We start from the raw sequence: 288,358 nt of genomic DNA on the forward strand, positions 1-288,358 counted from the left end.
TAAAATAAAAGAATTTTTTTTTTACTTTATTTTCTTAAGAAAGTTGGACCAAAGAAAAGTCATTAGGAAAAACTGAAAGTTAGAATTTCTAAAGTCAGTAACACACAAAAAAGGTTCTAAGATATTTTAAAAGACATAAGAAGCATTTTCAATAACAAAAAACACAGGAATCAAGACCCTGAGTTGTTCTTCCTTCCGGTGGTGGGAGTACTATTTACATAACAAGTGTTTTTCAAGAAATTCCCTTCCTCTAACAACTACATAAGGAATGCAAGGGGCGGGAGGCAGGGAAACCAGTTAGAAGGCTACTATTAAGACAGCCAAGGTAAGAAGGACAGATAGTGATTTAAGTTGAGATGGCAGTGTGAAAATGCAGAATAGCAGATGGATCAGGAGGGAAAACCAACTGCAAAGGGTGGCCAAGGAGGCCAGGAAAGGGACGGGTCAAGGAAGACTTCTATATTTCTAGCTCGCCTAACTGGTAGGAGGGTAGTAACCATCCACTGAAGCAAGGAACTCTAAAAGAGGCACACCTCTGAAGGTTAAGTGCAGGAGCTGAACGTGTTAAAGGTAATAGCAACTTGAACACAGATTTGAACTCAGAGAGAAGTTTCTTTGAGAGAGATGGTTCTAGGCCAAAAGAATGACCAAAAGGTCAGGATTCTCTAAATCAAGTTCATCATAAGAACTAAGAACTACCATACTGGCTCAAGCCCATTATCTATTAGGTCCAATATTCCATGTCCTTTCTATCAATCTGTTATCTATTGAATATAACCAACTGTTTATATAATCAGTAACAAAACATCAAAAGGTCAGTACCTGCTTTGTTTCTTGAGCAGTTCTTAGGTCTAGAACAATGTAACCTATAGTTTCCCTGGCTGAAGATGTAGGATCCAAGGCAAAACAATGGAGTTTGATAGGAGTACGCTGTAGCCTGCAACATAACAATTTATGTGATAAACAAAATCGCTTTTGCTTAATACTGAACTTTCTATTAGCTTTGAAAAAGCAGCCTACTACTATCAAGACAATTATAATTTTGTTGGATAACCTATATCTATTCTATACTTTCTGAAAAACTCTTCAACTGGCATGAACTATTAATTATGTCTACTTATCTATACACCAACTAAAGTAATATACAAAACATGTCAAAAATTTTAGTCTCTCTCATCGAAGAAGCTAACATCTAGATCAATGTTTCTCAAACTTCTGTAATATACAAAACTCTTTTAAAGTCAAAAATTACCATGAATTTTCAAGATTGATTTTAAATTGTCTTAGACTGTCACACACACATAAAGCTTCAAATACACACGTGCATATGCTTATAGCTCTTTGTTGCTAAAAAAATGAAATAAACTTAAGAATCAAATGTCATAATATCAGAAATTATTAAAATTAAGTTAACAACAATTCAATGTATTACATGATAAGGTCATATAAGCATGACCTTCACTGGTATAATATGGCTTCTTTTGAGTCTGGAACCCCTATACTGGCTCACTCATATAGTAAGCTGATTGGATTTTGCCATCACTGTCATCTAATGGAATGACTATGAAACCTGCACTTGGCACAAGATCATCATTTCTATATTTAATTTATCTGTGTTATTTTCTCAGTCTACAAAATACAGAGTGGTACCACTCTGCACTAACACAATTAGATACACAACCACCAAGGCAGGCACTAATATATCAAGTCTCTGTCTGAACAGATATTCCAGAAGTCACTGAGATGAAACACAAAATTCTAATATCCTCTAGGAATTTGATACCCTTTCAAATAAATCCATGGACTAATCTAACAATAGAAGAAATTAAATTTCTCCTTGCTTTCATTTTTTAAACTTGGTACTTTTATTTCATTTAGTACTAAGAAAGAACAAATATTAAAGAGATTCTATGTTCCCCAGAGGAAACATATTTTCAATTCTTTTTAAAATAAAATATTAGTGTTTTTGCCTGCTCTGGTCATCATAGTTCATGAAATAATAAGAAGCTATAACTTTACATATGTTTTATATACCAATAAAGTATTTAAAGGTCTAAAATCAAGTGTAAAATTAGAAAGAATACCTTATATAATTACTACATATATATATCTATATATCCTTGGCAAGCCAGGTAAAATATACAATAAATTTATTAATAAAAATTACAGTGGGGCTTCCCTGGTGGCACAGTGGTTGAGAGTCCGCCTGCCGATGCAGGGGACACGGGTTCGTGCCGCGGTCCGGGAGGATCCCACATGCCGCGGAGTGGCTGGGCCCGTGAGCCATGGCCGCTGAGCCTGCACATCCGGAGCCTGTGCTCCTCAACAAGAGAGACCACAACAGTGAGAGGCCCGCGTACCGCAAAAAAAAAAAAAAATTACAGTGAATTCCAACCCACATTTAATAGTGGGTAGGCATCATGATGGCACTTCTAGAATATTTATTCTCTCAGACATTAGCAAAGAAAAAAGCAAGCTAAGCTAAGTGTAGTGGTTAAAAGCTTAGCTCTGAAGTTGAACTGGCTGCTGGGCTCTACCACTGTCCAGCTGACTGACTTAAGGCAAGTTACTTAACCTCTTAGGCCTCAGTTTTCTCATCTGTAATACGGGGGAAATAATACCTACTTCATAGGGTTAGTCTGATGTTTAAATGAATTACTGTTGCAAAGTACTTACAAATTTCCTAACACATTAAAAAACCACTCAACAAATATTACTATTATCTACTTAGAGATCTATATGTATTTATTTATAACAGACTGAAAAAGAGCCAAACAAATTGAAAATAACAGTCACCTGTGCTGATGAAGTGCTTTCCTGTCAATTTCCCAGGCTAACTCAGTAGCAAATTCTGGCTGGTCAGTATGGTCCACAGGATCAGTAGCCAACTGTTCTCCATCAAACTTTGCTTCTACTACAAGCATATGTTTTGGACGTTTGGGGAAATGGCGACCTAGAAAAAAAGACCATACAGGTTAACCACAAGTGTACAAAAATCAAATATGATCATTTAGCATGTGTTTTAAAAACTGACATATGTTAACAGTGGTTGACTTGTATAGTCCATAAACTACCTCACTAGCACATACTCACAGATACACTCAAATTCATGATTCATAAAAAACATTTGTCAAATTGAAAGCTATAATTAATAAATTAGTGCTTCTCTAATACTAATGTGCAATGTATTACCCAGGAACCCTGTTAAAATGTAGATTCTGGGGCTTCCCTGGTGGCGCAGTGGTTGGAAGTCCACCTGCCGAGGCAGGGGACACGGGTTCGTGCCCCAGTCCGGGAAGATCCCACATGCCGCGGAGCAGCTGGGCCCGTGAGCCATGGCCGCTGAGCCTGCGCGTCCGGAACCTGTGCTCCGCAACAGGAGAGGCCACAACAGAGGCCCGCATACAGCAAAAAAAAAAAAAAAAAAAAAAAAAGAGAGATTCTGGTTCAGTAGGTCTGGGGTGGGCCAGAGAGTCTGCATTTCTAACAAGATCCCAGGAGATGTCCATGGTGTTGTCCTTGGTTCACACTGTGAGCAGCAATGATCTTAATAACATTTGAATTAAAGAGTTAAAAATGTGATTACACCAATTTTAGATAGTACGATACCAGTACTTAATACAGAACAGTTAAATCATCTGGAGAGTTGAGAAATAAATTAGCAAAAACAAATTTACCTGCATCTTAATTTTCCTGCTAACACAGTTAAGAATACCTTACAAATTAGCCAAAGGAAAATAAACACATTTACTCATTCATGTTATTTTCAAGGACAATGTTGTATATTATCAAGAAATATTAAAATATTCTACCTACACATTACTGTTCATTTGTACTGCCTGACCTCATTCCTTTACTGTTTGTTGAAGGCATATTCAAAGTCGGGTATTACGCCAGAAAACGGGATGCAAAAAGTAAAACAGAGTACTTGTTCTTGAGGAATTGAGGGTCTCGTGGAAAGAGACAAACTTAAAACACTGAAAACAGAAAGCTAAAAAACTAAGAAAGAAGCACTAAGAATCTTACAGCCAACATGGTTACAGGTCTGGTGAGGGGGATTTTGGTGAGCGGGATTTCAGTTAGGGGAGTTTTAACCACTGTTAAGTAAATACATCCCTGCTGCTACTCACCCTGCTACAAGCCACTTAGTAAGGAATTAAGCTGGCCAGAAAGAGCTTGATTGCAAACCTGTGAGTTTCAACCTGATGTTTTCATTTGAAACTCCCTATTAAGAGTCTTACCACATATGGCATGGCTCTCCCAATTAGTGCTAATTGGAGGCCTCTCGCTGGACCTCATTTTCAGCTGCTCTGCAAGATCACTAAGTTTCCCAAAGGAATTTCATATATGTCAAAAAAACCCTGTATTTTCAGACTATCCTAACTACAACCTCCAATAAGCTTGAAAATAGAGGATAAGTAATAGAACAAACAGGTGCCTGCCTCGTCCCAAAGACAATGAATACCTTGAGAACAGAAACGCTGTCATTTTCATCCTTGGAATCCAGTAAATGGCCCAAAGTTTGCTCATAGTAGAAACCCAATCATTTTATTTTGAATAAAGGGCATTTCTACAAATGTGGTCAAGAAATTGCAAGCAGCTCAATATAGCTGAAGGACTGGGAACACATGAACATATGGCAGGAGGGGAGATGAGGCTGAAAAGATAGGCAACAGGTCTACCATATAGGGCCATGTACGCCACTCTTAAGTACAGACCTTACCCCTCAGCACACCGAAGGATTTTAAGAAAATTAGATTGGCACTTCAGAAAGGTTTCCCCAGACAGTAAGGTGGACACTAAGTGTTTTCTGAAAAGAAAACATTCATGAAACAGACTACTGAGAAGATTACTACAGTAGATTAGGTAGATAATGACGGCCCCAAAACAAGACACCCACAATGGAAACTCATTCATTTAAAAGTTTATATGAAGCACCTATTATTTTAAAAATAAAATCAACACTCAGTGACCATTTATAAGTTGGGGATGGAGAGGGAATGCAGGAAGATGATGACTCCCAAGGTCTTGGCTTGACGCAACAGCATGGTTACAATGAATGAAAATACAAACACAAGAGGAGGAACAGTTTGGAGGACGGTGGGCCAGTTTCAGATATGTTTGTAGCAACACCTAACTGACCTTCCTGACTCCAGGTTCTCTTCCCTGCATGCTGCTACTAAAGTACATTTGCCAAAAAAACCTCTTTCCTACTTAGGAATATACACTGGCTCCCTATTTTTTAGAACATTAAACCTAAATTCCTTGGCTTTCAAGATCCTCCAAGGGCTCTTCACTCTATCTGTACAAGCTTATTTCTTACCACAATATTCCTGAATATTCACCTTCCTTGGGTCTGGTCACCTTGCTGACCTCTTCACTGTTCCACCCACCATGCTCAATCCCACAGTGGCCTGGGTTGTCCAATCTCCCGGAATGACTCTCTTCTATCCTTGCTTATCTAAAACTTACCTACCACTCAAGGCACTTCAAACATCATCCTCTCCCACCTCCAAAACGTGCATTTACAGCCCGTATCATTTATTTTTATTTTATTTATATTACATCCCAACATATGTCCTGCACATTAATTTGATCTCCCCAAGGAGGCAGAACCCTACAACCTTGAAGGGAGAGAGTGCTTTACATTTGTTACCTCATAGCATGGGCACAGTTCCAAGTCCAAAAGCTTATGTTCACCAAATTACAATGGGATTTCAGTCCTATGTCTTTAAACAGTCAGTAACCTAACAGTTAAATCTGCCCCAACACTAAAGCTTCTGGTCAGTCTTCTCTTCCAAAACTCAAAATTTGGGTTTGTAATGTTTTCTTTCCTCTCACCACCCAAATGGTGCCAGGCCTCCACAAGATACCTCCCACGGCAGGGCAGGGGTCTCCAGCCATTCCTCTCACCACTCAAGATGACCTCTTCGCGTCATGTTATTCAAAACCTATCCTCAATTTACCTATCAACTCCACTTTCCTGCAACCTGCTCTCCAACCACACTGAATTCAAGCAATCAAAGAACATGCCTTGTTTTTCTATACCTTAAACACGCCACTGGCTCTTCCCTTTGCCTGGAATGCCCTTCCTTCCTTTTTCTTCGCCTGACAAATTTCTAATCATCCTGTAGGAGCCAAATAAAAGTCACTTCCTCTGGGAAACCTTTCCCAGCTTCCCCAGACAGAGGTGGTCATTCTCTCTTCCACATCATGATGAATTATTTGAATTGTTTATTGTTCTCCATGCTACTCCCTTAGCTTTTAGAACCAGGACTATTTTACTCTTCCATTCCCAGCACAGTGCCTGACACTCAGTGAGTCTCCAAATAAACAAATGTCACTCATTCAACAAACCAAACTTCGAGGCATGTGTAATAGACCCTCTCGACAACTGTAGTCCTCTACGTCCCCCGTCAAGAGCTGTAAAGGGAACAGCCATCGCAACACTTCTGAAAATGCAGGAAACGTGTATTTGAGTCAAAGTAAAGTTCTCACCAATGGTACTAACAGGAGACTGCTGAACAGAAAGTGCTTTCCAGGCACACCTTCGGCTCATAATATACGTCATCGACGTGCTGCCTCTGATGGAAATCGTTTTTCCAACATTCTCTGGGTCCACGGCCAGTCACGCTAAATATCACCTATCCCTAAGAGCTCTCATACTCCCTTGGGGGATTTTTAAATCAACTGGCCAACAGACCTCACTGTGTACAACTCTGAAGAACTCTCTGGGGACGGCACAAGCAAAGATGACAGGGTTTTTCAGGTTAACAAAGCCTCGGTCCCATACTACTCTGTTAAAATTCAGGAAGCAGCAGTCGCAAACGCCAAGCCCCGGGCCACTCACCTTCTAGGATGGACACGACGATGAGCAGTTGGTCGGACTTGGAGACCATGGTCGCGGTCGGCGGCCCGCAGGCGGAGTCTGCTGCGAGGAAGAGGAGCCCGGGTGAGTGGCTGGCAGCCCGCGACCCCCGGCTGGACTCACGCCGAGGCTCCCGCCACCCGCCTGCGCCCCGGGACACCCGGACCCCGCTCTGCGGTCCGCCTGCAGCGCGCCCGGCTCCCCGGCCCCGGGCCGCCAGTCCACCCGCAACCCGGCCCCGACTCAAAAGCCGCTCTGCCACCCGGCCCGGCCTGTTTCCAGGGAGACGCGAGTCCGCCGCCTGAGGACTTTTTGCCGCCTGCGTAGCAGCTTTTTAAACGCCCGGGTAGCCGCCGCGGCTACCGCCGCTCCCCGCTTCCACCTAGCAACCAGGCCCGGAGGCCCACAGCCCGGGCGAGGCTGGAGGACAAAGGGTCATAGAAACCAGGGCAGTCGAGGATAGAACGCCCCTCAGCCCGCTTCGCCTCCTACCGTTTTACGCAAAGCTCCAGAGCCCTGAGGAGAAGACTAGCCATTACCTCACAGCGCCCCCTGCTAGCCGGACGGAGGAAAGCGGGCAATTTGGTGGAAACCAACTGCGCAGGCGCACAACTACAGTAAACGCTTCCGGAAGTTCCCCAGAAACGAAAGTGGATTTGTTCTCTGCTTTACGCCCTAGATACAGCCTGGGAAATATATCAATAGAGATTACAATAAACAAAAAACAAAAAACAAACTAGCTCTGTTCAGGCCCCCATTGTCAACACTGCTTAAAAGTTAAGTCACAGAAAAATAATGATTTAAGTCTGAACTCTAAAATCAACTAAAATTGTCCTCGCGCGGCTGCTCAAGTTTCCATGCTTTGTAAACAAGTAGCGTCAATACGGTAATTGCTGTAAACTGTTGGCGGTGACGTAAGCTCTCTGAGAATTTCCTGTCCAGTAAAAATTACCCTAAAACAAAAACATTGTCACGTGGGCCGGGGAATTAAAAGGTATAAGTTCTTCTACCCCCTGACGACAAAGTAATGAGCAAAGTCCAGAATAAAGAAGGCATCTAAAAGCTGCAAACCGACATTTTCCCCTTTCTACCCCTTCTTCCCCACAAACTTCAACCTTTATTTTAGGAAACATTAGAAATCTTTCGGAGGGCACCTAGTTTGAAACTGGATCTTGGGCGGGATAGGTGGGAGGTAGGAGGAAGAGAGAACAATCTCCACTCCTTCACCCCCCTCAACCCCAACCTCCGCTTTGTGCCCCGAAAAAAAGGAGGATGTGGAGACCACACTACTTCTAAGACCCTTTCAGGCCCCTTCAGAGCCCTCCTTGATATAAAGCATTATGCAAAATAAAATCAAAGTAGTGATCTACTTTGGGTTCATCACTGAACAATACATTCCCTTGAAGAAAATGTCAAACAGACTCCAAAGTAGGTAGAATAATATAATGAACCAGCAGGTGCTCAGAACGCAGCTTCAGAAATTGTCAACTAAAGACCAATCATCATCTGTTGCAGAGGAGCAGGGATTTGAAGGAAATCCCTAAGGTCATATCAATTCATCTCTTTCAATATGTACCTCTAAAAGATATTTTTAAATATCTTAAAATATTAGATACTTAACCACAATTGCATTATTACACCTTAAAAGTTAACAATAATTCCTTAATACAATTAAATATACACTGTTCAAATTTCCCTGATTGTCTCATAATTTTTTTCAGTTGGTTTGCTCAAATCAGGACCCAGACAAGTTCCAAAACACAATGTATTTGGTTGATCTATCTCTTGCCACTTTTAATCTGTAGGTACTTGCCTCCACTTTTGTTTTTTCCTTGAAACTCTTCATTGAGGAAACTGGCTGCGTAATTTTATAGAGTTTACCACTGTCAAAATTTTGTTGATGCAATACCAATGTCGTTATTTAACATATCCTCTGTTGAGCAGTCTAATAAATATGCCCACATTGACAATACTCAAAGAATATTAGCAAACAGATGAACAACAACAAGCAAAATACAAGGTTATCAGTGGTGTAAAACACTACTTAGCCTTAAACTCTAAAAAAGGGAGGTCAAAGCATGAGACTAAGGGTCTCCAGTGGAAAGAGATCAGAGTTTGGGATCTTCTTCTGCCAATTTACATGCTGGGTTACCTTAAGCAAGTCACTTTATCTGTTTTAGCCTCACTTTCAGCTATACAGTGGTAGCATAGATGATGCCTTAGTTCAGGACTTAAATGTAGTAAATGCCATTTAATTGTTACTTTTTTATATGAACAATCTCAGACCTTAAATAGTAGCTGTAAAAGAACTAGGAACTGCCATCAATATACCTCATTGTTTTGCTTTAGGATATCCACCAGGGCTGAAAACCTGGATTGTAAACCATCGCTGAATGCCAGAGAATAATCTCAGGTGAGAAAAAAATTTGACAAATCATCGACTTAAACTAAGAAACTTTTTCACATGGTAAAATTTTCACATGGTTCTCATTCTCTGGATTTTCCCCCCAAACAACACTATTACTTCTAAAATCACCTCATCACAGCTAATGAAAAGTCATCAACTTAGTTGGCATGGTTTTTTTGTTTTTACAACTACAAAACTAATGACATGAAATTTCTCATTTATCCCACCTAGAAATGGAATTATAATTCTATCAGCCTCTAGAGCCTCCTTATCTGTTATTCTACAATCTAATTTCCTCTCATATGTGATATTTAGCAGTAATAACTTCAGTTCTTGCATAAATCATCGTATTTTAGCTTAAATTCATGAGAGAAAATTTTGTTATAAGTTTATAAAGTATCAATACTCTTTCAAAATACATAAGCGCTAATAAGATATAAAATTTGTGTCTATTACATAATGTGAGATTCATTACACTGTAAACATGCAAATTCAAACTAACAAGTTTGATTAAATCCTTGATTCTGAAATCATGTTTGTCAACCTAAAAGCTTATCATATTAGGTAGCTTTCTATTTCTAGGGATTTCCCAGAACCAAACAAAGCATTTTGACTCATTTCAAGCTTTTCTTTTTCTGTAGCTATTTTACATTCCAGCAAACCACTTTCCTAGTAGTATGTCTCTATATTTCTTATCAACACTTCTGTGGCCACCACAGGAGGGATCATGAGCTGTGTTCCCCTTCCTCAGCCGCTTGCCTCTTCTTGTCCCCTCCCCACATACTCACACGTTCACACTTAGTAAAATTTAAGGCAAGCTCCAAGGACTGATAAAACTAACATATCTATTGAATAACTGCTATTTGTAAAAGCATGGTGCCACCCTGACCTTCAAGACGTGCTTAGAAAATAGCCTCCTTCTAGAAGAGGGAGCAGGAATAGACCTAGTAACTAGTACTCACTTAGTGTCAAGGTGACTTCCAATCTAGGGTCTGATCTCATTCAACTTGGTCATTAATTTCTGTGCCTTTAATCCCTTAAAGAAGGACCACTAATATCTATGGTAGTGGACACAATGGAGCCCCATAATAAAGAGTCATACATACCTGCATTCCAAGTTTCTCAACCTATCAGCCTTGTGCCTTAGCCAAAATTACTTTGCTCTGAACCTCAGTTTTCCCATCAGTAAAACAGGGTTAATAGTCCTCACCTCACATGGTTTTTGTGAAGATTAAATGGCATTGCCTCTTTTAAGGGCCTAGGATGTGATGAAATCTCTGAATATGGTAGCTATTTTTATTGTGAATGTGGAGGGATAATTTACTCTGCTATTATTGTGTGATTTGTTCCTTTTCTGGTTCTTCAGAAATAACCAGATCCTCTATATCCCCCCCACGTATGCCTATATTTATGTTCTAGGGGTAATATCCCCCCATATAGCCCCTCTCCTTGCCTTTTGTGAAAGACCACAGCGGAACCTTCCAAAGTCAGATACTCCTCATGTCAGGCAGGTGCTGTTAACTAGTGCAGTGGGCTGGGCTTGGCCTGAACAGAAGCAGGGACAGCCCTTCTCTGCCCCAGCTGGGTATTGTCATGCAGTAAAAGTCAGGTTTTCCAAATTTCCATCAGAAGCTAGCATTATAGATATTTACGTGAACCGATTCAATTTTTAAATGCTGGTGGTAACTAATTTCAGTTTAAAGAAAAAGAAAAAAAAAAAAAACCAACCCACTGCAGGAGCCAAACCAAAACTTCTGCCAGCCACAGGTTAGTTACCAACACCACACCTCATCCCCCACTCCCAACCTAAATTCATGCAGGTGGTTCTAATAGCCGTCCCTGACCGGCAGCGAAAAGAGAGTGGTAAGGAAAGGAGAAGAGGTTGCCTTCGGCTGGGAAGGAGAGGAGTGAAGGGGAACGTGGTGGGGACCCACATTCCACTTCTTGGCAACCCCTCAGGAGGGGACAGAAATGGGGAGGGAAGTGAGGAGTTAGGGCCCAATTTATCATCCTTGGCACAGGTTCTTATGCCCCTAATTTCACATAGAATCAGCAAATTCACTAGACTTCAAGGGCTTGGATGAGAGACAGCTGAGCAGTGACCAGCAAGGGCAAAAATTTTCAAGGCCTCCTCAATATTTACTCAGTGTAAGAACCTTAGCACCTTTGCACAACATTTTGCGCATGGATGAGGGGAGCTCCAATGATGACTGAAATGGAATTTCTGCTGTTGAAAGGAGCTTCGGATTGAAGTTAAGAGTCTAAAGAAAAGCAACATTTCTGGCACTCTCTCCTATGTGGAGTAAGCTTCATGGGGTTACTTTAGGCTGAGATGAGCTTTGAGCCACTCTGTCATGGTATGTTGTCACAGTGGCTCTCTCTGAGGCAAGGTGTAGAGTAGAAGGTGGGAGAATGCCCCCTACTCGAGACAGAAGAGAGCTGGAGACACTCCTGGAACTGTGGAAAGGGCTGCAGGCCAATAGAAAATGCTGCTCAGTTTTGCTTTGCAAAGACTATGCCAGCAGTACAGTGCCCACATAGTAGGGGCAGCAGACTTTCAGGGGTCCATTTTAAGGGTAGAGGATAGAACAGATGGTAGACACTGGGATGAAAGACCCACCACAGTAACACTGACATTGAGAAACATTATGTGACATTGTGGGACTTTGCTTCACCTATTATGTAATGTCTGATGTGTTTTTTTGGTTTGTTTTTGTTTGTTTTTCTCTAAAAAGCTCCCTTTTGAAAAACTGAAACCAATACTGGTGGAAGAGCTGGTGCCAGCCTACTCAGCTGTCTGGTGGAGAAATTCCCCAGGCTTCTGGGTGAGTGTTTGGCCCATAGAAGTCTGACCCCACTAAATGGTAACAGAGTCTTCTGTGCTAAAAGATATCCCTGGCACAAGAGTTCTATTTAATGCTGATGTTACAAGTACACCTGAAGCATATAACACTATTCCCTACCTCACTGTGTTAGAGTGAACCAACCACAACAAATTACATAAAAATAATTACAGCTCCCCCTCCTTAAATTAAGAGAAAGGCTCTAAACATATGGCCTAGATTCAGAGAAGACAGAAGCCTCCCTTAACTTCTCACCCACATCCCTAAGCCGTAGCACAAGCAGCTCCCCTAGTCAGCAGCTAGCAAGCTGCATCACACCATTTCATGAGTGGTACAACAAAACTGTTATCCCATGCGATTTTGCATAAATCACAATATTATACTTCCCGAATTTTTGCATGTGTTCCTGCTGCCAACATAATACTTTTTATTTGCGTAAATGTGTACTTTTCCAAGCAGGTTCTAGTGAGCATAACAAGAACTCACACATGTGTCCCAGGAGAAACTCAGCATTGAGCCGGGAGCCACTCAGAGGGCATCAGGGATGGATGGATCTTGAACCAAGAAAGAGCAACAGAGAAGGGAGGACCACACCTGTATCTGCTGAGTTAGGGATACTTGCAGTCTTTCTCCATCTTTGATCCCAATTCTTTGGAGAAAGAAAAGAGAGGAAGAAGAGATGAAAGGGAATAGAACAGTTGATCCCATTCCTTTCCCAATCTAAATTACTTAAATGGGAACTTCACTGAAACAGGGAGGGCGGGAGGAGATGAGATTTCAAACAGATGTGCGGTAAAATTTTCAATTGGAAATAAATTGGACTGAACTGATATTTTAATAGCTGAAAGTGATCAGAAAGCTGTGGGGCCTGACTAAGCTGTCATAAAGGGATGGGAGAAGGAAACTCAATGCTGCATAGTTGAAAGCAGTAACTGAGAAAAATGGAACCATTTCATATTTGTACCCTGACCTAAGTTCTGATTGTTGAACAAACCAGTCATTTGATGATGATAATGGTGATGATGATAATAATAATAATAATATTCTATTGACTCTTCTGATCTTTCCAGCAACATTATGGAGAATAAAGTAGGGTTTTTACCACTTTTCAACAGATAGGAAAATCTGAAGTTGGATAACTTGAACAATTTGATAACAATCAGAGGTCAGGTCCTCTGAGTGCTTCTGTTAAGCTACCCTAGTGATTCTCAAACTGGGGTACACATATGACCTGGAACATGGAACTGTGCCAGAACTCTGGAGTAGAAATTTCTATATCACATTGTGGGGCAACAATGTTAATCAGTGGTGAGAAATGAAAACATGTTTTGTATATTAAAACAAGCATGAAACTATATGGATACAATAAACATTTTGCATGATTTTTAAAGATAGAACATAACACTTCAAAGAAGTTTGTTTTGGACTACACGATCAGCCTTCCACCCACCCAGACTCTGTCCATATTAACCCTCCTCTCCAGTTAGTGGGTAACTTAGTGGACCCTTTGAAAAGCCCCTCACTTACATTCTTGAGCTAGATTCATCTTTAAAGCTGTTTGCAATAGTGAAAGGAGGAAACACAATGTCCAAGGGGAAGTAATATCCTACTTCCACATGACACTTCGTGGGGTTAGAGAAGATTAAAGTCGTCCTAATTATATGTTGAAATCGTTATCTCAATGCAGTGAATGAAGTTCTTAGGAAGGTTGACTTTGATATTCTAGTTACGCCAGATTTAAATTGTTGGACATTTTCAGCTGAGAGGTACTCTTAGGATAGTTGAGTGTGATATTAGTGCACTTTGTTAATTTTCACAATTGTGTATTGGTTTTTTATCATAAAAATAATTAATGTCCCAGATGAGAGCTGACTACAAAGTAAAAAGCAGTGATTTAAAAAAAATTTTTTTTGGCTAAAGACTGTAACATTAACGTTGAGTGGCTTATCCTAATGTTAACCAGAAATATACCATCTTCCAAATACCAGTAAATGTAAATTCCAGTAAGTTAGAAAACATGTCTATTTTGTTCATTGTCCTATTGCTAGTTCTGGAAGAGTGCTGAGTAAATTTGTAGTAGAGGCTCAACAGACTCTGAGTAAACAAGCCAAATTTACAACAATCATAGAATTATATCTGCATCAGTTATAGAGAGTAATAGAGATGTAATTCGTACATGTGCAGAGGACAGAGGTGAATACATAATTCGGTGCAGCTCAAGAAATGTAGCTGTGAAATTTTCTTGATCAGATTGTACCAACCATTCTCTGATATATTAATAACACTGCGTAATCCATTTAGTTTCAACAACTTTTTAACAATATGAAAAGAAATGATTTATTGGACTACAGGAGAGAAGAAAGACCTACAGTGGTGCTTTGGGAAAGGCTCAAAGGCTAAGATGACAATAAAGAGATCATTTTGCAAGAACGTCAGGGATGAGAGTGAGTGAGTTACCCTTGAAAAAGTGATTATTCTACACGTGTTAAGAGGGGAAAGAGGAAAATTTGAAGAAAAGGAAAAAAAGATATAATATTAAATTCTATGTTTCATTAGTGTTCTCAAGAAGCCTGACAAGGAAAGAGGATTACTCCATTAGGGAGTGAGAAGGATACTTAAAATAAGAAAAAAGAACTATTTCAAAATCTAGACTTCTGTAGAATTTAAATCGATAGTTATAGACACAACGAGATGTATTTTTCGAAATACATTTTTAAAAGTATGTGTTTATCAACCAGTTCTAATAATTCTTAGCTAAACAACATTTGCATTGTATCAAGATATGGAATATTATAGTTTTGGCCACCAACCAGCAGTGTTTATTAACAAACTGGTTTCTGTCATCTCTATCAAGGAATGTGTACATGCCAAAATGATGTCTATTCAGCAGGGAGAAGTTAAAAAGATATTTTACTACTTGTTTGCTATTATTTTCTTGTCAGGAATGTTAACACTGTTTTGATACAGCACATCCCAAATCCTTATTTAAATTAACAAGTCATTATATTAGTAGAACACATGCCAATGAAGTACAATCTATTAATTAAGTTCCATGAGACAGGATCTTGTTTGTTCTACTTTCTATCCCCAGGATCTAGAATAGCTCTTGGCACACAGTAGGCATTTAATAAATATTTGTTGAATGAATGGACAAGACTACAACGGATTTTAGCCAGTAGATGGACTCTAAACCTAACGTGACATGACCTATCCTCTATTATAAAGTAAATTTATCAAAATGTTAAACATTTTCTTGGAATATTCATTTCTTCCAAATAAAATACTATAATATTATTTTGTTATATTTAGCTAGTAGCTTACTTTTGTCAAACTTTTATACTTCAATTTTTTTAATGTAGCAATCAAAAGTTTTCAAGGACTTTCTCCTGTTTCTTACCTTGACCAAAATAGAACCATAAGATTCCCAGGAGTTTCTTCAAATTTCAAATACCCAAACTCACATTGCCGTCTATCTTGGAAAATTTACCTCTGAACTTAATCAGAGGAATTGAATAAATTTATCATATATCTATGTTCAGTCAAGTTAACTGGTGATTTTTTTTTAATTAAAGTAAGCTTCTAAGTTTTAGGAAAATGGAGCAGAGATTCCAGGGCTTGAATTTGTTTCCATTTAAAAAGTATTAAATGGTATAACAAATGCATTGCAAGGGACCCAATTATCTGCCCATCCAAATAGTTAACTTACCACTTCTCAGAGTAGAGCTTAGGGAGTGCTCATCTTACACAGGTGGCCAGGTTTCTTTTCTTCTTGTCCTTTCCCCTGAAGGGTTTCTGCCTAGATCAATTAGCTTTCTCCCTACCCAGCCTGGTTCTCATGAGTATGGGTGCCTAATGTTATCATTTTGATAAGAAAAGGTGGAAATTCATAGCAGTTCCTTGTATTCATTACCTTCACATCCATTTAAATCAAGCAATTTAATCTGATACCTGGTAATGAGGCAATTATTCCATACATTTTTTTCTCTCCCTCTCCACAAATCAACCATGGTTATATTCAAAGATAATAACATCCAGATACATTATTTACTTTGGTCAAAATTTCACTCATTGGGACATTTTGTTTACAAGTCCTCCCCCTAAAACAAAATCTCATTGGATTAAAATGTTACAGGTTTTTGGAAACAGAACCTACAAATCTGCTCATATTAGTTGTTTGTACCTTATCAGATACTGCTTTCCATTCTAAAATCTCATACATAAACCACCAAACACAAAAAAAGAAGAGAGTTAATTTAATACATTTCCCTTAATTTGAGAACTTTCTCTTTTGATGAAGCTCTATCTTTTTTTCTACTTTCTTATATCAGCAAAATAGAAATCAATTTAAATCTAGATGATCAGTATTTAGCTAGCTTGAATACTTTATTTCCTCTGTGGCCACATGCTATTATAATATGTAGGAATTATGAATCCAACAGATTAAGTATAAGTAAATAATGGAGGATGGATGTCAAAGAGCCTATGGATCTGTAGTCTGCAGAATAAATACTGCTGAGTTTAATGGAGAGAACGTAGAAACCTCAAAATAAGCATCTTTGAAGGGCAGAAGATTTTCTATCAAAATACAACACAAGTTTTCACAATTATTTTGGCACCTAAGTTATCTTCAAAAACATATATTTTCAATGCAGTTACATTTCGGCTAGAAAATAATCATGTGGATTACCTTGCATCTGTTTTTTATCACCTCCCCCTCTCCTGATACCCTTAAAGCTACTGATTTCCTAGACATCCGAGCTATGGAACAAAACATGAAATCTCACCAAAGAAGGAAAAAGTTAAGTTCATTTCTAAAGGTCACTTGCTTCTATTTTTTATGTTATTTTTAAATATTTCAATAAAGTTAAAGGAATGAATGAATTATCTGAAAAGGGACCACTTTTTAAAAACATAAGGATTATTTTTGTAATACTATAAATAGTTATTGAACACCCTCTTCAATGTAATTCTTCAACTTGATGATGTGGTACATAAATTATTCAGGAAGAGATGTATCTTAATCACTTCTTATCAGCATTGATATTTTAAGATTAGATCTCAAGGACATTATAGGTAAAACAGTTTAAGCACAAATCCTATTACTGAGATTTGCTTTAAGATCTTTGGCATTTTGTGATTGCTAAAAGCCCTCATCTCTTATAACCAGCCATATTATTATGCTGTATTTAATGGAAACTTTTAGAATTAATATTTCAAATGCTAGTTAAAGTGATTAACTTAAATCGATAATTACAGAGACTCAAGCAGCTTCTCTTTCCCTATTATTCCAGCCTATGACGTGAAACAGTTCACACTAAAATTATAAAACAATATGTTGAGGAATTCTTCAATATTCCATATGTTGTATAAGTATCAGTATGCTTTCAGCTTCAAGAAGTGGAAAACTTGACCCCAACTGGTTTATAGCATAAGGAAATGCTCGTACTTGGTACTTTAGAAGTAGAGAGAGCTTCAGGGTTCGTGCAATCCCTACAAGTCCATCACCTGTGCTCTTCATTTTGAGTTATTTCATCCTCAGGTCAGTATCCCTCACTGGGGAGAGACTGTAACAACACAGAATGATTTCCAGAGAAACAGCATCTTTTTGGGGGGCCTTTCTCCTAACAGTAAGGACATTCCTTTTTAAGCAGCTGGAATCTCATGGGCTCACACTGTCCCTCGGGCTCATTTCTGAACGATCCTATGGCCAGGGGAATGCCACAGTTGACTTGTCTATAACCTATTCCTAAACCAGACACTGTTGCAAGAGTTTGAGATTAGCTTTAAACCAGCCAGGCATAGCCCGGAGGCTGGAGATGAAATCACATTTCGCTGAAGCACATGGTTTGCAGAGACAGGACAGCAAGATAGGATACAGTTAGGAAGGGAGAATGGAGAATGGAGTAGCATTAACAATGTTTAGCAGAATAAAGCTTTTTTTTAAATAGGTAATTGCCTGTGATGTTGAACTAAATATTCAGTTAAAGGCAACAAAACAATATAAAGCAGTAATCATCCAAGTAGGGGGATACTGCAAGCATCTAAAACCATTTTTATTGAAGTTAAATTCCCCTCCCTATTCTGATTTGTATGAGGCTCTCTTCCTTGTCCCATTGAAAATTAGTCACTCTTGGGAGCCTTGTTGGATCTGATGGATGGAGACATTAAAATTATTGAGAACGATGGCTGTAGAAAAAACTTTTTAATGTGAGGGGCCAAAATAAATGGTTGTAAAGGAATAAAATAACGTAGCTGGTTATTCATATTTCATCCTGATGTCAGCCTCTTTTCACTTGCTGTTTTGGTTTCAGAAATCCCGTGATAAAGGCTATTACTGGGTTTTAAAAAAAAAATCTCTTCAAAAAAAAAAAGAAAAAGGCAAATAACCAGATTTCACCTAACCTAGTGATAAGGAGAGCAGCCTAACTTGTTTTGTTTTGTTGACCCTGTATCTCACCTAAGACTGTTTTGTTGACCCTGTATCTCACCTAAAACTATCCTCTTTGGTAGAGGATGGTTCAGGAGTAACTGTAGCATTGCCATCCCTTTCTCAAAAAAAAAGGCAAAAATAATTTCTCAAAAAGCCCTGACCAGCAGTGCTCACCTTTTTACATTGTATAGACTTCATCTTGGAAACATTTGAATAGGAGAATTTTTTTTATGTGAGCTAATTTAAAATTTAATGATTTCTTTTTCAAATTTTAAACAAAATAAAAATTCAATGCAGAAAATTGAGACCATATAAACTTCAAAGACTGTTGGTAGGGATGGAAATTGGTGAAGCCACTGTGGAAAACAGTATGAAGGTTTCTCAAAAAACTAAAAATAGAACTACCATATGACCCAGCAATCCCACTCCTGGGTATATATCTGAAAAAAATGAAAACACTAATTTGAAAAGATACTTGTACCCCAATGTTTATAGCAGCATTATTTACAATTGCCAACTGTCCATCAACAGATGAATGGATAAAGAATATGAGATATAGACTTATATCTCTATATAAATAGAGATATAGATATAGATATATATACACACACACTATGGAATACTACTCAGCCATAAAAAAGAACGAAATTTTGCTATTTGCTACAACAAGGATGGACTTGGAGGGTATTAAGCTAAGTGAAATAAGTCAGACAGAGAAAGACAAATACTGTGTGATGTTACGTAGGTGTGGAATCCAAAAAATAAAACCAGTGAATATAAAAAAAAAAGAAACAGACTCACAGATCCAGAGAACAAACTAGCGGTTACCAGTGGGGAGAGGGAAGAAGGCAGGGGCAAGAGAGGGGTAGAGTATTAAGAGGTACAAACTACTATGTACAAAATAAATAAGCTACAGGGATAGATTGTATAACATGGAGAACATAGCTGATATTTTATAATAACTATAAATGGAGTATAACCTTTAAAAATTGTGAATCACTATGTTATACACCTAAAACTTGCATAATATTGTACATCAACTATTCCTCAATTTTAAAAATTGCAAAAAAAAAGTATAGTCCAAAAAAAATCACTAAGAACATATAGAAACATATATAGAACAAAATTTTAAATCTTCATAATCCCTCTAGCTAAAGAACCATTGATAACATTACAGCATAGTCTTCCAATTATAGATGAATAAATTGTAATATGTATATATAATGCTTTTAAAAAGTAGTACTTTACCAGAAATGCTGTTTTTGTAACCTGCTTTCTTTGTTTATTATACCATGAACACTTCCCCCATGTATTAATAATTCTTCTAAAACCATCATATAGTTACACGATAGATCATTTAAGCAGCCTCTAGTGGGCAGATAGTTTACTCTTGCAAATAAAACATTTTACAAATGTTTACAAAGCTAGAATGTCCAACACAAACATAAACCTAGCCTCCTATATGAGCTACCTGAGTCTTAAAGTTAGTATTAAACCAGAAATCCAGATAGAAAGCTAGGAATGAAACTCCAAATTGTAAAACAAAAGTGTGACAGAGGAAACAAGCATGGGAAAGAACTATGAATCAGATATGTACTGGAATTTCCTGGAAGTTTTCAGATCTAAGTCAAAAATACTTTGTCTACATGTGTCTGCAGGAAACTTCTGTTATTAGCTGCTCATTAATTGAGATGAGGGCTTTACATCAAGTTTGGAACTAAAGTAAAAGGGAAAGGATCCAGAGACTGAACCTCAGTCCTGTGGGTAGAGATTGATTAGATGCTAGATATGGAGGAGTTTCTAGGAGACAAAAAGAGGTAGGTAGCTCTGTCCCACCCTGTCTCCTCTTGGGTTCTGGTGGAGAAGTAATGTCACTTTGGAAAGTGGACCAGGCCCCTGGCAGCAAGGGTTGACCACAATACTGGCAGTGGAGGCTCAGGGTGGAGCTAGAATTACCATTTTTCTAAGGAGTGTCCCTTAGTGAACAACTCAAGAGTCGGTAAGACCAATATCTCTGCTTATCTTACATGTTAGAGTCACATTTCTAAGACTTTAATTCTCTTGTAGACCACCTTCATGGTTTTTTCATATCTGCCTACCACCTGTGCTATCATTAATATTTTTCTTTGAACTGACTCACTTTTTTTTAACTTACTTTATGTTAAATAAAACACATATCATGATTTAAAATGGAAAACAGAATCACTTGCCACAAATGCAATGGTGGGTGACCTCATGAATTCACTGAAAACAAATACGCAACAAAAACAGTATTTAGTTAGGGCTAGATACTGGTGCTTGCCAAAGGCTCTTGAGCCTGAGGCCTGATTTCTGTTTGTGTATGGAAAAGAAGGTGGGGAGTGCGTAGGGAGGAATTAGCAATTGTTAAAAACATGACCAACAAACCCAGACTGCCCATGGACTTCTTCAGAAGAACTGCAAGGGAATGAAATCACTTTCACAAAGTGATTCAATGTTATTTATACCACCTAGCTTCCTGTCCAGTAGTGTACATGCCTCTCTAGCAAGCACTGTGCTAGGGGAAGCTGCCCTCTGTAAAGGGGTAGGGAGAGGATCCCCGTGTTGCTCTTAGGCCATACTTAGGAGCTATTAGGAGTTGAGGAGTTACCATAAACCCCTATACTCTGTAAGTGAATGGTAGACTGGACTGGGTTCACTCTCATTTCTTGTAAACTCTCCTGTTATGGGCTCTATTGTGGCCCCCTCCCCCTCCAGGTTCACATGTTGAAGTCCTAACTCCCAGTACCTCAGAATGTGACTATATTTGGAGATAGGGCCTTTAAAGAGGTAATTAAGTTAACATGAGGTCATTAGGGGTGGGCCCTAATCCAACATAACTGGTGTCTTTATAAGAAGAGAAAATTGGGACACATACACACACACACACACACACACACACAGAAAACCACGTGAAGACACAGAGGCATGACAGCCAGCAACAAGCCAGGAAAGAGGCCTTAGAAGAAACAAACTGTACTGACACCTTGATCTCGGATTTCTAGCCACCAGAACTGTAAGGAAACAAACTTCCGTCATACCCAGTCTGTGCTACTTTGCTAGGACTGTCCTAGCAAATTAATACACCTTCTTAGTGGTACAAAATTCAAGAGATGAATTGTGTACAACTGCTTTGACTTGTTTCCTGAAATATCACAAAGGTACTAAGGTCTAGAGCTCATATGGAAAACGTTTGGATTTGCTTCCTTGGGTGGTAATGGGTATTTTTAAGGCTACTAATGAAACTTATGATAAGGAGACTCCCAGTAATACATATATAAGGGACCCATTCAAGTCAAGTGATTAAAAGCAATCCTGTGTATTGGTATGTCATGAGGTGTGTACTGCAAGTGAGGAAAGAGTCTCAGGTAAAAACGGAGACATGAGTCTGCCTGACAGTGTTCTTAGAAGTGCCAAAAGATGCAACTGGAACTTATTCCAAAATGAGGCCTCCATAAAATCATAAAATAAGCCATAAATGGGATAGTAATTGGGTTGTCTCCATTGAGTGATAGCCATCTGTCCTGGTGTACAATTTAAAAAGTCTGACCCAGTCTACCAGGTGGATCTGAGACCCACTCTGGACACTTTGAGGGGTGGTGTGACTCCTGAGGCTGGCAGCAAACTTCTGATGTAAAATGTGGATCATCCATCCAGGCATATGTTCCTCTAATTTCCCTTATGGTTGGAGAGATAGTGCCACTGATAGACTTGTGAGTAATACACATTAAAGACTCTTCTGTATTCTGTTACTTCAACCTCCTTGATAATGGAGACAGTGCAGGACAGCAGAATATCAAAGAGTTGCTATTGCATAAACTAGATGTCCCAGTTATGTTAGAGAAAACCATCTAACTCAGCAGTGCCTCATTCCCAGGAGGTATATACCTGTGCTACAGCACTTCACACAAATGTAATTATTTTAGTCATTCGGCTTTAAAATTTTTTATTGTTTGTCTCTCCTGCTAAGCCCCATTGAGATCAGGAATTTTCTAGTTGACTATATGGTATATGGTAGAGTGCCTGACACATAGTATATGCCCAAGAAGTATTTTCTGAAGTAATAAATAAGAGCTAAATGCAGAGGCTATGAAGCTAGAGCAACTAGATTTGAATCTCAGGTGTCCCATTCACCAGCTCTGTGACCTTGGGCAAGTTATTTAACCTTCCTAAGCCTCGGTTTCTTCACCTGTAAGGTAGTTATAGTAATACCTACTTTGTAGTGTTATTTTAAGGATTCAGTGAGCTAGCATGGCACCTGGCACATAAGTGCCTAGTAAAGACTAATATCATTACAATTATTCTAAGATAACAGAAACATGGAATCTGTTTGTTTAATTGACAGAGAATGGACTGTTTGGGCAAAAGCAGATCATACAAATCACTGATTATTACTACCTCTTTTTTTTTTCTGTGTGCCTTGTAGATTCCATTAAAAAAAAATGCTGACCACCAAAACTTATGTTTGGAAATGCTCATATTATACTATACTAGTTATAAGAATCATAGTCTATTATTTTTATTTTAGAATGCTGGTGTTCAAATCTAGTCAACATATTTTATGCAAAATTAACTCATAATTCATTATGTAGGCTAATGAAGACATTTATTGAAAATAGTTATTACAGCATAAAAATGTATTAAAATATTTTTTAAATTATTATGTATTTAACAGAGCATTCCACATCTTTACCCATTATTAATTGTCCATATAGGATCCTGACATTAATGCAAATAATTATGAAAACTTCATATTATGACTGATTTATATAAGCATCTAAATGAAACACTTCTGTTTGAAAAACGCATGCAGTAAAATGTCATTTAATCACCTGTTATCTAGAAGCAAGTGTAGGTGTGTGGGTGTATATTTCAGGAACATAAACACTCTTGGGTCCTTTGAATATAAAGGGTTGTAGTTAAAGATAGAGGCTAAGGAAACTTGAAATTCCAGTTTGGCTTTAGAGATATATCTAATGGCAGCCTTTTATAGAAGAACAAATAGCTGATAGTCAGTTTTCTATTTGATTGCTGTTTTTGCAGGAAAAATAAAGATTTTCAATAATGTATTTTTACCTAGGAATCAAACTTATAAAATGCTGTGTTTCTATCCTTAATTATTTATCATGTCTGGGATTAAAATTGATTTTACACCATGGTAGGGAATGCATGCAGACACACACATACACAAAGAATGTATAATGGAGTATTTTCAGTGGAGATTCACTATAGTCTACGAAAACTATTAAATATGTCTTTTTAAATTATTTTGAGTTACACCCTGTCTTGCAGACTTCTTTATAGAGTTTATAATATCTTCTTCAAGATACTATTTTATTATGAATAAATTCTGTCACGTAACTGTAGACATGTTTAGCTCATTTTCCCAAAGCCTTGTAAAGCAATCTATAAGAAAATACTCATTGTATATGCTGTGAGAGAATACAAGAAAATTATGAGATAAAGTCGCTGCCCAAAATGAGTTTGCAATCTAACTGGGAAATAAGAAATTCTCATAAAACCAAGAGTGAACATATGAATAAGACAGGCTTTTACACAAACACACAAATCACTTCTTTTTTCTGATTTTATACAAATGTTTGACACCTCCTCCACACATCCTTTCTCTAAAAGACAATTAGAGAAAGAAGAAATTCACAGTTTCATTTTTAATTTTGTATTACTTGTGGCTTGACCAGGATGAATGATCCTTTGCTTTTCAAGAGCAGAATGATCCTATGCATACGCATTGAGTAAACAGCTCATCTTTTCTACTGGAAAGGGATGAAAAACAGAGCCGGATTGAATAAGGTGCTTCCTGTCTCCATGAGGTGTGTTCTTTTACGTTTAATAAAGGCTAAGAAATTTTGTTGTAGATCTGTTTCTTGATAACCCAGAATATAAGCCTAAATCTCTACTCAATACTTCTATACAGCCAGGAAATCTGCATACATTGTAGTACATCCTTGATCGGTTGAAAAACTAACCAAAAAATCCATCCAGTGGCAACAAACCCACATATGATATACTTCTGCTCTCTACTTTTTGACTCTTCTCTAGAGACCTTGGAGGATGGCACCTACTTATTTTCTAGGCTCAGAGCGAATAAGAAAAGCTTTCATCTGCCTGTACATCACATTCTTTAGGGCCCCTGGAATAATGTGGAACCTGGAGACTTAGTTGAGTAGATGTCTGAATTTACCATGTTCCTCAGGAAACAATGTAGAAGCATTAATTTATGGTGGATTGCTCTCCCGGGGGTGACGTGGAGTACCTAATTAAGCATAACTGGGGACACAGGTGGCTCTGTGATTTTCACAAAGGGAGCATGCTCTCATGCTAATTTACTTCTTGAGTTCCAATTCTTTTCTGTAAGTGATACAGAGAGTAGACATTACATGCTATCATTTTAGAGTGCAAAAAAGAATTCACAGGGACCATACACTGAAAGTGGTGTATATACATACATAAATTAGTTTTGTGTTCTTTGGTTTGCCTTGATTTTCACTGCTAGTGAATAACTGAATTTGTCAGAAAGTGACTATTAGAAATTACTTTTTTACAACTGTCATTTGAACTCTCTTTTGAGAGTAGAAAAGAAAGCCTTTTGAATCATTTTGTCCTAGCAATATGCATTATTTTTTCTTAGCAGAATTTTAGTAATTTGCCTATACAGTTAGGGATAAAATATAAAATTCTAGGCTTCCGGACTGAAATGTAAGAAAAGCAGCTCCTTTAAAAATTCAATAAACTCATTTTGCTTAGTTTAATATAGAGTGAGATCTTCATTCAATTAGAAAAACATTATCTAATAGAAATATGGGCAAAGGACAAAATTAAAACAAATGGTCAGATGGGCTTCCCTGGTGGCACAGTGGTTGAGAGTCCGCCTGCCGATGCACGGGACATGGGTTCGTGCCCCGGTCCGGGAAGATCCCACATGCCGCGGAGCAGCTAGGCCCGTGAGCCATGGCCACTGAGCCTGCGTGTCCGGAGCCTGTGCTCCGCAACGGGAGAGGCCACAACAGTGAGAGCCCCTCATACCGCAAACCCCCCCCCCAAAAAAAAACCCTAATGGTCAACAAGCAAATGAAAATATGCTTCACTTCAAATTTAAATAAATGTAAGTAGGCATATCATTGAAGTATAATTTTTCACCTATAAGTACTTTTTTTTTTTTTTTTTTTTTTTTTTTTTGCGTTACATGGGCCTCTCACTGTTGTGGCCTCTCCCGTTGCGGAGCACAGGCTCCGGACGCACAGGCTCAACAGCCATGGCTCACGGGCCCAGCTGCTCCGCGGCATGTGGGATCTTCCCAGACCGGGGCACGAACCCGTGTCCCCTGCATCGGCAGGCGGACTCTCAACCACTGCGCCACCAGGGAAGCCCTATAAGTACTTTTTTAACCTATCAAATGCCCATGGTTGGTGAGTTGTTGAGAAAATGCCAACTCTTTCATGTTGGTAAGAGTTAGGCTGGTACAAATCTTTTGGAGGGCAGTTTGGCAAAATATAGCAACCTCAATACACTATAAAAGTTTAACTTGATAATTACACTGCTAGTAATTTAACTGAAGAAGATAATAAAATAAATCCTAAAAAAATATTTTATAGGTATATAACATTTGCATATAAAACTAAGAAATTATAATAAGCTAATTGTTAATCAATAAGAGATTTATAAAATAAATTATAATATAAACATGCAATGGAATACTATGCAACCATAAAAAATGATGATGATTAATTACATCTGTATTTACCATGGAAAGAAGTATAGAACATAACACAGATTTTAAAAAGCAGATTACTGAACAACTTATATAAAATTATCCTTACTTTATAAGCCTATATGTTGAAAGACACCCGGAAGTATGTTACCCAAAATATTAATAGTGATTGTTTCTAGGTGTTGAAATCTGGGGTGGTTTTTATCACATTCTTAATATTTTTCCACATTCTTAAAACTATTACACTGAACATGCTTTCCTTTTATAGTTTGAAGAAAAAGCAGTTGATCTCTCCTCAGTCTTGAAGTAAAATCTTCTTTTATTGATGACAATGGTATTTTAAAATAAAACTAGAAAACACTTCAGTTCCTTTACACTTTGTAGAGGAACATGCATATTATAATTATGCAGGATTTTTAGTAAATCGGCGTGAGTCTTTTGTGTTGGAAGCTTTGTCTAAGAGTAACCAGTAAAACAGATGTGCTGGGTGGGGTAGACCATTTGTTTCTTTTTGTTAAAAAATAGCTCTTTATTGGAGTATAATTGCTTCACAATACTGTGTTAGTTTCTGTTGCACATCAAACAGAATCAGCCATATGCATACACATGTCCCCATATCCCCTCCCTCTTAAGCCTCCCTCCCATCCTCCCTATCCCACCACTCTAGGTCATCGCAAAGCACCGAGCATCTCCCTGTGCTATGCTGCTACTTCCCACCGGCCAACTATTTTACATTCAGTAGTGTATATATGTCGATGTTACTCTCACTTTGCCCCAGCTTCCCCCTCCTACCCCGTGTCCTCAAGTCCATTCTCTATGTCTACATCTTTATTCCTGCTCCACAACTAGGTTCATCAGTACCATTTTTTTGTTTTTTTTAGATTCCATAGATATGTGTTAGAATACGGTATTTGTTTTTCTCTTTCTGACTTCCTTCACTCTGTGTGACAGACTCTAGATCCATCCACCTCACTACAAAAAACTCAATTTCGTTTCTTTTTATGGCCGAGAAATATTCCATTGTATATATGTGCCACATCTTCTTTATCCATTCATCTGTCGATGGACATTTAGGTTGCTTCCATGTCCTGGCTATTGTAAGTAGTGCTGCAATGAACATTGTGGTACATGTCTCTTTTTGAATTATGGTTTTCTCAGGGGATATGCCCAGTAGTGGGATTGCTGGGTCATATGGTAGTTCTATTTTTAGTTTTTTAAGGAACCTCCATACTGTTCTCCATAGTGTCTGTATCAATTTACATTTCCACCAACAGTGTGGGAGGGTTCCCTTTTCACCACACCCTTTCTAGCATTTATTGTTTCTAGTTTTTTTTTTTTTTTTTTTTTTGTGGTATGCGGGCCTCTCACTGTCATGGCCTCTCCCGTTGCAGACCACAGGCTCTGAACACACAGGCTCAGCGGCCATGGCTCACGGGCCCAGCCGCTCCACGGCATGTGGGATCTTCCCGGACTGGGGCACGAACCCGTGTCCCCTGCATCGGCAGGCGGACTCTCAACCACTACACCACCAGGGAAACCCTGTTTCTAGGTTTTTTGATAATGGCCATTCTGACTGGCATGAGGGGATACCTCATTGTAGTTTTGATTTTTATTTCTCTAATAATTAGTGATGTTGAGCATCTTTTCACGTGCCTTTTGGCCAACTGTATGTCTTCCTTGGTGAAATGTCTATTTAGGTCTTCTGCCCATTTTTAACTCGGTTGTTTGTTTTTTTGATATTGAGCTCCATGAGCTGTTTGTATATTTTGGAGATTAATCCTTTGTCTATTGTTTCATTTGCAAATATTTTCTCCCATTCTGAGGGTCGTCTTTTTGTCTTGTTTATGGTTTCCTTTGCTGTGCAAAAGCTTTTAAGTTTAATTAAGTCCCATTTGTTCATTTTTTTTTTAATTTCCATTACTCTAGGAAGTGGGTCAAAAAAGATCTTGCTGTGGTTTATGTCAAAGAATGTTTTTCCTATGTTTTCCTCTAAGAGTTTTATAGTGTCTGGTCTTACATTTAGGTCTTTAATCCATCTGGAGTTTATTTTTGTGTATGGTGTTAGGGAGTGTTCTAATTTCGTTCTTTTACATGTAGCTGTCCAGTTTTCCCAGCACCACTTATTGAAGAGGTTGTCTTTGCGCCATTGAATGTTCTTGCCTCCTTTGTCATAATTTAGGTGCCCATATGTGCATGGGTTTATCTCTGGGCATTCTACCTTGTACCATTGACCTATGTTTCTGTTTTTGTACCATACTGTCTTGATTACTGTAGTTTTGTTCTATAGTTTGAAGTCAGAGAGCCTGATTCCTCCAACTCCATTTTCTTTCTCAAGATTGCTTTGGCTATTCAGGGTCTTTTATGTTTCATACGAATTGAAAAATTTTTTGTTCTAATTCTGTGAAGAATGCCATTGGTAGTTTGATATGGATTGCACTGAATCTGTGGATTGCTTTGGATAGTATCGTCATTTTCACAATATTGATTCTTCCAATCCAAGAACATGGTATATTTCTCCATCTGTTTATGTCATCTTTGATTTCTTTCATCAGTGTTTTATAGTTTTCTGAGTCTTTAGCCTCCTTAGGCAGGTTTATTCTTAGGTATTTTATTCTTTTTGTTGCAATGGTAAATGAGAGTGTTTCCTTAATTTCTCTTTTTGATTTTTTGTTGTTGGTGTATAGGAATGCCAGAGATTTCTGTGCATTAATTTTGTATCCTGCAACCTTACCAAATTCATTGATTAGTTCTAGTAGTTTTCTGGTGGCATCTTTAGGATTTTCTATGTATAGTATCATGTCATTGGCAAATAGTGACAGCTTTACTTCTTCCTTTCCAATTCGTATTCCTTTTCTTTCTTTTTCTTCTCTGATTGCTGTGGCTAGGCCTTCCAAAACTATGTTGAATAAGAGTGGCAAGAGTGGATATCCTTGTCTTGTTCCTGAACTTAGTGAATATGCTTTCAGTTTTTCGCCATTGAGTATGATGCTTGCTGTGGGTTTGTCATGTATGACCTTTATTATGTTGAAGTAGGTTCTCTCTATGCCCATTTTCTGGAGAGTTTTTATCATAAATGGGTGTTGAATTTTGTCAAAAACGTTTTCAGCATCTATTGAGATGATCATATGGTTTTCATTCCTTAATTTGTTAATGTGGTGTATCACATTGATTGATTTGCGTATATTGAAGCATTCGTTCATCCCTGGGATAAAACCCACTTGATCATAGTGTATGATCCTAATCATGTGCTGTTGGATTCTGTTTGCTAGTATTTTGTTGAGGATTTCTGCATCTATGTTCATCAGTGATATTGGTCTATAATTTTCCTTTTAGTGATATCTTTTTCTGGTTTTTATATCAGGGTGATGGTGCCTTCATAGAATGAATTTGAGAGTGTTTCTCCCTCTGCAATTTTTTGGAAGAGTTTGACAAGGATTGGGGTTAGCTCTTCTCTAAATGTTTGATAGATTCACATGTGAAGCCATCTGGTCCTGGACTTTTGTTTGTTGGAAGACTTTTAATTATGGTTTCAATTTCATTACTTGTGATAGGTCTGTGTATATTTTCTAATTCTTCCTGGTTCAGTCTTGGAAAATTGTACCTTTCCAAGAATTTGTCCATTTCTGCATGGTTGCCCATTTTATTGGCATATAGTTGCTTGTAGTAGTCTTTTATAATCCTTTGTATTTCTGCAGTGTCGGTTGTGATTTCCCCTTTTTCATTTCTAATTTTATAGATTTGAGTCTTCTCCCTTTTTTTCTTGATGAGTCTGGCTAAGGGTTTATCCATTTTGTTTATCTTCTCAAGGAAGCAGCTTTTAGTTTTATTCATCTTTGCTATTGTTTTCTTTGTTTCTGTTTCATTTATTTCTGCTCATTTATTTATTTATGATTTCTTTCCTTCTACAGACTTTGGCTTTTCTTGTTCTTCTATCTCTAGTTGTTTTAAGTATAGGGTTAGATTTTTTATTTGAGATTTTTCTTGTTTCTTGAGGTAGGATTGTATTGCTATAAACTTCCCTCTTAGAACTGCTTTTGCTGTGTCCCATAGGTTTTGGGTTGTCATGTTTTCATTGTCATTTGTTTCTATGTATTTTTTGATTTCTTCTTTGATTTCATCAGTGATCTCTTGGTTATTTAATAGCGCACTGTTTAGCCTCCATGTATTTGTGTTTTTTACAGTTTTTTTTCCCTTAATTGATTTCCAGTCTCATAGCATTGTGGTCGGAAAAGATGCTTGATACAATTTCAATATTCTTAAATTTTCTGAGGCTTGATTTGTGACCCAAGATGTGATCTATCCTGGAGGATGTTCCATGTGCACTTGAAAAGAAAGTGTATTCTGCCACTTTTGGGTGGAATGTTCTATAAATATCAATTAGGTCTATCTGGTCTATGGTGTCACTTAAAGCTTGCATTTCCTTATTTATTTTCTGTTTGGATGATCTGTCCATTGGTGTAAGTGGGGTGCCAAAGTCCCCTACTATTATTGTGTTGCTGTCGATTTCTCCTTTCACCGTTGTTAGCATTTGCCTTATGTATTGAGTTGCTCCTATGCTGGGTGCATAAACATTTATAATTGTTATATCTTCTTCTTGGATTGATTTCTTGATTGTTATGTAGTGTCCCTCCTTATCTCTTGTAACAGTCTTTATTTTAAAGTCTATTTTATCTGATACGAGTATTGCTACTCCAGCTTTCTTTTGATTTCCATTTGCATGGAATATCTTTTTCCATCCCTTCACTTTCAGTCTGTATGTGTCCCTAGGTCTGAAGTGGGTCTCTTGTAGACAGCATCTATATGGGTCTTGTTTTTGTATCCATTCAGTCTGTCTGTGTCTTTCCATTGGGGCATTTAACCCATTTACATTCAAGGTTATTATCGATATATATGTTCCTATTACCATTTTCTTAATTGTTTTGGGTTTGTTTTTGTGGGTCTTTTTCTTCTCTTGTGTTTCCCACTTAGAGAAGTTTCTTTAGCATTTGTTGTAAAGCTGGTTTGGTGCCACTGAATTTTATTAACTTTTGCTTGTCTGAAAAGCTTTTGACTTCATTGAATCTGAAAGAGATCCTTGCTGGGTAGTGTAATCTTGGTTGTAGGTTTTTCTCTTTCATCACTTTAAGTATATCCTTCCACTCTCTTCTGGCCTGCAGAGTTTCTGTTGAAAAATCAGCTGATAACCTCATGGGGATTCCTTTGTATGTTATTTTTTGTTTTTCCTTGCTGCTATTAATATTTTTTCTTTAAATTTAATTTTTGTTAGTTTGATTAATATGTGTCTTGGTGTGTTTTTCCTAGGGTTTACCCTGTATGGGACTCTCTGTGCTTCCTGGACTTGGGTGAATATTTCCTTTCCCATGTTAGGGACGTTTTCAACTATAGTTTCTTCAAATATTTTCTCAGACCCTTTCTTTTTCTCTTCTTCTTCTGGGAACCCTATGATTCGAATGTTGGTATGTTCAGTGTTGTCCCAGAGGTCTCTGAGATCGTCTTCAATTCTTTTCATTCTTTTTTCTTTATTCTGCTCCTCAGCAGTTATTTCCACCATTTTGTCTTCTAGCTCACTTATTTGTTCTTCTGCCTCAGTTATTCTGTTATTGATTCCTTGTAGTGTATTTTCCATTTCAGTTATTGTGTTGTTCATCTCTGTATGTTTGTTCTTTAGTTCTTCTAGATCTTTGTTAAACATTTCTTGTATTTTCCCAGTCTGTGCCTCCGTTCTATTTCTGAGATTCTGGATCATCTTTACTATCATTACTCTGAATTCTTGTTCAGGTAGATTGCCTACATCCTCTTCATTTATTTGGTCTTGTAAGTTTTTACCTTTTTCCTTCATCTGTGACATTTTTTTGTTTTTTTTTTAATGAGTGGGATTGTGTTCCTGTCTTACTGGTTGTTTGGCCTGAGGCTTCCAACACTGGGGTTTGTAGGCTATTGGTAGGGCTGGGTCTTGGTGCTGAGATGAGGAACTCCATGAGACCTCACTCTGATGGATATTCCCTGGGGTCTGAGGTTCTCTGTTAGTCCAGTGGTTTGGACTCAGAGCTCCCACTGCAGGAGCTTCAGCCCGACCCCAGGCTCGTGAACCAAGATCCTGCAAGCTGCCAGTTCACTTTGGGGTTCCTCCCATCTCCTTGGGTGTCAGAGTCCCCCACCAGTGGCCAGCAGGCACCCTAGTTGCGGGGAGACGCTAACTCTGCGTCTTCACACACCGCCATCTTGACTCTGCCTCCATCTGTTTCTCTTTGTAGAGATTTTTTTTAAGAGGATGGAAAAGAATTTAAAATCCATCCTCACTGGCTGAGGAGCTAGGAGAAGAAAATTAATACCTTTCCTACAATGCAGCATCCTACAATAACAGCATTCTGCTGTTATTTTCTGTGAATATATATATTTAGAAACTACCAACAATACTGTTCACAAAGTTTTGGAAATACAAGATTTGCCTAAGGCCAGAGTCTCAAAGTTTACTTGCCAGTAGGATGTTAATTAATAGCTGAAGTTAAGATGAAAACAGACATAAACACTAAGTTCTTTTCAGAAATTCCCACTTATGATTAAAGCTTTGTTTTGTGCTAGAAAGGTTTGGGGGTGTCTTGAGCAGAGAACACCTCTACCTGTCCTCCCTGCTTTTTTATTGACTTCTACTACCTGAAGAGAAAATCAGATTTGCATCCCTAATACGGAAGTTGGTAAGATTTCACTAAGGTATTATTTTGCTTTTTAAAGAGGCCACACAATAGTCTCTCCCATAAAAAAGTCATTAATGTGGTACAGCCACTTTGAAAGACAGTTTGGTAGTTTTGTACAAAACTCAACATATTCTTACTGTATGACTCAGCAACCACACTCCTTGGTATTTATCCAAATGAGTTAAAAACTTAAACTGAATGGTATTTGCCCAAATGAGTTAAAAATTGTCACATGAATATTTATAGTAGCTTTTTTCATAATCTGGTTGGAAGCAACCAGATGTCCTTCAATTCTTCAATCATGAAAAAATTACATTGGGTGCATACATACAAGCTATTATATTATCACATGATACATTAGAACATTCTGGTCTCAAACTATATTTTCAAAAATCTTAGTACTAAATTCCTTTAAAGATATCTTAGTTGCCACTTATTGTATTCATTTCAACAATTTCCAAGTATGAGAAAGATGATTTGGAAGATCTAAAGTATGACACCACTATGTCTTGATAACTATGTAGTTTGAACAGAGTATATAGTATTTTCATAATTATGCCTTTATATTTTTGAAATCACTTGAAAACGCCAATAGCTATGAAAATGCACCACTCAGATCTCCTGCTACAGGGTGCATAGTTGATGGACAGCCCAGCCCTCTGGATTCACCTCAGGGTTTGGGCTGAGGACACACTTCCCCTGGGCTGCTCCCAGCCAGTGACTAAGCACAGAGAACTTGCTAGTGCAGGCCTACTGCTGCCAGCAGAAGGGCACATCTACAAGGCAAATTTTGCTCAAGGACTCCATTTGGGATGCAAAGCTTGCTTAGGTCCCTAGAGTCTGAGACATCTTTCCAAACCTCTTTGCTTTCCCCTCACCTTTCACGGGTGTTAGACCTACACTGTGGTCTGATGGCTCTCCCCACCTACTCCTACCTCCTCCTTTATCCTTCATAAGCATTTCCCGTGTAAATTCTTTGCATGTCTAATCCTACTGTGACATCTGCTTCTGAGAGGACCTGAACTGATACAAAGACCAATCCCTAACACATGGTCATTTTTATCCTTATGAGCGTGGTCATGTCAATGAAAATCTATAAAGTTTATACATCTACTTTTATGAATTAAACTCTAATAGCCACAAAACTCTTTTTGTTAATATAATCACGTATTCTATGTCATTTTCAATTCTGAAGAATATCAATTTAATTGTTTATGGTTTGTCATGTACTTCCCAAGTAGACATTGTATCTTTGGAACTCATGTGTTTCTCTCTCTCTCGCTGGTATGAAGAACAAAAGTAAGAGAGATTTCAATATAACACAGGCTGCTTAGTAAGCGTCATTGTTTCCTCATATAAGTGCCACCAGAACATCTTATCTTTTCCATGTAAATACAACTCATAAAACTAGTCCTTTTTTTATCTGTAAATGTGTGACAGAGATGATGTAGAAACCATGAAGTCTGGCCAAGGTACAAAGGTCATACCTTCAATGAGATTAAATTACTAAAAAGTGATTGTGACACAGAGGTGAAATCTAACCAGTTGAATTGTAATCTGTAGAAAGAAAAAAGCTATTCACAGAGAAGGAGTGGACTCTGGAAAAGGAAATCCTTCAAGGTAAAATTTGTAGTTATTTGGCACTATCCAGAAGAGAGAACAATGTGACTAACTGGTATGAATATTCAACAACCTAAAGTGGCCATGCATGTATCAGACTCGAGACACTAACCACTGAGAACAGTTAATTAACCCTTAGATTATTACAACTGACTTGCATATGGGAGAGAGATGCATTTACCTTTCTTTTCTGGCAAACTTCTGATCTGCTTTGAAATGTTCCTTTTTTTAATATAAATAAACAAATCACCACTATGGACTATATCTCAGTCTCATAAAAGTTTTGTTAGTCCTCTGAGCTGTATCAACTCTAAGGACCCAGACAATATAGAATTTCTGGATCAGCAAGTACTGGTACCCTTAAGGGCTTATGAATTGGTCAGTCAGATTCTATACACATATCCATATCTCTATAGTACACATCCTGAAAAATAATTTTAAATACATGAAGTGTTTTTTATTTGCGGTACGTGGGCCTCTCACTGTTGTGGCCTCTCCCGTTGTGGAGCACAGGCTCCGGACACGCAGGCTCAGCGGCCATGGCTCACAGGCCCAGCCACTCCGCAGCATGTGGGATCTTCCCGGACCGGGGCACGAACCCGTGTCCCCTGCATTGGCAGGTGGACTCTCAACCACTGTGCCACCAGGGAAGCCCCTGAATACATGAAGTTTTTTCACTACTTACCAAAACTCCAGAGAAGAGACCACTATGTTTCCAAAGTAATTACCAATATAAGTATTGTCAAGAACTGTGAAGGTTCTGAAATTTTTTATTCTACCTGCTAGCTCACAAGTTAGCCTGCCAGCAGTATCATGGATGCTGGCAGAAAACACAAGATCCCCAGATGAGAGATGAAGTACAACAATAGCAGTAGCTAAAGTGTCAGCATTTTTGTGCTGGTTCCCTGACCCCTGTCTCCACAGGACAACAGGAAGAGGGCCAGGGGATGGCAGTAACCCACAGTTGGTGTGTTAAAGTAAAGGAACCCTGAGCCTAGAGAGCCAGAATCTTTTATAATGGGCAGTGATCATGCCTGTGCTTTGCTCTGGAGGGCGATGTTATCTTTGCTATGCAAAATATTAAGCATGCCTGTCCATTACTCTGGAGGTTGATATTGTCCCTATCTTTCAAGGCTGTAAGTAAACCTGCCCTTTGCTCCAAAGGGCAACACTTTCTCCATTTTGCAAGTGTGTTCATTTTATAAACATCCTTGAGATTGTCCAGAACAAAGGGCAATCAGTGCCTCACTTACAATATGTGCAGAAATATGAAAGACTCCAAAGAATTGTCTCCCAACAAGTATATATTGCAAAACTTCTCAGTTCTGAAAACATTAACGAATAGGCTAATGGTTTACTTCTAGAAATCTTGTTCTTCCATAATCCTCTTCATATAAATTAGAGATAAAAGTTATTAGCCAGCCTAGTCTACTTTGAGATAAAGGCAAATTTGTTATGATAGAGAATAAAAAATGGCATATATATATATATACATAAAATGCCATGTCATTTCAAATACTGACTCTTTTCCCCCTTTATATTTCTAATTATTTCCATCACTGTAAGTTTTCATAATGATTATATGGTTTCTGTTCTTTCCACCTTTAGAACTGTTAGAAAATGTTCAGATTCTGATTTTATCCTGCAAAACAACTCACTAGTTTAGAGTCACTCCTGAATTTTGGGTATTTTGAAAGGTTACCAAACTGTTATGTTGTTTCATTATTACTATGGTGGTTACAGTTTTCTTCTCCCTTCTGCTTTCAGAGCTTTTGTTTATGTCATGCTACAAAATACTTCTAATCCTTCTTTGATAATTTGTGCCAGACATAATGTCTCCTATCAGAGATCTGAGACTGCAGTAGAAAAGAAAATCTCTATTGTCTGTTTATGCTAATTGGAACGTACTGTCTTGATCTCTTTCTCAATGAGATGTAGAAAATGATCATTTTATCTCATTTGATTTTTTAAAAAAGCATTTAGCATTTTACACAGAATAAGAGAGTGGTTGTCTTTATAATACAGTGGGTAACCTTGAAGATGTTCCCTGTCATAAATGGTTAAACTCTAAGGGACAATCATTTCTAATTTTGCAATGATAATTGTCTATGGCAGATTCATTTGATGTGGATATTAGATTTGTAGGCAGTGGAACACTCTTAACTTGGAGTCTGCTTTCCTTTTATTATAAGCAGGCTGCTCACTGAAAGAACAAAAACAGTTTTGGCCTCTTTGAAAGCTCATATTTGGAGGGGCAGGCTTTGGCATGATAACAGAACCAACTCTGGCTCTTGGCCAGCTTTGTCTCCTTCCACACACTCATCCAGCAACTGACTAGAATCACAGACCTGTGGTTTGGGAGATGCATCTGGAATTATCTGGTTCCATTGGTTCTCAACACTCTATGTGGTATAAATCGACAAGCTCTAGGGTCCCACCATAACAGGAAAAACAGAAGCAAAAACCAAAGCCCAAAATACAAAATTTTCTCTGAAAAGTTTTGTACTTTCTACCATTATGATAACATCTTAGAATACGTTCAGAAGATTCAGGTGTGCCATCTATGCTACCTGTATGCTTTTCTTAGTTGAGAGCCACTGCTCATTTCAAGATGAAGGAACAGGCCTTGATCTGCCAAGCTCACACAGCCAGCTGGTGGCAGAGTCAGGATTGGGGCCCACATCTCTTCCCTCTCGGATGTGTTTTTCAATATCCTGCCTCCTGGGGCACTGGACAGGTGCCCACTTGCCACTGCAGCTGCCTCACCCTGTTTCTCTTTATGCTCTGTTCTCTGGGCAGGGCTTCACTTGATGAGTGAGTTAGCCTCAGGCATAAATCAGGCAGTTTTCATTAATGCTTAAAGGTCATTAGGGTACCATTAGCAAATGAGAGTTTTAGTTTAACTAAAAGACACCCTGGTAGCCTGAAAGAATTTTTGTATCCTTAAATACATTAAGCCAGAGTTGAGGACATTTAATTTAGTAATTTAACAAATAATCCATAACTTCGTCTTCTCAAAACTTGTTTAAGAATCTACACTTTTCACTTGATGAAAATTCTATCGTATTTCCTTCACGTGTTCACCTTGGTTACTATTAATGGATCACTGATTGGTTGCATCTTCATTCATCTGCATCACATATTTTATTGAGTGACATGACCTTCAGAATAAAGATAAATCCAATACTCCCTGAACTCAAGTCACTGAAAAGAAAAGAATAAAAAGTATATAAAGCAAAAGTCATTTGGCTTGAATAAGAGTGCAGAGTGTTGTGTTGTAAGACCTTTACTTTCCAAAATACATTGTAAAATCCCTGATTTTGCTCTAATATAGAACCTTATTATATTAAGATAATCAAGACTATTAATGAAAAATGATAGCAAGTAAATATAAAATCATACATTTCAATAACTGCTTACTAAAAACAAGATCTTCATAGTTTTCTAAGAATTCACATACACATCATCTTATTTAATTATCAAAAAACTCTGTAAGTAGAATATATAATAATAATACAATATAGTAAGTAGAATATATAATGCTATTATCATTTTATAAGTGAGACATCAAGACTCAGAAGTTTGGCACCTCACATATGGTAACCAATCAGTACCCTCGAGTCATTGGGATTTATCCCCCTTCTGATCTCCGCCCTTGTCTAAGGTCCTGTGAGCTGGCGCTCAAGCTTAAGGCAGCTTTTAGACCTGTGCAACGTTTTGGGGCCCTGAATCCCTTCCTTTTTGTCTATCATGGGAAGCAAGAAAGAAAAGTAAATTCACTTTAGCATCTGTTGCTTAAGCCTAGAATAAAACTTAAACAGAATGTAGCCCATTGTGTGTTCTTGGCACCCTTGTCAAGGATAAGTTGACCATATATATGTGGGTTTATTTCTGGGCTCTCTCGTCTGTTCTGTTGGTCTATATGTCTGATTTATGCTGGTAGCATATGTTTTTTTGACAGATAACTGGATAAAGAAAATGTGATATATACGTACAATGGAATATGATTTGGCCTTTAGAAAAAAAGGAGGGAATCCTGCCATTTGTGACAATGTGGACGAAGCTGGAGGAAATTAAGTGAAATATAAGGCAGTCACAGAAGGACAAATACTGCCTGATTCCACTTACATGAGTTATCTAAAGCAGTCAAATTCATGGAAGCAGAAACTATAATAGTGGTTGCTAGAGGCTGGAGGGTTGGGGAAATGAAGAGCCATTATTCAATGGGTATAAAGTTTCATTTATACTAGATAAATAAATTCTAGAGATTGGCTGTACAGCATAGTCCTTACGGTTAACAATATGGTATTGTGCACTTCAAAATTTGTTAAGAGAATGGATCTCATGTTAAGTGTTCTTACCACACACATACACACATACACACAGAAGTGGCCCAGATAAGACTGAATAAAAAAAGTCTTAACCCCTAGTCTAAATTCTCAAAATGAGAACTTAAAGAAAATAAAATACTACATCCAAAAAACATCTCTAGCAGTTTTAATGATCAAGCAGAAATTTCTCTCATCAGATGCAGATACCATCGTCAAGTTGTAACGTATCTACTTTCTGAAGGTAGAATAATTAAATGAGAGGAAGGTTGCCCTTCCTATTTCCCAGCGTTTGGTATTATTCTACTTTCTCACCATCATTCCTTAACTAGCTTACTACTATGAAATAGTGTTTGCATGTTTCTGATGTTTTTTTTTTAATTTTTATTGGAGTATAGTTGATTTACAATGTTGTGTTAGTTTCAGGTGTACAGCAAAGTGAATCAGTTATACATATACATATATTCACTCTTTTTTAGATTCTTTTCTCATATAGGCCATTACAGAGTACTGAGTTCCTGTGCTATAAATTGACATTTCTGGAGGTTTTTGAAGTTCTTTCCTTTCTTGTCACCTACCAGAACCTCTCACATAGGAAATTCAAGTGATTAAGGTAAAAAGTGTGGCCAAAGGAATCAACATGGAACTTGTTTTTTCTCCCTTCATGTCCATTCCATACATCAAGTTACCTCAACTGACCTCTTTATATTTTTAATTTTGCTTCACTTATTTGATAGTTATTCATGAGTATTTAGCTAGGGGGCTCAAATTAAGAAATAAACAATTCCAGTGTTTTTATATACTGATTAGCCACCCCTAAGTTAAAGAGCCATTTATCTTTCAAATCAAATTATACTTAGAAATCTTTCAATATTAACTCATTTATAGTAATATAAGCAGTCTCTAATTTTTACTTAGATTTACAAGGGCTAGATCATGTTCCTAAAATAAAATAGAACATCACATATGTAAGCTGATTGTTGTTAGACCCGTGGGATGACCTATGACAAGACAGTGTAATACAGGGGTAAAGAGTGGGTTCTGGAGTCAGACTGCCTAGGTGGGTCTGATTTGGGGCTCTACCATTAATTCACTGTGTGATCTTAGGCAAATTATTTAATTTCTTTGTACCTCAGTTTTCTCATGTTAAAAAAACGGGGGTAATAATAGATCGATGATTTTGGACGTGTAGGCTGCTGAAAGGAAATGCTATCTATGGTCATTATTACAGATGAGGTAATATTCATGGGAGAACACTGGTTCATTCCTCTGCCTATTATTGCAGGAATTCAGTCTCTATGTAAAGTTTCACCAATTTACTTCTAGGATTTTCCAATTATGGTTCTCGTGAGTTCACAAAAAACTCACATTCTTCTGCTGTGGCCTAAGCCACCCAAGGACATCTTTTGACTCCCCTGCTTCTGGCCCTGTTGCAAGGCTAATGTCCCACCATACAAAAGGTACCATCTCGAGATGTTTTCAGATTCCCACTGCACCAAAGCCAAAATCTGTTCCACCTGGAAGGGAAAGGAATCTATCTCCTGATGTCAGGTTTTACCCTTTGTGTGCCTCAGGAAATTGACTTCTGTCCCTCATGCCCTTCTACCTTCCATTTTCCCATAAGCTCCACACTTGAAGCCCTGGGTGGGGAAACAGTGATACCTGAGGACAAAAACCCCTTGTCCTTGCTACTCCCTTTCTACTCTTCCATGAGTAATTCTCCTGAAAACTGGCTCAGGAAAGTCCTGCTCAGCAGCTCCTCAGACATGCTTGGGTGGGCTCGAATCTTATCCCAGCTTCAACCCAGGACTCTGATTCTCCGTACTTGGTTATGCAAAGTTGCTAGTGAAATCCTGGCGCCTTCTTTGAGCAACCAGTGGAGAGAGACTCCTTTCAGTGCTCCCTTTGGGGCAATTGTACATTCCTGTACTATTTCCAGTAAATATATTTTCTAAGCAAAGTAAAGCTTTCCATATGCTTTTGTGATTTTCAGCATGCCACTATGTGAGTACCATAAAAGCCTGAACTATTTGCTGCTGGTAAGATAGTGCCACATCTGTCTACTTCCTTAAACAACTTTCCATCAGGAGTACTAAATTTCTCCATAATAACAACTGTTAACAATGTTCTCAGCTCAATGTTATATCAGTTGAGGCAATCAACTGATTTAATGTTACCTACAAGGCATTTTCTTTGAGATTCAGAATGGCAGATAGAGAAGGAAATTAATAGGCATAAAGCTCTGGGGAAAATATGAAGTTTTTCATGGGAGTGGAGAGTGGCAAACTATATTTTTCTGAAGAATTTTCCTGACGGATAATGTTTATATGCACAAGTATATATACCCACTGTTTCTATAAGCTTAGCAGAAGTACAGTTGGCTACAGGTTGTACACAAGAATCTAAAGGCTGCCTGTAAGCCCCACTCCTCATTCCCACTAATCTGCCACACACTCGTGATGAGGAATCCCCGGTTCCGCCATTAATCCTTTCTACTATGAACATACTGCCATACAATTTGTGATTGCAGTTGCTAATGTACCTTGAAGTATATCTAACCTCCAGGTGATTTCCCATCTGGAGATGTTTCCAGTTTTATGAGTTTTATCTCTGAATCAACTTTAATAGAAAATGCCAATTTCTTGAAGCATTTCTAATAACTTGGTTCTGGAACCCTATTTACCTCTGTATTTCAAGAATGTACAGTATTATTTGACTCTAGTGACCTTGGAATGTTGAAAGAATGCCTTACATAGAGATTGCCTAAAGTATGCATCATGGCAGCCTTTTGGTGCCATTCAATTGTACTGTAAGACAAGAGGTTGGATTAGTCTGCTATGGAGCAATTGAAGACTAGGCAGCTTCCATGAAGCAAAGGCTAAGGAAAGATATTAAGAGTAGACACAGGGCTTCCCTGGTGGCGCAGTGGTTGAGAGTCTGCCTGCCGATGCAGGGGACACGGGTTCGTGCCCCGGTCCGGGAAGATCCCACATGCCGTGGAGCAGCTAGGCCCATGAGCCATGGCCACTGAGCCTCCTCGTCCGGAGGCTGTGCTCTGCAACGGGAGAGGCCACAACAGTGAGAGGCCCGCATACCGAAAAAAAAGAGTAGACGCAGCTGCTTACCATGAAGACCAGGCTCTACAGATAGCAGTGGAAGCCTGAAATATTGATATGTACAACTGCAAAGGACCATTGTTCATGCACAAACTTTTCAAAACCACTATGACTGCGCTACCATCATTATCACTAATATCACCTGACAAACATTTATGTTTAAAAAGTAATCTGCATAGAAAAATCAGGATGCTTGCTTTAACGTAAAACTAGATTTTATAATGTAGTAAAGTATATATTATTTATAAATTTTAAAAGAAAGGATAAAGCCCATAAAGGAACTACCTCAGTCATTCAGAGAATGCAAATGTCCCTGTTTTGGTCATCTATCCTTTCTAATCCAGCTCACAGGGAGTACTGAAAGATTCAAGTAGCCTTTCTATTGCTACAAACTAGAGCACATAAACCAACATTCACTTACCCTCTTCAGAACGACAGAGCTAACAAACAACTGGAAGTTTCACAGTTTTAGAAGAGACAGTCATCACTCTAGAATACCACACTGCATTGGAATATAGGCAAAGGATGCAGATTATCATCATTTTTCAATCTTGTGCAGTTAGAAGAGAGATGCTGGACCAGACCTGCAAATTTCGTTAAGGTGCCACTAGGCTGTCCACCACTGTTAAATTCCTATTGGCATTTCCATTAAAGAGAGAGAAGTGGGAGGGGAGGGAAAGCGAAATTAAAGGAGGACAAAAACTTAGCCCTTAAAAGTAGGGTCACTTACTTGCTGTTAATATTATCAGTGCTTTGATGATTTGGCAGGTGCAGTGGAAGAGACAAATGCCCAACTTTGTTCGGCATTTCTCTCAGCTTATCATTTGTCCCCAGACACAAACTCAACTGGGGGCACCGTGCAAATCACGCCATGATGTAAGCACCTTAAATCAAACAGACTATTTTGTATATGAAGATGTCCCACCAAATGAATAATTTATTATTTATTGAGGGTTTTTTTCCCTCTAAAGGAATAATAGACTTTCACCTAAACATCTATATACACTCATTCCGTTCCTGCTGGTGACAAAAGTCCAATCTTTTACCAGGTGATTACCTGGAGCCTGGAGTACAATGTATGATCACATGGACAGAGATTATTCCCCATGGAGTGGGAGGAGACCCACATAGAGAGTGAACCCTTGACCTAGGACTCATAAATACAATGCACTGCCAACTGAACTCACTGGCCAAAGAAAAAGAAAGCATTTCCAATTAGGAAACAAACCTGGTTGCCCAGTACTTTCTTTTGAATGTTAAGTTATCCTCGGCACTTTTGTTCCAGGCTAGATAATTCTATCACTTTTATTCTTCACTGAAAAAGCTCTCATTTTCAGAGACCTAACAATCAATGACATCTGTGAAACCTGATTGGATCCTGATTTGAAAAATATATATAAAAGACATTTGAGGATAATTGGAGAAATTTGAAAATGACTATATTAGGGAATTAATATTAATTTTCTTAGGGGCAATAATGCTATCATAGTTTTACATGAAACTATCCTTATTCTTAGAAGTTGCAGCTGAAATACTTCAGGGTGAGGTGTGATGTCTGTAACTTTAAAAAGATATACACATATATAAATATGGGAAATAGTGCAAATAATTAACAAGGTGGTGGATATTTGGTTACTTATTGCAATATTCTTTCAACTTTTCTATATTTCTGCAAATTGTCATAATAAAAATTTGAGAAAATAACTTCTCTTTCACAGTTAGGACAGTTTGATGAAAACAAACACTCCAGGGAGCACCAACGTTAAAAATGGTGGGAAAAGCCTGTTGTCCAGACGTGTAGGAGTCAAATAAAATGTAATAAGCAGAGACAAATATGTGGGAGAAAAAAATTCGATATAATAAACAGAGGTGAAAACTTCTCTCCCAAGTTAGGTTGAAAAGGAAAATAAATTTGGTTGAATTTGTTTCATTCATTCATTTATTCTGCAAATATTTATTGAGTATTTACTCTGTGCTACCTAATGTGGGGTCAAACAATAATCAGAAATTCCTCTAGGAATTTGTAATTTGAGAAAAATCAACGCTAAATATTGTCAATTCTGCCTCCACCAACTTTCCATCCCCTTCAACAACTCCATTTACCCATCATCTGATACAACTAGAACTACTTCTCAAGCTCGTCGGCATCCTGTGCTGGATCACTGCAATTGCTCCAGACTTGATCATGCCATTCCCCTGCTTAAACTCTCCTGCCTGTCCATTGGTCTTAGACCTCTATGATTAATTAGATCTCTGCTTATCTCTCCAGGCTTACCTATCACCACTTCATACCTCAAAAATATCTCAAAATCTACACTCAGTATAGATGAAATTGCTTTCCGTTTTCCAGATTGCCATGCTCCCTCTCTTTTCAGATTTGCACGTGATAATCCCTCTGTTTGAATCACGTTCTCCATCTCACTCCTCCTCTATCTTTGCCTGTCTACCTCTTATGAGTTCTTTAGGTCTCATAATATAGGTCACTTCCTTCAGGAAACTTTCCTTGTCTTCCAAAGTCACCACCTTGAAAATACCACCGTCTACTTTCCCTACCATCCCACTTAACACACCATATTGTAATGGTGGTTTAATAGCCTAGTCAGTGCTTAAAGATTATGATGGTGCACTTTTCACGATGAACTCTGGCATCACTGATAAGATAACAACATTGACTGGAAACATCAAATGGATATTAGAAGAGTTTTCAGTTCTTCATATATAGGTGATTGAAAGTCATGGTAATTATCACACATCGCCATAGGGAAATTATCTAGCTAAGAATTTCCAGCAGAGACTAGATAGCAATATATTAGCTCTTGTTTCATGTGGAATTATTATATCCTTTGGAACAGATAGGAAGTTGAAACTCAATCCCACTACGCCTACCTGGTATAGTGCCATGTGCCCTTAAAGGGTGCACACACACATACACACAGAGTTAAAATGAAATGAAATAAGTGAAAAACTCATATTCTGACAAAATGGTTAGCAACCCCCCTAATTATTTGTTGAACTATTTACTAGAAAGACTTTCCTGGGTCCTGCGGCAACATAAATTATTCTAATTATAGGATAGTATGATTTACTTGTTACTGAGTCCTCTCTCCTACCTTTCTCTCCTCCTTTCTTTCTCTTTTTCCTTCTGTCATGGATTATTAATGATGATTGGCTGTGATTTATTAGCCTCCTTGCACAGTGCTTCTTAAGTGTGTCATTGACATTAGCTAATTGCCAATGCCATCACCCTGCCATAGTTCCTGTCACACTGTTTTCCACTTAAATACTTGCCGTTTTGCCCAACCTTCACTGATCACTGATATCCTTCTCAAGATCAAATAAATACAATTCTATTATGCTCTATTTATAGTAGTACCTTAATTCAGCATATTTAAAGTTTGAAGTTTGGCTTAAAGGAAGCTCAAAATGTAATATCATATATGCATGTATCTTTAAATATTCCCTTTTTAGTTTTTAAAACCAACTAGTTCACATAATACAACAGTTTCCAAGCTAAAGTGGTAATTTACTCTTATTTGAAAAATGAGGAGTCACCCTGATTTATAGTTTGTACCATACATTTATAGTGTAAGTATCACAAAAGCATGTCTACCCAGCATTCTATCCTCTGGCACTTCCAAATACCTACAGTAAATGATGTCTATAATGATGAACTCAAAGAGCTTACAAGATCCCAAATATTATATTATGGCTGGTGTATTTTTAGTGTTGAGTGCATGTAATTGCTAATCCCTTTTGAAAGGTAATGCACGTGTTTATAGATGTTCTAACCTAGTCTGTATTTTTTTTCTTTTTTTTTTTTTTTTTTGTGGTACACGGGCCTCTCACTGTTGTGGCCTTTCCCATTGTGGAGCACAGGCTCCAGATGCTCAGGCTTAGCGGCCATGGCTCACGGGCCTAGCCGCTCCGCGGCATGTGGGATCTTCCCAGACCGGGGTACGAACCCGTGTCCCCTGCATCTGCAGGCGGACTGTCAACCACTGTGCCACCAGGGAAGCCCCCTGTGTTTTTAACTGTTAATTGTCATTAGTCTCTTCTTAGAGTGCCTGCCCTGCATGCACCAAGTTGTCATTATCCACTCTAGGTATTTGCCGTGTTTTCATTTAAATTTTATTTTTTTGTCTGAGAAAGTTAAGTAAGTTATTTTGGAATCCAGATAAAAACGTTATAGTACATAGTTGAGAAAGTTATTTCTCTCCAATTATCACCAGAGACCATCTGATACTGAATTTTCTACTAACTACCCTTTAGTTGTGTCGTTTGATGACAATACATGTGATCATAGATTGCAGTACCTTTAAATAAGATTCCCAACCTACTTAACACGCTCTGGTGGTCAGTCTCAGTCTCTGCTGTCTTCCTTTGGAGGAACTGAGGCACAAAGTATTCATGATTCTATGTAAGCAGAGCATGAAACTTGGCCTTGAATCTTTGGGTTTCTTAATTAGTGCTTATTTTGCTAGATTTACCACAAATCTATTCTTTAATCCAAATGCTATTAGGATGTCCAGGATTGGATAAAAGTCAACAACTCTAGCTGACTAATCCAGGAAAAGAGTATGTAATGTGTCTTAGTTTACATTTTAGTGTGTTTTGAAATAAGCTTTAAATTTCTGAAGTTGTTGATTACAATTGCAAGACAAGATGCAGAGCCAAAATTGCCTTGCTTGACGTTTTTCACCCAGTGAACATTACGTCTTTTCTAGTAATAAATGTTTTATTCTAAACAGAAAGTATGGAAAAGAAAAAAGAACAAGGGAAAAAACAAAATCACTTGCAATCTTTTTGATTTTCAGAAATAACATCTACTAACATTTTGGGCTGCCTTTCCAATCCCATATTACACATGCCCATAGCACCAGGTATTTCCCCCTTTATATTAGTCCTCATAATTATAATATTAGTTTAATGTTTGCTTTTTCCTAAAGACTGCAATCTTCTGGAAGCAGCACTGTCTCTGCCTTCCTTAGGCAATGTCATAACCAGAGATCCTAGTGCAGTATGTGGCTCATAGCAGGCACTCAACAAATATTGGCAATGGAAAGATAACTGTTTTCTATGCATTTTATAGATATATTTTTGCTTCCAAAAAATAGTACTGTACAGTGCATATAGCATGTGTTTTCAAATAAAAATCCTTATTACACCCAATTTGAAATATTATCTCAAGTGATAAATGATTGACACCTTGCTCCACTTCTAGTTTGAAAAAAATGCATGTACTTCATAAATCTTAGAGTAAATATTTCACAACATAGTACATGTTCCAAGCCAGATCACACTCACACAGCAAAAAAAATCAATAGAGTGAAGTGTAGATATCCAGCAAAAGACATCTATCTAAATATTGATAATGCTGTAGTGGATTTTCCAAATTTATAGTAGTACCCTATCTTTTTAATTTGAGACTATTTCTCAATGGGAAAGCAGTTGAATTGCAATGCTCCCGTAAGAATAACCTAAGCTTTAAAAAAATGGGGGACAGTGACTAGGACAGAACAAATCAGTAACCTATACAGAGGAGATGGAGTCTTCTAAGAAATTTTAAAACCAGTGTGTAATTATAAGGATGAGAGGTGCTTTAATGTGAAAAAAAAGACCTCTCTTCCAATGCCTAATAACTGAGTATTTCTCAGAAGATCTGAAAGAAGGGTAAAAAAAATTTTTTTTTTTGCTTTATAACAAATTTAATCAGTTATACATATACATATGTTTCCATATCCCCTCCCTTTTGCGTCTCCCTCCCACCCTCCCTATCCCACCCCTCCAGGCGGTCACAAAGCACCGAGCTGATCTCCCTGTGCTATGCGGCTGCTTCCCACTAGCTATTGCCATCCTTTTAATGTACCTGGTGTTCTTCCTTTGCTCTGTAAATATTGGTAACCTTTCATTTTCTTGTGCTCTGAGCTCTCCTTTGGACAATCTTACATACTTTCATAGTTTCAACTACTGTAACTTCCAGAACCGTATTTCCTACATCCTGGTTAGTTCCCCTCCCATTCTCTGAAATTTTTGGCACCTTGCTCACTCATCCTCTCCACCCCAAGCTAGACATTCATTCTGGGTGATTCAATATCCTGGTGGTTCAACACCTGCCTCACACATCTTCCAAAACTTCTGCCATCCCACTTCGGCCACACACCCCCATGGCCGCTTTTTGGAACTTATAATCAACTGAAAATATTCCACTGTCAGAATGACTAATTCAAGTATCCTATGCTCTGAAAAAGCTTCTCTTTTTCCAGTTTCTTCTTGAGCTATTTTCTCACTACAGTTTTTCAAAAGCCATGGTGGATCTCCAGTTCTTCGACCCTTTATCTTTCTCCTGAAAATCAACACTTCAACTTTCTTTCTTACACACTTTAGCTACTATAATCCAACACTTCAATATTTTCTTCCCAATATCCTAAACTCCTTGGCCCAGTTGTTCTTCCATCCTACCTCATCACCAAGCTCACTCAGATTCCAACACTCTGCTGGAGAAAATTCTACACTATGCAGGTTAATATTGCCATATATTCATGACTATTAGCCTTAATCCTCACACTGCTAAAAAATATATTTATGTTACTTAGCCAAGTCTCCAATTCTTCACCATAATTATTAAGAAGTTTCTAATTATCCTCAAAACTCTGATACTCTCTCTTCCACCTTCAAATTCTTAGTCATGCCCAGATTTTCTCTTCTCCTACTTTACTGAGAAGAAGATAACCACAAATGAGAATTTCCTCAATTTGTCATTTTAAGACCTACAAGCTTACCTATACCTTCATCCACTCTTTCCTTCTTCCATCTTAACAAATATTTACTGAGTATCGGCTGTGTGCCAGGCACTGTGCTGGGTGCTGGAAATACAAAGAAGCATATGACAGATTCAGTCTCTTACCTCATGGAGCTCATAGTTTGGTGGAGAAGAGATCCATTAAAGAACTATACTAAAAATTAATTATATTCGTGATAAGCACTATCATGAAAACAGGATGCTACAAGATCATAGGATGGGGGACCTGACCTATATTTAAAGTAAGACTTAAAGCCAAGTAGGAGTTGTTCAGGCAAAGGTGTATATATATATAGAAGGAGTTTCAGCCAAGAACATGGATAAGAGCACATCATGTCCAAGGAAATGAGAAATGGTTGATGAGTCAGGAGCTCAGAGAAACAAGTATGCAGTGAGAATGAAGGCTAAGAATTTCAGCATTTTTCTAACAACAGAGGGACATTTAAGCAGGGGAATACGATTGGTTTGTTTCTGCTTTGTTTTTCTTTTTTTCTTTTAAAATCCTAAATCTGACATTGAAAAAAGATTGTTCAAAATTGGGTGGGGGGCAGTTGAAGTAGGTAGAGCAGAAGCCGGATTGAATTGTACTGAGGAGTGAGTGTGAGAACAAGGAAATGGATTAGCAAGAGCATATTTATCTTTCTAATTTGGTTACAAAGGAAGAGGGGGTTACTTCAGGAGGATGTGAAATCATAGGGGGGTTTGCTTTCATTTGTGACACATTTGAGTACATATACTACAGAGAGGGCAAGAGTGAAGGTGTTGCATTTGCAAAGATCCAGAGGAACCTAAAAAACTGGACTTCTGCAGGGAGCTTATAATATAATTAGATATATGCATGCTTGAAAAGATCTCTCCTTATACTGGGAAGAACACTTCACAATATGGCACATATAATAAGTTATATAGTTTGGTGTGAGAGAGATTGGGTGGGGGGATTAGGGAGGATGTGGTATATACACTGAGTGAGCCTTGAAAAATGTAGAATAAAGATGTCCTGAACTATAGTGATGGTGAGTTAGATGCAAAAGGCATTTGAAGAGAAGAGTCTGTTTCACTTTGTGATTAGGCCAATACTGTATAGACAATTAAAACTAAAGGAAACCTAGATGTATGTGAGTTGGTGGTATTAATTTTGAAAATGAAAGAGCTCGTGCTCTGCTTCAGTCTCAGAGATGATCTTGTTCTTCCCTCTAATGAAGCAGGGAACGAGAATCAGGAAATGCAGAGCAAGGGGTGAAAGGGAGAAATTGACCAACATCCAGAAGCTACCAAACTCAGTCTCCATTTTGTGGCTTATTTTCTCTTAAAATTTCCCCAAATGGCAAATCTACACATGTTCAAGCATAGGTTCAAATTATTATCCGTTTTTGTCTGCGAGTTGGCAGAAGAAAGGAGAATAACAAGACCTCATAATGAGGAGGGTGTGGGAAAATCAGCCTTCTCATATTTTTGTAGTCAGAGAGTGAATCAGAACAAACTTTGTACAGTCTGGCAATAAGTAGTGAAATTATTTCCTTGGGATAAATTCCATTTCTAGAAATTTATTCCAAGGAAAGAACTGCAAAAAGTATAGGTATGAGGATGATCATGGCAGAGTTATTTATAAAGGCGAACAATTTGGAAACAAGCTGTGTGTCCATTTTTTGAGTAATAATTAAAATATGATATATCTGTACAAGGAAATACCATGGAGATTTTTTAAAAAAAAACAAACCCAGAGATACCAATCTATATGTATCAACATAGAAAGATGTTCACAATATGGCAAAATATAATGAGTTATTGAATATATTTGGTATATATGATCACCTTTATGAAAAACTATTTACTTATACATAATAGAAGACTTAAAAGAGACACAACCACAGGCAAACAAATTATTTTGGAAAAATTTGGGATTATGGTTGCTGTCAAGTTTACTTTTGCTTGCTTATACTCTCTTGTGTTTTTTAATTATTTGGTAATTGATAAAGATTGTTATAAAGAAAATGGTTTTTAGCTTAAAAATCTAAATACACATAATTTGGGATAATACATACTTATCAACATTCCAATCCATCAGCGTGTTTAATGGCCTATCCACGATAAAAGGGAAAATAAATAGAAAATTTGGAGCTGGAATAAGTAAATGAGAAGCCATTTCATGCTTATGACACCACAAACTTTTTTTTTTCTTAATGTGATACTATGCTAAAAGGTTCTCTAGAGACTTTAAAGCATTAACGCACCTCTCTAATTACCCAGCAAAAAGTAAGATGCAGCAAATAAAAACGGTCTTTCAAAATTGGATGGATATCCTAGTGAAATCCAATTAGTGACAGCCTTCTCCAGAGTTGAGACTAAGAACCCATTTCCATTAGGTCCTTGGTCCAGATTAGGGATCATTCTTTTAGAAATTTCAGTCTCTCCATGATGAACACAGCTTAGTTTAGGATTCTTGAGATCTTAATGCATAATGCACCTATGAAAATGCCTTTCACTTAGAAGCCTCTCTGAAATGAATGAATTAATGAAAGAATAATTAAATATATAGTTACATGGCCAACAGGACAGTCTGTGCATCGGAAATTTTGAGAAGCTGAGTGTGACAAAATAATAATATAAATAATAACAATAATAGTAGTAAAAAAAATAATAGTTGCTATAAGAAAAGGCAAATTCATCACTGCTAAAAGTGACACCAATGAATGATATCAGAAAATGCTGTCTCCGTCAGTTTCGGCTGTTATAACAAATACCATAGACGTGTGGCTTAAATGACAAACGTTTATTTCTCACAGTTCTGGAGGCCAGAAATCTGAAATCAGGGTGCTAGTAGGGTCAGGTTCTTGGTGAGGGCCCTCTTTTTGGTTATGTCCTCCCATGGCCATTCCTTGGTACATGCCAGCAGACAGAGGGAGATCTTGTGTCACCCTCTTTTTGTAAGGGCATTAATCACATCATGGGAGCTCCACCCTCATGATCTCATCTAGACCTAATTACCTCCCAAAGGCCCCACCTCCAAACACCATTACAATGGGGACTAGAACTACAACATACAAATTTGGGGGCGGTGGGGGGGGCGGCACACAAACATTCAGTCCATGGCAAATGCCAACACATCTTATGGAGGCAGAATGTCTCATTAATCATATTATTATTGGTTACATATTAATCATTGCCATTGTTTATAGAAAGAAAAAACAATGAAAGTTGGGTAGTCAGCATGACTCCTTAGGAAAAAGGAGACGCCAGAGAGGAAAGTTCACAATACCAACTCAGTGTCTCCAGTGGAGGGTGGATGCTCTAGTCTACAACCCCTCTACCTTGTCCCTGTGGTAGGTGACCCCAGTTTAGAGGCCGATAAATCAGGTCATTACAGGGTGATGCCACTAGGCATTTAAATATTACAATTGTCCTTGCTCCCCTCTCAACCACCGCCACTCTCTCTGATTCCATGTTCACTAAATAGCTTCTGATTGTAATGTGCTTTCCCACACAGATTTCCTACAGGGAGGGAATGTGCTGTTCTTGCAGACTCTAAAAGTCCATGGGATAGCTACATTTCTCTTCTCAGCTGGCTGTCATTCTCATTTACACAAGCCATCTTCTATGAGCTTATCTGGTCTATGCTAGAGAGTTCGAGATTAAATACAGTCTAGGGATGCTGATCAAACACGATGAAATCTCCTAACTCTTTTACTCATTCATAGAATTTGACCCCTTGCTCACAGTTTTCCTCTTTATCCCAGACTCTGCCATCCCCATGGGTGATTTCAACATCCGTATGGATGTCCCACCTAACATTCTGGCCTTCTCGTCCTTTCACATGCACGTTTTCTACTAGCTTTTCCTTTGCTCCACCTCAGCCCACTGCTCCCATGGCCATATCCTAGATCTTGTCACCACCATCTGAAATTGTTTGACGTTCCAAATCATTAACTCATATTTCTTGTTCTCTGACTACAACGTTTCCCTTCCTAGCTCACTAGTGCCCTCCTCTCATGTCAATTGCTTCCTTTTAAAAAGTTATTAATTAATTAATTAATTTGGCTGCGCTGGGTCTTAGCTTCAACATGTGGGATCTTTTTTAGTTGTGGCATGTGGGATCTAGTTCTGACCAGGGATCTAACCCGACCTCCTGCATTGGGAGCGTGGAGTCTTAACCACTGGATCACCAGGGAAGTCCTTCAACTGCTTCTTAAGTTCCTTAAAGGAATCAGAACAATTCAGAATTTTCTCACAGACTTTTGCAGTCATTTCCTAAAGATTTTTAGTTATTTGTCTTTCTTTTTTATGTTGTATAACATAAAACTGACCGTCTTCATCACTTTGACGTGCACAGTTCAGTGGCATTATGTATACTACATTACTGTGCAACCATCCATCTCCAGAACTCTTTACATCTTGCAAAACTGAAACTCCGTACTCATTAAACACTAACTCCCTGTTCCCTCTACCTCTCCCACCTCCAGCCCCTGGCAACCACCATTCTACTTTCTGTCCCTGTGAATTTGATTATTCCAGATACTTCATATAAGTGGAATCATACAGTAGTCTCTTTTTGTGACTGACTTATTTCACTTAGCATAATGTCCTCAAGGTTCATCCATGTTGTGGGATGTGTCAGAATTCCCTTCCTTTATAAGGCTGAATAATATCCCATTGTATGTATAGACCACATCTTGTTTGTCCATTCACCGGCTGATAGCACTTGGGTTGCTTCCACCTTTTAGCTACTGTGAATGATGCTGCCATAAACATGGGTGTACTTACTCACATTTCTTGTTGCTGCCAGCCTCTGAAAGTCTTTATAACTTACTCCTTTACAAACCAAACTAGCACTAAAATAATTCCTCAAATAGTTGCCATTTATCTTCTGTCTTTGCTTTTTCTAAAAATAGTAATGATAACTCAGATCCACCTTTGTGATGGTGCTTCATGACTAAGCTGTTTTATGCTTGTAAAATGCTATTCATTGACTCTGCTGTCAATGGATATGAGTACTCTATAAATTCTAGCTAGCTAATGTATGTTTATTAAATATGCAAAGGTATGTGGGGGACTTCGCTAAGGGGGTTCAGACTAATAATATGGCTTTCAAATAAGATTTTTTGAAGGATTTTTAATTAATTACAAGGCCAGCTCTCCTATCCTTCAGGCACGTGGGACAATTTTTACTTCCCTACTATCCTTGCAGTTAGGAGAGGCCTCAGGACTAGTTCTGATGAATGGCTACAAGTTGAATGTGTGTCTCTTTCAGGCTGAAGCAATGTAGGTTTACTTCTGGGCAAAAGCTCTCTTTTCTTCTGCTGCATCAACTAAGGAGGCCACTTGCTCCAGATGGTACAGCTTTAGGATGGTGGAACTGTTAACTAATGATCACTGAGTAGCCATATGGAAGGCATTTGCCCTGGACAGCTGCCCAGACATTTTGTAAGAAAGAAATAAACCACTGAGATTTGTGGGTTTATTTGTTTCTGTAACATAACCTAGTCTATCCTGACTAATACAGTAGGGAACTATTTAATCAAATTGTGAGTGGTGATACATCCATTAATCACGCAGCTATTTTAAAAAATGAGGCTAATATGTGTTGATATAGAAAGATCCTCCAAATATATTAATGTTAAAAAGCAAGATACCATGGGCTTCCCTGGTGGCGTAGTGGTTGAGAGTCCGCCTGCCAATGCAGGGGACACGGGTTCGTGCCCCAGTCCGGGAAGATCCCACATGCCACGGAGTGGCTGGGCCCGTGAGCCATGGCCACTGAGCCTGCGCGTCCGGAGCCTGTGCTCTGCACTGGGAGAGGCCACAACAGTGAGAGGCCCGCGTACCGCAAAAAAAAAAAAAAAAAAAAAAAAGCAAGATACTGAATGCAGTGTATATAGTATGTTATCATTTGTATAAACACTTACATAGGCATTGAATATCTGTCCAGATACAAAAAATTGGTAAGAGTGGTTGCCTCTGAGAAAAGGAAGGGAGGACAAACAGGTGTGGGAGAGAGACATTTTTCACTGTTTGAATATTTTTAAGTATTTAGTATTTAATAATATTTAAAAATAATAAATGTGCATGGATTAACTGGTTACAAGTAAATAAGCATTAAAAGCAGTAATGAAAGTCTAAATTAGCCCAGTGGTTAAGGGATCTGAAAGAAAACAATACATTTGAGAAATCATGAAGAAATTAGATTGACAAAATTTGATAGCTTGTAAGTATTAAGCATATGGGGAAGGAAGATGTCAGAGGTGGCCATAATATAAGTTCCATAATATAAGAGGGCAAGAATTTGTGCATCTTTATTTTCATTGATAGAAGGTATGGACTGAGTAACTACATAAGATATCAGTTATGGCTATGTTGAAAAAAATATTTTTGACCTTTGCAATTTATATTACATTTGGAAGTAGGTGATGTCTTTCATTTTGTATGTAATGAAATTTCAGTAAATTATTCCTTTATTTTTATTTTGGCCTACTTGTTACCTTCAACTCCACGTAACTATTTAACAAGAATATGTCAGCAAAAGATAAAAATCAGCCCGTGGAAATACGGAATCCAACATAATATTTCAAATTTATCAAATATTAAATGGTTGAGACTCAAAGGTCTAGAAGAATACAAGCTGGTTGAGAATTCAGCAATCATTTATAGAAAATAACTTGGCTTTAAGGTATAATAGCATTTATATAAATTTATTTCTGCATTTTGTTTAAATTCTTTTGTTTAGAAGCTTCCAAACAACAGCACTCAATTGTTTCAAGTTATTATATATTTGTTTAACAGATCTAAGGTTTGGTTCCTTTTTCTTCTCTTCTGATTTGTTGGAATTTTGCACTGGTACACTGTAAATAGCATTGCTCACAAGAACTATTACCCTTCTTTTTCTTGAGATTTTTGAAGATATTGCAATCATGTAAAGCCGATGGTAGTCTATCATGTGTCATAGAGCAATTTCTAATCTCTCAAACATGGAAGAGAACGACAAATTGCTTGGTTTTTGAGGAATCCCTTTACATGTAAGCAGCGCAGTTCTTGCTCCAAATAAAAGGTGCAGAGAATCCTCTCGTAACTCGATGAGGCAGAGGGGATCACCTTTCTTTTTCACAGGCAAAGGTAGCCCAGTGACCCAGAAAGAGAAATGGGAGGCATCCCCCAGTTGCAGAGCTCTGCCTCCCAGCAACTATGCTATGGGCATAGGTGCAGGCGAAAGCCTGCCTGATTATAGGGATGACTAGGTTTGATAATCAGTGACTCCTGGGCAGAAATCAAGAGGCATTCACATGCTAAGCAGCTACCTGTAACTCAGCCTCCTTCCTCTGACCCAGAAGATTTCTGACTGGTGCCTGGTCCTGCATGGCCTCAACATTTTCTGGGCTGTTCACATACCACACAGCTGGTACTTTGGCATCTTGTGGGAACTCTACACAGAAAGCTTGTCCCCTGACCCTTCCACTTTTCAGATTTATTCCTGCTTTCTCAACGTCTGACCTCATTCATAACTTTTTCTTTGTTGTTGGCATCCCTCCTCCATCATGATTTATACTCACCTCCTTGATGCTGCTGCTTCTGGCTGCTTAGGGAAACACTTCACCTTGACCTGCTTGGCCTTTACCTCCTTTGAGTCTTCTGCAGGCAACACCTTGCAGTGTACCCTTCCTGATCCTTCCAATGGAGCCTAGACAAGTAAATAGGAGATTTCAGGAGGCTGTATCCAAGAAATTATATCATTAGTCACCTCCAGTATCTCAAGGAAATGTGACAAACTGTCACTGTCATTTGTCAGCATCATAGGATATTCTGTCCCCAAAAGTTAAATACCATTTCACTAAATTGTATGAATTTACAATTTGTCAAAATTGTATTGGGGGGTTGTCAAAATTCTTTTGCAATATTGGAATTGTGTTGTCTTGAAACAAGGCTTTCAAAGAATTGTTTCAAACAATTGCATTCATAGAATCATAGATTTTTTAAAAAGATCTTGCTGTTTATTTTACTTGTAGATTGACTTAATTATTTTTATAGATATACCACATAGTAATTAGAGTGATATAAGATAGTTGACTTTTTTATTGCCTTTTTGTGGCAGTGGGGGAGAGGTTCTAGTATCTCAGTCCCCTTTTTATTTGTGCAGAATCCCCAATTTGCAGTATCACCTGTTACAGAAGCCATGGTAGTCAAATATTCCATCTTCATGCTCCTGGAGGCTTACACTCAGGCATGTGACCTAGACTCTGTTCATCAGAAATTTTTCTTGAGAAATGTGGGGACATCTGAAAATCATTTATGGTGATTTATCAGAGGGGTTTATCTGAAAAGAGGAAGGCAATTTTCCTCCTGTGCCATCCTCTTTATTTTTTTTTAATTTTTTTGCAGTACACAGGCCTCTCACTGTTGTGGCCTCTCCCGTTGCAGAGCACAGGTTCCGGATGCACAGGCTCCGCGGCACGTGGGATCTTCCCAGACCGGGGCACGAACCCATGTCCCCTGCATTGGCAGGCGGACTCTCAACCACTGCACCACCAGGGAAGCCCGCCATCCTCTTTAAACTTATTTCTCCAGACTTGTGAAGAGATTCAAGTTTTAGAATGCTTTGGAGAGATTATAAGGGTGTACACAGAAGGAAAAGTCCAATACAACAGAAGATTTGCATGACTAGAAAGCATCCCAGTTATCTCCTGTGTGCATCTAAACACCTCTTTACCCTCCTGCATGGTAGCAACTACATTTGTTTTTGATAGATTCAGTTTGCCTACACATCACTGTAACCTGGGACTTCTATAGTCTATGTGGTACCTTTGTGGAAATTAGGAAAAGACACTCCTTCTTCAAGACACTTCACTGACGTCTATCAGAAAGTTGTTACAATTTACTGATTTTATTAGAACAAGACACTTTAATACCTTAAGCCCCCCAAATTGACATAATTTATATACAAGATCCCATAATGTAAACAGCATATCTTTTATGTCACAGACATGACTACACTCCCCTCTTAGCTTATTTTCCAGTGGCATGAGGACCCCCCAAATGGCTAGATCAAGGTTGTTGCTTCCAGTTCACTGAAACCATAATTGTTAATCTGGTGAAAGAAATCTTTGAGTACTAAGAATGCTAAATCAGCAGAGCCCCAACAAGGAAAGACAAGTAGGTCATTAGGTTTAATAGTGAGAGGTGCCACTCCCAATGCCACCCACTAGTTCTTGGACCCATATATTATTGTTGTAGTGGAAAAGCACCAAATATTTGTCTTTGGTTTAGAGTACATACTGCATCTACAGAATAGCACACCAGACCAGGTTCCCTAAGCTACAAAACTGAATATTTAATCGACAAATTCAATAGGCTACTCTACAAGGCAAACTACTTTCAAGTGATGGCACATATAAGACCTGTGATCCCATGGGCGTCAGGCTATTGCCTTATTTCACTAAAAAGTAAACTTATTAAAAGTAACATTTTGAAAGAGAAGTTGCTAATGAATAAAGTGTTCATTAAATCCATAGATTGTGCTGCTTGCAGATGTATATTTGTCAGGAAAGGCAAATTCAAATCCAAAATAAATATCCATTCCAATGAAGACAAAAACTGCCCCTTCATGAAGAAATGTACTCTTCCTGACACCAACTGCCTGTCTGGTCTGCCTGGAGTTGGGGACCACATTGGAGGCTCATGTCTAGTTACTACAAATGTCAAGTTGGACTTTCAGTGGTGGCAATAGTCAGGCCAGCCTTGGTGAGGGCAAGTCCATGCATAGGTTCTATTTGTCTCAGTGTGACCACTTTGTTTACATGCTCAGCAAGAAAGAATAGAGTGTCTCAGGGAATGTCCAATTTTATTGCAAATATCTTACTTATGAGGGTAAGTTTGTGAATGGAGTCCTAAAGACAGTTGTTCAATCTCTACTAGGACCCAATAGCTAGTCAAAGCTAGCTAGGAGAATTATTACTTGGCCAAGAGAATGTGCTCATGCTCAAACACCCTACAGGCCTCTGTTGTGATTGTACATTAAAGTTTTCATAGAGTTTAGAGAGAATTCTAATCCGCTACAGAAATTTTGAGCCCTGTGGGATTCACTAGGTCATAAATGCCAAGTAGCAGAGCTGCCTGCAGTGAAGCTTGAACTGTCTAGCCTTCACAGGTCCCAAGTCCCACTCAAAGCTTGGAGCTTTGAATCAAAGAAGCACACCTCTTCTCTACGTTGCTTCCAAAATCCAATGAGTCCTATCAAGTGTTGTGCCTCTCTCTGTAGAGGTATCAGATGCAAAGTGTATTAACTTGTCCTTCATATTTACAAGGATATTCCTATGTGCTTCAAACAAGTGGGAGGCCCATCTAAAGTCACCACTACCTTCTATTCTGGGTATTTTCAGCATGAAGCAATACTGTATTAGACTAGCATGAGGCCCTACAAAATGGTGAGACAATCAGGTACGCTATGGTCCAAACTGTGACACAGAGTTCAAGAGCTGTTGCAATCCTGAGACAAGATAAGTATACTACTGCTCCTGCCAAGTGAAAATAAATTTCTGAGATTCTCTGTTTATTGAAAAAATGTTTGCCACATCAATAGATGCAAACCAAAACCTGCTTTTATTTGCTCCAGTAAAGAAACTAAGTCTGGACTGGCCACTATGATTTGAAAAACAGATTAGGTTTATGATAATCAACTGGATGAGAATGTTTATGAAATATTTTGGAGTCCTAGGTGATTTCTGCATAGGCCAAACAAGCTACTTCTGAATCTTTAAAGTCTTTGAAGGTAGCATTTAACTTTGTATCTCTGCTCCCACTTCTCCCAGCCTCCTCCCAAGGATATGGTATGGCTTTTGATTTACATTCTGATAGAGATGGGGAGTTCTAAGAGTTTTCTCTGATCCTGCCTACCATGATAGCTAGAGTGACCATATAATTGATCATCAAAACCAGTTTACTTTTGATAGCGAAAAGGAGTATTACTAATAATTGTGCCAGAAAAACAGATACAAACTGATACTTCAGGGACCAGGAATCCAGTGTGGGGATTTGGCCATTTGCTGAGGTTATCTATACTGACTGCATTTAAAAACCAGAAAAATGACCATCAAATAGATTCAGGAACCCACTGGGCCTCCACGATCTGGATTTTTTCACAACTATATTCATTACCTGAACTCTTTTGGTATTCATTCCAACTAGTGAACCACATTGAGAGTCAATGCCATTTCTTGGAATTAGTGTTAGCTCAGAGCCAATGTCCAAATATCCCTGAAAGGTCTGGGTAGTTCCCTTTTCCCAGTGCAGAGTTACACTGGTAAGTGAATAATTTCCTTTGTGGAAAGCTAGGAAGGAAATCACAGAACATATTTACGAAGTATTACAAGGTCCTTTCTTAAATGCATCCTGCATCATCTCAAAGATCTAGGGATGTCTGTGTAGGGACTCAGGTCTGAGAATTAGGTGAAAAGCTGTGACTCTGTTGTGGTAGCTGAGGGCAGGCCTCTTCAAGTCTAGAGAGGTCTTGTTGTTGTTCTAAAAATCAAACAGGACCTCTGGTGGCTCTTCTCTAGGGACTCTAATTATAGTCCTGGAGGCAATTTAGGTCAGTGGAGGTCAGACACATGGACTCAGATTTCCCTTGTTTGATAATTTCCTAAGGTAAGATTATTACAGGGTCTTCAAGCAAGGCAGTTATAGCCCTATCCCCAAAGGGAGAAGAGACTACCCTTTGAGACATTCTATTCCTTCCAAATATCCCTATTCCTATTCTTACAGATCAACTCTTTTTCAATAACTGCTCTAATTTTCATACACGAGACTGGGAAATGCTGTAGATTTTATTGACAGTATTCAACAACACTTTGGGTCAAATTGTGAGGTTTCTTTTTTTTTTTTTTTTTACCATTTTAGCTCAGTAACTTCAAGGATAACAAGTTTTGTATGTTTATTTGCTTGTTTTTTTAAAGCACTGCTATAGAAGTCTGTTATCATTTATAAACTTCAACTGTCTGGAACCAACCAAAGCAACAACTCCATCCAACTTTCCTTGATCTTTTCATCTTAGGGTGAACCTAGCGTTTATCATCCACACCAGGACAGTTTGGAGAGTGAAAGGGGATGGTATGCTAATGAAAATTATTCTAGGACTAATAGCCAAGACATGGAAACAACCTAAATGTCCATCAACAGATGAATGGATAATGAAGATGTGGTACATATATATAATGGAATATAACTCAGCCATAAAAAAGAACAAAATAATGTCATTGCAGCAACATGGATGGACTGAGAGATTATCATACTAAGTGAAGTAAGTCAGAAAGAGAAAGACAAATACCATGTGACATCACTTATATGTGGAATCTAAAATATGACACAAATGAACTTATCTACAAAACAGACTCACAGACATAGAGAACAGACTTGTAGTTGCCAAGGGGGATGGGGAGTGAAGGAGGAATGGATAGGGAGTTTGGGATTAGCAGATGCAAACAATTATATATAGAGTGGATAAACAACAAGGTCCTACTGTATAGCACAGGGAACTATATTCAATATCCTGTAATAAATCATAATGGAAAAGAAAATGGAAAAGAATGTGTATGTATGTACAACTGAATCACTTTGCTGTACAGCAGAAATTAATACAACGTTGTAAATTAACTATACTTCAACAAAATACATTTTAAAAAAAGAAAAGAAAACTGTGCTGGGACAATAGACATCAAATATCCAGGAGAAACTGGACATATAATCACTCTAGTCATGCTCTTTAGATTGTTTTATGGTATTAGCCATGAGGTTGCTCAAAGTCCTTTCTTTAATAGATATTTCATTCTAGATGATAATTTGATTAAATCTGAATGAATAGGCTGACAGAGTAGCATGCCTTAATATTAGCTTAATTTTATTGTCTTTAAGTCCAAGCATACCAGATAACCAATCCCAGATTCTTTGCATTTCCATCAGGGGCTGTTCTCAAAGTTTCCCTATACTCACTCATCTTACCAATTTCTTATCAGTCAGGGTTCTTAGTATCCATTGATACCTAACAGAGAGTGTTGGGCCATCTGGATTCCCACCAGGTAACTGTTTGCTTCCTAGGATGGCATGTTCTGGAGCATCTGGAAGATCCGATGTATGCTCAGTAGACCCTGATACCAACATCAGATCACCACAAAGACAGCATAACAGCTCTCCTCCAGTTATATTTTGGACATCTAATTAATCATGTGTTCTAATGGGCTATGGCCTATTCAAAAAAATTTACACTAAGCATTTGCTTTCTACATTAATGAGCACATACTACTCAGTCCTTTAAATGGGTGTTTTAGTCAGGGCAGCATATTTGTGTATTTTGCAGAACTAATACACAAAAGTCTTTCATCACCCAGAATAAATGAGTGATTCCAGTGTGTGGAACAAGAGAGTAAAGAACAATCCCAATGGAATGGCAACTGTGGCAAAAAGCGATCATTTTCATGATTTGGAGAGGGGAATTAGGACGAATCCTCTGGCACTAGGACAGAATTTTGTCTCATCAATAAATCGAGAGTTGGATTGGGTGAACCATATAGGAGCTTCCAGTTCATTATTCTATAAGTTTATAGAACGCCAGCTTGGAAAAACACCTGAATAATTATATATCACTCAGTGATAGAAAAGGATAGGTATAGGCATTCATGAAAATGTGTATGCTTACAAAGTTTAGAGTGTTTTTTTCTGTTTTTGTTCTTCCTGCTTGCAAGAGTGGTGAGCTGAAGGGAGAAGAGCTGCTCCACGCTTATTCCCAGCTTCAGCAGAAGGAAATCACTCGGCCACCAGTCTGGAAGATCCTGAAAAGAGGCGTTTGACAAGACTGTGAGCATGCTGGGATAAAGAGAACCACCCACATGGACACTGCAGATTTCAGTTTGGCTGTGGTGCTGTTGACTCTCCCCTTTTTGACACATATTACACCCCTTACATGCCAAGTTGGATTTCACGCCTTTCCCACTATGGGACTCTCTACAATTTGCAACGAGGTATACATTTCCTATGTGGCTACAAGAAGTTTTGCTTTGTGAAAATAAACGTGACTCATGTCCCAAATATTGCAATCCTGAAAATTAAATGATCCTTCATATTACTATTTTGAAAAGTCTTTTGACAGTTATTCATATGACCTGTCTTTCTACCTTTGATGCCAAATAATTGTTACCTTCTTTTGGATGTAAGTTTTGTTAGATAGTAAATATTCCCCAAAAATATAATTTAAAAAAGAAGGTGAAGAAAATAAATATTTAGAAGAAGGTGTCTTACACCTACTCTTGTGATTTAGAGGCAGGCACAGTTCATCTTGTACCATGTTTGTTTGTTTTGTGTGTGTGACTCTTAGATTTGATTAATGATGATGAAAAAACAATACTGTAAGATCAGGAAAGCATAGATTTGTTCTTTGAAAGTCATTTTTATGGAATCCCTCAAAACTACTGGAATTATACTTATCAAGTAAAACTATGTGATTTGATGTTCCTTTATTTTGAATCCAGTTTTCTCAGTTAAAACTTTGGGCTTTGATCTTTATCTGTAAATTACTCAACATAGGCCTCAACATGTTCAATTTTGTAAGAAATTATTGTGCTCCACTTCTGGAATGAATTTCCCCAAGGCTTCGTTAATGGTTTGTGCTTTAATGCATGATAATTTAAAATTTTATCCAATTTGATCAATTCCTTTTAAATTTAAATGAGATTCTGCTTCTCCTTGTGTACTCAGATAATGCTATTGACTGGCAGTCAGTAGGGCATACACTTTGAATAGATTTTGTAGTTGTGGGGATGTGAATCCATCCAGACTTGGAGACTCTCAGCCACTTCTCCTCTGACTGAAAACTCTGACTGGTTATGATACTGGTGTAGCCTCTAGCTGTGGAACAGAGTGCAACCTGGAAGTCCACACCAGGCCCACTCTCAGCCTGGGGCACCTTGTCACCATCTTCTAACCAGCAGAATTAACTGTCAGCCAACAATTACTTTCATCTCTGAAGTGTATCTAGGCTTTTGCTGTCTTGTTTTCTCTTTTCATTTCCTTAGGTTGGAACTGTTTTATTTGCTACTACTTCCTAGCTTAGGTTGAGTTTCAAGGCAAGGACGTTACTGCAAGAGTTGCAAGAATAGAAAATCAATACCATATTGATTGCTAGTGAAAATAATTATGAATAACTTCAATTACCTCTTCGTATTTAAGCCTCATTGTTCTATCTTCCCCATTTATGGCTTTATGAGTTTTTATAATGAAAATGTTGTGATTGAAACAAAGACTTAGAAAAGAAAGTATCATATCTCTACAAGTTTGTAAGTTCTTAAATGGTGTGCTTTTCTTTTTTAATCTTTCATCATGGACATAAAAAAGATGATTTTTTTCTTCTTAGGGTTTTTAATTAGAAAAGTGTCATTTTCTTGGTCACATAATAAAATGGTCATGTTTAGCCTGATATAATTTAAGGTAAAGACATTGACCTGTCCAAAATAATTTTGATTCAGTTTCAGTACATTGAAAAATATATCATTGGTATGATGATGTATTTATTTTAGATCAAACATTTCTTTCAAACTTTGAGCATGACAGAAAAAATTTAGCAAACATATTAACTTAGAAATGTTTTACATTTTAGGGAAATCATAGAGAACTAGGTCAAGGTTTAAGCATTTTGGGGCTTAGGAAAATGTATTCACTAGCTGACAGAAAGTGGAGTGGGAGGAGGTTAAGATGGAGAAGTCTGCGTGGCTTGGTAGGCTCCTGGAGAAACCTGACTCTGCAGATAGAGGGCAGCTCTTCGGGGCTCTCCAAACTGCAGACTCAGGGACATTGATCCTGACTTTACCTTTGGGAAAGTTGATTGAGAAAAGAGCCCGGAATCTTGCTGTCATCTTCCACACTGAGTCACTTAACGATACTGGTTGTAGGCAACAGAAATGACCTTAGTTATTGAAATGAAAAAGGTAATTCACTAGAGGGATACTGGTATTTCCAAGATGCAGGAAATACTGAAGACACAGACTTCAGAAAGGACTGGAACCATTACAGCTTTGGTGATCTAAGTGTCCATTGAAGTCCAGACTGACAGATGAAATAGCCATCAGTTATTTTCAATCTCTTCATTTCTTGTTTTGAGATTCAAATTCTGGGATAGAGAGAGGACAATTTACCTAGCTAGGGTCCTGAGCCTAGGGTGGGCAAGACTCTCTGATGGACATACTGCTATGCCTTTTTTCTTGGAGGATGGGGAGGGATCTCAAAAGCAAACTAGGAAGCTATTACCAGAAGAAAGGCAGGAAAAACCAACAGATAAACCTCATAGGCAGTATTTTTCTCACCCTAACATTTTAGGACTTGTCATAATCATTGTCCCCAAACCCTCTTCTTCATAACCCTACACTCTTGACACTACTTTCACACTTTCCATGATGGGCTTATCTCTGATAAAGAATTGGAAAACTCCAGTTCAGCTTTGAGAGGTCTGTGCATTGAGGAGCTCTTAGTTTGGCTCTAGAATAGGCTTTGCCTTGGTCTTGAGGTCCAGTCTCCTTGTTTCTGAGATTCCAGTTCTAGGGACTAGGACCTTGCCTTGTTTCCTGGATCTGAGTTGGACTAGGACCCTGCTTTGTTTCTTGCTAGTCCCTCACTCCCACCATAGGGTTGGGTGCTTTCCTTCACTTCCATTGGGTGCCGGGGCCCTGCTATCAAACTCCTCTGAGGCTCTCTGTCTGATTGCTACTGGATTTCCCAGCACCATGCTTCTTCCATCAGAGCACTTCTGATATTTCTGGTGGGATCCTAATGATGCCAGCTGACTGTCTGCCAAATTTTCTCTCTTTTTTTCAATTTAGAAACACCTCTTTATGCAGTTCTGGCTCATCCAGTATTCCCTTTTAATTCTACCTTTTAAGTTTATTTTAGCAAATATTGAATAGATCCTAAATCCTAATGATAATATATGTAAGGTTTAAAGAAATACCAAATAGTTTCCAATGTACCCACCACCCAGTTTAAGAAACAGGATACAATGTCCTTCTCTCTTAAAGGAACTTTGCTTAACTGGTTAGAATGGGTTCGTTTCACTCTGAAGTCAGGGAAACTGTGTTAGAACTTTAGCTCTAATATTGCCTGTGTGATCTTAGGTTCTGAGCCTTAATTTAAACCTTAGGTTTAAATTAGATGAAAACATAGTTAGCACTCCATAGATAGAAATGTACGTCCTTTATCCAAATGCTCTCAGTGACTATCTAGCACTCTGGCCCCCCTCTTATGCCTGCTCCCCATAGCTGTAACCAACCTGCTTAAGTCCATTTTGTCCTGAGGTAGAATGCTCACTGACAGTTGAATCAGAGATTCTTAAATCCTTTTCAATTGAATACAAGATGAGACTTAGAGCAGAGCCCAAAAGAGACCTAGGGCTCTATGACCGTGGGAAAGAAGGCTACACAGAGGTCCACACTTTTTGAGGATTCATTACCAACACCCCTAAGTTACAAGGTTACATAAGGAACTAAAGGTATCATAACAGGAAATTATTCATCCCTAACCTGACCACTTAAACATCCAGCCCATTTAAATATCCCTCCTGTCTTAACACCAGTGTTTATTCCAGCCTACTAAGTCATCTTCTTTGTGGGTCAGCCTTTCCTGAAGTACATGTCTCAGTTATAGAATTTTTTATGTTAGATGGTTATTATGTGTTTAAATGTCTCCCTTCGCACTATACAGAGCTCCTTAAACGTAGCGATCTTCCTTAATTTCTTATCTTTTGTCTCCCTGTACTCAGCACCATGACTGACTCTTAGTAGGTGCTCAATAAATGTTTGTTTCATGAAAGGTGTAGAGGCAGAGTTCAGCCTTGCCAACCTTTCTTAACATAACTTTGATGTAAAAAATAGCATTTAAGTATTACACCTGCAAAGAAACTAGATCTAAGATTGCTGCTTTGACACTTAAAAAGAACCAATAATCGAATTTGCACACGCAATTCATGGAAACATACAATGGTGCCAGATTGCCTTTTTGTGTAAACGTTAAAGCCCTTAGCCTGTATTCCAAACTTCTATTTTATTATTCTAACATTAACTACTCCCCAATTCAGAGTCTCCGTTTCAGGCTGGCCTTGTCTGTTTTTGAGTGGGCAGGGAGAACACTTTATATTCAGTCTGAAGCAGTGAGCAGGAGCTCTTAATGGGAACACTGAATTTTCACCACACCTCATACCCCACACTCGCCACCCCCAGGGTGCTAAGTATCACATTATGAGTGTAGGGAATACTCTATAAATGTTGGCAGACAGAATCACACCCATAACTTAGTTAATTTCAGCTTATATGGATGTCCAAGTGAATTGCCACCCACATCTGAAATTCCCTGGTTTTTATAGTACAAGTTTTTTTTTCCTTAAAAGAAACCCCATTCTGCTAGCAATAGAAATTATTCAAAATTTCAACAATTGTGACATTGTCTTGCAAAGATCATCAGGAATCTTAAAATTCAACCTAGGAAAAAGCCTATAAATATGTAAAATGTTGCATTTGATTAGTAAAAACAACAGAATTTATCATAAATTCTCAGGAGGACATAATAAGTACTTTAACAGTTACTGTGTGTGGGTTGATTCTGCAGTGGCTGAACAGCTCAGAATATTGAAAGAGCAGTATTTCTATGCGTGGGTAGTGGGCGGGAAGGGATGTCCTATATGCAGGCAGCTAAGCAGCAAATGTTTGTGATTGCACCTCAGGGGAAAACATTGGTAAAGCTTATGACTGTAAAACAATTACACAGAGACTTCCTTGTCAGCCCACATGCATTAAAGCAAGGGGTCAGTAACCTAGAACGCATGGTCTAATTCTGGCTCACTATGAGTTTTAAAAATCCTTGGTCGAGCTCTAACCAGCTCAAACCAGATCTGACCAGACATATGTTGGCAGTTTGAGGTGATGTAACTTTCCTTTTTCCTAACCAACACTGTACCACTCAACTCCATTCCAGTTTCCTGAATTTAGAATTCAACTGAGGTTGGCTTTATATGACTATGAAGTAGCTAACTGACATTTTGATGAATAAATTCCAAAATCCATCATTCTTAAAAATATGAATTTCTAGGTTTTTTTAAGGCATACTGTGTTTTTTTCTATTATCAGTTCTTGGGAGTTTAAAGGCCTTAAGAAAGTGAAACTTACTTGTTTTGGGGGGTGGGAAAGATAAAATCGCCTTCAAAAGCAACTGGAAAACTGGAAGTCATTTTTAAATGAGGATAATAATTAGTAAGTTAAGTGCAGTAGGCAAAAGAACAGTCTGAAAATGAAACAGCCACCACGTAAGAAACATCAGTCAGATAACAAGTTTTAAATATAAAAAGGGCCTGAAAATGTATGGGGGCGGGGTGGGAAAGAAGAGCATTTGCCAGTTGGAACACTCTAGGAAAAAGACGATACAGTTGACCCTTGAATGAAGCAGACGGGCTGGTTCAGGGCACTGACCCTGCGTGAAGTTAACACGCAGTAGAAAGTCCGCATGTAATCTATATTCAGCCCTCCACATATTTGATTTCTCCATGTCCAAGTTTCCATACCCGTGGATTCAACCAACTTTGGTTCCTGTAGCACTATAGTATTTATAGTGCTAAAAAATAAATAAATCCACGTATAAACGGACCTGAGCAGTTCAAATCTGTGTTGTTCAAGGGTCAACTGTACTCTTAGGAAAAAGACAATTTGGCATGGCAGTAAATGCACTCATGAAAGCAATGGGAACCAACACTTTCAGTGTTTGAACTCAGGAGTTCTGGAAAGGTTTGTCTGCAACAAAATTCTCGCCCACGGTTTGGTGTCTCCTTCCCTTAAAATTCCTTTTGGAGAGATCTTGGGGGCAAGAGTGTGGGGTTTTGTCCAAAAGTATCATGATATAAATTGCAAATATTCCTGAAGTGGTAAAGCAATACATTATTATTAATGCTGAGTTGTTTCATCGAAAACCTAAAGGAATGGAAATTCAGTGAGAATGAAGAGGGAGGATAATTTTGGATTAGGTACCACTGACCTGGGACTCTGAGAGCACAAGGTTGGGTTTGAAATGACGGGAAGGATTCTGAACGTGGAACATGGAATGCGGAAGTAAGGATGGTGGGAGTTGGAGGAGGAGTGCGAGAAGACATTTTATTTAAATCACATTTTTTCCTAGGATAAGACTATTTTAGTTTTAGCTTTCTAAAGTTAGGACAAGGATGATGTTTTACAGTATCTGGCAGTTTCTTTGAACACCTGATAAAATTTAAAGTGGAAAGAACGCAAGCTTTAGAGTTATAATCTAGTTCTAAACCGCCCTCTACTTCAGGCTTGTTACTTAAACTCTCTGAAGATAACTGGGGCTAATGATATGTCCAGTGGACACATATTGATTGCCTATCTGGCATTCAGTTCTCTTGTCCCCTCTCCTAAGAAAATCCCCTATTTCCCAGCCAGTGGCATTTTGGGAAGCATTGAATCCACCCTAACTCTAATAGTTGACTTTGATGCGTACAGGCTAATCATTTCATCCAATTTAGGCTAAAGCTGCATGGAGAGACTTTTTGGGGGCTGGGGCTTCTGGGATACATGCTAACTCTTCTAAGATGTCTGTTATGAGACACCCTCTATTCCTATGTATGGTGTGATGTGCTGATGTGAGTCGTGGAATGGTTGCAGCCATTTTGCTACCATGAAGGAAGCCAGCTGAAATTGAATTTGATACACAAAAGAGGGCAAAGCTGAGAGAACTACAGAGAAATTCAGCCAGAGCAATGTTGAAATTGTACCTGAAGACTCACCTACTGTTGAACTTTTTAGTTATACAAGCCAATAAATTCCCTTTATTCCTTAAACTAGGTTTTGATTTACATTTTCTATTATTTGCCACCAGAAGATTGCTAACCAATACATGGATCTGATAGGGTTTTTGTGAGGATTATGGCCTAGCATAGTGCTTGGTGTCTAAATATTAGTTCAACTAACACTTCTCTATTAGTTTCTTTTTAAAATTAATTTAACAAATATATGGTGAACATCCAGAATGCCATTATGTATTACACATGGCACCAAGTTCTAGGACCATGAAGATAAATGACTGGATCCCTGCTCTCAAGGAGTTCATGAACTACTAAGTGGTATATACTAGTCTTTCAATAATATTTTGGATATTGCTAGAAAAGTATAAGCAAGCAGAGACTGGGTCCTTTCATCTAGAATAGAAAGTTAAGTTACCTAGAACTGAAAGTTAATTTGTGAATATAGAAATATTGACTATAACGTTAGGTTATCTGAATATATTAATATTGACTAAATTAAGGCGATCTAATCCTCTCTTTAGAAACTGATAGCATATAATCAATGTTAAATAGGTTTTAGTTGTGTTTTCACTTCTTTACAAATATCAATAACTGTTAGGGTTCGTTTTGATACCATTTAAAAATATAAAAATTCTTCTGTGATTCAAAAAGTAATCTAGTAAGTACATTACAAGTTCAAATGTCTTAAGTAAATTTATTATAGCTCAGAACTTGCAGATCTTCATAACACAGAAGTTTTTTTGTTTGTTTGTTTGTTTTTGCGGTACGCGGGCCTCTCATTGTTGTGGCCTCTCCCGTTGCGGAGCACAGGCTCCGAATGCGCAGGCTCAGCGGCCATGGCTCACGGGCACAGCCGCTCCGCGGCATGTGGGGTCTTCCCGGACCGGGGCACAAACCCGTGTTCCCTGCATTGGCAGGAGGACTCTCAACCACTGCGCCACCAGGGAAGCCCAACACAAAAGTATTTTTTCCAGGACTTCCAGCTGGACTTCTGGTGCTGCTTCTGCTACTGCTGCTAGTATTTTCTGAGTGGAAGAGTACTATTTTTAGAGTCAGAATACAGTTGCTATTATAAGCTTTCTTAAGAGTAGTATAATACTCACCAGTGACTATTACTTAAAATTCGGTTGGCTTTTGAAATGATCTAGATTTGCTTCTTGATAGTGTTGGGAATAATACCTGGTATATGGTTATGATTCTACCTTGAGCACTTCTTACACTAGCATCACATTGAATTGGGTATTATAACAATTATCTGTGCAGTATAACTTTGCAAAGCTTATCATAGTCATTTCCCTCTGTTATGTTATTTTTTGCAAAGGGGAGCACCTACCCTGAAGTGGGTGGATCATTCTGAAAAGTGAGTTAAAATATACTGATAAAAAGTTTAAAAATTATTAATGATATAGTAATTGGACTGGTTTCAAAAATAATAACCACTGGACACAAGCTATGTCTAAAATCATTCTCCCTGTTATTTCAATGCAATCCACTTCAGCCAAAGGAAGTACTGCTCTCTTTAACAACATCAAATGTTGGCCTATTTAATGAAATTTCAATAAGGAGTTTCAAAGAACAGTATCTGATTTCACTTTCACAGGCAGAAGTTGATCAATAATGAGTGTATGGAATCAAAATAGTTTCTCTTCAAGGTAGGAAATAAATTCATGTAATGCTTCCTAAGGAAGCAACACGTATTTTCTACAAATGATTAGAAAGAAAAGAAGGAAGATAAAGTAGCAAGATAAGAAACAAACATGTTATTGCTAATTACCACCTTGATGTCTCATTCAATCTATGACTGATGAATGATAAACTGTTCTTTGCTTGTCCAATAGTTTGAGCTAAACTTCCTTTTGACTCTGTTTGATTGATTGACAGTACAGTTGCTCTCCGAGTTTCACAAATTTTTCACAATCCATATAATTGAATATTAGATATAAAAAACTTTGCTTTACATTAAAAATATGGAGCAGAGAGATAAATACCAAGAAAAGACAAGCTGGCCAGCCCCTATTACAAAGGAAAGACCTTTGTTCCCTGTTTCATTGTTGGTTTTTGTCTCTTTGCTCATTTGTGCTGTATCAGCTTGAGGTCAATTCCAATGATGAATGGTTCTGTCTTCTCTTCTTCCTCATCTTCATATTAAATCCTTGTCTGCTTATGTAGAACTCAAGTAATTCAAGACCTTCTGGGACTGAGTCAGTCCTTGTGCATCTATGATTAAAAGTGAAGGTCACTTCCAAACAGGGTAGGATGGTGTAGACCTGTTTTTCTTGCTCCTCCCTGCTAAGTACAAATATAAACTCTGGAAATGGTGCAAGAGACAACCAAAGGAGAAATGTGAAATGTGTTTAGAAGAATGCAAGGTGGTTTGTGACCCTAAGATTGTCAGAACAATATAATTGTAGGAACAATGGAATCCCCCTACCCAACAAAGGAAGGTCACCCAGACCCAGAGTTCCTTGACTTTCAACCTAGCAATAGAAGACAGCCCAGGTAGGCTCATTCCTTCCCCAGACTCCCTCTGACAATACCACATGAACCTGACATCACCAGCAAGTGAGACGTATTGGGAACATTGACAGAAATAAGTGACCAGAGGAGCTACTCTCCTTCTCTGCCAGGCTTGAGACTCCCATTTTCCATTGAGAGATATCAAGGTAGGCAGGCAGAGCTAGCAAGAGAGACCTAGTACAGTAGCATGCATGGTCTGGGAAGCCTCTTTGTTCTCATAGGCCTGAGACTCTCCTCCCTCACCCAGAAACACCAAGGCAGCAGGTGGAGGTGGGGGTGGGAAAGGGCAGTAGTGGTACTTATTTTAAAGATGAATTAACACCAATTTTACACACTCTTTTCCAGTTAATGGAAGAGATAAGGACACTTCCCAACATATTTAATGAGGCTATTATTACCCGGATGCTAAAACCAGACAAAGGCAGCACCAAAAAACAAACAAATGTTTAGACCCATATTTCTCATGAACATAGATTCTCAACAAAAATCCTCAACAAAGTATTAGCAAACCAACATCAACAATGTGTTAAAAAATTATACCATGACCAGTGGCATTTATTCCAGGTATGCAAGCTTAGTTAAATATTCAAAAATCAATCAAGGCAATCTACTGTATCAACAACAAAATTCATAATGTGATTTCAATTGATGAAGAAATACTTTTGGCTGCAAAATTCAATACTTGTTTATGATTAAAACTCTCAGCAAATTAAGAGTAGAAGATAAATAACACAACTTGGTAAAGAGCATCTATAAAAAGCCTGCAACTAATATCATACTTAATGGTGGAAGACAGAGATTAAGGTAAGGAGGTCTACTCTCACCATTTTAATCAACATATTACTGGAAGTTCTAACCACTGTGATAAGGCAAATAAATAAATAAATAAATAAATAAATAGAAGTCATATAGTTTGGAAAGGAAGAAATAAAACAATCTCTAATGTCAGACGACATGACTGTCTACACTGAAAATACCAAGAAATCTACAAAATAAAACTCACAAATTCCTAGCACTAGTAAAGGAGTTCAACAACATGGTTCAAGAGCAATACACAAAAACCAATCACATTTCTACATACAAAAATGAACATGCTGAAATCACAATTTAAAACACAATATGATTTATAACTTCTCCAAAGAAAATTAAATACTTAGATTTACACTTAAAAAGTATGTACAGAATCTGTATGCTGAAAATTATAAAACACCGATGAAGGAAATCAAAGAAAACCTAACTGAATGCAGGGAAGGCTCAACTGAGTAAACGTGTCAATTTTCCTCAAATTCATCTGTAGGCTAAATACAATTTGTATCAAAATTCCAGTAAGAATTTTTGTAGTCATAGACGAGCTTATTTAAAAATTTATATGGAAAATCATAGACCCTAGAATAGCTTTAAAAATCATTACAAAAAATAATAAAGTGGGAAGAATTACCCTACCTGGTATTAAGGCTTGTTATATAGCTGCAGTAATCAAGAACGTGGTATTGGCAGAGGGATACACAATAAGTCAATGGAACAGAAGAAAAAACCCAGAAATACACCTGCACAAATATGCTCAACTGGGTTTTGACAAAGGGGCAAAAATAATTCAAAGTAGGAATGGTAGACTTTGACAGATAGTGCTGGAACAGTTGAATAAGCAATTGAATAAGTAAAACAAAACAAAACAAAAACAAAACACTCAAACTTAATACCTATACAAAAATTAACTCAAAATGAATCATGGGGGCTTCCCTGGTGGCTCAGTGGTTGAGAGTCCGCCTGCCAATGCAGGGGACACGGGTTCGAGCCCTGGTCCGGGAAGATCCTACATACCACGGAGCAACTAAGCTCGTGCGCCACAACTACGGGGCCTGCGCTCTGCAGCCTGTGAGCCACAACTACTGAGTCAACGTATCACAACTACTGAAGCCCGTGTGCCTGGAGCCCATGCTCCGCAACGGGAGAGGCCACTGCAGTGAGAAGTCTGCACATCACAAGGAAGAGTGGCCCCTGCTCGCCACAACTAGAGAAAGCCCACACGCAACAATGAAGACCCAACGCAGCCAAAGATAAATAAATAAATAAATAAATAAATAAATAAATAATTTAAAAAAGAATCTTGGCTTAAATGTAAAATGTGAAAATGTAAATCTTTTTAAAAAAATAAGTTATTTATTTATTTATTTTTGGCCATGCCTCACAGTTTGTGGGATCTTAGTTCCTCGACCAGGGATTGAACCCAGGCCACAGCAGTGAAAGCACTGAGTCCTAACCACTGGACTGCCAGGGAACCCCCAAAAACTTTTAGAAGAAAATAACAAAAAACCTTTAGGATCTCAAGCTAGGCAAAGACTTCTTAGACATGACACCAAAGCATTTTCCATGCAGGAAAATTTGATAAATTGGACTTCATCAAAATCTAAAAATTTGTTCAGAGAAAGACCCGGTTAAGAAAATGAGAAGACAGTGTGGAGACTGGGAGGAAATGTTTGCAAACCACTTACCTGACAAAAGACTGTTATCTACAATATATAAAGAACCCTCAAAACTCAATAGTAAAAAAACCAAACAATCCAGTTAGAAAGTATAAAAAAGACATGAACAGATATTTCACCAAAGAAAGTATACAGATGGCAAGTAATCACATGAAAAGATGTTTAACATCATTAGTTTTTAGGGAAATGCACTTTAAAACAATAATGAGATATCACTACACACCTCTCAGAAACGCTAAAATAAAAAATAGTAACAACACCAAATGTGGGTGAGGATGTGAAGAAACTGAATCACTCATACATTGCTGATGGAAATGTAAAATATTTCAGCCACTCTGGAAAATAGTTTGGCAGTTTCTTAAAAAATTAAACATCTAACTACCATACGACCTAGCAATTGCATTCCTGAGTGTTTCTACCAGAAAAATGAAAACTCAATCACACAAAAACCTGTACTTAATGTTCATAGCAGCTTTATTCATAATAGCTACAAACTGGAATCAGCTCAGATGTCTTTCAATAGATGAGTGGTTAAATAAACTGTGGTAAATATATAGCATGCAATACTACTTAGCAATAAAAAGAAATGGACTATTAGGTTAAAATTAAAGTTGAAGAAGAAGAAGTAGTAGAAGAAGGAGTACAAGTGGTGGAAAAATGGGAGATATCTGTGAGGAAGGAGAAGGAGGTGGAGGAAGAGGAAGGGGAGGGGGAAGAGAAGGAGAAGAAGAAACACATTAAGGAAGAACCGCTTTCTGAGGAAGAACATGCACCAGCACAGCCATTGCTAGTCCAGAGAAAAAGTAGAAAAAGAAAAAAAGAGTTAATGAGTACTAATGGAAGGAACTATTCTTTCAAAGATTTCATAATTGAATTACCTGGATACATCATGCTTAAGATTCAGTCAGAAATATACCAGAGATGCTCTCTAAAATAATCAATGGGAGGTTGGATGAAACAAAATGATTAATCATCAATAGCATTTCATACCTTGTTGTGTCTTGACATCACTTCAACTCTGTTCATTTTATTATGTCATCATTTCTTAGAATATTTGTTACACAAATAAAAATATTTGCTTTGTAAAAAAAAAGAAAAAGAAATGGACTACTGATAGATGCAACAACTTAGTTGAAGCACCAAGAAATTATGCTGAGCAAAAAAAAAGCCCATCCCAGTGGACCGTGAGTAGAGAACATGGCTGCTCCCTTACCTGAGATCTCAAAAGCGACCAGTCGGGCTTCACTGGTGGCGCAGTGGTTGAGAGTCCGCCTGCCGATGCGGAGGACATGGGTTTGTGCCCCGGTCCGGGAAGATCCTGCATACCGTGGAGCGTCTGGGCCGGTGAGCCACGGCTGCTGAGCCTGCGCGTCCGGAGCCTGTGCTCCGCAACGGGAGAGGCCACGGCAGTGAGAGGCCCGCGTACCGCAAAAAAAAAAAAAAAAAAAAAAGTGACCAGTGATGAAAAAGTCCAGTACTGGTCGGCCTATGGGCCTGTAAAGAGAAGAGAACGTACCCGGAACCAACTGTCCTGACCAAACAATAGCAGACAGCAGCAAGATGGCCTGGACCGGCCTCTTGAAAATAAACTTCAAGAATGCAGAGATTGTGTTGCTCAGATTCCTGTTTTCCTAGTATGACAACATGGATCAGGAGGGCCAGCAAGTTACCTTAGAAGTTACTCAAGTATCTCCTTGGAAACCACACATCTTTAATCCTGCTGTGGAGCAAGAGGCAGCTCAGGAATCCAGGCTTTTCCTTGCTGGGAGCGACGTTCTGCTCTGGTCAACCCAGACTCCTTACATGGAGGCTAAAGTGGCTCAGCACACGCACCTGTGAGGACTTCCCAGTATGTGAACCCAGTGCAGGCCAGAGGGTGCCTGTTAACTGGCAATGCTAGAAAGGTCTCCACTCTTGCCTTTTCTATATAAATCACTTCTTTTTGTGTGGTGATTAACCTATCAAAATTCAGGTGAAGACATTTGATAATTTGAAAGAGGAGGAGAAGAGTGTTAAAGAGAAATATGCACTATTCTAAAATGTTCTCAAAGAGACTTCTAACCTTTAGTCTCAATAGATAACTGTGATTCCTCTACTTTTCTCATGGGACACGTTTCAAACAGAAGCTGGCATCACGGAACCTGAAGTTTACCCACCCAAGTTCAAATGACACTTTTTTAAAAAATTAGAAACTAGAGCGCCTAGCCTTTTCCCAAGCACACTGACATCTCATACTCTTTGGGTTTATCCCTGCAATGGGTTAAATTACTTTAAATCCTCGGAAGATGGGGGTCATTGTTAATTTCTCATCCAGTGAAAAACTGAAACCTATAATATTTAGAAACAGTTTTATCCTAACCCATGTTCCTTTACCAGGGGACGAGATGGTGACCAAGCCTGGCTCATTTGCTAAGCAAAACGGCTGTGAACCTTAAGGATAACTGTGTTACCTCCTCCCCCTTCCACACACGTGTTCCCGCTACCCATGGCAGTGGTCTTGAGTCTCCTTATTGGAGGGGGCTGTGGGGAAGGCCTCAGCGAATTTTTTAATGGGTAATTCTGCTGAGTATTGGTATTTTAGGAAGCAGTCACAAGGTAGAGCATTCCAAAAGGGTGTTTTTCTAGTTAGGACCCTTGAGCAAAGAGAAGGAGACACTATTCAGTGTGTCAGATGGTTCCTGGCTCCTTGGTGCTTTCCCAGGTGTTCATTCCTAGGCCTGTCAATTAACCTCCTGAAACATCTATTCGATGAATGTTTTATCTCTAGTGGGAATGGTAATGTGCGGTAAATTCTTGGTGTGAAGTTTTCCATATCAAACTCATGTTTGCCTTAAAAAAAAAAAGCCCATCCTGAAATTTACATACTGTATGATTCCATTTATATAACACTTTTGAAATAACAAACTTTTAGAAGTGGGGGAAAGATTACTGGTTGCCAGGGATTAGAGTGAGGAGAGTACTTTTGAGGACAAGGTGGGATAGAGATGAGTATGTTTTAAAACGGTTATTAGTTATTGGTCTAATTTCAGATGCTGAAAAACATGGACAAAATAAAATAATTTGAGATAATTTTATATAGACGATCTATCCATAAGGGATTCCTCTAGGTAATTAGGATATTCATCACTACCCCTAGGCTTTAGGGGAATTCATGCTCTTCTGAAAGTGTCCTTTGATGCCTCTGAAATTTAATATAGTATTTGGAAATTGGTTGATATCATTTCTAATGTCAGTGACTGCCAATTTTTTGAGGTGTTTTTGAAGGGAAAATTCCTATATAAATTTAAGTTCCTCCAAATATTTTTAATTTACAAGGAGGAATCTCCCATTATATTCAAGTTTTGTGTTCTTTTCCAGAAAATATAATTTTTAATTAAAGTATAAATTATAAGGAGAACATAGCCTATACTTCAGCTATATTCCATTTTTGTCCTGAACCAAGTCATGATGTAATCCACTGGGACATTAAGTTCTCTACACTGCCAATTTTATCCTTTTATAATAATTAAGGTCATTGTAAGGAATGTATAATATAAATCATTCCAAGATATACAAAATATCACCTGTCCAAAGCTCTTTTTAGCACATTTTCAAGAGTCTTCCTATAAGCAACTTTCAAATATGAATTTTTAGTGTGATGCTTTATGAGATACTTTATCTTCTGTTGTACCCTTTAGTTTGGGTTGGAAGAGAGCTAAAAGGGAATAGATTAAAATATCAATTTGTGCTAACATTCTTTTTTTCTCCAGAAGATGAATATATAGAACTGCTCAGACCACAAATAGATAAGCTTATGCTTGACAGTATGTCAAATAAATGGCTTTGTATGTCAGTATGGTTTTCACCACGGTGTGGTAACAATTTTCACTTGGGCTTAGTCCTGAGGTTCTGGTCTCATTCATCTCTAGCCTATAGAAACTTACTTAAGGGTTTAAGTCTAATCTGGGGTAGGTCTATGGTGGCAATAAGGATCCTAAAACCACCGTTAACAGCAAGATTAAATTAATGTGTAAGAATGCAGTGGAGTTAATTTAAACCCATAAGCAGACCAGAAATTACACGGCTAAAAGCCCTTCAATTTGGACATGGTCTGAGTCAGCAAGAATTCCTTGGGCACTCCCACCTCCAAGAGTCAGTGGAAACCAGATCAATTCTCTGAAGCATGTATGTAACTGGAGTGGTGGGCATGTTGCCAATACAATCTCTCCATGGTGATCATCTTGTTATGACATCAACCTTAGAGAATTGTCAGCCCGTGAAAGACAAAGCAAATGCAAAGGGATGTTTTAATACACAAAATGCAGAGACCTTGGTTAACATTTTTAAAATATATATTAATTTTAGATATTTTATAGTTGTATTAATTTTATAGGTTCTATAAATTCTATTACTATTTGGACTTTTAACAGTCATTGTGTTACCTCTTAATCTTTCTGAAATATACTCCATAGCCTTTAAACTCTTGAGTTAATTAAATTTCAATTAAATGGTATCCTCACCAGCAGAGAACAATTTCACTAATTAGAGAAGTAAAAGTAGGGCTTTATTTTCAGGAGTTTTGTTATAAAAGGATATTATTAAGGGAAGGATGATTTTGTGATCCCTAACTGATAAAGAGTAAAGGAAAAAAACTAATCTTGAGCAACATCAATATCCAGAACTTTTTTCTATAACCTATATTAACACCAAGAAATACTCTTATTATGGTAATGAGGCAGACTGAAACAGTGGTGTGTTAAATAATGAGGAATTTTTGTAAGATGGCTGATGTCACACTGGTTGCTTGAATTTGGCCATGGTGGGAATATGTACTTTATGGAAATTAGCAAATTCTACAAACTATAACTCTCCTCCTCAGAGAGCCAGTTGTTAAACATTTACTAGCACACCACTGGAGTTAACTCATACTGGTGGAGAAAGTGGCTTCTTCATTTGTGATTTTGAGGAGGAACTGAGGAAGGTCCTACCCATCTTACAGTAACTTCTTAACTAGTTTACCACAGGAATCATTAGACCACTCTTAGATGGAGAATTATATCCAGAAAGTCTGTCTGATAGTGAGTTATGACCTAGAAAAGTATAATAAAATTCTTGTATGTAGTCTTGTACAGACTACAGAGCTCTCAACACAGTTGGTGTCATTTGAACTTTACAACAATCCTAGAAAGTGGGTTTCATTATTATTCTCATTTTATAGGTGTGGTAACTGAGGTGCAAATGGATTTAGTATCTTTTTTCAAGGTTACAGACCAGTTGTGGAACTGATAAACTTATACCCTCTATCTCTAACTTTAGAATACCTTCCACTACGTCATGCTTCAGAAGGAAAAGCGTACTAAGTTTGGCACACAGGCTGGTTGGTCTGGAAGGGGAAATCTAGGTTTGAGAAGGGTGGAGAGCATGAACTGCTGCACCAATAATGGGTGAAGTTGTCCCAAGCACCCGGGGAACAATAAGATGGTTCCAGGTACCTAAGTAGTGAATTTCCCAGAGGGAGAAACTACAGTAACAAAAGGAGGACTAGGAACTGTGACAAAGACAAAGCCTCCAATTAATAAGACAGAGAAAGAGAGAGAGAGAGAGAGGGAGGGAGAGAGAGAGAGAGAGAGAGACCGATAGAGAGCCAATTTTGAATGTCAGTTTAGCCCCAGGGGTTTGCTTTCATCTCAAGTGCTGCTTTAGACCTCTATCTGTCAGTACACAGTCAGGGAATGAGAAACCACTCTAGGTATTTCAAACATAGGTGATTTAATTAAGGCATTTTTTTAAAAAATGAAAATATAAGATCTGGAAGATAAAATAAGGAAGGTGATATCTAGGAATCAGTAATTGAAGGAACCTCTTAACCTTGAATATATTTGGAGAGCTAGCTTTATTCAAGAGTCACCTTAGCAATTCGTATTTTTCTAGTTAATTGGGGGGTTTGTGTGTATACTGAGGTGGGTCTGGTTGGAGAATAAGAAAGGTACTAAAAGAGGCCAGGGAGACATTATCCTAGAAACTTTGTTCTAATGTAGGCAAAAAGACTCACAATGAAGATTATTAGAACCAAAGAATGATTTTGGAATTAGCTCAGGGTGTAGAAGTGGGTTTAAAATGGAATTAGCTTCAGCACACTTAGATCTGTTTTAGCTTCCAACGACAGAGGTACCCTTTGCTTCCTGTGCTTTACTCCCAGTAACTTTACCAAGCCAGTCTTCATAATCCAGTCTGAGAGCCCATGACACTCTTCAGGATCTGCTTCAAAGTGATCTAGAAGTCTACAGTTTCAAAAAAGAGATAGAATTCAAGGTGAAAAAGAGCCATTTATTTCACCAGAGATAAACAAAACTTTACTCTGTAAAGGATGTGGGTCCAGAAGTTTTTTGGAGTTCAATGTGGTTGAAATTGTTTGCTCATATGAGGTGATACAGAGCCAATATCACTAAAAGTGTCTGTGAGCTATAATAGTAGGGGTGGATGGATAACATACAAAACAACTACTTATCTTTCTAAACACATTTACATATTATATACACTACTTAACACATGTTATGTCGATTATATATTATCCAAAGGCATATTATCAATATATTATACACATATGCACACATTTATAATGTAGATAGCTACAAACTCACAGTGACTCCCTTTATGACTGCCCATCCCACCCTGGATCTTGTCCAGTCTTGCCCAATGGTGTGGCGGCAGTCTCATGCCACATTAGAGAATCCATAAAATATACAATCTACTTGCAGACATTAGAGAGACATATGGGAAACTCACATTAGTGAGACCACAGTGAAGATATCATAAAGGGAGAAAATATGTTTGAGGCAAAAAGAGGGTAAGAATTAGTTCTTTGGTGGAACTGGAATGTCTACATCATCATGCTAGGTCATTTGAAACACATTTTGTTTTTCAGGAGCTGAAAACTTGGTAACTCACAATAGACTGATTTTAGTCACTTTTCTTAGGCTTGAGACCTGACAAAGATTTAAACTGTTCTCACATTTTTACTTGAGACTTTCCAGGTTGTTAGAATCCCTGCTGCTTTATTTACTTTACATGTGGAAAATCTGTACTAAGTAGGGGAAGGCATATAGAAGGGGAAAGTCAAGAAATAACTGAGATGTTTTGAGGTCTTAATTTACTTCTAAATTTTTGGCTCCCTAACATCTGTTCCCCCTTGTTTCTCAACACAGAGGGTTTGACGATTTGCTCAAAGGAGAACTGACCAAAGGAGAACTGACGTGGCATTCACCAAAAGGGAACACAAAGAAAAAGGTGGCAGTTTTCTCCAGCTCTCCCCACAACGAGATCACACCCCTTTGTTGGAAGGCAGCCTCCCTCAGTAGCATCAAATCACCAAACAAAAGTCTCTGGCCATGGACTGGAAGGATAGGGTAACGTTAAATTCTGATCATTTGCCATTTGATAACCTTCATTCAGCCTACTGAAAGCTAGTCTTTGAGAAAGAAAAGTTGTGTACCATAACACACACACACCTATATTAATCAACCTATATTCTGAATCTCACACCTCTCTGCACCTCCGTTACTACTTCTCTGCTCCTAGTCATTATGTTGTGTCTGCACTGTTAAAATTGCTTCCTTAGTGGTTGCCCTTTCAACCTAACCTCTTCATAGCAAGCAGAGAGACCTTCTTCAGATGTAAATGAAATAATGTCAAGCTCCTTGTTAAATCCCCCAGTGGCTTTCCTTTACATTTCTCATTTGTAAAATGGACTTAATGAAAATGCCTGGGGTTCTGAAAATTAAATGAGATAAGTATATGGTATATCGTAAGCATTCAATAAATGTTCAGTAGTATCATTGCTAATATTATTATATTTTTTCAATGTGTAATGAGTTGACAGCTATTTGCTTCTTAAAACATATTTTGAATTACTAGCGATGGTTCAGTTGACAATTAATTGGGAGAATCATTAACCATCACTAAATAAATAAGTCCCTGTTACTACACATTTTGGAATAATATATATATAGAAAACACATGTGGAAAGCAGCTTCATATGCAAATGATTGCCTGCTCTTGCTTCTTTGTTTGGGGCTATATTTTAAGATACCATTTTTTCTTTGAGTAAAATATCTTAATTTAATAACACTTTACTCCTAATTTACTGTCATTTCAGTCTTGTTGTACCTCAGTTTTGTCTGCTCCAGAAGATGAATACATTTCTCTTCAAGTTGCCCCTCAGGAACCCCTGGTATGAAATTCAGGAGTGCCACATTTAGGTCACAATAACCCAAATATACTCTCCAAATTTGGAAAAATACTAACAATGTTCATGCAATATGCTAAATAAATAGACAAGCAGAATCTTAATTTTTTCACATATTCTCTGTATTCTGTTTCATTATTAAAGGAACCAAAGCAATTTACAAAAATACTTACAGTATAACAATATAAAAGTAAAAGGGGGAAATAATGTATGAAATAAGATTATCCCAGAGTTGGTTCCCAACATGCATGTCAAAAGGTATGTGGACTACCTAGAAATAGGCTAAAAAGTTGGCTCTAGGCTTCCTAGAAATCAGCGCTGGAAGTAAATATGAGTTAATTGATTTATGACATCTGTAAGATGAAAACAAACCAGCTGTTTAAAAGAACTATATCTCTTCCTGGTATTGTAACATAAAGGGAATTTGTTTCTTGGGTCCTCATGTAAAAGATATGATATGATATAGTAAATATTATCATTAAAGTATTCCTACAGTAATTACTATAATGAGTTTCATAGGGCTGTTTCTTATAATGTCCCTCAATGAAAGCAATATCACAACAGAAAGGAAGAGTTTGGTAAAGCAAGTCTATGAAGGTGTGTTTTGGGGGGCAGTAGAAGAGACACAAAAAATGCGGGCCAGATACACCTGACTAAATCCAGTGATAAATTTGAGAGTATCTGTTGAAATTGGACTGCATATTTTTTAGCAAATCCTCCAAAAATATTTTTTAAAATGAATTTTCAGTATCACACAACAAGCAGCTTAAAGTTATACTCTCAAACACATGTCTCTCTTGCTAATTAATGGCAGACCTATTAATTAGATGGATATCCTCTTATCAAAGCTAAGCCTAATCTGGACATGTTAGAACAGACACTACCTAATTTCAAAAATTGTAACTTCCTATTGAGTCCTCAAGGATAAACTAGTTGAAAAGAATGCCTGGGATATAAAATTGTTAGCAGTTAACAGTTGAAGAATGTTTACTAAAAATAATTATTAATAACTATTTGTGTACTTACATGGCTGAAAAGACCTATATATATAACGAAGCCAACTGTACGCAGGTAAATATTGGCTCTTTGGTTTAATGATCCTCTCACTCATTGGGACTTGACATTTGGAATAAGAGTTGATTAAGATGTATTTGACTACAGACCATAGTAATTCTCTGACTGGTGCTGTTTTCTGTGAGTGCTAAAATCCTTAAAGCTGTGCTTAGAAAGAGGTCTTGGTTTTCCTTCAGTCTGTCCTTTTCCAGCCCTCTTTCATATGCATACTTAGAGTTGCTCTAGTGCAGCTTGGTATAAATCACTAATTTAGGATCCTCCTTTCCCCCCCTTTCTTTCTCCCTTCTTCTTTCCCTTCTTCCTTCCCTCCTCCTTCTTTCTTTCTTTGCCTAAACAGGTTCAATCTAGAGGAGCAGCAGTGTAGTAAGTAACCCCTCAGTCTGACAGTATGTGCCAGGGTCTCCTTATTTACCTCTCCTGTTACATCATGAAAAGCAGCATAAATGTATGGACTTTGGAGTCAGACATATCTGTATTGAAATTTTAGCTCTGCCATTCACTAGCTGAGTGATCAGAACGTTGCTTAAACCCTCTCTGAGTCTTAATTTCTCAACTATGAAAAGGAGAAAAGGATACTTACCTACAACAAAAGGATGGTTTTTAGAAAGTGCCTGACATTCTTTATTCAGGCACTCAGTAGTTGTTAGTTTCACTCTATCCTATTTATTATTATGTAAGGCTTGTAGGCAATACTGATAAAATTATACTAACAGTGACATTTGTAAGTGGGTCCTTATCTTGGCAACTGGGGTTAGGCTCTACCTCCTTAAAAAGAACTCAAATCCTTCTATTTGACTTGGTGCCTGTGGTAGGCAGAATAATTGTCCTCCCAAAGATGTTCACACCCTAATTCCCCAAACCTATGAGTATATTATCTCACATAGCAAAAGGGGCTTTGCATTAAGATTAAGTTAAGGATTTTGAGACCAGGATATTATCCCAGATTATGCTGGAGAACTCAATGCAATCACTGGAATTCTTATAAGTGAGAGAGGAAGGCAGGAGAGAATCAGAGGAGATGTGATGATGGAAGCAGAATTTGGTGTTATGTGATGATGGATTTGAAGGTGGAAAGTGGCCATGAGACAGGGAATGCAGGAAGCTTCTGGAATCTGGAAAACACGAGGAAATGAATTCGCCCCTAAAGCCTCCAGAAGGAACATAGCCCTGCCAACAAAAAGATTTCAGCTTAGTGAAAACCCTTTTGGACTTCTGATGTCCAGACCTGTAAGATAATAAATTTGTTTGTTTTAAACCACTAAGTTTGTGGTAATTTGTTACACAGCAATAGGAAGCTAATATTGAGCCGTTTTCTGCTTGTCTCTCTTCCAAAGGCTCTGTTATTTTTAAAGTGTGGGGACTAAAGGTACTCATTGCAACTGAATTGGGCTTGTTTCTGCACTTTTTCAATGGATGGAGCTAAGAAATATCTTATAAAATTCCTGTGAGTTCATGATGATATTTCCCATCCAAATTCAGGATTATTGGCTGTTTAGTTGGTCTCTTCTTTCATCTGTATCAACATCAGGGATGGTAGAATAAGATACCATAATTATTTAATTTGCTTTATCCCACATTACACATATAACACTCTCAGAAAAACAACAAGACTACCACCAACAATATGATTACTGAAAGGTTAAAAAAAAAAAGAAACCTTTTTGCTTTTTTTTTTGTTTTTTTGTTTTTGTCCTTAGGATATAACCTATGAGGGATATATAGTCAATTTACTATATTTTAAAGTCACTTGGAATTACAATCTTTTAAAAAATCATTTTACATGTACAGGATAAAATCATCATTCTTTTCCTCTATTTACCAGTCATCATTCCAATATCTGCCAGATAATTATTTCTATTTCTTTGGACAATGTTTTAGCCTATTGAGTTCAGTAATAATTAACATTTATGATAACAACCACATACAATTGAGTTTTTCTGATATCTGGAAATGAATCCTAAAGCCAGATCCTATTTTATTTTTTGAAACCTTGATCATGACTCTGTTGCCTTTTCGACACCACTTATAAATTTCAAGTGAGATATCAATGTCTGGTTTAAAGGCATGCAGGAGGAAGCTGAAGACTGTAGCTTTGGTTTGGAGTCCAAACACTCCACAACTAGATTCTCTTTAGTATTCCAAAACCAGGATCAAGTTGATTAGATAACTTGTAAAAACAAGGGGTACCCCATCACTAAGTACTCAAATATCTATAGTAATTTTAGACTACAGAATTTATTCCACTCTAAAGAGACCAAGTTGATATCTCTTTGCTGATACGAGTCCAGATCAGAAGAGCAGAGGTAATATACAGAAAGGCAGTGAGATACAGGATGACATTGGCTTTCATTGCCATGAATATAAATTGACAAATACATACTACTATGTAACAAAGTAACAGTTCTAGAGAGTAGCAAGTACTGGCATTTGGTTGAAGTTTGTTCTTAGTTAATATCAAGTCACCCAAGCTGGGAGAAAACAAAGCATTAAGTCACAGTCAAGAGGGTTAGGTCTGCAATTGGCAGGGTTTCAGCCAGAAGCTTAGGTAGAGGTGCCTGGTGACTGGAGGCAGCTGCACTGAAATACAAAGCTTTGACAGGGTGTGGCCAGCTTTGTCAATTAGGAGAATACAAACCTGAAGCCAGGCAGCCTCACAGCAACAGTAAGATAGTCAGAGATTATACTAGGGCGAAGCCAAAGACATGAAGCAGGACTGAACTACAGTTTGGAATTCAAGTGTTCACGTGGACACAGAGCCAGGCCACAAAAGAAAGAATACAAATAGGAGAGACAGTGGTGAGCTGAACCAAAAGCCAGGAATGAAAGCTTAGTGGTCCGGATTCTTCAGTTGCAAACAATAGAAACTTGCTCTGGTAATGCAAGCAAAACAGAATTGAGTGAAAGACATTGTGTGTGTGTGTGGCGGGGGGTGGGGTGGGGGGGTGATAGGGTGGTCTAACAGAGTTAACAGGAAGCTGGAGGTCCAGGTTTGGGCAGAATCCAAAATGCTTCAAAGGCTGGGACGTAAGATCATAGCCACTGTCCTGGAGCAGAAACTGTAGGGTCAGAATGCTGCTCTTGGATGGAATGCAATTCCAACTGTTTTCAGATTCCATGTTCCTCTGCTCAAGATTCAAATTTAGGGGCAGGGCATCCATTTGGCATTGTTTGGGCAATGTGTCCCCTATTACTCTTCCCCACCTCATACCACACCTACAGGAAGCCAGAGCCCCAGGTCAAGGAATACAATGAGATGGAGAAAATTTATCAAAAGGAAATCTGGGTGCCCTTAAGAAAGGGTGAACAGATGCTAGACAGCCAATCCACCACGAATGTCCAAGTATACATGGTAAAATCAAGAAAAATAGGGCCTGGAGCAAATTAAAATACTGATTTGCTCTGAACCACTAATCCAGTTCCATAATTCTTGGACTTTTAAAGCTATGGAACAGCTTGGGACCTGATATTTTCAACTATTGATCATCATTCATGTTGAATTAGAAAATGAAGGTTCTTAGGCGTCACATGGTAGCTAACAATGAACATACATTTAGTGCTTTCTATATGCTAGACACTGTGGTAAGTGGATATATCATTGCATTTAATCTTCCTGATATCTATATGATGAGGTATTACCAGTTCATTTTACATATGAGCCAACTGAGGTTCTGACTACTTAAATTGTCCAAGGAAGGAAAATAGAAGGAAACTGAAAAATGGTATAATTCTAATTACAGAAGAAGTAGAATGAGAACTAAACGGAAGTGAGGTTCTAATTAAGGTATCCTCTCACATCAGTTTTAACTTTTGTTGACCTTGTGATCTTATCCAGCCAGATATGACATCTGTAGCACAACAGGAACAGGTGGGAGGATGACAATATGTCAGGAATTTAGCAGTACTGCTTGGTGAAGAAAGTGATGAAGTTAAGACCAAGAATGACCAAACATGACAGAGCCTAAAGGAACATAATTAAACACAGATTCTGACCCCAATCAACGTAGTCCTTTGTTCACTGTCCAAAGGGCACAGGAAGTTCAGACATGGCTTAGATGAGCTTTGGCAACAATGTGGTACTATCCGGAAGAAGGATATAGTAATCCAGTAAGCCTAGTCAGTGGGTGATATCCGAAGAAGTTTAGTAGTTTGAGCCTCAGAGCAGGACCTTAGCCAGTGACCTAGGGTCTAGTCAGAACTTGGACTAGCGAATAATTTTCCAAACCAAGTTTATACCTTCTCTATATTGGATGGGGTTCTGGGAAAGGCTACAGTTTCAATTAGAAAAGGAAACCAAAGGAGAAGTCCAGTGCTATAGACTGGGAAACCATTATAAAGAATAACAGATAGGGGAGTGGCACAGTTGGAAGGCTACACTCTAATCCAGAGCTCCTACTTAGCATTCTGCTTCTTCAGCCAGAGGACTGTATGGTTCCTGTGGGTGGGGCTGATGAGACACTCAGTCTTGGTCAGATGTAGCCCATGAGCTAGGATGGGCTCTTGAGGAAGGTATTGGGAAATATAATTATGGAAAGCAAAAGGAGACCAGGGGAAGGAAAATGGAACAGGGACCAATGATTATGGCCATCTCTAATCCTTAGATTCATATACAATCCAGAATTCAAACTGTTCTTGAAAACATTACCAAAAAAAATCAGAGCTTTAGCTAACTCTTCCATTTATCACAAAACAGCATCTTTCAATCAGCCAAACTTTCATAAAAGCAGCCAAACTTCAGGTCTGTTAATGAAAAAAAAAACAAAAATTAAATTGCCTCCTTAGAGATTTAACCACTTTTTTTGGCAAGACACTTTAACACTTTTTCATGGTGTTTGTAGCTTTTCTCTATAGACAGTTTTCTTTATTGAAGTTCTTTCTCTTAAGGATGTATTCTTTTCCTCTATGAGGTTTTAATGTTATGTTATTTACAATTGTCTTTCCTTATTTTTATCCTGTCTAACCTTTAGCTTCTCTTTCATTTATAGATGACATACTCTCTACATAGAAAGTATTCCTTTGAGGAATGCTATGGACTGAATTGTGTCCCCCCAAAATTCATATGTTAACACCCTAGCCCCTAATGTGATAGCATTTTGAGATGAGGCCTTTTGGAGATAATTAGGTTGAGATGAACTCATGAGGGTGGGGCTCTCATGATGGGATTAGTGCCCTTTTAGAAAGAGGAAGAGAGAGAGAGATCACATGCTTTGAGGAAAGGTCATATGAGTACACAATGAGAAGGCAGCTGGCCATCAGAAAGCCAGGAAGAGAGCTCACACCAGAATCTGACCACGCTAGCACCCTGATCTCAGACTTCTAGCCTCCAAAACTGTGAGAAAATAAATTTCTGTTGTTTAAGCTACCCAGTCTATGTTATTTTATGTCAGCCTGAGCTAAGACAAGGAGTCTTAAAGATGTGATTATAAAATACAATACTGGAGGTTATGATAATAAAATACGATAAATCCTCTCAGAAAAGTTCTGTGATTCTTCTACTTTCATTTTTGCCAACTACAGAATACTTAAAATTGTCCTTCCTGGGATGTATAAAACAGTGTCTTGACCCTTTCTGGCTTTACTCATGTAACAATCTGAAGGAAAGCTTGCTAAGTGACAGCTTTCCCCAAACCTGACCTAGCTGCTGTCTGTGACTGGCTTTCTCCCAGAATCCTTCCTTTGCCTCCCCTGACTGCAGGCTTGACTGGGGAAGAGGTTATTTTCCTAGTCTGAGTAAAATGTGCTGCTTTGCTCCCAGGCTCTGGCTACTGTTACAGTGTCTCATTTTGCATTCTTCCTGTTTCTACTTGACTATCTACTTCTTCTTTTCCTCTTATTATTATTATTTTTTAATGTTTAAAAAAATAACAAATTTTGAGGGCACATACCTTAACATTTTTTTCTCTTCCAGTTTTATTGATATATAATTGACATAGGACACTGTATAACATTGTGTACAGCATAATAATCTGACTTACATATACCTCATGAAATGATTACCACAATAAGATTAGTGAATATCCATTATCTCATATAGACACAAAATAAAAAGGAAAAAATTTTTTTCCATGAGATGAGAACTCTTAGAATTTACTCTCTTAACTTTCATATATAACATACAGCAGTGTTAATTGTATTAATCATGTTGTACATTACCTCCTTAGCAGTTATTTATCATATAACTTCCAGTTATAAGACCATTTACTTTTTCCTAATTACATCTGTCCTCCAGGTGAATGAACATTTCCTGTGATTTTATTTTGAAAAGTTTTGGTAAAGATTTTAATCACATAATTTTGTATTTTACATTTAACAGGTTATCACTTATATCATCTTGGGCAAATCAGTTCATCACACTGAGACCATCCTTTCTCTTTCCTAACAGGGAAAAAATAATAATGGCTGCTACATCACTTCATAGGTTGTTGTCAGAATCAGACAGAATCATATAAATCAGAGTTTGTGCAAATGTTGGTTGTTACATTGTTAGTTGGGAAATATCTGCCTGTATTTAACCAGCCATATTGGCCACATAGTTGAGTGTAGATTAGTCTTTGGTGCTTATTTGTATTTTTAGGGTATTTCTTGACCAATCTGTGCAAAACAGTTTTGGCCTAGGAGAGTATTTTAATGGTATGAATGAGGGGTGGAGGGGAAAATGATTATAACACAAATCTATGTGTTAGTGCTCATAATCTTTAATGGTACCCTGGAAACTTGTATTTATCAAATTTCTCGTTTGGTAAATGCTTTCATTTCATGTCCTACAAGTGCTTTGCTTGAGAGAGAGATTGGTAGGTATATTTTGCAGAAAGTAAAGCTGGTCATTTTTTCATTTTTGGTAAGCAGTAAGATTTCAAGGGCTTCCCTGGTGGTGCAGTGGTTAAGAATCCATCTGCCAATGCAGGGGACACGGGTTTGAGCCCTGGTTCGGGAAGATCCCACATGCAGCGGAGCAACTAAACCTGCGCACCACAACTACTGAGCCTGCGCTCTAGAGCCCGCGAGCCACAACTACTGAAGCCTGTACACCTAGAGCCTGTGCTCTGCAAAAAGAGAAGCCACCACAATGAGAAGCCTGCGCATTGCAACTAGAGAAAGCCCGCATGAAGCAATGAAGACCCAGTGCAGCCAAAAATAAATAAATAAAATAAATAAATTTATTAAAAAAAAGATTTCAACTGGGAGAAAGAGAGAAATGGAATAGTTTTCCTGCTCTAATTGAAGGTCTTATTCCTACAGTCTCTCCACTCTGTTTGTATGGGTGTGTCTATGTGTGTACGCTGGCATGGTTGGGCAACCACAGTGAGTGTGCAGAAGAGTGAGAAGAAGAGAAATAGTAACAGAAGTAAAGAATCAAAAGATGTAAGGGAGATATTGGAACACTTACACTCTCTCAGATATGAAATTAAAGGCACCCAGAAATTTTACTTTCTTTTTCTTCCCTTTTCAAATTCCCACTTGATAAATTGTTTTTTCCTGAGGAATTCATGATAGTTTTAGACTGAAGTCATTTTGAACTAACTCTCCCAACCCTGCTTGTTTTAATAGAAATATATTAGTAAAGCTTCTTTTGCTTTTATCTTGTTTTTCATAGTAATCATAACAGTTGTTGCATGCCCAAATGTTGGGACAAATATTTACTTATATCTAGAGAGATATAAACTCAACAGAATAAAGTTCAGGGTAATAAAAAATATGACACTGCTTTGGGAAACATGAAAACAAATTAATAGTATATAAACACTTGAAGAGTAGCAAATGTTAGGAAATATGGGGTGACACAAAAAATTAACTATATCTGATGTACAATATAGCAGATGGAAATTATGATCTGTCTGCTTATGTTGAGACATCGCGCTACAGAACAAAGAGGTTTTTTGTTTTTTTTTTGCGGTACGCGGGCCTCTCACTGTTGTGGCCTCTCTCGTTGTGGAGCACAGGCTCCAGATGCGCAGGCTCAGCGGCCATGGCTCACAGGCCTAGCCACTCCGTGGCATATGGGATCTTCCCAGACCGGGGCACGAACCCGTGTCCCCTGCATCGGCAGGTGGACTCTCAACCACTGCGCCACCAGGGAAGCCCAAGAACAAAGAGTTTTGATTGAGATGCAAGTAATTTGGTCTTTCCTTCTTTAACACAGGCTGTTTTCATATTGCCAGTTTTTTCCTTACAAGTTAATAGAATGACATGCAATTTTATTGGCTTCCTACCTAGGTTACCTGCGGATTTTAATCTATAGGAGTTTCTAGGTCAAATTTTAACAAAAAGCAGTCTTTACTGAGGTGTTTAAAAACATAAATATTTATTCCTGTCCATATATAATTTAAAAATGTGATTTGATGATCTATATATATACTTGTATTTCTTAAACATTTATCAGAACTTTGAGGGGTCAGTAGAGGTGTTCTTGATCTAAACTGAAGTTTTTGAGGTGGAGAGTATAAAATGGTTTGTTGGTCATTGATGACAATATTTAGAGTTCCCAGTATTGCAGACATTTCTTCTCCATTTAGTGAGATAGGGTTAACTTTGTTTCTTGTCTAGTATCAGGTCCTGGGATATATCAGAAAAGTGGGGATGTTTTATTTATTAGGCAAATTATTCTCAAGCCTGAGCATGCACAAGTCTCAGTTGCTTTTGAGTCTCTAACAGAAAAATAGTAGTGTGGTAAACACAGAAGCAGTCCTTACTATCACTTTCCTCTAAGATGGGTGATACCAGCGACTTCATAACCTCCAGTTTGAGAAAGCATGAGAGCAGAGTTTAAAAAAGGCACTGTTGTATTACAAAAACGAAAACGGCATCTTTCCATACTAACTACCCCCTGCAGATTACACATCGACCCTATCATCAGTCTGCTAAAGTAGAAATGGAGAATGAGATAAATCCTCAATTATTTTAAAGTGCATTTGTTTCACTGGAGCCTTTCAAATTTTTCGTGTGTGTGTGTGTGTGTGTGTGTGTGTGTGTGAGAGAGAGAGAGAGAGAGAGAGAGAGAGAGAGAGAGAGAGAGATAGGGAGAGAGGAGACTAAAGACTTCCTTGATGCCGCAAGTGTACTGAAAATGTAAAAATGTTTGATAAATAAAAATTTAAACATAGCACCAGACTATGATTTTTCTTCATGCACACTTTTATGTCTGACTTTTGAAAGGTCTTTAGACACAATTTTTTTTTCTTTTTTTTTTTGCGGTACGCGTGCCTCTCACTGTTGCGGCCTCTCCCATTGCGGAGCACTGGCTCTGGACGCGCAGGCTCAGCGGCCATGGCTCACGGGCCTAGCCGCTCCGCGGCATGTGGGATCTTCCCGGACCAGGGCACGAACCAGTGTCCCCTGCATCGGCAGGAGGACTCTCAACCACTGCGCCACCAGGGAAGCCCTAGACACAATTTAAAAAAAATGATAGTTTCAGAGTCTTCTACAATGCTTTCATGGTGGATCGATTTCCATACAGGTCTTCCATAGTAACATATCTTCATCCCAGTTAAGCAACCATAAGAGAAAGAATGTAATCTTCTGCCTCCCCTCTGTGGGCAGAGTGGACTGGAGAGTAGAGTCAGAAAACATCGGTTCCAATTTGTGTCTACAATTTGATGACTTGAGTGACATTTGGCCTCTAGGAACTTTAGAAGGTTCACTAGAAAAACTGAGATAATAGCTACCACATTATATAGTCGAGAGGGTTACCTGAGCTCACAAACAAAGTTCTCTATAGACAGCAAACGGAATGCAAACGTGAGCCACAGTTCATATTTCTAAGCAGCTGAATCCCTGATACAGCCCTGGATTTACAAGAAAGTGGGGGAAAATGTCAACCCAGTGAGGTCACTCCCTCTGGCTGGGCCCTAAAATTCTTTGGCACCTGAAGGGCTGTGCTCCGCACACTCGGAAAAGCCTCGGCACCCTGACTTGGCACAATGGCGCCTTTAGCCTCTCTGCTCATTCAAGCAGCGGGGAACTTTTCGTAGCTCCTCTAAACCATGAGAGCGTTTTCTCCCAGCTCTCTCCACAGACCTCGCCAAACGTCTCCTCCCAAGGCCTCACCCAGGGAGACATCGCGCATCTACAATTACTCCACGATCGCTACGCTCACCGCCGGTGCGGAGGTGGGGAGGGAGGCGTGGCTTCGCCTTTATAAGCCTTGCCAGCCAATGAGCGTGCTGCCTTTCTTCCGGTCGGCGAGCCAACCAATCCGAGCAAGTCGGTGTAACCTTCGGCTCTACTCGGCTCTTTTCGCTAATGCGGGCAGCTCGAGTGGCCGCCGCCGCTAGAAAGACGCTTTCCTTTTTAATTTTTTTTCCAAGCGTTCACTTCCGGGTCCGGCGCCGATCCGGATGCCCGAGGCAGAAGGATGTTTGACCTCCGGATAAGCGAGGCGCCGCTGTGCATTCATTCCCGGCTGCATTGGTGGCGACAGCCGCGGCCCGGGCGGCGACTCTCCGGCCAGAGGCGGCGGTAGGACGCACCGGCAGTAGTGCGGCGAACGAGTCCGAGCTGCGTTATCTCCCTCGCTCGTTCCTTCCCCCCTACCTCGCTCGCTCCCTCCCTGCGTGCCTCGCTTTCCTCCTCCGGCCGCCGGCGGGTGCGATGTGCCGCCGCCGCTGCCCCAGCCGCCGCTGACTGACGGAGCGGGGGGCGCCGCCCGCGCCCGGGACCGACCCGCCACTTGCGGCCGCGCCTTTGAGGTAAAGCCCCGTTTGCGTTGGCGTCTGGCCGGGAGGCCCCGGCCCGGCGGCTCCCTCGGCGCGGCCGCGGCGCCCTCCTCCCCGGGTGGGGCTGGGCGGGCTGGGGTCCCGGGCTGGGTGGGGTGGGGTGCGGCGGGGGCGGCGCCGCCGGCGGGGGCCCCGGGGAGGGGTGGGCGAGGACCCGGGCGGGCGGCGCGGAGGCGCGGGCTAGGGGCGGCCGCGGCCGGTGGGCGAGGGCGCCTCGGGCTCGTTGGGCAGGGAGGGGGCCGCGGGCGGCTGGCTGGGCTGGCCGCAGAAGTTGCCCGAGTGGTGCGGAGCGAGTGGGGACGGCGGGGAGGTGGGCGAGCTGGGAAAAGGCAGAGGCTTTTGGGGGGAGGGTTGAGAGGTCGGGAGTGCAGCCCCCAGCGCCCCGCGATTGTGTCCAGACAATTCCCTTCGGAGAGGGGATTTTAGGCAGGCCCTTTGGAGTGGGGATTTTAGGCAGGAGGGAGGGAGCCGTCGGTCGGCTGGAGGAGGTGTCAGGGGCCAGCATTCATTTCTGGGAGAAACTTCCCGATGGGGTATTTGTTTTAAGGGGGGGGGTAGGGATTTACCTATTCGATAGAGCTTTTGACTTAGCTCAGAACTTATCCAAGGCATTAGTCGGGGGCTCAAAATTACTCTGATGGTTACTGTTAGGGTGCTGCTTTGTTTGTTTCTCCCACTTGCAAAGGGGAAGTGACCCACAGGAGCGTCGGCTCTCTTGGTCCACAGCCCCTGCGTTTCTTTTCTGCGGGGTGGTGATGGAGATGAGTGTTTGCTCCTGGGGTGAGGGTAGTTAGGCCTGTGTTACGATCATTCCAGTTCTCTCAGGGAAGGAGGAAAAGTTAATGGGTGGGAGTGTGTGTGGGAGATGGCTACTGTTGCTACTCTGTGCGAATTAGTTTTAACTCTGTTGTAGTGAGTACCAAGGCTGGTCAGCAAGTGACCCTTTTTTAACCTTTGGTTTTAGAACATCGACTTTAATTGGACAATTAAAACCTACTGATTTTTAATAAGTTAAGGAAAGAAGTTAGTACTTATTTCTTTTACGTTTGCAATTACTTCTTGTGATAGGAATGACATTTGCCCACAGGTAGTAAAAGAGGTTAAACTATATCTGAGTTGGAATACTTTTTAAAATTAAAAATATCTAATTAGTAAAGCCATGTATATATTTTTGAAGAATATTTGCTTTCCCTGTAAATAAGCAGATTGTGAAAGAAAAATATCACAAAAGTTATAAGATGTGAGGCCAGTTTAAGAAAACATTTCCCACCAGAAATCAGATCTGGTTTGTGACATCCTTAATAACTTTTTTGGCAGAGGGGAGTGGAGAGTTGTGTTTAGGGTATTTTGTAATTATTCTCAAACTTTGCTCCAACTGTATTCTGAGTTAAGATCAATTATTTTCTTATTTTATATACATTAGCCTTTATAGTTGCACAAAAGATGAAAATCATATTTATGGGATTGGAAGAAAGATGTAATAAGATAAATTGCATGGCTTTGGTATAGATTTGTAGCAGAGTGTATAGACATTTTTGCATTCAAGGTGCTTGCATTTCTGAATATGCCTCAGGTATAAGGAGTAAGTAGTTCTTATTAGAATGGGGGACAGAAAGTTTAATTTTGATGTTGATATGTATGAGACTTTTGGGGGAATCTTGGAAAATGATTATCTTTTCTGATGGTTTATTGTGCTCACTGACCTCTTCTGCCATTCATCAACTTAAAAACTAATGCATTATATAATTACTGACATTTTCATTGTTATATTTGCAAGCATTAACTATTAACAAAACCTTCAGCGCACAGAAGTCACTTATTCCTTCAAATAAAAGAACTAGGATTAGAACAAAGGAATAGTTTAGTTCAACCTGAACCTTTACCTTGTGCAGGGGACTTTTACTATGTGGTGAGGGTGGAAGAGTGGTAGAAACATGAGGAGGACTAAGACCCAGTAGCTACCTTTAAGGGAGAAGCAGACATGCACAGAAATAATTGCAACACAGGACTCCTGTGGGGTGTATTAGAAATGTGTGGAAGCATGCGCGTGTGTGTGTGTGTGTGTGAGAGAGAGAGATACGAATTTTGACTGGGGAATTATAAACGAGGTTAGAGCTGGTAACACTCCATTTGGGGCTTAAAATATTTTAATGGTCAAAATGGGTCGGTGTGTGTGTGGGGTGGTGTAGGTAGTTTTGTAGGTGAAGGGAGCAGTTGAGAACCGGCATACTGGTTTGGTATCATGGGGCCTGTTGAGCTGGACCTAAGGCTGCTGTGCCAGGAGGTCTCTGTGGGAATTGAAGCTGTAAAATTAGGTGGAGATCAGTCCATGGACATCTAGAATGCCTTGTATTTAAAAGTGAGTCAGTTTAAGGTATGAAGGTCCAAGTGTATAGATTCTATGCTGATAGCAAGTAGGTAGGCAAATAAAGCTAGTAAGTTTAAAGGAAACAAATTAGAATAGTCATTTTGTTATCATTCATGCTGATGGAGGAAAGCAGAAGAGTATATAATCTAAAACAGTTCCTGCATGGCTTTGTCATATTTCTTTGCTTGCATTTGCATATGAGTGTGTGGTAACCTGGTAATTGGTTTTATATGAAATAAATCTAGATTTTAAACCTATGACTTGGGAAGAAATGGGAATCTTTCCCTTTTCTTCTCTGGGTCCCCTCTGTAATCCCCTTCATGCTGGGAATAGACCATCATTCTGGTGTGGTTTATTGGTTCACATTTTTTCAGAATGGAACAAGTAGTTGTTTCGTCTCAAAGGGCTTCCCGAAAGGATGTATCAAACTAAATAGTGGGAATGCTGAAACAATAAATAACAAAATACAGGTCATTGGATAGTTATATTATTGTTAATACACTTTAAGGTGAGATTTACTGTGGATAAAGTGAAATGTGAAGAATCTACATAGGAAGAGAATTGACTATACCAGTAAGATGAAAACATGAGAAACTTCCACAGTTATGGATAAATATATACAGGGTTTTTAGTCGTCTTAAATATTGACGACTCTAAAAAAATTTAATCCCAAACTTAATCATTATGAAAAGAGTGCTTAGAAAAATATCACCCTTATGACACCATTGTTTAATCATCTAGTCATGTAACAGGGGAGAGTGTTTGATAGTTTTTTACTGACTGTTCCCCTCTTAGTGTTCAATAAGGATTTACATTATAACTGAATTTGTATCTTGAACCTCCCGATAATAACAATACCTATTACAATTTATTAAGTGCCCACTTTGTCTAAGGACCATAAATGATAACTGTTAAGACGACTCTCTGAGTTAGGTGGTGTAAGCCTTGCTTTTGACAGTAGGAGGCAGAGTTTTCTAGAATTTAAGCAACCTGTTTAAGATATATCTTGGAAGTAGCAGAGTGCATATTTAAATCTTTTTCTTTTCTTTTCTGACTTCACAGTCTTAGACCAATGATGTCTTCTCTAATCTTCCATCTTCTTCCTTTTTGTCTTTTCTCATGCAGTTGGCACTTAGTGGTATTGATTGATGTTGTTAGTATGTGTTTGGGTGTTTGTTCTTTAAGATATAATTTCTTTGGAAATGGCGGTTTTGGGATATCTGTAGCTCTCTACTAGTAGTGAGTCTCTAGGAGCAGAAGATATGGTTCTAGTAACGTAAGCTACCTCAGAGTATCATTTTTGTGCTGATCTGTAGGAAAGAACCATACATGAGATTGTTAATGTGTGGAAATCAAGTGTGTATTGTCTATTAATGGGAAGTGACTTTGGAGAGCCTCTGAACTAGTCAGAAAACATGTAATGGGACAGATAAGCGGGGATGGGTAAGTTTTAGAGACACAGTGGAGACTGCTGTTAGCCATGTTTTTTCTAGCTCCCTTCTCAAAGCTGAGATTTAGGAACTATAAATGTTTGGCTTTCTTTCTATAATGGGACCTATGGAAGGTGCATAGTGATTTGTTCTTAAACTCCCTTATATTATGTTCTCTCCTTCTACTCCCTGCCCAATCATCCTGGTTCTGAGGAAGAATTCTTAACAGTGAACTTGAAGTGCTTGTGTATTTGGTAGATAAGACACACATTTTGATCATTTTCTTTACTAATGATATATCACAGTTATAATTTAATTAAATGAAAATCTATAGCTAAAATCTATGTCCACATGACTATATCACGTCCACATTTTTTTATAGCTTTTACTGTAATTAGTAAAATCTCATGATGTATATACTCTTTTTCTTAAACACAGATTTCTAATGCTTTCTTCTTCAGTAAGGTAATGTAGATTTTAACTGTATTCAAATTTGTTACATATATTTAGTTGATTTTGTGTTGAACTACTTTCCTTAGCTGATAGCTACGTTGGAAAAACAAGGGGGCGGGGGAGAGGGTTTCTCTGCCATTATATTCTTCATCCCGATTGAGAAAATTCATATAAAGTGCCATGATGTGATGCCTGGCACATAGCAGGCACTATGCAAATCTTCTCTTAAATTTAGGAGTTGCTGATATATATGAGTTGTCAGAGTGTTGATTGGTGCGTAGAATGAGCAAAGACTTTTGGGGATAGCCTATTACAGGAGAATCTCTGAGCTCACCTCTCTTTAACCCACTCAAAAGATTAAGTTATACTCTTCATTCATTTACTGCTTGATGTCCATGCTACATTAAATGACAGTAGACTACACTCTAGTTTGTTCTTGAACTTTTATTCCCACCGGTTATTGTGTACCGTGTATACCTACCAAGAATCATTTGTCTGTGTACCCAACAAATTGTTAATGGCAGTTGTACTTGTTGTAATTACATAGTTTAATGAGATGTTATTCAGTGAACTATGAAGGCGAAAAGGTGTTTGTATGAGAGCCAGTGGCTGCCTTGGAAACAGGTGAGTAGCTGAAGTCACTTACAGTTAAAATCGGTGTAGGTGGAATTAAATGACTAGGGAAAAAACCCTAAAAGTTGTGGATTTTGCAATAAGATTCTGCAATAAAATTGCTTATAAGTGTTTGTGAGATGTCTTTCCATGTTTAAGAAGCAAACTGGAAATCACAGGTGATGTACTATGCGTGTGGTTTTTGCAAGAAAGATAAAGTAGAACTATAATCCATGGACTCATGCTTGAAGGAAAGGCCTTGGCCCTGCATTAGAAGACTGTCTTGTGATTGTATATTTTTGTGTTTTAGTTGCATTAAAATGTTTAAGGTAGATTCTTTTATGATTCCCCTTTTTAACTAAGTTATGAACTGTTGGTTAATAATAGTATGTTAAAGGGGTATCTACTTCTAAAGTAACACCTAGTTTATACTCTTTCATTGAGATTTGTTTAACAGCATCGTCTTTTAAAAAAGAGAAATAGTGGTATTCCTGAACATATAGTCATTCATACGTTAGGGTGAATTGTTTAATTATTAGGTCACATGGTTCCCACATGTTTCCTGATAGGATCCCTCGTCTGATTTCGTATGTTACCTTTCAGCTTTTATTACAGCATCAGGGTTGGAGAGAGCCTTCTTGTATTTCCACCATCTCCTCAACCTGAGTAGGGACTGCAGGAGTGAATTGGTAGAGGGAATTGTTCTTTGGAAGAGGAAATGCCATACCCAGGAGCAGTTGAGCTTGGTGCAAAGGCTGCTGGTCTAACAGCTTACAGTAACTACTTGCCTTTCTTGTCTAGCTCAGCCCAAAGGCAAAGGAAAGCTTATAGGTGTTGAAAAAGGAGGTCGAAGTTGGAGAAGGAAAGGTAGATGGGGTATATATACTCTTTATCTTGGTGTCACCACATTACAACACCTGAAATGCGGTAGCTCCTGAAATGGAATGCTGAAGTATGAAGGCAGGGTTAGTTTTTCACAGCTTTGGTTAGCCTCTGTGAAATTTACTTGGCTCTGCTTTCCTATGTGTGTTGGATTCATCCTCAGACTGGTAGCAAGATCCTGGTGCACTGGCCAGGACATCTTTTGTGCAAGCCTACCAGCATATTTTCCCCTTCATGTTTTATTGACCAGAATTAGGTCACGTACACTTCCAAACCAGTTATGACAAGGGGGACAGGGTTATCATAGTGAGTTTCTACCAATCAGGATATATACCCTTGCAATTGGCGATGGGGTTACATTTCCCTGAGTTACATGGTGGAGGGAGGATATTTTTAAAAAATTGTGGGAGGGAGGAACATGGGGGAAATGGATGTTAGAGAGGCAATCAATAGTGACCACCACATGTACACATCTACTTGTTTTAAGGATGAAAATAAATAATGCATCTAAATGCACTTTGAACTTTAAAGTGTTGTACAAATGTAACGGATGAAAGATTAGAAAGCTGCTTCTGTGTGACTATCTTAAATATGCTCGGGTATGAATATTTTAGGAACTGAAAACACTGCTAGTTTTCTTATTGACTAACTTTGAGTCAGTAAAATCAGTTAAAGATTATACTTTTTTTCATGGAACTCATAAAGCTATTTTAACTTTAAATTAAACATTTGTACTTGTAAACTTATTTAAATTTTTTCTGTGTTGCTACCCTCCTTCTTGGACAAAGCTTGTCCACATCTTTGATCTCATCAGATTTCTTTGTCATACCTGGAGGAGAATAGATGCCTTGAGGAAATGGGAATTTATCAGTCAGAGAAATGGTTTATTTTGAATCAAAGAATCTGATTGAGGTAGGAGGGAAAGATAGGTGTTACATATCTTGAATACAGCAAAAAAAAAAAATAAATAAAAATTGTGGGGGCAGGGGAGAATCACAGACTTTTAGAATTGAAGTGAATTGTGGGAAGGTTGAGTGAAATGCTTAAGTCACACACCTGGTTGGTAGAACTCTCCTATCCTCATTGATAGTGTAGTGCTCTTTCTGACCAAAAAGTGAGAGGCCATGAAAAGTTTTGCCTACTTTGCAGTTTTGCTCAGGACTGTGGGCTAGTTACGTAAAGCAGTCAGCCAAGTACCTTTAATACAGATATCTGGGTTCTCAGGGTTTGGAAAATTGTAGCCAGAGTTGGTGTGTGTGTATGTCTGTGTGTGTGCGTGTTTAAGTAAAACAAGCAAACAGACAAATCTTTTAATCTTCTCTCAAGCAGTTGACAAAAACAGCGTGCGTACACACACACACACCCACACACACACACAGTAACCTCAAACCTGGACTGCTGAAAGGAAAATGCAGAAGCAGAATGAGTGATGAGTGCTTGGAACAATTCATATATTTTTATTTTCAAGAAAGTTGTTATCTTAAGGATTTCTTTGTTTTCAGTATATGTAAAAGAAAATTGTGTGTGTGTGTATGGGGACATATATGGAGATACATGTATGTATAAATACATAATTAATATAGAGAATTAATTGTTGTAATTCTAATTGTTGCAGTGTTGTTATAAATATACAGAGTAAATCCATCCATCCCCTGGAAGGATATTTACGTTAATGACAGATATTTATAGATTTGGAATGATTTTTATTTTTATACTTTTTATACTTCTCTGTAGTGTATGGATTTTCAGCTATGATTATGCATTATTTTTACCATTGGAAAAAAAATTCCTTTTTTTTTTGAGGGAAGAAAATAAAATTCTGGGGTGGGATGTTTTCTGCCAACCTAGAATTTAACATATGATTCTGCTTTCATTGTATATTACCTTGAATAGGGTGTACCTTGAATGCACTGATACTTTGTAATAGTATTTATTTTAAAAATTGGACTTATTACAAATTATAGATCTTAAAATTTTAAGTTGAAATTGGCCGTATGATCCCATTTGATACAAGTATATTTTATAAAAGTAGTGGACTTCTGAATTTTTCTAATTATTAATTGTGTTATCTATTTTTTTAACTTGTTTGGTTTTGACTTCAAGTGTTATACTTGGCAAGGTATCAGAGTATGATATATTGGAGTCAAAGTTATAGTCAGAGTTTCCTGTAGTAAAAAGGGAAGTGAAAATGTTTTTTTTCCCTTACACCCAGTCTGTGTTATGTTTATTTTCTATTTCTGTGAAATACTTACTATATATTCTAGCAATGAATACTTTCAAATGGCAGGGAAATATAGTAGGTAATGTTATAGGGAGAGAAAATTCCCATAAGACTATTCCACTAGTCTTACGGTGTGTGTACACATGGCTATAAGGCCTTTTCATAAAATCCTAATTTGGTGTGCAAAAATAACCTAGCATTGTTTTGGAGGTGAAACTAGTAGGTATCAGTTATTGGTGACATTTGAAAAAGAAACTGGTATTTGTAGATGCATATTTTTGTAAAACATTATTTTATTTTCTCCTTTTGTTCCAAGGATTTGAAAACAACATGAACACTGCCACCCTCCCCCACCCCCCCAAAAAAGTGTAAATCTTAAAGATGTGGAATCTTGTAATGCCAGTTTTTATTTTAAAAATGGTAGATTATTTACTGAGTTCTTTTTCTATCATATGAGTGTCAGGGCATATTATGGCTAATATTCTTTATATATTTGAGATTCTAAAAATATTTGTAGTTAAAATATCAAAATGTAATGAGCTCTTTAAACTCATTCTCTTGAGTATTTTCTGATAGTCTGTTGGAAGTTGATAACTGGAATGTGTATTGTGTGTTTATTGTATACTGTTAATCTAAATACTCTACTAATGAAGGTTGTTTTTTGAAGGCTGATTGAAAAGTAAAATCCTGAGCACTGGGAATGAGAATTTCAAATAAGTTAAAATAAATTTTACCGTACCCACTTAAAAAAAAATCTTCCAACTGAAAATTAGTAAATTTTTTTCTGTGACAGAGTAAAGGAGAGAACAAAATTGGGCAATTTTAAAGACAGTGCTTTCAGTCCTTGCTGTAGGGCTGGGAGTGCTAACTTACTAGTAGATGAGAGAAAAGGATTTGTGGAAAAGGCAGCTTGCACCAGTGGTTCTCAGCCCTGACTTCACATTAACATTTTCTGGGGAGCTTGAAAAAATTACAGATATTGGGATTCTACCCATGCTACTTTATATTTGAATCTGGGGATGGGGCCAAGGCATTGATCTATTTTAGGATTTCTACAGGTGATTCCAGTGTGCTTCAGGGTTGAAAATGACTGATTTCTCCTTCTTTTTATACACATCTCTTAGCTTTTTTTGAAAAAAGTCTTCCTTATACTTTCAAATTCTCTTTTTAATCAGAGATGGAGGTGTGAAGATGAGATAGAAATGCATAGAAAATATATGTAAGAGGACCAGGTTAATGAAATGACTTCTCTTCAGGGTTTCATACTCAGAATGCTTAGTGAAGACACTTTATTCCTTGTTCATTAGCAGCTTTTGAATAGTATAGCACCAAAATTAGAGGAGCTTTGAAGTTTGGAAAATTTGTTAAAGGGAAATTTATCTAGAATAAATTAAGGTACCAATTCAGATGCCCCTAGAAATCTTAAGAAACCTAAGTGATGTAAGCAATCCTGTCTTTAAATTTAGTATAAGAATGTTGCTCATCAAAATTTGATTAGTTTTAGTTATCATATTTTATTATATTTATCATATTTGCAATATCATTGAATTGTATTTTTCATGGAATGTAAGGATGGAAGGGGCCTTAGTGGTTACTTAGCATAACTGTACTTCTACCGCTTTACTCTCTTTTATACCGTTGTTAATGAGGTACTGTCTCTGTTTTTCCCCTCGGTAGAAATAGTTTAGTACTTCAGTTATAGTATATTGTGCGTGTAGTATATTGTTTATATTGTATGTAGTCAGTAAATATATACATATAAATGCACTATGATAATAGGGTTTTATGATTATTGTGTCTTATCATTTATGGCAAATCAGGGTCCATGGTAACTTATTTGCTGCTGCTTCCAAGGTCAGGAACACTCTTACCAGTTTTAGCATTTTTCTTGTGACAACATAAGAGCAAGCCATTTTATGAGTTCAATACATTAAATTCCATTCAATGCACATTTTTTGCATGGTGGCAAAATTGGATTTGCATTTCTTCTATAAATTTCAAGGGTTAGATTTCTGTAAACTGCCCTGGTAGGAGAATTTGTGTTAGAGAAATTTAAGGGTGGATAGAGTGTAGAGGGCATATTATATGTGAACCATTAGGAGACTTTTAGAATTATTTTGAGTTCATCAAAATACTGTAATAAAAGCACATGATAAAGAGGTTACCAGTTACATTTTGCACATATAATTAGTAATAGAGTAATGGGTACTGTTCTATAGGACCACAATTCCTTATCAACAATCTGACATCTAAAATGCTTTGAAAACCAAAATTCTTTTTTTGTATGTTTGGCACAATTGCTTTTCTTCACAAAACCTGTTGTGAACTGTTTGTCTTTATTTCATGTATTTGTAGGTTTCACTGCAGAAATAGTAAATGTTTAATCATAGTGTGCTGTCCCAGACTTCTCTGTGCCATTACAGCTTTCTCTATGGGTGTTAAAAAGTATATGGTGTTTACACACTGTATCACCTGTCAAAAATGCCCTGAAATTCTGAATTGCAAAATGTTTAACTGCAGGAACTTTGGAAAAGGAACTGTGGAACTGCATTAATTTGCTTCTACCATTTATTTCTTGATAGAAACTACTCAGCATCTTAGTCCTCTGAGATGGAGTTTGAGTAAGATTCTGGTAAATTTCTTTTACTTTTTACTCTTGTAAATATGTATATACCAAGAGGCACTTTATTTTAATCTGTGTTTATTTCTTTAGCACTTGAAAGTTTTTCTGGTTTTTTGACACTGGGTCTTGTGGGGCCCACTGTGGTCCCAGAAGCATTGTGTAACTAGGATTCTTGAGATGGAAAATGTTTCGGGTAACTTTGGCATAGCTGAGTATTCATCACACTCTCTTTAGTCCTTGGGGTTATGTAATTTTACCTCTGTACATGGTAACTTCATGCCACAACACCTGCAGGCAGCCCTCTTTTTACATATCTTGGCTTCCTTTTTCATAACAGAAAGAAGGGGTGTGGTTGCAGTGCCTCTATTTTAGTTTTCTTAAACTTCCTTAACTTGTTTTTTGGAGTTCACTGCAAAAATCTTTATACCTACTCTGGCTTCTTTTTTTTTCCCCATCCTGTCTGTTTCTTTTTCTCTTTTTCTTTTCTTTATTACTTCCCTGCCCCCAGCCCCTTTAAAATAATATTCCTCAGCCAGAGAAGTTCATACTTATGGTATTCTGTATCAGAAAAATACAGAAAAATGTTTGCTGGAAAGGTGACAGAAGTAAATCTGCATATTCTGGTATTTCCCTAAAGAGGACCTTTTGTAGGGGAGTGATTATTGTACTGCTTGTGCAGTGATAGTGTTCTGTGTATATGGTTTTTGCTTTCTTTCCATCCTTAAATACTGAAGGGTAATGGGGTCGTGAGCACTGTGGTACATGTATTTTTGTGTTTACCAAGATTCCAGGCACTTTAAGGTATAGATCCTAATGGGAAATTTAGATCTTATATGGTTAGGTTATGTGTACTTGCTATGTGCTCTGAAAGCACTATAATTCTCTTGTAGGACAAATTATACCTTGTATTATTGTTTGTTTAAGCTATGTGATGGCAGGGATTACAGTGGTCTTATTTGCCATTTGTATTTCCTGTGTTTGGTACATAATAGGCCTCTAATGATTACTAATTTGTTGAATGAATAGATTAATCATTTCATCTTTATTAGGGAGAATTTTAACATGGAAGAACCTTGATTAAATGCCTCCTGAGGCACCATGCTCATCCCAAGCCAATTTAGTTTGCATCATCACAGCTATATGAGACAAATTTCAAACAAATAAATTGGGCCTAATTTAAATAAAAGAATAAACACAAGCCTGTGACTTATTTACTCAGGCTTAAAAGTAGAGAAACACATTATAGAAAGATTTCTGAAATGAAATGCATTCATGGGCTATCCAGAAAATTTAGTTAGAGGAAATATTCTATTTTTTTTGAGCGTTTCAGTTAACTGTGATTGTATTGTAAGATATTTTTTATATTAAAGTTTTTCTCTTTTTTCTGTTTTTCACACAGCAAAATTCATTCCCCCTCACAATCAAATTAGAAAACAATTTCATCACCTTAAAATATTCCCTCCTGCTGCTCCTTTGTAGCCAACCCCTTTTCCCACTCTAGCCCCTAACAACCACTACTCTATTTTTATAATTTTGCCAGATATCATATAACTTATAGGAATAATGAATCATGAATATAATATAAATTATAGGAATCATGTGGTATGTAGCCTTTTGAATCTGTCTTCTTCCACTGTGCAGAATGCATTTGAGATTAATCCATGTTGTGTGTGTATCAGTACTTTCTTTTTGCTGCTGAGCAGTATTCCATTATATGGATGTACTTCAGCATGTTTATCCATTCACCAGTTGAAGTATTTGTTTCTAGTTTTTGTGATAATGAATAAAGCTGCCACAAACCTTTGTGTGCAGTTTTTGTTTTGTGTGTGAATCTGAGTTTTCATTTCTCTTGGGTAAGTTTCTAGGGGAATTGTTAGGTCATATGGCAAGTGTGTGTTTAACTTTATAACAAACTGTCAAACTGTTTTCTGAAGCAGCTATACCATTTTGCATTCCCACCAGTAATATGGGAGAGTCCTAGTAATAAGCAGTTCGTAAAATTTAAATTGGTTCTGTTGAATTACTTTTTAGTAATTCGTTGGTTTGATTGCACACCAGAATATCTTGACAATAATATTAGTTCTGAACATGATATTTTTATAGCTGTAGATCTGTCAGACAGAGATGTAATTTAGGGGAGCCTCACTTTTCAGTGAATGCAGTCTTCCATATGCTTTGGAACTGTTCTTTCTTGCTGAGATCATGCAGCCCTGATCTTCGTAAGAAAAACTAGGCCTTAACTAACCCTGGTTCATATTGGGGATTAAGGTGCCTTTGGATCAATTCTGTGTTATCTGTCTTCAGGTTTACAGCACTTACTTTGGATTCTTGTCATTTGAGCTGGGCAGAAGGAAATCCTTCCTGTGGAGAAGTGGTTGTACTTTCAGCTTATTTTTGTCACCTGTTGCATGTTTCATTCCACAGTTTTGTAGAAGTCAACTTGCTTATTCATGGTTTACTGTCAATCATACTATTCAGTCCTTTTTATGTTGAGAGTTGACAATATTAGCTTCATAACTGAAATTTCCTAATGCTAATACCCTTGAATGACTGTTTTAAGTCTGTGGCCTTTGCCTATACTAGACTGTTGTTTGTAATTATGTGTTTTTATAAATTAGGAAATAAACATTGTAGTTAAGAAGAAAGGATATAACTTTGTTATGAGAACCATGCATGAAACAGCTACTGAGGTTCCTGAAGTATTTTCTCATTTATCTGGCATTATTAGGGGACAACCTGTTAGATAAATTAGGACCTTGAATTTATACTTAAATATTTTCTTACTTAAATTTTTTTAAATGGTAAACTTTACACGGTAGTACTGTTTTCTCAGTGTTTTCTAAACATATCAGATCTTGCTGATGCAGGGCTCTCATTCTGAACATCAGTTATAAAATATGCTATTATGCATAGATGTCTATGAATTTATTGAAGTCTATAAGGTTGTTTTCTTCCTGTTCTCTCATGTTTTTACTATTCACCTCATATTTTCTCTTTTAAGTTTGATTTCCAGTGTAAACTTGTTAGAATTATATTAAAATTAAAATGAGGTTTAGGGGCTCTTATTTAATGAAGAGAATATGCATTTTGTGACCTCCTTTAGTGAATTTTTTTCTTCTGCTTCATAGCTCTTGGAAAGTTGAAATTACAGTATGAATGACCTTTGATTTGTGAGGTGTTATTCCACTTGCTTGTAGTATCTCTCAGACCTATAAATTGCCGCCTGCCCGCCTGTACCTTTTTCTTTCCTCCTTTTTTTGGAAAAGAGATGATCATATAAATTAACATTCTTAAATTTCTAAGACAGTTCATTTGTTCATTCATTCATTTACTTGTTTCTTCAACAAAGTTTTAACCAATGTTTGCTGTGTGCTATGTATTATAACAGATAATGGGGCGACAGAGTTGAATAAATTATGATCCCTGTCCTTGAGGACGTCAGATTAAAAAATGGGCTATCTTAAAATTAAAGAGTAAAAGCATTGTCTCCTGTCTTCCCTGTAAATTGGTTGTGAGATGTAGAGATTTGATCAGATTCAGTTTCAATTTTTTTCTTCCATCAGGAAGATCAAAGGTTGTTTTTTCTTTTTGTGATGTTAGTGGCAATTGATGATCCTTGCTTAGTTCCATTAATTCCTAAGGAGTTGCATAATGATGAGATTTGAATTCTGTCATTTCTTACTTTATTAGACTGGAATACATTTAAAGGAAAAAAAATCCCTTCATCAATTAGCGTTGATTGGTATTATTCCCAGATTCCGTATTTGCACATTTGTCTACTTGCTAAAATTTATTTGTAACCCCCAAATCAGTATCCCTTGTGCTTTGCCATTCATTAATGGACATGAGCTTGAGTAGGGTGGCAAAAACTTTGAGTCACTGGAGGGGCGTGTTCCCAGCTGAAGTCAAACTAGGTGCTCTGCTATCTTGTTTTGCTTTTTAAGGCCTATTTAGTGCTTTTTGGGTGATTTAACTGTTTAAATTGGCCCCCAAATGTAGTGCTGCACTGCTGTCTAGTGTTCCTAAACCCAAAAAGGCTGTGATATGCCCTATGGAGAAAATACATTAGATGAGCTTAGTTCAGGCATGAGTTACAGTGCTGTCAGCTGTGAGTTCAGTGTTAATGACTCAACAATATGCAGCTGACCCTTGAACAACAGGGATATGAACCATGTGGGTCCACTTATATACTGGGATTATATTCAGTATTAGTACTACAGTACTATACGACGTCCAGTTGGTTGAATCTGCAGGTGCGGAACCACGGGTCGGGTGAGGGAGGGACTGTGTATATGGAGGGCCACCCACGAGTTATATGTGAATTTTCAACTGCTTGAAGGGTAGGTGCCCCAACTCCTGTGTTGTTCAAAGGTCAGCTGTATATCAAATAAGGTGTCTTTAGACAAAATCACACATAAAACAAGGATATGTATTGATCAGTTGATGAAAATGTGACCAGAGGATTGTAGGAGCCTAACCCTGTATTTTTCATAGGAGCAATGGTTCAGTGTTTTCAACCTTTATAAAACGTTAACTACTGTGAATCAACTGTTTTTGGTTTTGCTGAGGTACAGAAGAGTATCCTTTTTTAACTGATAAAAAATATACAACAGAAAGTTGGAAGTCATGGAAGTCGAGGGTCATTAAGAGGCTTGGTGAGACCTTTTCTGGGGAAGTTCATTGCTTCCTGGGTCATTTCTGTGCCTGGTACAGGGTAAATACTCAATAAATATTTGTTGGATGTAAGTAAGTGCCGCCAAATAGAACATGATTTTCCTTGAAAGCTTGGAGTTTAAATTTGATATCATTCCTGTGATTGGGATTTGCAGTCAAGTTTGTGCTTAGAGGTAGTGAGATACCTGCTCTTAGAGATTGATATTGGGAATACTTCAGTAATGTAAATTTAGTATGATGTCTACTTGATGTTTGATTTCCATCACGTAGGAGATGAGGGTGATCTATGCTTCTCTCGTATTTATAATAAGTGCTTAAGGGGCTGGACATTTTCAAATTAAACATTCCCTTCTCTTCCAAATATTGAGACTCATTAGCTATGATAAGGGATATTTCCAATGGGAGTATAAATTCACCTGGAAATTGAAAAGAGGAGGCACAAAAAGACATTTTGAGGACCAATGAAACAGTCATATCCTAGTTACTAGAGAAGTCAGACCTGGATAATTAGAAAATTTACTTAATTAGACTTTCAGTAATATTTATGTATGTTAAGAAAGTTTAGCTTTTAATACAATTTCCTATTTAAAATTGACTTAGTTATAACTGATTATAATATAGTATGTTTTGCTATTCCTTTGCTATTATGTATTATACAGTAGCTTTCAAACTTAGAAATATTTTTGACTACAACTCATTGAAATACATTTACCACAACTTACAGAAATATATTTTACATTGTGACCTAGTGATACTTATGTATTCATATAAAGAACCAAAACACAATCTCACTAAACAAAACTATTCTTACTACATTTATGCACTCCATTTTCTTTCTTTTTTTGATACTATTTTATTTAAAAAACTGTTGCTTAAGACCTATTAAGTTGGTTTAAAGATCCAATAATGGGTCATTGTCCACATGTTGGAAAACACTGCTCTCTTAGTAGGAATATACAAGGGACATCACTGAAATCAGGTTTCAAAAATGTAAAGTGTTGTAGATGATAGTTACTAAACATTTCTGAGACAAAATATGTTTCCCTAGTATGTAATTAGAAAAATTGATCTCCATTTTTGACATTACAGTTAATGATTTAGCTTTTAAAAATAAGTGTTTAGCCTTTTCTTAGACAACCACAGTTGAACTCATGCCAGAAACCAGTAACTGGGACACTTGCTGCTAATAGAAGCATGTGATGTAACGGCTAGCCGTCACATCACAAATATCCTAACTCATTTAAATTTTGGAGAAGCTTGTAGACATGTAGTGTCATTTTTATAGAGACTGCATAAGGCATTTGAAACACTGAATGGCTCATTTCATGTATTAAAAATGGATTTTTAAATTTAAGATAACAAAGCAGTGAGAAATCAATGCTGAGACAAGTAACTTGTGAAAAAAATTAATTTAAAAATTTCCATTCCTTGTGATTTTCTATTTACAAAGGACACTGAATAACATGCTGAACATGAAAAGATACCTATAGAAACTTTTAATATTTAATATCACAGGTACATGAAACAATTCTATATTGATTGCAATAATATTTTGGAAGATAGGTAGAGTACTTATAATTATTTTTAAAAATTTAGAACTGCTCATTAATGTTTACTTGAAAGCTTTAGCTAGCTGTGGTGGAGGTAGAACATACATACTAATATGTTCTCAGACTACTTTGATTTATCTAGTTGCAACTTCAAGGAGGTCAGTTGGCTCTGTAATGTCCTAAATTATTGGGCCATGCAGATTAGAGAATCTGATTTTCTGTTTTCTGTTTTGAAGATTCATCAGTGATCATCAAATTAGAAGTATGCCTGTGGCCTACATTTCTACTCATATAATCAGATTATAAATGTTTTCTGTATTTAGAAGCTCATTTTTATCTTTATTAGTGGATGATACTCCATCAAAATTGTAATTGTTTATGAAAGCAAAGTAATTGATTACTTTAGATATAATAGATGAATAGATTATTCATCTATTCTCAAGGATAATTTGAAAATTCATCCTTTTGATCAATTCCGTCTTTTTAATATAGATATTTAAGTAAGTCAGTGTGCTGAGAATTATGATAGAATCAAACATAATTTTAAATATTTTGTTACCATTTGTGTGAATTCATGTCAATTTAATCACATTAAATACATGTTTATTCTTTTTGGTTGTATAATGTTTAAGGTTTCAGTTAAAGAGGTCATATCTCTTATAAAAATTAAAGTATCCTTAAGCCCTGTAAATCATTACTTTGTGTTATAAGAAATTGTAAGCCAGGCATATTTCTATGAAACTGTCTTTTCTCAGTAGTTTTTATTTCTATGGTTGTCTAATTTTTAAGTTTTCAAGCTGTATTTTTCTATTCTCTTCCTTGTAATTTTTGAATTGAAACCTTCTGAGAGAAATTTTCAGTTATTACTATTGACTGAATCTGTAGATATAATACAATACTAAGATTAATTGTGGGCTTTTTATCAACTGGTATAATTTTAATGGACACTGAATCTTACCTACTCATATTTCTGTTTTTGCTTCTCTACTAGAAAGTGGAAAAATTAAGTATGGGTGCTGAACTGCATGTTATCCATTTCCTGTTAGTATTACATAGTTTTATTTCTAATATTATTTTACTTCCCTCCTGATTTGTTTACTTAAAACTGTTCTCAGGCTTTTGGTAGTGTGTGTGTATTGTAAACTGCCTTATATACTTTTCTATAACAAGGTTGGCTTTTAAATTAAGTACAGATGTTATTTAATTTTAGGATACATTGTTTCTAAGAATATATTTATAAAGTAATACAGTGAGAAAATAACAGTTTACTTTTCAGTGGTTCTTAACTTTTTTAGCGTCATACAATCTGTTGAAAGCTATGGATTCTCTCTTAAGAAAATGCTTAGGAGGTCCATGAATTTCAGGTTAAGAACTCTACACCTGTCTTTAGTATAGGTGGACTCTATTATCATGCAAAGCAAAAGTAGGGCAAATCAAATCAAAACAAAAACTATAATTTATAAAAGTGCTTATTAATACTTTACTATTCAATTATTTGAAATACTCTTATCAAGTTCTGATCGTAATTTTTAGTTATTTGAGGATGAAAGTTACCTGTTCATAGTAGAGTTAATCTTTTTATTAAGTTAATGCCTATATATGGTAGAATATTAAAATAATACAGAAATATTCTCTTGCCTCATGTCTTTGAACTTTTCAGTAGATGAAACCACTTTTTTTTTTCTTGAGGAAATATTAAAAGCCTGTCATTAGATGATAAAAGAAGAAAAGAACACTACTTTGAATAGGACCGTTTAATCAGGATCCTAGATAGAAGAAAATTTGGTGTTTAAAGGATGGGTCATTTTGATATTTTTCAGAGTACTCTAAAGTGAAAAGGAATTTATTATTTTCACAAACTTTAATATTTAAGTATATAGATTGTAAACTCTCCCGTGTCTAGTTCTAGATTCCTTCCTCTCTCCTAAACTCCATATCTAAACTGTCTCTAAGACTGAGCATGTTTGAAACCACTTTTAATTACTTCACTTTTAAATGCTTCAGGTGGTTACTGACATAACTTAAAATAATGTGCATACAGTGGTCTCTTTGATTCTGTGTCAAGTTTTGCATTCTTTTTTTTAAACTAATTTTAACTTTATTTTTCCAGCTTTTTTGAGGCAAATAAAATTGTATCTATTTAAAGTGTACATTGTAATGTTTTGGTGTATGTATGCATTGTGAAATCATTATCAATATCAAGTTAGTTAACACATCCATTATGTCACTTGGTTACCTCCCCCCGCCCCCCCGCCGCCCATTAGAACAGTTAAGATCTACTCTGTTAGCAAACTTAAAGTATACAATACAGTATTATTTACTATAGTCATCAGGCCGAACATTAGATCCTCAGAACTTACTGTTTTTATAACCGAATGTTTGTATCCTTTGATCAGCATCTTCTGTTTCTCCCAGCCCCTGGCAACCACCCTTCTACTCTCTGTTTCTATGAGTTTGACTTTTTTTTTTTTTTTTTTTAAGATTCCACAGACAAGTGACACCATACAGTATCTTGTCTTTCTCTGGCTTATTTCACTTAGCATAATGCCTTCCAGGTTCATCCATGTTGTTACAGTGGCCGGACTTCCTTCTTTTTTATGACTGAATAATATTCCGTTGAATAGACCATATTGTCTTTATCCATTCATCCTTTTTCATCATTGCTTTGGCTATTTGGGGTCTTTTGTGTTTCTATCTGAATTTTTTGGATTTTTTTCTATTTCTGTGGAAAAAAAGCCATTGGAGTTTTAAGGATTTCATTGAATCTGTTGATCACTTCTGGTAGTATAGACATTTTAACAATATTAGCTCATCGAATCCAAGAACATGGGATATCTTTTGATGTAGTTGTGCCTTTTTCAGTTTCTTTCATTAATGTCTTACAGTTTTCAATATAAAGGTCTTTCACTCTTTGATTAAATTTATTCCTAAGTATTTTATTCTTTTTGATATGATTGTAAATGGGATTGCTTTCATAATTTCTCTTTCAGAGAATTCATTGTTAGTGTATGGAAATACGACTGAGTTTTGTATGTTGATTGTGTATCCTATAACCTTTACTGAATTTGTGTATTATATTTAATAGTTTTTTGGTAGAGTCTTTGGAAACATATTGTGCCAAAACTTATGGGATGAAGCAAAAGCAGTTCCAAGAGGGACATTTATAGCAATATATGCCTACATTAAGAAAAAAACAAAGGCCTCAAATAAACAAACCTAATTTTACACCTCAAGGAACAAGAAAAAGAAGAACAAACTAAGCCAAAAGTTAGAAGGAAGGAAGGAAATAACAAAGATCAGAGCAAAAATCAATGAAATAGAGCCTAGAAAAACAATAGAAAAGATGAAACTGAGATTTTTTCCTAAAAGATAAAATTGTCAAACTCTTAGCTAGGCTAAGGAAAAAGAGAGAACACTCAAATAAAATCAGAAATAAAAGAGGAGATATTACACCTGATGCCACAGAAATACAAAGGATCCTAAGAGACTACTGTGAGTAATTAGATGCCAACAAATTGGATAATCTGGAAGAAATAGGTAAAGTCCTAGAAACATCCAATCTACCAAGACTGAATCAGGAAGAAACAAAGCTGAATAGACCTGTAATTGCTAAGGAGATTGAAACAGTAGTCAAAAATCTTCTAACTAACAAAAGCCCAGGACCAGATGGCTTTACTGGTGAATTCTACCAAACAGTTATAGAAGAAGTAACATCAGTTTTACTCAGACTCTTCCAAAAAATTGAAGAGGAGGGAACACCTTCAGACTTACTTCTGGAGGCCAGTATTACCCTGATACCATAGCCAGATAAGGGCATTACAAGAAGAGAATATTACAGGCCAATATCCCTGATGAATATATATGCAGAAATTCTCAATAAAGTATAAACAAAGTGAATTTAACAGAACATCTGAAAGATTATACACCATGATCAAGTGGGATTTATCCCTGGGATGCAAGGATGATTCAACATACACAAATCAATAAATGTTATACATGACATTAATATAATGAAGGATAAAAATTGTGTGATCATCTTAATAGGTACATAAAAAGCATTTGAAAAAATTCAGCATCCCTTTATGATAGAACTCTTAATAAATTAGGTATAGAAGGAATGTATCTCAACATAATAAAAGGCCACATGTGACAAGTCTACAGCTAACATCTTACTTAATGGTGACAGGTTGAAAGCTTTTCCTCTAAGATCAGGAACATACAAGGATTTCCACTCTCACCACTTCTGTTGAACATAATATGGGGAATCCTAGCTAGTGCAACTCAGCAAGAAAAAGAAAGGTACCCGAATTGGAAAGGAAAAAGTAAAATTGTGTTTGCAGATGCATTATCTTTTGTCTACTGAGTGATGAGATTTTAGCTCACATACTACCTCTTCCCCTTCTGTGTTTAAACGTTTGGATAGTTATTACATTTACTTCATCTTTTGCTCACCTTTTTTTGTTGTTGTTGTTTTAGCAAATTTTACATTATCCCTTTAATCTGAGTTTAGTGAGGTGCAGATATTCATGTCCCTGTCCTTCCCTCTACCTCTTCTACTCCCCCTTAACAGCTGAGCGTCTGTCAGTTGTAGTGTTATTTTAACACTGTTAAGGTTGGAAACATTTCTATTTTCTTCAATAACATGTATCTTGTTTTTTGGGGGGATAAGATTGATTCTAAAAGCTGGAAATCAATTAACCTTGCTTACACTTTTAGGACTTACAGTAGAATGCCAGGGTTAGTTTTCTTTCTTGATTAGCCCTCTGGGCCGTTTTTGCTATAGCTCAGGAAAAATTTCTTTTTCTTAACTTCCTCTGTCCTTCATATTAATTTCTCTTATTATTTGGAAGTTGGAGGTATTGGATTGCTTCTTTCTGCCTCTTTTCCTTTATTTTTTGTTTCTTTATATTTTTGTTTCACATAATAGGATCATTCTCCCACCTTGTCTTTGATTATTCCATATAATATAGCATTATTTTCTTATTCTGTGTATATATTATTGTCCTTCTCAAAAGTGTCTGAGGATTTTTTTTTTAAGTTTTTGTATTTTTTAAAATTTGTTTTTTTGGGGGTATTTTTCTTTCATATTGTTACCTTTCTCTTGATTGTCAGTTCATATTTGTGAAGGAGTAATAGGTTAATATTTCTGCGTAAATGGCTTGGGTTTTCTTTGCCGTTCTGTTTGCTTTGCTGTTTTTTTCTTTATCAATCTCTTGGATCTTGTTTACACAGATGGCGCTTATTGATTGGCACATTCCACATCAGGTATGCACTCAGGGAATTAGTCTTTAGGCAAAGAGTTCTTTAAAATGCCAGATGGGGACAGGTTTTATTCTGTGATGCCAGCAAATACTCCCCCCTCCCCCCTTCTTTGGAACTTCCTTTGATTTCTTTAGAGATTTACTTTTCTTTTTGTTTTGTGTTGTTGTTTTACATAGGAGACAGTAACAATAGTTAGTAGCAATTATCCACCTCCCCCATTTTGTCCCTGCCTCCCTTCCCTTTTTCACTCCCGCTTATTACCTTTTCACCTAACTTCCTTTAGGAAGCCTTTTGGAAGTCTGTCTGGCAGATCAGCTCCTTACTCTGCTGTGGTCTTCTCCAGCACTTAGTTTGGGCATTAGCTTCCTTCATTGCTTCATCTGTCAGTATATGCTTCTGGGCTTCCCTGGCGGCACAGTGGTTAAGAATCCGCCTGCTAATGCAGGGGACACGGGTTCGAGCCCTGGACCGGGAAGATCCCACATGCCGTGGAGCAACTAAGCCCGTGCACCACAACTACCGAGCCTGTGCTCTAGAGCCCGCGAGCCACAACTACTGAGCCTGCGTGCCACAACTACTGAAGCCTGCACGCCTAGAGCCTATGCTCAGCAACAAGAGAAGCCACTGCAGTGAGAAGCCCGTGCACCGCCACAAAGAGTAGCCCCCGCTCACTGCAACTAGAGAAAGCCTGTGTGCAGCAGCGAAGACCCAATGCAGCCAAAAAAATAAATAATTTATTTATTAAAAAAAAAATATGCTTCTTTTCTTCCCATCTTCCAAAAGTTTTTTAATATTTCTTGTCTCCCTTTAAGCCTTCTTACTGATAGGGAAATACAAAGTTGCGGTTGTTAACTCAAAAAAATCTAATATCACCACAGGAGGGTGTATCATAGTAAGAAAACACATTGCAGTTTTGTGGGTTAATGTTTCTTTTGCTGTTGTGTATATATATTGTATTTTTGTTCATAAATGTCTCAGAGCCCTGTGCACATGCACGGGGCTTACTGACTGGTGGGTACCCCCTCCCATCTTCTGTGTTGGCTCAAATTAGGATCTGGCGACGTTGAGGTATTGTAGAGAGAGACAGTATAGACTGGCAAGAAGGGACAGAGTGACGCTGCTGATCCAGAAAGAAAGGCACAGTTCAGACTTTGGGAGGTCAGAGAATTAGCAAAAACATCACCAGAGGTAAAGTGGGTAAGAATATGAACTCAGGAGTCTGACTCTTTGTAGTTATATTCTCACTATACCATTTATTGACTTTATGATGCTGGTCAAGTTGTGTAACTTCTCTAAATTTTACTTTCCTTATTGGTAAAAATAGGGATTGAAATAGTATGTTATAACTGTGAGAACTGATGAGTTAATCTATTTAAAATGCTTAGCACAGTAAGTGCTCAGCAAATGGCAACTAGAGAGATTTTACGTAAAATCCAGGTTTCTGGATTTTCTTCAAAAATTTGAACATCTGATGTTCCTGAATGGCAGCAATTGTTTACAGCTGAGTAGTAGGTGCCTCTTTTAATTGGGGTATTTGCTTTCCAGTTTGCCATACCCCCAGTACTCCTTATTGTCTCACACTCAGTTTGATTTACTCTCTTTATGTTACCTTCCTCGTCTCCTTGGGCATTTGGATTTGTGACTTCTGAGGTACTGGTATTAGCTGTAGCTGAAAGAATATCTGCAGTTTTCACAGCTGATTTTTCTTTGGTGTTGGGATGAATCAGTACCGAAGGCACAAACATAGACCGTATTAGAAGAGTAATTCAGGCAAGGGAATGCTGTCACATACGGGACATTCTTGGGAGTACTTGGGAGTATCACACTGGTTGGTGAGGTTCAGTGATGTGCTTCAGGTGAATGAAGAGACTGATGTTAGGGGGTGTGGTGATATGTAACTGGGAGGGCTCTAGGTAGGAATCACACAACTAAAGCCTAGAAATGTTTAGAGATAGAAAAAACTCATTTCTTAATGTATAATATCTATTGACTGTCCTAGGAGCCTGGCAGTGTGCTAGGTTCAGAGGTCACCAAGTTACATGTAACAAGAGTCCTTGTCATCACATACAACAGGCAGTTATAACATTGTGTATAATATAAGAATATCCTCAGAAATCTCCTAGTCTAATCCTCCTATTTTATAATTATTAAAATAAGCTTAGACAGATTAAGCCTTGCCTAAGGCTTCACAAGTAGTTGGGACTCTTAAGACTTCTTTTTTTCTAATCCAGTGCTCTTTCTAGTACATAGACAAGGCAGGCAGCATCAAAGAGGTTTGGAAGCAGATGGCAGGGATTCCAAGACCTGGGAGAACTGGTGTATTGGAGCACGGTACTAGATTGGGATTTAGCTGTGAGAGGTTATGTTGCCTTATTTAAGACTTACTCTTAAAAGATTGGAGCTAGAGATTTTTCTTAGGGGCATGAAGAAGTAAGTGGCCATGTTGGAGAAGTCCATGTGGCAAGGAACTGTAGGCAGCTTCTAGGAACTGTAGATACCGTGTAGGACTTGAGGGTGGCCTGTGAGAGCCAGCAAAAAGCTGATGCCCTCAGTTATACACTGCAAGGATATGAATTCTGCCCGCAATCTGAAGGAGCTTGGAAGAAGATTCTTTCCCACTTTCGCCTCCAGATAAGAGTGTAGTCTAGCTGATACTTTGAATGAAACCTGTGAAACCCTGAGCAAATGACTCAGCTGAGCCGGGCCCAGACTTCTGATCCACGGAAACTGTGAACTAATAAATGTACTGCTAAGTTTTTGTTAATTTGTTACACAGCAATAGAAAACTAATACTTTTGGTCATGTCCAAGTATATTATATTCTTTAGTGTAGTTTCATTACATAATAAACACAGTGCTTTGCCATCTATTATAATTTGAAATACATAATGCAGACTTCACTGTGCCTTAAAAGCATGAAAATCACTGCAGTTTGTGATGCTCTGGGCAGCACTGTGAAATGATAAGAGTGCCACATATGGTCTGAAAACTACTTTTCTCTGGTAGTATGAAGCAGCTGTAACAATGCATAAATCAGTTAGCATGGATTCATTCTTATGAAAGTTTATTTATGAACACCAAAATTTGAATTTCATATAATTTTCATGAGTCACAAAATATTATTTTAATTTTTTCCCCAAATATGTAAAAATGTAAAGACGATTCTTAGTTTGCAGACTGTACCTAATAGACAATAGGCTGAATTTAGCCTGCAGGCTGGAGTTTGCTGACCATGGCTATGGACAAACTTGTCGATACTAATACTGTTTGATAGGTGCAACAACAGGGGAAGTACTAGCACTATTTGAGATCCTTAATAAAAAATATTTTAATCAAAAATCCAACTTGTTAAATATATTTAAAAAACTAAAAAAACCTAGTATGACAAGTTTTTGAACAGTTTCTTGAATGTGGTAAAAAGGATGGAGTAAAATACGAAACAGCCTCATTTCTCACTAACCACTACTTCTATACTTTGATTATTCTTTTTTCCCCACTCATAAATAATATCCTGGTCAGTTTCCATTGATTCTTGCCACATATTTATAGGAATAAGTTCAGTTTTGCAAGACTTATTTTGGGGTGTTAAAAATACTTGGGCCATTTTTTTTTTTGGCATAAAAATTTTTGTTAACATCTTTATTGGAGTATAATTGCTTTACAATGGTGTGTTAGTTTCTGCTGTATAACAGAGTGAATCAGCTATACATATACATACATTCCCATATCTCCTCCCTCTTGCGTCTCCCTCCCACCCTCCCTATCCCAGCCCTCTAGGTGGTCACAAAGCACAAAGCTGATCTCCCTGTGCTATGCAGCTGCTTCCCACTAGCCATCTAGTTTACATTTGGTAGTGTATATGTGTCAATGTCACTCTCTCACTTCATCCCAGCTTACCCTTCCCCGTCTCCGTGTCCTCAAGTCCATTCTCTACGTCTGCACCTTTATTCCTGTCCTGCCCCAAGTTTCTTCAGAACCTTTTTTTTTTAAAGATTCCATATATATGTGTTAGTGTACGGTATCTGTTTTTCTCTTTCTGACTTACTTCACTCTATGACAGACTCTAGGTCCATCCACCTCACTACAAATAACTCAATTTCTTTTCTTTTTATGGCTGAGTAATCCATTGTATATATGTGCTACATCTTTTTTATCCATTCATCTGTCGATGGACAATTAGGTTGCTTCCATGTCCTGGCTATTGTAAATACAGCTGCAATGAACATTGTGGTACATGACGCTTTTCGAATTATGGTTTTCTCAGGGTATATGCCCAGTAATGGGATTGCTGGGTCAAATGGTAGTTCTATTTTTAGTTTTTTAAGGAACCTCCATACTGTTCTCCATAGTGTCTGTATCAATTAACATTCCCACCAACAGTGCAAGAGGGTTCCCTTTTCTCCACACCCTCTCCAGCATTTATTGTTTGTAGATTTTTTGATATTGGCCATTCTGACTGGTGTGAGGTGATACCTCATTGTAGTTTTGATTTGCATTTCTCTAATGATTAGTGATGTTTAGCATCCTTTCATGTGTTTATTGGCAATCTATATATCTTCTTTGGAGAAATGTTTATTTAGGTCTTCTGCCCATTTTTGGATTGGGTTGTTTTTTTGATATTGAGCTGCATGAGCTGCTTGTATATTTTGGAGATTAATCCTTTGTCAGTTGCTTCTTTAGCAAATATTTTCTCCCATTCTGAGGGTTGTCTCTTCGTCTTGTCTGATATGAGAATTGCTACTCCAGCTCTCTTTTGGTTTCTATTTGCATGGAATATCTTTTTCCATCCCCTCACTTTCAGTCTGTATGTGTCCCTGGGTCTGAAGTGGGTCTCTTGTAGACAGCATATGTATGGGTCTTGTTTTGGTATCCATTCAGCCAGTCTTTGTCTTTTGGTTGGAGCATCTAATCCATTTACATTTAAGGTGGTTATTGATATGTATGTTCCTGTTACCATTTTCTTAATTGTTTTGGGTTTGTTATTGTAAGTCTTTTCCTTCTCTTGTGTTTCCTGCCTAGAGGAGTTCCTTTAGCATTTGTTGTAGAGCTGGTTTGGTGGTATTGAATTCTCTTAGCTTTTGCTTGTCTGTAAAGGTTTTAATTTCTCTGTTGAATCACAATGAGATCCTTGCTGGGTAGAGTAATCTTGGTTGTAGGTTTTTCCCTTTCATCACTTTAAATATGTCCTGCCACGCACTGCTGTCTTGCAGAGTTTCTGCTGAAAGATCAGCTCTTAACCTTATAGGGATTCCCTTGTATGTTAATTGTTGCTTTTCCCTTGCTGCTTTTAATATTTTTTCTTTGTATTTAAGTTTTGATAGTTTCATTAATATGTGTCTTGGCGTGTTTCTCCTTGGATTTATTCTGTATGGGACTCTCTGCGTTTCCTGCACTTGACTGACTATTTCCTTACCCATATTAAGGAAGTTTTCAACTATAATCTCTTCAAATATTTTTCGCAGTCCCTTTCTTTTTCTATTCTTCTTCTGGGACCCCTATAATTCGAATGTTGGTGCCTTTAATGTTATACCAGAGGTCTCTGAGATTGTCCTCAATTCTTTCCATTCTTTTTTCTTTATTCTGCTCTGCGGTAGTTATTTCCACTATTTTATCTTCCAGGTCACTTATCCGTTCTTCTGCCTCAGTTATTCTGCTATTGATTCCTTCTAGAGAATTTTTAATTTCATTTATTGTGTTGTTCATCATTGTTTGCTCTTTAGTTCTTCTAGGTCCTTGTTAAATGTTTCTTGTGTTTTCTTCATTCGGTTTCCAAGATTTTGGATCATCTTTACTATCATTACTCTGAATTCTTTTTCAGGTAGACTCCCTATTTCCTCTTCATTTGTTTGGTCTGGTGCGTTTTTTACTTTGCTCTTTCATCTGCTGCGTATTTCTCTGTCTTCTCATTTTGCTTAACTTACTGTGTTTGGGGCCTCCATTTTGCAGGCTGCAGGTTTGTAGTTCCCATTGTTTTTGGTGTCTGCTCCCAGTGGGTAAGGTTGGTTCACTGGGTTGTGTAGGCTTCCTGGTGGAGGGGACTGGTGCCTGTGTTCTGGTGGATGAGGCTGGAGCTTGTTGTTCTGGTGGGCAGGACCACATCCGGTGGTGTGTATTGGGATGTCAGTGAACTTATTATGATTTTAGGTAGGCTCTCTGCTAATGGGTGGGTTTGTGTTCCTGTCTTGCTAGTTGTCTGGCATAGTGTCCAGCACTGTAGCTTGCTGGTCGTTGAGTGGAGCTGGGTCTTAGCATTGAGATGGAGGTCTCTGGAAGAGCTTGGCTGCCATTTGATATTACTTGGGGTTGGGAGGTCTCTGGTGGACCAACGTGCTGAACTTGGCTCTCCCACCTCAGAGGCTCAGGCCTGACACCTGGCCAGAGCACCAAGAGCCTGTTATCCACACTGCTCAGAAGAAAAGAGAGAAAAAGGAAGGAAGGAAAGAGGGAAGGAAGGACGGAAGGAAGGAAGAAAATAAAGTTATTAAAATAGAAAAAATTATTAACAGCCTGAGGCGCAGTGTGTTCTCCAGGGGAAGTTGTCCCTGGATCATTGGACCCTGGCAGTGGCGGGCTGCACACCCTCCTCGGAAGGGAGGTTTGGAGAGTGACCTGTGCTCGCACACAGGCTTCTTGGTGGCGGCAGCAGCAGCCTTAGCGTTTCATGCCCGTCTCTGGTGTCCGCGCTGATAGCTGCGGCTCGCGCCCATCTCTGGAGCTCGTTTAGGTGGTGCTCTTAATCCCCGCTCCTCACGCACCCCGGAACAATGGTCTCTTGACTCTTAGGCAGTTCCAGAGTTTTTCCCGGATTCCCTCCCGGCTAGCTGTGGCGCACTAGTCCCCTTCAGGCTGTGTTCACGCAGCCAACCCCAGTCCTCTCCCTGGGATCCGACCTCCAAAGCCCGAGCCTCAGACCCCAGCCTCTACCCGCCCAGGCGGGTGAGCAGACAAGCCTCTCGGGCTGGTGAGTGCTGGTCGCACCGATCCTATGTGCGGGAGTCTCTCCGCTTTGCCCTCCGCACCCCTGTTGCTGCACTCTCCTCCGTGGCTCCGAAGCTTGCCCCCTCCGCCACCCGCAGTCTCTGCCCGCGAAGTGGCTTCCTAGTGTGTGGAAACCTTTCCTCCCTCACAGGTCCCTCCCAGAGGTGCAGGTCCCGTCCCTATTCTTTTGTCTCTTTTTTCTTTTGCCCTACCCAGGTACGTGGGGAGTTTCTTGCCTTGTGGGATGTCTGAGGTCTTCTGCCAGCGTTCAGTAGGTGTTCTGTAGGAGTTGTTCCAAATGTAGATGTATTTCTGATGTATTTGTGGGGAGGAAGGTGATCTCCACATCTTATCCTCTGCCATCTTGAAGGCGTGCCCCACTTGTGCCATATTTGAAGTTCAATTTTAAGCTAATTGATCACTTCTTCCTGCTTCTGTTTTCCCACCTCCTACTTTCAGGCTTGGCCACTGGTTCTGGGATTTCTCTTGGGGAAGGAATTTGGCGTTGTCTCTTGACTTTCCTTCCTGCCTCCTCAGCCATTCATTACGCTGGCCCTTGCTCCTCCAGGGTTCATGTGGAATGGTTGGGTATGAAAGGGAAAAGGCAAAAGTTTTTCAATGTATGATATGCTTTCAAATGCTGTTACTTTTGTGAGGAAGTTTTGGTTCTTCAGAGGCTTTACACTGACCTCTTCTATAAAACAAACAAGCAGCCTTACAAATACTGCTATACATAAATATATGCATGCACAGGCATTACAAAAAAGGTCTAGAGCATGCAAAACAAATTGAAAGTAATGTTTACCTCTGAGTAGAGCAAACGGAATGAGGGACAAAGGGTATGGGCATCTCAAGGGTATTTTTACCTTGTATTATTTGAATTCTTATAACATGTAGAATGTATTTTGGATATTTGGTAAACAAAAAGCTATATAATGAAAATAACATGAAACATTGCAAACAGGAAATTACTTCCTTCTAAATAGAAAAAAGTGTAGAAGGGCCCTTTTAAAGAAAACAGTCTAAAACAAAATATGTATATGTTCATTAACTTCAAAAAACTGTAGTGTTTTCAGGTGAGTTTTATGATAAAGTTATAATAGGGAAAAAACATGAACTTAGAGATATAGCTTTGATTTATTTTTGGTGTGGGTTATTTCTAAAAATCATGTTTTGAAGCATCATCTACATATAATATAACACATAGATTTTTAGTGTAGTTTGAAGAGTTTAGACAAATGTATACACCTGTGTAATCCCCTCCCAATCAAGACATAGAACATTCCTTTCCCACCATAAAGTTCCCTTATGGCACTTTCCAAACTTCCCACCACCCTAGACAACACCTGATCTGATTTCTGTCACCACAGCTTATTTTTGCTGATTTTGGAACTTCATATAACAAGAGTCATATAATATGTACTCATTTGTGCCTGACTTACCTCAATCTCATATCTGAGAGCTTCATCCATGTTGTTACATGTATCAGCAGTTCTTTCCTTTTTGTTTACTGGGTAGTATTCCATTGAATGAATATATCAGTTTATATATCTATTCTCCTGTTACTAGACATTAAGATTGTTTCCAGTTTTTGGCTGTTATGAATAAGCTGCTATAAATACTGGTGTACAAGTCTTTCTCTAAACATATGTTTTCAGTTCTCTTGAGTAAATACCTAAGAGTGGTATTGTTAGGTCATAGGATAGGTATATATTTTAATTACAATAAACTATCAAACTTTTCCCCAAAGTTTTACTATTTTATATTTCCATCAGGAATTGCAAATTCTATTTATTCCTCATTCTTGCCTGGAGTTTTCTTTGTTGGGAGGTTTTTGACTACTGATTCAATATCCTTACTTGCTATTGTTCTGTTGAGATTTTTCTTTTTTTTTCTTCTTTAATGATTCCCACAGATTCCCTCAGTGATCCTGAGGTGAAACCTGAGTGGGCCTCCCAGGAAGCATCCTGCCATACCTGGGGAGCTGGATGTCCATCTTGGACTCTTGTTTTCCCGCTGGAGAAACCATAGGCTTGGGGGGTCCTGTAGGTGTAGTGCTGTGCCATGCTTGGGGGAGGGACAGTGTGGTCAGAGCGTAGCCACTCCTCTTACTCTTCTCTGTCTCTCTGATCCAGGAGGGTGCTTTAGCCTTACCCCCGGGTTCTGGGATTTTTTTTTTTTTTTAGTGTTGTCGGTGGATAGTTGCTAGTTGGTCTTCATGTGAGGGGGACTGAAGTTGGGAACGACCTGTGTTGCTCTCTTGATGACATCACCCTATAAGGTTTTCTGCACACAAAATCATGATGTCTCTGAATAACAACAGTTTTGCCTTTTCCTTTCCAGTTTTCATGCCTTTTGCATCTTTTGTTGCCTTATTGTACAGGCTAGTTCTGTACAATGTTGAATAGAAGATCTGAGAGCAAACTTCCTTGTGTTTTCTCCTAGTCTTGGTGAAGAGTTCAGTGTTTCACCATTTAAGTGTGATATTGGTTGTAGTTTTTTTTTTGTAGGAAAAACCCTTTTGTTAGGTTGAAGTTTGATTCTCTTTCTGGATTACTGAGAGGTTTTAATCATTAACGGGTTGAATTTTGTCAAATGTATTTTCTGGTCTGTTGAGATATTTTCTTTTCCTACTAATTGGGTGAATTTATTTCAAATATTGTCTTACATTTCTACTATTAAACCTGTTTGATTATTATTTATTAAACTTTTTATATATTTGCTTATATTTTGTGAAGAACTTTTTGTATCTATTCTTATGAGAAACACTGGTCTAATTTTCTTTGCTTCAAGTGTTAGTCAGGCTTTTTTTTCAGAGTTCTGCTGATCTCACAAAGTAAATTGACAAGTATTCCTTATTCTTGTTTTTTTCTGAGAAAGTTTTTGTAAGAATAGTATTATTTTTTTCCTTAAATATTTGATAGATTCACCAGTGATACTGTCTTTAGGGGAAGATATTTTTTTAAAGAAATTCAATTTAGATTCAGAACTATTATATTTTCTGTTTCATCTTGTATCCTTATGTTGGATTTTTCAAAGAATTTTTTCATTTCATCTAAGTTATCAAATTTATTGTCATAAAGTTGTCATAATAGTTCTTTATTCTTATAGTATTTATAAGATCTTTAGTAATATCCCTCCTTTCATTCTTGTTATTGGTTATTTGTATATTTTCTCTTTTTATTCTTGATCATTTTTGCTAGGCAATACCAATTTTATTGACTGTTTTCAAAGAGTAAACTTTGGCTTTATTTCCTCTATTGTATTGACTTTGCTCCCTGGATAATTTCTTTAGATCTCCTTTCAGGTTTGTTGATACCTTCTGCTTTATCCAGTCTACTTTTGAGTGTATCCAATGATGTTTTTCATTTCAGATATGATCCTTTTTATTCTAGCGTTTCTGTTATTTGTTTTGTTTTGTTTCTTTGATATTCTCCTATTTATCTGCCGAGAATTCCAATGTTTTCACTTGTTAAGACTATGTTTTCATGTAAGCCTGTGGAATATTAACAATAGCGCTATTAAAGTACTTCCTCAAGTTATGTCTAATTTTTCTAACATCGTAAGGAGAAAATCTAGATCATTGATTAAAACTTCTTTTCTAGTACAGGCATTTAAAGCTTCTAATTTTCTTCTGAGCATTGCTTGAGTTGCAACCTACAAAATTTAATGTGTTATATTTCCTTATTATTCTGTGAAAAATTTTTTCTAGTTTCCCATCTGACTTATTTTTCAACTCATGAGTTACTTAAAAGTGTGTTTAAATTTCAAATATTTGGGGATTTTCTAGATATCATATAATTATTGTTTCCTTATCAAATTCTGTTTTGATCAGAAAGTATATTCTAAATGTTTGAGTTATTTGAGACTTAAATAATGACAGCATATGATCTTTCTTGATGAACATTGAAAGGGAATATTATTCTTCAGTTTTGGATATTGTATTTTATAAATGTCAGTTAGTTCAGGGTAATTGATGGTATTATTTAGATCTCCTGTGTCAGTATACATACTGATATTTTTGTCTTCTACTTTATCAGTTATTGAAACAACAGTGTTAACATTTCAACTATGATTGTCTTTTTCAAACAATCATTTCAAACAAATCATTGTTTTTTAAAGTCTGCTTCATTTTGCTCATTTTTATGTCATTTTTATGATTTTTATGTCTTTCTGTTGAATTGATATTATTTTTGTTATTATGAAGTGGACCTCTGTATCTTTGGAGATACTCCCTTGTTTTGGTGTTTACTTTGTATGATAATATAGTCTCTCAAGCTTATTATACTTGCTGTTTGTATAGTATCTCTTTTTCTATTCTTTCTTTTTTTTAAAAATAAATTTATTTTATTTTATTTTTGGCTGCATTGGGTCTTCATTGATGTGAGCGGGTTTTCTCTAGTTGTGGTGAGCGGGGGCTATTCTTTGTTGCACTGCATGGACTTCTCATTGTGGTGGCTTCTTGTTGCAGAGCACGGGCTCTAGGTGTGTGGGCTTCAGTTGTTGTGGCGCATGGGCTCAGTAGTTGTGGCTTGCAGGCTCCAGAGCACAGGCTCAGTAGTTGTGGCACAGGGGCTGAGTTGCTCCGTGGCATGTGGGATCTTCCCAGACCAGGCCTTGAACCCACGTCCTCTGCATTGGCAGGAGGATTCCTAACCGCTGCGCCACCAGGAAAGCCCTCTTTTTCTATTCTTTCACTTTCAGTCTATCTGTGTCTTTGTATTTAAGGTTGTTTCTTAGAGACAGCATATAGTTGGATCTTGATTTTTTAATATAGCCTTTTGCCTTTTATTAGGAAAATATGATCCATTTTCATTATATGTGTGTTTTTAAGTCTATTTTCTTGCTGTTTTCCTTTTTGTCTCATATCTCTTTTATTTCTCTTCTTTTGTTTTAATCAAATGTTTGTCATTCTACTTTATTTCTTGTGTTAACTTTTTAGATATTTGTGTTGTAATTAATTTTTAGTATTTGGTCTAGTATCACAATATGCATTTTTAACTTGTCATGGGCTGCTTAAAATTAATACTGAACCACTTCATTCTTAACAAGTATAAGAATCTTTAAATAATATAATTCCATTTACTACCTGCCCCTGCAATTTCTGTTGTTATACATATATTTTATTTCCACATATGTTATAAGTGACACTAAGAAATTATTTGTGCTTTAAAGAGTAATTTATCTTTTAAGGAAATGAATACACATGCATTTCCCATTTCTAGTGTTCCCCATTTCTTCTTGAAGTTTCAGATTTCTATCTGGTATCATGTGATTTAATTAAGCGTAATGCACTATTTAAAAAGCATTTCTTGTTGTGCAAGTGTGCTGGTGACTAATTCTTAGCTTCCTTCATCTGAAAATGGCTTTCTTTCACTTTCAGTTTTAAAGACTAAATTTTATTGGATGTCATGTTCTGGGTTGAGAGTTCTTTTCCTTCTTTCATTGCTTTGAACGTATTCTCCCATTTTCTTTTGGGTCTCCATTGTTTCTGATAAGAAGTTAGAAGTTCACCTGTATGTCGTGTAGTTTTTCTCTGTCTGCTTTCAAGATTTTCCCTTTATTTTGGGGTTTTTGCACTTTGATGTACCTAGGTTTAATTTTCTTTGTACCTATCCTTTATGGGATTGCTGAGTTTCCTCATTTTGTAGGTGAATGTTTTTCAGTAAATTTGGGAAATTTTCAACCACTATTGCTTCAAATATTTTTTTCTGCTCCAGTCTCTTTTTTTTTTTTTTTGCAGTACGCGGGCCTCTCACTGTTGTGGCCTCTCCCATCGTGGAGCACAGGCTCCGGACCTGCAGGCTCAGTGGCCATGGCTCACTGGCCCAGCCGCTCCGCGGCATGTGGGATCCTCCCGGACCGGGGCACGAACCCGTGTCCCCTGCACTGGCAGGCGGACTCTCAACCACTGCGCTATCAGGGAAGCCCTCCAGTCTCTTTCTTTAATGTAATAGGACTTTAACAGCTATTTAGTAATTTTGAAGTCCTGTCTTCTAATATCAATATCAGGGTCATCTTGGAGTCTATTTCCTTTGATGGCTTTGTTTCCTGGCTGCATGTCACATTTACTGCTCATTTTCATGTCTGGACATTATGAATTCAACATTGTTGAAAGTCTGTTTTTGCGGGGTTTTTTCCTCTGTTTATTTAAGTATGTCAAGTTTCGTTCTGGAATGTAGTTAGTGTAATTGGAGGTATTCTTAATCCTATCTAGGCTTGGGTTTAGGCTTTAGTTGGGCCAGTGTATAGTAGTCCTTACTCTAGGGTATGGTCCTTATTCTAAAGACTTGGTCTTTCTGGTATTTCAGCTGAATTCTGGGATATTAATGAGGTTCCTCCACCATGACTAGATAGGAACTTGAAGATATTCTAGCACTGCACAGCCTTTATTATCTCCATTCTTTATTTAACCCCATAGTAGCCTTTGTCTGCTAGCCTAGCTTCTGCCCTGTCACCTCCTATCCCTAAAACTGTACAACTGCCTCACCTTTAGTACTGTGAGGTCCTGCAAATTCCACTAGTTTCAACAGTCCCAAACTCTGATCTATGATCACTGTGCACTGCCTGAGCCTCCATTTCCCTGTGCTGTAGTCAGAAAACTGTCCCTAGCTGGAGATCTTGGGTGAAGGTGGAAATCACCTTCTATGTTTCTATTTCCTCTTACACTGCCTATTATCCAGTGCCTGAAAACAGGCGCTTCATATGTTTTGTCCAGTTTCATAATTACTTATAGCAAGAGGGGAAGTTCAGTATCAGTTACTCTATTATAGCTGGAAAGAGAGCAAACAGTATATGTAAAAATGATTCGATTTTACTTATACCAAACAGATGCTTATAGTTTCATCTGCAATATTGAGTATGGGAAATATAATAAGAAACTTTATAAATAGATTAGGTGTTAGGAATAATTGCATATTTGGTGGGTTGCTGAAAGCTGATCAGAAAATACTATTTATTTCAACCCTTGTTATGATTGTTCCATTCCCATATATAGTTATGGATAATATATACTTAATGGGTAATAAATATTTGAATAAATGAAGATCAAATGAGAATGTATATTTGAAGCCTTTGAAAATTATTAAGTGTATGAATATGTGGAAGATATTTTTATTAAGATCTTTTACTAATTTGCAAAATGTATTCTCTTTTTCTCCTTTAATTTAAATTGAAAATCTTATATTGACTTACTGGAATTCTTTGAGTATTTTTTTTTAATTGAAATGATTCTGAGTTGGAAGGACTTGGTTAGTGAATGTATATTGGCTTATGAAACACTCAGTGCCTTTTTTTTTTAAACAGTGATTTTATTTATTTTTCTTTTTTCTTTTTTTTTGGCCATGTTGGGTCTTAGTTGTGGCATGCGAGACCTTTCGTTGTGACACGGGCTCTTCGTTGTGGTGCTCAGGCCTCTCTCTAGTTGCGGCGTGTGGGTTTTCTCTCTCTAGTTGTGGTGCACCGGCTCCAGAGAGCGTGGGCTCTGTAGTTTGCGGCATGCTGGCTCTCTTGTTGAGGCGTGTGAGCTGAGTAGCTGTGGCACGTGGGCTTAGTTGCCCCGTGGCATGTAGGATCTTAGTTCCCCAACCAGGGATTGAACCCGCGTCCCCTGCGTTGGAGGACGGATTCTTTACCATTGGACCACCAGGGAAATCCCTCTCAATACATTTTTGTTACTTGTATTTATTTTTAAGAAGTAACCAAATCCCTGATTTCTTTGTTTGGTTTTGTTTTTGTGATCCCTTTGGTATTAAAGTATAGGAATAAAGGGTAATGATTAAGAGTCTACTGAGGTTTGATTTCAGTGGGCATCAACAAATAGTAATAATCCATTGCATAAACTTCGGTTATGTTATTAATTTCCCAAACATATGTCTTTTGATTCTCTAAGTTGACTGATTTTCTTTTCTTACTATTCTAGGTCACTATCAATATCAGCTCACATCATTGAAAAGATAATTTTTGAAGACATGTTTTGCTGAAAAGAAAACTGAGAAAAATTTTACGAATGGGATGAACACGCACCAGTTAATTGACTACCTACTGCAATTTGAATGTTAACATTACCCACCTGGTACAGTTACCTAGTGATGTACCTATTCTCACGATACCCTATTTCAGTGTGGTTGTCTTGATTAAAGAATTCAAAGTGGAGTACCGCAAACTTGATATGGATAATAAAAAGAAAGACAAGGACAAATCAGATGATAGAATGGCACGACCTAGTGGTCGGTCAGGACACAACACTCGAGGAACTGGTTCTTCATCCTCTGGAGTTTTAATGGTTGGACCTAACTTTAGAGTCGGAAAAAAAATTGGATGTGGGAATTTTGGAGAATTACGATTAGGTAAGACTATTTTATTTATTCCATAAAGTTGGGAGCATTTTTTAAAATGAAAGATACTTTTTAATGAAATGATTTAGTTACTTAATTTTTTAGTTGTTTAATTGTTGTGGTAATTTTAAAGAATATAGATATTAGGAATTTCTAATATACTTCTATTTTCATTTGTCAGAATTCCCTAGTATAACAATGTCTGTTTACTTGAGATAAACCATCCAGAATATGAGAAAAAAGAAAGTAAATTAAAAAGCCCCAAGAGGCTGAAATAGATACCAGGAAAGCCTTTGCAATGTATTTTTTAGGAATGATATTTAGGCTACCTTTTCTGATTTGAAAACATTTAGTAACTGGTTACTTTAGGAGGATATGTATGGCTTAAAGTCAAGGTAATATGCTGAAACTGCATCAAAAATCAGTGAAATTTACAGTTGTAATCTATTCTCCCCTTCCCCCAAGTATATCCAGGGTAGTTTAGGAATCTATATTCTTAATAAGGGACACAAAGTACTGACTTAGTTTATTCTTATAATCAGGTAAGTTTGGGAAACATTGGTCTAATTTAAACCTCCTAACTCTGCATTCAAGGCATTTGAAACTCAGTGAGGGAAGGTTTCTTGCCAAATGTCACACAGCAATTTAAGATGGACTCGCGATCCAAATCTACATTTTTAACTCCTAGTGCCATAAACATGTGGCTCTCTTCACTGAAGAGAAACAAGAAGGAGGGTAGCACAGTTTTATGGGAGTCAGTATTGAGGTACCCTGAGGGCTCTCTGGTCAATGCAAGAGTGTAAACTTTGGAAATAAAAAGAAAAGACTTGGCTTCACAATTTTCATTAGATTCAACCCTGGTGTTAGAAATATAAGCAATCGTATGTTCATCTACTTGACTACTTCTCCTTTTTCATCTTGTAAAACACTCTAATTTTTAGTTATTCCTTCATTTTATTACTGTTTTATATAGCTAATGTACATTAAATCTTTGAATGAAGCAAGGCAATAAAAGGCAACGACATATTTTGTACATTGCTGTTAAATGATGTGTCTGACAGACTCTTCTGCATTTTAGAAGGGATGCAAATATTTGAAAGGGTGAATGTTTTACATTTTATTTTTTGAAGGATATTGAATTAGATATTTTGAAATTCTTAAATTGTTTCTGATTTTGGCATTAGAAAAAAAACCCAGGTTATTTACTTATCCAACCTTGAACTATTATACGTCCATCTATCCATTCAAAATTTATTGCATGTCTACAGTATTATGTATGAGGCATGATTAGGCACTGATGATACACTAGAAAAATATAAAATTTGTCTCTGCCGTTATGGAATACATAAGTCATTTAACTATGTGGGGCTTCAAATTCCTCAACTTTAAAATGGGATTATTTCCACTTCCTAAATTATTGTGAAGATTAAATTTAGATAATAGTATAAAAGGACCAGCACTATACTTGCCTGTTTTAGGAAAACAATGATTGTTCTGCTCCATTAAAAGATATCAAGATATTTTAAATTAAAATTATAGCATGTTATATGTATATTTATTTAAAGTTTTTATATAAATTAATTTTATAGCTATATATTTTGTCATATATAAATATTTGTACTTCACCTGTCACTCTATCTCTCTTTGTGTATATGACTATAGTACCGTAGTACTTCGGCATTTTTTATTCAAAATTGGTTTCATGTAATTTATTTCAAAATAACTACATATATATACATCTGTGTGTGTGCATGTATGTGTATATATGTGTGTGTGTATGTGTGTCTATACACACAAAACAATCTAGTGGAGCATTTTAACTAGGGCAATATGAGAAACTGTATGTACCCATATATACTGAAACTATATAGGCTATGTACTGAAAAAACAGCAAAATAACCCTTTCTTTTGCAGTCTGTGAATGAGCAGGAATAGGCATAAGATGACTTACTAGTCCATCCATCCATCCATCCATCCATCATCTATTTGTCTGTCTCTCTGTACCTAATCTATCTATGGGTTTTTATTATATATTTGTGTACATCTATTTATTTAAATGTATTATCTATACATGTAACTGTGTTTTATGTGTACTTATGATACATGTAACATACACACTTGCAGAACTAATTTAATCATATTTTTCTCTCTTGATAAACTACTAAATAAAGGGACGTTTTATTCCTTTTTCTAAAGGTCCCAAGTGATTTCTCTGTACAGAAAAAGTGTGATAAGTATCATTCTTTCTGTATCTGGATAAGCATGCTAATGTTAAAAGCTGGTTTGAATTCTTAAGGTGCTTTCTTTAAAACCATGTTAATAAACATTTGATTTCTGGCACTGAAATTTTTGTGCTTAGTATTGGGTAAAAAAGAATATAAGGTATATATGTTACAGGTAAGTGATTTTCAACAAAGATGCTATTAGCACCTTGGGCTGGACAGTTTTTTTTTGTTGTTGTTGTTGTTTTTTTTGTAGAGGACTGTCCAGTGCACTGCATGGTGTTTAGAACTCCACACTTCTTGGGCACTAAATAGGAGTTGCATCTCCACATGCAACCCCAAATGCCCTTCCACCAACCTCCACTGCCATTTCTAAATGCCCCAAGGAGAGACACTATTACCCTCTGTTGAAAGTACAGGAAAAAAAAAAGAAAGTTGGACATAAAAATTGGCCTTGAGATTAAAAAAAAAATAGTTGAACTTTTGAAATAATCTAAAATTAAATCTAAGTAAATGTATTTACTATAATTTTTATCTGTATTTTTAATTATAAAACGATGAATTGATATATTCTTGGTTTTATTTTATCTTTGTATTGTGGTAAGGCTTGCATCCTGCTGCATGTTAGATGTAGTTCTAGCTTAGACAGTCAACCAAAACCCCTAGAAATGTTTTTAACGGGCACTGAATGAGAGAGACAAAACAAAGCTAGCTAAAATGTGGGGTTATACTGTATATATTTTTTATTTTCCCATGATGCTTTAACATCTTAAACCTTTCTGGGCCTTCCCGGGTGGCGCAGTGGTTGAGAGTCTGCCTGCCGATGCGGGGGACACGGGTTTGTGCCCTGGTCCAGGAAGATCCTACATGCCACGGAGCAGCTGGGCCTGTGAGCCATGGCCGCTGAGCCTGTGAGTCCGGAGCCTGTGCTCCGCAGCGGGAGAGGCCACGGCAGAGAGGCCCGCGTACCACAAAAAAAAACAAAAACAAAACCAAAAAAACCCTTTCTGGTCAACCATATTTCAATTAAAAAAAAAAAAAAAAAAACCTGAGGTGAGACCTCTTACTGCAGATGTATTCCAGAATATATGGAGTACCTTTCTGCTTTACAGTTCAGCCAACATAACATTGCTTTAATAATAAAAATAAAAAAACCTCAAAACCTTTCTAGCTGTGGAGAGACTGCTCCTCTACAGGCTAGCCAGTTCTTAAAGATAACAAAGGACTCAAATGGGAGCATGCCTTGATCTGCAAACTAACCAATCCAGAGCCATACCTCCTCTCTGGCCCATACACTCCAGAAGGCAATTTTCCTCTTCCTTAACTCATCCCATGGCCAAGTACAAGACAACTAGAGACTGCCCACCAAAGGCTAACAGAATTATTCAAATTACCCAGTCCTAAGCTGTTTACCCTGCCCCGCCTTGCCTTTCCTGTAGAAACGCTGATAAAGGCCTTGGCCTAAGCTTTTCCCTTGCTCCTGTCTTCTACCACCTGACCAAAACATGATGCTTCTTCTGTGACCCCCTTTCTAGGACCTGGAGTATAATAAACTTTGTTTTCCTGAGCTGCTTCTGTGTCCCCTCTTGTGGCTACAACTGACTGACCATGACGTAAAGGAACACAGAAAAAGGGTGTTATATATTTGTCTATGAATTCCCATTATCTGAAATAGGATATTGTAAATTTTGATATAACTAAGTAGACCACAGGAGTTTTTATAACTTCTTTTATTTTTGTTTTTTCTCCTCTTGTTCCTGGTATAGCTTATAACTCTTCTTAATTTATTGTTTATATTTAAGAATTGTTTTGTTGAAAATTCTGCAGGCCTTACAGTATATATCAAGTAAATATACAGATTTGAGTGGATTCATCATTTTTATAAATGTTTATTGATTTTCTACTTTTACTAATTCAAGCTTAAAACTTATCTGAAAAATGTAATAATAAGGAATAGACTATGATGCTATAACAAAGAGATCCTAGAATATAGTGGTGATTTTGCCTATAATATAGGCAAAATCATTTCTTTCTTTTTCACATAACACAGACCAGAAGGACAGCACCCAGAGCTGTCAGGGTATCTCTGCATGCTCAATATGTGGCTTCAGTCTCTCTTCCAGCCAGCCAGCAAGAAGAAGAAAAAGGACCAGAAGAGCACATGTTCATTCTTGGAAGTGGGGAGTGACATACCTGGGGAGTGACATACCTTAACATCGACTCATATCCAGAACTTGATCACATGGCCACACCAAGCTGAAAAAGAGGCTAGAAATTTGGTCTAGCTGGACAACCATTTTAAAACTTGGGCATTCTATTATTAGGGAAGGGGCACAGGTATATTTTGGTTAATTAGTAATCCCTGATATAAACATATGTGTAGTTTCTGTAGAACATAGTTTTATAACAATGACCACCCAAATGCCACAAAATTGGTAAAACCATCTTTTCAAGTTCAGTGTGGCACAAAGCTCTATTGGAAATGTCTTTTGAAATTGGATTTAAAACATCAGTTAACTGGAACCAGTCTACTTCGAGCCTTCTCTTAACTGCATTCCTTCTATACATACACTCCCTCTCTTTTGCTTATATTTTACCCACAAACACATATTCTGTGCATTGTTAGTTCATATATATAACAAATATCGATTAAAAGCCAATTATTTAAGGCTATGCCTATGCAAGGTGACAAAAATGCATTGGTAGTGTTGTTCAATCTACGTTCATCTTTATAAATATAACCCTCAAAGTTCAGCAAAATATCTAATGTTCAAAAAAAGGTGACGCTTTTAGGATTTTGTACTTTCTGCTGTGACTTAAAAGTAGACATTTGAACATGTAAATGCCAACAAAAACAGTACTTTTAGAAGTATATGGTTTATTTTGATTCTGTGGAATTTGTGTTTAACCTAACTTGTCCTATGAATATTTTTCCCTGTGGGCTTGTGAATAAATATCATATACAGGATAATTATGAAAAGATGATAATGTCTTGAGGAAATATAAATTCCATATTTAAACTCAAAACACAGTTGTTCCTTTGTTAGACACCAGTTTCTCAAGATTAAGTTTTTCATTGTACCATTAAATTATTCACCTCAAGCTTACTAGAGGAAGACTACAATTTTATACATAATGCATTCTTGAAAATATATATGAAGGCACATCTAAATGCTGAACTTATTGGCTAAAAATATGGTATGTTTTCTAAAATTTTTTTATATTTATGGACTCAGTGAGTACCTCACTATAGCTTAGCATTCACCACTTTGGGTACTCCTGTTCAGCTCCATCTTTGTGATAAGTTTGATGGGTTTATGAGACTCATGCTATTTAGCATTAGAATGAATGCTTTTTTTGGCTCATTTTTATAAAATAAGGACAAAAGTCAGAAAAGCATTATAATATTTATATGAACAAACACTGCTGTACAGTGGTGGCAACGGTTCTAGGTATTTTCTCCATAAGTCTTTGCTGCAAGCAGTTTTACTGTTTGGCCATACGACTCATTGGCCATAAGGCTGTTTTGCTGTAAAGGGTGAAATAACTGATTGACAATTTGGTTTCAATGCTGTAAAAGATAAAATAACTGGTTGACATTTTGGTTTGACAGTTTGGTTTCGACTGGTTGACAGTTTGGTTTCACTTCTCCACTGATGCAGTGCTTTCATTTTTTATTTTTGTTTTTATTTTATATTGGAGTATACTTGATTTACAGTGTTATGTTTCAGGTGTACAGCAATGTGATTTAGTTATATGTATATCTATTCTTTTTCAGATTCTTTTCCCATATAAGTTATTACAGAGTATTGAGTAGAGTTCCCTGTGCTATACAGAGGGTCCTTGTTGATTATCTATGTTATATATAGTAGTGTGTCTATCCCAACCTCCTAACCTCCTTATATTTTTATTTTATATAAATCTTAGGCCTCATAATGGTCTAAATAGCGACGAGTAGCATGGTGGTCTTAAAATAGTGAATCAAACAACTACATATATTGACTTGATAGAAAATAAAATGATAAGAAAACTTACTAGAGGTATGACATAAGAGAGTGAAAAGCCAGATTGCATACAATACTAGAAAATGATAACATCGCTTTGCAGATCCTTCAGTGAACACAGTCATCCCTGCCACACCTAAAACCAAAAGCTTACCAAGCTATAGCAAATAAAAAGAAGCAGCTAGTAACTCACAACAGTCATCCAGAGCATTAATTGTCAATTCTTTGGCTAATTTAGATACAACAGCTTGCGCTCTAATGCTGTCTTTGTCAGATTTATCATGCAATATTAGAAGTTGGAGGCAAAAGAACAATCAAGCTCTTCCTATCCCCCATAAAGAAATGGTTACGTGATTCCTGATGAGTGTAAGTTTCTTGAAAATGGTGAAAATTTTTGCTATTTGATAGTGGAGAACATTATGGAGACAGAATTTTTGTATTTGGTACAGAATCTGGCTTAGATGATTTGGTAAAACATAAAGACTGGTCATGTGATGGAACATTTAAATGTAGTCTAGAGATTTACTACCAGTTACATAGGTTACATATATTGATAATAAATAGGATCATCCCTTGATTGTTCATTTTATTTCCAGGGATATCTGTGGAGACTTAGAGTTAGTTTTTTTATGTTGTAGAGAACTTAGGTCCAACATGAGATTCTGAATCCTTAATGATTAACTTTGACAAAGGAAGTATCACCTTTTCTCAGATATACCATAATACAACTATAATCATGAATCTATACACGTTTTAAATGTATTCAGATATTTTTTGTATTTTCATTTTGACAGTAGAATCTTTAAAATATTTTATTACTAGTTTTTCATGTGTCCTTTTTAATGTTCATTTTTAATTTTATTTTCATTGTTTTATCTTTTCCAGCAAAATTGCCTCATGGGCAATTAGCTGTGCTGTGAAACTGCTTGTGGCAAAGATTCTTTTGGTGAAAATACTGCTCACTGTGGCAGCATATCCAAGACTGAAATTTTGTCTAGAAGTTTTACTGCTATTTATTAGCTGTTGTATAAAACGAAGTTAGGAGTATGATGTTGGAAAAATCACGTGTGTGAAAGTTGATGATTACCTATTTTGTGTTAAGTAGCCAGTGTGACCAGGGCCAGTTACTATCACAGTTAAAAACAACAACGATCAGTGTTCTGTTTTTCTTACTATAAAAATAGTACATGCTTATTGAAAGAATGCTGGAAATCCAGAAATCAAATATTGTTCTATTTTTTATTCTATGAACTGTACTTGTAAAGAAACACATTAATTTCTGTATCAGATTTTCTTCATATGCTTAATTCTCCATAGGATTTTACTTGAACTACAGATGTTGACCCCTTGGAATTTTCTAGATTATTTTCAACTTGCTGGTGCCAGTGATTACTGTAATTCATTTGAATTCTTTACATATTAATTATATTAAATCTTTATTCTGATTTGTCTTTCACCTGTTCTTTGTATATAATAGTTTTTTTCAACTTACAAAAGTTTAAAATATTTTAAGCTATCAAATCTGTATAAAATCTTCTGATCTTTTAATCTTTTTCCATTTATTTTTAATGCTCAAAAAGGCTTCTATATACTGGCCTGATAAATATTTTTTCTTGTTTTATGGCTTATATCTAACTCTTAAAATACCTGGAATTTAATTTGGTTATAAGGCAAGTTCTTAATAACCCTTCTTCCCCTCAGAGTAATTAACTAGTTTGTCAAAGCCAATTATTGAATAATACTTTTAAAATTTTATTTTATTTTAAAGGTATTCCAGATTTTTTTCTATATATTTGATCTATTTACTAGATTACATATGAGCCCTATTAAGATCACATCCCATAATAATGAAGGATTTAAAATGAGGTGGTGATGGAGAAAGGAATTTTGTACTCCTGTTTCTATATAGGGTTCTAGTTTTGAATTTAGCATGTGTTTGCCTACTGATTACTTTGTAAGTTGTATGCAGTATTCCAACAAAATAAGAATTTTTCTTTTTTTTTAATAACTGGACTAAAGTATTTATTAGTATTACTTTCTACTCTGAATCCAGGTGAAATACTAAATATGTTATGGAGTTGATCATAAATTTTAATATGTCCTTGTTATTGAGACTTCTGCTAAATAGTTGGAAGCAAAAACCTATGTTTCATTTAAATGTGTTATGTGCTTCCCCTGACCCCCCAGAGTACAGTTTTACACAATGTATCTTTAAAAATTCATTGCTGGTAGAATCTGACATTTTTCTTTTTTTTTTCAAGGGAAAAATTTATATACAAATGAATATGTGGCAATTAAACTGGTAAGTTCATGTTTCTTATTTTTCTTTAATTACTTTCTTGTTATTTCTTTAATGATTAAGTTGCATTTTCACTACTTTTTTTTCATATCATTTTAACTTGAGTGTTTATTGGGAAAGTGGTAAGTGTAACTGACCTTTTGTTATTAAGCTCCTAGCATCATCATGCCCCTCAAGTGTATGATAACGTATATATAAGATATCTGTGTCTTTGTGTGTTACAAAAACTTAATCCCTTTACTTTGGCAGCATTATAGAACTGAATTTAAAAATTTTTGAATTTAAGGAAGCTGGCGTATTGGCATTTTTTATTAGATAAAAGTTAGAATGCAAGATTTTTCTTCCTGATTCAAGCACTTGGACAAAGGTGTCCTTAGTATTCAGGATTACATTATTTGAAAATGTATTTGAGGTACCTTCCAACATCTCTTTTTCTGTTGATGTTTTGATATTTGGTAAAACTTGGCTATTGTTTGACCTTCAAGGATTCAGGAATTCTTGATGTTGGTGGATAGCCAGGCAAGCAAACTCCGCTGGGACTGTTTTGAAGTCCCAAATGTGCCTGGTATGATAGCTATAAGGCAGCTTTTTTTTTGAATAGTTGGGATCTGAGAATTTTTTTAAGATATAACTTTCTGCTGGCATATCTGTTCTATCTGGTTTGCCAGCCATGTTTCCTTGAGGTTGAGCATGGCTTGGTTTTCCCAGCCTGCCTGCCAGTCTCAATCTTGTCTCTGCCAATATAACCACTGTTATTAGGGTAATGTGACTTTAATATAGAAGGAGAGACTATTTGAGGAAGAGGCAAGTGGGAGAAATAAAAAAAAAAAAACTTTGGGGATGAGATAGAAAACGGTGCTACTTAATTTTAAGTATCCTGTGAGTGTAAGCCAAGTTTCACTGCAACAAATGCTGTTTACTTTTACTGGGAAATAAAAATGCACAGAAGGGTTGTGGTGCCACCAGGAGAGACTGGCTGGCTGACATATGAGCGGGCACTGGCATTTACCTGGCATGAGTTCACCTAGGTTTAAATTCTGGTCCTTGACTTTATGACAGAAAGTCTGGTTAGGTTGTCTTATTAAGATTGTCACTGTTAACCAGAAGTGGATTCACAGTATTAATCAATTCATGCAATCAGTCAAGCTCTCAGAGGTGTAAATATTTAGGAAGAGTTAATTTCTAACTTACAGTGAAATATTTTACTATTATGGGTCCAGAATGCCCACATCAGTATAAATAATGTTTTCTTTCTGTAGGCTGATATACATAGAATGCTAAGTTAAAATTACAAGGTTCCCTCCTGAGTGTGAAATCAGGACGCGGGGAGTTAGTTTGTGTGAATCACAATAGGGAGGCCCAGGATGCAGGGAATGGGCACTGCTGACTTTTTCTTTGGATTTCTTTCTTTTCGCATGTTCTAGGCCAGTGGTCTGGGATCTAGATGTTGTACGGTGTGGGGAGTTGGGGTGGCACACAAGGATGGAAGTGTGGCAGCACCCATATTCTGTGTTATTGATGGCCCGTAGTGAGTAGCTTCAGATATCTATCAGCTATTTAACTGATGTTAGGGCAAATAAACCGTTGTGTCAAAATAGGAGCCCCTCTAGGCTGACCTTTACTTGTCCATTTCAGTCATTAACTGGTGACCCTTAGGTCCTGTTATTTTCAGATTTGGAACTTGTTTACCCTGTTGACATCTTTGATGCCTTAGTAAACATGTATTATGTCATCTTTTAGCCTTCTTATGTATACACACATAAGTCACATTTTTTTAGTTTACCTTCATGCCATATCACTATCCCCTTATTTTTCTTCTTTTTTTTGGTGGGCAGACATTCTTTCTCTGCTCTGATTTATCCCTTTTTAAAGCACAGTGATCAGGACTACATATAATAATTGTGGTTATTCAGTATTCTTTGGGAGAACTGGGAATATTTTTGGATCTCTTTGTGGTATTTTGAGGTTGAAGTATGGTATAGAGTCATGCTTGCCTCAGATTCATCCAAAAAATATATTGGCAGGGCAGAAAATTTTTCACATAAACTGTTGGACCGTGGTTTGGTACTTAGTTTACTAAATGTGTGTGTGTGTGTGTGTGTGTGTGTGTGTGTGTATTATATATACATAAAGTGTCCTTATATATATTTTTGTATCTTATGTTTGTATCTATTGTCTCTGTTTATAGACGATAATATAATTTTGTTCAGAACTTGCCTAAAAAGTAACCACTTGAAAATGTTATGTCTGTATACCTTCAGTGCTATCTTATTTTTGTACGTTGGTACAAATAAAGGCATTACTTGTTGACAGTGGTGTTCAGAGAGCAAACTTCAGTGACTACTTTTAGCTCTGTTATCTCCTATAAAGGTTTTCACATTTATTTAATGTTACCCTAGTTCATATTTATAGTTTGTCTCAAGTTTGTTTAATTTGTTAAATTTGACCTCAGCTACCACCCTCATATCTTGTTGTTTGTAGTTATATAGTAACCCGTTGTTCATGAATAATGAAAAATTCATCCTGTGGTGAGGTGACTTTTGTTATATGGTGGCACAATAAAATTTTACTGCTAGTAAAGTATTGGAATCAAGTTGAACTGACTCAACTAAGTTAGATCTGGGTTTCTGTTTTTACCTAGGGAATATTAGTGACTGAATAAGTTATGTATTTAATTTTACTTGTGATTGCCTGAGTGGGCATCTTTCATTATATCTTATGGTTATATACTTTTATATAGTTAACTGAAGAATTCCACTATGTGGAAGGAGCTATTTTAAGTCATATATATGTATATATAAACAAAATGAGAAAGAATATTCTATCCCTCTTTCGTAGATGAGGGAATTGAAAAGTACAAAAAGATTAAGTAACTTGCCAAAGTCTCTACAACAGCTAGTAAGTAGTGAATTTAGGATTCAAACGCAATACAATTTAGTTTCAGTGCCTGTGCTTCTAACTAGAGTTCTACCCTACCATTCTGCCTCTCAAGAACTAAGCTGATTGTTTTCTCTTATAATAATCTTTATGATTATAATTGTTCCACTGGGATTTTACAGGTTCTTTATCTGAAGTCTTTGTCGTTGGTTTTTTCATTATGATATATCTTAGTATAAATATTTTAGTTATTCTGTTTGGGATTCACATTCCTCTTGAATCTCTGGTTTATCTTTCATCAGTTCTTGCATTTATTTCTTCAGTTATTGCCTCTGCTCACTTTTCTCTCGAGACACTTGTCAAATGTATATTAGACCTTCTCATTATATTGTCCAGATCTCTAATCTTTTTCCTATATTTTCTATTTTTCCTCCTTCATAATGCATTTTGTATACTTTATATACATGCAGTCTACAAAATTTTCTCATTCTTTAGACATTTTTCTATCTCCCAGTTTCCAAATTATCTTTTCTGTTGTGTTAATATGTTGGTAGATTAGTTTTAAATTTTGTTATTGTAGTTTTTTGTACTTCTTGAAGTTTTGTTGGTTCTGTTTAAATTTTGTTACCTTGCTGTACTTTCCTGTTGAATCTTGTTCAATTTTCCTGTGTTATTACTCTGTTATAGTTTTGTTTCCTGCAAATATTTTCACACATTTATTATTTCTTATATGTTAAATCTATTTTGCTTCTGTTTATGTTCTCTGTGTGTGTGTGTGTGTTGGTGTGTGTGTGTAAAAATCTCAAAAACATTATGTTGAAGGAAAAAAGGCAGACACATACATATAAAACATACATTGTATAATGTCATTTGTATGAAATCCAACTACGGACAAAACAAATCCAAAGGTGCTAGAAGTCCAAAAGTGATTATCTCTGAGAGAAGGGTGATGGAAATGCTCTAAACTTTAGAGGCTAAAGGTTTCTTGAGATGGTGGTTGCAGGGATATATACAATTTACAAAGCTCATGGGCCTAATACTTAGGAACTGTGTGTTTTATTGTAAGCTGTACTCCAGCTAAAAATTAAAAAAAAAATATATTGTTGTTACTATCAGAATTTTCCTATCTCTGTCTTTGTTCTTTCTTACTTTTCTGTAATTTCTTACTTTTCTTTACATTAGAAATATATAGTTTAGAGGTGAATTCCTGGGAACAGGAGAAATAGAATCAGGGCCACCATTCTAGTCATGAATGTTCACAGTATACTCTTCTTCAGGGACAAAGAGTCAAACACAGATTTCCCTAATGCTTAATCTAATAGCCACTTAACCTTGTGTACATTTATGGCATTAATTTATTTTACGCTGCGCTTAAACTTGACTATCTGGATTTAACCTTAGGGAGACAAAGATGACTAATAGAGTATTACATTATAGAAGAGTTGAGAGTCCCTCCCATCAGGAAACCTGCACAAGCCTCTTAGATAGCCTCATCCATCAGAGGACAGACAGCAGAAGCAAGAAGAACTACAATCCTGCAGCCTGTGGAACAAAAACCACATTCACAGAAGGATAGACAAGATGAAAAGGCAGAGGGCTATGTACCAGATGAAGGAACAAGATAAACCCCCAGGAAAATAACTAAATGAAGTGGAGATAGGCAACCTTCCAAAAAAAGAATTCAGAATAATGATAGTGAGGATGATCCAGGACTTTGGAAAAAGAATGGAGGCAAAGATAGAGAAGATGCAAGAAATGTTTAACAAAGACCTAGAAGAATTAAAGAACAAACAAACAGAGATTAACAATACAATAGCTGAAATGAAAACTACACTAAAAGGAATCAATAGCAGAATAACTGAGGCAGAAGAATGGATAAGTGACCTGGAAGACAGATTGGTGGAATTCACTGCTGCAGAGCAGAATAAAGAAAAAAGAACGAAAAGAAATGAAGACAGCCTAAGAGACCTCTGGGACAACATTAAACACAACAACATTCGCATTATAGGAGTTGCAGAAGGAGAAGAGAGAGAGAAAGGACCCGAGAAAATATTTGAAGAGATTATAGTCAAAAACTTCCCTAACATGGGAAAGGAAATAGCCACCCAAGTCCAGGAAGTGCAGAGTCCCATACAGGATAAACCCAAAGAGAAACATGCTGAGACACATAGTAATCAAACTGGCAAAAATTAAAGACAAAAATTATTGAAAGCAGCAAAGGAAAAATGACAAATAACGTACAAGGGAACTCCCATAAGGTTAACTGATATCTCAGCAGAAACTGTACAAGCCAGAAGGGAGTGGCATGATATACTTAAAGTGATGAAAGGGAAGAACCTACAACCAAGACTACTCTACCCGGCAAGGATCTCATTCAGATTCGATGGAGAAATCAAAAGCTTTACAGACAAGCAAAAGCTAAAGGATTCAGCACCTCCAAATCAGCTCTACAACAAATGCTAAAGAAACTTCTATAAGTGGGAAACACAAGGGAAGAAAAAGACCTACAAAAACAAACCCAAAACAATTAAGAAAATGGTCATAGGAACATACATATCGATAATTACCTTAAACGTGAATGGTTTAAATGCTCCAACCAAAAGAAACAGGCTTGCTGAATGGATACAAAAACAAGACCCATATATATGCTGTCTACAAGAGACCCACTTCAGACCTAGGGACACATACAGACTGAAAGTGAGGGGATGGAAAATGATGTTCCATGCAAATGGAAATCAAAAGAAAGCTGGAGTAGCAATACTCATATCAGATAAAATACACTTGAAAACCAAGAATGTTACAAGAGACAAGGAAGGACACTTCATAATGATCAAGGGATCAATCCAAGAAGGAGATATAACAATTATAAATATATATGCACCCAACATAGGAGCACCTCAATACATAAGGCAACTGCTAACAGCTGTAAAAGAGGAAATCGACAGTAACACAGTAATAGTGGGGGACTTTAACACCTCACGTACACCAATGGACAGATCATCCAAAATGAAAATAAATAAGGAAATAGAAGCTTTAAATGACACAATAGACCAGATAGATCTAATTGATATTTACAGGACATTCCACCCCAAAACAGCAGATTACACTTTCTTCTCAAGTGCGCACAGAACATTCTCCTGGATAGATCACATCTTCGGTCACAAATCAAACCACAGTAAATTTAAGAAAATTGAAATCATATCAAGCATCTTTTCTGACCACAATGCTATGAGTTTAGAAATGAATTACAGGGGAAAAAACATAAAAAACACAAACACATGGAGGCTAAACACTACGTTACTAAATAACCAAGAGATCTCTGAAAAAATCAAAGAGGAAATCAAACAGTACCTAGAGACAAATGACAGTGAAAACACGACAATCCAAAACCTATGGGATGCAGCAAAAGCAGTTATAAGAGGGAAGTATATAGCTATACAAGCCTACCTCAAGAAACAAGAGAAATCTCAAATAATCTAACCTTACACCTAAAGGAACTAGAAAGAGAAGAACAAACAAAACCCAAAGTTAGCAAAAGGAAAGAAATCATAAAGATCAGAGAAGTAATAAATGAAATAGAAACAAAGAAAACAATAGCAAAGATCAATAAAAGTAAAAGCTGGTTCTTTGAGAAGATAAACAAAATTGATAAGCCATTAGCCACACTCATCAAGAAAAAGAGGGAGAGGACTCAAATCAATAAAATTAGAAATGAAAAAGGAGAAGTGACACCAGACACCACAGAAATACAAAGCATCCTAAGACACTACTACAAGGAACTCTATGCCAATAAAATGGACAACCTAGAAGAAATGGACAAATTCTTAGAAAGGTATAACCTTCCAAGGCTGAACCAGGAGGAAATAGAAAATATAAACAGACCAATCACAAGTAATGAAATAGAAACTGTGATTAAAGATCTTCCAACAAACAAAATTCCAGGACCAGATGGCTTCACAGGTGAATTCTATCAAACATTTAGAGAAGAGCTAACACCCATCATTCTCAAGCTCTTCCAAAATATTTCGGAGGAAGGAACAGTCCCAAACTCATTCTATGAGGCCACCATCACCCTGAAACCAAAACCAGACAAAGATACTACGAAAAAAGAAAATTACAGACCAATATCACTGATGAATATATATGCAAAAATCCTCAACAAAATACTAGCAAACAGAATCCAACAGCACATTAAAAGGATCATACACCATGACCAAGTGGGATTTATCCCAGGGATGCAAGGATTCTTCAATATATTCAAATCAATGTGATACACCATATTAACAAATTGAAGAATAAAAACCATATGATCATCTCAATAGATGCAGAGAAAGCTTTTGACAACATTCAACACCCCTTTATGATAAAAACTCTCCAGAAAGTGGGCATAGAGGGAACCTACCTCAACATAATAAAGGCCATATATGACAGACCCACAGCAAACATCATTCTCAATGGTGAAGAACTGAAAACATTTCCTCTACGATCAGGAACAGGAAAAGGATGTCCCCTCTCACCACTATTATTCAACATAGCTTTGGAAATCCTAGCCTTGGCAGTCAGAGAAGAAAAAGAAATAAAAAGAATTCAAATTGGAAAAGAAGAAGTAAAACTGTCACTGTTTGCAGATGACATGCTACTATACATAGAGAATCCTAAAGATGCCATCAGGAAACTACTAGAGCTAATCAGTGAATTTGATAAAGTTGCAGGATACAAAATAAATGCACAGAAATCTGTGGCATTCCTATACACTAATGATGAAAAATCTGAAAGAGAAATTAAGGAAACACTCCCATTTACCATTGCAACAAAAAGAATAAAATACCTAGGAATAAACATACCTAGGGAGACAAAAGACCTGTATGCAGAAAACTATAAGACACTGATGAAAGAAATTAAAGATGATACCAACAGGTGGAGAGATATACCATGTTCTTGGATTGGAAGAATCAATATTGTGAAAATGACTATACTACCCAAAGCAATCTACAGATTCAATGCAATCCCTATCAAATTACCAATGGCATTTTTTATGGAACTAGAACAAAAAATCTTAAAATTTGTATGGAGACACAAAAGACCCCGAATAGCCAAAGCAGTCTTGAGGGAAAAAAATGGAGCTGGAGGAATCAGACTCCCTGACTTCAGACTATACTACAAAGCTACAGTAATCAAGACAATATGGTACTGGCAGAACAGAAACATAGATCAATGGAACAGGTAGAAAGCTCAGAGGTAGACCTACGCACCTATGGTCAACTAATCTATGACAAAGGAGGCAAGGATATACAATGGAGAAAAGACAGTCTCTTCAATAAGTGGTGCTGGGAAAACTGGAGAGCTACATGTAAAAGAATGAAGCACTCTCTAACACCATACAGAAAAATAAACTCAAAATGGATTTGAGACCTAAATGTAAGACCAGACACTATAGAAGTCTTAGAGGAAAACATAGGAAGAACACTCTTTGACATAAATCACAGCAAGATCTTTTTTGATCCACCTCCTAGAGAAATGGAAATAAAAACAAAAATAAACAAATGGGACCTAATGAAACTTAAAAGCTTTTGCATAGCAAAGGAAACCATAAAGAAGACGAAAAGACAACCCTCAGAATGGGAGAAAATATTTGCAAACGAATCAACGGACAAAGGATTAATCTCCCAAATATATAAACAGCTCATGCAGCTCGATATTAAAAAAACAAACAACCCAATCCAAAAATGGGCAGAAAACCTAAGTAGACATTTCTCCAAAGAAGACGTACAGATGGCCAAGAAGCACATGAAAAGCTGCTCAGCATCACTAATTATTAGAGAAATGCAAATCAAAACTACAGTGAGGTATCACCTCACACCAGTTAGAATGGGCTTCATCAGAAAATGAAGGTTCCTCTTGCACTGTTGGGGGGAATGTAAATTGATACAGCCACTATGGAGAACAGTATGGAGGTTCCTTAAAAAATAAAAATAGAATTGCCATATGATCCAGCAATCCCACTACTGGGCATATACCCTGAGAAAACCATAATTCAAAAGGAGTCATGTACCAATATGTTCATTGCAGCTCTATTTACCAGGACATGTAAGCAACCTAAGCGTCCATCAACAGATGAATGGATAAAGGAGATGTGGCCCATATATACAATGGAATATTACTTAGCCAAAAAAAGGAATGAAACAGTTATTTGTAGTGAGGTGGATGGACCTAGAGACTGTCATACAGAGTGAAGTAAGTCAGAAACAGAAAAATAAATACCGTATGCTAACACATATATATGGAATCTAAAAAAAAAGTAAAAGAAAGTGGTCAGAAGAACCTAGGGGCAAGATGGGAATAAAGATGCAGACCTACTAGAGAATGGACTTGAGGATACGTGGAGGGGGAAGGGTAAGCTGGGACAAAGTTAGACAGTGTCATGGACATATATACAGTACCAAACATAAAATAGGTAGCTAGGGGGAAGGAGCTGCATAGCACAGGGAGATCATCTTGGTGCTTTGTGGCCACCCAGAGGGGTGGGATCGGGAGGGTGGGAGGGAGGGAGATGCAAGAGGAAAGAGATATGGGGATATATGTATATGTATAACTGATTCACTTTGTTATAAAGCAGAAACTGACACACCATTGTAAAGCAATTATACCCTAATAAAGATGTTAAAAAAAAAAAGGCACATGCACCCCAGTGTTCATTGCAGCACTATTTACAATAGCCAGGTCATGGAAGCAACCTAAATGCCCATCAACAGATGAATGGATAAAGAAGAAGTGGTACATATATACAATGGAATATTACTCAGCCATAAAAAGGAACAAAATTGGGTCATTTGTTGAGACGTGGATGGATCTAGAGACTGTCATACAGAGTGAAGTAAGTCAGAAAGAGAAAAACAAATATCATATATTAATGCATATATGTGGAACCTAGAAAAATGGTACGGATGAACCGGTTTTCAGGGTAGAAATTGAGACACAGATACAGAGAATAAACGTATGCACACCAAGGGGGGCAAGCAGCGGGGGGTGGTGGTGGTGGTGTGATGAATTGGGCTGTTGGGATTGACATGTATACACTGATGTGTATTAAATGGATGACTAATGAGAACCTGCTGTATTAAAAAAAAGTGATCAAATGTATTTTATTGGAAAAAAGCAAAAATAGACCATATTTACTGTCTAAAATATATATATATATATTTGATCTTTAATAAAAAAATCAACAGAAATTAAAAATTCACCTTTGACCTTACTCAAACCTAGATCCCTCTCCTGAGTTAACTACTGGTTTATTATGTAGCTTTTAAAGACCTTTTCTAATACATTCATATGCTTCTGAATGTTTGAAATATTAAATATTATTTTGCTTTATTGAGGTGGGTCTTTCCATATGTATGGATACTATATGTATTTGTGGAAATTGCTGAACACAGTTTTACTCTGTCTCAGATTGTATTTTAATCAAGGCAAAACTTTGAGATATTACAAGGAACAATGCTTGGAATACCAAAAAAAAAAAAAAAAAAAAAGAGTTGACACCAAGATTTATAAATTTGGAATTGGGGCCTAGTGATATTTTAATAACTTAAATATTTTTTGTTGATGCTTGTTTTTTTTTAATTAGGAGCCCATGAAATCCAGAGCACCACAACTACATTTGGAATACAGATTCTACAAGCAGTTAGGATCTGGAGGTAAAGTCTTATATTAACTTTTAAATTTGTAATAAAACAGATTGTCATGATAATAACTGTAGTTTCAAAGAATAGTATGTTAAATTTAGTTAATATTAATCACTTCTTAAGGCAATGCTTAGTAGATATTTTCTTACTAGAGTCTTCCCTTTTTATTCTAAATATGACATTTTTGGAGCTTTTTGTGCTGGTACTAATATAAATAGAGAACATTGTAAAAAAAATTAATTTGAGAATATAAGGTGCATATAGTTTCCAGGTGCTTAGCCTTTTTGGTGGTATTATAGTTATTGAAATGACTTATAACATGGTGGTAGGCTGAAAAATGGCTGCATAAAAAATATCCATATCATAATCCCTGGAATCTGTAAATGTTACCTTATAGTAAAGACTTCACAGGTATGATTAAGTTAAGGATCTTGAGATCAGGAGGTTATTCTGGGTTATCTGGGTGGCCCCTAAATGCAGTCACAAATGTCCTTGTAAAAGAGAGTCAGAAGAACCATTAACATACACAGAAGAGGAGAAGGCAAAGTGGCTACAGAGGCCAAGATTGGAGTGATATAGCCATAAGCCAAGGAATGCTGGCAGCCATGAAAACCTGGTATAGGATTGTCCTATAGAACCTCCTTGATTCAGCCTGTTGAAACTGATTTCAAATGTTTGGCCTCCAGAACTGTGAGAAAATAAATTTTTGTTATTTTAAGCCACAGGTGTGTAGTAATTAACAGTGGCTATAGGAAATTAATACAGGTATATTTTTACATAAACTCTAAATCTAAGTGAGAATGGATATTTTGTGCCATTGGAAAAAACTAATGAGAAAATCTCCCATTTTACATTGCATTTACTTTATGTTAACGTTTCTCTCAACTCCACTTTTTCTGTTCACTACTATTCTAACTGTAATGATTTTATACATAGAATTTCTTATCAAGTAGGGATATTTTCTTTCCCCAGATTTAATAAAATGGAATTTTTTCCTGTGTTTTTTTTGTAAGCACATGTTTACATTCTACTTGGTAGAGTTGTACATTTTTAAATACATTATCAATTTTGCTTTCTTTTTTTTTCTAAGAGCATACTTTCCGAATGAGTAGTCATTGTGGGGACAATAAGTTGACATTTTGTAATAATGTTTTTATCATTATAAACGTTCTATAATGCATGTTTAAGTCTGATACAGACAGGCCTCCAGGACTTATCAAAATTACCAGGACTTATCAAAACTTATCAAAATTACCACTGACAACTGAGATGTAAATGACTGGCAAGTGACAGAAAGCCCTAAGAAGCTAAGTGGAAAAAAAAAAAAGGAGTTTATTGACTTATGTATGTACTGTAAATTCAGGGAAAGGACTTAGCTATAAGACATTGCAATAACTGTCATCAGGGACATTCCTGAGTTTGTCTTTATGCTCTCTGCCTTTTTGTGTGTGTGTAAGCTTTTTTCTCTGATTGGCCCTTCTTATGAGATGGCAAAGGTGCTTACCAACAGCCCAGCTTAGCAATTTTAAAAGTATCTGTTAACTAAAAATTTCAGCAAAAGTTCTAGGACTGAATCTTACTGTTTTATTTTGTGTCTAATGATTTAATCACTGAATTTGATTGCCCAGACTTACTCATCACAGGCACTACCTGTGAAGTTCAGCGACTGAGAATGGGGAGAGGTGTTGTCTAATGGGAAATTGAGGTGTTACCAGAAGAAGGAAGATTGGATGCTGGGGAGATGAAAATAAGAAATCTATCTACTTAAGTAGTAAAACTATCATTTGGAAAAATAGGATTGAATACTTTAATTGGATAAGAATGAGTAAGTTAATTTGGAGTTTAGGGAGTCATTGAATTGAATACCATGGTGCACTTACTTTTATTATTATATTCTTTACTTTTTTTAACTTTAAAATTTATGTCAGGGATAGTAATAATAAAGTGGAACATACATCAGTTAGCACTTGAATGCCAAAGGGCTGTTGTGCCCCACGACTCCAGGGACCGCCATTTAGTCTACATATATAAGGGTGCTCCCCTGTACTCCAGGGCATAGCACTTACATCAATTGAAATATGAGTGTTACTGCTTGAAGGTGTGTGCTATGGTGGCTCTGAAACTCTGACAGGTGTGTGTAGTTTTGAGTGTTTCATGTGAATCATGTGAATTTTAGTCACTTGTTAGTGTTTTTATCAATCACGAATTTTAAAAACATTTTTGAGTACTCGTGAGCTTTATAGAAAAACAAGAGTGTTTAATTGTTTTGAGGAGAGACTGATGACTTAAAAATTATTTGATTTTGGAATTGCTACTTGAGAGGATTGTATTTTCAGACTGCTCTTAATCACAAGTGGGGCATTCATAGTAATTTAATCTGTAATTCTTTTATGATATTGTAAGTTTCATTTAAGTAGCAACTTGCTTGTTAGTGTTCTCTTTAAAAATAGATATACTGAGCTTCCCTGGTGGTGCAGTGGTTAAGAATTCACCTGCCAGTGCAGGGGACATGGGTTTGAGCCCTGGTCCGGGAAGATGCCACATGCTGCGGAGCAACTAAGCCCGTGCGCCACAACTACTGAGCCTGCGCTCTGGAGCCTGTGCTCCGCAACAAGAGAAGCCACCACAATGAGCAGCCCGCCCAGCACAACAAAGAGTAGCCCCCGCTCTCAACAACTAAAGAAAGCCCGCGCACAGCAATGAAGACCCAATGCAGCCAAAAATAAATAAAATAAATAAATTTTTTAAATAGATATATTTAATCAATATTCAGAATATATAAAGAAGTCCTAAAACTCAACAACAAAAATACAAACAATCCAACTTTAAAGTGGGCACAGAACTTGAATAGACATTTTTCTAAAGAAGGTAGATATACAAATGACCAATAAGCACATGAAAAGATGCTGAATATCACTAATCATTAGGAAAATGTAAGTCAAAACCACAAAGACATACCACTTCACACGCATTAGGGTGGCTGTTATTAACTAAATAAAAGAAAAGCAAACCGAAAACCAGTAAACAACTAGTGTTGGTGTGAATGTGGAGAAATTGGAATCTTTGTGCATTAGTGGTGGGAATGTGGATTGCTGCAGCTGCTGTGGAAAACAGTACGACTGTTCCTCAAAAAATTAAACATAGAATTACCATTTGATCCAGCAGTTCCACTTCTAATTATATGCATAAAAGAACTGAAAGCAGGGACTTAAACAGATAGTTGTACACCCATGTTCATAGCAGTGTGATTTGCAATAGCCAAAAGGTGGAAACAACTTTGAATGGATGTACAAAGTGTGGTTATATATATAGAAGGGAATATTATTCAGCCCTAAAAGGAAGAAAATTCTGACACGTGCTACAATATAGAGGAACCTTGAGAACGTTACGCTAAATGAAGTAAGCTAGTCACAAAAGGATAAATGCTGTGTGATTCCACTTTTTGAGATACCCAGAGTAGTCAGATTCATAGAGACGGAATGCAGAATGGTGGTTGCCAGGGGCTGAGAGGAGAGGGGAGTGGGAAAATATTTTTTAATGGGTATAGAGTTTCAGTCTGGGATGATGAAAAAGTTCTGGAGGTGGTGGTTGCACAACAATGTGACTATACGTGATGCCACTGAACTGTACATTTAAAAATGGTTAAAATGATAAATTTTCTATTATGTATATTTTGCCACAGCAAAAACAAATTAAAACAGATTTATTTAGAATTTACGGAGATATCTGTGAAATAATATACAGTTTATCTAGTTCTACTCTCTAGATTTTGATTCTCCTGTAAGTCTTTGTCCTTATCTAACCTTCCTGGCAGTATCCCACTTTTCTCTCTTATTTGTTCACTGAATCTGTTACATATATACAGTAGGACTGTACAGCTTTACTGCAGTGTGCATATGAGGGTTGACTCTTTATCTTATTTATAGCTTTCCATAGGATTAGAATATTGTTTTATACCATTATCACTTTCTCTGATAGCAAAAATTTAATGTTTCAAATGGTCTTGTTTTGTAATATCCACTCAGCATTTATTGAGTAAAATGAAGATCTAGATTTGGGAGTCATCAACACATAGGTGGTTTTTAAAGCTAAGGGAATAGATGAGGTCTCCCATAGGAGAGTGTAGAGTGTATCAAGAGAAGAGGAACATAGGCAAAACCATGATGACCACTGCATTGGGTAAGAATAAATTTCACTGTCAGTATCAAAAATCATGACAGCAGTAGCTTAAACAAGTAAAGCAATGTTATGTGAGGAAAAATAAACAAGGAGTCCTGAAGTGGACAATTGTAGGATTGATATGGCTACACAGAAGTAAGGAATCAGGCTCACTCTAGCTTCTTCCTTCTGTTTTTAGTATGTGGCTTTCATTTTTATGATTCTGGATTTTTTTGTAGCAGGAGGGAGGAAGGAAAGGATGAAATTACCATCTATATAAGGATAATTTCCAATTCTTTATCCTGGCATTCATTCTTAAAATCTAGTCATACATGTATGTCCCTACTAGAATCAGAAATTTTATATACCCAGAATTTCTCTCCCTATCTTCTTTCCCCTTACTTTTCCAGTGATTTCTCTCTCTTCCAAAAGACCTGTTTGTTTTTCTGGATTATCTTGTTCCATTAGTGGCTCACCCATTCAAGCTGAAAGTGTTAGTCACCTTTAATTTTGTCTTTTGGGGATAATCATCAAAAAGGTCCGTCAGTTATGTCTCTTAAGAGATCTCGTGACTTCATTCTCTTCTCCCAGTCTTCATTGTCACCTTTTTTTTGAATTGGGCTTCTATTTGTGCATCTCACTTCCTTCTTCCCTTCATTCCTCTTAGAGACTTGTCATTTAGTATAAAGTCCACATTTCTTTCTCTTTCTACTCGACCCACTTTTTAGTTGCACTAAACTTAATGTTCTCTGAATAGATCTTATTATTTTCATATATCTGTATTCTTCTTTCTGGAATGTCTTTCTTTCTCAGTGAATTCTTTCTTCAGTTCCCAGCTAAAGTGTCTCCTCTTTTGCAGTGCATTTTCTGGTATCTGTTTCATTCCAGAAAAAGCTTCTTCTTTGACTTGAAATTATTTTGAATACATCTTCATTTTTCTTTCATCATACCATATTATATTTATATTTGCTTATGTCTCTCTCCTCCATTAAAATTTGAACTCTTTGAGGGCAGTGAGAATCATCTTTTTATCCTTGAAACTGAGCAGAATGATTGACAATTGTAGGCCCTTGGTAAATGGTTGAAATGGTAAATTCTTTAATAAGAATGATAGACTGTTTTCTATCATCAGATGTGAAGTTGCAGTACATAATCTCCAATATTTCCTATAGCTTTTTAGCTTTTGTGATCGTATGTTTAAAGTTTGATATATTAATATTATGTAAAATGATATTATTACATTTTGAGTTTATTCCACTTTTGACAAATAGACATAACCATGTAATTTCAAAAATTTATTTTAATTAATATCATTTGTATCACCCTATGATTAGGTAAATTTAATTTTAGAGATCCAGAAATAGAAGGAAAAAAAGTCAGTGATGAGTAATTTTTAAATGATCAGAAACGATAAACCAAGGGCATATGCAGGTAGTTATTAACTGACTGTACAATTCAGCTGCCTAAAAATAATCACTTTCTAGAGAAGCATAGGTTTTCATTATAAGAATTAATTCAGTTTTTGTTTTATTTACTTGAAAAAAAGTATAGTTGAATTGTTGATATGATACTTCATGAAAATGCATGAGACATAGTTTGCAATGTATGGGGAAAAGTTTTTTGAAGATCTGTGATTCCAAATAATGCTTCTGTGTCTTAAATTATTTCCTTGACATCAGATGGTTTATATAGGCTATATTGACCTAATTTGCAATCATTTATTCCTTGGAATTTCTTTATCAGCTTATACTTCATCACAGAAAGTCAAATAACCTTTTTTTTCCTGTCATAAATTACTATTCTTGGAAGATCTCTAACTATGGAAATGATGTTAAATATACTATTTGAGACCATGCATATGTTAAATTGTTAAATAATTTTTTCTCGAGTGGCTTGCCTTTTTTTTTAAATTTATTTTTAACATCTTTATTGGAGTACCATCCACCTCACTACAAATAACTCAGTTTCATTCCTTTTTATGGCTGAGTCATATTCCATTGTATATATGTGCCACATCTTCTTTATCCATTCATCTGTTGATGGACACTTAGGTTGCTTCCATGTCCTGGCTTTTGTAAATAGAGCTGCAATGAACATTTTGGTACATGACTCTTTTTGAATTATGGTTTTCTCAGGGTATATGCCCAGTAGTGGGATTGCTGGGTCGTATGGTATTTCTATTTGTAGTTTTTTAAGGAACCTCCATACTGTTCTCCATAGTGGCTGTATCAATTTACATTCCCACCAGCAGTGCAAGAGTGTTCCCTTTTCTCCACACCCTCTCCAGCATTTATTGTTTCTAGATTTTTTGATGATGGCCATTCTGACTGGTGTGAGATGATATCTCATTGTAGTTTTGATTTGCATTTCTCTAATGATTAATGATGTTGAGCATTCTTTCATGTGTTTTTTGGCAATCTGTATATTTTATTTGGAGAAATGTCTATTTAGGTCTTCTGCCCATTTTTGGATTGGGTTGTTTGTTTTTTTGATATCGAGCTGCATGAGTTGCTTGTATATTTTGGAGATTAATCCTTTGTCAGTTGCTTCATTTGCAGATATTTTCTCCCATCTGAGGGTTGTCTTTTCGTCTTGTTTATGGTTTCCTTTACTGTGCAAAAGCTTTTAAGTTTCATTAGGTCCCATTTACTTATTTTTGTTTTTATTTCCATTTCTCTAGGAGGTGGGTCAAAAAGATCTTGCTGTGGTTTATGTCACAGAATGTTCTGCCTATGTTTTCCTCTAAGAGTTTGATGGTGTCTGGCCTTATATTTAGGTCTTTAATCCATTTTGAGTTTATTTTTGTGTATAAAAATATGGAACGCTTCACGAATTTGCATGTCATCCTTGCGCAGGGGCCATGCTAATCTTCTCTGTATCGTTCCAATTTTAGTATATGTGCTGCCGAAGCAAGCATGGCTTGACATTTTGATGTTGCCTGAACTGTGTAGTTCTAAAGAATAATTTGATAATAGCAGCAGTGGCTGTTTCTAAAATTAACACTTGTCATAGTATTGCCTTCTAAGAATTAGAAAAACTTCTCTTCATTCTTTATACTGACCTTTCTGCCTTCTTGGTTTATGTCTTGTTTATTGGTGTATTTAGCCCTGTCTCCTAGCTAAGTGGGCTTTGGTGGTTCCATATTGTATGAACACTTTATCATACTGTTCACTTTTGAGAAAGGTTGTAGGTAATAGTATAAGCCTTTTAAACGTGGGTATATGCATTAAATAATTTCTAAAATTTATTCATTAAGTTGGCAGATTAGAGTTTCTCTGACCATGTTTTAAGAATTTAAGAAATTCGGGCTTCCCTGGTGGCGCAGTGGTTGAGAGTCTGCCTGCCGATGCAGGGGACATGGGTTCGTGTCCTGGTCTGGGAAGATCCCACATGCCGTGGAGTGGCTGGGCCCGTGAGCCATGGCCGCTGAGCCTGCGTGTCCAGAGTCTGTGCTCCGCAATGGGAGAGGCCACGGCAGTGAGAGGCCCGCGTATCGCAAAAAAAAAAAAAAGAATTTAAGAAATTCTGCTCTTTCTATATATTTTATAAGTGTCTTTTTGAGAAAAAAGAAAGAAAATATTGTCAAAACCATGGAAGTTAAGTGAATAAAATAATTAGAACATTACCTGTTATATTTTGGTATTAACAAAAATAATGAAGAATACTATACAGGTGAGGTGGTGGTTAGTGTAGACTTATTTCAGCCTAAATAACCAACAGTTTATGTAGCAGCTTCTTAGACTTCCTTTTTTCTGTATTAGCTTAAATGCATTTAGAAGACCTCTTAAGTGAATGTAATATTTGTATCTCTTTTTAGAGGCCTTTCTGTATGGGAATTTCTATAAGTTATGCATTGCTAAACTTTTACTAATTTATATGTGAATATGTATATTGGTACTGTTGGATAGAAGTGTACAAAGTTTTTCTGTTAAATTTGTAGTTTATGGAGAACGTGTGTGTTTAAAGAATGCTATGCATTATCAATATAAGAAAGAAAGGTTAACCGATAGTGGTTTCAATTTGGTTTATATGGTCCAGGTATTAGGATAGTTTATGTTGTGTGGTAATTATACTATTAATATTTTCAGTGATTAATTAATACACAATAATCTTACATAAAAAAGATCTTATTTTTGAATAGGGTATAACTAAATGGTGATGAAGGACTTAATTTTCTGAAATACAGCATCATTTTTGTAATTCCCTATGTAATCATAAGAAGTATAAAGCCATGAAAAATAATATGATTTCATGTTTTATTTTTATTTTTGATTTAAATATAAAGAAGCATATTGTGAGAAGAACAGATTTGTAAGCTTGCAGATTGGGGGTAAAAGTGGTAAGAGAGAATCCATTTTTTCTTAACTGTTTATGCCTAAAGAGGATAGTAACTGAATAATATATAATATATAATATTTATTCAATATTCCATATATTATAATAAACATTACTTGTTTGTAGGTGATGTTACTTTTTAATGTTCTTTGAAATTAAGACTAATTTTTAAATGTGTAAATAGAATTATCACTGAAAGGACTCTTCTGTTTTACAGTGGGGTGGCTTTTCCTTTTATTTGGGGTTAATTGCTAGAATATTACTAAATATGAGTGATGTGGTATTTTAATGGAATGACTGTTACCAAGTTTGGAACTGATTGCACCTGTTTGTTCATATCAGGGCTTCCTAATCAGACAGAACAGTAATTCTCAAACTTTTGGGTCTCATGATCCTTTTAGACTACTAAAACTTTTTGAGGATCCCAGAGGGCTTTTGTTATTGTGGGTTATAGCTATTGATATTTATCATATGAGAAATTAAAACAAATATAAAAATATTGCTGTATTCATTTTAAAATAACAACAATAGTATTTTAAAATCACAACTAATGCTATTTTCCAAATTTGAGAAAAGTGCCCTTGTTTTACATGTTGTGCACATCTCGTTAATGTCTGGCTTAATAAAAAAACAATGGATTCTGCCTTCAATCCATTGCCATATCACACTCACGTAGCCTCTGGAAAACTTGGCTTTCACTTGTGAGAGAATGAGAGTGAAAAAGGTAAATAACATCTTGGTGTTATAAAAATAATTTTGATGTCACTGCCCTCCTGAAAGAGTCTCATGGACCACCTACTCCTGTCCCTAAGTGTCTCCAGACCATGTGTTGAGAACTGCTGAGCTAGAAGTATAAGCATTTGTGCTAAAGGTTAAGAATGCCTGAAAGCAAAACTTCCTTGGAAAAGAACGTAGCCTATGTGATAATTCTGTACTCAGTATTTCTAATCAGATTTTAGTTTTTCTTTCTTTTTTTTTTAATGGTCTTAGTTGCAGCACATGGGGTCTTTCGTTGCGGTGTGCAGGCTTCCCTCTAGTTGTGGCGCATGGGCTCCATAGTACATGGGCTCTGTAGTGTGACACTTGGGCTCTCTAGCTGTGGTGTACGGGCTTAGTTGCCCCGCAGCTTATGGGATCTTTGTTCCCCGACCAGGGATCGACAGTGTCCCCTACATTGCAAGATGGATTCTTAACCACTGGACCACCAGGGAAGTCCCAGATTTTAGTTTTTCTTGATCAAATCTGTAGAGTTTAAATTTCCTGTTAAGAATGTTAATACTGTTGTTCTAATCCTTCCTACATGAATAATACTGGACCTGAAAATGGAAAGAAACATTATGATAATATTTCTTTTAATAACACGCTTAACTGTTGCCCACCTATAAGGAACTGAAGTACCAAGCAGTATTGACAGTATTAGACCTCCAAGTGTTATTTTGTGACTTTAATTAATTAATGTTGTTTTGTCACTTAAGTGGAATGCTGAAATATAAAATGAAGTGTTCAATTAAATTAATTTTGGGGGAGTGATGGTGAGATTGTATTTTCATATAATGTGTGAATTTTGTATTCTTGCCCATTCTTGAGCTTTTCTTGGGAAAAAATATACTTGTCTTGAATATTGGGGATGCTGATCACTGAAAATTAGTGATGTTTGAAGCTATCAGACTAACTTTCATCAACTCACCATCAATGACTTTTTATAGTAGTCTCAAAAATACTCTTAGGACAATTGGAATTGGGTGGAGTAAAAGTTTATAGTTGAAAATTCACTGGGTGTAAGAACAAATAAAAAAGCTTGCTTTTGCCCATGAGTTGGATTGCGTTCGTGCAGCTCAGTAGCCAAAAACTTTGATCAAGAGACACAGCTAGTAACTTAAAACATTCATTACTCTTTGTTCTCAGCCTTCTTTCTGAGCCTGTCTCTTCTTTCTTGCCCTCTTGTCCTTCACCTCTCCCACTTTCAAAAACTCTCTTCTGTATCATATTTATATTGATATGGTTTTGTTCGGTGTTTGCTTAGGGTACTCCTCAGCCCCTGTTTGTTAGTTGCAACTTTTCCTAACTCATAACAATTTAATTTGTTTGCTCAGTGTTAGAAAACTGCCCAGACTTGTCCTGAGAAATGAAATTTTAGTTTGGTCTTTACAGTGTTTGCTTTATATTCTTGATTTTAAAAAAATATGACTCTTGATCCTATACTTCAATGATAAAATATGTGTTGAAATACATTAGTGGTTATGTAAGAAGTTTTTGCATTCATTGACTCATAAAACAGTATGTATCTCGAAGAGTCAGTTAGAGTGAAATCGTCTTTTTTTTCACCACAGATCTGTGCTGAGTCATGTTTTAAGGTAAAATTATGTTGCGTGATAAAGCTGAGGTATTTTTATTCTGATTGGAGACTAAATGTCTGTTTAATTGACTCAGTGAAATGTAATGCTGTTTATGGAATTTAGCCATGTTGGGTAAGGTGGAGATAGATGTTTTTGAGACACCTTGAAACCATTAAAGAAAGGAAGTTTTGGAGAAAATTGAAGCAGTTCTCATTTGTCCCTTTATTGATCTTTTTCTTGGTGTTATTTTAGAAACCCAAAGTTATATTATGTGTATAGCTTTATTGAATGTACATGTTAGGTACACAGTAATTCTCTCAACAGTGAGTTGGCTTATATGAAATACAGCAGAGCAGATTTACTTATGCTTACCTCTCTTCAACTCTGAGAAATTCTGTGTGAATAATTATGAATTTTGAGCTATGCTTAATAGGTAAGTTTGAAAAGAGGAGACTTGAAGGTTGGGTAAAAGGAAAAGTTGGCAATTTGGATAACAGAACTGTGGTAGAAAAATTTGAAATGCAGCCTTAGAAAAGCTCAAACAGTAAGGTAGAGTAAATCTGAACCTTAGAATGGATCCATTTCTTCTGTTAAGGACGTATGGTAGGAAGGGAGAGGAAGCCAAAATTATTTTATAAGGTGACAGAGTCTGAATAGTACACAGTTGACCTTTGAACAATGTGGGTTTGAACAGTGTGGGTCCACTTATACATGGATTTTTTTCAATAGTAAATACTACAGTACTATACAATATAAGGTTGGTTGAATCCAAGGATCTGGAACCTCAGACACGGAGGAACTGAAATATGTATATAGAGGGCTGACTATAAGTTATACATGGATTTTTGACTGCATGGAGTGTCAGTGCCCCTAACTCCTGTGTTTTTCAAGGGTCAACTCTACTTTGCTTAATTCCGAGTAGATCCAAAGTGAAGTTAATAGTTAAGAGTAGAAGTAAGGCTCTGTAACTTTAAATATTAGGGAGAGTGTTTGAGAAATAGTTGCTCAGTTATAGTTAATACTTGGATTAAATAAATGTGGTCTAAATCTTTTTCCAATTCAAGTTTTTCTTTGTAGTCCCAGAATAATATTTTTAAGTTATGTAAGTTTCAGGTGTGCAGCATTATAATTTGACATCTGTACAGGCGTACCTTGTTTCATTGTGCTTTGCTTTATTGTGCTTCACATTTTTTTTTTTTTAACAAATTGAAAGTTTGTGGCAACCCTACAGTGAGCAAATCTTCGATACCATTTTTCCAACAGCATCTGCTCACACCTTTTCTCTGTGTCACATTTTGGTAATCTTCACAGTATTTCAAACTTTTCCATTATTATTACATTTGTTATGGTGATCTGTGATCAGTGATCTTTGATGTTACTACTATGCCTCACTGAAGGGTCAGATGATGGTTAGCATTTTTAGCCATAAAGTGTTTTTAAGGTATGTACATGGTATTTTTAGGCAATGCTACTGTACACTTAATAGACTACAGTATAGTTTAAACATAACTTTGTATGCACCAGGAAACCAAAAAATTCATCTGACTTTATTTCGGTATTCCCTTTATTGTGGTGGTCTGGAACTGAACCCAAAATATTTCCTAAATAAGCCTGTAGACACTACAAAGTGATCATCAGCACATTTCTAGTTACCATCCATCACCATACAGCTGACCCCCTTTACCCATTTCACCCATTCCACCCAACTCCCTTTCCCTTTGGTAAACACTAATCTGATCTCTGTATCTATGAGTTTGTTTTTGTTTTATTTTGTTTGTTCATTTTTTTTTTACGTTCCACACATGAGTGAAATTTTATGGTATTTGTCTTTCTTAACTTATGTCACTTAACATAAAACTTTCAGGGTCCATCCATGTTGCCGCAAATGGCAGGATTGGATTTAATTCTTTTTTTGTGGTGGAGTAGTTTTCCTTTGTGTATAGTACCACATTTTCTTTATCCATTCATGCACCCATGGACACTTAGGTTATTTCTATATGTTGGCCGTTGTAAATAATGCTGCAATAAACGTAGGGGTTCATATATCTTTTCAAATTGTCTTTGTGTTCTTCAGATAATACCTAGAAGTAGAATAGCTGGGTCAGATGGTAGTTCTATTCTTAATTTTTTGAGGAATCTCTATACTGTTTTCCATGGTTGCTGCACCAATTTTCAGTCCCACCAACAGTGTACAAGGGTTTCCTTTTCTCCACATCTTCTCTAATATTTATAATTTTTTTCTTTTTGCTAATAGCCATTTTGACAGGTGTGAGGTGATCTCTCATTGTGGTTTTGATTTGTATTTCCCTCATAATTAGTGATGTTGAACATCTTTTCATGTACCTTTTGGCCATCTGTATGTCTTCTTTAGAAAAATGTCTATTCATTAAAAAAATGTCCATTTTTAAATCAGCTTGTTTGTTTTTGAGTTGTATGGGATCTTTATATATTTTGGATAATAATCCCTTATTGGATTTACAAATATCTTCTCCCATTCAGTAGCTTGCCTTTTCGTTTTGATGATGGTTTCCTTCACTGTGCAGAAACTTTTTAGTTTGATGTAGTCCCATTTGTTCATTTTTGCTTTTGTTTCCCTTGCTTTTGGAATTAGATCCACAAAAATATCTCTAAGACGCATATAAATGAAGTTACCTCCTATGTTTTCTTCTAGGAGTCTTATGGTTTCAGGTCTTACATTCAAGTCTTTAATCCATTTTGAGTTAATTTTTGTGTGTGGTGTGAGATAGTGGTCTAGTTTGATTCTTTTGGCTGTAGCTGTCCAGTTTTCCCAGCACCATTTATTGAAGAGACTGTTCTTTCTCCATGTATGTTCTTTGCTCCTATGTTGTCAATTAATTGCCCATATATTTGTGGTTTTATTTCTGGACTCTCAGTTCTGTTCTATTGATCTGTGTGTCTGTTTTTGTGTGAATTCCATACTGTTTTGATTACTGCAGCTTTGTAGTGTACAGTTTACCCTTGAACATTATGGAGGTTAGGGTTGCCACTCTCTATGCAGTTGCAAATTCATGTATAACTTATAGCTGGCCATTGGTATACACAGTTCCTCCATATCCATGGTTCTTCATCCTTGGATTAAACCAACCTGATTGTGTAGTACTCTATCTAGTGTTTATTATTGAAAAAAGTCTGTGGGTAAGTGCATTTTAAGCATGTGCTGTTTAAAGGTTTGCTGTAGTTTGAAATCAGGGAGCATGATAACCTCCAGCTTTGTTCTTCTTTCTCAAGATTGTTTTGGCTATTTGGTGTCTTTTGTGGTTCCATACAAATTTTAAGATTGTTTGTTTTAGTCATGTGAAATACGCCATTGGAATTTTGATAGGGATTGCATTGAATCTATAGATTGCTTTGGGTAGTATAGGCATTCTAACAATGTAAATTCTTTCAGTCCATAAGCATGAAATATCTTTCCATTCATTTGTGTCTTCTTTGATTTCTTTCATCAGTGTCTTAAAGTTTTCAGTGTATAGGTCTTTCACCTCCTTGGTTAAATTTATTGCTAGGTATTTTATTCTTTTTTATGTAGTGGTAAATAGGATTTCCTTAATTTCTGTTTCTGATAGTTCATTCTTAGTGTATAGAAAAACCACAGACTTCAGTATATTGATTTTGTATCCTGTGACTTTACTGAATTCATTTATTTGTTTGAACACGTTTTATTGGTGGCATCATTAGAACTTTGTATATATAGTATCATGTCATCTGCAAATAGTGACAGTTTTACTTCTTTCTTTCTGATTTGTATCACTTTTATTAATTTTTCTTGCCTAATTGCTATGGCTAGGATTTCCAGTACTGTGTTGAATAGAAGTGGTGAGAGTGGGTATCCGTCTCTTATTCCTGATCATCATTGAGTATGATGTTAGCTGTGGCTTTGTCATATATGGCCTTTATGAGGTTGAGGTGTGTTCACTCCATACCCACTTGGTTGAGAATTTTTATCATAAATGGATGTTGAATTTTGTCAAATGCTTTTTCTGCATATATTGAGATGATCATGTGATTTTTATCCTTCATTTTGTTAATATATGGTATCATGTTGATTGATTTGCAGATGTTGAACATTCTTGCATCCTTGGAATAAATCCCACTTGATCATGGTGTGTGATTCTTTTAATGTATTGCTTGATTTGTTTTGCTCATATTTTGTTGAGGGTTTTTGTATCTTTGTTCATCAAGGATATTGGCCTGTAATTTTCTTTTATGGTGTCCTTGTCTGGTTTTGGTATCAGGGTAATGCTGGCTTCATAAGATGTGTTTGGAAGGTTTTCTTCCTCTTTAATTTTTTGGAAGAGTTTGAGAAGGAGTTTGACAAGGATTGGTATTCTATGAATGTTTTGTATAATTTGCCAGTGAAGCGATCTGATCCTAGACTTCCGTTTGTTGGGAGCTTTTGATTACAGTTTCAGTCTCCTTACTAGTTAATTGTTCTATTCAAATTTTCTATTTCTTCATGATTCAGTCTTGGAAGCTTGGATGTTTCTAGGAAATTTCCGTTTTTTCTAGGTTGTCTAATTTGTTGGCATAGAATTGTTCATAGTAGTCCCTTACGATATTTTGTATTTCTGTGGTATCAGTTGTAATTTCTCCTCTTTCATTCTGATTTTATTTGTTTGAGTCCCCTCTTTTTCTTTTTTTTGGGGGTTAGTCTAGCTAACGATTTATCAATTTTGGTTATCTTTTCAAAGAACTAGCTCTTAGTTTCATTGATCCTTACTGTTGTTTTTTAAATGTCTGTTTCATTTATTTCCACTCAGATCTTTATTATTTCCTTTCTTCGAATGTGGAGCTTCATTTATTCTTTTTATGTTTCTTTATGTGTAAATTTAGATTATTTATTTTGGATTTTTCTCGTTTCTTGAGGTAGGCCCATATTGCTACGGTCTTTCTTCTTTGAACTGCTTTTGCTGCATCTCATGGATTTTGGTGCATTGTATCTCTGCTTTCATTTGTCTCTAGGTATTTTTTTGATTTCTTTAGTGACCTATTGGTTGTTTGGCAGCATGTTGTTTAATTTCCATGTTTCTGTGGTTTTTAGTATTTTCTTTTTGCGATTGATATTTAGTTTCATAGTATTGTGGCCAGAGAATATGCTTGATATGACTTCAGCCTTTCTGAATTTATATTGAGACTTTTTTTGTGACATAATGTATGATCTGTCCTGGAGAATGTTTCATGTGCACTTGAGAAGAATGTACATTTTGGTGCTTTTGGATGGAATGTTCTATACGTTAAGTCCGTGTGATCTAATGTGTGATTTAAGTTTGATGTTTTCTTTTTGATTTTTTTTCTGGATGATCTATCAATTGATGTAAGTAGGGTGTTAAAGTCCTCTGCTATTATTGTTTTGCTTTCAATTTCTCCTTTTAAGTCTGTTAATATTTGTGTTGTATATCTTAGTGCTCCTCTACTGGATGCATATGCATTTATAAATGTTATATCTTCTTGCTGGATTGACACCTTTATCACTATGTTTGCCCTTCGTTGTCTTTTAATATAGTCTTTGTTTTAAAGTCTGTTTTGTTTGATATGAGTATAGCTACTCCAGCTTTCTTTTTATTTACATTTGCATTGAAATTTTTTCCATTCCTTCACTTTCAGTCTGTGTGAGTCCTTTCTCCTGAAGTAAGTCTTGTGTAGGCAGCATATAGATGGATCTGCTTTTTTTTTTTTTTTAATTCAAACAGTCCCTCAACTGTCTTTTTCTTGGCTATTTTAGACCATTTGAAGTAGTTATTGATAAGTATGTACTTATCATTTTGTTAATTGTTTTCTGGTTGTTTTTGTAGTTCCTCTCTGTTCCTTTCTTCTCTTTCTCTCTTCCTTTGTGTTTTGGTGGTTTTCTTCAGTTTTATATTTAAATTTCTTTCCATTTTCTTTTGTGTATTTACTATAAGTTTTTTTCCCTGTGGTTACTGTGAGGTTCATATATAACATCCTATGTAAATAGTAGCCTGTTTTAAGCTGGTAGCAAATTAAATTTGAACACGTTCCAAAGCTTTATCTTTTTACTACTCCAGCCCCCTGCCCCGATGTTTTATACTTTTGATGACACATTTTACCTCTTTATTTTATGCATTCCTTAACTAACTATTGGAATTTAATTTGTTTACTACTTCTTGTCTTTAAACCATCATGTTTGCTTTATAAGTGATTGATGCACTACCTTTATTATATATTTATCTTTTCCAGAAAGATTTTTTACTTGCATATATTTTCTTATTATTAATTAGTGCTTTTTCTTTTCAGCTTAAGAAATCTCTTAAATATTTCTTGTAGGGCCAGTTTTGTGGTGATGAACTCCTTTAAGCTTTTGTTTATCTGGGAAACTCTTGATCCGTTCTTCAATTCTGAATGATAAATTTGCTAGGTGGAGAATTCTTTGTTGGGAGTGTTTTCCTTTTAGCACTTTGAATAGGTTATGCCACTCACTACTGGCCTGTAAAGTTTCTGCTGAAAAATCTGCTGATAGTCTTATGGAGTTTACTTTGTATGTAACAAGTTGGTTTTCTCTCGCTGCTTTTAGGATCCTCTCTTTATCCTTAACTTATACCATTTTAATTATAATGTGTCTTGGTGTATGTCTATTTGGGTTAACCTTTTTTGGAACTCTCTGGGATTCCTGGACCTGGATATTTGTTTCCTTCCCCAGATTAAAGAAATTTTTGGCCATATTTCTTCAGATAGTTTTTTTGGCCCCCTTTCTCTCTCTTCTTCTTCTGGGATCCATATAATGCAAATGTTATTTTGCTTGATGCTGTCTCAATGGTTTCTTAAATTAATTTCACTTTTTAAAATTCTCCTTTTCATTTTGCTTCTCTGTCTGGATGAGTTCAGTTGTTTTGTCTTGCAGCTCACTGATGCATTCTTTTACTTCATCCAGTCTACTGTTGAACTCCTCTAGTCTATTTTTCAGTTGAGTTATAACCTCTTTGGTACTTTCCTATATTTCAATCCCGTTGAAGCTCTCACTGTGTTCATCCATTCTCCTCCTGAGTTCAGTGAACATCTTTATGACCAAGAAGCAACAAACTAAACAGTGGAAATGGGTTATTAAGAGATGCTAAATTAAGAGCATAAAAGTTAGCACTTTCAGTGGAATAGAGGGGGGAAAGCATTGTAGACATATTTTTTTTAAAACTTAGTAGCTGAGAGCTATTGGTAAGTCTTAATTGCATCTCTAGGCTCTTGATGTATATAGCATACTAAAATCAGTATTTCAGAGTTGAATAAATGTTAGAGTCTGTCATCCACTATTTCTAAGCCTTTTATCTGTTTTTACTCATAATGGGGGTAGATATGACTCAAATATGATATGAGTGGCTCTAGTAAGAGTGGCTCATGCTAAGATAATGATTCTCAGTGGCAGGGGGAAGTGTGTTTGTGTGTGGTGTGGTGTGGGACAGGGTGGTGATGTGTACACATGGGGGTGTATGAGAATCTCTGTTTTGGGGGAGGGGACCATGTATGCAATTTGAACTTGTCTCCTTCCTTCCCCTACCCCTATCATGATTATATTGTCTTACCTTCCTATCTTCAGCTATTCTGCTGCCTTTCTCATACTCACATTTTAGAAAAACTGGTCTTATCTAAACTACTAATATAGATAAACTGAAGTCTGCTTGAGAGGTTGAATAGTTAGTATTAAGCCAAACTAAGAACCTAGTTATCCTGGCTTCTAGTTCAATGTTTTGTTTTGCCCATAGAATAATTATTATGCAAAATGATAAACAACAGAGTGAAATTATGTTTTCCATACTCTTTATTTTAAAAAGGATGGGAAGGTTTTAGTATATTTTAGAAAGTTTTTTTCCTTTCTAAAATCATTACACAAAACAAAACAAAAAATACTCGTAAGTAAAACTGAGACATTTAAGATGGAAGTTGTTCATTTCCTCATAACGAATAAATAGATACAATGTTAAGATAAAATGATCCCCTATTATATGTTATTTTATTGGGAATCTGTTAGTTCTAAAAATAAAATACAGGTGATTTCTGTGTATTTAGACTTTATATTTGGAGTTTGTATTATTTTGTGTTGTTGCATAATGATTTATTTAGTAATTGGTGACATAGAATAAGAGACTTTATTATCTCCCAATTTCTATTGGTCATGAGTCCAGGCATAGCTTAGCTTTGTCCTTTGTTGAGGGTCTTTCCAGGCTTAAATCAAGGTGTAAGCTTGGACTGCAATCTTTTCTGAGCCTCTGAGTCCTTTTCCGAGCTCACTGGTTATTTCTAGAATTCAGTTCCTCATGGCTGTGTGATGAGGCTCTCAGTTCCTAGGGCCTGCCCACCATTTCTTGGCATGTGGCCCTCTTCCACAACATAGTAGTTTGTGTCTTTAAGGTCAACAGGAGAACTGCTCTGCTGCTTTGATTATCTCTGACTTCTAGACTTGCTTTTTAAACATCTTACCTGATTAAGTCATGCCCAACAGAATAATCTCCCTTTTGATTAATTTAACCTCCACTAACAGGGATCTTAATTTTGTTACCTTTGCCATATAACATAATCTAATGACAAGAGTGAAATCTGGGAATCTTGCCCACACTTGGGGGGAAAGGATTATATGGGTTGTGTACACCAGAGGATGGAAATCTTGGGGGTTGAACTTAGCATTATGCCTACCACAGGGTTATGAAAGAGTGCAGTAACTCCTTTGTTCAATAAAAATAAGATCTTTCCTATGTGCCAGGCATTTCTGTAGGCCATGGAAATACAAGGCTCAAGGGCACAGTTCCTTTCTATAGTGAGGTTGGTGGAGACCAACAATGAAGCACTGTTTATAATGTAGTTCAGTAATACAGGTTCAGTAGAAGTGTAACCAGGCTACTCTGTGAACATGAAGGAGAAGGTATAGGGAGGGACGAGGCTGGGTCAGGAGAAGTTTATTGTTTGTATGGAAAAAATTAAAATACTGCGGCAGTTCTTGAAGCTACAACATTATTTAAAAATTGTTTATTGTTATTCTTTTCCTCCAGATGGTATACCTCAAGTTTACTATTTTGGCCCTTGTGGGAAATACAACGCTATGGTGCTGGAACTGCTGGGACCTAGTTTGGAAGATTTGTTTGATTTGTGTGACAGAACATTTTCTCTTAAAACGGTTCTCATGATAGCTATCCAACTGGTAAGTAAAGCAGGATGTTTTGAAACTGTTTGAACAATTGTGTGGTTCGTTTGGTCACTAATTTGCACTGAAAGTTTAAAATTTTGTGACATTATCTTCCACAGCATTTGACCTAGTAAAAATATGTCTGCTTTTCATATCATTGTCCTTTTAGGATGACTGTAACTTAAAATAACTGAATCAGGTGTATTTTATTTGTATGAAAAAATTAATATCTTACTACTTTAAGGTCAGAATGCTCAGTTTGAGAATTAAGTTGTTTCCAGCACTCTTTTCATGTCGAAAATGAATACTTAGAGAAGAGAACCCTCAGAAACATGGGTTTTTAATCTTGGTAATAAATTAAAATGGCCTAGAAAAAGAAGAAGCAAACTAATGAGAAAGTCTTATAAATCATTTAAATTTCAGGGAGCCTATGGGGAAATAACTTAAGAGGATAATTTTAAGGCAGTTTTGAAATAAATGCCAGTAAGTATATGCTGCAGAAGTCTTAAAATTGTTTTTATCTGTTGACTCATTACTTCTACAGATTTATCCAATGGAAGTATTCAGATGTACTTAAAGCTTGTTGTGCAAAGACGTCTATAATAAAGTGGAAAACAACCCGAATGCACAGAAATAACAGTGTTAGTTGGATAAATTATTAATAGCCATAAAATAATATGCAGCCACTAAGAAGTGTATATTAAAAGAATGTTTCGGTCTTCCCTGGTGGCGCAGTGGTTGAGAGTCCGCCTGCCGATGCAGGGGACACAGGTTCTGTGCCCCGGTCTGGGAAGATCCCACATGCCGTGGAGCGGCTAGGCCCGTGAGCCATGGCCGCTGAGCCTGCGCGTCCGGAGCCTGTGCTCCGCAACGGGAGAGGCCACAACAGTGAGAGGCCCGCGTACCGCAAAAAAAAAAAAAGAATGTTTCATGACCTGGAAAATGCTCATAATATATTGTTAATGAGAAGTATAGGTCATAGAATAGTATATGTTATATGATCCAAAATTTGTTAACAAACTAAAATGGCTTGAGTGACTGTGTTCACTTACATTGTATTGTCAACCATGAATATCATTAAATGAAGCACTTTTATTATTTGTAATATTCTGTTTTCTGACAGTTTATACAATAAACATTATTTGAGAATGTGTAAAGCAATGAATAAAAATGTATTATATTATTATTAGAGTTGTATTCCAAAGTTTTCTAGTCTCAAGATCTTTTTAAATGTTTAATACTTAAGGAAAAAGTAAATAAGTTATAAAAAAGATAACAAAGGGCTCTGTTAATTCTTTTTATTTAACAGTTTAGACTCTTTTTCTTTAGTGTAATTATAAAACTTCCTCCATTATTGAACAGGTAAGGAAGAATAAATTGCAACTTTGTGAATATATCTGTTTATATTTTTGAGTTCAAGATTTTGTATTAGTAAAGCTTTTTAATTCTATAAGGTAGCATCATCTGAAAGTGTTGATTGAATCAGGCTTCCTGATAAGAAAGGAATTCATAAAATTCAAGCACTTTTCTTTATAAGTGACCAAAATAGTAAAAAGCAAAGATATTTAATCATAATTGGACATATATTTAAGAAACTATAGAGTGATATCATGTTTCTTTTAAAGGGTTGAAACAATTTCTGATTTTTTCTTCTTAATGTTGTTTTCATTGTAAAAATTGTCTTGCCTCTATCATACTATTTTATGCTAGTCAAAGCCTAAAATAAAATGTATCTTTTTTTTTTTGAATCAAGATTTCTCGCATGGAGTACGTCCATTCAAAGAACTTGATATACAGAGATGTGAAGCCTGAGAACTTCTTAATAGGACGACCAGGAAACAAAACCCAGCAAGTTATTCATATTATAGATTTTGGTTTGGCAAAGGAATATATTGATCCAGAGACAAAGAAACACATACCATACAGAGAACATAAGAGCCTTACAGGAACAGCTAGATATATGAGCATAAACACACATTTAGGAAAAGGTATGTGTACCTTTTGTAAGTATGGAAGTTTGAACTCAGTACGCTAATAGTGTGGGGTTTTATTTGTTATTATGGTTCAGTTTTTGCAGGTTACAATCGCTTCTGTTGTAATTTTTATTTATCACATCTAACGAGTTTACTTTCATTTACATTTAATAAGTCTTTTAAAGTAAGTTGCTTTAAAATAAGTGAATGACAGATATCCTTATATTCACTATATCTTTCTTATTTTACTTGAAATATTCAACTTTGATACACTTAGGGTGATCCATTTGATTATTTCTTTTAAGGAATATGAGAGAATACTTAATTTTAACTGCATTTAATGTGTGTAAAGGTTTTTGATTGAGACTATAACTCTTTGATACAGCTGTCAAGGGAGGTAGCCACCTGCCTAATACATTGTATACTGAGAATACGTATCTTACAGGTACTCTTTACTTTGTACTAGCTATTATTTAACCATTTTAAGAGGCTTCCTTATTTGTAAAAAGGGTAGAATAATAACTGCACAGGGTTTCTTATAGCTTTTTTTTTTCCTGGTCCAGGATCCAATCCAGGATCACGTATTTCACCTAATCGTCCTATCTCTTTAGTTTCCTTTCATCTGGGACAGTTCCTTGCCTTTCTTTATGGTTCATGAACTTAATATTTTTGTAGAGAACGGTTTGTTTTGTAGCATGTCCTGTGTTTGAAGCTGTCTCATATTTCTTCATGATTATATTTGGGTATCCAGTTTTAGCACAAGTATCATAGAGGTGATGTGTTCTCAGTGCACCATGTCAGAAGGCACATGTTGCTTGGTTCCAAGTAGCTTTGATCACTTGCTTAGGGTAGTGACTGCTAAGTTTCTCCACTTAAAAGTTTCTTATTTTCCCTTTGTAGTTAGAAAATATTTTCTAAGTCAGTTTTTGAGATTATGTAAATATGTTGTTTCTCATCAAAGTTTTACCCACTAGATTTAATATCAATTGATGATTTTCTAACTCCATCATTCCTTATGAATTTACTAGTTTCATTCTAGTCTAGGCAAAAGCTTTCCGTTCTTCCCTTATTTATTGACTTACATCATTATGGACTCATGGACTCATGGATTCTTAAATGGGTGTATTATAGTCCATTACTATCATTATTTATATCATTATTTATTTTGATGCTCAGATCGTCCCAGATTTGGCTACTGGTTGCTCTGTCAAGCTGGTTTGGCTGTTCCTTTGGCATGTTCTCATGATTCTTGGAAAACTTCTTTCTTGTCTTGTGCAACAAGTTGTTCCAGGCTCGTCTTATAGTTTCTGGCTCTAGCACAGATACACCATTTTTCTAAGAAGCCCTGGTTCCTTTTATTGGATAATGGTATGTAGAAACCAAGATTTTGGAACACTAGGTTTATTTATTGCTCCTAGTATGTTATTGTTTCTAAGGCCTTTCTGTAGCAGAACTAGGAAATGTGTATATGTCTGTGTGTGAATATACACATATATACTCATTTGTGTGTATATACAACACACATTTATGTACATGTACAAATATGCCTACACATGTGTATGCATTTATACACATATGTTAATATCTATTAAAAACTATGAGTTTATACTGATACTTCTAATTTCAGTCTAACAGCACAAAGTAGGATTCCCTCCTTTTCATATTTGTAATTCCCTTCCTTTTTCTATATTTATATCTTCCTTTGTCAACATTGAGAAATCTGGCTACCACTACTCTAGTATATTTACTCATTTTTAGAAGCCTAGGATACTCAGAATGTAGTTTCAGAATTGGTAACTGATAACACTGTGTTAATGTAAGCTTACTAGAATTGTGATATTTGTAATTGTTATTTTATTGAAGAGTCCTTTTTAAAATTGACTCAAGTAGAACTTCCCTGGCGGTGCAGTGGTTAGGAATCCACCTGCCAATGCAGGGGACACAGGTTCAAGCCCTGGTCTGGGAAGATCCCACACGCCGCGGAGCAACTAAGCCGGTGCACCACAGCTACTGAGCCTGCGCTCTAGAGCCCGCAAGCCACAACTACTGAGCCTGCATACCACAACCACTGAAGCTCATGCACCTAGAGCCCATGCTCTGCAACAAGGGAAGCCACTGCAGTGAGAAGCCCGTGCACCACAATGAAGAGTAGCCCTCGCTTGCCACAACTAGAGAAAGCCTGTGTACAGCAACAAAGACCCAACACAGCCAAAAAAAAAAAAAAAAAAAAAAGACTCAAGTAAAATATACATTGAGTAAAGTACACAACGTTTGAGTGTATAACTTATATGAGTAGTCTACCAAGATTTAGAACACTATTCACTCCTTAGACTTCCCTCTTGCTGTTCCTCAGTGTCTACAAAAGCAACTGTTGATCTGATTTCTATCACCATAGGTTAGTTTTGCTTACTCTAATTCTTATAAATGAAATCATATGACTTCTTTTGTTTAGTCTAATATGTAGGAGATTCATCTCAGTTGATTAGGGTTTGTTCCTGTGCAACGGAGTAGTATTCCATTGCATAAATATGAATATACCACAAATTGTTTATCCATCCTAACGTTGATGAACATTTTGATTATTAACTGTATTTTGCTATTATGAATAAAACTGCTATGGCATCCTTGCGGATCTTCCAGCACACATATGTTTTCAGTTCTTTTGGGTAAATACCTAAGATTGGAATTGTTGGGTCATATTGTAGGTACTAACTTTATAGGAACCTGTCAGTCATTTCCCCAAAACATTCATACCATTTTCTGTTTCTACCAGCAGTGAATGAGAGTTCGGTTTGTTTCACATTCTTGACAACATTTGGTGTTGTTGGTCTTTTTCATTCTAGCCATTCTGGTGAATTTGTGTAGTGGTATTGTATTTTACTGTGACTAATGATTGTGAGCACTTTTCATGTGTTTATTGACCACTTGTATGTCTTCTTTTGTGTTGTGTACATCATTTTATTGTTGATGTGTAGGAATTCTTTATATATTCTGGATATAAGTCCTTTGGCAAATACAAGCTCTGTGGACATTGTCTTCTAGTCTGTGGCTTGTCTAGTCATTTTCCTAGTGTTGACAATTGATGAGCAAAAGTTGTAAATATTTATGAAGTCTAATTTATCAAATTTTTCTTTTATGATTACTACTTTTTAAATCCTAAGAAATCTTTACCCCTTGTAATGAGAACATTTTTGTGTTTTCTTCTGCCATCTAGAATTCATTTTTTTGTATGGTGTGAGATAGGGATTGAGATATTCTTTTTATGATATATTCTTTCCCATCAAATTACTTTTGTGTGTTTCTAAAAAAATCCGTTCTAGGTTGTGTTTACAATAGGTTATTCCTAAGTCTTAAATCATGGTCGGTTTTTATATCACAGGAAGTCTAATAACTTAATTTTCTGCTTTTAGATTCTAAATCTAACATCTCACTTACAAGGGAGAATAGACAGGAATGTAAACTGATCAGTACTTATCCACTGTCACTGCTCAGATGTACCTTACAGTACAATCACAATTTGTCCAGAACCTTAGAAGTCATCTAATCCAACCTGTAACTCCTACTCTTAGCTTCTTCTCTAACCATTCTCCCCAGACCTATCTGCTGCCCACTGTGTTTCCATGCTTCTGCATCTCAATCAGAACTAAATAGCACTTGGCATCTTCCCCTGACGGCTTACCTGATAGTAGGCTCATGGTATTTTTTCAGGTGTTTGAGATACATGAAAATGTAGGTTTGCCTTTCTTTAAGAAAAGTCAGTAGTATTTACATTTCAGGTGGCATTTGAGCAAGTGCTTTTCAATAGCAAACTTTCCTGATAGATTTAAAATATGATTGGGTAGATATACAACTTTCAGGATTGTCTCTTCAGTTAAAACCAGGCACATCTGTGTTTATATGAACAGTGTCTGAGAAATTTTCATTTCATGGTAGTTGTTAAGACTGTTTTATAACAACTAACAAAGGTTCACCACCATTTTATTGTGAGCCATGAAGTCACGACTTCCTTCTGGCCTGGTGTTCTTTATCTGAACAATGGTAAATGTAACAGCATTCTATTTGTAGAAAGGGCAAAATAAGTCTGATATGTTTGTCCTTGTTAGGAAAAGCCTTCAGAGCTTGGGAAATGGCATTTAACTATTGTAATAATCTCTTTTTACTCTTCTTTCAGGAAGAAAACAAAAAATTATTTCTTTGGCAAGTACTGCAAAGAACAAAAGTTTTAATCCTTACTTTCTCTCATTTGTAAAAGCCCTGCTTCTCAGTTTTGATGTAGAACTTGGGAGTAGATGGGTAAAAATAGAAAATTTATTTGACAGATTACGTGATTTCCTTTTTTTCAAAATTAAGAGTAAACTAATGTAGAGTGAGTTTGAGTGCTAAAGAGTTAAAGTATTCTGTAAGTTTGAGATGGCTGTGAACATGGAATATTTAGTGGTGTTTTGAGTTTAGAGCACTTGGCTTTGTGAGGAATCAGGAAGAGATTAAGAAAAAAGAACAGTGAAAACGTGACCTTTTAGTGCTGATTTTAATTTGTGTATATATAATTTCTTCCTTTCCTGCTTCACCTGAACTTTGGTTGTTACTTTTAAAGCCTTCTTATTCATTCATTCACTCTTGTGCATTCAAGGACTTCCTACTCACATGAACTTTTCAAAATAGAGAATTTGGTCAGAGGAACATTTGTGCAGGTTTATATGTATTTTTCCTTTGTGGAGATGGACACTGTATCAGATTCCAAAAGGAAAGAGTTGTCCCTTAACATAATAATATGGAGGAATAGTGTAAAATCACATTGAATTTGGCATCTTTATTCCTGTGGTGTGTGTCTATTGATCTTAATTAGGTGATTTCTGTTCAGAAGGCAGATGTAGTGATTCATTTGTACACCTTTCATATACCTCCTGAAGTCACTGATCAAGATGAAATCTCAATAAAGCTGCATGTGACAGATGTGGATTTCCTTGGTCTGCTTTAATGGAAGCATTCTTTAGTACTGTCAGGTTGAATTGTTATTTTAATTGTGTCTCATCAAGTATCTTCTTTTTAATATCTTTTTAAAGGCTATTTTTTTTTTGTCAAGTGCTTTAAACCTCATTTTAGAATCTTCCTTTGGATTACTTTTTTTTCTTTTATGTCTTAATTGAAGTGATTTGAAATTAAGTAAATAAGAGAAATGTATTTCTCTTTAGTAAGAGTCTTGAAATAAAATGGTCTTTTATTTTTAAATATTATTGAGTATTCATGAATAAAAAGACTAGGATTTGAGGAATAAGTTGCCAGTTGCTTTGTAAGTGTTAGGAAAAATCTGTGTTCCATAGAAAAATGATATTTCAAGCCCCTAAGTGGTAAGCTTTCAGAGTGGGAGAGAAGTAATCACAGAATTATGGTGTTACAAAAATGCCTTCTTTCTGTGCTATCATTCTGTGATGTGTTTCATATAATTTCCAGCTAATTGCTCCAATCCTGAGGCCTACTCTTTAAGCCTCCCAAACAGCTTTTTAACAGTTTAAAAACATGTATTTACATTTTATGATTACATTTTAACAGTTTAAAAATGTATTACACAATTCCTTGCTTTTTGAAACAAAGTATGATAAACCTAATTGATGTTTTCTTGATATTTCAGTGTCATAATTTTTGTACGATTACTATTATATAGTGATACCTTCAAGGTCATTTGGAGAATGTTAGTATATATATTTTTAAAAGTTTAGAGAAAATGCATTTGAATAGTAGTGTGTTTTTAAGAATAACATTATTTTTAGAGCTGTTCTAAATTCACAGCAAAATTAGGCAGAAGGTACAGAGGTTTCTCTTTTACCCCTGTTCCCACCCGTGCTCACTATCATACTATCACGCCAGAGTGGTACATTTGTTATATTGATGAACCTACACTGACACATCATTATTGCCTAGAGTCCATAGTTTACTTTAACGTTCACTCTTGGTGTTGTGTATTTTCTGGGTTTGGACAAATTTATAATGACATGTATTTACCATTATAGTGTCCTACAGAGTAGTTTCACTTTCTAAGCGTCCTCTATGCTTCACCTAATCCCTCCCTCTCTCCAGCCCCGGACAACCACTAGACTTTTTCCTGTCTCCATAGTTCTGCCTTTTCCAGATGCCATATAGTTGGAATCATACAGTATGTAGCCTTTTCAGATTGGCTTCTTTCACTTAGTAATATGCAGTTAAGTTTCCTCCATGTTTTTTAATTGCTTGATAGCTCATTTCTTTTAGTGCTGAGTAATATTCCATTGTCTGGAGATAACACAGATTATTTATCCATTCACCTACTGAAGGACCTCTTCATTGCTTCCAAGTTTTGGCAATTATGACTAAAGCTGCTATAAACAACCTTGTGTAGTTTTTGTATAAACATAAGTTTTCAACTCCTTTGTGTAAATACCAAGGAGCTCTGTTGCTGGATCATGTGGTATGAGTGTGTTTAGTTTTGTAAGAAGCCCCCAAATTGTCTTCCAAAATGCTATACCATTTTGCATTCCCACTGCCAATGAATGAGAATTCTTGTTGCTCAACATTCTCACCAACATTTGGTATTGTTAGTGTTCTGGATTTATACCATTCTAATAGGTGTGTAGTGTTACCTCATTTTAATTTGAATTTCCTGATGACCTATGATATGGAGCATCTTTTCATATGCTTATTTGTCATCTGCATATCTTCTTTGGTGAGGTGTCTGTTAAGGTCTTTGGCCCATTTTAATCAATTTGTTTGTTTTCTTATTGTTGAATTTTAAGAGTTCTTTGTCTATTTTGGATAACAGTTTTTTATGAGATGTGTCTTTTGCAAATATATTCTCCCAGCCTGTGGCTTATCTTTTTATTCTCTCGATGGTGTCTTTTGCAGAGTGGAAGTTTTAATGAAGTCCAACTCATCGATTATTTCTTTCATGTATTGTGCTTATGGTATTATATCTAAAAAATCATTGCCAAACCCCGGGTCATCTAGATTTTCTCCTATGTTATCTTCTAGGAACTTTGTAATTTTGTGTTTTACGTTCAGGTGTCTTATCCATTTTGGTTAATTTTTGAATGGTGAATGGTGTAAGTTCTGTGTCTAGATTCATTTTTTTACATGTGGATGCTTAGTTGTTTTAGCACCATTTGTTAAAAAGACTTATCTTTGCTCCCTTGTATTGCCTTTGCTTCTTTGTCAGAGATCAGCTGACTATATTTATGTGGGTCTATTTCTGGGCTCTCTATTCTGTTAATTGATCTATTCGTCTGTTCCTTAGCCAACACCATACTATCTTGAGTGCTGTAGCTTTACAGTAAGTCTTGAAGTAGTGTATTTTTTAACAGATTTTTTTCCATTTAACTGTATTTTTGCTTACTTTTTATTATTACTGCTGGCAGCACTTTCTCATCTTTTGATTTGCTTCTTCTGACCTGATAGCTAAACTTACCAGAATTATATCTAAACTAAGAGAACTAGATTTCAAGAGGACTTCTTGAGGAATCAGATGAATGCATGTTCTGAGTTCCATTGCTCAGAAATGTATTTTTTCTTTCTGAGTTCTTGATATTGCTAGATTAGGTATCTAGATTATTGGGTTATTGCTGCAAATTGTCTTGCATGCTAGTGCTTTTTTCTTTTGGGTTTGTGTTCTCACTTCTAAAAAACTCAAATTATGTTATTTTGAAAAATGTAAATGAGCTCAGTGAATCTTGTGGAAAAGTTGATTTTTTTTTCTTTTGTGAGGTGCCAAGGAGATGTACCTTTTAACATTTTAGAAGGAAATATAAAGTGAAAGTTCTATTTGCTTATAGTAATTTTTGTTTTTATTGTTTTGGTTACATATAAATAATGATTTAAACCTTCTTCAGTGAGAATTTTTGTTGTTCAACTCTCTTGTTATGCCTGTTTTTATTTAGTGAACTGACATGTCTTTTGGCCTCATTTTTTTTTTTTTTTTTTGCAGGGAAATGCAGTAGTAAATTTATTTTTGCTAGTATACACATGTATATTAGAAAGTTTCCTACTTTTAAGTGAGGCTTTTGATTTTTTGGGGGGCGGAGAGGTAAATTTCAGCTCATTTAAAACAGAATATTTTTCTGTTGTTGAAAATTGATTAGAAATTCAGTTGAAACGGGAACAGTGCTAGGTAGATGAGGAATAAAATCAGTTTTAAAAAGAGAAAAATAATGTTGAGATGCAAGAGTAGAAGTTTTAAATAGAAAAGGATTGCAGAGGTTTGTAATAAACATTTGATTAATTGATTGGTTCTACCTTGTTTTCTGAAATGAAAAGAAGTCCAGATATGTGGTCTGAAATCCTGCATAGTTTTGAGCTAGTCATAACCATTCTGAGCCTTAGTTTCTTTATTGGGTTATTACTGACACTTTGAGTATAGCTACAGTGGTGTTTTTTTTTTTTTTAATCCTCAGCCCCAGTCAAGCCTTCAGATGACTGGAGCTCCATCTTTTTTTTTTTTTTTTTTTTTTGCGGTACGCGGGCCTCTCACTGTTGTGGCCTCTCCCATTGCGGAGCACAGGCTCCGAATGCGCAGGCTCAGCGGCCATGGCTCACAGGCGCAGCTGCTCCGCGGCATGTGGGATCTTCCCGGATCGGGTCACGAACCTGTGTCCCGTGCATCGGCAGGCGGACTCTCAACCAGTGCACCACCAGGGAAGCCCAGCAGTTCCATCTTTTTTAAAAAAATTTTTTAAATTATTTTTTTTACAATGGTGTGTAAGTTTCTGCTTTATAACAAAATGAATCAGCTATACATATACATATATCCTCATATGCCCTCCCTCTTGCATCTCACTCCCACCGTCCCTATCCCACTCCTCTAAGTGGTCACAAAGCACCGAGCTGATCTCCCTGTGCTATGCGGCTATTTCACACTAGCTATCAGTTCTACATTTGATAGTGTACACATGTCCATGCCACTCTCTCACTTCGTCCCAGCTTGCCCTTCCCCCTCCCCGTGTCCTCAAGTCCATTCTCTAGTAGGTCTGTGTCTTTATTCCTGTCCTGACCCTGGGTTCTTCATGGCCATTTTTTTTCATTTTTTTTTCAGATTCCATACATATGTGTAAGCATATGGAATTTGTTTTTCTCTTTCGACTTACTTCACTCTGTATGACAGAGTCTAGGTCCATCCACCTCACTACAAATAACTCAATTTGGTTTCTTTTTATGACTGAGTACTATTCCATTGTATATATGTGCCACATCTTCTTTATCCATTCATCTGTTGATGGACACTTAGGTTGCTTCCATGTCCTGGCTATTGTAAATAGAGCTGCAGTGAATATTTTGTACATGACTCTTTTTGAATTATGGTTTTCTCAGGGTATATGTCCAGTAGTGGGATTGCTGGGTCATATGGTAGTTCTATTTTTAGTTTTTTAAGGAACCTCCATACTGTTCTCTGTAGTGGCTGTATCAATTTACATTCCCACCAACAGTGCAAGAGTGTTCCCTTTTCTCCACACCCTCTCCAGCATTGATTGTAGATTTTTTGATGATGGCCATTCTGACTGGTGTGATGTGATATCTCATTGTAGTTTTGATTTGCATTTCTGTAATGATTAAAGATGTTGAGCATCGTTTCATGTGTTTGCTGGCAATCTGTATATCTTCTTTGGAGAAATGTCTGTTTAGGTCTTCTACCCATTTTTGGATTGGGTTGTTTGTTTTTTTAATATTGAGCTGCATGAGCTGCTTGTAAATTTTGGAGATTAATCCTTTGTCAGTTGCTTCATTTGCAAATATTTTCTCCCATTCTGAGGGTTGTCTTTTCATCTTGTTTATGGTTCCCTTTGCTGTGAAAAGCTTTGAAGTTTCATTAGGTCCCATTTGTTTATTTTTGTTTTTATTTCCATTTCTCTAGGAGGTGGGTCAAAAAGGATCTTGCTGTGATTTATGTTATAGAGTGTTCTGCCTATGTTTTCCTCTAAGAGTTTGATAGTTTCTGGCCTTACATTTAGGTCTTTAATCCACTTTGAGTTTATTTTTGTGTATGTTGTTAGGGAGTGTTCTAATTTCATTCTTTTACATGTAGCTGTCCAGTTTTCCCAGTACCACTTATTGAAGAGGCTGTGTTTTCTCCATTGTATATTCTTGCCTCCTTTATCAAAAATAAGGTGACCATATGTGCGTGGGTTTAACTCTGGGCTTCCTATCCTGTTCCATTGATCTATATTTCTGTTTTTGTGCCAGTACCATACTGTCTTGATTACTGTAGCTTTGTAGTATAGTCTGAAGTCAGGGAATAGCTACAGTTTTAAAAGATCATCTGTATGAAGCACTGACACATACTAGGATATTAACATGTGTTGGTTGTATATTTTATGTGATACATATATTCCTGAGGAGCAAAATTTTAATTGACTCTTTACATAACTTTAAAATTTATTGGCGAACCTATTTAAAATAACCTTTAATGGTACCTGTTGGAAAGAAACTTGTCACTTTTCAATGTTTTAGTTGCTTAAAGCAAGGGTTCCTATAATAAGGATTTTTGCCTTTTAGAAAAACATCAATTTTCAAACAGGCCTTTGTACTTGAGTGCTTTAAAAATGTGAACAGCATTTAATAAGGGCCATATTACCTTTGGGAGAATGTTTTTCATCTAACACAACTGTTAAAAACCAGAAGGATGTATTCTTTTTTTTTTTTTTTTTTCGGTATGCGGGCCTCTCACAGTTGCGGCCTCTCCCGTTGCGGAGCACAGGCTCCGGACGCACAGGCCCAGCGGCCATGGCTCACTGGCGCATCCGCTCCGCGACATGTGGGATCTTCCCGGACCAGGGCATGGACCCGTCCCCTGCATCAGCAGGCGGACTCTCAACCACTGCACCACCAGGGAAGCCCAGAAGCATGTATTCTTTAGTTACTGTGTTTCAAAGAGAAAGCCTTCCTCATGACTTCTATTTCTTGGCAAAATTTACTTCCAAATTTGTCAGTTGATGATAGAACACAAAGAAAGGAATTATGAGGGTAAGGAACATTAGCAGACTGAGTTTCAGTAGTACATTTATTTTACTAGCTCATAGTTGTGGCTTGAATTTTTACATACTGTGTAGGTTATGAGACTAATACTGTTCTCTGAGACAAGCATGTAGGCAAGATCACCTTATGATCATGGCTTATTGTCACTGTGGTAACTAAAGCCCCCCCTTGGATTGAATTCAAAGAATTGCCTTTATGGTGAATTCTTTTCCTTAACAAAGAATCCTACTGTAGGGCTCAGTACACTTGTCCATTGGTATCCACGAACTGATTCCAGGACCCCCTGAGGATACCAAAATCCGGGGGTGCTCGAGCCCTTAATATAAAATCGCATATTATTTGCATATAACCTACACACACTCTCCCATATACTTCAAATCATCTCTCGATTATTTATAATAACTAATACAATGTAAACGCTTTGTAAATAGCTGCCAGCCCATGGCAAGTTCAAGTTTTGCTGTTTGGAACTTTCTGGAATTATTTTTTCATGGATATATTCAGTCTGTGGTTGGTTGAATCCACAGATGCAGAACCCATAGATATGGTGGGCTCACTATATTTATATATCACTTAGCATTTAGCTTTAAAACCATATGCTATAATATACAGGTGTTGCTTGTGTATTGATTAATCTGTCCCCACATGTTTCATGTTTTTTGATGCTGTTGTAAATTTTATTGCTGTTCAAATTCATTTTCCAATTGTTCATTGCTAGTATAGAAATACAATTAATTTGTATATGTTGACCTTGTATCCTGTATCCTTGGTAAAACTCATTTTCTAGTTCTAATAGATTTTTTTTTATTTAGGATTTTTTTACATAAAAAATCATGTTCTCTGCAAAGAAGGATAGGTTCATTTCTTCATTTACAATCTGAATTTCTTTTAATTTTTTTCTTGCTTTTTTTGTACTGACAAGAACTTCCAGTACAACATTGAATAGAAAATGTGAGAGTGAACACCCTTGCTTTGTTCCTGATCTTAAGGGTGCCTTTCCTCATGTAAGAATTATATCAGTTGTAGGTTTTTCATAGAAGGCCTTTGTCAGAATGAAGAAGTTTCCTTCTTTTCCTCATTTGATGAGAGTTTTTATCACAAATGCAAGTTAGATTTTCTCAAGTACTTTTTCTGTATTTGAGATGATCTTATGATTTATATCTTTTCTTCTTTAATTATGGAGAATTACATCAATTGCTTTTTGAAAGTTAAACCAACCTTAAAGTCATAGGGTGAACCCCACTTAGTCATGGTGTACTATCTTTTTAAGGATTTTGCATCTGTGTTGATGAGAGATATTTCCTGTAGTTTTCTTTGCTTATAATGCCTTTGTCTGGCTTTGGTAATGGTGTAATGAATTAACTTGGGAAGGGTTTCCTTCTCTTCTATTTCCTGAAAGAGTTCGTGTAGAAATAGTATTGTTCCTTAAATGTTTAATAGAACTCACCAGTGATGGCATCTGGGCTTAGGGTTATATTTTGGGAAGATCAGAAATTAGAAATTAAATTTTGTTTAATTGGTATAGAGCTATTCACATTTTCTTCTTGAGGCAGTTTTGATAATTTGTAGCTTTCAAGGTATTTGTCCATTTCATCTAAGTTGTTGAATGTATTGGCATATTGTTAGTTTGTAATATTCCTTTATCATCCTTTTAATGTCTGTAAGCTCTGTCCTGATGTCCCCTTGTTGCCCCTGATATTAGTAATTTGTGTTTTCTTTCCTGTATCCTAATGAGAGGATTAATTTTATTGAACTTTTCAAATAACCAGCATTTGATTTCAAAATTTTTTCTACTGGTTGTCCATTTTCTCATTATTGGTTTTCTGATTTGTCATTATTTTCTTCTTCTACTTATTTTGGATGGTCTTAGCATCAACATAGATAAGTGAATCATAATACAGTCTTGAAATAGACCCATACATAGATGCTCAGTTGATTTTTGAGGATGGTGCAGAAGTTATTCAAAGGGAAAAGATAGCCTTGTCAAGAAACTGTGTGAGAAAACTAGGCATCAATATGGAAAAAAAGGAATCTAAACTCTTACCCAACCCCACAACAAAAGCAAACAAACAAAAAATACTTCAAATGATTCATAGATTTAAATGTTAGAACCAAAACTATAGGATTTCTTGAAGGAAAAATAGGAGAAAATATTTGTGACCTTAGGGTAGTCAAAGATTTTCTAGTTAACACATAAAAAAGCATAAACAATAAAACAACAACAGAAAAAACCAATAAATTGGGTTTCATCTAAGTGTAAACTTCTGTTCTTTGAAAGATACTGTTAAGAAAATGAAAAAAGCGCTTACAGTGTGAGAGAAAGTATTTGCAAAACTTATTCCTAAAAATGACTTATATCCAAAATATACAAACAGCTCTTACAGATTTATTATAAGACAAATAGTACAATTTTTTAAAAATGGGTAAAATGTTTGGAAATGTGACAAAAAGATATATGAATGACCAGTAACACACATGAAACAACATTCAAAAAAGGTCACCAGTGAAATTCAAATTAAATGACAGTGAGCCAACACTTCATGGCCATTAGCATGGCTAAATTTGAAAGAGTGACCATACTAAATGTTTGACAGGCTCTGGAGCAGCTGGAAGTCTCATGTATTGCTGGTGGAAATATAAAATGACACAATCCCTTTGGAAAACAGTATAGAAGTTTATTTTCTTTCTTTTTTTTAAAAAAATAAATTTATTTATTTATTTATTTTTGGCTGCATTGGGTCTTTGTTGCTGTGCATGGGTTTTCTCTAGTTGTGGTGAGCGGGGGCTACTCTTCATTGTGGTGCATGGGCTTCTTATTGCTTGGTTTCTCTTGTTGCGGAGCCCGGGCTCTAGGTGCATGGGCTTCAGTAGCTGTGGCATGTGGGCTCAGTAGTTGTGGCTCACGGGCTCTAGAGTGCAGGCTCAGTAGTTGTGGTGCAGGGGCTTAGCTGCTGCTCCGCAGCATGTGGGATCTTACCGGACCAGGGCTCAAACCCGTGCCCCCTGCATTGACAGGCAGATTCCTAACCACTGTGCCACCAGGGAAGTCCCTAGAAGTTTCTTATAAAGTTAAACCTACACTTTCCCTATGACGCAGTAATCCCACTCCTGGATGTTTACCCAGAGAAATGAAAACATATGTCCACACAAAGACTTGTACAAGAACGTTCCTAACAGCCTTATTCACATTAACTCAAAACTGGAAGTTACTCAAAGGTCCATCAATAAGCAAACGGATAAATAATTGTGGCAGTTAAAAGTAATGAGGTACTAATGCATACAACAACAGGAATGAAGCAAAAGAATCCAGACACTAGGGTCCATACTGTATGATCCTATTCATGTGAAACTCTGTAAAAAATCAAATTTACTATAGAGTGACAGAAAACAGGTGAGTGGTTGAGACCAGGGGAGGGGGAGAATAACTGGCAAGGGGTAAAAGGGAATCTTTTGGAGTGTTGGAAATAATTCTTGATTGTGTCAGTACTTAGTTCTGTGTATTATCAAAATTTATCAAACTGTACCCTTTAATAAGTGTATTTTATTGTATGTAAAATTATACTAAAGTAAAAGAAGTTTCTTGTTTAGTGATTATCAAATCTGGCTGTACATCAGAATCATCTGCTAAGCTTTTTAAAGTGTACATTCTTCTACCCTATGTCATACCCAAAGAATCAATGTTTAGCATTAGGCCTGCTCATTTGAGGTTCTTAAGAGTTTCAGAGGTGATTCTGATTCTCAGAGGGACTTCAAAAATAATTTTTTTTCTTTCCATGACTTTTCATTCTTAAGACTCCTAGGACCTAATAAAGTGAAATCTTAGTTATAAAAGGCATTACTGATTTTTTTCATGAATTCACATCCTGCTTTCATTAATGGCTTTTAGAAGAACTTTATATTACTTATTTTGAAAGTTTGCTATTTTTAATAGCATATGTTTACATTGTTAAAATATGAAATATAAGAAAAATTCCCATTATATCACATTTTTGCGTATTTGAAATGAGCTATTGAAACGTCCTGTCTAGTCCTCCAGTCTCATACCCCTAATTACTAATGATTTGATGCATATTTTTCTAGATAGTTCCCTATGCTTATAGAAAAGAGATATATTCTAATCTAATTTTATATGTTTTAAAATAGTCATTTATATATTTAAGTAGTATGCGTTGAGTGCCTGCTCTGTGGCAGCCGTTACACTAGGCCCTGAGGCTATTGAGCCAAAGAGATATCTGCTCTCCTATGATGTTGTCAGATGGGAGGATAGATGTTGATTAAATAAAAACACAAACATATATATTAAAACTGTAGCAAGTGTTACAGAAGACAATTATAGAATGTTGTAAGATTACCTAGTAAAAATTAAAACCTTTTTTGACCCTTTTACTCTAGTTCGGTTCCATCCTTTGAAAAGTGTGCTTTTTCTAAAGTATTTAGTACTGCTTGGGTAGTATGAGTATTCATTTGGATGAAACAACTTGCACATGAACATCCCCATATTAAAGTATTATTTTCTCCTCTTATTGTTAGTCAGCATTTTTGTATTATTTTAAAATACTAAGAAAACTTAAATATTTAACTTAAGTGACAAAAAATTGAAAAAAGATTCACTCAGCAAATATTTATAAGTACCTCCCTGAGTCTTGGTCTGTGATTATCATTCAGTTATATGCTATACAACATTTTGTTACTAGAACAACAATAGCAACTTGAAAATGGCAATTTGTTCTGGCAGCATATTTTTGGTGCTGTCAGAGGAGTTATTACTGTTGGAGTGTGTCAAACACGGTGCTTTTAAAAATATGTTACACAATATACTAATTGTATTTGATATTAATAGAGAGTATGTGGGGTGGAATTTTTGTGCTCATATAAGTTTAGGAAATGGAGACCTAAAGTTAAACATTTTTAGCTCTAGGTATTGTCAAAACTTTTAATATGTTACATTCTGAATCTTTTAAGATGGAGCTGTAGTACACGGTGATTCTCTTTTTGATCATGGAACCCTTTCCTCCTTGCCTTATAGTTCTATGAATAGATATTTAAGGAAAGAAATAAATCTCCAGTAGTATCTAAAAAAATCATAGTGACATGTTTTAAAGATGCATGATAATTTTAATGTAAAACATTATTGTTTAAACATGATTTTTCTCTCTCGTAAGTACCAGATTGGTATTTTATATTTATACGCTGAGCTTTGGGGAATTAATTTACATAAAAGGAAAGAATCATTTCTCCATTCTTGCATCCTAAACTGGGAAAGGAAAATGAAATTTATGTTTCTCTTATATTTCAGAACAAAGTAGAAGAGATGACTTAGAAGCTTTAGGTCATATGTTCATGTATTTTCTGAGAGGCAGTCTTCCTTGGCAAGGTTTAAAGGTAATTGTTTTTGTGTTTCCTTATTGAATTTCATAAATTGTTAATATATTAAGATACTCTCTTCCACGTATTTAATTTTAAAATTACGTCTCAAGATTCTTTTTCTTTCTGTTTTAGGCCGACACATTAAAAGAGAGGTATCAGAAAATTGGAGATACAAAACGAGCCACACCAATAGAAGTGTTATGTGAAAATTTTCCAGGTAATGAATAATGCTGCGTGATACACGTGCTTATTATACACAGAAAACTAGAACTGTTCATTTTCATTGCTTAAGTTGATAAGTACTTTTTTCATGCTTAAAAAATATGAGTCAAAAGATGTCAGCAGGACTTCCCTGGTGGCACAGTGGTTGGGAGTCCACCTGCCAATGCAGGGGGCATGGGTTTGATCCCTGGTCTGTGAAGATCTCACATGCTGTGGAGCAACTAGGCCCATGCACGACAACTACTGAGCCTGAGCTCTGGAGCCTGCGAGCCACAACTGCTGAGCCTATGTGCCACAACTGCTGAAGCCCGTGCACCTAGAGCCCATGCTCCACAGCGAGAGAGGCCGCTGCAATGAGAAGCCCGTGCACCACAACGAGTGGCCCCTGCTCACCACAGCTAGAGAGGGCCTGCATGAAGCAACGAAGACCCAACGCAGCCAAAAATAAATAAATAAATTTAAGAAAGGAAAAAAAAGATGTCAGCATTTGATACACAGACCACAGGGCAATGTGTATACTCACTTTTGTAAAATGGTATTAATGGAAGAAAATTCATCTTTTAATAGTGTTGACCAGTACCAGCTAAAGTAATATTTTCTTCAATAACATACTTTTAATAAGTTGAAATATTTGCTTAGAAATACTAACTAAAGTTTTGGTATCCAATATTAGTCATTTGAGTCTCAGTGTCAAGCTCAAAGGAGGTATGTGATGTATGATTTAGTCTGGTTTTCCAAGTACAGTAAAATCTTACTAACCTTACTACTTTTAGGCTAATTTTGTATTGGGGAGCTTTATGAAGATAGATTTGCTCTCATGTAGATCTTTGGCAACTCACGTGAAATCAACAAAAATTTACTTAAGATTCCTAAGTCAATTAAGGGATAAGAATAATGTGTCCCTAATGTGTTAAAATACCTGTTTTGATTTATGCAATAACGTTAAATGAGAACCAAACTTGAAGACAGAAGATGGAGCTTATATCTCACTTCAGTATTTACAGGTTCTCCTGTACAGTGCTGGCATTATTATTGTAATAGTATCAGCAGCATAATCTCAGGTAGCCCTTTTTCAAGTTTGCTTTTATTATTCATTGACAGTAAACTTTAATTATGTATTTTGCTTTCTTGCTATAACATATAGAACTGGAAGATTAAAAGAAAAAATCGGTTGATAGTACTAACAGTTTAGGTGTAGGCAGATTGGCTATACCTTATTAAGAAGCTTATACAAATTTCTGCAGGAAAAATGGGGGTGCCAAAGTAATTAGCCAGGTGGTTAGCTAGAAAGTGGAATAGTGGGAGAGTCACCATGTGACTGGGTCACTGGATGCTACTTTCATGCCTGTTAGGCTATGGGTGATCCTTTTCTTATTAGCTTCCATGAACCAATTGGATCAAAAAAGCAGCTAGGTGTAACCTACCATCTCTTATGATAGTGCTTTTATGTGCTCTGATGGTTAAACACTGTTTTACTAATTGCTGACCATTTTGCATATTGATTTTTATGGCTTTTTCTTTCTTTTACTTCTGGAAAATATGACCTTAAAAAAAATACATCTCTAATATATTTGGGAATTATAATAGCATGCAAAGGTTTATGTATTACAAAATAATTGTTACATTTATGACCAGAAATTAAGGGAAGAATTAAACTGTCTTCCTGAATCTGTTTTAGCTTTATGTTGCTAGGTCAGTTGATTAGAATACCATTTAGCCAAGGTTAAGAATTTGAATCTTCTATTGGTCATTTAGTGTCACTGATTCTAAAGGAAATCCAGCAAGGTAGTGCAAATGCTTTCATGTATAAATCAATTCCTATCAGTATTTAAAATAATTTTTAAAAATTGAGCTTAGTATTGTGTTTTGTGATTAAATAATTATGCATTATTAAGTTTCTATTTCAACCTTGAATACTGTCCAAGGTTTCTATTAAAAATAATGTAAAATAAAAATTTTAGCCTTTCCTAATGAATTGAAACAAAAATAATGTTTGTTAAATCTCTGATTTATCTTTTGTCCCTATTTCCTTTCTTCCCTTCTTTCCCCCTTTTAATTTCATTGTTATTAAGTTCGTAATATTTTAGTAGAATTTTGTTACTTTTTTATGTTTTTATAATACCCTGTGCTTTTAGATATTTATAATTTTATTATTAATGAGTATTAGAAAAGTTTAATGAGAAAATTTTTATTTCCGTTCTAGAAGAAATGGCAACCTATCTTCGTTATGTAAGAAGGCTAGATTTTTTTGAAAAACCAGACTATGACTACCTAAGAAAACTTTTTACTGACTTGTTTGATCGAAAAGGGTATATGTTTGATTATGAATATGACTGGATTGGTAAGCAGTTGGTGAGTACTCCAGGCTATATAATAAAAATAAAAGATTATTTGTAGTATTTAACCTTCTTTTTCATAGTACAGATCCTTTATTTAAAAAGAGTTGAGAACAAATAATTTTTTATTTTGAAGTACAGTTGATTGACAATATTATATTAGTTTTAGGTGTACAACATAGTGATTCAATATTTTTATAGATTATACTCCATTTAAAGTTATTACAAAATAATAGCTATATTTTTCTGCACTGTACAGTATATCCTTATTGTTGATTTATTTCATACATAGTAGTTTGTCTCTTAATCCCATACTCCTGTCTTGCCCCTCCCCTCTTCTTTCTCCTCACTGGTAACCACTAGTTTGTTCTCTATATGTGTAAGTCTGTTCCTATTTTGTTATATACATTTGGTTGTTTTAGTTTTTAGATTCTACATATCAGTGATAACAGAGTATTTGTCTTTCTCTGTCTGGCTTATTTCACTAAGCATAGTACTCTAGGTCCATCCACATTGTTGCAGATAGCAGAATTTCATTCTTTTTTTTATGGCTGAGTAATATTCATATATGTGTGTGTGTGTGTGTGTGTGTGTGTATCCATATCTATATCTGTATCATCTCCGTATCTTCTTTATCCATTCATCTGTTGGGCACTTAGTTTGCTTCCATATCTTCAATATTTTGGCTATTGTGAATAATGCTGTTATGAACATTGGAGTGCATTAGTGTTTTCATTTTCTTGGATATATACCCAGCAGTGGAATTGCTGGATCATATGGTAGTTCTGCTTTTAGTTTTTTGAGGAATCTCCATACGGTTTACCATAGTGGCTGCACCAATTTGAATTCCCACCAATAATGCACAAGGGTTCCATTTTTTCCATATCCTCACCAACCCTTGTTATGTCTTGTCTTTTTTATAATGGCCATTCTGACAAATGTGAGGTGATATCTCGTTATGGTTTTGATTTGCATTTCTCCGATGATTCGCAGTGTTGAGCATTTTTTAATGTAACTGTTAGCCATCTGTATGTTTTCTTTGGAAAAATATTTATCCAGGTTGTCTGCCCATTTTTTGATTGGGTCCTTTGTTTTTTTTGGTATTGTATGAGCTGTTTATAAATTTTGGATATTAACCTCTTGTAGGTTATATCATTTGCAAATATTTTTTCCCATTCAGTAGGTTGTCTTTTCATTTTGTTAATGGTTTTCTTTGCTGTGCAAAAGCTTTTAGGTTTAATTAGGTCCCATTTGTTTATTTTTGCTTTTGTTTCTCTGCCTTAAGAGACAGATCTAAAAAATATTGCTGCAGTTTATGTGAAAGAGTGTTCTGCTTATGTTCTCTTCTAGGAATTTTATGGTTTCATAGATAAAGGTCTTTAATCCATTTTGAGTTTATTTTTGTATATGGTGTTAGGAAATGTTCTAATCTCATTCATTTACATGTAGCTGTCCAGTTTTCCCATCACCACTTATTGAAGAGACTGTCTTTTCTTCACTGTATATTCTTGCCTCCTCTTTCACAGATTAATTGACCACAAGTGTGTGGGTTTATTTCTGGGCTGTCTATTCTACTCCATTGACGTATGTGTCTGTTGTTGTGCCAGTACCATGCTGATTTGATTACTGTAGCTTTGTAGTATAGTCTGAAATCAGGGAGTGTGATACCTCCAGCTTTGTTCTTTTTTTCTCAAGATTGTCTTGGCATTTCAGGGTCTTTTGTGGTTCCATATACATTTTAGGATTGAGAATAAATAATTTTTAACGGGTTCATTTTATTTCTTTTTTATGGACGTTTCAGGTAGCATAATATAAAAATTATTCTTTGAATTTTGTAAAAACCTTACATTCGGAGTCTACTTTTTAGAGTAATGAGTTATTTTGAACGTTTTACTTCTGATTTAGTTCTTAATGTCAAATATACTTTTTAAAAATATAATATTCTAGTGATAACTTTTAAAAGATCAGCTAGTTTTTTTCAGCTAGTTTTTTTCCTTTAGTCATCTTTCAAAACATTTGTAATTTTAAAATATGTATTAATTATTCTAGCAGTTTTAGGTTATCTTGGAATAGACTGATACATATTGGAGCATGTTTAGGTTTTTAAAACTGTACCAAGTTTTCATAGTTTAAAAAAAATTGTCTTGATCATAACTGTGGGATGGGTGTCATTACTTAAATGAAGTTATCATTAAATTCTTTCTTTGAAGTGGTGACTTCCAGAAAATCAAATATGTATTCTCACTAGTCTTTTTTTTTTTAATATGTAAGAATGCCTTACAAAATTTCGTATAATTATGGCTCACTGTTAGCAAATTGTTTTCCAAATTTGGAACTGCTGAACTCTCAGATTCAAGTATTTTTGAACAACTGACTTACTTAAGCATTTAATCTGTAGTTTTCTTAACTCCAAAGTGATTTGAATATATATGGTATCTAAAATGCAAATCTGAATATACTTTGATTAAAGTATTTATATGAAGTTTTGAATTATATTTGAAAATTTTAATTTTATATAAGCCTCTTCTGAGCTGAAATATTGACAGTAAGCAATTTTATTAGCTTACTTAAAAAATTATTCCCTTAATTTTCTTAAAATAATTTTTTTCTGTTTATATATTGGCTTTGGAAATGAGAAACATAAACAAATACACTTTCATTTTTTGCTATGAAAAAGTAACCTAAAAGTAATGACAGTATTAGAAGGTCTTTTGTTGATATAAAACTAAATACTTGATAAAGTATTTAAATATTTTGAAAATACTTTAAAAAGTAGCTATGATCTCTTTGTTGTATTTAACAACATATTTTAGGAAAAGTATCTTTTCTTAAGGCCTTACTTTATTTAACAGTGTGTTTTATTTTTTTTCCTTGAATATGTTAAGTAGCTAAATAATTTTAAATAAGAGTTCTGAAATAGAATGCATTGATTCTAATTGTTATTGTATTGTAGCCTACTCCAGTGGGTGCAGTTCAGCAAGATCCTGCTCTGTCATCAAACAGAGAAGCACATCAACACAGAGATAAGATACAACAATCCAAAAATCAGGTTTGCTGCCCTTTTAGATATGAAATGTCTTAATTTGCTTCTGTATTACCTTCTCACAGTTTATAAATATATTTGGTGTTTTATCATGCGCAGATGACAGCTTTATATGTGTATGCATTTGCGTGTGCATGTGTGTGTATACATACTTGTATATACGTATTGAAGGGTTGAAATACATATTTTTTTCTTTTATAAAGCAGACTGTATACACACGTATTAAGGATAGAAAGTGCATATATTTTCAATAGCTAGATTCTTTCCCCTAATGTTCACATTAAAAATGTTTAATCATAAATCCTAATTAGTAGTATAAGTTAGTATAATAAACTTTGAGCAATGTTTGATATTCTGTTAGAATGGAAGTATCTGGATACCCTGTTGGAATGAATTGTAATAGCAGTTGGTCTTTCTAACTATAGTCTAGTTTAGTGTACTAAATTATTTACTGAGTTCCTGTTATTTGAAAGCTACTATTCTCCACATTGTAGAAATTCCGAAGTAAGGAAAACATATAACCTGTAAGAAATGATTTTGTAATCAGTGGCTAAGACCTCTCTCAGCCTCTGGAATCAGTCATACCTGGATATGGCTTGACCCTGGGAAGATTACTCATTCACTCAAAGCCTCAGTTCTCATCTATAAAATAAAAATAGTGCATTTAATTTCTAGCATATAGTAAGCTTTCATTAAGTCTCAACTCTTGTGGCTGGTATTACTGTTATCATTATTACAATAAATTCACAAATAGCTACATTACAATGCAGAATAAACACTACCATAGGAAATACATTAATAAAGTGCCAAGGAGGATCATTGGAATATGTAGGATCTATAAAGATTTGATGGCAAAGGTGGCTTTTGAGGTGAGCCTGAAGAATGAATGGAATTTTTAAAGGCAGGTGAAGGGATAAGAGCATTTTGGGGAGAGTGAACAGTAAAAAATATAAAGCAGAAGTTTAAAAATGTAGAATATGTTTGAGGAGAAATAAGCAGTTGGCTTGGAGCAGAGAGTAGGTTCAAGACAAGGCATAGAAGATTCATTGAAGAGTTTGTATTTCCTGGGTGAGGTATATTGGAAGCTGTTGAAATTTTTGAGCAACGTTTTTACTCTTCTCATTTTTGTATAAGGAAGCTTTATTGAATCCTTTTGACGTAAAAATTTTTGCTGTCACCCTGAGTTAAACAGGGCCTTTAGAATTTTGGGTTATAGCCCTTTTTGGAGAAGGATAGTGTGTTATCCTTTTTGTATCCCATCAGGGTTCAGGTGAGGGTTAAATAAGAAATGAAATCAAAGAAAAAACACAACTTATTAAAAATAATTGCCAAATAAAATGCTGCATTTAAGAAATATTTAACAACATTATGCTTTAAAGTATAGAGAATTTAAAAAGATTAGTTTTATAATTTCACCTTAGAAAAATTGGGACAGTAAAGGGTCTTATATATAAATTACTTCCAATATAAATTACAACTTGTTGATAGCTTGAGTACTCTGATAAGATGCTGTATATAGAAAGAAATGGGAGAAATCAAAACTTGGAGTTTGTGTTTTATAAATCAATTAATTTCTCAAATGTACGTGGAAGAAGATCAGTAGTTCATGTTCTGTGAAGATCTCCACTTGAGCTGTTAGGTATTGTAATAAGTGAAACTCTTCTTTTATTGTTGAATTAAATTTTTGTTGAAATAAATTTAAATGTTTTAAAGTTTAACTTTCTACATGTTTCAGATATATCTTGCTAGCTCGATTGCCAGCTCACTGAGGGTGGGAACCATATTTTGTTGATGTAGTACTTATTGCACTAAACGTAAGGAGTCAGTTTTCTTCTCAGGAAATCCTTTAGGATAGCTTATATATTGAATTTGAAACCAGGACATGCAGATTCTTACCATGATAGAAACATTGTATATCTAGAAAAAATTTCTTAACTATCTGTGATGCAGTAAACAGCTTAAGTTGTGTGATAAACCCATAGTTCACAATCCCAAAAGAAGAAAGGTTAATTCTTTAAATGTCTGAAACCTTTGTAATGTCCCCAGATAAACAATTGTAACTTAGAGTCAATGGTTGAAGTTCAGGGAATCTGGAAATTTTACAGAAAATGTTCGGTGCATGCAAATGTTTATCCTGAGGCGAGGTTGCATAGCTCTTACTGTCTTCTTAAAAGGTCCATGGTTCCCAAATGTTGCCTGCTGTCCTAGGCAACATTTAGATCTTTGTCTCTCTTTTAGTATGATTTTCATTCTTTCATCTTGTTAAGATTTGGTCTTGTCTAATTTATTTCACTTTAACCCTACAAATCTGCTAAATTCTGGTGATAAATTTGGAGGATTTAATGAAAGGATATTATAGAATTGTCATAATTGTTTTGATGACATATTTCATGCCACAGAATGTAGTTTTTCGTTGTACAGTTTAATTTAGGAAGTTTAGTGCCAGAACATTTATTCTTTGTGTCCACTTGATTTCAACATCTCTTCCCCTAAAGGGTTACTCTGGCTCCTGATATGCTTAGGTTCCGTGTAGCCCAGTGTACTTGGCACTTCGTGGCAAGATTTTCCTTACTTTGGTTGAAAAAGAAAGAAAAGAGCCCTGAAGTCTTTAGAACATAATGTAATTGTGATAAGGAGCTAGGTAGTAATATTGGAAGAGCAGTAGGCTCTCAGTTTGAATCCTTTGTGTACTCTTTGCTACCTCTATGACCTTAGAGAAGTATTTAATGTTTCAGTGTCTTCATCAGTAAAATGAGGGTGATACTATCTATCTCAAAAATGAGATAACACATATAAAGCAGCTAATGCAGAACCAAACATGTAATAGAAACTTAAATATTGTAAAGCTTCCCCCTCTTCTTATTAGTGCTGTCCACATTTTCCTGAAACATAGAAATTGACCCCTATTAAGCAGTTACTCCTAATTCTGTTACTAGATTATTATTAGTTTGTGGTTATTGCCATACAAGTTTGCCAAGTCATCTAAAAGCTTCAAGAATTATCAGCCTATTTCATGGAAATGGGTTTCTTAATTTGAACCAGATAAAAAGATCAAGGAGGCAAAGAGATTCATATATGTAAGATTGTCACTTAAAAAAATTGTTTACCATATCCTCTTGGTATTCTATATAGCACTTCTCGCTTTTCGAAGAATTTTTCTGTTTTCTTGTATTATCCTCACAATCAGAAACAGGGTACTAAGCAAGAAGAGAAAAGTTTTCTGGGACCTTAAGTATGGCTATTTGAGTACTATCTTTTTATTCACCTTGCTAGAAGTAGTTCCTCATCAGAAAACTAATGGGGACCTCTTCTGTAAGAAAATATAGTGGATGCCTTTTTAAAACATTTCATGGTTTATTTGGAGTACTTTCTTGACCACGTCATTTTTACCTCTCTAATTTTTGTTAACTTTATAAAGTTAGCGAGTGGAGTCTGTGATATCTAAAGTCCTTTCACTTCTAAAATTCTGTGATTCTATTTTATTTTTGTGGTTGATCATTACATTATTGTAGCATTTTAACTGAAATCTCTCCATGTTCAATATGCAAAGATAACTGCATTTGTGACTCAGAATAGTAAGGGTATTTTAAATTTCCTTTTATACGTTTGTTTTCTATATTATAAGGATGAGATGTTTAACATTTTGGGTTTCTCTTCTTCCATGCATGCCACATGCATTAAATAAATGGCAGTCGGCAGACCACAGGGCAGCTTGGGACTCCCAGCAGGCAAATCCCCATCATTTGAGAGCTCACCTTGCAGCAGACAGACATGGTGGCTCGGTACAGGTATTTTCTGATTTTTGCATGAGTGATTATTTCCCAAATTTATACAACTAACCCTTTTTGGAACTCATGGCATGATTTCATATCCTAATGAAAAACTTGTTGCTGAACCTCCATAATTCTATTCCTTTGTATTTAACCAAAAAGCAGAATTAACATGGTCTAGCAAGACCACCAGGGATACTAAGATTTTGCCTTTGTTCATTTTTGCAAGCATATGCCACAGTATTTAAGTAAGTTGTACTCACAATAGGTTAGAAAAACATGATGTATTACTTGAAATATGTGTTAAACTTGATTTTCCAATAATAAGCTCAGTCTTTTTTCATGCTTTAAGTAAGAGAACATTTTTTATATCTTTTTCCTTTCATTGATTTTGCCTCCTTCAAACTAGTTAAGTAGATATCTAACTTTTTCATCCTCAGTCCTTAGAATGTACTTTCTGATTAATTGGTCAAATAAACATGACCCTAATTTTATCATGATATATTTTGTTTGTACTTGGAGAAAATAGCACATGGAGAAAATAATTTCAAGGACAAGTATTTATTAAATATTTCCCTCAATTTTCTGGATATTTACAAAAATTTAAAGCTGTCCCTTATTCTTTTTGACGTGTTCCTTTTTTCCCCCTTTTCAGTATATTTAGAGATAGCTACTATATTCTGCCCTCACATCCCCCCCTAAATTTTAACCTTTTGTATGTATTATAAAATTAGAAAAAGATTACTGAGTCTCTTAGTTCTTTTAAAAATGTCAGTTTAAGGTAATCTGAATGCTGGTTTAAAGTAATTGAGATGATAAATGTTATCTCAATCCATTTCAATCTAGAACATAGATTTGATTTTTTTTCCTCCACATATTTCCACTTGAACAATTTTCTATTATGTTTTACCAAATCTGCATTTTTCTTAGTATGTATATATACATATATATGCATACACACACACACACATATGTAATCTGAATCTGTGCTTGGGTTTTATTCTTTATTGATTTGAAGTCTAAAAGATCAGTTCTTACTAGTTATCATGTTTTTCCCATCTTTAACTTTTAGAGGTAGTTTAAATTGTGAAACCAAATTTTTTTAAAGAACTTCTTAGTCTATGGAACTTTCAGTCATGTGTGTACCAGAAGTATTTGAATAGCGCTGTCAAAGTCTAGAGTGAGGGATTCAGAGGCAAGGGTGCCTGAATTGTAAAATTTTTTGTGACCCAAATTCATATCACTGGAAATTTAATTGAGAAAATTATGTTTAATTCCCATAAACACAAACTGGATTGTGTATGTATCTGTATACGTTTACGTGTTTCTAAGTGTTGTATGTTTTTATAGCAGGTGTCTTGCTCAGTGTTCAGGGAAATCTGTAATAGTTAAGACACTATTAGAAAGCTCTCCTACCACTTCTGTACCATTACCACAAATTTATCTTTAGTTTTTTCTTACTTTGTGGAATTCCCAAAGATGGCTCATGGGATCTCTTTGGACTATCAAAGGGTGAATGAGTTTGATTATTGGCTCATCACTCAAAAACTTTGTTCTATTTTTTCACATGTTCTCAAAGATATATTTCAACTCTGCTCATCTCTCATCATCTCTTTAAAACTTTTCTGCCTTGTAGAGATTACATCTGGCTTCATTCTAATATTCCGTAAGTGATCAGTTTACTTACTAGAATTCTGGTAATACATAAGTAAGACATTTTTCATTTACTTCCGGAATTAACTAACTTGATGTGATGAACATTAAGGTAGTTTTACTGTCATGAAGAATTTGCTAGCAGCCTAAGTAAGATCATGCCTGAATCTTGCCCCACTCCAAAATGTTGAATTTATTTATAATTTTTATCCTACCCACTTTCAAAATTTGAAAAGTTATAATATGACACTGGTATAATTGGACTAATGAAATTGTAATTTAAAAATTAATAATAGTGGAAATAAAAGTGCCTTAAATCTGAGCTAATATGATTATTATGATAATTGAATACTATATTTGACTTTGAAGGAAGGAAGAAAGGAAAACAATGTGTTCTTTCATTCTCATTATCTGATAAAGAGAAAAATCTTTTTACTAATACAAAAGTATGAGTAAAATTTGCCTTGAGGTTCTTTGTTCTATGGTTCTTAAACCACCTGTTGAACAATGTTTCAAGTATTAGCTTTGCAAGAAATATAAAGACTTTAAATGGCAATTGATAAAATTATCCTCAACAGATACTAAGGACATACCATCAAATGGTTTCTCAGGAAAGACATTTCCAAAATAAGTAGGTTGGTATCTGTTAATAAAATGTATGCCAGCTGACTGGACCTACAGAAAAATCCTCAGATACTCATTATTTCACATGTTCTTTTAATAGGAACTGCACGTTGGAGTCTACATTTGAACTCCTTATCTTTTCACAATTATTATGTATATTATTACAGATCAGACATATAGGTTACCAAGTTGATTTAATTGTGGTGAGCAGCATAAGCGTAAGTTCAAATTCTGTACCTTAGATTATTCATCAGTGACATGGAGAGAATAATAACTCTACCTCATGGTTTTGTTGTGAGAATTTTTAAAAAGAGTATTTAGCATAGAGGCTGGGGCTTAGGAAGTACTAAATAGTAGAATAATCTATTACTTTTGCAAATTAAGAAACTTGACTAGTATTTTTATCCATCTCTGAGAAGTGAAGTATAGAGATACAGCCAAACGAATGCATTGTGAAATGGGATTTATCTAATTTTATTCTGTATCTTTAGTGAAATCATGTTAATTTACTAACCAGAAGGATAATGCCATACATTTGATACATTTTTCCCACTTAAGAGACTAAGAATAATATTCAAATGCCTTAAAGAGTTTATTTTGAATCTGTTCTTGGCTTTTATGTGTTTTGGAAAAGCTCTTAGGGGAACAAGTATGCCCCCTCCTGCTCCCCTTAGAATCACTGGTAATAAATATGGCTGAGAAGCTTAAACCTAGCACTTTCAGTTTCTTGGCTATTCATTATTCAGCAAATATATATATAAATGTCTACTGGGTGCTCGGCACTGTGCTAGGTTCTTTGAATAAAAGGGAGAATAACAAATATGGTGCCTGTCCCCGTGGAGCTTTCAGTTAATGGGAAAGGCTAATAAACAGGCAGTGTGATAAGTGGAGAAAGTACAAGGTGCTATGAGAACATATAGTAGAAGCACCTAACTTGGGTTTAGCAGGTTAAGTTTTCCTGGAAAAAATGGTATTATTTATATTCTATTTTTTCACACATTTTCAGTGAATAATCAGTAGGGCTTAGCAGTCGAAGAAGGTAGAAGGGGCTAAGAAAGGAGTGTACCAGGCAGAGAAAACAACATACCTAAGACTGTGGAGGAGAGACTGACAGATTGAGGAATTAAATGCAATTTGGTCAAGCTGGTATGTATTGAGAAATGAGACTGACAGGTAGGCAGGAGGCAAATCGTGAAGGACCTAAAAGGTCTTGTTATTAAATTTGGACTTTGGTCTGAGGGTATTGGGTAGCCATAAAGAGAATTAGATAGAGAACTAACTTGATTAGGTTAGTATTTACAAAGCTTACTTTTGCTGGAGACTAGATTGAAGGGAGACAAGTCTAAGGCAAGGACACAACTCTCAAAAGTCCACAGCTGAGGAGAGATGATGGGTAGTGGAGATGAAGAGAAATAAAAGGACTTGAAAGATAATTAGAAGATAGAATTTAGTTGGGTATGGGGGTTGAGGGAAAGGGATGGGTCAGTTATCCCTTTCTGATATTTTCTACCTGGCAAATCAGGATTTCCAAAATTAGGTTTTAAAATGTACCGCTGGCAGCAGATAGTACTAGTCTCTAATTCCACTGTGTTGAGCCTTTCACCGTAACACAGTCCATGGAGCTCGATGCTGACTAAAAATCTGATCCAAAAAAAGCTGAGAGGGCATGGCAAGCAGAGGGAAGAAGACAGCTGTTAAGGGCACTACTGTTTTACATGGTATGGGATACCTTCTGATTGTTTGGAAAGCTCCTCTGCTTTGCATTTAAGGAACAATGTGACACTGGGGAAAAAAGGACAGAATCACAAGTGGTGCAGATGTGTTATGCAGCCAGAATAACATTATGAAATGTAAGAATAACATTAATTGTTGTAATAAGCAGTCTGATATTTTAGTCAGTGTCACTTCAGAAATACAGATGCAGGTGACGATAACAGAAAAAGAATTAGACAAATGTATCCTGAAACGGTAAGAAAACATATGTGATTAAAAGTCAGAGGAGTAATAGATGTCATATCTGAGTCAGTTCTCCATCATGCTAATTGTTAATGCAGACCTTTCTAAAATGTTTCAGGTAACCAGTTTCAGTTTTCTTTATCAAGTCTTTGAAAACACTGAGGTACTAACAAGGAAAAGAATTGAGTGACTAGAACAGTCATATCTTTCTATTCATTGTTTTCTGGGGTACTGAAGTCTGAATAAGAGAGGGAGGTTGTGAAAGGAGAGTAGTTGCTGCCTTTATTACATAAATAATTTCCAGTTCATCTTTTTTATTTAGGGAATTCCTTGTTTAGTTATAATTGGGGTAGATCAGCATTACACATTTGTTTCGATATTCTTTTTTTTTTTTTTCTGGCAGTAAAGAAAGATTTTAATAACTACTATAGTAGGGAAGAGAATATAGTGTAAACTGAGCTCGCTTTTCCCAAAACAAAAGGCAGGAGACTTTTTAAATGCTGTGGTTTTGTCGACTAAAAATATATATTCACAACCTAAAAGTTTAGAGTTATGTTTAATTCGGCAGGAAGTTTTAGGATGTCAAGCCCAGAAAGCAGCATGTCAAGTAACCCTTAGAGAACTGCTCCAAGGAGGTGATGGGGGGAGCTAGGATAAATAGGAGTTTTGCAACAAAGGGCAGGTAGTGTGAACATCAAAAGATTATTGTTAATTAAAGAAAACCAAATATCTCAAGTTAAGGAATTTAGCACTTTGCCAGTAACATTTACAGTAACATCTCGAAAGACTGAAATACTCAAAGAATAGAGTGCTCTGCTTAATACTTCTGTAAGTGAACTTTAGATTGAGAATCGGTTTTGGCTTCCCTTTGTTGAAAGTCAGTGAGAATGTCACTGGGCCTTTGGATTATCAGTTGGAATATCAAGAATATTAATTGTAACTCTATAGCTTTTAGAATATGTTAGAAAGTTGGTTTCATATAGTTATGTGAACCCTAGCACAGGTCCAATAAACTCTTTGGAAGTTACTCTTTTAACTATATCTTATTTACTAGTGTGCTTTCTTATAGATGACTTTTAGAAAAAGCTGAGTGGGTAAGTAAAATAGATCATATTTTAATATTTCTAATATATTTATTGGATAGATGAAGATCTGGTTAATTAATATATTGTGCCTCTACCGAGCGCTTGGTACCATTCTTCAAGACTCCAAATTAGGAAGATAGTAGTGTAACTAATTTGAATTAATTATATTTGGAAACCGTATTAATTGGCCTTTTGACATGGTTGATCACAAATATACCATGTGTTATCTTTGTACTCAAGTCCATGAGAATGACTTCTTTTGGAATTAGATTGGGCAGGCAGTCATTAAATGGACCATTGTTTTTCTCCCACGCTTAGCTGCACGCTGTTTCCCCACCGCCTCCCCTTCAACTCTGATACAGTGATAGTAAAACTTGGCCTAGTTGCCTTTTTTATAAACCTCTTAAAACAAGAATTGCACTAAGTTTCTTATCAAGTGGAAATAACAGAAATTTTCTTTAAGAACAAGAACAGCAGCAACAAAAACCCTGAATTTTCTTTTGAAATGTCAAACCTCAAGGCATCTGTGATTTTTAGATATACTTTCGTTAAGGAGCCTGATAAACACTAATATTTCAGAGACTCTTATGTTCTAGTGTGAGTTATAATTCTAGAAACGTCACCTAAATGGAATCATTCTTCAAAAATTGGCTTACAAAAATAAGCCAATATTGACACATTATTTATAATATTATGTCTTTGTTTCTTCCTCTAAAATCTGTTTGCAAAAAGACCACTAGTTTTCTTAAGTGGAAACAATTTTAATGCTGTGATACATTCTCACATCACTACTTTTAAGTGGGTCAGCTTCACAGAACTCTGTCACCACATTGATTCTCTTCTGACCCTGGGATATTGGCCTTTACTCAGAGGGTTAGGGAATCTGGGAAGCCCAGGGAAAATTACATTAAAAAAATTCATAAAGTCAGATGTTACTTCCTTTTGATCTGGTTCTGATCAGCCAGGAAGAATGAAACTTGAAACATTTCACTAAAATAAAGACTGTTAAAGTCACTTATGACTGTCTGTGAAGTGACATAAATCAGATTTTGTCATTATAATGCATATATAGTTACTGTTGCTGGAAATTTAGAGTACTTGAGTTTCAAATTTTCATTTGTGCTGCTTAAGTAGGGGAAGACACTTTTGGGGAGCTACCTATAAGTTGAGGGGCCTCCCTCCACCTGTTTAGGGCTATTGAACAAAAGTGGGAAAAGAAACCCATTGAATAATTATTGTTAAGGAAAGAACAATGGAAATTGTTCAGTGAACTGTTTCGATTATCCACACTACATGCAAGACACTCTGCTAGTTAAAGGTGGTGGAGAATACAAGAGTATAGGATAAGAATTCTGCTTTCTAATTCCTTTCCAGTTCATTGCAGAGGCTCTGACATTTAAAAAATTAAGAATAAAGAACCCAATTATATTCAGTAATTACAACAAATAAGTATGTTTTAATGTGTTCAGAAAGAGGGAGAATTTTAAGAGAAAAAATTGACACAGAGCCACAGAGATCAATAGAATGACAGAAAGGAGGAAGCAGGTGCCACAGAAGCAGAGAGGGCGACTTAGACATAGGAGTATTCCTCCCATTGGATTGCCTCTAAAGATGATGAAGGCAGTTTTATATTTTCAGCTGTAGGCACAAATGCATTTCTAAGTACTTACTTGTTCCATATAGGATATATATAAATCATGACTTAATCTAGATACATTGATTGATTTCTGTTTATTCTTCTTGAGTTGGTGGGGAGAGAGCATATTTCTCCAAACTAGACTGTTAAGTCCACAAGGGCAGGGATGTTCGTCTCTCTTGTTTACTATGGTATTCCAAGTTCCTAGAGCAGTGCCTGACGTGTTGTAGCCTCTTAGAACTTAAGTTTTAGAAATATGGGCTTCCGTAAATGGAAGTCTTAAGTCTAGTAGTCACCTGTCAACTCTGATGCTTAGGTCCTTGTTACATTATAAAGAGATCAGATAGAGAAAGCATTAAAAATGATTCTTAGATTTTTGAGCCTGGAGGTCTGGGAAGAGGCTAGGGCTTTAATAGAAATAGGAACTATAGGGAAAGTAACAGATTTAAAAGGGAGTATGATAAATTTGGTTTTAGAAATACTGAGTGAGGTGCCAAACTTGGTCTAGCTAACTGGCCATGTGGGTGAGTGGTTAGGCTCAGGGAATCCTTTACATAGAGATGACAGTTGAAGCCACACTTTAGGTCAGACTGACAGTAATAATGATGGCCACCATTTGTTGAACTCTTACTATATGCCAGTCACTGCGCTTTATATATTAATTTCATCTCATCCTGATATCAACCTTATTAAATGGATACTTATGTTTCCAATTTCATAGTTGAGAACACTGAGGTTTAGCCAGGTAAGATGTCTTTCCAGGGTCACATAGCTGGTAAGTGGTAGAACTAGGTTTTGAATCTAGATTCGTCTTACTCCAAAGTTATTAGCTGGTGCCAAGTCATAGGGAGATGTACAGGCAAATGAAGACTGAACAAAGACTATTAACATATTTTCTAGGAATCATTGGCAACCTTCAAATAAACTCTTATTTGAGTTCTGATGTAGGGACAGAGTGTAGATTGGGAGGAGTTAAGGAATAAATGGAGAATTTTATAGAAATAGAAGTGGGAAATTAAGACAATAGTTTTCAAGAAGTTTGGAGGAAAACAAGAGATAAGACAGTAAGGTCACTTTGTAAGACCAAGAGAATTTGGGAGTTTTGTTATGGTTTTTATCTTGCTTTAAGATTTCATACATGCATGCATGTATTCAATTATTTCAACAAGTATTTATTGAGTGCCTATTCTGTGCCAGATAGAGTGGGGAAATCTCTTGGGGAACAACACAAGGATCTTGCTGTTATGGAGCTTAATTTTAATGGAGATGGGGGTGGGTATCAAGAAACACATCAATCAGTCAATCAGAAAAACATCAACATGGATAAATGCTATACAAAGAATTAAAAGTGAAGTATAACATGTAAGAGTGTGTCTTCATGGAAGTTCTAGCTTGTATGTTGGAAAAGTCCTGTTTTAGAGATGTTCTCTGAGAATCTGAAAGGTAAGAAGACAGACAATAAGCAAGAAGAGAATTCCAGGGAGTGAGAATAGATAGTGCCAAGGCCTTAAGGTGGAAATAACCTTGACATTGGTTGGAGGCTAGTGAGCAAAGGGAAAGTGCTATGAGATCAGAGAGGTAGGCAGGATTCAGATCTTGTGGGGCTTTGTAAATTGGAGTAAAGAGTATGGATGTTTATTTTAAATGAAACCAGGAAGTTGACATTAGAAGAGCTTTAAGCAGAGAATTATGTGTTATCTAATTTACATCTTAAAAGGAGCACCTTGGTTGTTGTGTAGACAATCCATTAATGGTAGGTGGACACGGGTAAAAGCAGACCAATAATAGGTTTTTGCTCTTCTTCACTCAAGAGATAATGTGGTCTGGACTGCAGATCTGGTAGTCATAGAGTGGGGAGGACCGATTAGGTTTGGGGTGTGTGTCAGGGGAGGATTTAAGCGGATCTGCTGATGGTTTAAGTCAAAGAGTGGAATCACAGTAACTTCTGGATTTGGAGCTTGAACAACTGGGTGAATGAATGGGCAACATGAGAGTGAGACCTGAGCATGATTACTGATTGAAATGAAGGATCCATTGGAAGGAACAATATTGAAGTTTCCAAAGGAAGTAATTCACGATGTAGGAAGGTACCAAAAGATATTGGCACACAAGAGGGAACTGATTGCGTTAGCCTTAAAAACCAGAGGACAGATCTCAAGATGAAAAGGAAGTAAGTTGCAAAGCAAATAATGAGTGACCTTATCTTTAATAAAATGTAGACCTATTAGTAATTCAGTTATGAACAACTGCATACTAATTGTTTTGTGTTCCTCATATTAACTTTCTAATTTAAATACTTTATGTTTATCATTGTATAACCTATTACTTTGTGTGTGTGTGTTTGTGTGTATGTGTATTTTTTCTTTTTTGCAGGTTGTAAGTTCTACAAATGGAGAATTAAACACAGATGACCCTACTGCAGGACGTTCAAATGCACCTATCACAGCCCCTACGGAAGTAGAAGTGATGGATGAAACCAAGTATGTATTGGTTTTGCCTGATTTAGTAACTTTTTTTTCTTAAACTGTGCATGTTTGAGATTTATAGTCATTACAGTTATTTAAGGAAATTTTTTTCAAGGAATAGATGCATGCAAAACAAGTGGTATGTTTAATTATTTTAATCACTAAGTTTAAAATAGAGCTATTTCAGTAGATGTTTTAATAATTCAAAAATAGTTATTTAAGAACTATGCTCAAATTCTTATTTAGAGTTAACAGCATTTTTTTATTTTTAGGAATGTAGATGCATGAAAGTTATTGCTATACTATAGATGCTCATTTTTTCTGTAAACATATGAATAAATAATTTTGTATGCTGCATGTATTAATATTAGTTTTAAGTTACTTTTTTTTGTTAAAGTAAATTATAATAGTTCTGCTTGGAAAAAAATTAAGCTTGAAAAACAATGTGATAATTTCAATGTGGGCAGTTTCTGATGATCTCTCTTTCTCTCTCTCTCTTTTTCCTTGTATTTTTTTGTGTTTAGCTGCCAGAAAGTGTTGAACATGTGGTGAGTTCTCAAGTGTAGGCAGGCAGAAATAGCTCCGTTGACTGTAATTTCAAAGATTTAGCACCATTTTGTGTTTTTTAAAAACAAACTTTTCACCATAGAAATTATAATTGGTAAAAGTTGTCCAAAAGTATTTGATGTCATTTACATTAGCTCTGAAAAGCAAGAAATAATTGAGGAGCTCTTTTGCCTGCTGCAACTTTTTTGCTTCAAGTGACATAGATTTGGGGGCACTTTTTTATTGAGTAGATGATACACCAACCTTGCTTGCGCTTATGTATTTGTTTTGTAACACAAGGCTTTATTTGCTGTTTTAAATAGAAAGGCAAGTTTTTGAGTTAAGCTTTCTTTTTTTCCTGTTTGTAATTGTTAAATACCCATAGCAATAGTATCACTAAACCAGTATTTCACTTACTAATTATATTGCCATTGAATACACATGGTATACATTGATAAATTTCATGATAAACTATAGTGAGAGAGTGTTATGAATAATCCTCATCTAAATAGTTCCTGCTAATTACAGATATTATGAAAAATAATATTCTTATCTGTTGCAGTAATGTTGAATTTAAACTATTTTCTTGCCCTTGCCTTTAGTTATAATGCTGTGTTTAAAATGCTTCGCTCAATTTCAGGACAAATTTTGAGTCAGCCTTGGAGTGAATAAAGACAGTTGTTTAAATTAGTAAATTTTGGAACATTTACTCATCTACTCATATCCAAAGGGAACCTTACATAAGTGCTCATTTGCTGGCTGCAAGATGAGGAAACGTTTGTGGATATTTCTTTTTAAAGAGTAATGATCAAATGTCCATTTTAACCAGTTTGACTGTGGAATTTATTCATGGTCAGTATGACTTAGTTTGGTGGATTTCAGGATATAATTAGTCAGCTACGTACTTTTGTATTTTTACGTCAGAAATAAAAGCAACAGTATATATGTACTTGTGCAATCTTAAGCAGAGTTATAAAGGTGGGTGGCATGTGGCAGATAAGAATGCACATAGCCTTTGCAATTAAACGTAGGTTGTAGAATCCTACTTCTGCCACTGTTTGTTTCCTTCATCAAGCTTGTTTCTTTTCCTGTAAAATGAGGCTAATAATAGCTGCCTCATAGGTTGTTGAGAAAATTAAATGTGATACAGCACAGGTATTTTGTCTGGCACATGGCAGGTGCTCAGTTGCCATTATCACACCTATCTGTTTCTCCGCTTCCGGCTGCCAGTGACCTCTCATCTGTGCTCTTCCCAGGCTTGTGCCTCTTCCGTCAGTGTTCTGTATTTTTACCTTCACACCACTCTTCACTGAAACTGGCTCTTCTGTGTTCGCATCCTCCGAGAGACCTGCTTTCCACCAAATCTATTACATTTTTCCATGTATTCATTCAACAGTTACACTGCTTGGATTTCAGAAATATCTGATACTATCCTTGCCCTTAAGTAGATCATACTCCAGTGGGGGTAATTGCAGTTGTTTTAGCATTTATCAATGTATGATAAATACTATGAAAAAGATATGAAAAATCTGTTAGAGCTTGTAAAGAAAATGAGTGTTTACTGACAAGATAGTCAGAGAATGCTTTTTTGGAGGGGGCTTTGAAGAATGAGTAATAATTTATTTAGCTGAGATGGGCGTGTGTGTGTGTATTTATGGTTTGGGTTTTTATCTGTAGGTGTTGGAAGATGAGAAAAAGGAAAATGGTGGGAAGGCTCTTCCTGAAGTGAGGTTCTCTTTTGCATAGAGCGTCAAGTCTAGATCACTTGGCAAGGCACCAGGCCCTTCATGCCTTTCATGGTCTGGCTCCTGCCTGTCTTTCCCAGCCTCATTTTCCATTCTGAAGTCTGTGTTCCGTCAGTTCCTTAAGTCGGCCATTGATATGTTATTCTCTTTATCTATCTCTCACTTCTTGAAACTTCTTGGATTTCTTAAAAACAAGGTCTTTTTTATCTTAAGATCCCCAAGACCTCAACAAATTATTACTAAATAATTGACTACATAATGTAGTGTTTCCATACAATGGACTACCAGTTAACAGTATAAAAAATGAAATTGAAAACATGATGCTAAGTGACACAAGCCAGACATAAAAGGCCACGTATTATATGGTCCATTTACATGAAATATCCAGAATAAGCAAATATATAGAGACAGAAAATAGACAGTGATTGCCTCCGGCAGCTTTGAGGAAGATGGGAGTGACTGCTGATAGGTTATATGGTTTCTTTATGGGGTGAAGAAAATGTTTTGAAGTTAAGTAGCGGTGAGGGCTGCAAAACTCTTTGAATATATTAAAAACCACTGAATTGTACACTTTTAAAAGGTGAATTTAATGATGTGTGAATTATATCTGAATAAAGCAGTTATTTAGAAAAATGGATAGCAATCCATGATTTCAGTGAAGCTTTATTCCAGATGGGTTACAGAAATCCTCAGAACTTCCCTAACTCTCCACTAGTTAAAAACTCTTTTAAAACACACATTTTGTCTTGTCTTTAATCAGGGTTATTCTGACATTCCTACAGGCTTATTATTGCATTCCTTATATCCTCTTAGTCTGTGATTAAGAAATGTGAGCATGATTTCTTTTTCTGAATTGCATCTAATGCTTCTCTTCTCTATTCCACCATTTTATGGGTAGCTAGAGACCTCCTTAGAATTCTTTTTCAGAATTTGTTTCCTACTTCCTTCTTTTCTTCTTACCTCTGATTGGCAGAGATCCTTCTCACCCCATCTCATTACTAGAATGTATTCTACAACGGATATTCTAGAGTCTCATGTTTCCTAGAATAGTACCTCATGGGGTAAATGTATGATTTCCAAGTGATGGAAAATAGTCTCTTCCCCCAAGATAAAGTGGCTCCTTAATTAGTAATGAGATTTTGCCTTACCATTTTTTACTGTAGTGGAGAATTTTTTTTTAAGGCAGGTGATACAAATGATAGCACCCTCATCATTTCTTCCAGGAATTTAGGAGAACAAGGCTTCCTTTAAGTTTAGTTATTGAGTTTTTAAGTATTGTGAAGTCATCTTTTTTCCTTTGTTTCTCTGTTTCTCTTTTTTTCCCCCTTTCCATCATTTACTGAACAGTATTGTGTGTTTGGTAATATGATGATTATAAAGATAAGTCAAAGCCCTTTTGTTCCATTAGAGAAGATAGTAAGTACACCAGTGACTTTTACATAGTGGTTCTCACCCTGGCTTCATATCACAATCATCTGGGGAGTTTTAAAAATATGCCAATACTTAAGCTGTACTTTCTGAGTGGTAGGGTCTGGTTACCAGTATTTTGAAAATGCCTTGAAGCCGATTCTAAGGAGCAACCAGGATTGAGAATCACTGGTCTAAAGCAAGGTATTATAGGATTAGCAGTATGGAGTTCAGAGACTGGAGTATGCACTTCTAGCTGAAGATCAGGAAGTCTTCGTGGGTAAGGATACATTTGCAGTAGTTTTCAAAGATGAGTATGATTTGGCAAGGTAATGGGGGTCAGAGAGAAGAAGAGGTTGAGCAACACTGTGGAGCAAGGAAAGAATGGGTTAGTTTGAGTAGTAACCTGTGCACATAGAGAGTGTGAATATATTAATGGGAACTGAGATAGGCTAAGTGCCCAATCTCCAAGGGCCTTTAGTAGCAAGGTAAAATATAAATAAATTGGACATGATCTTTCTTAGCACAAGAAAGCATGCTGTGGGTTTTAAGCCAAGAAATGGTATAATCAGATTGAATCTTAAGAAAATTAATTCAGCAGTTTGAGACTTACATTGCTTCCTGGGGTTCCTCAGATTGCAGAAAATCTCCATTCCCTCCTTCCCTCCCTCCCTCCCTTCCTTCCTCCCTCCTTTCCTTCCTTCCTCCTAAAGTACAGGCTGCCTGGTAAGGAAGGCTGATGGAGGATGAGACTGAGAGGAGAGTAAAAATAGGTTGGAACCAAATTTTAAAAGCTGTGTGGACTTAATGCCTCAGACAGTGGAGAACCATTGCTGAGATTTAAGAGGAAAAGGGCATGGCCGTATTATGATGGGGGAAGTTTGGATGGCAGATTGGAGAGAGGAGGGTGTTACACTAGAAGTCAGTTAAAAGGCTCTTGGCCGTGGTGGAGACAAGAAGTTATGAACTAAGCCAGCATGAGAGGGTGGGGAGATTTTAAAAGTCATTTCAGACTTGAAGAACTAATTGCACATGGATGGAGAGGAAGAAATTGAAGGTGAGGATGGGTCTGCAAGTTCTTAGTTAGAGTAGTTACATGGTCTTGCTCTCTGATCTAAACTTACTAGCCTAACCAAACAGTTTCTCATTTTTATAATCGAGAGACCTAGAGAAATGAAATTACACTCCAAGTTTTAAGGGGAAAAATCCTTTGTCAATGCACTAAAGTTTAGATGTCATGAAAGATATTTTCGGTATACTCATCAACCAGACAAGGAGAGGCTAGGTTCTGGAGTCCTAAGTGGGTGGGGTCTGGCAGGTACCAACAGTCCCTCAACCGGAGGATGAGCCAGTGAGTCATTGTAGGGACAGCTAAGAACTTCAGATCCAATAAACCCACACACATATGGTCACCTTATTTTTGATAAAGGAGGCAAGGATGTACAATGGAGAAAAGACAGCCTCTTCAATAAGTGGTGCTGGGAAAACTGGACAGCTACATGTAAAAGAATGAAATTAGAACACTCCCTAACACCATACACAAAAATAAACTCAAAATGGATTAAAGACCTAAATGTAAGGCCAGACGCTATCAAACTCTTAGAGGAAAACATAGGCAGAACACCCTATGACATAAATCACAGCAAGATCCTTTTTGACCCACCTCCTAGAGAAATGGAAATAAAAACAAAAATTAAAAAATGCCATCTAATGAAACTTAAAAACTTTTGCACAGCAAAGGAAACCATAAACAAGACGAAAAGACAACCCTCAGAATGGGAGAAAATATTTGCAAATGAAGCAACTGACAAAGGATTAATCTCCAAAATTTACAAGCAGCTCATGCGGCTCAACATCGAAAAAACAAACAACCCAATCCAAAAATGGGCAGAAAATCTAAATAGACATTTCTCCAAAGAAGATATACCAATTGCCAACAAACACGTGAAACGATGCTCAACATCACTAATCATTAGAGAAATGCAACTCAAAACTACAATGAGGTATCACCTTACACCAGTCAGAATGGCCATCATCAAAAATCTACAAGCAATAAATGCTGGAGAGGGTGTGGAGAAAAGGGAACCCTCTTGCACTGTTGGTGGGAATGTAAATTGATACAGCCACTATGGAGAACAGTATGGAGGTTCCTTAAAAAACTAAAAATAGAACTACCATACAACCCAGCAATACCACTACTGGGCATATACCCTGAGAAAATCATAATTCAAAAAGAGTCGTGTACCACAGTGTTCATTGCAGCTCTATTTACAATAGCCAGGACATGGAAGCAACCTAAGTGTCCATCGACAGATGAATGGATAAAGAAGATGTGGCACATACATACAATGGACTATTACTCAGCCATAAAAAATACCGAAATTGAGTTATTTGTAGTGAGGTGGATAGACCTAGAGACTGTCATACAGAGTGAAGTAAGTCAGAAAGAGAAAAACAAATACTGTATGCTAACACATATATGTGGAATCGTAAACAAACTGGTTCTGAAGAACTTAGGGGCAGGGCAGGAATAAAGACGCAGACGTAGAGAATGGGAGAATGAACTTGAGGACACGGGGAGGGGGAAGGGTAAGCTGGGACAAAGTGAGAGACTGGCATGGACTTATATATACTACCAAATGTAAAATAGATAGCTAGTGAGAAGCAGGGAAATCAGCTCGGTGCTTTGTGACCACCTAGTGGGGTGGGATAGGGAGGGTGGGAGGGAGATGCAAGAGGGAGGAGATACGGGGATATATGTATATGTATAGTTGATTCACTTTGTTATAAAGCAGAAACTAACACACCATTGGAAAGCAATTATACTGCAGTAAAAATGATAAAAAAAAAGAATGTAAAATCAAGAAGAAACTTTATTTTAAATTTAAAAAAACCCCAAAACTTCAGATCCAGACAGAGGAACATGCTTCAGTTTCTGGGTAGACTTTTGAGAAGAAAGTATATGACATAAATCCAGGAAGACAAGCCATATTCTCCAAGAAGAAAAGGACAATCAATAACGGGAAATGGTGCTGTGATGTCAATAGGAAAACCTTGGCTATTATCATCTATGTTTTCTACAGAGTTTAGGACATTGACCCATCATGATTTCTTATTTCCTACCTAAACAGTATTTCAAGCAACAGCCTTAATGTTCATCAGAAGCAGAACTTAACATTTATTCCCAAATGATTTAAGACTAGAGATGTGGCTTCAAAGCTTCTAGGCTAGCCACCAAATGATCAGGTCAGAAGTATGAACCTGACTTGTGAGGGCGTATTGGCTCACTGGAACCACACAAGGAATAATCAAGAAAGAGCCAAGAAAAAGAGAATCATTGACAAGAACATGATTTAAATGTCTGGTCAGCTTATTCTTTCCCCAAGGTAGTTGTCAGTAGCCTAGATCTGAGGAGACCCCACATGAGGTATGAAATAGTGGATAAGAAAATGTAGCCACTGAGCAGCAAGGAGAGAAAATATCCTTGAAAATTGTAAAGGTGTGAGTTATTTTCTAAGACCAGATAATTTAATTTATTGATAAAATAACTTGCTCACGTCATCTGTGAAAACTTCTCTATGTGCTGATTCCTAGAATCTGTGCTGTTACTTGCAGTTGTTGTTTCCGATACCACCTGCGCCCCAACTGTACCAAGTTAAAATTACATGGTTTCTTTTTACGCATTTGCCTGCTGTCGTGTGAACTGATGACATGGTGTCCACTCAGTATCTCCAGTGGTCAGCTTATTGCATCCAGGACGAGACCTCATATTTCAAATGGAGACGCAGGAGGGTGACCTGGCAGTTGGATCTAGAAAGCAGTGCTTCTTGTGATTCAGAGTCCTTTAAGAATTTGGTGCAAATCATCTCTCTCCAGAAAAGCTTCCACGGGCACTAAAATCTGTATTTTGTAAGGTTTCACTAGGGTCTGTGGCCCAAGGGTAAGAACTTTAGCTTTAGAACATGCTTTAGAATTTTGACCAGGTTCTTACTCTAGAAGTTAGTTGCATTTATGAGGCAAATCATTCATTAATTCAATAGGTATTAAATGAGTACCAATTTTGTGCCCATTTGTGGGATGTATCTGTGAGCAAGACCTTAGGAAACTTACATTCTGTGTGGAGGTAGATAATAAATAAATAAATAAAATAAATTCAGATTAGTACTATGTACTGAGAGGAAAATAACATGGTCATGTGTCAGAGTGGCCATATGCGAGAAACTGTTTTAGACTGAGTGCCCAGGGCAATTGAGATGAGACCTAATTCATTAATCACTAAGACTATAAATCAGCTGTTTTGATAATGACTTTTAAGAAGTCAGCCACACGGTTAATATCAATTTCCTTCTTAACTGCTGTAAGTACATCATATTTTGAGAGCATCTCTGTTCTCTGTACTTGGATGCATTCATATTGCATAAAGTAATGCTGTCCTCTGGTGGTAGTCAGTTTAATAGCATGCCAGCTCTACTTGGGCAAATGGCAAATCTATTTCAAGGGTATACTCTATTCAGTGGGATTTATTTCTAAAAAATAGATGTCTTTTTTAGATTGCTTTTGATTTTAAAAGTTCTCTACAATTATAATGCATTTGAAGATCTTATTTAATCTTAAATAAATGCTTGGAGTAGTTTTCTGTGTTCAACAATACTTACACAATGGAAGGAAAGATTACCTAGGAAATAGGAAGCACTCAACTCTCAGAACTGAAAGCAGATTAATGGTAAAAAATAAATCAGACAAAGTGAAGTGCTAATTCAAGTGTGGTAAAGCTGAGACTTGAACTTGTTCATCAAGACATCTATGATATTCAATCCCCCATTCCAAAAGGCTTATGTATACCTTACAACACTTTATTAGTAGAAAACTTTTTAAAAGAATATACTTTGGAATTTGAAAAGACAAATGACATTATTTAGGAACAGTGAACATTGTTAATACAACTTTATATTAAACAATAAAATTCCATTGATATATGACCATATTCTTAAATTTAATATTCTAATTATTTGGTCTTTCTTTTAAATACCAATTTTTTAATATTTTGTTTTTTACAATATGGACATTTTCTAACTCTTTTCTAAGTTTTTAATTGAAAGGTTCCTTTTAGAATAATGATTTTATCTCCTAGTAGTTTTTTGTTTTGCTTTTTTATTTTAGAAAATATACATAACAGATTTGAGAAAGTATTAGGTACCTAACAGAAAAATTTGACTTACTTCTCTAAGTCTAGGAAAAATATATTGTGCCTAGAGTCTTCTGTTACAGTGGTGTCTCTTTTTAAGGCCCTTGATTGAGTAATTTATTTCCATTCTTTCTGGTAGTTACCTCAATAAGAGTAAAACCCGTCAAGATTGATAACGGCACATATTTCTAGTTGAATCTTTATCAGCTGATATATACAATTTTGAATTATTCACATTCCATGGTCTAGTCATTATGTACTACTTGAATGCAATTTAAAAATGCAATTGTGTAATTTGGTTTTGAATGCCCCATAGTGATTTCATAATTATGGCATAAATCCCAATAAATGGTCTGAAATTATTTTTGACTAAAGATAATGTGAGTGGAGAGTATGTAATTTAACTGCACAGTGTGGATTTTTGTTTACATTTATTTCACAGAAATAATGATATCTAGCCTTTATTTCATCTTCCATGATCTTTTGCTGGATAGGACACCTGAAGCTCCATGGTCTCTTTTATTTTATGCTTAGCTTGAAAATGTTGAGTTAATATTGTTTTTGAAGGTGGGCTGGTAAGAATTAAAGGAACATCTTTGTAAGGACTTCAGTGGGGGGAAAAAAAAAGGAGCCTCTCTATATGTGATACTTTGATATTCTGATAGATTGACTTTCTTTTAGGTATGGAAGGGGGAAATGGCCAGACCTTTATTTGAAGGAACGCTAGACTTTTAGAATATATATACATGTGTGTGTATTTGTTTTGTTAGTTGCTGATCAGTGATTTTCTCAGTTCATACCAACCTCAGCATTGCTCTACATGTGTTGCATCTTCTCATGACTAGGAGAATTTACTGTGAGAAAAACTAGTTCTCTCAGGGATCATGTCTATGTTTTTTCCACCTAGGAGTAAAAACCAGATATTTCTTAAATAGACTACAAAAACTGAATCAGTTTTCAATTGCAAAACTGAATCACCTTGATTATGCTATTTTAAATATTAAGCATATTTTTACCTTAATTAAAATAACTTATGATAAGCTTGACCTTCTTTAACCTCTAAAGAATTAAAAGTGCCAATCTTAGCATTCTTATTCTATTTAATGTATTTTCTCTCTTCGACTTCGTAAATATGATGGAAAATGTTTGTTGAAGAGTGTTTTGGGGATTTATCTTTTTAGTTTTGGAATCTAAACTAATTCTTAGTGAAAATAAAATCCCCAAATTAGGCTCATTATTGCTTTTCTAACAATGGCTTCAACAATCATATATGAATACCAGGAAAAAAGGGAAAGAATACATAAGATGAACTTTATATAACAGCATGCCATTGCCAGAAATTAGTATCTAAAATAGAATGTGATGGATCAGTTGGGGTTCAGAACTTTATGGCTTTTTAGTTAGTCTTCGTGCAGAGCCTTTTCAGTTTAGTGGCTCCTTTTAATGTTGCATAGAATGTTTTGCTATTCTAAAAAGGCACACTGATGAAATGATAGTAACAACTCTGCCATCGTTTCACTAATATATATGCTTCACTGGTATGTTCACTGTTTATGTTGCACTAGCCCGTGGCTTTCTATGACATTTAAGTTAATATGATAGATGCAGCCTTACTTTGCAACAATTTAGTATTTTTATAATAAAAGGAGTATTTCCCTCCATCTGCAGGTGCTGCTGTTTTTTCAAACGAAGGAAAAGGAAAACCATACAGCGCCACAAATGACTCTGGACACAGACAGATCATGGGGAGTTACTTACATGTTCATCTGCTGTCTTGTGATTAAAATCATCTCTGTAGTGACCACATATATTTTCAAGGACTCACTGTTAGAAACAAAAATGTCATACTTTCATGCTTCATTTTGTGGTTGTCTTACATTCGTATTTTTTTCTAATTTAACTTTTATGGAAGCTTTAAAGTTTTGTCAAAACATGAGTGCTTTGCCCATCATTGAATGGAATGGACCAATGAGGTGGTATTGATGAATTACAGTTCTGTAGAACATTTTTCAGAAGCTCTCCTCCTGTTGTAGAAAGCAGTACAGTATCTTAAATGTCAACCAGTTATATACCTAATCTGATTTTTATAACTTCTGTAAGAGAATAATCAAAGAGGAATTTTCTCCCCAGTGGATAATGCAACAGAGAAAACAGAGTTGCCCAAATATTTAAAAGAAGTTATCCCTTGAGAAGATCATTATCTGTGTGACATCTGCATTGATTTCACTGTTACTGTCGGTACTGCTATTCATGAGTCATACTAACATTCTCTCTGTGAAATCATGGTACAGTTACTGCCCAGAGGTACTGAGGAAAAAGCTCTATGGGTTTGGCAGATGGTAGTGGTAAAATGAATCACAAGTAGTGTGGTAAATATGAGCTCTGCTTTTGTTGCACCACTATGTGAAGTACAGTGTTGTCAAAGTGGCAAAAGCGCTTATTTTTTAAAAATGCAAAATATTTGTATAATGTAACTTTATGCTTCCAGATAGTAATGTATGTTAGACAGCAAGAAATGAATACTTTGAGAAATGATATATGTTGGAGTTTTTTGAAAAATACACTAAGGAGAAGGAATAAATGTGAATCTCACCACATCTTATGAGGCTGAAGTCTAAGGAGATCCCACTGAAACCTGCTGCTGAACGATTACATTCTCCTTAAGCAGAAAACTTTGGATGTGCCACACAATGGTGTCTGTTTATTAATTATTTGCGCTTTGATTTAAAAAAAAGACCCTCAGCAATAAAAACGGGGTCACTTTATTGCCCTCTGCGCACATTAGTCTCTTGTATTCAACTTTGCTGGTTCTCTGGAATTTTCCTACTTTTTAGCATAATTTTGATGATTGAAAACTATTTTGGAGAGGATGGGTCAGGTGCTTTGTCCCCATAGTCTTTTGAAGTGCCTGCATATGAACAAAGTAATGGTTCTGTAAAAAAAGGAAACCCATTCCACTTTTCAAGTATGCTTTGTTTTAAGCCATGAAGACACAGGTATACTTTTGTCACATTCTACTAGCCAGAATTTGCAAGGAGAGTTAAGATAAAAAGACTGGCTAGAAAGATAATTATGTTGTTCAAATCTCACATTCACCTTTCATTTATGAACTTGTTGCTTACTCCTTCCACTCAGCCCCTTCTTGTTGTCTTTAAGTGTGTGCCTCCGGGCATGCTTATTTATTTTTATTGTCTCAAGGTAACATTTAAAATATGTAATTAAAGTAAATAAATCTACATTTTTGACATTATTGCATTTACAGGAATTTAACTGTACTTTGTAATTTATTTTTCTCATTAGCCAAAAGTTCAGTGCATTGTTTTTGATGAATTAGGCACCCATATGAATACCGCAAATCAGGACGTTATCATTGTTGCTCTGAATCTATAAATGATCTTTATAAGTTCTTGATTTTAAAGACCTACACTCAGCCTAGAAAACACTTGTTGTATAATTTGGTCAACAGTTTCCATTTTATCTATTTGTATACCGTCATGATGTCTTAAACTACAGGAGTTACATACTGAGTTTTTATTTTTGTTTGCTTTGAGCAAGGTAGATGGATGTTTTGGCCATTATAATGTGAAACCACTTCTTTCTTTACAGTATTTGACCAAATTTGTGTGTCTATGATATTTGTAAATACATGCGATATCTGTATTTCTTATCATAAGCCTGTTTAGTTTTATTCTCAGTAGGGTTTTTGGACTGTACAGTGTTTATATGATCTGAACTCCTTATACATAAGAAGGTGTGTATATTAATCCAATTATGGACTTAAAATATTTTAAAACTATAAATACCCTTATTTGCTGCAAAGACCAGTGTGTAGACATTTGCTTTTTAGCAATATTTTTAAGTGCTCCATTTTAATGCCAAGGAATAAGTCTTTTGGCAACACAAACTGGTCAATAATAGGTAATGCAGGTATGTTCAGGTTAAGCCAACAATGTTTTGCATTTTTATGCTTCTTTTCTGTCAACACTAATGAAGTCAACATTGCCTGAATGTCTGAATAATGAAACACATCCCTGTTTAAAAGTATGTAACTGAAAAAGAAATAAAAAATAAAGGTAGTTTTTTTAAACTTGCTCTTTCCCCTTTCCTCTAATATGGGTAAAATAATGCCACTTACTGAAGACAGGAATTTTAAAAATTCAGTTTATTTAATTTACTAAATGTGAAAAGCAGAGCTAAAGGAATATTCGTTTGTGTTTTTTGATTTTGTTTTGCTTTGTTGGAACCCTATTGTAAAGAGTGCATACCTGGAAGTATCTAAGCTTTCTTTAATGAAAGTTAAAAAAAAATTTTTTATACTTCTCTGAACTCCTTAATAGAGCAATTAATTAGAACTAATGCCACTAATAAACCGAGGGAAACAAGCTGAATCATTTCATTCCTTTTCAAAAATGAAGTCATATTATGATCAGAGAAATGAAATATTATTAAATCCAATTTTAAGTGAATGACTTTAATATCATTCCAGATGAAGAGCATGTATCTGTGACAGTATCTCACAGTTCATCATTGTGCTAGGTGCTTTAAGGGGTTTTACAAAATGGTGCTCTGCTTACTGAAGGATGCCAAAGGTAAGATAAGTCAAAGCAGCACACACTAAGCCCATGTGTGTCCATTAAGCACCACCATTCAGAAAGAATAAGATATGGAGATGAAACATACCAAGTTAAGCATGGGTTAAAGGCCCTATCTAGAAATATCTGACCTAAGATTAGGGTTCAATCTGAATGACTGTATAGTTGCATTAGCACCCTTTGCTTTTGCAAGTGACAGAAGCTTAACATGGCTTCAGCAATAGGCATGCACATTATTACATTTAACTGAAAAGTCCAGTGATAGGAGTAGCTTCAGGCATGCTTGATCCTGGTGCAAAGTTCAGGAGTCTGTTTTTCTCTGTATCTCTCAGTTTTGCTTCCTACCCTGCTGTTTTCATTGTCAGGGAGATTCTTCATGTGTGATGGTAAAGTGACCACCCAGCAGCTTCAGACTTCTGCCATAATCTCGGCCAAAACAAAGAACGGTTTCTCTCAACAGTTCCAGCAAAATCCCAAGACTGACATTTATTCCTTCATTGGTTCACATGCCCACCCTCGAGCCAACTGCTGTGACCCAGGGAATGTTGTTCTCCCATCTTCAGAGGACACACTGAACTGAGAAATAAGGTAGAAAGGGATGTTCCCCAAAAGAAAATGAGGATATTGTTACCAGAAGGAGAGTGAATGGATTCTGCACAGGCAATCTAGATATCTGCAGTCATGGTGAGAAAAACAAAATAGAGTATAAAGGCAAACTTAATTGTTTTAAATTAGAAAACATTGTTATTACTGAGACTTTTATTAATGTGAATATATTATTGGAAATCACTAATATAGTGAACGAATACATTTGAAAAATGTTTTGGACTCAGGTAAAAACAGAGGTCATAAGTACCCTATTTGATGTGCTTTTGTTTAGTTTTAAAGGTTTTTGTGATAGAATTGGATTAGTAGAGTTAAAAGCTAACCTTTCTTCTAGAAGAGAAATAAATTGAATTATAAAGCTTTGCTGATGTTTGGGATAACTAGTTTCTTCTCTGACCATCTCTAATACAGACCCACATATTATTTTCTTAGGAAATTTACTTCATAAGAATACATGGATCGTAACCAAAGAAAGAACTACATATAGAAGTATTATCAGGTAATACTGCTGGGATATGAAAATGGTTTTAGAAAGAACGGTTGTTCACAGAAATGTTTACCACACTGTGATTTTACTCAAATTGAAGAACACTCCTGCACTGCTCTAGATGAGGGGTTGGCAAACTTTTTTGTAAAGTTTAGGATTTATGGGCCAAAAGGCAAAAATGAGGCTTTTATGTACTTGTGTAATGAGAAGGAAAACAAATTTCCACTACTTTTTTATTGATGAAATTAAAAATATATATGAACACTTGAGTACAAAATTTTTGTAATACAGGTTTAATGGTAAAAATTAAGTTATTTTGAGAGGATAATATTTCACTTAATTGGGGTTTGAAATCGATTGCAAATGTTCATCTGTTATGCTGATTTGTAATGTGATTTTACGTATTTCACCTCTGAAAATGTCTTCATACAGATAGATATTACCAAATACTGTTATCAGTCCACAAGTGTGTGGATGTTAATTGAGCATATTCACCATTTGGAAGGTGTTTATAGAATTCCATTAGATTCTGCTCTTGATATTTGCCTTTGACCTATCATTACACTGCAGATTAATTACTTCCTTTTAAAGTTTAGATGGATGCTCCTTATTTATACAGTTAAGTGGATTTTGTAATATGGAAATTTCCTGTGCACTTGGATTGAGATCCAAAAATGTAACTGGAACTGCAGTTGAGTTTGGAAAACACATCCACTGCAAATTTGTGTGGGAATGGATATCTTGCTGCTTGTGTTAACTAGACAGCATGGGAAGTGTATAAAGCAGCTTGACATAACTTGTGATTTAAACAGCATTAGTTGTCATCAAAATGACTTTGTTGCAGTATAAATTTCATATATAAGTGATGTTTTGCCTTGTAATTTTTAAGTTGAAGTTATTAAGAAACATTATCAAATCTGCAGCAAAAGCTAATTTTCAAATCCATTCAGTGTTCGTTAATAATAGGTGAGGGTGATACTCATTCAGAAAAAAATTCACTTTTGGTCCTGAGCTCAAAAAATTGCAATAAAACTTTATTACTTCTATCAAACTGCTGTGTAGTTGGGCAAGTCAGGATATTAAGTTTCTGTTTCTAAAAAAAATGGAAGTAATGATAGTTAAGACTGCAAGAGTGAAAGAAATTCACCATTGACTTTACTAGTTCATTAACATGATATTCAAATAGTTCCCACAAAATACCTGCTGATGAATAATATAAAGCATAAACATTGACTTTAAACATTTTACATTTTCACAAGCTTTGTAAATTTGCCCAGTAAACCTTTTTCTGCTCCACATGTGTTTACCACCATTAAGTTACTTCACATCTTAGCAGATTCTACTTTAATTAGCACGGATGTTTTCTCAAGTTCTTTAAAAATATTCTTTCTTATAGTTGTTCCATGGAGACTATTCACAGAGGGTACTTCTTGAGGCACTTCAAACTCAGTATTGACTTCCCTAGTAATCAATAGCTGGCAGTATTGGTAACATCTGTTGACTCATCAAAAGCCAAATCATTTTGCCTTGTCTTTTAGTTGGCAATTGATGTCTTCAAGCAACTGTCCTTGCTAAAAAGCTAGTGGTCTACAACATGTTTTTCTCCTCTGGACAAAAAATTTTAGCTGCTGCAGTCAAACACAATTAACTTTAACTCACCATCAATACAGAGCATTCTTTGCTGGGCTAACAAATGAGCCACTTGGAAAGTAAGTGGCTTGCACCCTCATTCTCATTTTCTTGTGTGTTTGAATAAATTCTATTGTGATGAGATATTCTGTTTTAAAGTTTTCTAATTGTTCTTACTGTTGCTTTTCTGTGAGTTGGGGATATTGTGATGAGTGCTTAGTCTGGTAATGTGAAAATAAATTGTATTCTTTTAACACAGCTGAAGTGTCATTGCATAATAAACATGATGCTTTGCCATATAACTGTAGAACAAAATAATCCACGTTCAACTGTGCCTTAGAAGCGCAACACTCAAAGTTCACTTTACTTTTTTTTTACATGATTAATATTCATTAGTAATAAAAAATAATAAAATGTATGACAGTATGTGTGGCACTTGAAATGCTGTCAAATTATAACTGCATCACTGAGATTTGTAGTGTGTTGAACAGTGTAAAGCAGTGAGAGCACCACATATGGTCTCTGTCACAACTATTCAACTCTGCCTTTGTAGCATGAAAGCAGCCATAGACAATATGTAAATGAATGAGTATGGCTGTGTTCCAATAAAATTTTATTTATGGACACTGAAATTTGAATTTCATATAGTTTTTATGTGTCATGAAGTATTCTTTTGATTTTTTTTAACCCATTTAAAAATATAAGTACCATTCTTAGCTCGTGGGCCAAATAATAACAAGGAGGCGGGCTGGATTTGGCTTGTAGACTGTAGTTTGCCAACCTCTGTTCTAGACCACATTGGAAAGATTTGGATGTTGGAGGTTAATTTTTTTTAACCTAATTGAGTGACACACTTATTAAAAGATAACTTTTCTTCACTTTATAAAAGGAAGGGTCATTTTGAAGTAACATCAAGAATTATGATAATGTTAAAGAAAATGCATCATAGCACATATGGGAGTTAGAAATAAATGAGATAATTCCAGCTCCCATATGAACTTAGATGTTGAATCAGTGCATGGTCTTGGAAAGAGCATGAATTTGGGGACCAAACAAATTTAATTTGATTCTCAGCTTCTTCACTTTCCTTGTGAGAACTGTGACAAGTTATTTGACTTCTTAGCATCAGTTTCCTCACCTCAGATTGGAGTAATGCCTTCTTTGCAGCATGTCTCTGAAGTTTAGCAATGATATTTATAATAGCTCTCTGTGCAAGCTGCCATTTACCATTTCTTTCATGATAAACTATAATTGAAAACTGAGCAGCACCTTTATTTCTCACACAGAGTGTATGCTTCTGCTCCGAGACAGGAATAAGGTCTGGTATTTATTAAACTATGTCTTAGATTGAAGCTGTCATTCCTATCTGTTTAAAAATATTTGCACTCTAATTCTATCGCATTGCACAATTGACTGTTTTGACTCAATTAATGGCATTGATAAATTCAAAATCATTCTATGCCTTTTTTGATAAAAATAACAAACAGCAGAGGGCAAGGGCAAAACCCTATATCAAGTGACTCTAATCCTGCCTTAAGGTGAATATCAGTCCACGGAACGCATAACACAATACCTAAGTGGTCTCTCTAATCCTTCTCCACTGCTTGACTACCATTAGCTATTTATGTTTTTCTGAAATCTAGGTGAACAAATCAGTCCATTTCTTTGCCCTCCCATTCTCATTATCCCATCTGAAAAAGGAACTGGATTTAGTTTGCAATGTCTTTCCTAGTGAATCCATGTTTACTTATAAAGATCACCATTTCTAATATTACAAATTGCCTTTTAACTAATTCAGTCTAATCTTACTTGGAATCAACATTATTTATCAACCTGTAGCTGTATAATCTACCCTTTTCTTTTTTTAAAATAGGAATTTCATTTCCAGTCTAGTCTTTTTGCCTTGCTCCATTTACCACCTGCCAAGTCTCTCAGGATGGCTTTTGTCCAGGTCTAGAGACTTAGTTGTTCTTTGAAAATATTTGTACCTGTGATGGGCTTCATTTCCTTCTTGCTTTTCCTCCTCATCCCCCACTTAACTTTCTAGACTGAAGATTATTCTTGATTAAAAAAAAGATGGTAAAAGAAAATTTTTAAAGAGGCTAAGTCTTACATTCTTTTTGTCATTCTTCAACCCTTTCCTTACATTTGGCTCTACACGTAGTTTATAAAACCCTTTTTTATTGACTTTAGCTTTTTTTTTTCCTTTTAAGAAATCATCAGCTAATTGGGGGGGGTTGTTAAAGATTTTACCATTTCTTATATTCATTTGCTATGCACACTCTATTTATTTCCAGTCTTTTAAGAGTCAAACTTGTCAGAAGAGACATTTTTTGCAGGCTTGCTCCTTTTTTTCCCCCCTTATCAGGGCCATTTTTAATTGCAGAACTGGAATCACAGTCTTGAGTTCCCTTCACTAGGTATCACCAATCTTAAGATGAGATGATCACATTCTCTCAAGATTCCTGACCCTACCACTCTATCAATCAATTCCTTCTTGCTGGTCATTTTGGTGGTCCAGAGTAGTAACTTCAATTTTTGCTCTCTCTGTTTTCTGGAAGATTAGTTTTTTTGGCATATAAAGAATTATCAGATGCTCTGGATATGTTAAAATAAGAGAGATGTTGTTTGGACAATCAGAGCTCTCTATCATGACTAAACTTTGTTTCCCAATTCTGGGCTTTTTAACTTAAGGTTTATGTATTCAACTACTTTTTTTTTTTTTTTTTAACACCTTGTCACAGGCAATGGGCTGTGTGCTTAAATCTGATTTTCTTTTTCTGGCCTGGCATTCTGTAATGTATTTTCATAGTTGTATCCTGATGTTTTCCTCTCTTCTTTTCCCGCATATTTTCCACAGTGCATTTTACCTTGGGTGTCCAAGTTTCAGTGTTATAAGTCCAGGATACTTCCCTATACCTCTCTTCTCATTTGTGTGTATTCCAATCAGGAATCTCGCCATACCCAGTATTAGTAACTCCTGTGTCATATCTACCACGCCCTTATCTAAGTCTTGTTGTTTATAGCTCTTGTCTGTACATTAGTGTGAAGACTGCTGGGTGTTGTTTTCAAACTTCCTGCTTAAGTTCTCTTCTTGAGTGAATCACTTGGCCATCTCTAACCTGATGGTGTATATAACAGCCACTTTCTTGTTTTTTATCTGATCTTTTCACCCGCATCCTCATTCAGTTAAAAAAATCTCTTTAACAAGTCAAATATACTCATACCAATATCTCATGAGATGACATTCTACCCATTTTAAATTGTGCCTTGGAAATTAAAGTCTCATTTAAAAATACCATATGGGCAAGAAAATCACTTACTTCCTTCTTGGACTTTGTATTTTGTCCTGAATCCCATACTGACTTTGTCAGGATGCCCTAAATATTCTATAATCAGCTTTTTTTGGAATTTAATATTATAAATTATGTATAAATATGTAAATATATAAAATGAATTATAAAAATTTGGCAATTAGAGCTATTTTTCCTCCACAGTAATTGGTGCTTAAGTTACTTAAATGGCAACAACAGCTGAAAATAGTACCTTGACAAATTAACATCCGGACAAACCTGTATGGTCTCTTCTACAGGTTTGGCTGGTAGAAGACCGAAAGAGAGGACTAAGAATTGAAGGTACTTATTTTTCACATTCAAGAAAGGTTTAAGGCTATTCTTTAGTCAAAGTCCTAAGTTGCGAACAAGCAACCACTGTTAATCAAGATAACTTCCAATCAGTTCACAAGCGCTGACAGTGAATCAGTGACAATATCACTGCAGTGGCCTTGCTTCTGAAAATGAGCAAGTCGATAGCAACCTGACTCCAGCCTTCTGAAGCGGAGCAAATCAGTGACAGCCCCACGTTTGCGGACAACAGCTGAGAAGAAGTGCCTCACTCCAGGGGCCACACTCCTGAAAGGCAGCTGGCCAGCAGCAGCCTTCCTCCCGTGACACACCCCAGGGGTTTTAGCAGCCTTTTTGGTTTCCCTAAACCCTGCTGCACCATTGTAAATAGTTCATTTTTTACATTTTTCTCTATTACTCTGTGTCCTCTCTCTCCTGTGAAGCTGATTGATACATTGAGGTATAGGAAAAAAAATTTTTTTTGAGTAGTGGATTTTAATGTAAAAAAATGTTTGGAAAGTACTGCCCTAAATCATCAGGGAATATTATATTCATTCCTTATGTGGTACTTAAGAAAACAGAAAGCTATATAATCTATATATTAATAGTATATAGAAAGATTTCTATCCTAATGTGTTAAACAAGATCTGACACCAGGATCAACAAAGCTTTCATGGTCAAGACTATCTACTTGTGCCGACTCATTTCTCAAGAAGGCCTGCTTGGCAAAGTAGATTAAGCCTCCTTTGTGCATGTCTTAAGAGAAACAGCTCTGAGTTTGAGGTCTCTCACAGAAGGATCAACTATTATCAGTAGTGTTGGGCAGCTAGAGTCTCAGCTCTGGGGGGATATGGGACCCTGAAGGAAAGGTAGCGAGAAACTGGGCACCGTTAGGGCATAGGGGGCTGTGGTTGAAGGTTTGGACTTTGTAGTTGGATAAACCTGTGTTTAAGTCATGGTTCTGACACTTGATGGCTCTATGACCTTGGGTAAACTGCTTAACCTCTCTAAGCCTCAGTTGCCTCATTTCAAGAAGGAAATTAATATTAATAACACTGATTTTACTGAGTTTTGGTGAGGAAGATGTGATATGTTAATTGTAGCCAAGTTTGGCTCATAGTAGGTGCTCAATGAATAGTAGCTGTTATTGGCTATTATTTAAGCAGTACAGGGCAGAAAATTACCAAGGAAAAGATGATGTGATGGAAACCTCGGTTGTACACTTAGCATGAAACTGAGGCATATGTTTGTAGTAATTCAAATATCTGTGAATGATGCGTTTGTGGCAAGGAACAAATCAATGGGGAAATTAAATTTGGAGATAACAGAAAAAAAGACTACTGAGAGAGATGGTAGTGATTCTAGTGACCAAGTGTCATATATACCCTCTCTCTCTTCCACCTCAGCAGGGACACATTGGCTTCAGAGAAAGAGGACTGGAATAGGAAATTAGAAATGTGTTCTGTTCAGGAATTAACCGCCAACTAGCTTTGTCAATCTTTCTGTGTATCCATTTCATCTCTAAGGGAACTGTTAGGGACTGGAAGTTTGTATCCCCTCAAAATTCATATGTTGAAACCGTAACATCCAGTGTGATGGTTTTAGGAGGTGAGGGCTTTGAGAGGTAATTAGATGAAGTCATGAGGGTAGGGCCCCCACTATGGGGTTAGTGTCCTTATAAGAAGAGGGAGAGAGACCTGAGTTCTCTTTTTCTCTCTCTCTGCCACGTGAGGGCACAGCGAGAAGGTAGCCCTCTGCAAGCAAGGAAGAGGACTCTCACCAGGTACCAAATCTGCCATTCCAGCACCTTGATCCTGGACTTCCCAGCCTCCAGAACTGTTGTTTAAGAAACCCAGTTTATGGTATTTTGTTTTGCCAGCTTAAGCTGACTAACACAGATTTTGATACCAAAAAATGGAATGCTCTTTTAACAAATACCTAAAACTGTAAAAGTGGCTTTGGAATTGGGCAAGGGGTAGAAGTTGGAAAAATGTTGAGGTACATGCTAGATAAAACTGAGATTGCCATGATGAGACTATTAAAGGTGATTCTAGTGAGGACTCAGAAAGAAAAGAGGAGAGCCGTAGAGAAAACCTCCATCTCCTTAGAGAGTAAGAACACAAATTATGCCAGCAAAAAATGTTGGTAAAAAGTTGATAGTAAAGGCTGTTCTAGTGAGGTCTCAGACCAATATGAGGAAAAGGCTATTGGACAATGGAAAATAGGTGATTCGTGTTACAAAGTGGCAGTGAACTTGGCTGAACTGTCTTATAGTGTTTTGTGGAAGGTAGGACTTGTAAGTGATTAAATTGGATATTTAGTTGAGCAGATTTCTAAGCAAAGTGTTGAAGGAGGAGCTTGGTTCCTCCTGACTGCTTAGAGTAAAATGTGAGAGGACAGAGATGAATTGAAGAAGAAATTGCTAAGCAAAATGGAACCAGAACTTAAAGATTTGGAAAATTCTCAGCCTATCCATATTGCAAAAAATGGGACAGCTTGTTCTGAGGAGAACATTAAGAGTGTGGCCGAACAACCATTTGATAAGGAGATTAATATGGGTGTGAACCACAGACTAAATCAAGTACCCCAGGAGAAACACTGCCACTTTGAACTGAAGGGAACAGAGTTGGGATGAAGTGAAAGAAGGCTGTCAGATTTCTTAGATCCTACAGGACTGGATCATACAGCTATCCAGCTGTGAACATGTGCTATTCTTTTTTTTCTTTTTCTTAATTTATTTTATAGAAGTATAGTTGATTTACAATGTGTTAATTTCTACTGTACAGCAAAGTGATTCGGTTATACAGATATATACATTCTTTTTCATATTCTTTTCCATTATGGTTTATCACAGGATACTGAATATAGTTCCCTGTGCTATACAGTAGGGCCTTTTGTTTATCCACTCTATATATAATTGTTTGCATCTGCTAATCCCAAACTCCCTATCCATCACTCCTTCACCCCCCAACCCCCTTGGCAATCACAAGTCTGTTCTCTGTCTGTGAGTCTGTTTCGTGGATAAGTTCTTTTGTATCATATTTTAGACTCCACATACAAGTGATAATCATATGGTATTTGTCTCTCTCTTTCTGACTTTCTTCACTTAGTATGATAATCTCTAGGTCCATTCATGTTGCTGCAAATGGAATTATTTCATTCTTTTTTAGAACATATGCTATTCTTCAAGACAAGGAAAGAATGATCCAGAAGGCAATTCAGAGATCATAAGAGCTGCCTGCATATTTTCTAAGGTTGGGGCCATCACCTCAGTTTCAACAGGTCAGACAGTGGCTGCCTGGAGCCTTGCGGGTGGGGCTGCCCAGAGCCTAAGGATTGCGACCCATCAGGCAGAGCTACAGGTGAGATTGCTCTCCCAGTGGCCTTAAGGCAGAGCATTGAAACAAAGGGGATTATTCCTCAGCTTTAAGATCTAATCGTATTTGCCTTGCTAGGTTTTGGACTTGCTTGGGACCCATCACCCCTTTTTTCCTTCCAGTTTGCCTTTTGTAATGGGCATGTCTACCCTATGCCTAGCCCACCATTGTGTTTTGAAAGCACATAACTTATCTGGTTTCACAGGTTCATAGCTGGAGAGGAATTTTGCCTCAGGATGAATCATACCTCAAGTCTCTTATCTGATTTAGATGATATTTTGATGAGACTCTAGATTTTGGACTTTAGAATTGATGCTGGAATGAGTTAAGACTTGTGGGGTTGTTAAGATGGAATGAATATATTTTGCCTATAAGAGTGACATGAGTTTTGGGGATGAAATGTTATGGACCGAATGTTTGTGTCCCCCTAGAATTCGTATGTCGAAGCCTCTAACCCCAATGTGATGGTATTCGGAAGTGGGGCCTTTGGGAGGTATTTAGATTTAGATGAAGTCATGGCTGGGGAAGGGGGGGTGCTATGATGAGATTAGTGTCCTTATAAGAAGAGGTAGAGAAACTGGAGCTCTCTCTCTCCCCGCCACCACTGAGGACACAGTGAGAAGGCAGCTATTTGCAAGCCAGAAGGAGAGCTCTCACCAGGAACTGAATTTGCTGGTACCTTGATCTTGAACTTTCCAGCTACTAAAACTGTGAGAAATAAATGTCTATTGTTTAAGCCACCTAATCCACAGCATTTTTGTTATAGCAGCCTGAGCTGACTAATACAGAAACTGGTTGCGAAAACTAACTTAAAGTTTCCATGAGATGATTCTGTTAGCCTTTGACATCTTCACAAGAATGTGATAATCAAATGAAATAATGCATTTGGAAGACATTGTGATCTCTAAAGTGGGGATTTCCACACCTAGCTGGAAGTCAGAGTCACTTATAGATAGTACTTTTTTCTTTTCTTTTTTTTTTTTTTTCAAAGAAAATTCTTGAGCCCTACTCCTAGGCATTCTGATGGAGGAAAAAAACTATTCTTAAAGAACTCCTCTAATAATTCTCATGTATCGCCAGGTTTGGGATGCATTACTCTGAAACAACCTTCCTAAATTGTCCTTAAAGGTGGTGACTTAAATAAGGTAAACTTCTGAGAGTTGGCTACTGAGATGTCTATTTAAAATACCCTCTTCCCTGGTATGGTACTCTTAGTGCTGTCCGGCAAGTATTTCTGGTTCTCCCCTTGTCCAATCACATGATAGTGCTATACTTCCTGCTCACTTGTAGTTGGGTAAGGCCATGTGATTCACAGCCTAGACCATTGTTTCCTGACTCCACTCAGCTCCTGACTGGCCTCCCTTCACAGACCTGGGCCAACACTTGCCCAGTCTCCTGTTAGATTCTTCCCTCAGTAAACACAGTCAAGCCCCTCCAACCCCAAAGACACAAACAAAACACTCTCCATTGTTCATGCTCCCCCATCCAGTTATTCTTCTATTTTTCTCCTTTCCACTCAGCCAAGTGTCTTGAAAGAAGGGTTACAATATTGTTCTATAATATTCCAGTGCCTGAATCAATGTGTAACATTACCACTGTGTGACCCTCCCAGGCCCAGCCTCTATGTGGTCTGCTTTGAGGTCCAGGACTGTAACGGTAAAAGCTATAGTATTTACTTCATTTGAAATACATTTTTTTGTTTGTTTGTTTTGTGAACATCCATGGCTAAGTATGTACAGATGTAAGGAAAAATTTTAAAAACTGTTAGAAGTCAGGTGGTGTGACATTTAGGGGGATTTTTGGCTAAAACCCTTCTCCTGACCAGGTCCCAGGTTAATTAATAGGTTCTTTTCGTAAGACAGTGAGTGAAGGGTCCAGAACACCAAGGGACAGATTCAGTCTCTTCAGCAAAGACCCTTTTATTTTCCACTTAATATAAAGTGGTTATTAGATATTGTCCTCACCAGTTTCTCAGTTCTCTCCTGATGTAGCTTCTTTCCTTGAATTATTCAAAAAGCCTAAAGAGTGAAAACAGCCAAATGAGAGGTGTGTCTGTGGTTAAGCTCCATGATGTAATCTGGTCATTGCTCCCTTTTTAATACACCAAGGAACATCAACAATAATGATAATCAAGCCCAATTTAACCTTTCACAGGACAATGAGAAGTAGATTTCCTCTCTTCTCAAATAGAAATATTCAAAGATGAAAATATTCAAAAGTTCTCATGCCACAGAGAAAGATAAAATGATTAAAAATGATTGCTTGGGGTTGTTTCCTCCCCTGGTTAAAAGCTCTATAAATTACTCCTGGGGAACAAAAGAGCATGTTTTGTGTTACACTGATATCCAGGAGATGGCTCATTTTTATCCCAGAGGAAGGAAGAGTGGCCATTTGGCCAGAGGCCAAGAAACCTTGGCCAAGTTTTCTAGAAGCCCCCTGACAAAGATGGGCCTAGATGAAGAGGGGAAATTCTCATTTATTAACTTAAATAATTTTTCTTTAAAAGTGGTGAGATTGTGAGTGAATTTAATGTTTTAGATTTTTTTCCAGTGTTTTGCAAATGAAAATTTAGAACCAATGAAATGAGTGGAAAGATGAGGAAACAGAAACTTTGGATACAGGCTCTTCTTTCAGGAAGCTTGGCTGAGAGAAAAGGAGAAAGAGGAATAACTGGATGTTTTGCTTGTGTTTTTATGATTGGAGCAGCTTGAATGTGTTTGTTTACTGGGGGAAGAATCTTATCAGTGAAGATGAGGTAAAAGCTGCTGGAGAGAATGATGTGGAGGAAAGGAAATCCCTGGGGGAATGAGCTAGGATTCCAAAGAAAGGAGAAAGTGGGAAAGAGAAAGGGCTAGTTGGGCTTTGTAGAGATGATATGTGTGAGGGAAGTGAGAAAGTCATTCAAGTGATTGGCTATAGCGTCTTTGTTGACTTGAGATATACGTGAGCCTGAGAGGAGGCTGCCCGTGGGTTGCTGTTTATCTGGAAGAAAATGGAACCATTAAGAGACTAGGGGTGGTTCTGGAAAAAGTCAGAGAGCAAGCACAATTATTTCAAACTTAATTTTGTTATAATATTTGCTACCCATGACCTTCAGTTTTTCTTTAGGCAATGTATAGTTAATGACATAAAAATTATTGAATCATAATATAGTAGTTAAAAATGAAAGAAAGCTTTCATCTGCTGCTATGACAATAATCCACTTTTAAAAAGACCTTTTCATATAAGAAGTGTTTCATAAGCAAGTTGCTCTTTTAAGGAGTCCTTGGTAATATCAGTAGTATTATGCATTTAGTTGACATTTCATGAATGTTTCATATTAATCAGACTACATTGTTCTTGGTATAGATATAGAAATCTAGTTAGCTCAAGATCTAAAAATTCATTATTAATGCAACTCAACATTTTACTTTCAGATACGTATAGACCATAAATTATAATCTTTATATATTTACATGGGGTATTATCTACAAAGGATAAAGTTTTCCCAAGTCAGATTGGTTAAAAATATAAATTTAAATTCTATTTCAAACAAAATAAAGTTTTAACCAGCTAAGGTCTGAGTTTTTATGATGATTTAGACACAAATATGTAAGTTCTATTTGCACTTATGTCTATATATCAATTCACCTAGGAAATTTCTTCCTCTAGCGGGAAAAATTAGATTTTACTTATCTCTTTCCATCCTTTGTGCTTTCACAATATAGGTACATGAATAAATTGTGTGTGTTGCTAAATAAAGATTAGGGGCCAAAAAGAATATGAATGCAGATCAGCAACATTCTCAACTGCTAATCCAAAAGTGTTCCTTCCTAGTAGGCATTTTATCATTGAAAAGTTATTCTCTAATTAAAAAAAAAAAACCCTCAAAATATGCAGACTCTTTTGGGTTTTCACTACGTGTAAGCACAGATGGAGAATTCTTTCTGTCTAACTTCTATCTAACATTGAGATCAAATTCCCATAAAAATTCACTATTTTAACTATGTACAATTCAGTGGCATTAAGTACATCATGCAACCAATACCACTATCTAATTCTAGAACATTTTCATCACTTGCAAAAGAAACCCTGTACCCATTAAGCAGGCACTTCCCATTCCCCCTCAACACCCCAGCCTCTGGCAACCTCTAATCTACTTTCAGTCTCTATTGGTTTGCCTATACTGAGCATTTCATCTAAATGCAATTACACAGTATATGGCCTTTTGAAACTGGCTTCTCTCATTTAGCCTAAGGTTTTCAAGGTTTATCCAAGCTGTATCCAAGCTGTATTATCCAAGCTGTATTATCCAAGCTGTATCATGATACAGCTTGGATAACTTCCTTCCTTTTTTTGGCTGAATAATATTTGAAAAAAGAAAGGAAGGATACTTCCTTCCTTTTTTTGGCTGAATAATATTCTGTTGTATGTATGTACCATTTTTGTTTATCCATTCATCAATTAAGGGACATTTGGATGGTTTCTGCCTTTTGTCTGTTATGAATAGTGATGCTATTAACATTGGTGTACAAGTTTTTGTGTAGACTTAGGCTCTCAAATTTCTAAGATAGAATTTCAGGGCCACATGGTAACTCTATGTTTAACATTTTGTGGAACTGTCAAACTTTTCTACAGATCGTACTTTTCTCATTCCCACCAGCAGCAACGTATGAAGATTCCAGTTTCTCCACATCCTTGTCAACACTTGTTACTTTTCATTTTTCAGAATAATTTTTTAAAGTATAGCCATCCTAGTGGGTATGAAGTGGTTTCTCATTGTGGTTTGGGTTTGAATTTCTCTAATGACTAATGGTGTTGAGCATCTTTTCATGTGTTTGTTGACCATTTGTATGTATATTGGAGAAATATATGCTTGAGTCCTTTGCTCATTTTTTATTGAGTCATTTCTCTCTTTATTGTTGAGTTGTAAGAGTTTTTTATATATCCTGGATACTAGACCCTTATCAGTTATATATTTTTGAATATTTTCTCTCATTCTGGGTTGGATTTTATTTTATTTATAATGTTCTTTGATGCACAAAAGTTTAAAATTTTGATGTTCAATTTATCTATTTTTTCTTTTGTTCCTTGTGCTTTTGCTAAACCATTGTCTAACTCAAGGTGAAGAAGATTTTCACCTGTGTATCTTTCTGAAAGTTTTACAGTAGTACCTCTTACATTTAGGTCTTTGATCCATTTTGATTTAATTTTTTTATGTGGTGTGAGGGTCCAAATTAATTTTACATGTGGATCTCTAATTGTCAAAACCTGTTTGTGTCTTGTGGCTGCCTAGCCTTCTTTTTAGGGTGGCCAGTCAGGAGGCCATTTTTTCTCTAGGCGTTGACCTAGAACAAATAGACTACCAGTTATTTCTTCAGCAAAAATGGATTTATTTAGGATCAGCAGAGAATTGCAGTTCTGGGTCTGCTGTCATGGTGAACCACATGGAAATTCCCACTCAGCAAGGGAAAGAGAGCACTTTTATAGAGGGGAGAAGGAAGTTGTGTGGCTATAATAAACAAAGAGTCTGTGGCTTTTCATTGGCTGAGTTCTTGCCAGGAAAGAAGAGGAGTCTTTCTTCTTCCTGTTGGGCTCTGCTATTGCTGTAGGGCATGAGAGCTTCCCCTGCTGGTCTCCTAACTCTATTGGAATTAGGTTTCTGTTTATTAATTTCTTTACATTTCCCCCTTTTGATCAAGATCTTTCCCTAAAAGCATCATGAGTAAGAGTCAGGTTTTCCAGTGTTAGAGGCTTTTTGTCCCTCAATACCAGGAAGGACCTTTCCTGGGTATAGTGTCTCATATGGATGGGTAGGTGGTCAGATTGGAAAACTAATGAGGTCACATTCAAGTAACAAGGAGGGTTAAGAGGGAAAACTCTCAGATACTTTTATCTAAAGTCCACATGTTGTCAAGATTATAGACATTGGAGATCATCTGAAGTGTTATGTCATCATCAGAGTTTTGGCAGTAACCTTCCAGCAGCCCTGGTCTGGATATTTTGAGAAAGCCATGTCATCAATTATTGTCTGCTTTGATTCCAGGAAATCTTTATTTTCAGGTCACCAGATGATGTGCGGTTCCAGTCTAGTTTGGTGCTTACTTTAGGTGTGTTACAAGAATCCAAGAGTCTGTTCCCTGGAGTTGGGTAGTACCAGGGTTGGTTAGCAATACCTGATAAGGGCCGTTCCAATAAGGTTGAAGGGAGTCTCTCTGGAGGTGTCTTTTCCAATAAAGGAAGTCTCCAGGTTGCAAGGTGTGATGCTTAAGTCTCCCAAGAGTGCACTGTGAAAAGATTGCTCTACCAAAACTTGGTGTTTTGGTTTTTTTTTTTTTTTGGCCACACTACACACCATACAGGATCTTAGTTCCCTAACCAGGGATCAAATCTCTACCCCCTGCAGTGGAAGCACAGAGTCTTAACCACTGTACTGCCAGGGAAGTCCCAAAACATGGTTATTTTTAATAGAAGCAGTTAGGCCTTTGCTATATTGGATTATCTCTTCTTTTGTCAATTGTGGGTCAAAAGAGGCAAGAGTCAAGTGCATTGGGCACCCTGTGACTGTTACAAAGGGTTGAGAGTTTATAGTTCCAAAAGGGGTGGATCTAAGATTTAGAAGCAATGCTTTTGGTCAAAGTATTTAGAGGGCCTCTACAAATTTTACCAAATGAGTCTTAATAATGCCATTAGTGTGTTCTACTAAACCAGAAGATTGAGGGTGGTAAATGAAGTGAAAATGTTGTAAAACCAGCCAAACAGCACAGACTTGTACCTAGCCAGTAAAATGGGTTTCTCAATCACTAGGAAGTTCGAGAGGAGTTACCCAGGTAGTGATAATATTTTTTCAAAAGGACTTTAGCCACAGAAGAGGCAGTAACCTGTCTGTAAGGGAAGGCTTCAGTCCAATGTGGAAATATACAGACCATGACTAAAATATATTTATATCCATTAGGGGAGGAATTTGTATGACATCTATGTGCCAGGCCCTAAATTGTCCATTAGGCAGTTTAAAATGTCCAGGAACTGTACAAACAGGCTTCCCTGGGTTGTAATTCAAACAAGTGGGACAAGTGAGGTAGGGACTTTTGGTTAATGTTTTCCCAACCAATATTGATTCATGACTGCAATCATTTTTTCAGTAGACCAGTGGTTTTTTTGTTTGTTTGTTTTTGTTTGTTTGTTTGCGGTACGCGGGCCTCTCACTGTTGTGGCCTCTCCCGTTGAGGAGCACAGGCTGTGGACGCGCAGGCTCAGCAGCCATGGCTCACGGGCCCAGCCGCTCCGCAGCATGTGGGATCTTCCCGGACCGGGGCACGAACCCGTGTCCCCTGCATCGGCAGGCGGACACTCAACCACTGCGCCACCAGGGAAGCCCCGACCAGTGGTTTAATGCATGTACAGTGGTGAGGAGTGGTAAGAGTCTCTGGTAGGACTGAGTTGTTTGGCCTAAACCAGAGCTTTTTCTTTTCAATCAAACCAGCAATTGATGAATTTTCAGTCTTGTTTTTCCTTTTTTAAGGCCAATTATTGAGTTCTCTAACCAGTTTTTCTAAGTTATCATTTGGGGAAATATCCCTTTGGACCATAACAGAGACATGGTGCCTGTTTGGTTCCTTTAAAGGCATCATTCCTTGCAGAAATGGTAGCAAGGTGAATTCCTGTAACTTCCAGAGAGTCAAATTTAGAATGCCCCAGAATCTTAGCAGTAGCTAAAGTTGAAGGTAAACGTATTGTATCCAGTAATTCCTGAACATAAGGGCCATTTAAAATTTTATTTCTGCTGGAAATAAGAAAGCCACATTGCTTCCGCAACATTCCAAAATCATGAGCTACTCCAAAAGCATATATATTTTCAGTATAAATATTGGCAGTTTTGCCCTTGGCTGAAGTGCAAGCCCAAGTAAGAGCATATATTTCAGCCTGTTGGACCAAAGTAATCATAGGTCCTCAACAACATCAAAAGGAGTTACAATAGCATACTTAGCATGGTATTTGCCATTGTCACCTTTTAAATAAGAACCATCAGTGAACCATGAGAAGTCAGTTACTTAAAGGAATTTCCTGCAGATCATCCGGAGGAGTCAGAAGGTGATCCATCAGTGTTAAGCAGTCGTGAGGGACTTTGTTAATGATGGGGGGGAGGAGAATAGCAGGGTTAAGGTTATTACACTGTCAGAGTTATGTGAGGAGCATTTAACAGAAGGACTTCATAGGAGGTGAGGTGGCTGACTGAGAAATGTTGAGTATGATGAGAGTTCTAGAGGGCTTCTACTTGCATGAGGTACAAAAATGGTTAAAGGGGATCCCACAATGATTTTCCTGATGGCTTTAACCAAAAGGGCAGTGTCATTAATGACTCTAATGCAAGGGGAATATCCCCATGCCACGGGGTCCAGTTGCTGGCTATACTACCCTATGGGTTGATGGTGATCCCCCTGTGTTTCAGTGAGCACAACAGAAGCATTCCTTTCCTTTTCAAAAACAAAAAGGTAAAAGGGAGTCTGATAATTGGGATGTCCAAGGGAAGTTGGATACATCAAATTCTCCTTCAAGGCCTGAAAGTCTATGTCATCCAGTTCGTCCCATAAGATTGAGTTGAGGTTGTTTTTCTTTAGTAAAACATACAGAGCTTTGGCCATAAGAGAGAAATTTGGAATCCATTTTTCAATATTAACCAGCTAGCTCAAGAAAACCTTGCAGTTGGCGCTTAGTTTTGGATTTGGGGAAACCTAGGGCACCTGAAGCCTATCTGCATCTAGGTGTTGTCCTTGTTCTGATATCAGAGGCCATAAATATCAAACCTGAGTTTGGTCAAACTGCAATTTTTCTTTGGTGACCTTATGTCCCTTTAAGGCTAAAAGTTACAGCAAGTGGATACTGTCTTCCTATGAAGAAGTTTGAAATGGAGAGCAAAGAAGCAAATCATCCACATCCTGCAACGAAGTAGAACCCCTAAGGGATTTTATATCACCCATATCAGCCTTCAGGATTTGTGAGAAATACAAGGACTGTCAGTAAAACCCTGAGGCATTACTGTGGAGGTGAATTGTTTTTCTTCCCAAGTGAAAGCAAAAGGGTGTTTGCTAGATTCATCAACTGGAACACTAAAAAATGCATGTAATAAATCAATTACAATAGAATTTGCTTCTGGGTGAATGGATCTTAGTAAAGTATGAGGGTTAGAAATGATAGGGTGTTGAAGGATAACAATGTTGTTTATTGCTTGGAAGTCCTGGACCAACCTCCAGCCTTGGCTCTTAGGTTTTCTCACTAGTAAAATAGGATTATTATAGGGACTAGTACAAGGGATAATAAGGCCTTGAGCCTTGTAATATACTTTGAGCTTTATGTCTTGAAGGGCTTCTTTACTTATAGAATATTGGTTAATTCTGGGAAGAGGTTTTAAAGGATCTGTTTGAATCTTGATCTGAAAAATCTTTTTTTTGAGTTTTGCCAAAAATAGTTGGAGATTTTGCCCATAAGGAGGATGGTGGCTGATGCAATAGGGACAAATGACCAGTGTTTCCAGCTTCAGCTCTAGTACCATCAGAGATGGAACAAATTAAAGGTGTTAAATTGTCACGTAATTCACCTGGTTGGTTACTTGATGACTACTGTAAAATTCTAGAGTTATTTCTCCCTTTTGGGTGAAAGAAATTTTGACATGATACTTTTAACAAGTCTCAGCCTAATAAATGGATGGGGTGGAGGAACAAAAGAGGAAAGGGTGGGTATCTACAAAGGACCTAAACAAAAGGGAATAGGTTCAGAGACAGGAACCTCGAGGCTCATCAGAGATCTCCACTATTTGAAATGTTTTAGCATTCTGAGGCAGGGGCTGTTTTATAGTAGTGGGGCTGAGTACCAAGACTGTGGCTCTGGTGTCAGGACTGGAAGATATTCGTCCCCAGTTTGCAGAAATACTTCTTCAAGCTGACTAAGAGGGAGGATCGGGAAAAGCCCCTGTTGTTCCTTGGAGACCTGTCATTAAGAATTGGGAGGACGTTGGAAAGGCTGGTTAGGGGGTGAAAGCACCTGAAGTGCTTGAATTTGTAACACTCTCTTTTCCAGTGTCCTGGCTCTTTGTAATAGTAGCAGAAACTAGGAGGTTTTGGTTTTGGTTTAGGAGCCTTCGTTTGCTGGAGTTAAAGATTAAGAATTTTCATGGCCTTCCTTGGAGGTGGCTAATCTAGAGTATGAGAGAGCTGGTTTGCCAGATGAACTAAATCTGGAGTGGACATAGTTTCCCATTCCATCCTGGTCCTTTTTTTTTTTTTTTTTTTTTTTTTTGCAGTACGCGGGCCTCTCACTGTTGTGGCCTTTCCTGTTGTGGAGCACAGGCTCCGGACGCGCAGACTCAGCGGCCATGGCTTATGGACCCAGCCACTCTGTGGCATGTGGGATCTTCCCGGACCAGGGCACGAACCCGTGTCCCCTGCATCGGCAGGCGGACTCTCAACCACTGCGCCACCAGGGAAGCCCTATCCTGGTCCTTTTTACTAGAAGAGAAAGGTTTCATTCAGCCCAGTGATAAACAGAGTTAAAAGCCACCCAGGTGGAATCAACATCTGAAGGGAGACCAGACTTTCTTTTTTTTTAATGAATTTATTTATTTATTTATTTATGGCTGTGTTGGGTCTTCGTTGCTGTGCACGGGCTTTTCTCTAGTTGTGGCGAGCGGGGGCTACTCTTCACTGTAGTGTGTGGGCTTCCCATTGTGGTGGCTTCTCTCATTGTGGAGCATGGGCTCTAGGCACACGGACGTCAGTAGTTGTGGCCCAGCGGGCTCTAGAGCTCAGGCTCAGTAGTTGTGGCTCGCGGGCTTTGTTGCTCCACAGCATGTGGGATCTTCCCAGATCAGGGCTCAAACCCATGTCCCCTGCTTTGGCAGGCAGATTCTTAACCATTGTGCCGCCAGGGAAGTGCCCAGAATTTTCTTTAAAAGCAATCTGAAGTCAATTGTGATAGTAGTCATGAACAAGCTCATCAGATTTTTGTGTGCAAGCCTGATTTTGGTTCCAATCAACAGGCTTTGGAAAAGCCGTAGGGATTGCCCTGTGAAGTGGCCTAGTGATTGCCCAAGCCTGATCATGTAATAAGTTAGCAGGCTGTTCTCCCTGTTGTAATTTTAGAGACCTTTCCCAGTTAGTGGTTTTCACCCAATTCTGGACCAGGCCTTCACCAACAAGCATATGAACTAGTTGATGTAAGACAGAGAAACCACGTTGATACATTTGAATGGCTGGATTAAATTCCTCAGCACACCTGTGAGGGTCTTCCGTTACTTTGGGAAAATCTTTGACTACAGCTGGCAGTTCATCTCTAGTCCAGAGAATATTAGAATTTAATAAGAGTTTAGCCTCTGGATCCTCAGAAGGCTTAATTTTGAAGGGACACTTCTGCTAAGTTCAGAGGAAAAGGAAGTGGGAGAGTTTCACAGAGAAGGGGAGGCTGGGTGGGAGAATTAATATGGGGCCACTGAGGGCACAGAGGAGGTGCAGGTGGCATAGAAGGGAAGCAGGAAGATGGTGCCAGAAGTTGACGGAGCCTGAGCCTGAGAAGCTGAGGGAGGCAGACAAGAAGGTGCTGGAAGCAGAGCCTGAGACAGAGGCCAGGGAAGAAGAGCCTGAAGCTTTGGGAGCCATTTTATCTTTCTTTATTTGCCTCAGTTAATCTTAAAATCTTATTTTGCAGAGAGGCAATTTTAGGCTCCTGATAACATGTGGAAGTCTCAAAATACCAGTCAAGATAGGTATCCATTCCGATTTAGAAAGTTTGGAGCTATCATAGTTCAATTTGATTTTCAGAAAATTGTTTGGGGATTTCAAAAGTTCCCCGTAATGGCCACTGATATTCTAAATTGCCTTTGGTCAGGCCAATCCATTTGGTTAGACATGCGCATGAGGAAGGACCACAGTTTTTAAATATGACATCAGCTGCAGTCCCTGTAGGGCAGGCAGGGCACCCTCAAAATATTTAGATAACTGGGATCTCCTTTCTCAGAGATTTTTCTAGAGTAAAAGAATACTTTTTAAACAGCTCAAACAGCTTGAAATTCAAACAGCTTAAACAGCTCAAACAGCTCAACTTGCAGGCTTTTCTACGGGAGCAGCTTGGTCCCGGAGGAGCCAGGTTGAAGGCTTCTCTTTCAGTTCCCACAAAACAACCCCTATTTCAAAGGAATGGGCTGAAGGCTGAAAACCAGTGCAGTTTTATCAAAACACCCCCTGTTCCTGAAGGAATGGGCTGAAGGTTTCTTGGCCAGTTTCAGCTGAAACAGTCTGATCCCAAATCAGACTGAAGTGCTCAATGAATACTTGTATACAGAACAAGGCCTTAACAAGAAAGGACAAAACCTTAAAATAGATCCTGAATATAGCCTGGAGAGCTTCAAATGCAAAGAGGGCAGAAGCTTGGATCCCAGAGAAAGATGTACCTTCAAACTCCAGGGTTGGCAAGAAGAGCCTTTTAAGTGAGTGACAAGTGGGCTCAATTTTGGACATCTCACCTGTTTGCTCACTAGCCCCGGAGCCATCAGGAGTCTTCCCTGGTGCCCCCTAAAGGCCACCAAAATATTGACCTAAAACAAATAGACTGCCAGTTCTTTGAGATTAGCAGAGAATTGCAAGTTGGGGTTGGTTACCATAGTGAGCCACCTGCAAGTCCCAACAGGGCAAAGGGAAGGAGAGTGCTCTTATTGAGAGGAAAAGGAAGTTGGGAGGACTAGAGTAAACAAAGAGTCCATCGCTTTTCATTGACTGAGCTCTTGCTAGGAAAGAAGAGGAATCTTTCTTCCTTTCGGGCTCTGCTATTGTTGCAGGGCATGAGAGCTCCCTCTTCTGGTCTCCTGACTCTATTTAATAGAGGTTTCTGTTTATTAGTTTTTTGTTGGTTTTTACATAGGGAATTCTTTCTTATTGGCATGTGAATGTCTTCTATCTGAGATTGTTTAATATCTATGGAGAAGATTTCATCTCTCCCACTGAAGTGTACTTGCCTAGCTCCTAGTGTTGTATGTTTGGTGTTGAGAGAGGTGACATCTCTTCCTTACATTAACTTATAAACCATTTCCCTGTTTTTAATTCATGTTGCATCCATGAGTCTCCTTTTCCTGGTGTCTCCAAGACACCAGCCTCTTAAGGGTTTTGCAGGATAAAACGGTTCTCATATTGTCTATATCTCTTTATTTGGTTACTTGAGGCTAAGGACCACTCTGATAAATTTAATTCATTGTTTTTCACTGTTCTACCAGTCCACGTGTGTGTTTTAATTCCAGTTCTACCGTGTGAGTGGATCTTCTAGGTGTCTTAAGTGCTCAGATGACAAGAACTCTCTGAAGAGGACTGACATGGATTTTTCCTTAGTATCCTTGCATCAGAGGCCTTGAGGCTATTCAAAAAGATGTTGGTGTCTTACAGAGCCTAGTATAGGGTTTTACAAATAAATGGTACTCAATAATTAATTGTTTATTTGGTTTTATTGTTGAAGCCTAATGAAAAAGAAGTGTTCTAATCTATGTAGGGAGGAGATAAAATGGGATTTTGTCAGGGAAAGAGAGGAAGAAAAGTACCGCAGAAGTCTGTTAAACAGGAAATATATTTTTTGCATCAATTATAAGGTTGAGATGAATTAATAAAAAATCAGATGGTTATTAGACCCTAATATATTACATTAATCTGTTCTTCTTACAATTATAATGCACTTGTATTCTCTATTGTATAACTAAAAATACAATAAACATATTTTAAGTAACATTATATAGTAGACCTAGTACTATTTAGTGAAATGCTTTTAAATTTCTGTTAATTTTATAGCATCTAACCCCTAGAATCTCTATACTAAATGCATTTCTGAAGCTATTGACTTCTCCCTACATTTTGTAAGGATAGTAAATGAAACCTGTAGTTCAGTTAGGAAATGACAGGTTGTTAACTTGTGACAGGTTTTCAGGAGCCTTCTTGATGGATTAACTACATCTAAATTGCAATGATACCCTGAAGTCCTCTTTACTTACCTTTCACAGAGTTGAATGTACCATCATCACATGCCTTAAAAACGTACTCTTCAACTGTAAAATGTTTTCAGAACAAAATGGCATGAGTGAATGAGTATGTCATTCTCATGTGAGCTACTCTGTGGGCCTTTCTTTCTTTCTGGCTCAAATAAATTTCATGTGAAATTATGGGCATAAGTCCACTTTTGGAATGCTGAAACTGAAAGAGTTATTACCAAGAATATGACAAAGCTCTGCCTTTTAACTTAGATCTTTTTCCATGCAGCATCTGTAAACTGATTAGAAAAATATAGATAAGATTTCCATATTAAACTGGCTCACAAAAGAATTATTTTGACTGTGACTCTCAGATTTGTGGTCCTCAAACATCACCAGATATTTTTTATAGTTTTTTCTAGTGATGCCTTGAAATCAAAATATCTGCCCTCAGGGAGACCAGATTTGATATTAATTTCCATAATTTCTTAAACCATATTTAGTTTTTCTAGAATATATGTAATGAATATAACTTTTCTATCATCACAACTGAGTATTAAGATATTAGGCCAGTGATTCTAGAATTAACTCTTTGAATAAATGATATACTACGGCTGTATAATATTGATTCTGACTCCATTCATCTTTTATGATTAATCAAGTATTTTATAACTTGCAGCAATATTGCCTGTCACTTGTGCAGTAAGTCCATTGTTACTGGGATACCTGGGTCCTGGGAAGTACAGTTCCATGCAGAGCTTCTCTGGCTACTTCTGCTACCTGGAGCTTTAAAATATCTTTTTATTCATCCAAAGAGCAATATATGCCAATGATAGAAATCCAAATGATATAGATGGTTATACAAGGAAAGGAAAGTCTCCTTCTGATGCCAGATATGCAATTCACCAATCCCTCCTCCCCAAAGGCAACTGTTAAGTTTCTTGAATATATTGTCTAGAAATGTTCTGTGCATGTGTAAACTTCGTATATATAAAATATATATATTTATATATAAATGTTAAATTTTTAAATATACACGTATACACATGTACACAATGTTAAATGTTAAATATACACATATATATATATATCATACAGTATAATGCTGTGTAAGTACAAATATACTGGACATGCTGTTTTGTAACTTGCTTCTTTGTTTAAAAATAGATCTTAGAAATTATTCCATATTAACACTAGTATTACTTATTAGCAAATATAAAAATTGGACATATCCCTAGAATTGGAATTGCTTGATCAAAGAACATGTGTATTTACAACTTTTAAAAACTTTTGGTCTGCTTGGAATTTATTTTGATAGGAGTAAGGTAGGGATCTAGCTTGATCCATTTCCAGATGGCTGCTAGTTTTCCCCAACATTCTTTGCTGATCAATAAATCTCTCTCTACTACTCCAACATATATAGTTTTTACCATATACTAAATTATATATATATGGAATTCCATATATATATATATTCCATATGTATATATATATTTAGACTTTATTCTCTATTCTGTCAGTCAACTAATCTATTCATCTTTTTAATTACCATAGCTTTTATATTAATATCAGAATAGGCTGGTCACCTACATTTGTATGTTTGCTTTTTGATCTAATCCTTAAAATTAATTTTTTTAAGTTTAAAAAGAAATCCTCAAACAGTTTGGATTGATTTATGGAGATTTAAAATCATTAAGTGTCTCCTTATGTAATAAAAGGGCATGCATATTATTTTAGTTTACATGGTTATACTATTATTTGTATATCTTTAAGTGTTTCCATTTATATTCTAAAATAAGATTATCTCCATTGCTTGATTATCAGCTCTAAACAATATCTAGTGATAATCTGCCTTGCAAAATTAGAAAAATCAGTGTGCTTATATTCTTTATACCATATTCTTTCCTTTGTTCTTCCTCTCAATATTTATTAATTAGATTGTTTTTCAACATATTTATTATTTACAGCATTTTATATTCTATTCTTTCACCAAATTCCACTCTTAAATAATTTCAATGGCTTTTTTATTCAAGTAGAATCAATTTACTCCATTAATCCTTTATTATTTTTGCAATTATTCTTGAGTTCCCTCATGTTTGAGATGTTATTTTCCTTTATTTGTGAAGAATATCTGGCTGGGAATGAAATTTCTATATCACCTTTTTACCACCTGGATCCTCTAGACCCGCTTTACTGTTACCTGGCAATGAAGGTTCTCATGGAAAGTGAACTCAGGTTCTTATGCACCACACACCAATAGGTGACTTGATTGATTTTTTGGCTTGGGTGCTCATAATATCTTTTAAGTCCATCTTTGATATTTTGGGGTTGATTGTTTTATATCAGTTTTGGAGGGGAAAATTTACCTTTCAATCTTTTATTTCAGGAAAGTTTTCTTCTATTATATCTTTTAGCAAACTTCTGTCTCATTTGTTTTGTTTCCTTTTTCAGCAATGTCAGTTATGCCTATTTTGGAACTCTTTTGTCTGTCATATTCTTTCATTTTCTGTCTACTATTTGTGAAGTATTTTCTTTTTCATTTTATTTTGCTCAGTTTTATCAATATTGTTCTCCATATTCATGGCCTTGCTTTCAGTAGTATCAGTGCCCCTTTTTTGATGCTTCTAATGTTTCATTCATTTAAATCATGATTTTATTTTTCTGTTTATTTTATTTCATTAGTTTATGTAAAAGTTCCTTATGACCTTCATCTGCTTTCTTTATATGTTTTGTGGTATAGTTTTCTTGGGGTAATTTTTGGCTGTCTTAATTTTTTTCTTTAAGTATTTCTTTATATATTTTGGTGGGTTTTTTCCTTTGGTGTATCTTTTTACATATTTCATGATGGTTCATTTATAGTTATTACTCATCTTAGAATTAAGGTTTTTAAAAAAAGGGGAGGAGGCTTCCCTGGTGGTGCAGTGCTTGAGAGTTCACCTGCCGGTGCAGGGTACACGGGTTCGTGCCCCGGTCCAGGAAGATCCCACATGCCACAGAGTGGCTGGGCCCGTGAGCCATGGCCGCTGAGCCTGCACGTCCACAGCCTGTGCTCTGCAACGGGAGAGGCCACAACAGTGAGAGGCCCGCGTACCACACAAAAAGGAGGAGGGAAAGCTGAGTCATTTGTCGAAATAATAGAAGATATGATCCTTTGAAATAAGAGCACTGAGAAGAGATGAAAAAGCACAAAGGACAAAGGATGAGACAGCAGAAAGAAATGAATAGTGAACTGTAGAGCTCAAGAAGTAATGGGAGAGAAAAACAAAATCGTAACAGAAATGAAGATAACATTAGATTCTGCAAAGGATAAAAGAGACAGCATGAAAACATAGTCAATGATGAGTAGAATAGGCTTGGAAAGCCATTTTTTAGTGGACCAGCTTTTTTTTTTTTTTTTGAAGATGAAGTATAGCAGAAGAACTTCAAGAGTGAACTGGATTAATTAATTGTCTTTGTAGGCTTTATAAATTAAGGGAAAACCTCATCTGTGGGTTGGATTCTGGTGTTACCTAATAGAAGTTCTTATTAGGTCATGTTGAAAATTCCTGTGTTTCAGGATTTCTTGTGTACTGATTTAGTGTTTAGCTCTTACTTTGCCAAGAACTGGTTACTGTCCTCCATCTCTCTTTTCACCTCTCACCCAACAGGTGAATTTTTCTTTCAGTATGTCAGCTTTCCCTTTCTTGGCTTCATTGCCACAGTTGGTTGTCAGATAGCTAAAGGGACTCTCAAGTGCTCTGCCATGCACCCAGATCTTACCTTTGCAAGTAAGGAGTTGTTGATTTCACTCCTTATCTGGTGCCCTCTAGTAATCTGGAGATATGCATAAATCCACTGTCAGCTTTCTTTCTTAATGAGGTCTAATACTCACCATGCTTGGCAAACTTCTTTTTTTTAAATACATATTTTTTAATTGAAGTAGAGTTGATTTACAATGCTGTGCTAATCTCTGCTGTACAGCAAAGTGACTCAGTTATACACATGCAGACATTCTTTGACAAACTTCTTAAAGTATGGTTCCTCATTGTGGCTGCATACACATACACATTTATATTTCACATTTCTATTTCTATGTCATATTTCCCATTTTTCTTCATATTGTAGTTTTGTCTGTTTCAAAGAAGAGAGCCTAGGCTTTGCCATATTAGCTAGACATCTTGAAATGGTCATATGAGAAAGCCATTCCTCTGGACTAAGCATTGCTCTCTCACTGTCAATCACCTTCTAGAATGAAGACACTGAGTTAATGACATGGTGACACTTTAAGTCAGAAACACTGGAGTCTAAATTTATTTTTATCATGTTTTGAAGCGCATGGGAAAGTGCTGGAGAAGCATGAGTGGCAGCTGCCTGAAGGGTGAAGAAATTGACAAGGGAAGAAGTGTTGCCTTGTTGCTCCAGGCACTGACTTTCACAGTGACAGCCACTGACATTCTCCTAATGACTCTGTACTTCCTTGGTTCCTGAGACAGTTCTGAACAAGGTAAGATGTTAACAGTCCCAGATTCATTGGTTGGTAAGAACTGGAATTAGCAGTGCTGTCCACAGATCAAGGGTAAGCCCAAGGTGTTCAGGTGGCTGACAAATTGCAGAAATACCTTCCTACTACCCAGCTTATATTTTATGATTGGACTATACCCATCAAATTCTGGCCCTCCACAAAATAACTGCTGAATGAATGAATGCTTTGATTCCCTTCTAGGACTGGAGTCAGGCTTCAAATCTGGCTACTCATCTGGGGCCCTGTTGCTGTTCCTCTGTATTCACATGGCCTTCTACTCGATGCCTTTGTCTTCTCCTTTTCTGTCTGAAACAAAGACTCTGTCATTGGATTTAGAGCCCATCTGATTATTCAGGATGATCTCATCTTGAGATCCTTAATTACATCTGCAAAGACCCCCCCCCCCTTTTTTTTTCTATAAAGTCATATTCACAGGTTCTGGGTGGATACATATTTTGGAAGCGGTCATTCAACCCACTACACTTACAAAACACGTATTGGAGAATATTCTCATGTATGACAGACATAGTCTATCAGTAATGAATTGATATATAGGAAAATTGTAAGCTGTGATTTATGTGAGATTCTCAAGGAGGTAGCTACAACCCCACCTCCTTCCTGCCTGCTCACCTCTAACATAACAGTGAACTGTTGCAGTGGTAGTTGAAAATCAGTAGATGATTATAAGGCCACTTAAATGCCTGTCTTTGTGTATAGCTAGGATTTTACTTTTTGCTGTGCCTCACCCACAAGGTTGAACTCCCCTGACATTGACATGTGTCCCAACCTCATCTACACTTGCTTTATTCTTTTTGCGTTTTACTTTGCTGACCCTATGTGGGCCCACACTTTGACACACTGCCTGGTTCTGTAGAACTTCCCCTCCCACTCTCAGCCATATTGTGAGGGTCCTGGCATGATTTCAGTGCATACTGCATTTTCAATGAAGAAAATGCTTGCAAATTCTGTCACTGTACTTAAGCTCATTTTGCTGTAGTTCTGTAAGCAAGGAGTAGTAATAATAGAACAGTGGGCATCCAATTTGTTGAATGCAAAACAAAGGAAGTTAGGCAATCTACCTAGGTTCACACAGCAGGTTACTGGTAGAACTAAGTTTCACATCCAGGTCTTTCTAACTCCAGAGTCCAAGAGTGTAGCCACTATGCTGTAAGGCTCCATTGGAAAGCAGCCACTTGAACCAGGGATGGGCTTATGTCACCACTGTGGGCAAGTTTAATAGAACCCCACAACAGGCAATCTCTATGAGATCATCTGACTCCTCAAAATACTGTAGCGAATGAAATACATTACTTTATCCAGAGGATTAATTACTTGATTAAAGAATATAATATAAGCATATGTAAGAATATAGTATAAGCAAGAATATAATTCTTGCATTTTGGTAACAAAGGCTGCTTTTAAGTTAAATTTTCAATGCTGTGCATGATACACAATTCCTATAGGTGGTAGAATGTTAGAAATAACCTTGCTCATTTAAAAAGGCATGAGAGAGAGGGCAGGGGATAACAATGGTGATCACAGTAAAATGAGGAACAGTCAGAGGCTCTACCATAAAGAGCAAGAAAAGCATTGAAATTATACTACACAGCCTAAAGACACAAAACATTTCATTTCCCTTTGCATGAAACTGGTCTGACCTTCACCGCCCTGAAATAACAGGAAATATTATTTCTCTGGTAACTGTACTGCATTTTAGGCGAGTAGTTAAGCAGAATGCTCAGCATGAATAAATACAGTTAGAAATTGTTAGGGCAGATCTCTATGAAGAGTGCATGTTAAGCAGTAATAGAAATGTTAGCGCTTACAACAAAATGAAATTCGTATTGTAAAGGTCAAACTTGCCTAAGAGAGACTTTTTAGGTAAACTATTGGGTTGAAAACCCGATTCCTATTTTGTTTTAATAGTTAGTAACATATGGTGGCTGAGGTGATGTGTTTCAGTTGAGTGAATCTTGTAGCTTTATCCTGTGCTTGATTCAGCAGAGCTGTGGATGATTTTTGCAGGACTATGAAAAATGGCTGAATTCTCTCTTCCTCCAATCTGAAATTAATGACTAGAAACATTACCAACACGGTAGGTTTTCAAAAAAATAGTGTACGTACTTTGTCTAGAAATGGTGTGTTTTCCCTTAGATAAACATGCAAGATTTTATGGGATAAATTTGTCTTTAGGAAGACAAATTTATGTAATTTTGCACTCAGCAACATTAGCTAAAAACAACTAATTTAACAATATTAGCTAAAAACTACTGGAGGTAAGAATCAGAGATATATATATCTATATTAATCTCTGCCTGATTCCTGGATTTGAGGTATACTGCCTAGGATCATTCCCTAGTGAGAAGACTGGCAGGGCCGTAAGAACTTGTAGGAGGGCCAGAAGATCCCTAATATCACACCTGAACTGATGGATGAGCCATCAAAGTCGCCTCAGCCCTTAGGGAATTTCATACTTATTTACTTAATCTTTAAATTTATCAGACATTAATTGAACCCCAACTATATACCAGCTTCTCTTCTAGAGATGTCAGTGAAGCATAGTTACTGCCTTCAACATTGTTTCGAGAGGGTGGGCAGGGTGATCAAGCATGTATGCTAGTTACGGTTCAGAGTGCTAAGGAAATGCTGAAGTTGAGAGAGAGCCCAGCTGATACCACTCCATCTGACTACAGGACGGGCAGGAATTCAGGAAAAACTTCTTGAAAGAGGTGTGGTTTGATGGGAGTGCAGAAGTTATTTCATCTCTGGGCCTGTTTCTTCTTCTGTAAAATATTGAGAAATGGTAAGACCACCTATCTTTCTGGGTTGTCGTGAGGATTACATGAGAGATTGTGTGAGAAGCCCGGTACTTGTAGGTACTGTAAGTAAGTATTCATTATGATCACTTTTGGCCACTTTCCTTAGGATTTAAAAACAAAAGCTTCTTAACTCTTTCCTGAGGTCAGGGAAGTCCTGAAACCTATGAACGTGAAATCCAGCTAGCCTTCTCATTTTTGTGTGATGAGCTGCATGAAATTAAGGTATAGGTAATTTCTCAAACAGGTGATTCTGCTAAGAGAGTTAATGGCTTAAGAGTGAATGGTTGGTGGGACCTCCCTGGTCATCCAGTGGTAAAGAATCTGCCTTGCATTGCAGGGGATGAGGGTTCGATCCCTGGTCAGGGAACTAAGATCCCACATGCCGTGGGGCAACTAAGTCTGCATGCCACAACTACTGAGCTCGCACGCCTTAACTAGAGAGCCTGCATGCTGCAAACTACAGAGCCCAAATGCTCTGGAACCCACGCGCCACAACTACAGAGCCCACGTGCCCTGGAGCCTGCGTGCCACAACTAGAGAAGAGAAAACCCCCACGCCACAACTAGAGAAAAACCCGTGCACCACCACAAAGAGCCTGCATGCTGCAATGAAAGATCCCGCATGCCTCAATAAAGATCCTGCATGCCACAACTAAGACCCACCACAGCTGGAAAAAAAAAAGAGAATTGTTGGCCCCATGCACGTGTTAATCCAGTGTTGAGCTTTTTGTTCTTTCCTGTCTCTGCCTTACTCTCTCTGCAGCCACCTTCCTCCTTAAGTACACTGCTTATGTCAGTTGTTCCAGAGACAAGGACCACCATGTTTCCAGCTAATCTCATACATGATAACACCCAGGATGTGCATTTTAAAAGTTTGTTTAGATATGATTGATCACCTCAGGAAAGTCGTGTGATTACTAGGTAATAATCTTACTAGAAGAACCTAAGAAAGCAGCTTTCTTGGTGATTTACCCTTGTTTCATTGGCTCAAGCACTGATCTCAAACCTGGTTGATCCATTTTAGTGAAAAGGTTAATGTGAATCCACTTTCAAATGTTATAGCTTAACTAGAAATAATTTTAAGAGCTCACAATCAGGTATCTGTAAACTTTAATATTTATTTACTTATTGATTTAAATCAACTGAGATTATGTACTCCTCTCTTTGGGCACGTATGGTGCATATTGGTATTTGGTATTCTCTGCCAAGGATTCCTTTCTTCACTAGTATGTCCAGCCCTGTGATAGTCATGGTGTCTTTTAAACTTGCCATCTCGCTGTGATAATTTTCTTGCTCATATCTTAGTGGCTTCCTGTTTTGGCTCTAAGTTATGACCTAGATTGTCATCTCTATTTCTCACCTCCTCTGTTGGTGGAGAATGAGATCGCTGTCTCTGATTGTCCTGTGATTCTCTTAGTGTCAGGAACAGCTAATAGTTTCCATGAGTGTTACAGTTCTTCTAAGCTGCTTGGAATAAAATGGGGTATCATTTCCTAGAGGACGATGACACAGCTTTCTGGGGCTGTGAAACTACTTTAATTCATTGAGAAGAAGCATTTGACGCATATTGTGAGAGTTATGCATACATGAAGAGAAGACTATCGAACTCAGTGGGTTAACATCATCTTTCAGATAAACTTCATTTTTCTCTCCTCTCTTTTGGCCCTTGTGCCAGTGAAACGAAAGATATTTTTTAAAAAACCACGATGTGAAAAGAGGGAAGTATTGTTTTTGTAAAAAGCAGCCCTAAAACACAGCTATTGAAAGAAGCAATGTTTTAAAAATTTAGAATAGACCCATCTAAATTCTCAGTTTAAAATGACTTACTAATACAAATACCTAAAAGGCTTTAAAAATTGTTAATGCTGTTGAATAAATGTTGAATGAGATAAATGAGGTGTCTTGAAATGGGGCTATGATTTATTATAATTATTTGTGGAATTTTGGTTTCCCATTTTAAATGATATACCTCCTGCAGGCAGGAATGGGCTTCATTGTCCTCATCATGGATAAGGGAAGTGTAAAATCCCCTGTCTTTACAAGGAAACTTGTTGGATTTCTGGCTCCTCCTTGACCAGCAGTTTCAGGTCTGTTTGTTTTCTGGTTTATCTTTGCCTTTTCTTTTTCTTCAGGCCTTTTGGAATCACTCTTTTATATAGCAGATTTTTTTTTCTTTTTAATATAATCTGAAGGTTTTAGATACAGAACTATAGGGGATTTTTTTGCTCATTTGTATTTAGTTTTTTGACAACCATTTTTATTTTAAACCTGTCACTCTTTATGATATACTTTTAGTTTTTAATCATTTTATTTACTATATGATCTGAGATATTCATATTTTTCCAAGTGTTTATATAATTAAGTCATGATTTAATGCGTTATCCCTTTAAGATTCAATATCTATTTGACTCCTCTTCTAGGAGATACAGATATGAGTATGCTTTCTCTTTAACCTACTTCCCCTTCTCTTCTCTTATATCACCAGAGACAGATTATATTATTATTTCTAAATTACTATGGTCTATAACATTTACATTCTGTTCTACTTATAACTCTCACAGTTGAGTAGTGTCTTTACAAAGATTTCTCCACTTACATCTAAGTTTATAGGATATCATACTATAATAGTTGTTTTAAAGAAGAGCTCAAAGGAGGTGGTGTTCCTGATTTCTTGCATGTTTTGTATGATCTGTCAATTACTTTTATACTTGAAATGATAACTGGTTTAGATTTAACATTCTTGGTTTATATTTCCCTTTCCCAAAGATGTGGTAGATATTGCTCTATTGCCTTCTGCAGCAATTTTTAAGTCTGAGGTCAGCCAGATTTTTTTCTTTCTTATAGGAGAATAGATTCTTTCTTGCCCCCCACAGAATGCTCTATCATTAAACTCCAGAAAGTTTCTCAGGTTATGTGCTGATCATTCTATAGCAACTTTTCCTAGTATACGATGTACTCATTTTACCTATATTCTTGATTTTTCCCTTATTTCAAAGAAATGTTCTTTTATTATATCTTTGGATATTTGTTATATTTCTTCTTTAGAAATGTCAACTATACACACATTGGATCTCCTTTGGCTCTATAACAGTAATGTTCTTTCAAATACTTAAGTCTTTGTTCTTCTATATTTTTGTGTTTTTAGAAATGGCTTGTTTTTTTCCTTCTGATACCTTTAATGTGACCTTCAATAATGTAATAGTTTCATTTTCTCTTCTATTTTTTGACTCTGGCACAGCATTTTTCATTACATTTATTTTCTGATCTTTTTCCTTGAGTCCTACTATGTCTTATCTGGATTCTTGTTTCAGAGGGGTTGTGATTTTTAAGATAATTTTTAATTTAAGGAATACTATATTTTTCATAATTTTTGGCCTGATTTGTGTTATAGTCTTATGAATTTTTTATCTGCCTTCTGCTTGCTATATTCTTTTCCTTAGACTTTTAGTACTATTTTTACCTATGTCCCAGCTGATTTTTTTCTATTTTCATCTATAATACACACCTGAATCAGCTATTCAATGATGGATAATATAGAGGAGAGTTAGGTAGAATGCAGCAGAAAGTTTGAATTTTAGACCATGGCTTTTGAACACATTCCCATGAATATTCTACCCAATGTATATAGTAAACCAATTCTGTGTTACCTAGAAGTCTTTCTGGCACCTAGTGAAGCCACAGGTTCTTTTTCTTTCTTTCTTTCTTTCTTTTTCTTCCTTCCTTCCTTCCTTTCTTTTTCTTTCTTTCTTTCTTTCTTTCTCTTTCTCTCTTTCTTCCTTTGTTTCTCTTCCTTCCTTCCTTCTTTTCTTCCTTCCTTCCTTTTTCTCTTTCTTTCTTTCCCTCTCCTCCCTTCCCCTCCCCTCCTCTCCCCTTTCCTTTCTCTCTCCCTCTCTCTCTCCCCCCTCCCTCCCTCCCTCCCTTTTTCCCTCCTCCCCACTTCCTTTCTTCCTTTTATTCCTGCTTGTCTGCAGGGTTATTTCCACTGATAATTTTTCTACCACCATGTTTCACCCACAGCAACTCTTTTGGGAAGATGCCATGTCTGTATGCTTTCATATTCAGCTTGGCAATATCTGCCACTCTGTAGTACAAAGTAAGATTTACTGAGGTTTCCACAGCTCCTGCATGAAACCCAGTTGGCCATTCAAATGAAGAGAGATTCTTTTTTGTCTTGGTATATCCCACCTACTGTGGTGAATGCCTCACTGTGCTCAGGGCCTGTAGTGGCTTCTGTCTCTTGTGGAGCCCACCTCTGTCTTTGTATTATTTTCACTGTACCTGGCAGCCATTGTGCTTTAGCACTGTGGTTGTTTCTTCATATGTTATGGTTTGTGGTTATGGTTGTTTCTTAGTGTATTAGTTATCTATTATTATGTAACAAAGCACCTCAAAACTTAGTGACTTCAGTCAGCTGCAATGTATTACTTCTCCCGATTCTGTTGGTGACTGGGCAGTTCTGCCAATCTTATCTGGGTTCATTTACCTGACTTCAGTCAGCTGGTGGCTCATCTGCAATGGCTGAGACAGCTGGGATGTCTGGGCCTCTCTCTCCACATGTTTTCATTCTGGCTACCTTCATGGCATGGTGATTTCAGGGTTCCAAGAGGGTAGGAAGCTTCAAAACCTCTCATGGCAGAGACTAGAAAGTCTCAAAGCAACACTTCTGCTGCATTCCATTAATCGAGGCGAGTCAGAAGACCAATCCAGTTTCAGGAGGTGGCAAAGTCACATTGTAATTGTCATTCAGTTATAGAAGGAATTTAGCTCTTTGAGCAAACAATCTAAAACGTTGTGGTTCATTTTTTGATTTATGTTTCTTGACCATGTTTTCATTTGGTTTAATGGTAAAGGAAGGAACAGAGACAGTTTTACACTCTTGCCTTTATAGGAAGTCAGCTATTATTAGTTTTAATGGTAATTAATAATAATATACCTTCTTTATAATAATACAGCACCTTTTATCTTTTACTTATTAAAGACCATAGGCTGTAACTTAAGAAGTGACTCTCCTGTATGTAGTTAATAGCTCCCAATCATAGTGAAAGGATTTTGAGACCTGAAATGGGAAAGCTTTTTCCAGTTTATATGGTAAAGGATAATGAATTTTAGACTGGAGGACAGGAAGACAGTCTTCTATTTCTGATTCTAATCCTAGTTTTGTGATCTTAAGGAGATGAGTTTACTTTTGTCTCTCATTTACTAAAATGAAGAGGTTCTTAAACTTTAAGGTCATAGAAGTTACCTATGAGATGTTAAACATTCAAATCCTCTTTCTCCCTTGAAATTCTGACTCAATAGGTCCAAGATCTAAGAATCTGATTTTTTAATAAGTATTTTATATGATTCTGTTGAGGGTAGTCTCTTGACCACGCTTTGAGAAATACTTAACACCATAGGTTTTGTACTAGAACTTTGAAAACCTCAGAACCAGCTCCCATTTGCAAAATTCTATTAATTATGAAATGTATATTTAAAACGTGTTTTTGTTATTTAAGCAATGATAAACTATTTAATTATCTGAATCACTTAGAATGTCTTTGAGAATAAACATCCTAACTTGGGCTCAGTGCTTTCACATCTGCCATTATGGAAATGAAAGAAAAAATCAGTTTTTCATGTGCATCGTTAAAATCTGTTGATTAAAAAAATTGTATGTTTAAAAAGTTCTCATCTTTGTATCATACTTTTCTTCCCTGCCATGCAAAATGGAAATAAATTAACACTGTAATTATTCATACAGATATGGGAGCCAATCTTTGATAAGTTAAAAACCTGTACCTCCCACTGCCCAATATGTGAAAGTATCGTGCTGTGTTCTAGGGAAGCCATTTCTCATCTCTCAGACGTACCCTATCTACTTCAAAGTTAATTCTAAGCAATGAACAGTGGAAATTATTAAAATAAAGTTTGCATGTATTAAGGTCCTAAGATTATTAGATAAAATTTTTTTTAATGTGAGAAAAGAGAGTTCAATGACTTTTAACATTAAATAGTTCAAGTTCAGTGTCACTAACATACAAATCATCATAGATAGGCTTTGGGGTAAGGATATATGAGTTAGTAACAAGCTACCCAGAACTAAAGAATATTCACTTGCAGAGCATTGTAATTTTTTTTCAGACTTTGTGGGCCACAGTTTTATCTTGAGGGCCGTACAGAAATATACCATGGGCACATCTGGCCCACGGTAGTAGTTTTAAAACCCTTCTTTATGATAAAAATGCTTGTCAAACTCTAAGTAAGATTGATTCCAGGTTTTAAACCTTGTGTTAGTAATTTAGTTGACAGCTTTATTTTTTGTTAGAGCAACTCTCTATTGAGCCACTTGATGGCAGCATTTACTATGTGTTAACATGAACTTTTTTTTTTCTCTCTAGGTTGTTCAGCCTCGTTTAACATTGGTAGTGGAAAAGATTGATAGCAATGCAAATGTATTTATAACCAAGAGAGATAGTCACCTTCCACCCCAATTAGCCTTTGCATTGATTTACTGAGGAAAAACATCTATTACTGAAAAAAGTCTTACAGATTAGTGTTGCATTATTTTGTTATAGTTGAAATACGTAGGGAAAGTGATCTCAGAGAAGATACACTTTAATCTAACCAAAAATATACTTTCCCAATAATTTTTTTTAAAAAAGATACATCATTGAGAATGCAGCTCTGGTTCAGAATACGGTACCACAATTTTTCCCCCTTATATCTATATACTTAGTTATTTGGATATTTTCTAATAATGAGCTGGTGTCACATCTTAGATCTTTAAAAAGAGATTTATTCATGAGCTGTTGCTTGGATAAAGCCATTGATCTACCAAAAAAGAAAATCCCGTTTCTCAATTTCTTTGTGAGAATATAATTATGGTTGGAACTAAAGTCTTTTTTTTTTTTTTTTTAATGAAAAGGCTTACTGCCTCCTGAAATATGTTTTTGTACCCCCTAAAGATTGGAACTACAGCCGTGACTTTTTTCCTGCAGAGAAAAACCTACCAGTAATGATTGTATAAACATCCCGGCAGGTACTTTCTAAGGGAGGGTTCACTAAGAGAACTCCCGTTTGAGATTTACATGGAACACAAATTGGTAGAGATTTACAAGGCAGTTACGATTTAGTGCTTTTGGCTTGAAAGAAAGTAATAGTATTTTTGTTTTTTGTTTTTGTTTCTTTTAACCATCCCGTTTTCCCCTGGTGGGCTTTTGTTTTTTGAGCTTTTACCAGAGAAGATTCCCCATATTATAATTCCCTGCCATTTGAATTTATATGTCAGAGTAAGGTTAAGGTACTCAATATAGGGTTGTAAAGAGGCTCTGCTGGACCATCAGGGCTGCCTAAATGGCAAGAAAGTAACATGGGAAATCTTGGACTGATGGCAAGTTTATATAAATATCTTTGTGGGTGTATATAAATATTCTGGGGAGGTGATTCCAGCTTTGCTATTTTCACAAGCTCAACTCTATTTTCCTGAGCTCTATGTATGTTTACTTACATACAATTGTACATTTCCTTCTGTTTATATATGCTTAGGTATTCTGAGTCTATAAAAGGAGACTCATGTACCTTATACATTCTTCTTGTAACTAATCTTATGCTAGTTTAAATTTAAAAAAAGATTCTATAATAAAAGTAATGCAAGATTACTGTAGAAAGCTTATAAAATATAGGTACATGAAAAGTAAATAAAAACATATAATATCTTACCATGCCATTATTTGAGTGTTATAGTCATATATATATGTATATATGTATATATATATTGCAAATAAATACAAAAATATTATAGGAATTGGGTCACACATTAGTCTTGTACAGGTTTTCACAACCGAGCCAGACACAATTTCCATTGCTACACAATTCACTTATATTCCTTTTCTTTTTAACATAAGCGCATAATCCTCATTTTTATATTTATCATTATGAGACATGCTACCTGGTTTGGACCCCTGGAAAAAGAACATATAAGTGATACCACTCTAGTCAGACCCACCAGGTCTGATTGCATACATATGGAAATTCATAAAGAAGACCCAACTCCAGATGGCCTGATGTCAACAGGGACACTTTCAAAATTGTATAGGAAGTTACGGTCTAGATCTGACAGGCATAATTGCTGTGATGTTCAGTCTCAGATGAAATCAATGCAGAAAATAAAAAGAAAATAATAACCCTGACAGCTTTCCCAATCTGCAGCCTTTGCTGTATGTAAAGTGCTGTTCAGTTCTAGCCAGTGGTTTAGAAAGGAAGGAAGCCCTTAAGTGGCTGCACTAGAAAGGGGCTGGTTGTCTTTCAGGAGAGCCTTGTTTTCACTTTTCCAGTGCCCTGAACTGCTGAGTGCCCCAGCACAGTGCTGTCTCCCTCATTGGTGATGGAAGGTGCTGTGAACTGCCTGCCCAGAAATACCAACTGGGAGTCAGAACAATCTCAACTGCAGCCCTCTCACCAATTACGTGTTGTGTGTGTGTGTGTGTGTGTACTTGGATGCATGAATGTGTGTTCAAACTTGCATGCTGAGTTTTCTAGTTAGCATAGTTCAGTCAAAGCCTGGCCATAGGAACCTGGGTCAGTGTTTGAGGGGTAACCCATCTCAAACAGTGTGAGGTCTCTGAATACAGGTACCCAGCTTGACTACAGTGAGGGCGGCTCCATTATGCTCAGCTGTGTCTCAGTTAAAGCAGAACAAAAGTGTTTCAGAAAAGAGAAGGAAGCACACTGTGCTGGTTTAGTCGGAGGGTAAGAGTGGAGAAATGGCTGAAGTGATTGAGGGGCTCCTACCTGCCATAACCTTGTAGGAATCTCCCTGAACTATGAAGCAAACTTAGATCTTGCAAGTTTGCTTAAAGGGCTTGGTAAACCCTGTAGCCAAATACCACTTCTGGGTTTAGAACAATTGAATTCTGTGTCAAATTTGTTTTTTATTTGTTGTCTTGCTGTTTGCAAATGTTTAGCCCCTGTGAAATTTTTGTATGTTCAGTAAAAAATTACCCAGAGAGTTGAAATTGGCATTGATTTTTAATTTATACAGAAGTTATTTGTCAGTGTCAAAACAGTTTCATTGCTTACAACATATAGGAAATCAAATTTCATAATTGCATTTACCATGTGGGCAGTAACACCGGTTTCAGAGTTTAAAGGTCACTGATAACTAGGCTCTGAGTTTAAATTAAATTGCAATATTTGTTTTCCTCTTCCTCCTAGACTGCAAATGTGACAGGAAATACTGGCACAGCTTAACATTTTCTACTAAAAGAAACACTGATGTCCGCTTTCTGTTTGCCTTCTTTCTTGTGCCCCATCCTTCATAACTGCAAAGATAACTTACAGGTAAATATTCAGTCATTGTTTGAACAGTGAGCACACTAAAACCAATTTGAGTAACAAAACACAAATGGGACCTTTGGCTTTGATTTACAGAAGTGACATGAATAAAAAGTCAATTCTCATTTATTAGCAAATGGTAACTTAATTAGTGTTCTCAAGTTCATCGGTCCTTATTAAAGTTGCTTTGTAGGACTCTTCCCTAAGTTCTGTTTCCCCTCTTGCACTTCCCATTCTCCATCCTCCCTTCATCATGATCAAGTTTGTAGTTCCTGGGAATTTCGCTCCTTTTCTAGCATATTGCAGTAAGGGAAAAAAATTCATTTCATTATCAGGTTGTAGTCATTGATCTGACAGAGTTCTGGATTTCACATGTCATCTAGTATATGTCAGTTCTCCAGGCCAAGACTTCTTCACCTGCAAAATGAGGATGATAAATGGTTTGACTTCTATGATCACGGTTAATTTTAAAATCCTGTGGTTCTTAGTTTCGGTTCCCCTATGGAAAAATTCAGATAGAGTTCACATTGCTTTCTACCTTTTTAAAAAAAGTAATTGCAGGGCCTTCTCCCACAGCATGCATTTTTATCAATGTAAGTGGAGATGACTTTTTTGTTTTCTTAGGAAGCAGGATTTATATTATGGAAGATGCAATTTGTCATGATGTGGTAACTGCTGGAGTAAAGCTGTTGCCTGAGCAACTCAGGTGCTTTGAGTGTTCTAGTGATTTGTTCATCATGACAATGGGTGATACGGATGATAAGATTCAGGTGATAAGTGCAAGAGGGCTAGACAAGTGAAACTACTGGTCCTAATTAATAGGAAAAAAACACTGATTTTGAGCAGTATCTAGATGTAAATAAATTCTTGATTTGCTTTATGATACTTTGAATTTATAGCTGTAGAAAACATCTTTATAGCCAAAATGCCTGGAAGACATTAATTTTATTATTTTGTGTCTAAAGTTCTTCAGTACAGATCAAAATCAAGAGCTGGTTTGAAAGCTTTATGACAGACAAACCTCTACCAAGACTGATCTAGACTAGACAAGAAGAGAGAAGACAAAAATACAGAAAAAACTTCCTATCATTACTGGTAGCAAAGGATTTAAAATAATAAAAATATTATGAAGCAGTATATGCATACAGTTGAAAGCATAGATGAAATGGGTGAATTCTGAAAATGCGAAAATTCATATGAGGAAAAGGGAGAACATGAGTGGACCAATAATCACTAAAAAAAACCCCAGCAATGGCAATCAAAGACCTCTTGCCAGTAAATTCTCAGACCCAGAATATTTTATAGGAGAATTTTACCAAAAATTTGAGTAATAGAATCTTTCTATATTATACAGATTGTTCTAGAAATTAGAAAAATATTAAAGCCACCCAACTCATTTAGAAGCTGCTATAACCTTGGTTACAAAACCAAATAAAAAGTGTAGGAGGGCTTCCCTGGTGGCGCAGTGGTTGAGAGTCCGCCTGCCGATGCAGGGGACATGGGTTCATGCCCCGGTCTGGGAAGATCCCACATGCCACGGAGCGGCTGGGCCCGTGAGCCATGGCCGCTGAGCCTGCGCATCCGGAGCCTGTGCTCCGCAACTGGAGAGGCCACAACAGTGAGAGGCCCGCATGCTGCAAAAAAAAAAAAAAAAAAGTGTAAGAAATAAAATTATAAACCCATTTCACATATAAGCCTAGGTAATAAATTCTAAGTAAAATATTAATGAAAATAATTTAACTGACATTATGTCTGTCTAAATAGAATTAAAACCTTCATACTACAAAATATCCTGAAATGTTGGAAAAAATATAACGAATCACCTCAAATGTATAACTGAACTCTAAGAAAGTAAAGGAAATCAGTAGTGATCCAAAATGGGAGGGTGGGGTAGGAATGTTGAACACCAAAGAAATAAAGATGAGTTGATATTGTGGTTGTCTTAGAGATTGGTTACTAGTTTCACTAACCAAGGGACTTGGTCTTGGTGGTCAAACAAAACAGGCTATTAAGAGGTAGGAAATTTGAACTCAGAGATGCTGAAATTAAACCCTCAAAGAACTATACACTGTGTGCAAAATCGACCAGAAGAATCTGGCATTTTCCCAGTCTTTTAATCTTATCAGCATAGAAGGAAAAAAATTCTTTTTTCATAGTAGAAAAAATTCTTCTCAAATAACTTTTAATTGTGGGTATGCCCTAATGCATCTATGTATTTTTAGTTGACATAAAAATCAGTCCTAAGATAATACTATCCCTTGAGTGCTTGAGAAGAAAATGTAAAATCACACAAACAGCATAAACCAGGTTATGTTGAGTTCCTGCTAATAATGTGTCACTAAAGAGATCATAACCTCCAAAATATAAAACACACATGGAAATAATCAACCATGTGTAAGAATCAGTGGCCAGTAAAATTTGACCCTCAAGAAGTTCAGATATAATTCATGTGAAATTTATACTATAAAAGTAGCATATTTTAGATTCTTAAGGGCTTAAATGTCAAGAAAATGAGAAAAAGAATGAGATTAAACAAATATAACATGAGAATACCTAATAACTAAGTTCAACAATGTTGCAGGATACAAGATAAACATAAAAATAAATTGTATGTACATATACTAGTAATGAACACATGGACACTGAAATTAAAATATCATTTACAATTGCTCAAAAAATGAAATACGTAAGTGTAGATCTAGCAAAACTTGCACAGGACTTGTATGCTGAAAAGTATACAATACTGATGAAAGAAATTAAATATCTATGTAAATAGAAAATATCTAATTATATATTGGAAGACTCAACATGTCAATTCTCCCAAATTGATGAACAGGCTTAATACATATCCAAGCAATATTTTTTATGGATACAGACAAGATTATTCCAAAATTTACATGGAAAGAAAAAGGAACTAGAGTAGCTAGAACTATTTTGAAAAAGATGAATAAAGTGGGAGGGAATCCATCTTTCCAACTTCAAGAGTTATTATAGCTAAAATAATCATAACTATGTGGTAATGGTGGTGGGATAGACATATAGACATTGGAACAGAATAGAGAACCCAGAAATACACACAAACATGCCTGATTTTTGACAGATGTGAAAAAGCAATTGAATAGAGTTAAGATAGAATTTTAAACAAATGGTGCTGGAACAATTGGACATCCATATGTTAAAAAAATATACCTTAAACCTAAGCCTCACACTTTATACACAAGTTAAAATGAATCACAGGCTTAAATGTAAAACATAAGACTATAAACTTTTAGAAGAAAACAGAAGAGAAAAATGTCAGGATCTAGGACTTGGCAAATGTTCCTAGATTTGACACCAAAGAACAACATACAAAAGGAAAAATTGCTAAATTGGACTTTATTAAAATTTTAAAAATTGCTCTGTGAAAGATCCTGTTAAGAAGATAAAAAGACAAGCTCCAGAATGGGAAGAAACACATGTTTCTGACAAAGGAGTAGCAAGCCACACATTAAACAAAAGACTAGTATCTAGGATATATAAAGAACTCTGAAAATTCAACAGTAAAAAGCAGACAATCCAGTTAGCACATGGGCAAAAGGCATAGACATTTCACTGAAGATATACAGATGGCAAATTAAACACTTGAAAATATGTTCAACATCAGTAGACAACAGGGGGATTCAAACTAACACCACCATGATAATATCACTATCCACCTATCAGAATGGATAAAATAAAAAATAGTGACAACACCAAATCCTGGAGAGAATACAGAGAAACTGGATCAATCATACATTGCTGACCGGAATGAAAGATGGTACAGCCAGTCTGGAAAATAGTTTGGCAGTTTCTTAAAAAAACTAAACATGCAACTACCATATGACATAACAATTACACTCCTGGAGACTTAAACCACGTAAATGAAGACTTATGTTCACATAAAAACCTGTACACAAATGTTTATAGTAGTTTTGTTCATAATAGCCCCAAACTAGAAATAACGGGTGAATGGCTAAACAAACTGTGGAATATCAATACCAAGGAATACTACTCTACAGTAAAGAGGAAAAACTACTAATACACTACAACCAGGATGCATCTCCAGAGAATTATGCCGAGCTGAAAAAGCCAATCCCAATAGGTTACATACTGTATGATTCCACTTATATAACATTCTTAAAATGAAAAAATTATGAAAATGAAGAACAGATTAGTGGTTGCCAGGCGTTGGGACAGGAGGGAAGTAGATATGTTTATAAAAGTCAGCATAAGGGATCCTTGTGATGGAAATGTTCTGTACCTTGACTGTATCAATGTCAATATCCTGGCTGCGATATTGCTATAGTTTTACAAAGTGTTACCAATGGGGGAAACTGGGTAAAGAGTACATGGGATATTGCTGTATTATTTCTTACAGTTGCATGTTAATCCAAAATTACATCAAAACAAAAAGCTTAACTAAAAAACATAAACAACAAAACACAGAGTGGGTCAAATAAAAAGAAAAATGTGGTTACCCTGGGTTGGATTGTAGATATGGGTGCCCAGTGGATAAGAGTCAGTAATGGCAGGGATACCTTTTAGTATGTGCTTTTTTCTTGACATAGGAAAATTCACAAATCATAAATTTATATCTTGATGACTTATCACAAAATATACCCACGCACATAACTACCACTCAGATTAAGAACTAGAGTATGACCTGACCCCAGAAACTCCCTTTGTGCCCCTTCCTTTCACTACTCCCTGTCACTCTTCCAAAGATAACCATTGAGTTTAAGTACCATAGATTAGTTTTGCCTGTTTTCAAATTTTATAAAAATGGAATCATACAGAAATCATTCTTTTGTGTCTGGCTATTGTAAATCAACATTACATTAATGAGGTTCATCCATGATGGTGCATGTAGCAATAATTTGTTCAGTTTTGTTGCTGTGTAATATCCTATCATATAAACTGTAATTTATCCATTCTATTCTTTATGGACATTTGATTTTTTTCCCCAAATTTTATGAATAATGTTGCCATGAAAATTCTTTTTTTCCTGTGTGATTTTTTTTTTTTTTGGTGCATGTAGGTACAAATTTTCCTTGGATGACTAAATGAAAATGAAATTGCATTTCTTGTAAGGCAAGTCTGGTGATGATGAATTCTCTCAGCTTTGTTTCTCCTCCATTTTTTTTTTTTTTTTTGCGGTAGGCGGGCCTCTCACTGTTGTGGCCTCTCCCATTGCGGAGCACAGGCTCCGGACGCACAGGCTCAGCGGCCATGGCTCACGGGCCTAGCCGCTCTGCGGCATGTGGGATCTTCCCAGACCGGGGCACGAACCCGTGTCCCCTGCATCGGCAGGCGGACTCTCAACCACTGCGCCACCAGGGAAGCCCCACTCCTCCATTTTTGAAGCACAGTTTTGCTGGATGTAGTATTCTTGGTTGACAGTTTTCTTTCAGCACTCAGTCAGAATTTTGGACACATGTTCCACTCCTCTCCTTCCCCTGAGGGAGAGGTGTGGAGCTATATCAGCCTCCCTCTGTATGCTGTTCTGAAGGCCCTCTGGGGAAGCAGCGAGCTGCCAAGCTCTTTTCTGTTGTTCAGCAACCCCCGGGCATCTAGAGTATATCACATCCCATCAGTGCTCTGAGACAGAAGACAGATACCCGTCCTCAGGCAGCCCACAGAAAAGACAGAATGCTGCACATATGTTCCAACTCTTTTCTTCCCCAGGGAGAAGTAGAGAATTGGGGATTTTCTCCTACTTGATCCACTGAGCTGGGGAAGGGTCTATGGCGAGTGAGTGCTCCAAAATGTTGCCTTTGTTCTCAGTGGCTTCCAATCTGGTGCTCTTTCTTGTCAGTGCTTAGATTAAGGCAAGACAGAGACCAGTCCTTCAGGCAGCCACCCCTTCCCCCCTGCCACCCAAAGTCTAAATGTTAGACATATGTTTCAATCTTCTCTTTCTCTAACTAGGGAGAAGCTAAGATCTGGGAATTTTCTCCTGATCGTGCCACGTTGAGTAGGGGGAGGAATTATGGTGAGTGCTGTGAGTTTTCCTACCTACTTTGATATGGCTGATTTTGTGCTCATCTGGGGTACAGGAGTCTCTTAATTGTTTCTAAGTTTCTCGCAAAGGGAATTGGTTCCTGTATTGTTGTGTCAGTATGTCATGGGGGGAAAGAGGGTATGGGGCTTTCTGTTCTGCCACTTTGCTCTCTATTCTCTATTGTTATCTTGGCTTTGTCTGTTTTTGTACCAATGCATCACTGTCTTAATTAAAGTAGCTTTATATCCAGTAGTGGAAGTTTTCCAATTTGTTTTTTTTCAAGAGGTCAGAGCTATTGACCTTTTAAATTTCCATATAGCTTTTAAGTTAACCAGTTTTCATGCATACACACACACACACACACACACACACACAACCCTGCTGGAATTTTGTTTGGAATTTCATTGGATCTATAAGATGAACCATGAAAACTAACATCTTTACAATTTTAACTCACAATATGTGAACATACTACATCTCACTGTTTATTTAGTTCTTATTTAACTTCTCTTAGTAATATTTTATAGAGTTTTTACATAGTTTTCATTAGATTTATTCTAAGCTATTAGGTGTTTTTAAAATCTTATTATAAATGTTCTTTAAATTTAAATTTTTAAAATTTAAATTCTATCTGCTAGTTACTAGACATAAAATAGATTTTAAATATTGTGATTTTTTTGAATTCATGTATTAATTCTAATAGTTAATCTGTAGAACTTTTTGGATTTTTTAAATACTTATTATATTATCTGGAAAAATGACAGTTTTGTTTTTTCCTTCCAATCTTTTTCTTATGTTTTTCTTGCCTTGCCTTATTGCAATGCTAGGACAATGGTGATTAGAATTGGTAACAGCAGACATTCATATCTTGTCCTTATTCTTGGAGTTAAAGCTTTCATTATTCTATCATTCAGTATGATTTTTTCAGTAGGATTCACAGATACCTTTTTCTGCAATAAGTTGGTCCCAGGTATTTCTACTATAGTAGCAATTTTTATCATGAATAGATGCTTAATTTAATAAAAACATTTTCCTGCATCTACTGAGATGATCATATGATTTTTCTAATTTAATCTTTTGATGTAGTGAATTACATTGATTTTCAGATCTTAAATCAGCCTTGTATTACTAGAATAAACCAAATTTGATCTTGATGTATTGTCCTTTTCAAATATCTTTGTACTTTGCTAATATTTTATATAGTATTTTTACATCTTGAATCCTTATCTTACGGTTTGCTTCTGGGAAAACCTAGTATCAGACAGAGACTATATAATGCAGGATAAATATAGCATCAAGACACAAAAAATCTTGGCCATGCTTAAACAAATAGCGATTTACTTTTCTCATGCAACAAAGATGATAGTGCTTAAATTTGATAGAATTAATTCACTTGCTTAGTGATGCCAACAGGAACCTAGCTTTTTTCTAACTTCTCTTCCATCTTTAGTATTGCCTTTTCATCTTCATGATTGTTACCTCATGCTATAACTTAGAGCCTCACAATCTCAAGATTTGCAAGGAAAGGAAGAGGATTGGGCAAGGCTTTCCCTAAGTGAGGCTATTTATATATGGGGAGCTCCCAAGCATGTGTCCTATGATGTTTCTTTGGCCAGAAGTGTGTCACACACAGATACAGAGAGAAATCACTGGTAGAGGAGAGCGAAATTCCTATGTCTGGATTAAATCAATCATGATTCATCTTCTAGGTCAGAAAGAGACCTATTTTTCCTTGAAATCAAAGATCTATGTGTGCTACAGTTCCTATGTCCTTTTAGCCAGGAAAAAAATAGGGGAATCATACCTGTTACAAATAGTTCAAGAAAGAATAATTTTATGTGACTCTTAGAATTATAGATGCCAAAATTCTTACCCAAATGTAAGTTGAATCCAACAAGCAAAAAAAACGTCATGAAGTAGTTATTTCAGAAAAATGTAAGTAAATCCTGAAACAGAAGACTACTACAAAGCCATAGAAATGAGACAATATGGTGCAGAAACATAAATAGAGCAATGGAACAGAATCGAGTTCTCAAAAACAAGTTCATGTTTACATGGGAACCTGATATATGTAGAAATGGACCTAGTAGAAAAAGATGGTTTCTTCATTAGATGACAGTGGAAAAACAAGCTGCTATATAGGGAAAAATAAAGTTAGTTCTCAAAAACACAATTTAGATTAATCACAGGCTTAAGAATGAAAGATAAAACTACAAAGTGAATAAAAATACATCAGAAAAATATCTCTGTGTTTCTGAGTTGCAGAAAAAATATTAAATAAGACCCCAAAAGTACAAGGCATAAGATAAAAAATGATGAATTTGACTACATAAAAAATTATGAATTTCTATTCAATGAAGGGAACCATCAGTAAAGTCAACTGACAGGGAATAGGCTGAGCGAAGTTATCTGAGAACTCAAAAACTGACAAGGGATAATATCTAGAATATTTAAGAAACCCTTATAAAAAAAAAGAGGAAACTAACAGATCAATGGGTAAAGCAGAATCTATAGACTCCAACAGCTAATCTGGAAAACAGTCTGGAGATACTTAGTTTAATTTCATATGCATAGGTCCCAGGACCCATCCAGTCCACTCCAGGGGAACTTGTGGTTTCTAAGGAGGCATGTGTAAGAATACTTGATTACACATCATTTGTAGAGCAGGACATTGTAGACAACATAGGTATCTATCTCTAGGGGAGCAGATGGGTGAAATGTTGTGGATATTCACAGAGGTAACAAATTAAAGATAGAGTTATGTGGAGAAGTCTTTCAAACATAGTGTTGAAAGAAAAAAGTAAGATAACAAGAGATCTGTAACATGATTTACCTGGCAAATTTAAAACATAAACATACAACAAAACAGTACCTCTTTTCAAATATACCCACATGTTCAGGAAAGATGCTAAACATATTAGAGTAATTTCCTAGAGGTGGAGGAGTGGATTGGGAGTGGAGATTGAGGATAAGAAGAAAAATAAAGCAATAAAGGCTTGCATGGACAGTTGATGACTGTGTTATGAACTTGGAGTACAATCAACTCAGTTCTCTGCATTCTAGATTATATGTTTACTTTCTAAGTCCTATGAAGATTCTAGCTTGCATGCTAGCTCCTAGTTAAGCATACCCACTATTTTAAATATTGGTTGTTAAGAAATAAATTTTACATAGAGACTTTCCAGTAATTATTTAATTTGTAGAAGCCACTGTATACCAATATAAGTCCTCACTGTAAACAAATGATTACCTTCTTCCAAAATCACACTTTTAAATTATTGATGGGGATATGTTATCTTTTTCATTCTGTCTCAAAGGCTTTAGTTCCTAAAAAACCACAGACAACTTCATCTGTAATTTTACTCAATTTAAGTTCCATTTTGCTCTCTACTTTCTTACTCCTTTTTTATTTTTATTTATTTATTTATTTATTTATTTATTTATTTGCAGTACGCGGGCCTCTCACTGTTGTGGCCTCTCCCGTTGCGGAGCACAGGCTCCGGACGCGCAGGCTTAGCGGCCTTGGCTCATGGGCCTAGCTGCTCTGCGGCATGTGGGATCTTCCCAGACTGGGGCATGAACCCGTGTCCCCTGCATCGGCAGGCGTACTCTCAACCACTGCACCACCAGGGAAGCCTCTTACTCCTTTTTTAAATCAACAACATTGTTAAAATTTTAAAACTCCTTTGTAATAGTGATCAGGTTTTCACTATTTTTCCATTTCTCATGAGAATGAAGTTCATGAAGAAATTTGGAAAAATTATACCTTGATCTGAAGACATTTTATAACTGAAGATTTGGCTGGTGAATTTAAGCCATGGTTCAAAGCTGACCACACTATATTCACTTGGTAGAAAGTTCTGAAATTCATTCTGAGATATGGGAATGAGAAGATTTTTCATGTAACTCCTTTCTTTAATTAGTAGGTAAATTACCTAAAATTTACTAGGTAAATTTTCTTTCTGATGAAATTATGATTTGATTTTTTTAAATTGATTGCTTATTGTGTGCCAAGACATATATGTTATTTTATTAACCATGGATAAGTTTGCCTGACCCATGAAGTTCACTGAGATTCTAATGATGGTAAGACCAATTAGTTGATGCTGATTAGGAACCTGCTATTCAAAATGTGGTCTAAGCCAACAGAATTACCTGGGAGATTTTCAGACATGTGGAAACTCAGGCTCAATCACATACCTAGTGAATCAAAACTTGTATTATAACAAGATCCCCAGCTGATTCTTAAGTTCCTAAAGTTTGAGACATACTGGGAATCATCCCTTGGCATCTAGGCAATGACGTCAGGTTGAAGAATAGCTGTTTTAAAATTTAACCCATTTTTACATAGTTATCCTTGCTTTTCTGATTATTTCTATCATTCATTCATTCAATAAGCATTTAGTGAGTACATTACTGTATTTCAGGCTCTATATTGGGAGTATACAAAAGCAAAGAAGACATGCTAAGGAATTCCTGTGGGTTTTTTTGAATGCAGAAATAAATGTAGGGACTTCCCTGGTGGCACAGTGGTTAAGAATCCACCTGCCAATGCGGGGGACACGGGTTCGAGCCCTGGTCTGGGAAGATCCCACATGCCGCGGAGCAACTAAGCCCATGCACCACAACTACTGAGCCTGTGCTCTAGAGCCCGCGAACTACAACTACTGAGCCCATGTGCCACAAATACGCATGTGCCTAGACCCCCTGCTCCACAGCAAGAGAAGCCACCACAATGAGAAGCTGGCGCATGGTCGTCACAACTAGAGAGAGAAAGCCCATGCGCAGCAACAAAGACCCAACGCAACCAAAAATAAACCAAATAAATACATTTTAAAAGAAGAAGAAGAAGGAGAAAGAAATGTAGAAGAAGCTGGAGTGAAATCTGCTTTTGGCTTTCTGGGAAAAAGTTCCCAGCTACACAATGGCTTCACAAGTTATGGAGACAACCATCCAGAATTTGTTCAGTGGTACTGTCTGTGCCCTGGAAACTCTCAGCAAAGCAATCAGCCTGAAATTAGGCACTGCTTGGCTGGGGGAACCTTGGTTTCTGGGCTCCCAGTTGAGCCTGGGCCAACTCTAGCTCTCCAACTCACAGCTGATGGCTGGAACCCAGACCTGCCTCCTCAGCTTCAGGGATGGCTTGTTGGTCAAAGAGCCAGAGAATGAAATTTCCATGACAGGATGGGGCAGGGTTTGTCCAGCATAGGGTATCTTCTATAATCCTGTGTGGTCTGATTCAGGTGCTATGAGCAAAAGTTTTTCAGAACTGTGAAAGAGTAGAAATGATGGAGTGTATTCTAATGGAGAACATTGAAAATCAATGAATCTATGCTAGTCCCAAGAGATGGCAGGAAAATGAAGTTCTTTTATATTAAGTTTTATGGCACACCAAAATCACATTGCATTAGAATTTTTAAAGTAATGTGTATATTGATTTCATAATTCTTGCTTCAGAACTAAGAGTTGAAGAATCTTCAACTGATATCTGATAGCCACTCCTTTTTATGTGAATTAGGCACATAGTGAATTAGTCTGGGAAGGAGACATGAGAAATGTCTCATGTATAGAAACTACCACCTAGTCCAGGTTTGCACACAGATTTTTTCTTTTTCTTCCTTCCTTTTTTTTTTTCCTGTTCAGTGTCTCTTGCCACAAAGTTGGAAATTTTGTTAAGAAAAAGCCAAGGAAAGCAAACTCTAGTTATGGGAAGAAAATCTCAGCTTTGGTGAGATGAATTTTCTTCTTTCCTTCCCACCCATAGTGCAAAGAGCAACCCTTAATATCTCTCTATGTGGTATCTGACTGCCAAATGGGTGAGGAAGGAAGAAAACACTTGAAGTAACTGATTATTCATTGGTGATAATTTCTGAAATGCTACTTGGCTCTAGATATGACTTTGTCATATTTGTGAGATTCAGTTGCCTTACCTGTAAAATGAAAATAATTAGACTATACCAAGATTAAATGAAATAATGTTTATTTTGCTTAATTAGGGCAGGTTTTTTAAAATTGAGATATAGTTGATTTGCAATGTTGTGTTAATTCCTGCTGTACAGCAAAGTGATTCAGTTATACATATATATAATTCATTTTTTTAATATTCTTTTCCATTATGGTTTATCATAGGATATTGAATATATTCTCTGTGCTATATGGTAGGACCTTGTTGTTTATCCATTCTATATATAAAAGCTTACATTTGCTAAACCCAGCCTCCCACTCCATCCTTCCCCCAACCGCATCACCCTTGGCAACCACCAGTCTGTTCTCTATGTCTGTGATTCTGTTTCTCTTTTATAGGTAGGTTCATTTGTGTCATATTTTAGATTCCACATATAAGTGATATCATATGATATTTGTCTTTCTCTTTCTGACTTACTTCACTTTGTATGATAATCTCCAGTTGTATGCATGTTGCTGCAAATGGCATTATTTCATTCTTTTTTATGGCTGAGTAGTATTCCATTGTATATATGTATATTTTCTTTATCCATTCATCTGTTGATGGACATTTAGGTTGTTTCCATGTCTTGGCTATTGTGAATAACACTGCTATGAACATTGGGGTACATGTATCTTTTTTGAATTATAGTGTTGTTAGTTAGGGCAGTTTTGGGTACATGGCAAGCATTCAATAAATTCTAGCTATTACAGTAGGGTCAAAATTTACACCTAGGTACTAAAGTGAGATAATAGCATGGAAAAACCCTGAACTCACCTCTTCCCATAAACGTAACAGATATACAGCTACATATGAAACAGTTCCCTCTGAAAGGAACCCGAATACTAGCTGAATACCTGCTCTACAATAAAAGATAAAAGGGTCACATTGAAATGGATAGAAGGGGCAGGGACAGGCTATTACCAGGAAAAACCTCACCCCCAGCATTGTGACTGACAATTGGTATGGATCTCAGAATAATAATAATAGTAATAATAATAAAAAGACCTTCTCCCTGAGGAACAAGGGGTTTGCACTCCAGTTTGTGTCTAGTTACCAGGTCACAATACAAAGTTAATACAATATTGTTATATACAGCTCTTCTCTGTCAGGGAAGAGTCAGCCAGGTTCTTTTGGGCTATTCACATATGAATAAACCACCTTGTTTTCTAGCATTTAAGAAAAGCATCTTTTTTCCCCTGAAAGCTTGATCTTGTAATGCATTTACCCCACAGCATAGACTGTCTTTGAGGAGGAAAGACCTTATTTGGTTCGCTGAATGAAGTGGCTTGGCTGCTCTTTGCATCTTGGTGTGCAGAGGCAAATATTCTAGTATTGAATTATCCAACCTCCTGAAATGCAACCATTGTGCTTTCTTAGACCTATTTGATCCCGCTCATGTCTGTTCCCATATGATTTTCTTACATTTAGTGTATTCATCATTGCAATGTGGGAAGAGGAGCTGGGTAATGGTGCTGTTCAGTGAAAGAAGAACCAAAGACTATGCAGAAAAGAGTTGCAAGTACATTTGTTCTAAAAAAATGTGGGAACACCTTTTTAGAAATACAATACATGTTTTTCAATGGGCAGTTCTTCCATCCTATGGTTGAGGCCCCCTCTCTATGTAAATGGATACCCTTCAGAGTCTGCTTTCCTACAACAAAGAGGTGCTTTATCTACTCCAGAAGTTAGGGCTCCAAAATTGATAAATACGAGACTTTTTTTTTTTTTAGAAACATAATACAATACTAAAGAGATGAAAATAACAAAATACATTTGTCAAACTTCAGATTTATCAGACCTAAGAGATTGCACAACTTAATGACATAGATGAGGCCTGATGCTTTCTTGCCTGTTACAGGATTTAGCAATCTGGTTCTATCTTCTTGATTTGTCATGTGGGTCATTTTGATGTGTGGAAATCACCTAGAGAAAAAAGTTCTACCATATAGAGGGGATTCTCTGGTTTAATTCCTTACTAATTAACGTCCTAGAAATCCTGGGAATGGATAACAAGGGTGTTTTGGTTTTGTTTCATTTTGTTTGCTCCTTTTTGCTTGTTACTTGTGATGCTGCTTTTCTGATGCTTGAATTTCATGTTAGGTCTCTTTACTGTGTTTGACATCAATACCATGCAATCTGAGGCCAAATCTGGCAAAGTAAAAACAAGTGAAGAATTAGAGTTATGATCTTGGCCACTCAGGCAAAAGAAAAATTGCTTTAACCTTTGAAAGTAAAGACTCAGTTTCAAGGATACCTGATTATTTCTGGCTAGTTGTATGCATTGCTTTTTGTCCCTTTTGCTTAAATCTCCATTTTAAGGTTGACCTGCACTCATCCTGGCTTTCTGGCATTGTACTCATGTCTGAGGAACTCTTAATGTAATAAAATTTCAAGGTATAGAGTGAAATGGGAGACTGGGTTAGACTAGCAGACTAAGTAATATGTAATCAGAATTTAGAGTATCTATTAACCTCCAAATCAAAACAGATTTGTTTAGCATACAATGAAATTTAGTTTTCAGTACCTTAATGGACTTAATGTCATCTCGACAAAACATTTCTGCTTGGAGCCGTGGTTTTTCTACTCAGATACTGATATACTCTGGGCTGTTACACAAATATTTGAGGATTAGTCCTTAAGTGATATTTTACCTACCCAGCACTCACGTATTGGCATTACACCTGAAAGCTAGATATAAACCAAGTGTTTGATAAATAACCAAATTAAGTAATAACACCTTGCACTTTTTCCTTTATTATATATAGGTGTACAAAGTAGTGATTCACAATTCTTTCTTTTTTTTTAACATCTTTATTGGAGTATAATTGTATTAAAATGGTGTGTTAGTTTCTGCTTTATAACAAAGTGAATCAGCTATACATATATCCCCATATCTCCTCCTTCTTGCATCTCCCTCCCACCCTCCCTATCCCACCCCTCTAGGTGGTCACAAAGCACCGAGCCGATCTCCCTGTGCTATGAGGCTGCTTCCCACTAGCTATCTATTTTACATTTGGTAGTGTATATATGTCCATGCCACTCTCTCACTTCGTCCCAGCTTACCCTTCCCCTCCCCATGTCCTCAAGTCCATTCTCTACGTCTGCGTCTTTATTCCTGTACTGCCCCTAGGTTCTTCGGAACCTTTTTTTTTTTTTTTGATTCCATATATATGTGTTAGCATACGGTATTTGTTTTTCTCTTTCTGACTTACTTCACTCTGTATGACAGACCCTAGGTCCATCCACCTCACTACAAATAGCTCAATTTCATTAATTTTTATGGCTGAGTAATATTCCATTTTATATATGTGCCACATCTACTTTATCCATTCATCTGTCAATGGACACTAAGGTTGCTTCCATTTCCTGGCTATTGTAAATAGAGCTGCAGTGAACATTGTGGTACATGATTCTTTCTGAATTATGGTTTTTACGGGGTATACGCTCAGTAGTGGGATTGCTTGGTTGTATGGTAGTCCTATTTTTAGTTTTTAAAGGAACCTCCATACTGTTCTCCATAGTGGCTGTATCAATTTACATTCCCACCAACAGTGCAAGAGGGTTCCCTTTTCTCCACACCCTCTCCAGCATTTATTGTTTCAAGATTTTTTGATGATGGCCATTCTGACTGGTGTGAGGTGATACCTCATTGTAGTTTTGATTTGCATTTCTCTAATGATTAGTGATGTTGAGGATTCTTTCATGTGTGTGTTGGCAATCTGTATATCATCTTCGGAGAAATGTCTATTTAGGTCTTCTGCCCATTTTTGGATTGGGTTTTTGTTTTTTTGATATTGAGCTGCATGAGTTGCTTGTATTTTTTGGAGATTAATCCTTTGTCACTTGCTTCATTTGCATATATTTTATCCCATTCCGAGGGTTGTCTTTTCATCTTGTTTATGGTTTCCTTTGCTGTGCAAAAGCGTTTAAATTTCATTAGATCCCATTTGTTTATTTTTGTTTTTATTTCCATTTCTCTAGGAGGTGGGTCAAAAAGGATCTTGCTGTGATTTATGTCATAGAGTGTTCTGCCTATGTCTTCCTCTAACAGTTTTATAGTGTCTTGCCTTACATTTAGGTCTTTAACCCATTTTGAGTTTATTTTTGTGTATGGTGTTAGGGAGTGCTCTAATTTCATTCTTTTACATGTAGCTGTCCAGTTTTCCCAGCACCACTTATTGAAGAGGCTGTCTTTTTTCCATTGAATATTCTTGCCTCTTTTATCAAAGATAAGGTGACCATACGTGCTTGGGTTTATCTCTGGGCTTTCTCTCCTGTTCCATCTATATTTCTGTTTTTGTGCCAGTACCATATCGTCTTGATTATTGTAGGTTTGTAGTATAGTCTGAAGTCCAGGAGCCTGATTCCTCCAGCTCTGTTTTTTTTCTCAAGCTTGCTTGTTTATTCGGGGTCTTTTGTGTTTCCATACAAATTGTGAAATTTTATGTTCTATTTCTGTGAAAAATGCCATTGGTAGTTTGACAGGGATTGCACTGAATCTGTAGATTGCTTTGGATAATATAGTCATTTTCACAATGTTGATTCTTTCAATCCAAGAACATGATATATCTCTCCATCTGCTTATATCATCTTTAATATCTTTCATCAGTGTCTTAAACTTTTCTGCATACAGGACTTTTGTCTCCTTAGGTAGGTTTATTCCTAGGTTTTTTATTCTTTTCGTTGCAGTGGTAAATGGGAGTGTTGCCTTACTTTCTCTTTCAGATTTTTCGTCGTTAGTGTATAAGAATGCAAGAGATTTCTGTGTATTAATTTTGTATCCTGCTACTTTACCAAATTCATTGATTAGCTCTAATAGTTTTCTGGTAGCATCTTTAGGATTCTCTATGTATACTCTCATGTCACCTGCAAGCAGTGACAGCGTTACGTCTTCTTTTCCTATTTGGATTCCTTTAATTTCTTTTTCTTCTCTGATTGCTGTGGCTAAAACTTTCATATCTACATGGAATAATAGTGGTAAGAGTGGGCAACCTTTTCTTGTTCCTGATCTTAGTGGAAATGGTTTCAGTTTTTCACCTTTGACAATGATGCTGGCTGTGTGTTTGTCATACATGGCCTTTATTATGTTGAGGTAAGTTCCCTCTATGCCTACTTTCTGAAGGGTTTTTATCATAAATGGCTGTTGAATTTTGTCAAAAGCTTTTTCTGCATCTATTGAGATGATCATATGGTTTTTTTCCTTCAGTTTGTTAGTATGGTTCATCATATTGATTGATTTGTGTATATTGAAGAATCCTTGCATTCCTGGGATAAACCCCACTTGATCATGATGTATGATCCTTTTAATGTGCTGTTGGATTCTGTTTCCTAGTATTTTGTTGAGGATTGTTGCATCTATATTCATCAGTGATATTGGCCTGTAGTTTTCTTTTTTTTGTGACATCTTTGTCTGGTTTTGGTATCAGGGTGATGGTGGACTTGTAGAATGAGTTTAGGAGTGTTCCTCCCTCTGCTATATTTTGGAAGTGTTTGAGAAGGATAGGTGTTAACTCTTCTCTAAATGTTTGATAGAATTCACCTGGGAAGCCATCTGGTCCTGGGCTTTTGTTTGTTGGAAGATTTTTAATCACTGTCTCAATTTCAGTGCTTCTGATTGGTCTGTTTATATTTTCTATTTCTTCCTGGTTCTGTCTGGAAGGTTGTGCTTTTCTAAGAATTTGTCCATTTCTTCCAGGTTGTCCATTTTATTGGCATAGAGTTGCTTGTAGTAATCTCTCATGATCCTTTGTATTTCTACAGTGTCAGCTGTTACCTCTCCTTTTTCATTTCTAATTCTATTGTTTTGAGTCTTCTTCCTTTTTTCCTTGATCGGTCTGGCTAATGGTTTATCAAATTTGTTTATCTTCTCAAAGAACAAGCTTTTAGTTTTATTGATCTTTGCTATTGTTTCCTTCATTTCTTTTTCATTTATTTCTGATCTGATCTTTGATTTCTTTCCTTCTGCTAACTTAGGGGTTTTTTTGTTCTTCCTTCTCTAATTGTTTTTGTTTTAAGTTTAGGTCGTTTATTTGAGATGTTTCTTGTTCTTTGAAGTAGGATTGTATTGCTATAAACTTCCCTCTTAGAACTTCTTTTGCTGCATCCCATAGGTTTTGGGTCGTCGTATTTTCATTGTCATTTGTTTCTAGGTATTTTTTGATTTCCTCTTTGATTTCTTCATTGATCTCTGGGTTATTTAGTAGCATATTGTTTAGCCTCCATGTGTTTGTATTTTTTACAGTTTTTTCCCTATAATTGCTATCTAGTCTTATAGTGTTGTGGTTGGAAAAGATACTTGATATGATTTCAATTTTCTTAAATTTACCAAGGCTTGATTTGTAATGCAAGATGTGATCTATTCCTGAGAATGTTCCTTGAGCACTTGAGAAGAGAGTGTATTCTGTTGTTTTTGGAAAGGAATGTCCTATAAATATATCAATTAAGTCCATCCTGTTTAATGTGTCATTTAAAGCTGGTGTTTCCTTATTTATTTTCATTTTGGATGATCTGTCCATTGGTGAAAGTGGGGTGTTAACGTCCCCTACTATTATTGTGTTACTGTCAATTTCCCCTTTATGGCTGTTAGCATTTGCCTTATGTATTGAGGTGCTCCTATGTTGGGTGCATAAATATTTATAATTGTTATATCTTCTTCTTAGATTGATCCCTTGATCATTACATAGTGTCCTTCTTTGTCTCTTGCAATAGTCTTTATTTTAAAGTCTGTTTCGTCTGATATGAGAATTGCTACTCCCACTTTCTTTTGATTTCCATTTGCATTGGATATCTTTTTCCATACACTCACTTTCATTCTGTATGTGTCGGTAGGTCTGAAGTAGGTCTCTTGTAGACAGCCTATATACGGGTCTTGTTTTTCTATCCATTCAGCCAGTCTGTGTCTTTTAATTGGTGTATTTAATCCATTTACATTTAAGGTACTTATGGATATGTATGTTCCTATTACCATTTTCTTAATTGTTTTGGGTTTGTTTTTATAGGTCTTTTCCTCTTCTGTTTCCTGCCTAGAGAAGTTCCTTTAACATTTCTTATAAAGTTGGTTTGGTGGTACTGAATTCTTAATTTTTGCTTGTCTGTAAAGGTTTTAATTTCTCCATCGAATCTGAATGATATCCTTGCTGGGTAGAGTAATCTTGGTTGTAGTTTTTCCCTTTCATAACTTTAAATATGTCCTGCCACTCCATTCTGACTTGCAGAGTTTCTGCTGAAAGATCAGCTGTTAACCTTATGGGGATTCCCTTGTATGTTATTTGTTGATTTTCCGTTGCTGCTTTTAATATTTTTTCTTTGAATTTAATTTTTGATAGTTTTATTAATATGTATCTTGGTGTGTTTCTCCTTTGATTTATCCTGTATGGGACTCTGTGCTTCCTGGACTTGATTGTCTATTTCCTTCCCCATATTAGGGAAGTTTTCAACTATAATCTCTTCAAATATTTTCTGAGTCCCTTTCTTTTTCTCTTCTTCTGCGACCCCTATAATGCAAATGTTGGTGCATTTAATGTTGTCTCAGAGGTCTCTGAGACTGTCCTCAATTCTTTTCATCTTCTTTCTTTATTCTGCTCTGTGGTAGTTATTTTCAGTATTTTATCTTCCAGGTCACTTATCCGTTCTTCTGCCTCAATTTTTCTGCTATTGATTCCTTCTAGAGAATTTTTAATTTCATATTGCATTTTTCATCATTGTATGTTTGCTCTTTAGTTCTTCTAGGTCCTTGTTAAATGTTTCTTGTATTTTCTCCATTCTATTTCCAGGATTTTGGATCATCTTTACTATCATTACTCTGAATTCTTTTTCAGGTAGACTGCCTATTTCCTCTTCATTTGTTTGCTCTGGTGGGTTTTTACCTTGCTCCTTCACCTGCTGTGTGTTTTTCTGTCTTCTCACTTTGCTTAACTTACTGTGTTTGGGATCTCCTTTTCGCAGGCTGCAGGTTCGTATTTCCCCTTGTTTTTGGTGTCTGCCCCCAGTGGCTAAGGTTTATTCTGTGGGTTGTGTAGGCTTCCTGGTGGAGGGGATTGGTGCCTGTGTTCTGGTGGATGAGGCTGCATCTTGTCTTTCTGGTGGGCAGAACCGCTTCCAGTGGTGTGATTTGGGGTGTCTGTGACCTTATTATGATTTTAGGCAGCCTCTCTGCTATGGGTGTGGTTGTTTTCCTGTCTTGCTAGTTGTTTGGCATAGGGTATCCAGCACTGTAGTTTGCTGGTCTTTGAGTGGAGCTGGGTCTTAGTGTTGAGATGGAGATCTCTGGGAGAGCTTTCACCGTTTGATATTACATGGAGCCAGGAAGTCTCTGGTGGAACAGTGTCTTGAACTTGGCTCTCCCACCTCAGAGGCACAGGCCTGACACCCGGCTGGAGCACGAATAAATACCCTGTCATCCACACGGCCAGGTATGTGTGGAGGTTCTTGCCTTTTGAGAAGTCTGAGGTCTTCTGCCAGCATTCAGTAGGTGTTCTGTAGGAGTTGTTCCACATGTAGATGTATTTCTGATGTATTTGTGGGGAGGAAGGTGATCTCCATGTCTTACTCCTCCACCATCTTGAAGGTCTCTCCCACATTTCTTAAAGGTTATACTTCATCTACACTTATTATAGAATATTGGCTGTATTCCCTGTTTCATATAATACATCCTAGTAACTTATTTTATACCCCGTAATTTATAGGTCTTAATCCCCTACCTGTATATTGTTCTTCCCCCTTCCCTCTCGCCACTGGTAACCACTAGTTTGTTCTCTACATCTGTGAGTCTGCGTCTTTTTTGTTATATTCACTAAATTCTTGTATTTTTTAGTGTCCACATATAAGTGATATCATGTGGTATTTGTCTTTCTCTAACTTATTTCACTTAGCATAATGCCCTCCACTTCCATCCCTTTTCCTGCAAATGGCAAAATTTCTTTCCTTTTTTATGGCTGAGTAGTATTCCATTGTACCTTGCACTTTTCATATGAACATCTTTCAGCTTCTCCTGTGAGACGTCTACATTACCACTTAGAATAAGATGACTTCTGTTTTCTAAGCTCTGGTCAATTAGGAAGGTGCAGATTTCTGGTTGATAGAAGACCTCCTTCAATCAGATACATTGGCTACAGGGAGTTTCATAACAAGAGAAGCCTTCAGTGTGAGAGCTGTAGGGGAGGAAAGGGACAAGAACAAGATAGAAAGTAAATATGAACTCAAAAAGAATATGTGTCTGGGGTGAGTACGTAAATTGACATTCATCATGATTGTCCTGAATTTACCAAGAAGGTGTCCAATTTTGATTGCTATCTTTTGGTTAAGAACATGAAATCCATTTTGGAAAGTTTGTCAACCAAATAAGTAAATAAAATTTAAAACCTTTTGATGTACAAAGCTTTATATTCTCCTTTATCTGCAAAACTTAGCTTCCTGAGAAGCTTTTTCTTCTTAAGGAGGAGATTGGAAACTGTAACTCATGGGCCGTATTTGATCTACAGATGTGTGGATTCATTGGAATGGAAGCTTTGAGTTTGTCACTCTCTCCAACTCTAGCCCAGACCTGTGCCAGTTGGGCAAGAAGACAGCTTTAGGATCACACATGAAAAGAGGAATGGAAGTTTTCTATATATTCACAAACAAATAACTAGATAAAAACCCAAACCACCCCAATTTCTTTCCCTATTCAGTTAGCTAGAATTTCATTTTTTGTAAAAGCTATGAAAAATTATTGGGTTTTACTTTCAGTTTTATTTAAGACATTTACTCAACACTAAAGTAGCTATACCTTCAAGAGAAAATGGGTGGAAAATAACTAAAACAGTTGCAAGAGTATAGATTTGAAATGATCCAGATTTTTTTTTAAAAAAAGGATTGCTTCTAATAATTAGGATTAGAAGCATGGAAAATTCCAGAATCAAAAAAATTCCAGGTCTTCAATTCAACTAGAATGAAAGAAGCATAATACTCAGAAGTTTTTTACCAAAGGACTCTTCCTTCATCTAGGGCCTGCTCTCTTTGACCAGGGGTGCAGTGTGAGGAGAATGTGAGTGGTGAAGGTGGGAGATGGCTGGTCACGCCAGCCAGCTGCACAGACCCTGCCATGCAGATTGATGGGATGGAAGACAGTGTGGCTTGTTGCTTATCTGTCTGGAATAAGAAAGTGGGCTGTTTGTTAAACATTTCATTTAAATACAAAATTTGTAAGAACTGAAGAATATTCCAGTTTTATTAAGTATGTGCAGTGAATTCTTTCTGAGTAAATGGCTTTATGTCACTCAGATGTTTGCTGTCTGAGCCTCTGTGACTTCTGGCCCTCCCCTCTGCCTTCCATATTGATCTGTTTCCCCCTGAGTTAGCTGCTGCCTTCATGCTCTCTCCACTTTCTGTAATTAAATGTGTTCTCAGGAAGGAACCTGGAAGCTATTTACGCTAAAGGCTAAAACTAAAGAAATGAGTAAACATTCAGTCATCAGCCAGGAGGTAGAGGAAGGATGTGGGACTTTCTAACTACCTCGTCCTCACTTTATATGATGTAGACTCATATAGACCATTTGTTTCCAAAGTGAGGGAGGTGGGTGAGCATTCCAGGAGGTACTCAAGATAATCCATATTAGAACATACATACACATGCACACATGCACACTCAAACTCATATTTTAAATTCACATTTCTGTGTTTGGTTTTATAATACATATAATATGCTAGCACTTATTACACGTATATAATATACAAATATACATATAGGGATTTTTGATGGATGTATGTGTCAACTAGACTGGGCTAAGGGATGCCCAGATAACTGGCAAAATATTATTTTGGGGTGTGTCTGTGAGGATGTTTCCAGAAGAGGTTAACATTTGTGTTGTTAGATTGAGTAAAGAAGATGCTGTCACCAGTGTGGGTGGGCATCTTCAAGCCTCTGAGGGCCCGAATAGAATACAGAGGCAGAAAAAGGATCAATTTGCTCTCTGCTGGAGCTGGAATATCCATGCTATCCTGCCATTGGACATTGGTGCTCCTCGTTCTTGGGACTTCAGACTTGGACCAGGACTGGGAGACCATTGGGCCCCCCGTTCTCAGGCCTTAGGGTTTGGGCTGGAGTTACACTCCTGGCTTTCCTGGGCCTCCAGCTTGTAGATGGCAGGTTGAATCATTTCTCAGCCTCCATAGTTGCATAAGCCAATCCCTCATAATAAATCTCTTTCTATATATTTGTATATATCCAATTTGTTCTGTTTCCTTGGAGAACCCTGACAAATACAGATGTCATGATCAACAGTTGTTTTTTTCCTGATCAAACTATAATGTCAAATATTTTGGAGATTACTTATTTAGATGATCATCTGTACACTTGCCCATAAAGCTGTCCTTGTTTTTCAAATGTTTGGTATAGTACTTACATAATGAAATTATTTGTCTTTATAAGTCCTCTTTTTGCTGTCTCTTTTCTCACACTTTATCGTAGTCAAATGTGTTCTGCTATGTCAGATGGGGGGTAGTTGGCAAATGATTCTTAGTTCATGTCTGGGGTTTTGACCTCTGGAGACTTCCCTTACTTTTTTCACATCTCAAGTATCCCTGCAAAAGAATGTTACTTATATTTAATCCAGTATTTCCAGGAGGTTTTAAAAAAATGTGTCATATATACTATAATTCCATAAATGGAGTTATTACATTTCAATCAGGGAAAATGCTTTCTTATTACCCTCCTATTTTGTTTTACTATGCAGCTGAATAAGTTCCTCCTTATTACTCATTTTTTCTTAATTCTTAACTGCTACTGTCTGTTCATTCTTTCAAGGAAATTTACTATTAATTTTGTCAAGTTCAAAAGAAAGTGCCACTGAGAATTTCATTATGTGTGGATTAGTACTATGATTGCTACACACTTTAAGGAGATGTCTTCTAGCCATTTCCCCTACAGAGCTACTCTTTCTAACAAATAAAAATTTCAAAGCCATCATTTCCTCCAGGTCTGGCGTATATATTTATAAGATGGGACTACTATAAACATTTTCTATTTTACAGAAAATTTACAGAAAAGTTGAAAAATATTTGAGGATGACTGCCATGTGTCACCTGTCCACCTCAAACATTCTATTATACTTGCTTTATCATGTATCTATCCATCCTTCTGCAATCCATATCTTATATTTTGCATTTCAAAGTAAATTTCAGATATCAGCATTCTTCCTTAAGAAAACTTAAGCATGCATATCAATCATTAACTAGAGTTCAATATTTGTTCTTTTAGTTAAAATTTAGATATAATTAAATGCACAAACAAATGTATACATTTACTGAGCTTTGAAGAATGCTTGCTTGAACCACTACCAAGATACTAAACATTACCACTCCTATCAAGATATTAAATATTACCACCACCCTATAAATTTTTCCCATATGAGAGTGGACTCTTTTTGTATGTCTGATTTACAAAGTCATAGTGCACAAAGCAACTCTATAGGTAAGTAATGCTTTTGGCTGCAAATAACAGAAAACCTGACACACAGTAAATATCAAGTAGAGTTAAATTTTCTCACATAATGAGTCTGGAGGGAGGAAGCTGTTGGTATTAATTCAGTGACACAGTGATATCAAGGATGATGTCTCTGGAATTCTCCTGATTTTACCCTTAAGTTTCAAGTGGCTGTTGTAACTCCTGGCATCATTCAACAATATTTATTTATTCAATAAATCTTTATGTATATTGCAGGTACTGTCCATTTTTGGGTTTTTATTATTTATTTATTTATTTTTACTTTATTTTTTATTGAAATATAGTTGATTTACAATGCCATGTTAATTTTTGCTCTACAGCAGAGTGACTCAGTTATACATACATGTATACATACACGTACATATATATATATATGTATTCTTTTTATATTCTTTTCCATTATGGTTTATCCCAGGACATTGAATATAGCTCTCTGTGCTATAGAGTAGGACCTTGTTTGTCCATCCATTCTATGTGTAATAGTTTGCATCTACTAACCCCAAACTCAACAGTCCATTCCTCATCAGCCCCCCACCCCCACCCTCTGGCAACCACCAGTTTGTTTTCTATGTCTGTGAGTCTGTTTCTGTTTTGTAGATAGGTTCATTTGTGTCATATTTCAGATTCCACATATAGGTGATATCATATGGTATTTGTCTGTGTCTGACTTACTTCACTCAGTATGACAATCTCCAAGTCCATCCACGTTGCTGCACATGGCATTATTTTGTTCTTTTGTATGGCTGAGTAATATTCCATTATATATAGGTACTTCTTTTTCCATTCATCTGTTGATGGACATTTAGGTTGTTTCCATGTCTTGGCTATTGTGAATAGTGCTGCTATGAACATAGGGGTGCATGTATCTTTTTGAATTATAATTTTGTCCAGATATATGCCCAGGAGTGGGATTGCTGGATCTTATGGTAACTCAATCTTTAGTTTTCTGAGGAAACTCCATACTCTTTTCCATAGTGCCTGAACCAACTTACATTCCCACCAACAGTATAGGAGGGTTCCCTTTTCTCCACACTCCCTCCAGCATTTGTTATTTGTAGACTTTTTAATTATAGCCATTCTGACCAGTGTGAGGTGGTAACTCATGGTAGTTTTGATTTGCATTTCTCTAATAATTAGCGATTTTGAGCATCTTTTCATGTGCCTACTGGCCATCTGTACATCTTCTTTGAAAAAATGTCTATTTAGGTCTTCTGCCCATTTTTCTATTGGGTTGTTTGTTTTTTTGTTGTTATGTTGTATGAGCTGTTTGTATATTTTGGAAATTAAGCCCTTGTCAGTCGCATCATTTGCAAATATATTTTCCCTTCTGTAAGTTGTCTTTTCATTTTGTTTAAGGTTTCCTTTGCTGTGCAAAAGCTTGTAAGTTTGATGTCCCATTTGTTTATTTTTGTTTTTATTTCTATTGCCTTGGGAGACTGACCTAAGAAGACATTGGTATGACTTATGTCAGAGAATGTTTGGCCTCTGCTCTCTTCTAGGAGTTTTATGGTGTTTTGTCTTATATTTAAGTCTTTAAGCCATTTTGAGTTTATTTTTGTATATGGTGTGAGGGAGTGTTCTAACTTCATTGATTTACATGTGGCTGTCCACCTTTCCCGGCACCACTTGCTGAAGAGACTGTCTTTTTCCCATATTATATTCTTGCCTCCTTTGCTGAAGATTAATTGACTGTAGGTGTGTGGGTTTATTTCTGGGCTTTCTATTCTGTTCCATTGATTTATATGTCTGTTTTTGCGCCAATACCATGCTGTTTTGATTACTGTAGCTTTGTAATATAGTCTGAAGTCAGGGAGGGTTCTGCCTCCTGCTTTGTTCTTTTTCCTCAGGATTGCTTTGGCACTTCTGGGTCT

The 288,358-nt window shown here is 36.7% G+C and overlaps 2 protein-coding genes across 11 annotated transcripts in view; one reads left to right on the plus strand and one right to left on the minus strand.

Moving 5' to 3' along the window:
• Positions 1 to 7,197, minus strand: part of CEP120 (centrosomal protein 120) — a 79,238-nt gene extending 72,041 nt beyond the window's left edge. Inside the window, exons 1-3 of one of the 2 annotated variants that reach the window (XM_081233274.1) lie at positions 6,851 to 7,197; positions 2,797 to 2,953; positions 823 to 937 (exon numbers count right to left, since the gene is read on the minus strand). In XM_081233274.1, the coding sequence (XP_081089400.1) occupies positions 823 to 937; positions 2,797 to 2,953; positions 6,851 to 6,899 (321 nt within the window). In that variant the 5' untranslated portion in view covers positions 6,900 to 7,197. The remainder of the gene's footprint in view (positions 1 to 822; positions 938 to 2,796; positions 2,954 to 6,850) is intronic. The other variant, XM_081233273.1, reaches the window with a different exon arrangement.
• An 87,141-nt stretch (positions 7,198 to 94,338) lies between these two features.
• On the plus strand, positions 94,339 to 221,214 carry CSNK1G3 (casein kinase 1 gamma 3). 9 transcript variants are annotated; one of them, XM_081231414.1, is made up of 14 exons: positions 94,340 to 94,648; positions 131,649 to 132,075; positions 140,551 to 140,591; positions 151,090 to 151,159; positions 170,985 to 171,133; positions 172,872 to 173,106; positions 189,380 to 189,465; positions 189,583 to 189,667; positions 191,876 to 192,024; positions 194,962 to 195,057; positions 198,744 to 198,839; positions 208,149 to 208,255; positions 208,765 to 208,788; positions 218,792 to 221,214. In XM_081231414.1, the coding sequence occupies exons 2-14, from the start codon at positions 131,898 to 131,900 to the stop codon at positions 218,844 to 218,846; spliced, it is 1,371 nt and encodes a 456-aa protein (XP_081087540.1). In that variant the 5' UTR covers positions 94,340 to 94,648; positions 131,649 to 131,897; the 3' UTR covers positions 218,847 to 221,214. The 9 variants fall into 9 exon arrangements, with proteins under 9 accessions (XP_081087543.1, XP_081087544.1, XP_081087540.1 ...); XM_081231416.1 differs by having other exon boundaries at positions 94,341 to 94,648; positions 191,879 to 192,024; XM_081231415.1 differs by lacking the exon at positions 94,340 to 94,648 and adding an exon at positions 105,254 to 105,273.
• Positions 221,215 to 288,358: the final 67,144 nt, after the last annotated feature.

This window comes from Mesoplodon bidens (genome assembly GCF_964165515.1).
Source record: "Mesoplodon bidens genome assembly, chromosome: 4".
NCBI lineage: Eukaryota > Metazoa > Chordata > Mammalia > Artiodactyla > Ziphiidae > Mesoplodon > Mesoplodon bidens.

Excerpts from the sequence above, each read along its gene's own strand:
- CSNK1G3 (XM_081231414.1), top strand. The coding sequence starts at position 131,898 with ATGGATAATAAAAAGAAAGACAAGGACAAATCAGATGATAGAATGGCA. Across the intron at positions 132,076-140,550 it reads TTTTGGAGAATTACGATTAG|GGAAAAATTTATATACAAAT; the intron begins GTAAGACTATTT and ends TTTTTTTTCAAG. Across the intron at positions 140,592-151,089 it reads AATATGTGGCAATTAAACTG|GAGCCCATGAAATCCAGAGC; the intron begins GTAAGTTCATGT and ends TTTTTTAATTAG.